Consider the following 288,358-nt stretch of genomic DNA (forward strand, 5'->3'; position numbering starts at 1 on the left):
CATTTCGACTACTTACTGATTTGGGCCTACTCTCTGTGTGAGCCTCTCATTCCAGTTGTCCTCCACTGCAATGCCCCCTGATTAGTCCTGTGTTACCAATTTTGAACTGCATTTAGCCCACTTTATTCTTTGGGCCTATATCTGTGTTTCCTCCTCATCCTGCCCATTGCCCAGCCAGTGATAGATGAGTCTGCTGGTACATTGACCCATAACGCAACATTTCCCGTGCACGCTACACTGCAAGATTGTGACCCTGCTGAAAGTCAGGTCCCCCTTCCCGCATACCATACCACCTTACACGGGGACAGGAAGGTGCAGATGAAAGTGCAGGTTCCTTCATCAGGTGGGGGGAGGAATACTAGTTGGCGACGTCACTGGCACAGGGCCTCTCATGGTACGCAAAAGTGTTGCTGCCGGTGGGAGGCGCCCCCGCCGTGCAAACACACCGCTGTACTTTGAGGTGCCCTGTGCCAGTGCCAATGCCAACGAGTGGGCCCTCCCTGCTTGCTCAGGTTCACAGCACTTGCAAAGTTGAAATACTTACCTCTCCCTGCTCCACTGCCGTGACGTGGTCCAGATTTCCTGGGCCCACTAATTACTTGAACCAGCCCTACCCACCACAACTTTAGCCAAATGACCCCCAATTTCAAATGCCTTCCAATTATTATAAGGTAAATTACGCTTGACAAGCTTCATTAAGAAGAATGGATGGTTTTGACATTAAAATGGGCACTCTAGGTGTTTTCCTGGCCCCCACTCACTGCCGACTATGCTGCCCCATTGACTTGCATTGGGTTTCGTGTTTCGGTCGATCCCGACTTTACGTCAAAATCGGCCCGACCCGACCCGACTTTTGAGATAGTCGGGTTTCGCGAAACCCGCCTCGACTCTAAAAAGGTCAAGGTCGCTCAACTCTAGCCACCACAGCTTCCCAGACACTGTTCCGAGAGGTGTACTGTTTTCCCTCCCTGTAGATCTCACATTTTATGAGGGACCACAGATTCTCTATGGGGTTCAGATCAGGTGAAAAAGGGGGTTATGTCATTATTTTTCTTCGAGACCTTTACTGGCCAGCCACGCTGTGAAGTAGTTGGAGGCATGTGATGGAGCATTGTCCTGCATGAAAATCATGGTTTTCTTGAACGATACCGACTTCTTCCTGTACCACTGCTTGAGGAAGTTGTCTTCCAGAAACTGGCAGTAGGTCTGGGAGTTGAGCTTCACTCCATCCTCAACCCGAAAAGGTCCCACAAGTTCATCTTTGATGGTACCAGCCCATACCAATACCCCACCTCCACCTTGCTGGCGTCTGAGTCGGAGTGGTGCTCTCTGCCCTTTACTGATCCAGCCTCTGGCCCATCCATCTGGCCCATCAAGAGTCACTCTCATTTCATCAGTCCATAAAACCTTTGAAAAGTCAGTCTTAAAATATTTCTTGGCCCAGTCTTGATGTTTTATCTTATGTTTCTTGTTCAAAGGTGGTCGTTTTTCAGCCTTGCTTACCTTGGCCATGTCCCTGAGTATCGCACACCGTGTGCTTTTTGTTACTCCAGTAACATCGCAGCTCTGAAATATGGCAAAACTGGTGGGAAATGGCATCTTGGCAGCTTCACGCTTGATTTTCCTCAGTTAATGGGCAGTTATTTTGCGCCTTTTTTGCCCAACATACTTCTTGCGACCCTGTTGGCTATTTGCCATGAAACACTTGATTGTTCGGTGATCACACTTCAAAAGTTTGGCAATTTCAAGACTGCTGCATACCTCTGCAAGACATCTCACGATTGTGGACTTGTCAGAGCCCATCAAATCTCTCTTCTGACCCATTTTGCCAAAGGAAAGGAAGTTGCCTAATAAATAAGCACACCTTATATAGGGTTTTGATGACATTAGACAACACAACTCCTCATGAGGGCAGTCCTACACGTCCAGATAATTCCGGTACCGGAAAAATCGGTACCGGAATTATCCGTGTCCGTGTGCCCGTGCGTTTCTGTGGCACATCAGTGTGGCACACGAGCGGCACACGTGTGCCGCCCGTGTGCCCACTGGGTACCACACGCACCGTGCAGGAGACAGCGCTAAAGTTTAGCACTGTCCCCTGCATCTGGTGCTGAAGCCGCGATTCATATCTTCTGTGCAGAAGATATGAATAATCCTTTTTTTTTTGTTTCTCGTGTTTAAAATAAAGGTCCATGTCCCCACCCCCTGTGCGCCCGCCCGCTGTTCTTAAAATACTCACCCGGCTCCCTCGCTGGCTGGCGCTGCTTCCTGTCCTGGCCGCACCTTCTACTGTATGAGTGGTCACGTGGGGCCGCCGATTACAGTCCTGAATATACGGCTCCACCTCCCATAGGGGTGGAGCCGCATATTCATCACTGTAAATGAGCGGCCCCAGGTGACATGGGCCTTTATTTTAAACACGAGAAAAAAAAAAAAGGATTATTCATATCGTCTTTACAGCACACGCTGCTGCACAGAAGATATGAATCGCGGCTTCAGCACCAGTGGGGCGGACAGCGCTTACTGTAGCGTTGTCTCCTGCACGGCACACGGACTGCACACGGACAACATCCGTGTGCGGTACGTGTTTTACACGGACCCATTGACTTTAATGGGTCCGTGTAATCCGTGCGCTCCCACGAACAATGACATGTCTCCGTATTTGGCACACGGAGACACGGTCCACAAAAAATCAATGACATCTGCACAGATGCATTGATTTGAATGTGTCTACGTGAGTCAGTGGCTCCGGGACATGAGGAAACTGTCACCTCACGTACCGGAGACCCTGACGTGTGAAACCGGCCTGACAGAGATGCACATCACCTGATTTACTTAATTGGTAGTTGGCTCTCAAGCCTGAACAGCTTGGAGTAGGACAACATGTGTAAAAAGTATCATGGGATCAAAATACAACTTGCCTAATAATTCTGCACACAGTGTACTACATGGAAAAGCGCATGACGCAGTACACACAGCGATGACGCCGTACACACAGCGATGACGCAGCACACACAGCGATGACGCAGTACACACAGCGATGACGCAGCACACACAGCGATGACGCAGTACACACAGCGATGACGCAGTACACACAGCGATGACGCAGTACACACAGCGATGACGCAGCACACACAGCGATGACGCAGCACACACAGCGATAACGCAGCACACACAGCGATGACGCAGTACACACAGCGATGACGCAGTACACACAGCGATGACGCAGTACACACAGCGATGACGCAGGACACACAGCGATAACGCAGCACACACAGCGATGACGCAGTACACACAGCGATGACGCAGCACACACAGCGATGACGCAGCACACACAGCGATGACGCAGTACACACAGCGATAACGCAGCACACACAGCGATGACGCAGCACACACAGCGATGACGCAGCACACACAGCGATGACGCCGTACACACAGCGATGACGCCGCACACACAGCGATGACGCAGTACACACAGGGATGACGCAGTACACACAGCGATGACGCAGCACACACAGCGATGACGCCGTACACACAGCGATGACGCAGCACACACAGCGATGACGCAGCACACACAGCGATGACGCAGCACACACAGCGATGACGCAGCACACACAGCGATGACGCAGCACACACAGCGATGACGCAGCACACACAGCGATGACGCAGTACACACAGCGATGACGCAGTACACACAGCGATGACGCCGTACACACAGCGATGACGCCGTACACACAGCGATGACGCAGTACACACAGCGATGACGCAGTACACACAGCGATGACGCAGCACACACAGCGATGACGCCGTACACACAGCGATGACGCCGTACACACAGCGATGACGCAGTACACACAGCGATGACGCAGTACACACAGCGATGACGCAGCACACACAGCGATGACGCCGCACACACAGCGATGACGCCGTACACACAGCGATGACGCAGTACACACAGCGATGATGCAGTACACACAGCGATGACGCAGCACACACAGCGATGACGCCGTACACACAGCGATGACGCAGTACACACAGCGATGACGCAGCACACACAGCGATGACGCAGTACACACAGCGATGACGCAGCACACACAGCGATGACGCAGCACACACAGCGATGACGCAGTACACACAGCGATGACGCAGTACACACAGCGATGACGCAGTACACACAGCGATGACGCAGCACACACAGCGATGACGCAGTACACACAGCGATGACGCAGCACACACAGCGATGACGCCGTACACACAGCGATGACGCAGCACACACAGCGATGACGCAGTACACACAGCGATGACGCAGTACACACAGCGATGACGCAGTACACACAGCGATGACGCAGCACACACAGCGATGACGCAGCACACACAGCGATGACGCCGTACACACAGTGATGACGCAGCACACACAGCGATGACGCCGTACACACAGCGATGACGCAGTACACACAGCGATGACGCAGCACACACAGCGATGACGCAGCACACACAGCGATGACGCAGTACACACAGCGATGACGCAGCACACACAGCGATGACGCAGCACACACAGCGATGACGCCGTACACACAGCGATGACGCAGCACACACAGCGATGACGCCGTACACACAGCGATGACGCCGTACACACAGCGATGACGCAGCACACACAGCGATGACGCCGTACACACAGCGATGACGCCGTACACACAGCGATGACGCAGTACACACAGCGATGACGCAGCACACACAGCGATGACGCAGCACACACAGCGATGACGCAGCACACACAGCGATGACGCAGCACACACAGCGATGACGCCGTACACACAGCGATGACGCCGTACACACAGCGATGACGCCCTACACACAGCGATGACGCCGTACACACAGCGATTAGTTCTCTTCAGGGGCCGGACCAGGGTCAGACAGTCACCGTCCCTACACAGTGACATCCGTGATGGCAGCAGGCCAGAGGTTGGAAATGAGGGCAGTGCGCCTCCCAAAGCCCCTCACCCCCAGCAATATACTGTGGGGTGCACATGGCAGTGTCATGGTGGTGGGGGGCACTGTCTGTCATGTGTGGTACCTGCAACTACCAGCATTACAACACTCTGGTCTGGTGCTTACTGCTGCTGGGACCCCCAAATATTCATAAATAAATACGGAACCCCCAGCTACCAGATGACAGAGCAGCCAATCCAGTCACCGCACACCCCCGTCTGTCAGTGCGGGGCTGGCGCCATATCCGCGCATGTCACTGTGCACCACCTGGGAGCCCCCGCTCCCGGCCCGTTGCCTGGCAACCTCCTCACTCGCAAGTTGTGGGCTGAAGCCCTTGCAGATACCTCGCCAGTAGTGGGACGTGCATTCTGATTGGCTGAGTCTTCTACTTCCCAGCTTTCCATTGGCTGCCGCTCTCTGGCCATACAACGTCACTTTCTCACACCATTCCATAGTGGAGTGCCGGCGAGCCGCCGCGATAGGTGGATGTGCGGTGCCGGTGGGCGTGTCCTGTAGTTCTTGCGGCGCCCGGTGCGCTCTCCTATTGGCTGGGGAGCGCTGTCAGTCAGGCGGCTGCCGTGTGGTGGCGCGGGAGGGCAGTGCTGTTATAAGGACTATACCGCAGGCACCGCACACACACAGTGCTGACGGTCAGCAGGTACCAGCACTGATCCGGGAGCATCTCCGCCACAGACAGGTGAGCAGAGTCTGCAGCTGGGGAACTAACAGTGCCAGCATGTCTCACTAGCCGCTTCTGCCTTGTCACTCTCCTCTCTGCTGTGTAACTATCCCGGGGCTGGCACTACAAGTCTCAGCATGTGGTGATTTACATGGTAGCAGATTAGGTGCTCATCCTGCCTTCCAGAACTACAGGTCCCAGCATAACTCCGCCTCAATGCTGCTCCACGTTGTTACGGAAGTCTCAGCCAGATTATTTAGCTGTGTGGCACCACAAGTCTCAGCATGCACTGATTATTGTTGTTGATTTTTTTTTCCAGTTGTGGGGGCACTGCAAGTCTCAGCATGTTTGTTTCGTCCCTTGTGAGTCTGCATTCTTGTATGGTTTGTAGACAACCTGTGGATCTTGTGCAGTCCAAGAACTACAAGTCCCAGCATTCCATTCTGCTTTGTTGTACAGGAGATTTCGAGAACTACAAGTCTCAGCATGAATTAATGATGTCCTCAGTGGGCTATCCAAATATGGGGGACTACAAGTCTCAGCATGAATTGATAATGCTTTTTAAGTGGCTCTTCTGCTTGTGAGGGGACTATAAGTCTCAGCAGTCATGGCTGGCATCCTGTGCTGGCTGTGAGCGGTGGTCAAGGCCCCAATTACCCCACCCCACCCCCAGCTCCTCACAGGAATCCCCCCTTTTTTATTTTTTTGTTTCCTCCTTATTGGCATTTGTTCCATATTGAAGCCACATTGGGTGGCACACGCGGGGTTACGGGAAGCCGGTCACATACAGAAAGGCTAATGTCTCCCCAGCTGTGACCTCTGGATCTAGATGCTGGAACCTGTAGTCCTACAACCCCAGTGCAGAATATATGGGCAGGTGAGCGATGCTCCTGGTTCCCGGCTAGGACTGTGTAATCCGCAGGTGTCTGTTGTCAGGTGGCCGCCATTCCACCCATCCAGCTGTAGTGTCCTGTGATCCCTCCTGGGTATAAGAAGCCGCAGAGGGCTCCTATCTTCCCATGTTACCCAAGAGCCTATAGACCAGCCCGGACCACCGATCACAAGAAGAAACCCCCCAGACCTAAAGGGAATCTTTCACCAGGATTTTGCTACCTCATCGGAGAGCATCCTGATGTAGGCACAGAGACCCTGATTCCAGTGATTTATCACTTAATTTACTGGGTGCAGCTGTTCTGACGCAATCTGAGTTTTTTAGATGTAGCAGAGCTGAGAAAGCGAACCCTGCCCACACCACAGCTTTCTGTGTACGTTGCCTATTGACAGCAGGGAGCAGAGTCAGACACCTTGGCACTCAGCAGCTGGTCCCAGCAATGATCATCTCCAGGTGATAGAATCTTCATTGTAAGTAAACAATAAGGCTGCTGTCACACTAGCAGTATTTGGTCAGTATTTTACATCAGTATTTCTCAGCCAAAACCAGGAGTGGGTGATAAATGCAGAAGTGGTGCATATGTTTCTATTATACTTTTCCTCTATTTGTTCCACTCCTGGTTTTGGCTTACAAATACTGAGGTAAAATACTGACCAAATGCTGCTAGTGTGACAGCAGCCAAATACACAGCCTAATAAGGGACACATAGTTGAATTCAGTGTTTTTAACCCCTACCTCATGCCGTCCTCAGATGACATAGCAAATACCTGCTGACCAGGGGTGAACAAGGACAGAATAGGGCCCATTGCATTATGAGAGGTCGATTCCACCTGCTGTGGAGGTAGAGCTGGGCCCTCTGTGGGGCGTACATAGAAATCAGGCTGCAGAATGGCAGAAGTTTAATTGGGCATTCATCCCCTCCCCGCCATTGACAGTACATGGCTGCCCTCACCCACCGGGCCGCGATGTGGCCGCACCAATGACCGATAAATGGAATCGGTGATCTGTGACACCAGTTCTGAATATGGCGGCAGCAGCAGCGGCCTCATTTATTATCATGGGGTCTGGTTAGTGCCTGGATTTTTAGAACAGAAGAAAACCCATTTCTACAGAACTTTATTTTCTTTGGTTTAAAAAAAAACAAACAAACCAGACCCTCTCAGTAATGCATCCGCCCCTCAGCTCCCTTCTCTTTATTATCACTTATTCCGTTCATCTGTTAGACCAGAAGTGCTGTCCGTGTGAACAGAGACTATTGTCACAGTAGAGATGAGACTTATCCCTTTTCTAAAAAAAAAAAATAATAATAATTTTAGGCAATGTTCACGCAATAAAATGTATATCTCACGAAATGATCTTTCTTTCCGGGGGGAGGGGGCGCTTTTCCATTTAACACTTATTGCATTTTTTATTTTTGCATATTATGTGCCCAGTACAAAGATATCATGGGGACATTGAGGTTTTTTTTTTTTAGTTGTTCGGCTTATCAGTGAAGTGCAGGGTCATTACCTCTCCTCTACTTGGATGCAGGCCTCATAGGTGACCGTGGACTGTGGACAGGGGTGGATTAAGGGTAGCCAGGGCCCCGGGCTGTTCACACACTGTGGGCCCCCCCAGTCATGTGACGGGGGTCATGTGACGGGGGGTCATGATATACCCGAACCAGATTATTCCAGAAAAAGGGCCGGGCCCTACTCTACTGTAACCTAGGAAATATTTGTTAAAATCTGCAATACAATTTAGGTATATCTTGACCAATAATATCACATACAAGGGACAAATACCACCGCACCATTTCCAGACCACATATTACCATACCTCCCAACTTTTGAAGTTGGGAAAGAGGGACAAAGTTTAGCAAATTTTAGGCCACACCTCTGACCACACCCATTCACTAGTCACACCCATATCCATGTCTCAACCACACCCATTTAGCACTGCTGATCACACTGTTCATAAAGGATAATTATAAAAAAAAAATATGGCCACACAGTGCTCGATACTGTATAATGACCCCACATGACCACATGATGCTCAATACTGTATAATGGCCACACATGATGTTCAATACTGTATAATGGCCCCACATGATGCTCAATACTGTATAATGGCCCCACATGATGCTCAATACTGTATAATGACTGCACATGATGCTCCATACTGTATAATGGCCACACATGATGCTCCATACTGTATAATGACCGCACATGATGCTCCATACTGTATAATGGCCACACATGATGCTCCATACTGTATAATGGCCACACATGATGCTCCATACTGTATAATGACCGCACATGATGCTCCATACTGTATAATGGCCACACATGATGCTCCATACTGTATAATGGCCACACATGATGCTCCATACTGTATAATGACCGCACATGATGCTCCATACTGTATAATGGCCACACATGATGCTCCATACTGTATAATGACCGCACATGATGCTCCATACTGTATGACCGCACATGATGCTCCATACTGTATAATGACTGCACATGATGCTCTATACAGTATATTGGCCGCACATGATAATGGCCACACATAGCTACTCCTACACACGCGGCTGCGCTCCGTAAACTTTGCATACACGGCTCCGCTCCGTACACACGGCTCCACTCCATACATCTCATACACACGGCTCTGCTCCGTTCACATTCAGGTCCGCTCCATACACCTCATACACGGCTCTGCTCCATACACCTCATACACACACGGCTCCGCTCCATACACCTCATACACACACCGCTCCGCTCCATACACATTGCACACACTGCTCCGCATACCTTGCGCACACACACAGCTCCGCTGCGTACACCTCATACACATACGGCTCCTCTCCATACATCTCGTACACACGCGGCTGTGCTCCGTACACCTCGTACACACGCGACTGTGCTCCGTACACCTCGTACACATGCGGCTGTGCTTCGTACACACGGCTCCGTACACCTCTTACACACGACTCCGCTCCGTACACCTCGTACACACGCGGCTGTGCTCCGTACACCTCGTACACACGACTCCGCTCCGTACACCTTGTACACATGGCTCCGTACACCTCTTACACACAACTCCGCTCCGTACACACGCTGCTCCGCTCCGTACACCTTGTACACACGACTCCGCTCCGTACACCTCGTACACACGCGGCTGCGCTCCGTACACCTTGTACACACGACTCCGCTTCGTACACACGCTGCTCTGCTCCGTACACACGCGGCTGCGCTCCGTACACCTCGTACACACGCGGCTGTGCTCCGTACACCCCGTACACACGACTCCGCTCCGTACACCTTGTACACACGACTCCGCTCCGTACACCTCGTACACATGCTGCTCTGCTCCGTACACACGCGGCTGCGCTCCGTACACCTCGTACACACGGCTCCGTACACCTCGTACACACGCGGCTGTGCTCCGTACACCTCGTACACACGACTCCGCTCCGTACACCTTGTACACATGGCTCCGTACACCTCTTACACACAACTCCGCTCCGTACACCTCGTACACACGCTGCTCCGCTCCGTACACCTCGTACACACGACTCCGCTCCTTACACCTCGTACACACGCGGCTGCGCTCCGTACACCTTGTACACACGACTCCGCTCCGTACACCTCGTACACACGCTGCTCTGCTCCGTACACACGCGGCTGCGCTCCGTACACCTCGTACACACGGCTCCGTACACATCGTACACACACGACTCCGCTCCATACACCTTTCACACACTGCTCTGATCCATACACCTCGTACACACACGGCTCTGCTACATCCACCCTGTAAACACCTCCTGACCTCACACATACGCTGCCTTACCCTCCTCCGGCGCCATGGCAACCAGCAAAGTCCTGTACACGGAGGTCCTCCTCCCGATCATGTGACAACTGACTCCTCCCATCCTGTGACCTCATCACAGGTCCTGTGCACAGAGCAGCCATTATGTGGTGTGCTGCTGTGCAGGCCTGGTGCAGGGACTCGGAGCTCTCAGCTGACCGGGCCCGGGGGCACACAAATGCCGGCGGGCATTCAGACAATTAGTGGAGGGTCAATCTGTGCGGTAGCCCAGGGCCCCCCCAGACCACTGGGCCCTGGGCTACCGCCCATATTGACCCTCTGATAGTCCGCCCCTGGCGCACACTGACCGCAGTGGGAGCTGTGTAGAGCTCCCCCTAGTGGCGGCATTTTAGTCACTTCGGCAGCACAATAACTGCGCCCCTAGGAGCTCCACGTCCACAGTCAGGGGCGGATTATCAGAGGGTCAATATGGGCGGTAGCCCAGGGCCCAGTGGTCTGGGGGGGGCCCTGGGCTACCGCACAGATTGACCCTCCACTAATTGTCTGAATGCCCGCCGGCATTTGTGTGCCCCCGGGCCCGGTGGGCAGAGAGAGGGGGCCCGCATTGGTTGGGAGGTGCGTGTATCAGCCGGTCAGCTGAGAGCTCCGAGTCCCTGCACCAGGCCTGCACAGCAGCACACCACATAATGGCTGCTCTGTGCACAGGACCTGTGATGAGGTCACAGGATGGGAGGAGGACCTCCGTGTACAGGACTTTGCTGGTTGCCATGGCGCCGGAGGAGGGTAAGGCAGCGTATGTGTGAGGTCAGGAGGTGTTTACAGGGTGGATGTAGCAGAGCCGTGTGTGTACGAGGTGTATGGATCAGAGCAGCGTGTGAAAGGTGTATGGAGCGGAGTCGTGTGTGTACGATGTGTACGGAGCCGTGTGTATGAGGTGTACGGAGCGCAGCCGCGTGTGTATGAGGTGTACGGAGCAGAGCAGCGTGTGTATGAGGTGTACGGAGCGCAGCCGCGTGTGTACGGAGCGGAGTCGTGTGTATGAGGTGTACGGAGCACAGCCGCGTGTGTATGAGGTGTACAGAGCACAGCCGCGTGTGTATGAGGTGTACGGAGCACAGCCACGTGTGTATGAGGTGTACGGAGTAGTGCCGTGTGTGTACGAGATGTATGGAGAGGAGCCGTATGTGTATGAGGTGTACGCAGCGGAGCTGTGTGTGTGCAAGGTATGCGGAGCAGTGTGTGCAATGTGTATGGAGCGGTGTGTGTACGAGGTGTACGGAGTAGTGCCGTGTGTACGAGATGTATGGAGCGGAGCCGTGTGTGTATGAGGTGTATGGAGCGGAGCCGTGTATGAGGTGTATGGAGCGGACCTGAATGTGAACGGAGCGGAGCCGTGTGTGTATGAGATGTATGGAGTGGAGCCGTGTGTACGGAGCGGAGCCGTGTATGCAAAGTTTACGGAGCGCAGCCGCGTGTGTAGGAGTAGCTATGTGTGGCCATTATCATGTGCGGCCAATATACTGTATAGAGCATCATGTGTGGCAATTATACAGTATGGAGCATCATGTGCGGTCATTATACAGTATTATTGAGCATCATGTGCGGTCATTATACAGTATGGAGAATCATGTGTGGCCATTATACAGTATGGAGCATCATGTGCTGTCATTATACAGTATGGAGCATCATGTGAGGTCATTATACAGTATTATTGAGCATCATGTGCGGTCATTATACAGTATGGAGAATCATGTGTGGCCATTATACAGTATGGAGCATCATGTGCTGTCATTATACAGTATGGAGCATCATGTGAGGTCATTATACAGTATTATTGAGCATCATGTGCGGTCATTATACAGTATGGAGAATCATGTGTGGCCATTATACAGTATGGAGCATCATGTGCTGTCATTATACAGTATGGAGCATCATGTGCGGCCATTATACAGTATGGAGAATCATGTGCTGTCATTATACAGTATGGAGCATCATGTGAGGTCATTATACAGTATTATTGAGCATCATGTGCGGTCATTATACAGTATGGAGAATCATGTGTGGCCATTATACAGTATGGAGCATCATGTGCTGTCATTATACAGTATGGAGCATCATGTGCGGTCATTATACAGTATGGAGCATCATGTGCGGTCATTATACAGTATGGAGCATCATGTGCGGTCATTATACAGTATGGAGCATCATGTGCGGCCATTATACAGTATGGAGCATCATGTGCGGTCATTATACAGTATGGAGCATCATGTGCAGTCACTATACAGTATTGAGCATCATGTGGGGTCATTATACAGTATTGAGCATCATGTGGGGCCATTATACAGTATTGAGCATCATGTGGGGCCATTATACAGTATGGAGCATCATGTGTGGCCATTATACAGTATGGAGCATCATGTGTGGCCATTATACAGTATGGAGCATCATGTGTGGCCATTATACAGTATGGAGCATCATGTGGGGCCATTATACAGTATTGAGCATCATGTGGGGCCATTATACAGTATTGTAAAGTAAAAAGGGCAGCACACTGCAGCGCCAAAACATGCAAACTTGAAAACACGAAATTTGAACTGCATTACTGCACTAGAAACATGAAAAATGAGAGCTTTTAGCACATAAAAATTGCCAATTTTATGTGTACCTCGTAGCCACTTTACGGTATCTCTCTTATACCAGGTCCTACGCTTGACCTACCTCGCTGAGAATAAACGTCTCCATCTGAATGGGTACATGTGAAACCTCTTCTTGGACTCAAATTCTCTCTCTGTGTGGAGGGGTATTGGACCTGCTGTAATTAAAACACCTGAAGCTAGGAGGCGGAGTGCACGATCAGAAGGCTAAAGAATACATTGCAAAAACCTGACCTGAAATGAAATTATACAGTATTGAGCGTCATGTGTGGCCATTATACAGTATAGAGCGTCATGTGTGGCCATTATACAGTATGGAGCATCATGTGTGGCCATTATACAGTATGGAGCATCATGTGGGGCCATTATACAGTATTGAGCATCATGTGTGGCCATTATACAGTATGGAGCATCATGTGGGGCCATTATACAGTATTGAGCATCATGTGGTCATGTGGGGCCATTATACAGTATGGAGCACTGTGTGGCCATTATACAGTATGGAGCATCATGTGTGGCCATTATACAGTATGGAGCATCATGTGTGGCCATTATACAGTATAGAGCATCATGTGTGGCCATTATACAGTATGGAGCATCATGTGGGGCCATTATACAGTATTGAGCATCATGTGGTCATGTGGGGCCATTATACAGTATGGAGCACTGTGTGGCCATTATACAGTATCGAGCACTGTGTGGCCATATTTTTTTTTTATAATTATTCTTTATGAACAGTGTGATCAGCAGTGCTAAATGGGTGTGGTTGAGACATGGATATGGGTGTGACTAGTGAATGGGTGTGGTCAGAGGTGTGGCCTAAAATTTGCTAAACTTTGTCCCTCTTTCCCAACTTCAAAAGTTGGGAGGTATGGTAATATGTGGTCTGGAAATGGTGCGGTGGTATTTGTCCCTTGTATGTGATATTATTGGTCAAGATATACCTAAATTGTATTGCAGATTTTAACAAATATTTCCTAGGTTACAGTAGAGTAGGGCCCGGCCCTTTTTCTGGAATAATCTGGTTCGGGTATATCATGACCCCCCCCCCCCCCCCCCCCCCGTCACATGACCCCCCCCCCCCCCGTCACATGACCCCCCCCCCCTGTCACATGACCCCCGTCACATGACCCCCGTCACATGACCCCCGTCACATGACCCCCGTCACATGACCCCCGTCACATGACCCCCGTCACATGACGGGGGGGGGGGGCACAGTGTGTGAACAGCCCGGGGCCCTGGCTACCCTTAATCCACCCCTGGTGTGCGCTATAACTACGGACATGTCCTATGCAGCCAGCTCCCTCTAGTGGCCGCTTCTAGGAGCATTTTGCAGCAAGTCTTGATCCTGGAAGACCTGACGGCAGTCGGGCCACACACGGTACAGCTGTGTGTCACATGATCCGATTGACCTTCGTGAAGAAACTACCTCGGCGTCACTGTGTGGGGGAAGTCGTCTTGCCCTGATTAAATATGGCGGCGTGAAGCCCAGTCATTGACAGTACCGCAGTGAGACGCAGCGCGCGTGCGCAGTGTGGGCGGTGCCGGCTATGTCAGTGCGGGCACGAGTGTGATGAGAGCGTGTGACCTCTCCGCGGAGTGAGTGCCGGCAGTGCCGGGGACACGGGCGAGCTGGCCGGGCGCTGCCTGCGGTAAGACGGGCGGCTAATGCTGCTGTGGCACTACAAGTCTCAGGTGGCCTCACACTCGCTGTAGTGTAATGTGCACAGTGACCTAATCCTGTGCAGCTGTCCTGATCTGCTGGGAGTTGTAGTGCTGGCATAGTGAAGTGGTGGGGTCCTGCGCTCCTGCAGGTGTATATAATAACGCGGAGTGGCTGGTCCTTGTAGTGCCGCACGCTCCGATACTGTCCGGTCTCTGTGGATTGTGGGGTTTGGCCTTTAGCATTAAACATCCTGATAATCCACAGACTACCAGGGATTTTGGCAGCCCCTCGGTGTGGCCCTGAGCAGCAGCCCTTCACAATCCACCTTAGTACTAGGGTTTTATGAGTAAAGGGGTTGTCAGTCCTTGTGGCACACGTCTGCAGTCACTGTGTGGGCGGTGACCCCAATGCTGCAGTTCTCCTGCTTCTGGCCACATTCCGACTAGACTGTTTCCATCCTTTCTCAATAGCCCTACACTAAGGCCGGACACGTCTAGTGGGAATGTGGCCAGGAGTGTGCGTGTCGCTGCTGTGGTCACATGATCTCCATCCCCGGAATCAGAGACTCCTGACTGAGGGATGTAAGGACTCACAGGACTGGAGGCCGGACACGTCTAGTGGGAATGTGGCCAGGAGTGTGCGTGTCTCTGCTGTGGTCACATGATCTCCATCCCCGGAATCAGAGACTCCTGACTGAGGGATGTAAGGACTCACAGGACTGGAGGCCGGACACGTCTAGTCTGAATGTGGCCAGGAGTGTGCGTGTCGCTGCTGTGGTCACATGATCTCCATCCCCGGAATCAGAGACTCCTGACTGAGGGATGTAAGGAGTTACAGGTCTGGAGGCCGGACACGTCTAGTCTGAATGTGGCCAGGAGTGTGCGTGTCGCTGCTGTGGTCACATGATCTCCATCCCCGGAATCAGAGACTCCTGACTGAGGGATGTAAGGAGTTACAGGTCTGGAGGCCGGACACGTCTAGTCTGAATGTGGCCAGGAGTGTGCGTGTCGCTGCTGTGGTCACATGATCTCCGTCCCCGGCATCAGAGACTCCTGACTGAGGGATGTAAGGACTCACAGGACTGGAGGCCGGACACGTCTAGTCTGAATGTGGCCAGGAGTGTGCGTGTCACTGCTGTGGTCACATGATCTCCGTCCCTGGCGTCAGAGACTCCTGACTGAGGGATGTAAGGACTCACAGGACTGGAGGCCGGACATGTCTAGTGGGAATGTGACCAGGAGTGTGCGTGTCACTGCTGTGGTCACATGATCTCCGTCCCTGGCGTCAGAGACTCCTGACTGAGGGATGTAAGGACTCACAGGACTGGAGGCCGGACACGTCTAGTGGGAATGTGGCCAGGAGTGTGCGTGTCACTGCTGTGGTCACATGATCTCCGTCCCTGGCGTCAGAGACTCCTGACTGAGGGATGTAAGGACTCACAGGACTGGAGGCCGGACACGTCTAGTGGGAATGTGGCCAGGAGTGTGCGTGTCACTGCTGTGGTCACATGATCTCCGTCCCTGGCGTCAGAGACTCCTGACTGAGGGATGTAAGGACTCACAGGACTGGAGGCCGGACACGTCTAGTCTGAATGTGGCCAGGAGTGTGCGTGTCACTGCTGTGGTCACATGATCTCCGTCCCTGGCGTCAGAGACTCCTGACTGAGGGATGTAAGGACTCACAGGACTGGAGGCCGGACATGTCTAGTGGGAATGTGACCAGGAGTGTGCGTGTCACTGCTGTGGTCACATGATCTCCGTCCCTGGCGTCAGAGACTCCTGACTGAGGGATGTAAGGACTCACAGGACTGGAGGCCGGACACGTCTAGTGGGAATGTGGCCAGGAGTGTGCGTGTCACTGCTGTGGTCACATGATCTCCGTCCCTGGCGTCAGAGACTCCTGACTGAGGGATGTAAGGACTCACAGGACTGGAGGCCGGACACGTCTAGTGGGAATGTGGCCAGGAGTGTGCGTGTCACTGCTGTGGTCACATGATCTCCGTCCCCGGCATCAGAGACTCCTGACTGAGGGATGTAAGGAGTTACAGGACTGGAGGCCGGACACGTCTAGTCTGAATGTGGCCAGGAGTGTGCGTGTCACTGCTATGGTCACATGATCTCCGTCCCTGGCGTCAGAGACTCCTGACTGAGGGATGTAAGGACTCACAGGTCAGAGCGGACTGCATTCTCTGCCAAGCACTGTTCTCTGCTGTCCCATAGACAATGAATGGGGCAGAGCATGTGCACCTTCCTGAGCTCAGTGGTCAAACCCTCAGAGATCAGCAGGTTTTCCCCTATTCTGTAAATAGCTTTTTTTTTTTTGGGGGGGGGGAGGCGCGGGGGTTCTGTCATTTTAAGATTTACATATTTCTATGTCTTATTGTAAGAAAAGAAAGTGTCCGCGTCTGTAATCCTTGTAAATGAGTGTCTGTCATTGTAGACACCATCCTACAATGAGGGTAATATGGCTGCCAGGGGTAGACCCCGATCCTGGCTGGTATCCTGCACGTGTGTACAGTGGACGCTTGTCTCATCAGCTGTCATGTCTGCCGTGTAGCAGTGTCACTCTCTGCAGAATGCCAGATTGGGCACACAATCCCTTTAGAGTAACCGTAAAGGGGTTTTGTTTTTGTTTTGTTTTTTCCATTGAGAAAGCTTGTGTTCAGCTTTACTTCTTAAGCCTCAACTTAGTCACTCAGTCCTAAAGACACGATCCTGAGGACCAGTGTGATATGGGCGTCCAGAGGCCCCGGGGTCTGCTGGGCATCCAGAGGTCCCCGGGACCGCCCCCAATCCTTTGCTACAGTTCAGATATAGGTGTACTACAATTATTCTGTGACATAAACCCAGACACTCCCATTTCTTCTGCTTCTTCCCCTCTGTCCAGACTGATCGCCATGCCTGGATCTCTTCCTGCCTCCGCTGAAGCTTCCTGGCCTAAAGATGTGGGAATCGTCGCTTTGGAGATTTACTTCCCGTCCCAGTATGTTGACCAGGAAGAGCTGGAGAAGTTTGATGGGGTTGGAGCGGGGAAATACACCATTGGCTTGGGTCAGTCCAAGATGGGCTTCTGCTCGGACAGAGAAGACATCAACTCCCTGTGCCTGACCGTGGTCCAGAAGCTGATGGAGAGGAACAACCTGTCGTACGATTGTATTGGAAGGTTGGAGGTGGGAACGGAAACCATCATCGACAAGTCCAAATCTGTGAAGACCGTCCTGATGCAGCTGTTTGAAGACTCTGGCAACACGGACGTCGAAGGCATCGACACGACTAATGCATGTTATGGAGGCACCGCTGCCCTCTTTAATGCCGCCAACTGGGTGGAGTCCAGCTCTTGGGACGGTAGGTTTTAGAGCAAAAAACTGAAAATTGTCTCTTCAGAGAGGAGGAGGACTAGAACTCTAGTGTCACCTATTGGAAGTAGCAATCCTAGAAGTCAATATCGACTCTTTATCATGCCTAGTCACATGACTTGGGATAAAAGCCAATCCAGAATCTCAATTTGCAGACACTGTTTCGGGATTCTGCCCCTCTTCAGTGCAAAGTGTGAGATCTGGTTTGGCTGATTGCGAGGCGTCTGACTGGGATCCGAGGGGTAACGTTTCTCCTTAAGGAGAGCACCATGTCAGGTATGCCGCGATGAGGAGCATTGCCACTTAAAAGTCTCCTCATCTCACATGCTTGAAATGTCTCCTCTCCATAAGGAGAAACGTTACCCCTTGGATCCCAGAGCAGAAAACTGTCACTCTTGCAAAAGTTCATGAGTCCGGCTCTAAATGCCATTGAGCACCTGGAGAGATCTTACAACTGCTCCTGGGAGATTTATTCCAAAGGGTGTGCCACCAAATATTAAGTGGAAGGTGCCAACAACTTTATATGGCTCCTTTTGGGGATTGTGTGTGAAATTATGTCCAATTTGTAATTGCAATAATTCTGTGGGAGAAATACTTCCAACGGTGCCAACACTTTCAGCCATGACTGTAGATCTGGAGTTTTCTTTTGCTGGCTCTTACCCCATGAGTGGTGCGAGCTCGGCCCCTGATCCCGCACCGTACAGACCCTGGAGCCTTCTGCCATGAATATGAGGCGGATGTGATTCCGGCGGTTGTGTGTTTTCATACCTGTCTTGTGACTCCCTTCTGCCAGTAACAAAATTATACAGCCAGGTCTATTCTTGTCATAATCTTGCAAAAAAAAAAAAGAATGCAAATTGCTTGATGGTGTAAAATAAAAAAAAAAAAATCTGGAACCCTGACGCTTATCACAGCATCTCATTCAATGTACTTGTCTCTTTCCTGAGTATAACATCTGACCCTTCTGCAGGCCGCTATGCTCTGGTGGTCGCTGGAGACATTGCCGTGTACGCCACTGGAAGTGCCAGACCCACAGGAGGGGCCGGAGCCGTCGCCATGCTGGTGGGGCCCAATGCGACTCTCATATTAGAAAGAGGTTGGTTTCTCTCCATGTGCATCCTGCGGATGGTACACTGCTGCCCTCTAGTGTCCTGATACTGTGCTACGCCAATAGACAATGTCATGTTTAACCCTTTTCCCAACAAAACTTGTGTTTGTTTTTTTTTTTTTCATTTTTGCACTTTGTTTTCAAACGATACACTTCGGTATTGCTGCATGTAGTGAGTATTTATTGCATTGGAACCATTTAAATACTGTTGTCAAAGATTTACAGCAGCAACTAAATGCTTAAACGGCAGTGATCGGCCCAAGCTCTGGTCTCTGCTGTTAGAGGCAGGTGCTGGCTGTATAGCACAGCGGGGCCCCCGCCATGGGAGGACCCGAGCTTGCTCCATACACCCACCCTACATCGGGGAGAAGAGGCTAGCCTTGGCCGGTTTGGTAGCCTCCTTCCACAGCTGACCTGTGCCCTTCCTAATTGTTGCAGGGTTGCGTGGGACACACATGCAGCACGCGTACGACTTCTACAAGCCTGACATGGTGTCTGAATATCCGGTGGTCGATGGGAAATTGTCTATCCAGTGCTATCTCAGCGCATTGGACCGCTGCTATTCCACCTACCGCAAGAAAATCCAGTCACAGTGGCAGAAAGGTACCCGGGCTTCTGTCTGCCGCCGGAAACTTGGTATTTAGAAGAAATTCTGACTTTTTTTTTTTTTTCTAGAGGGAAACGATAGGCCATTCACGCTGGATGACTTTGGCTTCATGATTTTTCACTCTCCTTACTGCAAACTTGTGCAGAAATCTCTTGCTCGTCTCTTACTGAACGACTTCATTAGTGATCCCAGTCCGAACATGGAGAATGGGGTCTACGCTGGCCTGGACTCATTCCAGTAAGCATTTCTGTATAGATGATATCATGTGTCATTAACAATAATATTATTACCACTGGGGCGGCAGTAAAGCCAGGAGCAAAAGTAACCGCGGACGATCACAAGTGCTGCGATGTGACCACTGGTGGTGTGTCCGGAACAGGGTGATGTCTTGGGCGATTGTGTCATGGCTGCTGCCCCCAGTACACATACAGTCCTAGAGATGTGAGTTAGAAGAACATACATCCCTGTTGTGGTGTGAATGTATATCTCTATTCTCAAACATTTTTTGTTTTTTGTTTGTTTTTTTTACATAGTAATGCATCAGCACTACTACATATAGCAGAAGTCATGATCTCCTACGAACACCGGCCACCCCTGGCTCTGTCACGACAACCCATCGGTGCCCCTGCAATCACGTTACTGGGGCGCCAAAGGGAGCATGGAGTGATGTGCTCTCCTGTCGGTGCGTGTTTAAATCCCGCTGTCAGAAACTGACAGCAGGATTTAACAGGTTAACAATCGCGGGTGGAGCCCGATCTGTTTGGAAAGGATCGTGTACAGAGACTTCTCATGTGAATCAGTATGGTGCAGAAGTCCTGGAAAAAATGGTGGTGTCCCAGGATACAGGCTGCCATAAACAGCAGCTGCAGGGAAAGTGTCACTACCCATCTCTGGAGTGAGACTGATGGAGCTTCTTGTAGGAGGACGATCACTGGACACGTGATTATATTTCATATAACATATTGGCTAAAAAAGTTCTGAATTGTTCATATACTGTCAGGCTAAAGGACCCGGCCTGCTTAGCCAAAGTCTACTCTGAACTTTTCAGTTTTGGGATCCCGACATGCAGAGCAAGATCCCACAACCGTCCTTAGACCCCCTACTCCGTGTTCTCGTGAGATCTTGCGCTTTCGGCTGCATCTTCACGAAGTTGTTACCGATCAGTAACCGCTCTAATGGTGCGTCCTATTAATCGCAAGTAAACGATGCGGCAGTGCCGGGTTCAGTCAGTGGCAGATTTCACAAGAAGGGGCGAGATCTCGCACTTTCACCCTTAGAGGGGCTTATGAGGGTTGTGGGATCCCACAACCCAGAAACTTGGTAATAAGTGTTATTTAGTAAAATCCTCTGTGGCTGCCCACCGCTTTATTAGAGTTACTGTTATGTGGCTGCCCCTTTTTATTGTAAGGGTCCTAGTGCCATGTAGTAGTCATTGAGCGACGTGCATAGCTGTGATGCGATGACATCATGAAAGTCACCGCAACATCCAAATGGATGTTTAATAATTCAGTGTAAACTAATTTCTTGGTAGCAACTGTTGCGTATCCAGGTAGCATATGTGGTTTGTGGATCCACGGTGCCACGGGCGCAGGCTTGCCCAAGAGGTGTGTAGGTACTTGGTGTTCACTGGAGCTACTGATGGTGGAGTCAGGCTTGAGCTTCCGGTAACTACCAGGTACCACTCCTAGGCAGTCCCCGATAATACAGCTGCTGACCCCAGGGGTCAGGTACTGAGACACGGATTGGACTCTGGCTCCGTTTTGACTACTTGGGCAGGACGGATGCTGACACTCGGGTCACAAACTGGGCTGATTCAGAGACTGAATGGACAGTCTGGATACACGGAAACTCGGCTAGGCACACATTCAGACATACAGGTCTCTGATACAGATTCAGGTACCACCGCAGCCCAAGGGACTTTGGGTCCAGGACACTGACCAACCAAGGACCACAGAACCTAACCACTCACTATTTCTTCTAAAAACTGATGATACATTTGTTGCTTCAGGACCTCCCAGTAGGAGGGGGTGCCTTTTATACACTGCGTTAGTGACTGTGGTTTCACTGTGTTTTAAGGTTCAAAGAATTGTGATGAATGAATAAATGCTCACATGACAATTTAATAAACTAAAATGAATTTACTTAATAAAGATGATAAATATAAAGTCACTCAAAATGGCAAATGATCAATAAAATCAGAAGTCATACATGACATTGGAAATGGTAGGAGTCAAATCGGCCTGCTCTGTCCTCTCTTCCCTCTGTGTCTGTGGCCCCTGTGTCTCAGGCATACCTCCCATTTATATATTAAAACTGACCATTGAAGGCTTTTGATCTTTATCCTGATGTACAATAACAAATTGTATTGTGGTACCGTGTTAGCCAGAAAAATCGATGTGAATACTTTTCTGCCCAATGGTGGCAAAAGTATTCTAGGAGTGATACCTTTATTCGCTAACCAGAAAATAATGTTTGCAAGCTTTCAGAGCAAAAAAAAAAAAGGGAAGAAGCCAGCACTGCTTATGGTCAGAACGCAATAACTGAAGTGCAATTGCAAAGCTTTCAGAGCACAGTGGCTCCTTCTTCAGGCGGGATATCTATTTGTAATCCTGCCTGAAGAAGGAGCCACTGTTCTCTGAAAGCTTGCAAACCTATTTTCTGGTTAGCGAATAAAGGTATCACTCCTAGAATACTTCTGTCATCATTGGGCAGAAAAATATTCACATTGATCTTTATCCTGGTATGTGTACTGAAGCCTTAAAGGGAAGGTGCCGCGTTTTAATATTGTAAAAAAAAAAAACCCTCTTTAATTCCTTATTTTTATAAGTTATTTTCAAGTGCATAGTATTTATTTATTTATTTTTTATTCATTTTTTTTCTGCCACTGGGTGCCGCCATTTTGATTTGCAGGACTGTAAGTGTAGCTGCACGACACTTACAGTCTTCACATACGGCAGCCCTGGACATAGACAGCTGCAGTCGGGAGGCGACCCCATAGCTAGTAATGCATTATAAGCTTCTCTCTGCTCTGATGTGGCCACGCTCCCTGGGCTGTCTCCACATCACAGCAGAGGCAGGAGGTCGGCGCCATCTTGCTTCAGCCTACAGTGGAGTGTACCTGTGAGCTCCACTGTGACTGAGAGCCGTGCTGTTGGAGGGGCAGCTCCATCTGTCTCCCCTCACACTCAGCGGCCATTCCCTGTCCTCTGCTGCCTGTAATCTCTAGAATCGCTAGAGAGGGTGAAGTGCTGTGGTCTGATGTCCTCTTATCAGGAGCTGCAGAGAGGTAACAGAGGGGGATGGGGGAGGCTCTGTGCTGCTCCGACCTCACTGCAGCTCCTCACAGGACATCAGACCCTGCATCTATCACTATACTGTGCTGAGCCATGTATCTAATCCTCTCCTGTGTAATACTGTCTGCTGAGCCGTGTATCTAATCCTCTCCTGTGCTGACCTGTGTATCTAATACTGTGGAATACTGACTGCTGAGCCGTGTATCTAATCCTCTCCTGTGTGATACTGTCTGCTGAGCCGTGTATCTAATCCTATCCTGTGCTGACCTGTGTATCTAATACTGTGGAATACTGACTGCTGAGCCGTGTATCTAATCCTCTCCTGTGTGATACTGACTGCTGAGCCATGTATCTAATCCTCTCCTGTGTAATACTGTCTGCTGAGCCGTGTATCTAATCCTCTCCTGTGCTGACCTGTGTATCTAATACTGTGGAATACTGACTGCTGAGCCGTGTATCTAATCCTCTCCTGTGTGATACTGACTGCTGAGCCGTGTATCTAATCCTCTCCTGTGTGATACTGTCTGCTGAGCCGTGTATCTAATCATATCCTGTGCTGACCTGTGTATCTAATCCTCTCCTGTGTGATACTGTCTGGTGAACCGTGTATCTAATCCTATCCTGTGCTGACCTGTGTATCTAAGGCTATGTGCACACGTCCGGATTTTTTGCGTTTTTTTTTTTTTTTGCGGAATTTCGCCATAAAAACGCTATAAATCCGCTAAAAAAACGCTAACATTATGCATCCTATCATTTAGAATGCATTCGGCATTTTTTGTGCAGATGTTAACGTTTTTTCCCACAAAAAAGAAACGCATACCGCAAAAAATCCGGACATGCTCTATCTTTTTGCGGATTTCCTATCAAAAAGGACATTCCAGAAAAAAAAAAAAAAAACTCAAAAAATCCGCGCAAAAACACGCAAATTCCGCGAGAAAAAAGCACGCGGATTTCTGGCAGAATTCTCAGGATTATGTCAGGAAAAAATCCTGACGTGTGCACATAGCCTAATCCTATGAAATACTGACTTCTGAGCCGTGTATCTAATCCTATCCTGTGTGATACTGTCTGGTGAGCCGTGTATCTAATCCACTTCTATGCACTCCTCTCCCCCCTGCATATCTTTCCCCATTGCACACACCACTCAATGCGTGCGATAACAGGAGCTGCGGGCGTCATGCTGTATTATGGCATTATGTGAGATCTATATGACGGTATTATGTGATCTGTATGGTGGTATTATGCTTGATCAGTATTGTGAGAATTATATGGTGGTATTGTGTGTGTGATCTATATGGCAGTATTATGTGTGATCTATATGGTGGTATGTGAGAACACTGGCGGTATTATGTGTGATCTATATGGCGGTATGTGAGAACACTGGCGGTATTATGTGTGATCTATATGGCGGTATGTGAGAACACTGGCGGTATTATGTGTAATCTATATGGTGATATTATGTGAGAACTGTATGACAGTATTGTGCGTGATCTATTTGATAGTATTGTGTGTGATCTATATGGCGGTATTATGTGAGAACACTATGGCAGTATTATCTTCAGAAAGCAGACGCATTCTATGGTGGTTCTGGCTGAGCACCTGCACGCGGGTCTGGGGTAATAGAGGGGACAGCATGACCTCCAGTTAGGTGTAGTCAGGGGAAGGCTGGTACTATATGGCTACATTTCCTTCCCAGCGTCACCCCGACTGCGCCTGTCGCCTCGCTTTCACACATTGCCAGGACAGGATCTGAGGAGAGGAATGGGGTCTGTATGCAAAGTCTGGATCAGACCAGGCCATCAATCCGCAGAAATGTTTCCTGGATTTCTGTGGAGCAGACGGTCCATCCATGAGTATAAAAGACAGAACTCTATGTACAATCCCTGGCTGCTCCGCACACCGAACAGGGGGCCCCCATAGACCAGCACACTGCTCTCCTGAAATACTCTGTGCTGCTGTCACCCTGCTCCCTCCACCACATATCTCCCAGAATCCTTGCTGGCTGCCATCCTGGGTGACCGTAGACTTGTCAGTATAAGGCTGCTTTCACACTAGCATCGGTATGGGCCCGTCGCAGTGCGTCGTACCGACGCATGCTGTGAAAGAAATGTCCGACATGGGCAGCGGAAGCAGTCTTACGACGCTTCCGCTGCCCCATTGTAAGGTCTGGGGAGGATGGGGCGGAGTTTCTGCCGTGCATGTGCGGTCGAAAATGGTGGACTCGACGCACAAACGTTACATGTAACTTTTTTTGTGGCGGCGGTCCACCAAAACATGACGCAACCGTCGCACGACAGTTACGACGTGTGGCAATACGTCGCAATGCGTCGGTAATGTTAGTCTATGGGGAAAAAACGCATCCTGCAGACAACTTTGCAGGATGTTTTTTCTCCTGAACGACGCATTGCAACGTACAGCCAACAACGCTAGTGTGAAAGTAGCCTAAGGCTGCCGTCCACGATCAGTATTTGGTCAGTATTTTACCTCAGTATTTGTAGCCAAAACCAGGAGTGGGTGATAAATACAGAAGTGGGGCATATGTTTCTATTATACTTTTCCTCTAATTGTTCCACTCCTGGTTTTGGCTTACAAATACTGAGGTAAAATACTGACCAAATACTGATAGTGTGACGGCAGCCGTACTCTGCAGTCACCAACAAAATGGCTGCTCACTGGGTTCCTGAATATCATCCTCTCTAATCCCTTAGCAAACACCCAGAAGGAGAGGAGAGGAGACATCACACAGGTCAGCAGACTCCGCCCATAATTACTGCAGTGCAGTAATGTGAGCTAGTTGTACACTAGGTTTTTCTGAAATTTCAGCAGCTGCTCCCCCTAGTGTTGAAAAGTGGAAATTCCAAAACTTTTCAAATTATTTTTCATATTTTACTAAATTATAAACAAATGATAATATTTTTTAAGAAAATGTAATCATTAATTCTTTACATTTTTACAATTTCTGAAAAAATTTTTTTTTTGATGGCACCTTCCCTTTAAGCTTTAGTCACACTAAACGACTTACCAACGATCACGACCAGCGATACGACCTGGCCGTGATCGTTGGTAAGTCGTTGGGGAGCTGTCACACAGACGGCTCTCTCCAGTGACCAACGATCAGGGGAAAGACTTCGGCATCGTTGAAACTGTCAACGATGCCGAAGTCCCCCTGCAGCACCCGGGTAACCAGGGTAAACATCGGGTTACTAAGTGCAGGGCCGCGCTTAGTAACCCGATATTTACCCTGGTTACCATTGTAAAAGTGTGCAGAAAAAAAAAAACTACATACTCACATTCTGATGTCTCACGTCCCCCGCCGGTGTCCACCGGGTTAAAACTGCTTTCTGCAAGAGCGCTGCTAATGCACGCACTGCTGCCGATAGCTTCCCTGCACTAACTGTTTCAGCGCTGGCAGTAACAGCGGTGACGTCACTGCTGTGCTCTGCTTTACGGCCGGCGCTGACACATAAGCAGCGCTCCTGCCGAAAGCAGTTTTAACCCTGTGGACGCCGGGGGACGTGACAGACATCAGAATGTATGTACTGTTTTTTTTTTTGTTTTTTTTACTTTTACAATGGTAACCAGGGTAAATAACGGGTTATGAAGCGCGGCCCTGCACTTAGTAACCCGATATTTACCCTGGTTACAAGTGAACACATCACTGGATCGGTATCACACACGCCGATCCAGCGATGACAGCAGGTGATCAGCGACCAAAAAAATGGTCCTGATCATTCCCCCAACGACCAACAATCTCCCAGCAGGGGCCTGATCGTTGGTCACTGTCACACATAACGAGATCGTTAGCGGGATCGTTGCTACGTCACCAAAAGCGTGACGTTGCAACGATATCGTTATGTGTGACTCCCCCTTTAAGGCCAAATAGATAAGACTTCACCACCTGGCATCCCTGGGGGCTTTAACAAGTATCTGTCTAATATTTACATGATACCATCTCGTGAGAACAAGTCCATTCCATTGGTTCTCATCTTTGAAAATGAGTGTCAAGTGTACACTAAATGTAAATTGCTAGGTACTGACTATCTGGACAATTAACATGTGGCTGGACAAGTTTTCAATTAGCTTTCTGCTATACTCTGAAAGTAACCAATCAATATCTCAATCATACGTATTGATTAATTGGAGTGTTGAAATCCTATTAAATATATAATACAACACACGCTGTTAACAATCTATTTGTAAATCTCTCTGACTAACCACTGAGCCACATTTTGACCGTGCTCTGGAAGTGAGGTGGCACAGGTCTCTACAGGACTGTAAATGTAGACTAGATATTCGGCTGAAGATGGTAAATACAGCTGACTTTTTTTCTCTTTTAGGGATGTAAGACTGGAGGACACATACTTCGACAGAGATGTAGAAAAGGCTTTCCTAAAATCCAGCGCGGAGTTCTTCAATCAGAAGACGAAAGCGTCATTGTTGGTGTCCCGGGAGAACGGGAACATGTACACGCCGTCCGTGTATGGCTGCCTGGCCTCCGTGCTGGCTCAGTGAGTACGATCTGACTTCTCTTGCTGTGGGGAAAAATGCAAAATGTGATTAGAAATGTAACCATTTAATATTTGTATAAATGTTTTGCCCCTCAGGTATTCCCCTCAGCAGTTAGCAGGACAGAGGATTGGAGTATTTTCCTATGGATCTGGTTTTGCCGCCACGTTGTACTCCATTAGCGTTTCCCAAGATGCCACACCGGGTAAGAGCAAAATCGTCAGATTACATCTGTCGTCCAAATCTGTTTTCTCCTGTGGGGGATTTGCATGCTTTCTGCTGGATCTCCGGTAATTGAATGTTTGATTCACTCTGGAATCAGCCCCTTTAACATAATGGGATTAGGAAAACCTCAGTTTGAGCTTGCAAAAATATTTTGGAGTAATGTGTATAGTAATATGCCTGTGCTGCGGTCTGATCTTGCTCCTTGCTGTCTCCAATAGGCTCCTCTCTGGATAAGCTGACGGCCAGTCTGTCCGACTTGAAAGCAAGATTGGACTCGAGGAAAAACGTTCCCCCCAGTGTGTTTGCAGAAAACATGAAGTTAAGAGAAGACACCCACCATTTAGGTACCGGCTCCTGCGGGGTGACTCCGTTAGTGACTGGTTTGACAGTGCGGGGCCCAGTATAATAATGTGTTTTTGTTCTGAGCTTGCCATTCTCTTTTCTCTGCAGCCAGTTACATACCTCAGGGCTCCGTGGACGAGCTGTTTGCTGGCACTTGGTACCTGGTGCGGGTGGATGAGAAGCATCGGAGGTTTTATGGACGGACCTCGGTACTGAATGACGGACCTCTTGAGGCGGCTCTGGAATTGGTTCACTCGGCAAACGCTAGTGAGGTAATAAAACCACAGCCATGGCCTCTATACCGGGCAGCATGCACCCAGCTTGGCTTCGAGATCACAAAGCAATACTTTAACCCCTTTACAATCTTGGACACATAGGTACATTAAAGCTCGCCTTCCCCTGTCTGATGTGGGCTCAAGTGGTGAGCCTGCGACTATTCCAGTACATGTCAGCTGATTGCATAAGCTGACATGTGCCCCCAACAGCAGCAGGTGCGATCGCGATCCCCCCCGCTGCTGTTAACATGTTAAATGCTGCTGTCAATCTCTGACATCATCGCCTCACCCATCATCGCCTGTGTCACATGACCCTGGGTCACTGATGGCTTGGCACGATGACCCGGGACCTGCAGTAGAGCCCTGTGGTTGTCACTGCCAAACTGATATGATGGCCGCCCAATGGCTGAAGCCCTGCTGTGTGTAGCACAAGCGATCAGAACATTGCAGCTTCTAGTCTCCCATGGAGACTATTGGAGTTATAGTTAAAAAAACAAAAAAAAATCTATAAAAGTTGAAATCACCCCCATTCAAAATAAAACAATTGAAAATAAAAAATACACATATTTGGTATCGCTGCTTTCTGAATCTCCCGATGAATATATAAAGAATTAATCCGATCGGTAAACTGCGAAATGAGAAGGACGGGGGGGGGGGAAATCAAAACGCCAGAATTATGTGGTTTTTGCGGTCACTGTAACATTGCATTAAAAAGCAATAACAGATGATGAAACCATTGTATCTACACTAAAAGGATATCAATGAAACCATTTCAGCCCCACACAAAAACAATTAACCATCACCCAGCCCTGAAAAATGAAGACGCTACAGGTCTCTGAAAATGGCAACTTTTTTTTTTTTTGAGAAAATTTGGATTTTTTTTCACCACTTAACCCCTTTCCGACCTTTGACGCATACGCTGCGTCATGAAAGTCGGTGCCATTCCAACCCATGATGCAGCGTATGCGTCGTGGCGGAATCGCGTTCCTGCAGGCCGGGTGAAAGGGCTAACTCCAATTTCACCCGGCCTGCAGGGACAGGAGGAGTTGTACTTTAGCCCAGGGGGGGTGGCTTCACCCCCCTCCCCCAAACCCCTCCCCCCCCCCGTGGCTACGATCGCTCTGATTGGCTGTTGAAAGTGAAACTGCCAATCAGAGTGATTTGTAATATTTCACCTAAAAAACTGGTGAAATATTACAATCCAGCCATGGCCGATGCTGCAATATCATCGGCCATGGCTGGAAACACTAATGTGCCCCCACCCCACCGATCGCCCCCCCCCCCCCAGCCCTCCGATCTGTGGTCCGCCCCCCTCCGTCCTGTGCTCCGCTCCCCCGTCCTCCTGTCCGCTCCCCCTGCACTCCGATCCACCAGCTCCCCCCAAGCCCCCCCCCCCCCCCCCCGCTCTCCGATCCACCCCCCCCGCTCTCCGATCCATCCCCCCCCCCCCCCCATGCTCCGATCCACTCCCCCGTGCTCCGACGCCCCCCCGCGCCCTGATCTCTCCCCCCCCCCTACCCTTATACTTACCTAGCCTCCCGGGGTCCGTCCGTCTTCTTTCCTGGGCGCCGCCATCTTCCGAAATGGCGGGCGCATGCGCAGTGCGCCCGCCGAATCTGCCGGCCGGCAGTTTCGTTCCAGAGTGAATTTTGATCACTGTGATAAAACCTCAGTGATCAAAATAAAAAAAAACAGTAAATGACCCCCCCACCCTTTGTCACCCCCATAGGTAGGGACAATAATAAAATAAAGAATTTATTTTTTTTTTTCCCCCACCAAGGTTGGAGTTAGAATTAGGGGTAGGGTTAGGGTTAGGCTGGGTTCCCATTGCGTTATGGGATCGCGTTTAACGGACAGCGTTGCACGGCGAAATTAACGCCGTGCAACGCGTCCGTTAGCGCGCCCATTCAAGGCAATGGGAACGCGCATCGCTAGCGCGTGCCATTTTCGGCACGCGCTAGCGATGTGCCGGTGTTTTGTAGCGCGCCGCGGAGAGGTCCGTTCCCCGCTCTCGCAGATCAGGGATCTGCGCTAGCGGGGACGTTAAACGCGACCCCGAAAATCACATTGCGTTAGCGCAACCCGCTAGCGCTTAGCGCTAAACGGATTGCTCTAATGCAATCTGAACCTAGCCTTAGGGATGATGTGCACACGTGTTCTGGTCCTCTGCGGATTTTTCCACAGCGGATTTCATAAATCCGCAGTGCTAAACCGCTGTGGATTTACCGCGGTTTTTCTGCGCATTTCACTGCGATTTTCTATTGGAGCAGTTGTAAAACCGCTGCGGAATCCGCAGAAAGAAGTGACATGCTGTGGAATGTAAACTGCTGCGTTTCCGTGCAGTTTTTCTGCAGCATGTGCACAGCGATTTTTGTTTCCCATAGGTTTACATTGAACTGTAAACTCATGGGAAACTGCTGCGGATCTGCAGCGTTTTCCGCAGCGTGTGCACATACCTTTAGAATTAGGCTATGTGCACACGGTGCGGATTTTGCTGCGGATCCGCAGCAGTGTTCCATCAGGTTTACAGTACCATGTAAACATATGGAAAACCAAATCCGCTGTGCCCATGGTGCGGAAAATACCACGCGGAAACGCTGCGTTGTATTTTTCGCAGCATGTCAATTCTTTGTGCGGATTCCGCAGCGTTTTACACCTGTTCCTCAATAGGAATCCGCAGGTGAAATCCGCACAAAAAACACTGGCAATCCGCGGTAAATCCGCAGGTAAAACGCAGTGCCTTTTACCCGCGGATTTTTCAAAAATGGTGCGGAAATATCTCACACGAATCCGCAACGTGGGCACATAGCCTTAGGGTTAGGGTTGGAATTAGGGTTGTGGTTAGGGTTGTGATTAGGGTTACGGCTACAGTTGGGATAAGGGTTAGGGGTGTGTTGGAGTTAGAATTGAGGGGTTTCCACTGTTTAGGCACATCAGGGGGTCTCCAAACGCAACATGGCACCACCATTGATTCCAGCCAATCTTGTATTCAAAAAGTCAAATGGTGCTCCCTCACTTCCGAGCCCCGACGTGTGCCCAAACAGTGGTTTACCCCCACATATGGGGTACCAGCATAGTCAGGACAAACTGCGCAACAATTGCTGGGGTCCATAACTCTCTGATTTAACAGAATAAAAATTCAAAATGTGAAAATTGCAAAATTTTGAAAATTTTCGCCAAATTTCCGTTTTTATCACAAATAAACACAGCATTAATTGACCTAAATTTACCACTAGCATGAAGCCCAATGTCACGAGAAAACAATCTCAGAATCGCTAGGATCCGTTGAAGCGTTCCCGATTTATTACCTCATAAAGGGACACTGGTCAGAATTGCAAAAAATGGCAAGGTCTTTAAGGTCAAAATAGGCTGGGTCATGAAGGGGTTAAATAAAAAAAGAACCAATATATATTTGGTACCTACGATCTCATAATGACGTGGAGAATAATAATGGCAGGTCAGTTTTAGCATTTAGTGAACATGGTAAAAAAAAATTAGTGGTATTGCAATTTCATCACACTTTGAATATTTTACCCATTTTCCTGTACATGATATGGTAATATCAATGGTGTCATTCAAACGTACAACTCATCACGCAAAAACACAATCCTTCACACGGCCATATTGTTGGAAAAATAAAAAAGTTATGGATCTGGGAAGAAGGGGAGCAAAAAAAAAAACAGGTGAAGGTTGTGAAGGGGTTAAAAAGTATTGCTCTGTATTGTGGGTAGTGATGGGGTATGGTAGCACTATAACGCCAGTGTGAGACCCTTTTGGGTCTCCTTAAAACATCACCTTTCGCTGACTGTCTTGTACAGATGGCAGATCTGAGGGGGGAGGGCTCCTGCCAGTGTCCTTACAGCCAAGTCTTGTCTGAGGCTTTTGAGGGGGGGGTTGGGATTCTTCATGTATTTTCATATGGTTATTTGCTTTATGAGACGTGTAAGGATCAAAGTATCCGATAATAAAAGGCCACACTTCTTCTCAGCCGTCATTCTGAAACAAAGCTATATTAAGGGGCTAAAGCTGCCATACCACACACAACCTGTAGACAAGTGGGGGCACTGTTTGTCTTTAAATATTTTTAGCCCTGTACAACCTCTTGTAAATGTCGGGTGATCTGTGCTGCCTGCACCATGAGCAGCATTATTCCGGAGAACTTCTGTAATTGTAGGTGGTGGTGGTCTTACTGTGGAACCCATGTGCATTTCAGTAAAAAAAAAAAAACAAACCCCGACATAACTAACCTGGAATAGAGACTGGTCATGGGGGTGGGTCTTCATTGCCTTTTTCCCTCTTGCTCTGCCCAATTGACAAGTCTCCTTATAAATAAAAGGAGACCTGGCTGATCGGGGCAGTAAGAAGGCATCAAGGAGCTTCCCTCAAGACTAGTCTGCCTGTTCCCAGATCCCATCTAATCCACTGTTTTCTCTGAAATGCCTTGGTTTCAAAGTAAAACCTGGATCTCTGCAGTGAGGGCAGCATGAATAACCGAACAAGTTCACTTTTGAAGGAAAAAGGCTTTTTGTTGTGGTGTTTTTTTTTTTTTTTTGTTTTTTTTTTTTTTTGTGTGTCCTAATCACATCTTTTCTGCTAACAGCACTTCCCAAGCCCGGCGAAGAAGGTGCCGAGAATCCCCACAGAGACGGAGGCCATTTCTGTAGCTAATGGAGACCACTGACCCCACTTTCTGGACCGACGCATTTCACTTTCATTGATGGAGCTGCAAATATCGCCCTCCCTAAAACCTGCACCTTTTTTATTTTTAATAGAATCGCTACAAGATATAAGTGTTTAAAAAAAAAAACTATAAATATACAATATTGTAAATAGTGAAAGGGCTTCTCGCTCGTGGTATCTGCCGTCTACAGAATATTTTGTAACTTTTTAAAAAGAAAAAAAAGAGGGAATTTGCTATTTTTGGTTGTTTGCTGCACTTCGTTTCTAGTTCTCATAGATCAGGGAATGGCCCCGTCTGTTGTAATTGGGAACCATTGTGATATATAAAGAAACCCTGTAAAGTGTCCACCGCCCTCCTCCACAGAGATTGTGCAGCGCCGTCACCCAGAGCAAGGCTTCCGAAAACCGTGTCCTTCCGTCACTAGAATACACTTTATTTTCTTGCTTTTAGCAAGTCGTCCTGAAACCACGTACCTCAGACAGTATTTATTTCTTCCTACCCGGCGCAGTGCGTTTTCTATGTACAAAACTGTTCACCAGGAGAAGGTTCTGAAGATCACATTGGTGCTAAATCTTAACTGTAAAAAGTGTAGAAAATGAATGTAAATTGAGGTTTGTGTTTTTTAATTTTTTGTTTTTATATTTTAAGCCATATCGGTCACCTACATAAAATGGAGGCGGCTTTCTTGTATGTTGGGTGATAACGCATATACACACAAATGGAACCTAAGGGAAAATGTACATTTCCTTCTATGTATGCTTTTGCCGTTCCTGGGATCCGATGACAATGGCAGCCGCAGCCTGTAGGCCCATCGGGAGCCATTGACTGTAATGTGGCACATTTTCTAGGGAATTGGGGAACGCCGCCTCCTCTAAGAGATATCACTAAAAGGCCCTGCAGACCTTCAAACACTTTAAGTTTTTAATGCATCTAAAAGAAAAAAATAAAAGCAACTCTGTAAATAATATTCGTTTAGGACACATTTTTCTACAGCTTTTATGATGACTGTTGCATCTCCGTGGTAACAGACTACAAACAAATCAAGTGTAGTCAGTGTCTGCAGTCATAAATTAAATCTTGCTTCTACTTCTTGATCTTAACATAATAATAAATAAAATATATATTGCAAGAATTGGAGGACAGTTAAAAGGAGGTATGACTTTGGAATTTGGTCTGTTACCATGGAGATGCCTTTGTCTGAATAGCGACGACCGTAGTTACATAAACTGTTCATTAGCGGCTTTTGTTTTTTTGTTTTTTTTTTTTTTCATTTTGGAGGCATTAGGACAAAGTATTACATTTGTTGATTTTGACACAAGGTGGTGTAACTTCTGTTTCCAGAACTCTTTTTCTTTTCCTTTAGTGATAATTTCCATCTACAATTCACTTTTTGTATTTTGGCTGTGTAAATTTTTTTTTTTTCTGATTTGTATAAAATTGTGTACTCTGTTTTGTACAGTCTTTTTTTTTTTTTTTCCTTATCAATTTCCAAAGGAAATGTACAGGACACAAATGTAAAAATATTTTAGATTATTGTTAATAGGTGTAAACCTATGAACAAATTGGTTCTGTAGAAAAGAGAAGGGTAAAACATGAATTTGGAAGTGATGCAAAACCTTGAAAAATAAAGTTTTCACAGGATTGTTTGCTGGCGTGCCTTTTTTATTTTCTATTCGCCACGACAGCACCCACTAGAGAGAGGGGGGATCCGCCCCTAGGAACAGGAAACCTACAGAGAGATAAAAGGGGCGGCCCCCCCTCGCTCCTCAGTTGGTTTCCTGTTCCTAAGTGGGAAACCCTCAGAGAGAATCTCTGCAGTTTAAGAAGAGGAAAGCTCGCCTGGACCGCAGCCTGTATGTCTCTGCTGAGCGACAGGGGCCCCAGAGCGAGTGTCAGAGACGAGGGAATGTTCCTGTTGGCTCCCCCTTGTCTGAATGCATCAGCAGGATGCCTGGGTTACAACAGTCTCCCTGCTGGGAGAAGGTTGTTGCTCCACCGCTTAATGACAGACTTCCCGTCGGCATATTGGGTAAGTGACACCGTATGAGGGGCTTACCGATTCTCGGCCAGCATGTGGAGCAGCATGGAAGGCTGCGGTAGCAGGCGCCTCTCTTCCTCAATAGCATGGAGGAAAGACGCGCGAGTGCGCACGCACGCACTGTATGGTCGGCGTCCCGGATGTAGATGATGAACTTCCGGGTGCGCGGGGTCGGTCGAGCGTTCTGGTATGGACGCCTCGGCGTTCAGTAGTGGTGGAGGCGATGCCTGTTAAAGTTATTCAGGTTAAAAAAAAAAAAAGGGGTGGGGGCGTGTATCCTCAGTTAAGCTACACTATATAAGGCTGATGACATATGGCTCTATGCGCAACATGTTGTCTCAGGAGGATATCGAGCGCCCACTGGAGGTTTTAGTCCTGCCTAGTGGTGATGCCAGGAAGAAAAGCAGTGGACACTCGAAAATGAGTGATTCCACTGATAAATCAGTGAAAAAATTGTCCCGTTCTACACCCCACGCCGATCAGACAACTCTGCAGCCGGTATATATTTTTATTTCCGGATGAGTATGTATATAGCTTCATAGCGATACAGTAGTCTCCTTTACTTGTGTCTTTTATAGGCTAAACGGACGGCAAAATCTAAACATAAGCAGTGCGCAATATGTAATGAGCCTCTACCTGACTCTTTTATATAAAGAAATTGTGTCAAAATTGCATAGATAGCACTTTACAACAGGAGAGTTCGGTCAGAATGAATGACATACGTCTCATGATCCGGGAAGAGCTTCAGTCCTTGGGAGGTAGTCCGGCCGTGAATATTGAAAGGAGAACTCTTTCACCTATAGCCGACACATCAGCAGAAAGTGGAGAGGTTGACTCAGACATCTCTCAGAAATTGGATTCCTCAGAGGAGGAGGATTATGTCTGTTTTCCTACGGACAATGTGAATAATTTGGTTAAGGCTGTAAGAGGAACAATGGGGGTGTCAGAGTCTAGGGATCCTCAGACGCCTCAAGACATTATGTTCGCAGGTTTATCGCAGCGAAAGGGCCAGGTATTCCCTGTGAATCAGGCCATTAAAGACCTTGTTAAAAAAGAATGGGGTAAAGGACAAAAGGGGTTTGTGCCAGTATCATGTAAGAGGCGGTACCCCTTTGATGATGAGGACTTGGCCGTTTGGTCTAAAATACCGAAGGTGGATGCGGCTGTAGCATCCACTTCTCGCCGATCCTCTTTACCTGTAGAGGATGCGGGCTCCTTATCTGATCCCATGGATAGAAAATCAGACGCTCTGCTTAAAAAGTCATGGGAAGCTTGTGTCACTGCATTTAAGCCAGCGATCTCAGCCACGTCCACTAGTACAGAGGTCCCCAACTCCAGTCCTCAAGGCCCACCAACAGGTCATGTTTTCAGGATTTCCTTTGCATTGCACAGGTGATGCAATTATTACCTGGGCAAAACTAAGGAAATCCTGAAAACATGACATGTTGGTGGGCCTTGAGGACTGGAGTTGGGGACCTCTGCACTAGTAGATCTATGCTGGTCTGGCTGGAGCAGTTGGACCAAAATATCAAGAGCGGTGTATCCAGGGAGAAACTACGTGCCTCTATTCCTTTAAGGGGGCTGCAGCCTTCATATCTGATGCCTCTATAGACTTGCTCCGCTTGGCAGCCAGAACAGCCAGCCTCACTAATACGGCGCGTCGTGCATTATGGTTAAAGAACTGGAAGGGAGATGCCCAGTCCAGGGCCAAGTTGTGTACCATACCCTGCCAGGGTGAGTACCTCTTTGGAACTGTCTTAGATGAAATTCTCACTAGGGCAGGTGAAAGGAAGAAGGGGTTTCCTAATCCCTTTATTCCTTCTTACAGAAGGGCGTTCAGTTAGCCATCATTCGGCAAGAAGGGAGGCTTCAGAGATCGATGGAATAATAAAGAGTTCAAACAAAAAGGAAATTTGTTTAATAAACGCCCCTTCAAGCCAGCGGATAAATTCCGTTGATTATATTTCACCGGTGGGAGGAAGACTAAAAAAATTTTTTAAACAGTGGAAAGAAATAACGGTTAATCCATGGGCCATTGATTTAATATCCTCAGGCCTCACATTAGACTTTTTTCGAACACCTCCGGATTCTTTCCTTCTTACCACCTTAAGATCCAGGCCTCAGCAAGAGGCACTTGAAACCGAAGTTAAATCCCTCTTATTCAAACAAATCCTAGTAGTGGTTCCATCATCCCAGATAGGGAAGGGATTTTACTCTCCCTTGTTTCTGATTAGTAAGCCTGATGGCTCTTTCAGAACTATAATTATTTTGAAGAAGCTGAACACCTTTATAAGACCCAGAACATTTAAAATGGAATCCATTAGTTCGGCTATAAAGAATCTATTTCCAAACTGTTACATGGTAGTACTGGATCTTAAGGATGCTTATTACCATATTCCTATACACCAGTTACACCAGCAATTTCTTCGGGTAGCAGTTTATATAGAGGGGCAAATTCGTCATCTGCAATACAGGGCAATGCCCTTTGGCTTATCTATGGCCCCAAGGGTTTTTACTAAATTATTATTGGAAGTAATGTCCTTTTTACGTGTAAAGGATACTTTGGTCATTCCGTATTTGGATGACCTATTGATTGTAGGTAAGAACTCCCTGCAGTGTGAGCAGAGGTTACAGGAGGTAGTGTTATCCTTACAATCCCTGGGCTGGCTGGTTAATTGGGAGAAATCCAGACTCCAGCCTGTAACGTGTCAGAAATTCCTTGGGCTCCTTCTGGATTCGGTTGACCAGATTTGTAGGCTTCCTGAGGATAAGAAAACTTCCATATTCGATAAAGTGTGCTTAGCAATCAAAAAGCATAGTATGTCATTAAGAAGTGTCATGTCATTGCTAGGTTCTCTGACTTCATGCATTCCTGCGGTTCAGTGGGCGCAGTTCCATACTAGGCATCTACAAAAATTTGTATTGGAAGAGGACATTAAAAATAGAGGATGTCTGGATAAAACAGTTTTTCTAACATCGGAAGTAATACACTCCCTTATGTGGTGGTTGGATCAGGAAAATCTTTCGAGAGGGGTTCTATGGGTAATCACCCCTTCTAGTATAGTGACCACAGATGCTAGTCCTGAAGGCTGGGGGGCACATTTTCAGGATCAGTTGGTTCAGGGTCGTTGGTCCAGTTCAGAAGTTAACAGTTCCTCTAATGTCAAAGAGTTGAGGGCTATATATTATTCCCTACTTCACTTTCTAACTCAGCTCAGCGGCTCTCATACAAGAGTCTTCTCCGACAACACCACTGCGGTGGCTTATCTGAACCATCAAGGAGGTACGCGGTCAGACAAACTCGGGGGTGGCAGCAGACATCATGGAGTTAGCCGAAGGTCATCTGCTATCCTTGTCAGCGGTACACATCAGAGGCATAGACAACTTTCGTGACGATTTCCTCAGCCGTCACACTCTTCATCAGGGGGAACGGATGCTCAACAGGAAGATTTTCAAATTAATAACAGCTCGATGGGGTGTTCCTCAAATAGACTTGTTTTCCACAAGAGCCAACCGTCAGGTCAAGGTGTTTGCCTCTCTATGCAGGGAGGACAAGCCGGACATACTCGATGCCCTCCAGGTACCATGGACATTCGACCTGGCTTATGCTTTTCCCCCATGGAATCTATTGCCTATAGTAATAAGAAAGATAAGGGAGGAAGGTGCAAGAGTTCTGTTAATAGCCCCATTCTGGCCCAAAAGGCCATGGTTTTCATGGCTGAGGGCAATGTCAGTTTCAGACCCTTGGATTCTGCCTCAGACCGAGGACCTGCTCTCTCTCAGGGACCATTCCTCCATCCTCAGGTAAAGGGCATGAACTTGACTGTCTGGAGTTTGAGAGGCGGTTACTAAGTCTGAGGGGGTTTTCTAGTGGGTTAATCGATACCCTCATGAAGAGTAGAAAACCTTCAACTACCAGGATTTATGTTAGAATTTGGAGAAAATTTCTTCAATTCCATACTGCACAACTTTCTTCTGAAGTTCCTATATTCCCTGTGTTAGAGTTTCTACAGAAGGGTCTGGAATTAGGACTCTCCGTAAGCACTCTGAAGGTTCAGGTTTCAGCTTTAGGAGCTCTTTTTAATTATGATGTGGCGGGTAATAGGTGGATATCCCGGTTTATATCTGCATGTGAGTGATCAAGACCAATTAGCATACCACAGGTTCCTCAGTGGGATCTATCTATAGTCCTGGATGCATTGACAAAGCCCCCTTTTGAGCCTCTCCATGCAGCCTCACTAAAAAATATCTCATTGAAGACCGTATTATTAGTGGCATTAGTTTCCGCTAGAAGAGTGAGCGATCTCCATGCATTATCTATACAATGCCTACAAGTAGTATTCAACCCCCTGCAGATTTAGCAGGTTTAATAAGATGCAAATAAGTTAGAGACTTCAAACAAGAGCAGGATTTATTAACAGATGCATAAATCTTACAAACCAAAAAGTTTTGTTGCTCAGTTAAATTTTTATAAATTTTAAACATAAAAGTGTGGGTCAATTATTATTCAACCCCTAGGTTTAATATTTTGTGGAATAACCTTTGTTTGCAATTACATCTAATAATCGTCTTTTATAAGACCTGATCAGGCCGGCACAGGTCACTGGAGTTATCTTGGCCCAATCCTCCATGCAGATCTTCTCCAAGTTATCTAGGTTCTTTGGGTGTCTCATGTGGACTTTAATCTTGAGCTCCTTCCACAAGTTTTCAATTGGGTTAAGGTCAGGAGACTGACTAGGCCACTGCAACACCTTGATTTTTTGCCTCTTGAACCAGGCCTTGGTTTTCTTGGCTGTGTGCTTTGGGTCGTTGTCTTGTTGGAAGATGAAATGACGACCCATCTTAAGATCCTTGAAGGAGGAGTGGAGGTTCTTGGCCAAAATCTCCAGGTAGGCCGTGCTATCCATCTTCCCATGGATGCGGACCAGATGGCCAGGCCCCTTGGCTGAGAAACAGCCCCACAGCATGATGCTTGTTATGATTAGGTAATTCAGAACCACAATGGACCTTGAAGTTCAGAGCACACAAAGTGACCTGACAATAACCAAAAGACATAGGACGAGCTCTGAGACGTGGGAACTCTGCTGACCGCAATCCCTAATCCTATCCAACCACACTAGAGGCAGCCGTGGATTGCGCCTAACGCTCCCTATGCAACTCGGCACAGCCTGAGAAACTAGCTAGGCCTAAGATAGAAAAATAAGCCTACCTTGCCTCAGAGAAATACCCCAAAGGAAAAGGCAGCCCCCCACATATAATGACTGTGAGTAGAGATGAAAATACAAACGCAGAGATGAAATAGATTTAGCAAAGTGAGGCCCAACTTACTGAACAGATAGAAGATAGGAAAGATAACTTTGCGGTCAACACAAAACCCTACAAACAACCACGCAGAGGGGCAAAAAGACCCTCCGCACCGACTAACGGTACGGAGGTGCTCCCTCTGCGTCCCAGAGCTTCCAGCAAGCAAGAAAAACCAATTAAGCTGGACAGAAAAAATAGCAAACAAAAATAACACAAGCAAAACTTAGCTTATGCAGAGCAGACAGGCCACAGGAACGATCCAGGAGGAAGCAAGACCAATACTAGAACATTGACTGGAGGCCAGGAGCAAAGCACTAGGTGGAGTTAAATAGAGCAGCACCTAACGACTTCACCACATCACCTGAGGAAGGAAACCCAGAAGCCGCAGTACCACTTGTGACCACAGGAGGGAGCTCTGCCACAGAATTCACAACAGTACCCCCCCCTTGAGGAGGGGTCACCGAACCCTCACCAGAGCCCCCAGGCCGACCAGGATGAGCCATATGAAAGGCACAAACAAGATCGGCAGCATGGACATCAGAGGCAAAGACCCAGGAATTATCTTCCTGACCATAACCCTTCCACTTAACCAGATACTGGAGTTTCCGTCTCGAAACACGAGAATCCAAAATCTTCTCCACAATATACTCCAACTCCCCCTCCACCAAAACCGGGGCAGGAGGATCAACAGATGGAACCATAGGTGCCACGTATCTCCGCAACAATGACCTATGGAATACGTTATGGATGGAAAAAGAATCTGGAAGGGTCAAACGAAAAGACACAGGATTAAGAACCTCAGAAATCCTATACGGACCAATGAAACGAGGCTTAAAAGGAACCTGTCACCTGAATTTGGCGGGACTGGTTTTGGGTCATATGGGCGGAGTTTTCGGGTGTTTGATTCACCCTTTCCTTACCCGCTGGCTGCATGCTGGCTGCAATATTGGATTGAAGTTCATTCTATGTCCTCCGTAGTACACGCCTGCACAAGGCAAGATTGCTTTGCGCAGGCGTGTACTATGGAGGACAGAGAATGAACTTCAATCCAATATTGCAGCCAGCATGCAGCCAGCGGGTAAGGAAAGGGTGAATCAAACACCTGAAAACTCCGCCCATATGACCCAAAACCAGTCCCGCCAAATTCAGGTGACAGAGTCCCTTTAAACTTAGGAGAGGAAACCTTCATAGGAATATGATGAGATGACAACCAAACCAAATCCCCAACACGAAGTCGGTGACCCACACAGCGTCTGCGGTTAGCGAAACGATGAGCCTTCTCCTGGGACAAGGTCAAATTGTCCACTACATGAGTCCAAATCTGCTGTAACCTGTCCACCACCGTATCCACACCAGGACAGTCCGAAGACTCAACCTGCCCTGAAGAGAAACGAGGATGGAACCCAGAGTTGCAGAAAAACGGCGAAACCAAGGTAGCCGAGCTGGCCCGATTATTAAGGGCGAACTCAGCCAAAGGCAAGAAGGACACCCAATCATCCTGATCAGCAGAAACAAAGCATCTCAGATATGTTTCCAAGGTCTGATTGGTTCGTTCGGTCTGGCCATTAGTCTGAGGATGGAAAGCCGAGGAAAAAGACAAATCAATGCCCATCCTAGCACAAAAAGCTCGCCAAAACCTCGAAACAAACTGGGAACCTCTGTCAGAAACGATGTTCTCTGGAATGCCATGTAAACGAACCACATGCTGGAAGAACAATGGCACCAAATCAGAGGAGGAAGGTAATTTAGACAAGGGTACCAAATGGATCATCTTAGAGAAGCGATCACAAACCACCCAAATGACCGACATTTTTTGAGAGACGGGGAGATCCGAAATAAAATCCATAGAGATATGTGTCCAAGGCCTCTTCGGGACCGGCAAGGGCAAAAGCAACCCACTGGCACGAGAACAGCAGGGCTTAGCCCGAGCACAAATCCCACAGGACTGCACAAAAGAACGCACATCCCGCGACAGAGACGGCCAACAAAAGGATCTAGCCACTAAATCTCTGGTACCAAAGATTCCAGGATGACCAGCCAACACCGAACAATGAACCTCAGAGATAACTTTATTCGTCCACCTATCAGGGACAAACAGTTTCTCCGCTGGGCAACGATCAGGTTTATTAGCCTGAAATTTTTGCAGCACCCGCCACAAATCAGGGGAGATGGCAGACAAAATTACTCCCTCTTTGAGAATACCCGCCGGCTCAGACAACCCCAGAGAGTCGGGCACAAAACTCCTAGACAGGGCATCCGCCTTCACATTTTTAGAGCCCGGAAGGTACGAAACCACAAAGTCAAAACGGGAGAAAAACAGCGACCAACGAGCCTGTCTAGGATTCAACCGTTTGGCAGACTCGAGATAAGTCAAGTTCTTGTGATCAGTCAAGACCACCACGCGATGCTTAGCTCCTTCAAGCCAATGACGCCACTCCTCGAATGCCCACTTCATGGCCAGCAACTCTCGATTGCCAACATCATAATTTCGCTCAGCAGGCGAAAACTTCCTGGAAAAGAAGGCGCATGGTTTCATCACCGAGCAATCAGAACTTCTCTGCGACAAAACAGCCCCCGCTCCAATTTCAGAAGCATCAACCTCGACCTGGAACGGAAGCGAAACATCTGGTTGACACAACACAGGGGCAGAAGAAAAACGACGCTTTAACTCTTGAAAAGCTTCCACAGCAGCAGAAGACCAATTGACCACATCAGCACCCTTCTTGGTCAAATCGGTCAATGGTTTAGCAATACTAGAAAAATTACAGATGAATCGACGATAAAAATTAGCAAAGCCCAGGAACTTTTGCAGACTCTTCAGAGATGTCGGCTGAGTCCAATCATAGATGGCCTGGACCTTAACAGGGTCCATCTCGATAGTAGAAGGGGAAAAAATGAACCCCAAAAATGAAACCTTCTGAACACCAAAGAGACACTTCGATCCCTTCACAAACAAAGAATTAGCACGCAGGACCTGGAACACCATTCTGACCTGCTTCACATGAGACTCCCAATCATCCGAGAAGACCAAAATATCATCCAAGTATACAATCAGGAATTTATCCAGGTACTCTCGGAAGATGTCATGCATAAAGGACTGAAACACCGATGAAGCATTGGCAAGTCCGAAAGGCATAACTAGGTACTCAAAATGGCCCTCGGGCGTATTAAATGCAGTTTTCCATTCATCGCCCCGCTTAATACGCACAAGATTATGCGCACCACGAAGATCTATCTTGGTGAACCAACTAGCCCCCTTGATCCGAGCAAACAAATCAGATAGCAGCGGCAAGGGGTACTGAAATTTGACCGTGATTTTATTTAGAAGGCGGTAATCTATACAAGGTCTCAGCGAACCATCCTTCTTGGCCACAAAAAAGAACCCCGCTCCCAATGGCGACGATGACGGGCGAATATGACCCTTCTCCAAGGACTCCTTCACGTAACTCCGCATAGCGGCGTGCTCAGGTACAGATAAATTAAACAGTCGACCTTTAGGAAACTTACTACCAGGAATCAAATCGATAGCACAATCACAATCCCTATGCGGAGGTAGGGCATTGGACTTGGGCTCATCAAATACATCCCGGTAATCAGACAAGAACTCTGGGACCCCAGAAGGGGTGGATGACGAAATAGACAGAAATGGGACATCACCATGTACCCCCTGACAACCCCAGCTGGACACAGACATTGATTTCCAATCTAATACTGGGTTATGGACTTGTAGCCATGGCAACCCCAACACGACCACATCATGCAGATTATGCAACACCAGAAAGCGAATATCCTCCTGATGTGCAGGAGCCATGCACATGGTCAGCTGGGTCCAGTACTGAGGCTTATTCTTGGCCAAAGGCGTAGCATCAATTCCTCTCAATGGAATAGGACACTGCAAGGGCTCCAAGAAAAACCCACAACGCCTAGCATACTCCAAGTCCATCAAATTCAGGGCAGCGCCTGAATCCACAAATGCCATGACAGAATAAGATGACAAAGAGCAGATCAAAGTAACGGACAAAAGAAATTTTGAGTGTACCGTACCAATGGTGGCAGACCTAGTGAACCGCTTAGTGCGCTTAGGACAATCGGAGATAGCATGAGTGGAATCACCACAGTAGAAACACAGCCCATTCTGACGTCTGTTTTCTTGCCGTTCAACTCTGGTCAAAGTCCTATCGCACTGCATAGGCTCAGGTTTATGCTCGGATAATACCGCCAAATGGTGCACAGATTTACGCTCACGCAAGCGTCGACCGATCTGAATGGCCAAAGACATAGACTCATTCAGACCAGCAGGCATGGGAAATCCCACCATGACATCCTTAAGGGCTTCAGAGAGACCCTTTCTGAAAATAGCTGCCAGCGCACCTTCATTCCATTGAGTGAGCACGGACCACTTTCTAAACTTCTGACAATAAATCTCTATCTCATCCTGACCCTGACACAGAGCCAGCAAATTTTTCTCTGCCTGATCCACCGAATTAGGTTCATCGTACAGCAATCCGAGCGCCAGGAAAAACGCATCAATATTACATAATGCAGGATCTCCTGGTGCAAGGGAAAATGCCCAGTCTTGAGGGTCGCCACGTAATAAAGAAATAATGATCCTAACTTGTTGAACTGGGTCACCAGAGGAGCGAGGTTTCAAAGCCAGAAACAGTTTACAATTATTTTTGAAACTCAGAAATTTTGCTCTATCTCCAGAAAACAAATCAGGAATAGGAATTCTTGGTTCTAACATAGAATTCTGAACCACAAAGTCTTGAATATTTTGTACTCTTGCAGTGAGATGATCCACACATGAGGACAGACCTTTAATGTCCATCACTACACCTGTGTCCTGAACCACCCAAATGTCTAGGGGAAAAAAAAGGCAAAACACAGTGCAAAGAAAAAAAAATGGTCTCAGAACTTCTTTTTTCCCTCTATTGAGAAGCATTAGTACTTTAGGCCTCCAGTACTCTTATGATTAGGTAATTCAGAACCACAATGGACCTTGAAGTTCAGAGCACACAAAGTGACCTGACAATAACCAAAAGACATAGAACGAGCTCTGAGACGTGGGAATCTGCTGACCGCAATCCCTAATCCTATCCAACCACACTAGAGGCAGCCGTGGATTGCGCCTAACGCTCCCTATGCAACTCGGCACAGCCTGAGAAACTAGCTAGGCCTAAGATAGAAAAATAAGCCTACCTTGCCTCAGAGAAATACCCCAAAGGAAAAGGCAGCCCCCCACATATAATGACTGTGAGTAGAGATGAAAATACAAACGCAGAGATGAAATAGATTTAGCAAAGTGAGGCCCAACTTACTGAACAGATAGAAGATAGGAAAGATAACTTTGCGGTCAACACAAAACCCTACAAACAACCACGCAGAGGGGCAAAAAGACCCTCCGCACCGACTAACGGTACGGAGGTGCTCCCTCTGCGTCCCAGAGCTTCCAGCAAGCAAGAAAAACCAATTAAGCAAGCTGGACAGAAAAAATAGCAAACAAAAATAACACAAGCAAAACTTAGCTTATGCAGAGCAGACAGGCCACAGGAACGATCCAGGAGGAAGCAAGACCAATACTAGAACATTGACTGGAGGCCAGGAGCAAAGCACTAGGTGGAGTTAAATAGAGCAGCACCTAACGACTTCACCACATCACCTGAGGAAGGAAACCCAGAAGCCGCAGTACCACTTGTGACCACAGGAGGGAGCTCTGCCACAGAATTCACAACAGATGCTGCCACCACCATGCTTGACTGTAGGGATGGTATTCTTGGGGTCGTATGCAGTGCCATCCAGTCTCCAAACGTCACGTGTGTGGTTGGCACCAAAGATCTCGATCTTGATCTCATCAGACCAGAGAACCTTCAACCAGTCAGTCTCAGAGTCCTCCAAGTGATCATGAGCAAACTGTAGACGAGCCTTGACATGACGCTTTGAAAGTAAAGGTACCTTACGGGCTCGTCTGGAACGGAGACCATTGCGGTGGAGTACGTTACTTATGGTATTGACTGAAACCAATGTCCCCACTGCCATGAGATCTTCCCGGAGCTCCTTCCTTGTTGTCCTTGGGTTAGCCTTGACTCTTCGGACAAGCCTGGCCTCAGCACGGGAGGAAACTTTCAAAGGCTGTCCAGGCCGTGGAAGGCTAACAGTAGTTCCATAAGCCTTCCACTTCCGGATGATGCTCCCAACAGTGGAGACAGGTAGGCCCAACTCCTTGGAAAGGGTTTTGTACCCCTTGCCAGCCTTGTGACCCTCCACGATCTTGTCTCTGATGGCCTTGGAATGCTCCTTTGTCTTTCCCATGTTGACCATGTATGAGTGCTGTTCACAAGTTTGGGGAGGGTCTTAAATAGTCAGAAAAGGCTGGAAAAAGAGATAATTAATCCAAACATGTGAAGCTCATTGTTCTTTGTGCCTGAACTACTTCTTAATACTTTAGGGGAACCAAACAGAATTCTGGTGGGTTGAGGGGTTGAATAAGAAATGACCCTCTGAAAAGACTTTTCACAATTTAAAAAAAAAAAATAAACAAAGAAATAACATTCTTTTTTGCTGCAGTGCATTTCACACTTCCAGGCTGATCTACAGTCCAAATGTCACAATGCCAAGTTAATTCCAAATGTGTAAACCTGCTAAATCTGCAGGGGGTTTAATACTACTTGTAGGCACTTTAGATCCTCCCTTTTTATCGGTGACATCAGATAAGATAATTTTGAAAACGGACCCTTGTTATCTCCCTAAGGTAGCCACTACTTTTCATAGATCCCAGGAGATCTTATTACCTACCTTTTATGAGAACCACTCAACTCCAGAAGAAGTAAGACTTCATACCCTAGATGTTAAAAGGACTGTCCTGACCTATTTAGAGAGAACTAGGGACTGGAGGAAGAGTAGGGCTCTCTTTGTGTCTTTCCAGGGTAAAACCAAGGGTACCAGAGTCACAAAGAACACATTATCTCGCTGGATCAGAGAAGCCATAATCTTGGCGTATAGAGCTGGAGGAAGAGATCCTCCAATGCATGTAGGAGCACACTCTACAAGAGCCTTGTCGACTTCCTGGGCAGAAAGGGCGAATGTGCCAATAGACCTTATACAGTATGTAAGGCTGCAACTTGGTCTTCACCTAATACCTTCTATAAGCACTATAGATTAGACCTATCTTCTGCTTCTGATCTAACCTTTGGGGTATCGGTCCTTGACTCAGTAAACCCACCCAGTCTATAGTCTCTGTAAATCTCTCTAGTGGGTGCTGTCGTGGCGAATAGAAAATACCGGATTACTCACCGGTAATGCTCTTTTATAGAGCCCACGACAGCACCCATTCATATCCCTCCCTTTTCTTTGTATAGTTGCACGTGGTGCTTTTTGGTGAGGTGTAAATATTAGAAAGATGTAGTATAGGTTGTAAATATGTATATATATATGTATATACCTGATCCTATTAACTAAAACCTGGCGGCGGTTCCTCCTATTCTCTGTAAAACAACTGAGGAGCGAGGGGGGGCCGCCCCTTTTATCTCTCTGTAGGTTTCCTGTTCCTAGGGACGGATCCCCTCTCTCTCTAGTGGGTGCTGTCGTGGGCTCTATAAAAGAGCATTACCGGTGAGTAATCCGGTATTTTGCATGTTCTAAATGTAGAAAAAGACATGGGGCCGCACATCCCCCCCAAAAAAAATCTCTCATTCGTCTGTTGCAGCTAAGCAAAAATTCCATGAGTTGCTACTTACCGGCCTGTTGTACACGGCGCCTTCTCCCTTGTCGGGGATTCGGCTGCCTCTGCTGACATCACTTCCGCAGAGCGGCGGGTTCTTTTCCCTTTCACTCGGTTGACAGGATGATCGCCTCACAGCACAGGCACCAAGTGAAAGACTGGTGTATTTTGTCTTGCATTGTATATTATCTTACACTATAGCAATTTTTCTTAATTCTTCATGCAAACAGTGAGGCCGTGGCTTCGGTATAAATACTCATCCAAGAGACCTGACTTCAGAATCATTATTACACTGGGGTCCCACGCCAGCAAGAAAAATCAGACTGATATTAGTCCTGAAAAGTGCTTTTTTTTTTTTTTTCCCCCCTCCTTCTATAATCACTTGTCAGCTGTGTGTGTAATAAATATATATTTTAATATACACTCCATAGCAATCAATAATTTACAAGACCATGTTCAGTTTCCTATTCTAAAGAATTGCGTTCTGGAGCTCTTATTTAACAAGATCTGATGGGGACATTTCCAACACTAAGGATATGTGCAAATACTGATGTGTTGGCAGGAAAAATGCAGCATAAAATACACTCGTTTTTGATAAGGGCGGCCCCCATCTTCCTCATTTATCAGGGTGAAAACTGCTTAAAAAAAATAACGTGCCTGAGACTTCAGGAGTCTGATTCACTTTGCTGGTACTAGGAAATTCTTTAGGTTTTGTGACGTCTGCACAAAAAAAAAAACTACAAAACCGCAGTGTGTGCACAGGCCCTAAAGGTAGAAGGGGAGTAGTAGAGGGGCTACCATCCGGTGTCTGCATTTTATAACCCACCTGTACTAGTGAGTGGCGGCCATGTAATACATTTCCCCAGCAGGAGCGTTCACTGAATCCTGCCGCTTCCCGGCTGACCATCCGGTATTTTTGTTTCTTTAACCCTTCCAGCCCTTTTTATTAAGAGTTTGTCTCCCCAATAAATACCATTGAAGACCCGCCATTAACGACAGTACCCAAATAATAGTAAAATAGTGATTTATAGAACATTTAACATCACATTGCAAGATGCTCAATACCACCAGCACTGAATTACAAAGGGTGTCATTAATGTAGTCCTCAACATGCACTACAGAAAAACACAAAAATATGCAAAATAACACAATATTTAAATATTTAATCAAACTTGGTCAGATAATTTAAATGTAGAGAAGAAGCAAAACGAGGATAAAGTGCACATGCCGATAACCAGTGGACGATACAGTAGAGCGCCATGTGAAATATTGCTGCAAAATGCACATACGAGGCCGCAAAAATATCAACCCAAAGTCCACTGGTTAATAAAAAGCTTAGTACGAAATCCTATCAGTATGGTAAACACTATATATATATATATATATATATATATATATATATATATATAACAAAAGATAGGTGACATTAATAAAAAAAAAATTAGTTATATCCAATATTCATACCTCTACATACAATTGAGTTGGAACAGTCAAAAATTACGGCAAGTATATCAAAAACCCAACACGACTGCCGCAGCTAAGTATTACACATTTTTTCAGTAAATATGTCTCTTATTGGAGAGGCTTGTTAATAATGTATTTTGTATAGTGGGTCCAGGTTCATGAACTGAAAGAGTTGCAGATAATTTTGCCTGCCATACAGTAGTCTGCCTCTCCTTGCTTCACAGACCTGCTTTAGGTCAACACCCTCAATGAAATAAAAGTATACATTAAAAAATTCTGAACTTCAGGATGAAAACAAGCAGATATAGGAGGAAGTTTTCAGAAATGACTGTAAGTTATGCAGTCATGCTTACCCACTAACTCAATTTTTTGGTGGGGCGGTCTTGCAAGCCAGACCACAATGTGTATGGCTTAGAGAAAAACAAAAGTGGAAGCGACTGGGTCGGTTCCAAGTGCCTCTAGGGGCAGGGCTGCAATGAACGTTTTGTAGTCACACCTCTGTACAAATCGGACTGAGATCAGAACGCGATGCTCGGACTAGCCAATGCCTCTCCTGACCCGAGCGTGACTGTTGCATAGAAATATATGGAGCTATCACATTCGTTTCGGCAGTGCCGCCGGCCAGTCTGGAATTGCGTTCTGATCTTGGTCCAATTTATACAGACGGTCTTTAAGGATGTTTGATGGTTGGAAAAAAGGAGGTAGGAGTATAAATAATGGGTTTGCCCATAAATTACATTGACAAATATCTAATCACTGGGATTCCGACTGACTACAAAGACTGGAGTCCCGAGTCTCCCAGTCCTCCTCTCTGCCACTGGGATTGAGTAGAGCCACATGGTTCCTCATATACCCTGCTGCTCTATTCACTGTCTACTGGACCGATGGGGATAGTAAGCATCCCAGCGATGGGACACCCAGTCATCACACATCATAGATGATAAATATCAATTTTGGAAAAAAAATAAATTTAAAATATTTTTGATAAATATCACTGTTTGCATGGTTCATAGACAAAGGCATGTGGAGTCTCTGCGGCCCAGTGCCATACAGTGTGCCACCATATTATGGCGATGTTGGCCCCAAGAAGTATGGGATTATTGAAAGATATAATAGGCAGTAATCTTTAGGGAGACCACAAAGAATATGACCTGTTAAGGGACCTGCACAGGAGCCGAGCAGATTACAGAGATGTTCTCTAACGAGCAGCCTGAACAGCTGCTAATTGTCACGTATTCACTTATCGGATGTCTCCAGCTGATGCGGATTCCCGGTCTGGTATTATTACACACATCTGCTGATTTATATCTTAATCCTGTTCCCAGTAACGTCACACAATATTTGAAGCTTTTATCATGGTCACCCTGCTCCGAAAAGTAGGAGAGCATCTGCAATATCTCACTGGTTTCCTACTGAAGGCAACGTGTTCTAGCGTCAATGACAAGATCTACAGTTTTACTAAAGGAACCTAATGTTACAATAAGGTTGATGAAAATGGAAGATTCAATCATAACGAACTTTCGCCGGGTGGAATATAACGACAACTGATCGATTTGGCCAATCGATGACATGTTGTCCACCATGAAGACGGCCATGTTTGAAGTTTACTGTTCATAGACGAACAATCCTTCAGTGAAAAGAATCCTTCTATAATGCACGTCGCTTCTGGCAATACATCAGTGCTTACTCGACTGCCGCATCTGAACGGGTTAAACAATTGTAACCGCCAATATCAATTGAAATGTGTATGTCCGCGTAGGTGAAATTACTCGACTGTTCATCCATTAGCTAACTTTTCCTAGGTTTAAAAGCCCCACCTCCGTGGACATTAGATAAAGTCAGCTGAACCTGCTGATTTTGCAGGATTGCATGGTGATCTAAAGTGTAGGGGGCCTCCTAGCCCTTCCCTGACAGATGATGTCGGGGGAGAAAAGGATCCGGCCTGCCAAGTTTCAATTGCCAATTTCGTTCAGTGCGGTGATAAGCCTCTGCCAGAAGAGACTGGCAGCAGCTCTGTCATAAAGAACACATTCAAATTAACCTGGAAGTTCATTGAGGTGGTGTCACTGCTTTTGGAAAGCATCAACACCCCCTTTATCCCCCTAGGCACTTCCAGGATAATATGCCTACGCCTTCAAATCTTGACACAGTAGGTTTTCTTCTTGCACTAAGACCCCTACAGCCATATCATAGCTTCAGTAGTAAAATCGTCCTGACAGGTTGCCTTTAAGATCAGAGATCCTCTAGACTGCTATATTAGTTAATTAACAGATAATTTTGGTCAGCGAGTCTCCTTGTGTTATGTAGGGTGTAAAGAACACCCAAGAGTAAACCCTGTGTCCCTACTCAGCCTCTGAAGTAAGCATAACACAGTTTTACCTGGAGCATTCCATTATATTTTTTTCAGTGACTATCTACAGACAATAGCTGATCCCCTGATGTGGGGATCTGTACAAATAATCAATATTTAATCACATTCCTGAAAAAGCATTGGTCATTGCGCCCCGGCACAAATTTGTAGGACAAGACTAATTTTTTCCATCTAAAATAACGTTAGACATAAAAATTATACCAAAATATTTTTCATGTTAGGATTTGTTACTTCGCCTTAAATGTGTTTGTTTTTTTAATTTGGTGTAAATGCCATTGTTCTTTTCAATCTGGCGTTGCTTTTCTTTTATTCCTACTCCTCTCTGTTCCTGAGATATGGCCAATATTCTATGTACATTATATCTAGTCCATTTAGCCAAGTGGGCATGGTTCTTGACTATTCTCTACGAGAGTCTTCGTGAGGCCCAGTTGACCAAAAAAAAAAGATATATTACAGGGGGCACATCTCAGGATTGGAAAGGCGCAGAAACAAATAGAAAACCAACAACAGATTCGGGAGAACAGCGGAAATTAGAACAAGTAAAAAAACATTTATGGGAAGTGACAGCTCCTCATAATCCAGTGTCCAAGTCCCATGCACCATTGATAAATTTTGTGCTTGCTTGGTAGGGCCTCCCACTAGGCCTGGAGGATCCTAGAATCCTGAGGCTATAAAGCTGTATTTTGAGGCTTAAGAAAGGCCAGATATTGCCAAAACGTTGCCTCGTTTTCCTATTGTTGTGATTTTATAATATTATGGAATAAAGATCTAACTTTCTAAGGATTATCCTCTGATGCCTCAGGGTTCTTGGATACTCTAAGGCAGGTCCTCTTGAACTTTAAGATGACTATTGCAGAGAGTGACACTAAGGAGGTTGCCATTTTCTCAAGGGAACCACACTTCTTGCCTGTTCTATTATTGTGTAGATATGAATTTGTTGAACGACACCATTGGCACTCTTGATTTCCTTAAAGCAAATCATTTAGACAAACATTGAAGCTGTTTGAGGGTGAAATATTTGCAAAAAGGTATTAAAGGCATCACTGAGAAACTGTTAAAAGATATAAAAGTAAGTAAGCAGCCTCTCGTTTCTGGGGTATTTCAGTTCATTTTGTGAAGAATTTTTAAAAGTCTTATAAAATTGAACAAAATTTAGATGTGTGCCGGATTTCTCGGCGGGTTCGGTGAGGCCTCTTTGTGGTCTTTTCTTTTGGTTCTGGATTGGTTATTATCGGGACGCACTCTACAGCTCTTTTCTTCTGGACTCTGTGAAGAACAATCCGATAAATCCCCGTTATTGAGCTTCGCGAGTCTTTGCCTCGGTTATTAAGAATATGATCCTCTGTAATCCCCAAATTTTCCAAAGTGTTCTTCACTTCTGTTTCATCGTCCTTTAGTGTACTCTTATCCAATAAGTGTTTTGGATCCAATTTGAAGGGTTCTAATGGTTTTGGATACTGGATGGTTTGCATCCATTCACTGTTCATGATGTAATCCACACTGCATCTTTCTGATGGTACGGGCTGAAGCATCCCTTTAATCAGCCTCTGACAGGGTTCAGATACGATAGGAGGAATGGCATATGTCCCATCAAGAATGCACTTCTTTAATTTGGCCACTGTGTCTGCTCGGAACGGCATACTGCCTGTCACCATGAAGTATAGAAGTATGCCTAACGCCCAGATATCAACAAAAATGCCTATGTAGTTTTCATCTCGAAAAAGTTCCGGGGCAGCGTATGGAGGAGAACCACAAAATGTGTTGAGAGTTTCTTCTTTTTTACTTATTGTGCTAAATCCAAAGTCTCCGACCTTCACGCAGGTGTTACTTGTGTAGAAGACATTTTCAGCTTTCAAGTCTCTGTGTATGATTTGGTTGTCATGCTGAGGATTAAAGAACAATAAAGGTTGGATGGCTGTTAATCAGATTTGTTAAGTCTATTTAAAGGATTAGGCATTTTACAATTATTGTTGGACGGAACATTATGAACAAAGGACAGAACGTGCTGAACTGATTGTAACATGGAACAGAGGAATAGATGTGTGAATTTCCATTGGGCAGTAATCTGAAACTTCTCTTATGCTGCACCTATCCTTTAGAACCTGATCTCTGACCTCAAAAGGCACTTAAAGTAACCACTTACTATTACAGTTATTACTATCTACACTATCTACAGCTCATTGACAAGACCAATTTTTATGGCATGACATCACATGTCCATCCTATCACGACAATATTGTTGCGCCAGTCTGGCTAATCCTAAGATTATACAAAACATTAGAAAAAGTGTCAATTCAACTCATCCATCCTTTGTTAGGCCACGTACACACGTTGAATGCTTGGTCAAGTGGTGACGTGTTTCTATTATACATTTCCTCTGGTTGATCCTCTCCTGATTTTGGCTTACAAATACTGAGATAAAAAACTGACCAAATACTCAACATGTGCATGTGGCCCTAGAGATAAGTATCCCAGGAGACTTCAAGGGTAGACCATGTGTGGTCTGAGTGTGGTGCATGGAGTATGGAATGGTCTGGCTTCCGGGTCAAATAGCTCTCAATGGTCCAAAATGGGATGTTCTCCAGCACTAGATGAAAGTAGTTAAAACTTGGCCTTTAGTCATATAGGATAAAAAAATGGCAGAATGAGCAAATATTAAAAAATAGCAAACATAATTGTTACGCTTTTCGCAAAGAAAAACCCTTATTCATAGCTGGATCAAGCTATGATTATTTTTTTTTTTTTTGACCGAAACGCGTAAGCATTATGTTTTTGTCTTTTTTTTTATAAATGCTCATTCTGCCAATGTTTTATCTTATATGATTAAAGGCTAACTTTTAACTACTTTCCTTTGCTGCTGGAGCACATACCCTTTTGGACCATTGAGAGCCAATCAAAAGAGTAGCCAGTGATGACGTCAGGCTAGAGGTAGTCCAGTGGCCACAGACTACCGATGTGGCCGCTGGACAGGATCCTTCTGAATCTATTTGTACCATCTCTAATATATAGTCTTTACAGGGGTTCTCCTCTGGCATATCCACAAGATCTGAGACCAGTGATATATACTTCAATAAAGAGGTGCCCAATCCAATATTCATCCTAAATGTCTCCCATATTATCTCCATTTGAACACCATTGTTACTGGTCTAGGGTAATTCATCGAATGCACCGTGTTGGACATTGGTTCAGCAGACAAAGACCTTCAAGGTGTATATCTCACACATGGTCGAAAACACCAAATGTAGAATATATGTAAGCCATGTCTCACCATATGCTTCACAGCAGACAATATCTGCGAGAAGATCACTTTGCTTTCTGATTCAGATAATTTTCCATCTGTGTTAATTTTGGCAAATAGCTCCCCTCCTCCAGCATACTCCATCACGAGATGCAGCTTAGACAGAGTCTCCACCACCTCGTAAAGTCGGATGATGTTAGGGTGATGCAGTTTCTCCATACTGGAAATCTCTCGTGATAGCAGACGTTGAGTCTTCTGGTCCAGTTTGGTCTTGTCCAATATTTTGATTGCAACTTTTTCTAGAGTTAGAGAATAAAGACAAGTTTACTACCATTAAAAAAGAGAGATACGAAGGATTGGCTGCAATGGTGAAAACATCAGGCTACTGAGACAAATATGCTAGCTTAGAAGTGGTGCAAGTGATTCACCTTGTCATTTTAGATATTTTTAAGTTGGACAACTTCTTCACGTAATGTAATCATTGGCACAATTCCCATCTCCAAAATTCAAGAGTTACCAAAAAATGACAAAATGAAAAAGAAGCCTTTAGACTTCTTTTACACTTGCCGTGATTTTGCTGCCCACTTTAGCAACCCCAATAGATTTGTATGGGGCCGCAAAATCGGGCCGCAATAATTTCACGGTGCACCATGCACCATATGGCCGTGAGGGCCGTATTTATGGCCATGAAAAAAGATCGAGCCTGCTCGATCTTTTACATGGCTTACGGACACGGCCCCCATTGAAAATCAATTGGGCCGAAAAAATAACTGAAGGTGCACCGTGACTTCCGGTTTTGCGGACCGCCATTTTTTCCCCAATACTTTTGCTATAGCATTGAGAACCCGAAAAACGGCGATCCAGAAGTTTATTGCCGTCCGTTATTGCGGGAGACCATGAAATTTGTGGGAATATGGCCCGCAAAAAAGGCCCTCAATAACGGGCCGCAAAATACCCGGTATGTGTAAAAGAAGCCTTAAAGTTGTATTTATCCCCCAGCTGCTGAAGTAATGTCAGACAGCAGCTCTCAAGTGCGGCCCCTTTAGCTGTATGAGTCATGTACCATCCATCCTGGGCCACCAATGACAGGAACTTGTATCTCTGTCAAGAGACAGCACAGTCAGGATCTGTGTAGGTGAAGGCGGCCAAAAAGAACTTTCATCCACTACATAGGGTCGCGTTTGTCGTACGCAGCTAAGTACTAAAACTGAGACACTTCACATACTAAAAGCAATGTTCACCTTCGCACTTCTTTTTTTTTTTAATATTCATTTGTTTTCTAAACACTAAATTTAGCAGATTTCTAAGTCGTCTTCTTTCAAAATGTTTCACCATTTTGCTGCTGCAGTTTGTCCTTTATTGAACCAAGTGCTCAGCAAAATTACGGTACTACAAATCGGTTAGCCTTATTTCTCAGTCCTGACAACCCTCTCTGCTCCCCTCTCCCTTCTCTCAGTGTTAGAGATAACAGCATGGAGGGGGTTGTAAACAGATCTGCAATAGAAAGGGGGGAAAGTCTCTAAATCTATATGGAGGGAAGAGAAAACAGTCTATAGGCAAGAAGGAAAGCACACACAAAGGAAATAAATGCAGCTCTGGAGCTGTGCTGTTAGGTGAAAGCGAGTGCAGACAGTAGTACTCTGGATACACACAGCGCTCTCATCCAGCCTGTATTACCGAGAGAGACACTCCCACTAGAGAAAAATCTGAAACTTGGATCCAGCTGCAAACTGTATCAAGAGGGCTGAAAATGAATGAAGGGATGAAGATTATAGACTACAGACTGAAACTGCAATTTTATTTTAGGGGTTATCTCAATATTTATAAATAGGTAAAATTGCAAAGTATTGCAAAATTGCAAGATACCTCTTATTAAAAAATCCCCTGAGTTCTCCAGAACACCGGGATTTTCAATTTTATTGCTACCAGCTACCCTGCAATCTCAGCATGGCGGGTTTTCTTTGCAAGAAGCAAGCGGCACAAGCAGTCTATGCTTTAAAGGGAAGCAGAATTGTGCGGAGCAATCTACAGACAGTGTCAGGTTGGCGCTATTATACTGATTGCAATGATACCTTCTGGAGACCTAGACTGCGCTAAAAGATGAGCAGCAAGGTGTGTATCTTCTTAATATTTTCTTTGCCAATGTTGAATGTTTTTTTTTTTCAATTCAGGAGTGGAAAACCCATTTGACATCATTCTAAGTCCTAACACAATGCAAGAAATTAGAATCTCCTGTGCTACAATGCAAAGTCCATTACCAGGCCCCCAATTATCATGATTTTGTAAATTTGGTCCTCTTAGGCCCCAACTATAACTGCAAACTATTCCCGCCCCCTTATAGATAAGCTCGTGCAAAATAAAAACACAAAGAACAAACTAAAGCCCAAAACGTCTATATATTTTTGAAAAATAAATGCGAACCATTTACCCTTGACATGAATGTTACCTTTGGTAAGGACATGAATCCCAAGTTTGACTTGTGAGAAATTTCCACTTCCTATTTCCCCGCGCAGCCTATAAAGGCCGATCCTTTTGCCCAGTGCCATCTCCTTGACCGTCTTCTCATCGTGTGACATATCATGGTTGAGCTTCTGAAAGGGCGTCAGCTTGCGCTGCTTCCCTTCTCCATCTTGTTCATAGCATTCTGACCGGGCGTAATCTTCCAGGCTGTCCTGCTTGTTCCAGCGGGAGTACCGCTGGTGTCCTGGACCCCCGCCATTCATGTACATTGCTGTCATGGTCAACATTTGGGCACCTTTAGTTAATAGTCTTATTATACAAGGGTGGAATATAACAAGTCACATCCAGATGGTCTAATAATCAAAAATGTCAAGCCAATGAGTGAGGAAGACCTTTTTTTTCGAAGGAAATGTCTCCGAGTCTTATGGATGAGTCTTAGGGTCCTCCTTAAAAAAAGTTAAGTTCTTCAAAAAGTGGTTCCAGAAGACTTCATGTAGGAGACAACTCATGTCTCCTCATTTCACCATAGGAGGACATTTCAGAGCTTTCCTTCAGTTTCATCTTCCAGTTGACTGCAAGAACTTCTTTGTCCGATGTCCTCAGCTCCGAAAGGTCTACACATGAGGCACAGCTTCCAGCCTTAGGGGAAAATCCTGCAGATCTGCAGTCGCTGGCTAGTGCTCCAGGGTGATAAGTCACTTTCTGAGTCACATGACATGACAGAGCAGGATTAAGCGACTGCAATGTCACATTAGCCTCCTTAGCACAGACAAGTCTGCATTAGATGCCTCTGAGCCTTCTCGAAAGCTATCCAGACGTCTGGTCCCACTAAGGAGAGAAATGGAAAGAATATCAATAACACATAAGTAAAACACTTTCTTCACACACATGAGTGAACCTATAATGGGGTGTATGATGTCATGGTCAAAAGTTTGTTCTAGATGGAAGAACTACAAAAGTAATGCACAAAATGTAACCCCCTGTATACCAAAACCTAAATGTGCTTCTGGCATCAAATATCACACGACAATAATATGGCTCCATACAAACTCCAAGTTGTAAACTACATCCATAAACGTCTATGGATCATGGTCCTAGTTGTAAGATACATAATACTACATCCAGAGAAGTTTATGGGGCCATGTTGTACAACACTTGTTAAATGGATCGTCCGGCTTTAGGCTACTAGTCAGGAAGTGCAAGTATGTGGTTTGCATACAATGCTCAAAACAAGTGATTTGAGCGAGGCCGGTAATAGGCTAGTCGTAATGTGGACAGAAGTGTGCAAATAACATACTCGCGGTTACATGTCCACTGCTCCTGGCGTCGCCACCGGAGAATTCCCACAGCACGCAGTGCATGTGATGTGAGGATTCACAAGTCTGCTGACACATAGGGCGACTGCAGACTTGTAGCCTAAAGCTGGACAACCCATTTAAGCTCTACTGGCCAGAGCAGAGCACCGTCCTGGCTTCTTCAGGCCATCCATGACATGGGGTCATTTATCGCTATGGCTGCCATGTAATTCTACATTTTTCATGCAACAGCTCCTGCAGTAAACAACTTTTCAGGAAAAAAAAGGTCTCCGGTGGTTGATTCTCAATGATCTGCTGGTTGGTGCTCTGGCTCACACATTAAGGGGGGTGTTTGGTATAAAAAAATTTTTTTAAAGAAATTATATTACATTAAGACCCAGAAGAAACCTTTTCTCTTTTTTTTCCTTCCATTCTGGCAGTTATAGCGTTTTTATTTTTATGTTCAAGGTCTCGTATTTTTGCTTCTTCCATTGTACTTTTAATTGACTGTTTGCAATGATTTTTTTTTTTTGGGGGGGGTCTCCGTTTCTATCCTTTATCACTTAGTTTAATTGAAACCAAACTAAACAAAACAATAACCAATAAACCAAACTCTGTCCTTCTGCTGAACATCAAGAGGACCTCATCTGTATGTGGAAAAGAGGACTCTGTGAGTAATCAGCGGGATGTGTGGATACGCAGAGATGTTAATTAGTACGTGTCCAGCAGTGCCATCTGCTTCCATTCCCAGGCTCTTCATGGAGGTTACCATAGGGAAAGTGGAGGCTGAGCAGCGCACTAGTGACTGAGCCTTTACTCAAAATTGTTCCCACCTATCGTTACAGGGATATTCATCACATCTACACTGACCTCCTGAACACACCATTATCCCCTGGACTGTCCTGTTTCCTAAACTAGGAAATGGAAATATTGGTTTGTCCAGCAGAACTTGATCTGGACTGTCCCAGAAATGTGGTTATCCCAGTTTTATAGCCATAGAATTAGTGGAATACATGATCGACATCTTTGACAGTGTCGGGTGTATAAAGCCTCATACAGTCATCCATTTTTTATGTATGTGACTTTCTTGTATATCACACGTCCCAGTTATAGTCCATGGGACTGCTCATGCCTGAGGTTTTTTACGGAGCGCGTGTCTCCAATCTTGATCCAAATCATGGATCAAGAACACCCATACAAGTCTAAGGATCTGCGAAAATCGCGGACAGCACAAGGATGGCATCAGTGTACGATCTGTGTCAGCAGCGTATCTAGGGGGGAGGCAGGCATGGCGCCTAATGTGGAGGTCCGAGGTGTCTCACTTGGTGGCTGCATTTTGTCGACCGTTCCCTGAGCCGGCTGGTAAGGTGACATCCGACTTAGAGAATGTGCAGCGCGTTGGCTCCCAGTGAGCAATTGTACTCTCGTCTTTCAGTCGCAAGTACAATGGAAATTGAAGCTTTGTCCGCCGCATCAGAACGACGTCAGCAGCATGATCTGGTCATGTGATCACGCTGCTGACGTCACTCGACGGAGCACAGAGGCGCGTGAAGAATATCGGTGGTAAGTGCTCCAGTGGAGATGAAGACACCAAAGACTAGGTGTAAAAGGCGGGGGGAAGGGATTTAGTGTGGGGTGAGATTTTCTCTGTGACAGACTTAGTGGGGAAATTTAGCTTGCAGGGTGGGGGAGATTTTTGTCAGGAGAGATTTAGCTTGAGGGGAAGGGTAGAGGAGATTTAGTGTGGGGGGCAAGGGTTTGGGGGAGATTTAGTGTAGGAGAGATTTACTTTAATGGGGGAAGATTTGAGTTGGGGAGCAAGGAAGGGACAGGTGTAGACCTTTGTATTGTCAGGTGACATCAAGCCCCGAGGTTAGTAATGGAGAGGTGTCAATAAGACGCCCCCATTAGTAACCTCATAGTCACATTGTATGAATAACACAGACACCCAGAATAAAGTCCTCTAATTGAAACAATGACACAGACTCCTTTAATAAATCTTAATTAAACCATGCTTACGACCACGCACATTCCACCGATGCCCTTGTCATCTACAAAAAAGTTAAAAATAAAAAAAAACAACAATATTCATCAGTCATCACCTTTCCGCAGAGATGATGCTAATCCATTTGTCCCACGACAGGTCTAGCTCTGCTACACCTATATGGCAGCTGCACCTACTCTTAAAATAGGTTATTAAAGGGAAGCTGTCACCAGGAAAAATGCTTTTAACCTGCAGATATGGGGTTAGTCTGCGGGTTAATAGCGTTATTATGGACCATGGGGAATAAAGTTGATTTTCTCCTGCTAGCGTTCTGCTACATGCAGGCGCCGGGCACGTTAGTAACGCTGTTAACCTGTAGATTAGCTCCATATCTGCAGAATAATAGCGTTTTTTCTGGAGACCTGTTTCCTTTAATATGAGACCTGTAGTGGTCCGACTCTTGGCACCACCACCCAATGGCAAAACATAAAGGCTTCAGCTCTCCGATCAGCAATACGTACCCTTGATTGTTTACCAGCCACAGGTTTGTACATTTTGTGGCGGCCATGTCTGGTATTACAGCTCAGAGCAGCTTCAAGTCCCTCAATTCATAAATATTAAACTTTTCAAACAAAGTTTAACTTTAATTTTCTTTTTAAGATTATTTTAAGTCCAGTGACTAGTTTATCACACTACCTTACTGGAAAATAATAATGCAACTTGGTGCAAATTTCCCCCATAATGTTTTACCGCAATATTAAGATAATGCTAATTAGTGGCTTTCAGCTGTGTTTCCTCCTTTGTAAAACCTTTTGACAGCCTATCTCTGATCTCCACCAAACAAGGGATGGAAGTGACATGAAAGGACATCACACAGAGCCATAATTACAATGCACTTTGTCTATGAAAATAAAATGACGGTAAATCACAATGAAATGATTAAAGCGCTGCATTGTGATGAGTAGCTTGTGATTAACAGATGGCCACGGCAGCTGAATGGCTTGTTTCTGAGGACAACATTTAGACTAATTAACCTTTTTTTTGCTAATCAAAAATACATATTTACGCATCGGTCACACCACGTACAGTATTTGGTGAGTTTTTTACCTCAGTATTTGTAAGCCAAAACCAGGAATTGGCTAATAAATCCAGAAGTGGTGGTGACTAGGGTTGAGCGAAACGGGTCGTTCATTTTCAAAAGTCGCCGACTTTTGGCAAAGTCGGGTTTCTTGAAACCTGATCCGACCCCTGTGCGGGGTCGGCCATGCGGTACGCGACTTTCGCGCCAAAGTCGTGTTTCAATGACGCGAAAAGCGCCATTTCTCAGCCAATGAAGGTAAACGCAGAGTGTGGGCAGCGTGATGACATAGGTCCTGGTCCCCACCATCTTAGAGAAGGGCATTGCAGTGATTGGCTTGCTGTCTGCGGCGTCACAGGGGCTATAAAGGGGCGTTCCCGCCGACCGCCATGTTACTGCTGCTGATCTGAGCTTAGGGAGAGGTTGCTGCCGCTTCGTCAGAAGCAGGGATAGCGTTAGGCAGGGTCCATTAACCACCAAACCGCTTGTGCTGTAGCGATTTCCACTGCCCAACACCACCTTCGGTGTGCAGGGACAGTGGAAGCTACATTTTTTTTTTTTCCCCTCAGCGCTGTAGCTCATTGGGCTGCCCTAGAAGGCTCCCTGATAGCTGCATTGCTGTGTGTACGCCGCTGTGCAAACCAACTGCTTTTTTCAAAGCACAAATCCTCTTGTTCCTTCCTTTCTGCACAGCTATCTTTTTTGTCTGTCCACACTTTTTATTTAATTTGTGCATCAGTCCACTCCTTATTGCTGCCTGCCATACCTGGCTGAGATTACTGCAGGGAGATAGTAATTGAAGGACACTCCCTGTTTTTTTTTTTTTTTTTTTGTGGGAGATTAAGATTGACATTTCTGCTAGAGTGCCATCCCTGTGTGTGCCATCTCTCACTCAGTGGGCCATAGAAAGCCTATTTATTTTTTTGCTTGATTTGGGTTATAAAATCTACCTGAAAAAATCACTACATCAATCAGTGGGAGAAAAATATTGGCCTCAGGGCTTGTGTGCCACTCTTGACTCCTGTGTGTGCCATCTCTCAGTCAGTGGGCCATAGAAAGCCTATTTATTTTTTTGCTTGATTTTGGTTCTAAAATCTACCTGAAAAAATCACTACATCAATCAGTGGGAGAAAAATATTGGCCTCAGGGCTTGTGTGCCACTCTTGACTCCTGTGTGCATCATCACTCACTCAGTGGGCCATAGAAAGCCCTTTTTTTTTTTTTTTTTTTTGCTTGATTTGGGTTCTAAATTCTACCTGAAAAAATCAATAAATCAATCAGTGGGAGATTAATATTGGCCTTTGGGCTTGTGTGCCAGTCCTAAGCGTGCCATCTCTCTCTCTCAGATAGTGGGCCATAGAACGCCTATTTATTACTTTTTTTATTGGGTTTATAAATTTTCCCTGGAACAAAAAAAAAAAAAGTGGGAGATTAATATTGGCCTCTGGGCTTGTGTGCCAGTCCTGAGCGTGCCATCTCTCTCACAAATAGTGGGCCATAGAAAGCCAATTTATTTATTTGTTTTTGGTTTTATAAATTCTCCCTGAAAAAAAAAAGGGAGATTAATATTGGCCTTTGGGCTTGTGTGCCAGTCCTAAGCGTGCCATCTCTCTCTCTCTCTCAGATAGTGGGCCATAGAAAGCCTATTTATTATTTTTTTTATTGGGTTTATAAATTTTCCCTGGAACAAAAAAAAAAAAGTGGGAGATAAATATTGGCCCCTGGGCTTGTGTGCCACTCCTGACTCCTGTGTGCGTCATCTCTCACTCAGTGGGCCATAGAAAGCCTTTTTTTGTTTTATGTGATTTCTAAATTCTCCCTGAAAAAATCATTTTATTTTATTTGGTTTCTAAATTCTTCCTGAAAAAATCATTTTATTCTATTTTTTTTTTTCCTAAAGTCTCCCTGAAAAAAAAACAAAAAACAAATCAGTGGGAGATTAATATTGCCCTTTCTGCTTGTGTGCCAGTCTTGACTCCTGGGTGTGCCATCTCTCTCTCTCTCTCCAATTGTGGGCCATAGAAAGCCTATTATTTTTTTAGCTTGATGTGGGTTCCAAAATCTACCTGAAAAAATCACTACATCAATCAGTGGGAGATAAATATTGGCCTCTGGGCTTGTGTGCCACTCCTGACTCCTGTGTGCATCATCTCTCACTCAGTGGGCCATAGAAAGCCTTTTTTTGTTTTATTTGTTTTCTAAATTCTCCCTGAAAAAACCATTTTATTTTATTTGGTTTCTAAATTCTTCCTGAAAAAATCATTTTATTCTATTATTTTTTTTTCCTAAAGTCTCCCTGAAAAAAAAAAAAAAAAACAAATCAGTGGGAGATTAATATTGCCCTTTCTGCTTGTGTGCCACTCTTGACTCCTGGGTGTGCCATCTCTCTCTCTGTCTCCAATTGTGGGCCATAGAAAGCCTATTATTTTTTTAGCTTGATTTGGGTTCCAAAATCTACCTGAAAAAATCACTACATCAATCAGTGGGAGATAAATATTGGCCTCTGGGCTTGTGTGCCACTCCTGACTCCTGTGTGCGTCATCTCTCACTCAGTGGGCCATAGAAAGCCTTTTTTTGTTTTATTTGTTTTCTAAATTCTCCCTGAAAAAATCATTTTATTTTATTTGGTTTCTAAATTCTTCCTGAAAAAATCATTTTATTCTATTACTTTTTTTTCCTAAAGTCTCCCTGAAAAAAAAAAAAAAAAAACAAATCAGTGGGAGATTAATATTGCCCTTTCTGCTTGTGTGTCAGTCTTGACTCCTGGGTGTGCCATCTCTCTCTCTCTCTCCAATTGTGGGCCATAGAAAGCCTATTATTTTTTTAGCTTGATTTGGGTTCCAAAATCTACCTGAAAAAATCACTACATCAATCAGTGGGAGATAAATATTGGCCTCTGGGCTTGTGTGCCACTCCTGACTCCTGTGTGCGTCATCTCTCACTCAGTGGGCCATAGAAAGCCTTTTTTTGTTTTATTTGTTTTCTAAATTCTCCCTGAAAAAATCATTTTATTTTATTTGGTTTCTAAATTCTTCCTGAAAAAATCATTTTATTCTATTATTTTTTTTTCCTAAAGTCTCCCTGAAAAAAAAAAAAAAACAAATCAGTGGGAGATTAATATTGCCCTTTCTGCTTGTGTGCCAGTCTTGACTCCTGGGTGTGCCATCTCTCTCTCTCTCTCTCCAATTGTGGGCCATAGAAAGCCTATTATTTTTTTAGCTTGATTTGGGTTCCAAAATCTACCTGAAAAAATCACTACATCAATCAGTGGGAGATAAATATTGGCCTCTGGGCTTGTGTGCCACTCCTGACTCCTGTGTGCGTCATCTCTCACTCAGTGGGCCATAGAAAGCCTTTTTTTGTTTTATTTGTTTTCTAAATTCTCCCTGAAAAAATCATTTTATTTTATTTGGTTTCTAAATTCTTCCTGAAAAAATCATTTTATTCTATTATTTTTTTTTCCTAAAGTCTCCCTGAAAAAAAAAAAAAACACAAATCAGTGGGAGATTAATATTGCCCTTTCTGCTTGTGTGCCAATCTTGACTCCTGGGTGTGCCATCTCTCTCTCTGTCTCCAATTGTGGGCCATAGAAAGCCTATTATTTTTTTAGCTTGATTTGGGTTCCAAAATCTACCTGAAAAAATCACTACATCAATCAGTGGGAGATAAATATTGGCCTCTGGGCTTGTGTGCCACTCCTGACTCCTGTGTGCGTCATCTCTCACTCAGTGGGCCATAGAAAGCCTTTTTTTTGTTTTATTTGTTTTCTAAATTCTCCCTGAAAAAAACATTTTATTTTATTTGGTTTCTAAATTCTTCCTGAAAAAATCATTTTATTCTATTATTTTTTTTTCCTAAAGTCTCCCTGAAAAAACAAAAAAAAACAAATCAGTGGGAGATTAATATTGCCCTTTCTGCTTGTGTGCCAGTCTTGACTCCTGGGTGTGCCATCTCTCTCTCTCTCTCCAATTGTGGGCCATAGAAAGCCTATTATTTTTTTAGCTTGATTTGGGTTCCAAAATCTACCTGAAAAAATCACTACATCAATCAGTGGGAGATAAATATTGGCCTCTGGGCTTGTGTGCCACTCCTGACTCCTGTGTGCGTCATCTCTCACTCAGTGGGCCATAGAAAGCCTTTTTTTGTTTTATTTGTTTTCTAAATTCTCCCTGAAAAAATCATTTTATTTTATTTGGTTTCTAAATTCTTCCTGAAAAAATCATTTTATTCTATTAGTTTTTTTCCTAAAGTCTCCCTGAAAAAAAAAAAAAATCAAATCAGTGGGAGATTAATATTTACATTTGTGCTTCAGTGACAGTCCTGCGTGTGTGTCATCTCTCTCATTTGTTGCCACCAACAACAGAGTGTGTAACATTGTGCCTGATTTTCGTTGTGGTCTCACTCACCTGTAAAGGGGTAGCTAAATCATACTGAAGTTATAGCTCACCGTGTAATTTGTGTGACAGCAACAAATACCGTTAGTTTGTTTACGTTTTTAAAACAATGAGGAAGTCTGGTGGAAGAGGTCGTGGCCGGGGGCGTTCATTGTCAGCTGGTAATGAGGGTAGTGGTAGTGGTGGAGCATCAGCTGGTCGTGGGAAAATAAATATTGCACCTAAGTCTGGAGCTGTGGAGCCAGGTTCGTCGTCTGGCTACACAAGGCCTCGAACGCTCCCTTTTCTGGGAGTAGGAAAACCGCTTTTAAAGCCGGAGCAGCAAGAGCAAGTTTTGGCTTATCTTGCTGACTCAGCCTCTAGCTCTTTTGCCTCCTCTCGTGAAACTGGTAAATGTCAAAGCAGCGCGTCGTTAGTGGATGTTCACGGTCAGGGACAAGTCGCTTCCTTGTCCTCCTCAGCAAAAACAACAACAGAGAAGAATGCAGCAGGCGACACAACGGGTTACTCCATGGAGCTCTTTACACATACCGTCCCTGGCTTAGAAAGTGAAGCAGTTAACAGTCCATGCCCATTACAAGTTGAATCTGACATGGAGTGCACTGATGCACAGCCACAGCCAGACTACTATGCTGGTCCTTTGACTCAGACCACAACATTGCCCTCGCAGGGTAATGATCAAGAATCAGACCCTGATGAGACTATGTTGCCCCATCACGAACGCTATACCACCGACCGACACGGTGACACAGACGAAGTTGCACACGAGCTACAAGAAGAGGTAATAGATGACCCAGTTCTTGACCCCGATTGGCAGCCATTGGGGGAACAGGGTGCAGGTGGCAGCAGTTCTGAAGCGGAGGAGGAGGGGCCGCAGCAGGCATCAACATCGCAACAGGTTCCATCTGCCGGGCCCGTATCTTGCCCAAAAGGCGTGGCAAAGCCAAAACCTGTTGGAGGACAGCGTGGCCATCCGGTTAAAGCTCAGTCTGCAATGCCTGAAAAGGTATCCGATGCTAGAAAGAGTGCAGTCTGGCATTTTTTTAAACAACATCCAATTGATCAGCGCAAAGTCATCTGTCAAAAATGTTCAACTACCTTAAGCAGAGGACAGAATCTGAAAAGTCTCAATACAAGTTGCATGCATAGACATTTAACCACCATGCATTTGCAAGCCTGGACTAACTACCAAACGTCCCTTAAGGTTGTAGCACCCTCGGCCAATGAAGCTAGTCAGCAACGCAACATCCCTTCCGGCAGTGTAGGGCCACCATTTTCCGCACCACCTGCAGTATCTGTGCAGGTTTCTTTGCCAGGCCAAAGCAGTCAGGGTCAGGGAATCACCAGTTTCGTAGTAGGAAACACTGCATCTAGGACACCGGCGGCAACAATACCATCTCCCACCGTCTCTCAGTCTGCCATGTCCACCGGCACCCCCGCTAGTTCCACGATCTCCAGCTCTCCAGTCCAGCTCACCCTACATGAGACTATGGTTAGAAAAAGGAAGTACTTTGCCTCGCATCCGCGTACACAGGGTTTGAACGCCCACATAGCTAGACTAATCTCGTTAGAGATGATGCCCTACCGGTTAGTTGAAAGCGAAGCTTTCAAAGCCCTGATGGACTACGCTGTACCACGCTACGAGCTACCCAGTCGACACTTTTTTTCCAGAAAAGCCATCCCAGCCCTCCACCAGCATGTTAAAGAGCGCATCGTCCATGCACTCAGGCAATCTGTGAGCACAAAGGTGCACCTGACAACAGATGCATGGACCAGTAGGCATGGCCAGGGACGTTACGTGTCCATCACGGCACACTGGGTAAATGTGGTGGATGCAGGGTCCACAGGGGACAGCAAGTTTGGGACAGTTCTGCCTAGCCCACGGTCTAGGAAACAGTTGGCTGTAGCCGTTCGCACCCCCTCCTCCTCCTCTTCGTCCTCCTGCAGAAGCGAGAGCTCGTCCACAGACCGCAGTCGCACAACCACTCCATCCGCAGCTGCCACTGTTGCACACCAGGTCTCCCATTATGGGGCAGCTACTGGCAAACGTCAGCAGGCTGTATTGGCTATGAAGTGTTTGGGCGACAACAGACACACCGCGGAAGTTCTGTCCGAGTTCTTGCAGAAAGAAACGCAGTCGTGGCTGGGCACTGTAGATCTTGAGGCAGGCAAGGTAGTGAGTGATAACGGAAGGAATTTCATGGCTGCCATCTCCCTTTCCCAACTGAAACACATTCCTTGCCTGGCTCACACCTTAAACCTGGTGGTGCAGTGCTTCCTGAAAAGTTATCCGGGGTTATCCGACCTGCTCCTCAAAGTGCGTGGACTTTGCTCACATATCCGCCGTTCGCCCGTACACTCCAGCCGTATGCAGACCTATCAGCATTCTTTGAACCTTCCCCAGCATCGCCTAATCATAGATGTTGCAACAAGGTGGAACTCAACACTGCACATGCTTCAGAGACTGTGCGAACAGAGGCGGGCTGTTATGTTTTTGTGGGAGGATACACATACACGGGCAGGCAGTAGGATGGCAGACATGGAGTTGTCAGGTGTGCAGTGGTCGAAGATTCAAGACATGTGTCAAGTCCTTCAGTGTTTTGAGGAATGCACACGGCTGGTTAGTGCAGACAACGCCATAATAAGCATGAGCATCCCCCTAATGCGTCTGCTGATGCAAAGTTTGACGCACATAAAGGATCAGGCGTCTGCAGCTGAGGAAGAGGAAAGCCTTGATGACAGTCAGCCATTGTCTGGCCAGGGCAGTGTACAGGACGAGTTAGCGGGCGAAGAGGAGGAGGAGGACGAGGAGGATGATGGGGATGATTATATTTTTAATGAGGAAGCTTTTCCGGGGCCACTGGAAATTGGTGGCGCGGCAAGGCCGGGTTCTGGTTTTTGGAGGGACAAAAGTGACGTGGATTTGCCTGAAACTGCCCCTCAACCAAGCACAACCGCAGATTTGAGAACTGGAACTTTGGCCCACATGGCGGATTATGCCTTACGTATCCTCAAAAGGGACACACGCATAACTAAAATGATGAACGATGACGAATGCGATTACTGGTTGGCCTGCCTCCTTGATCCTCGCTATAAAGGCAAATTGCAAAATATAATGCCACATGAGAACTTGGAACTAATATTAGCAACCAAACAATCAACTCTTGTTGACCGTTTGCTTCTGGCATTCCCTGCACACAGCGCCCGTGATCGTTCTCACACGAGCTGCAGGGGCCAGCAGACCAGAGGAGTTAGAGGGGCAGAAATCCGAAGTGGCGTTGGCCAGAGGGGTTTTCTGACCAGGTTGTGGAGTGATTTTGCTATGACCGCAGACAGGACAGGTACTGCAGCATCAATTCAAAGTGACAGGAGACAACATTTGTCCAGTATGGTTACAAACTATTTTTCATCCCTTATCGATGTTCTCCCTCAACCGTCATTCCCATTTGATTACTGGGCATCAAAATTAGACACCTGGCCAGAATTGGCAGAATATGCATTGCAGGAGCTTGCTTGCCCGGCAGCTAGTGTCCTATCAGAAAGAGTATTCAGTGCTGCAGGTTCAATACTAACAGAAAAAAGGACTCGTCTGGCTACCCAAAATGTAGATGATCTAACCTTCATTAAAATGAACCACAACTGGATTTCGAAATCTTTTGCGCCACCTTGCCCGGCTGACACCTAGCTTTCCTATGAAAAGGTCTTGCCTGTGGACTATTCTGAATGCCTTTTCCAATCTCGTAATTTTCTGCACCTGATTGTCCAGCATACGACATGTTTACACCTCACTAAATGGCCAAACTCCCCACACGGGGCCGTGGTATCGACACTTGGCGACAGCACCCGTGAGAGTGCTGTTTGTCTGAAGAGGTGGGTGTGCCCGCTTTTGGTCGACGGCACTGCCACTGGGTCCCTCCTAGTACAATAAAGTGTCTCTGGCGGTGGTGGTGCGCACCCAACGTCAGACACACCGTTGTAATGTGAGGGGCCCTGGGCCTGTACCGCCGGCCACAAGACGGTTCCCCCCCCCCAGCTCAAACAGTGCTCTACCACTTGCAAAATTATCTCACAGCTCCACTAATGTTTAGTCTATGCGCTGACATCCTTCAATGCCTGCCACTGACAATACCATTGTATTGACATTTTTGTTATGTTAGGCCTTCGAAGCCTGTCTGCGGTCACTCCTTCCACTATGCCTCCACTGACCACACCACTGCTGCCCGTGTACCCCTGGAACCAATTTAAAATTGCCTACAGCCAGCCCAATTTTTTTATTTTAGGCCTTCGATGCCTGTCTGCGGTCCATTCTTTCTACTACTACTACACTGACCAGGCCACTGCTGCCCGTGTACCCCTGGAACCAATTTAAAATTGCCTACAGCCATGCGTTATTATTTTAGGCCTTCGATGCCTGTCTGCGGTCACTCCTTCCACTAGGCCTCCACTGACCACACCACTGCTGCCCGTGTACCCCTGGAACCAATTTAAAATTGCCTACAGCCATGTGTTATTATTTTAGGCCTTCGATGCCTGTCTGCGGTCACTCCTTACAATATGCCTCCACTGACCACACCACTGCTGCCCGTGTACCCCTGGAACCAATTTAAAATTGCCTACAGCCATGTGTTATTATTTTAGGCCTTCGATGCCTGTCTGCGGTCACTCCTTCCACTAGGCCTCCACTGACCACACCACTGCTGCCCGTGTACCCCTGGAACCAATTTAAAATTGCCTACAGCCATGTGTTATTATTTTAGGCCTTCGATGCCTGTCTGCGGTCACTCCTTACAATATGCCTCCACTGACCACACCACTGCTGCCCGTGTACCCCTGGAACCAATTTAAAATTGCCTACAGCCATGTGTTATTATTTTAGGCCTTCGATGCCTGTCTGCGGTCACTCCTTCCACTAGGCCTCCACTGACCACACCACTGCTGCCCGTGTACCCCTGGAACCAATTTAAAATTGCCTACAGCCATGTGTTATTATTTTAGGCCTTCGATGCCTGTCTGCGGTCACTCCTTCCACTAGGCATCCACTGACCACACCACTGCTGCCCGTGTACCCCTGGAACCAACATCAGAAAATATAAAAATAAGTATTTTGCTTATAAAAAAGAAAATACTGGAGAGATATCAAATGCAGACATTTTAACATTAAAAACAAACACATACAACAAAAATCTGGTACAGTACTAAAAATGGCCACCAGATACAATAACTTTCTCCTGCAAGTAGTTAACTGAAAGTTTTTTTCAATTTAAAACACAGATATGGCATCCACCGAGTGTTGTCCTGTCGCGTCTTTTTTATATTATTGCCAAGAAGATGCAAAACAATGAAAATAATAAAATCATTATTTACCAAAAAAATAGAGTAAGTCAAAACCACATTGCAAATAAACATTCATTACAAATAAAGAAGCAGGGCGCGTCCGAGGGTGAGTATATACCTAATAAGAATATAATCACCCTCGGACGCGCCCTGCTTCTTTCCGACAGCCTTCCTTCCTAAGAATCAGCCCTTCCGTGGTGTAGAGAGAGGGTTTGTTACACTCCAAGGTGTTCCCCAGGTTGCCTTTCCTGAGCTTCGATCTTCATGCTCTCGTTTAGTAGTTGTCGGAAAGTAGGCTGCATTAGGCCTACAAATTGGGTATGGGGTGGAGAGAGATGGTGTGTTACACTCCAAGGTGTTCCCCAGGTTTCCTTGCCATTGCTTCGTTCTTCCGACTCTCGTTTAGTAGTTGTAGAAAACTACACTGCATTAGGCCTACAAAATGGGTATCGGGTGGAGAGAGATGGTGTGTTACACTCCAAGGTGTTCCCCAGGTTGCCTTTCCTGAGCTTCGATCTTCCGGCTCTCGTTTAGTAGTTGTTGGAAACTACACTGCATTAGGCCTACAAATTGGGTATGGGGTGTAGAGAGATGGTGTGTTCCACTCCAAGGTGTTCTCCAGGTTGCCTTTCCTGAGCTTCGATCTTCCGGCTTTCGTTTAGTAGTTGTTGGAAACTACACTGCATTAGGCCTACAAATTGGGTATGGGGTGTAGAGAGATGGTGTGTTCCACTCCAAGGTATTCTCCAGGTTGCCTTTCCTGAGCTTCGATCTTCCGGCTCTCGTTTAGTAGTTCTTGGAAACTACACTGCATTAGGCCTACAAATTGGGTATGGGGTGTAGAGAGATGGTGTGTTCCACTCCAAGGTGTTCTCCAGGTTGCCTTTCCTGAGCTTCGATCTTCCGGCTCTCGTTTAGTAGTTCTTGGAAACTACACTGCATTAGGCCTACAAATTGGGTATGGGGTGTAGAGAGATGATGTGTTCCACTCCAAGGTGTTCCCCAGGTTGCCTTTCCTGAGCTTCGATCTTCCGGCTCTCGTTTAGTAGTTCTTGGAAACTACACTGCATTAGGCCTACAAATTGGGTATGGGGTGTAGAGAGATGGTGTGTTCCACTCCAAGGTGTTCCCCAGGTTGCCTTTCCTGAGCTTCGATCTTCCGGCTCTCGTTTAGTAGTTGTTGGAAACTACGCTGCATTAGGCCTACAAATTGGGTATGGGGTGTAGAGAGATGGTGTGTTCCACTCCAAGGTGTTCCCCAGGTTTCCTCGCCAATGCTTCGATCATCATGCTCTCGTTTAGTAGTTGTTGGAAACTACGCTGCATTAGGCCTACAAATTGGGTATGGGGTGGAGAGAGATGGTGTGTTACACTCCAAGGTGTTCCCCAGGTTTCCTTGCCATTGCTTCGGTCTTCCGACTCTCGTTTAGTAGTTGTAGAAAACTACACTGCATTAGGCCTACAAAATGGGTATCGGGTGGAGAGAGATGGTGTGTTACACTCCAAGGTGTTCCCCAGGTTGCCTTTCCTGAGCTTCGATCTTCCGGCTCTCGTTTAGTAGTTGTTGGAAACTACACTGCATTAGGCCTACAAATTGGGTATGGGGTGTAGAGAGATGGTGTGTTCCACTCCAAGGTGTTCTCCAGGTTGCCTTTCCTGAGCTTCGATCTTCCGGCTCTCATTTAGTAGTTCTTGGAAACTACACTGCATTAGGCCTACAAATTGGGTATGGGGTGTAGAGAGATGGTGTGTTCCACTCCAAGGTGTTCTCCAGGTTGCCTTTCCTGAGCTTCGATCTTCCGGCTCTCGTTTAGTAGTTGTTGGAAACTACACTGCATTAGGCCTACAAATTGGGTATGGGGTGTAGAGAGATGGTGTGTTCCACTCCAAGGTGTTCTCCAGGTTGCCTTTCCTGAGCTTCGATCTTCCGGCTCTCATTTAGTAGTTCTTGGAAACTACACTGCATTAGGCCTACAAATTGGGTATGGGGTGTAGAGAGATGGTGTGTTCCACTCCAAGGTGTTCCCCAGGTTGCCTTTCCTGAGCTTCGATCTTCCGGCTCTCGTTTAGTAGTTCTTGGAAACTACGCTGCATTAGGCCTACAAATTGGGTATGGGGTGTAGAGAGATGGTGTGTTCCACTCCAAGGTGTTCCCCAGGTTGCCTTTCCTGAGCTTCGATCTTCCGGCTCTCGTTTAGTAGTTCTTGGAAACTACACTGCATTAGGCCTACAAATTGGGTATGGGGTGTAGAGAGATGGTGTGTTCCACTCCAAGGTGTTCCCCAGGTTGCCTTTCCTGAGCTTCGATCTTCCGGCTCTCGTTTAGTAGTTGTTGGAAACTACGCTGCATTAGGCCTACAAATTGGGTATGGGGTGTAGAGAGATGGTGTGTTCCACTCCAAGGTGTTCCCCAGGTTTCCCCGCCAATGCTTCGATCATCATGCTCTCGTTTAGTAGTTGTTGGAAACTACGCTGCATTAGGCCTACAAATTGGGTATGGGGTGTAGAGAGATGGTGTGTTCCACTCCAAGGTGTTCTCCAGGTTGCCTTTCCTGAGCTTCGATTTTCTGGCTCTCGTTTAGTAGTTGTTGGAAACTACGCTGCATTAGGCCTACAAAATGGGTATGGGGTGTAGAGAGATGGTGTGTTCCACTCCAAGGTGTTCTCCAGGTTGCCTTTCCTGAACTTCTATCTTCAGGCTCTCATTAAATTGTGGTTAAACGGAACAACTGCATTTGGCGTACTAGTTGGTTTGGGGCCTACTATCGGTGTCTGCCACTCCTTGCTGTTCTCCTGGTTTCCTGTCCTGAAATTCCGTTTTCAGGCGCTCGTTAAGTAGTTGTTAATGTTAGACTGCATTTGGCCTACTAGTTGGGTTGGGGCCTACTATCGGTGTCTGCCACTCCTTGCTGTTCTCCTCCACTGAACAAAGCTGTGCCGCCTGTTTACTACGGTTGCCAATTTTGAACTGCATTTCGACTACTTACTGATTTGGGCCTACTCTCTGTGTCAGCCTCTCATTCCAGTTGTCCTCCACTGCAATGCCCCCTGGTTATTCCTGTGTTACCAATTTTGAACTGCATTTAGCCAACTTTATTCTTTGGGCCTATATCTGTGTTTCCTCCTCATCCTGCCCATTGCCCAGCCAGTGATAGATGAGTCTGCTGGTACATTGACCCATAACGCAACATTCCCCGTGCACGCTACACAACAACATTGTGACCCTGCTGAAAGTCAGGTTGCTCTTCCCGCATACCATACCACCTTACACGGGGACAAAGAGGAAGGTGCAGATGAAAGTGCAGGTTCCTTCATCAGGTGGGGGGAGGAATACTAGTTGGCGACGTCACTGGCACAGGGCCTCTCATAGTACGCAAAAGTGTTGCTGCCGGTGGGAGGCGCCCCCGCCGTGCAAACACACCGCTGTACTTTGAGGGGCCCTGTGCCAGTGCCAATGCCAACGAGTGGGCCCCCCCTGCTTGCTCAGGTTCACAGCACTTGCAAAGTTGAAATACTTACCTCTCCCTGCTCCACTGCCGTGACGTGGTCCAGATTTCCTGGGCCCACTAATTACTTGAACCAGCCCTACCCACCACAACTTTAGCCAAATGAACCCCAATTTCAAATGCCTTCCAATTATTATAAGGTAAATTACGCTTGACAAGCTTCATTAAGAAGAATGGATGGTTTTGACATTAAAATGGGCACTCTAGGTGTTTTCCTGGCCCCCACTCACTGCCGACTATGCTGCCCCATTGACTTGCATTGGGTTTCGTGTTTCGGTCGATCCCGACTTTACGTCATAATCGGCCGATTTCACTCGACCCGACTTTTGAGATAGTCGGGTTTCGCGAAACCCGGCTCGACTCTAAAAAGGTCAAGGTCGCTCAACTCTAGTGGTGACGTGTTTCTATTATACTTTCCCTCTGATTGTTCCACTCCTGATTTTGACTGACAAAGGCCGGCGTCACACTAGCGAGTTTTACGGACGTATGAGCGCATAAAATACGTCCGTAAAACACGCATTACACACGGCCCAATTATTCTCTATGCCCCAGCTGCTATCTGCCGTATTTTACTGATCCGTATTATACGGCTTTCTACGGCCGTAGAAAATCGCAGCATGCTGCGTTTGTCACCGTATTGCGCAAAAAAATCGCCAATAAAAGTTTATGGAAGCCAGAAAAATACGGATTATACACGGACCAGCATTGTGACTTGCAAAAAATACGCAGCGGTGTTAGAGAGAAAAGCCGGCAATTCAGTGCGGTGTACAGTAAAATCACACTGACAGCTTACAATAGAATAGGTAGAATAAATGTGTACACATAGAATAGGTATATATATATATATATATATATATATATATATATATATATATGTCAGTGAGACACATATATGTATATATATTACATTATATATTAGCGCCAGACAGCTTAAAAGCCGGTAATTCAATTGCCGGCTTTTGCTATCTCCTTCCAAAACCCGACATGATATGAGACATGGTTTACATACAGTAAACCATGTCATATCCCCCTTTTTTTGCATATTCCACACTAATAATGTTAGTAGTGTGTATGTGCAAAATTTGGGCACTCTAGCTATTAAATTAAAGGGTTAAATGGCGGAAAAAATTGGCGTGGGCTCCCGCGCAATTTTCTCCGCCATAGTATTAAAGCCAGTGACTGAGGGCAGATATTAATAGCCTCGAGAGGGTCCACGGTTATTGCCCCCCCCCCCCTGGCTAAAAACATCTGTCCCCAGCCACCCCAGATAAGGCACATCTGGAAGATGCGCCTATTCTGGCACTTGGCCACTCTCTTCCCATTCCCGTGTAGCGGTGGGATATGGGGTAATGAAGGGTTAATGTCACCTTGCTATTGTAAGGTGACATTAAGCCAGATTAATAATGGAGAGGCGTCAGTTATGACACCTATCCATTATTAATCCAATAGTCTGAAATGGTTAAAAAAAGCACAAACACGTTAATAAAAAGTCTTTTAATGAAATAAAAACACATGTTGTTTTAATATTTTATTATTCTGGTAATCCACCTGAAGACCCTCGCTCTGTGACAAAGAAAAAATAATAAACCAACAATATCCATACCTTCCGAGGATCTGTCACATCCCACGATGTAAATCCATCTGAAGGGGTTAATTTTTTTTACAGCCAGGAGCTCTGCTATAATGCAGCTATGCTCCTGACTGTAAAACCCTGAACCCTGACTGAATGGAAACTAGGTCAATGACCTGTAGTTACCTTCATTCGCGGTGAGGCGCCCTCTGCTGGATGTCCTTCGAGCGTGGGAAAAAATCAGAAAAAGTTCCCAGGCTCGAGTTCATATGAGGACAACCAGCAGAGACTAAAAGACTTTTTATTAATGTGTTTGTTTTTTTTAACCATTTCAGACTATTGGATTAATAATGGATAGGTGTCATAATTAACGCCTCTCCATTATTAATCTGGCTTAATGTCACCTTACAATAGCAAGGTGACATTAACCCTTCATTACCCCATATCCCACTGCTACACGGGAATGGGAAGAGAGTGGCCAAGTGCCAGAATAGGCGCATCTTCCAGATGTGCCTTTTCTGGGGTGGCTGGGGGCAGGTGTTTTTAGCCGGGGGGGGGGGAGGCAATAACCGTGGACCCTCTCCAGGCTATTAATATCTGCCCTCAGTCACTGGCTTTACTACTATGGCGGAGAAAATTGTGCGGGAGCCCACACTAATTTTTTCCGCCATTTAACCCTTTAATTTAATAGCTAGACAGCCCAAATATTGCACATACACACTACTAACATTAGTAGTGTGGAATATGCAAAAAAATGGGAATATGACATGGTTTACTGTATGTAATCATGTCTCATATCATGTCGGGTTTTGGAAGGAGAAAGCAAAAGCCGGTAATTGAATTACCGGCTTTTCAGCTATCTCGCGCTGGATGAAATATTAATATATATATGTGTCTCACTAACATATTATATATATATATATATATATATATATATATATATATCAAATACAAAAGGAACAGCCAGACAGCACCACTGCCAGGAAGAACAAAGTGGGAACCGCTCACCTGTGTAAAGCCAGGATATCTGATCTTCGGTGCGTAGCTCCGCTGGAGGAAAGTCCATATGAAATAGTGAATGTATAAGGAAATAGAGCGCACTCGCCGATCATCCAGTGCAGGAATCTTTATTCAAACATCGTGCTGTACATCTTCACGACCGGGGGTGCTGTACAGAGAGTGCGGCAAAGCGGGGCGACGGCCGTTTCACGCCTGACTGGCGCTTCAACGGGTCATTGTGTATATCGCTGCAGCGTCGCTGAGTGTGACGGTACCTTAAGAGTCAAAGACTCATTACACTTAGGCTGGTTTCACACGTCAGTGGCTCCGGTACGTGTGGTGACAGTTTCTTCACGTACCGGAGACACTGACACACGTAGACACATTAAAATAAATGTGTCTCTGCAGATGTCAGCCTGTTTTCATGGACCGTATGTCCGTGTGGAAAACACGGAGACATGTCAGTGTTCGTGGGAGCGCACTGATCACACGTACCCATTAAAGTCAATGGGTGCGTGTAAACGCGTACCGCACACAGATGCCGTCTGTGTGCTTTTTTTTAAAGTCATAGGGTTAAAATTGAAACAAATTGTTTCAATACACGGACACACGGACAGCACACAGACGATAAACAAGGACACACGGATAGCACACGGATGGCCTACGTGCACACACAGACACACGGACACGGATAGCTCTGGGACCGTTTCTTCTGATACCGGAAATATCTGGACATGTGAGACTGGCCTTAGGCTGCATTCACATGCAGTGGTCATGCCGGAGTTTTATACCACATCAGCCCTGGGCCACTGTGGTCAGGAGTGTCTGGCGAGTGGCATCCGCTACTGTGCGCCATGCCAGAAATCTTACTCTAGTGACTGACTGGAGTAAGATTTCCAGCATAAAGAAGGCCAAAGCTCATCATGAATTAGCCAAGCTGTAGCGTCATGTCTCGGCCGTTCCCCGTCCAACCCTAGCTCAGTCCAGTTTGATGGATGTTTGAGAAACTGGATTGAAAACGTCCAAAGTCGAAAAAGTTTTGCACAATTCTGAGTCAAGCCAAAATTCTGGCAAAATTGCTTTGCTGAATCGCACCATGGAACTGATTTGTAGAATTTGATCTGAAAAACGGACTAGCAGAGTGCAGGCTGCATTTCTTTTTACACGCATGTCACATTCTATCTGTCCATGTATAGAAAAAAAAAACCTTAATGTGAAGTACCCCATTTACTTGCTGTCAGTATGCGGTCCTTTTGGTACATGGCCAAAAATATGCTTTAAAGATCAAAAAGAGACAAAAGCTGCAACGTACAAAATGCAGTACAAACACAAGTAAAGAAAATGCAATAAAAACAAGTTAAAAAAAAGCACTAAAAACATAAAAATGCAATAAAAACACGTTAAAAAATGCAATAAAACACATGTAAAAAATGCAATAAAAATACACGTTAAAAAAACCGTAATAAAAAGACATGCAAAAAAAAACAATAAAAACACATGTAAAAAACGCAATAAAAAAAGCAATGAAAAAATGCAAGTAGCCAAATTATTATAATTGATGCAGAAATGCTGCAGAAAATCTGCAACATCAACAAATTCTCATCCTGGGAATGTCGACTGGTTTTCTTTTTTATAAGCGAGAAATTAATCGATTTTAATCACTGCTTTTTATCCGATTTTCAGACATTTTTTGGCTCATGTTTCCATTTTTACTACCAGTGCGACATCTTTTTTTCTCATATACAAAAAAAAAAACCATAAAACAGTTTGCGGCTTCTCCTATCCATTGGTCTGGATTCAGATGAACACATGTAGAACTCTCCTTTTTGCAGACAGAAAAAATGGTTGATTTGTTGTTCCGTATTGTCGTATGCCTGATTTTTACACCCGCGTCGCAACCTTACCAGACTGAAATACAGTTTCCTATATTAGAAATAGAAGGCTGGTGGGGACCTGGATATTGATTTTACACACTAATATTCATATCTTCTCTACAGCAAAAGATGCTGCAGGGAAGATATGAATGGGACTTCAGCACGATGCCGGGGACAGCGCTAAACTTTAGCGCTGTCTCCGGAACGGTGCGTGTGGTACCCAGTGGGCACACGGGCGGCACACTGATGTGCCACAGAAACGCATCGGCACACGGACACGGATAATTCCGGTACCGATTTTTCCGGTACCGGAAATATCTGGACGTGTGAGACTGCCCTGATGCAGCAGACGAAATTTGTGAATAATCCATTTAAGGCCGGTTTCACACGTCAGTGGCTCCGGTACGTGTGGTGACAGTTTCCTTACGTACTGGAGACACTGACCCACGTAGACACATTAAAGTAAATGTGTCTCTGCACATGTCAGCGTGTTTTCACGGACCGTGTGTCCGTTTGCAAAACACAGAGACATGTCAGTGATCGTGGGAGCGCACGGATCACACAGACCCATTAAAGTCAATGGGTCCGTGTAAACACGTACCGCACATGGATGCTGTCCGTGTGCTGTCCGTATGCGGTTTTCCTGTCATAGGGTTAAAATTGTAAAAATTGTTGCAATACACAGACACGGACACACGTACAGCACACGGGCAGCACACAGCACACGGACCCTAAAAACGTACTCACGGACATCACACGGATCCCACACGGATAGCCTACAAGAGCACACGGACACACGGACACGGATAACTCCGGTACTGTTTTCTCCGATACCGGAATTATCTGGACGTGTGAGACTGGCCTAAATGGGATATTTTAATCAACAAATTTAAACAGAATCGGACATTTTTCCGTGTTTATTTATGGATCAATGAGCTACAAATAAACCCTAGAACTGAAGATGTGAAAAGTCACCTAGAAGATAACGGGTACATGTTTTATAGGTGCAAAAATGTGTGGAAGAGGCCTTACTGGGAAGTCCGTAAGGAACATGAAACCACAGAGCTGCGGCTGCCCCAGGAGCCTGCTATATAACAGCTGCACTGTGAGAATCCAGCCGCACTGACAGCTACAGCGGGTTTGTCCTCTTATGGAAGTAAAACATAGAACAAAAATAGTGTCGGCACGTTAACATCCCTGTGATCCCCCTTCTGCCCGCTTATCTGTAATTTTGTGTTATGAGATATCATTTATTTTCCCCGCTGCGCCATGATATGAAGAACGCTCGCTGTCTGTGGGCTCTGGTGCTATAACTATTTTATGGATACTCAGAGCAATTAAAGGGGACCTCCCTGAGATTCTGTGTCCTCGGAAGTTCCGGGAAATCTTCATTATTGGATGCATTCTTTCATAATGGAAAAAATCCTGACACTGCCTGCTACACATTAACCCTTTCACAACCAGGCGCATTTGGGCCTTAAGACCCCCATTCAGATGTCCGCGAGTCACGTACACATTCTTTCTGTGCTTTTTCTCTGGATAGAGCATGTATCCAATATAGTCTATGGAGCTGTTCACGTACCTGTGGTTTTTTTTTTTCTTTGGATCATGCAGTCTAAAAAAAATTTGCGAAACATGTCTGTTTTTAATCCGAGTCACTGATCAATATAAGACATCAGTTTTTCTCCTACAGCTGTATCCATGATTTTCAGGGATAGCGATTGTACCTATGATAGTCTATGCGGTGGTTCACATGTACAGTTATTATCTCGGACCGATCACAGACACTTGTTCCATATTGACAAAAGTGTTATATCAAACTCAGCAATGCATGTCTATGAATCCGTGAAAAAAAAAAATCAGACAGCATTCAGACGTCATCCGTGCGCTGTCCATTTTTCACAGACTGATGGGAGATGCTTTGCAAAAAAGAAAAAAAAGAGCATGAAACACACATCCCAAAATCATGCGTTGATCTAAAGCCGCTAGGCAAAAATTAATATAACTGAATATGAGGTTTTCAGTTTAACATTCTGATCAGACTGTATGAAGCCCACTGCCACTTCACGGCAAACCTCGTAGTGGGTCCTATCGCCCTAACGGAGCGGAGCCGTGCGGCGCCCACCGCCACAGCGGCCATGCACCAGCAGGGCAGATGGCCTGTTGCCCCATAGCACCCATGCTGCGAGACTGAGCCCCCATGACTCCAGACCGCGCCGCCCCACCAGCACAAAGCCACAGCAACAATGGCCGCCACACAGCACCAGCACCAAAATGAAAGGAGCACTTAAACTCACCTTCCTCCAGCTCTTCAGTGAGAGCCAAAATGGGCTAGACCCCTAACTTCATACAGTCTGATCAGAATGTTAAACTGAAAACCTCATATTCAGTTATATTAATTTTTGCCTAGCGGCTTTAGATCAACGTATGATTTTGGGATGTGCGGTTCATGCTCTTTTTTTTTTCTTTTTTGCAAAGAATGTTTGATGGGAGAGCCTTGAGACACCTCTATAAAGTTTTTTTTCATTAAAAAAAACAACATAAAAATAACGAAACTCTGATCAAAAACACTTTTCTTATTTATTCATACTATGGGGCTGGGATTCACAGGCAGGGCGTCCGCACAGGCGCAGTCAGCTGGACTGCATATGAGGACAGATGGGCAGCGCTCACTGCGTCTGCCTAAAGCAGGAGAAAAGAGCGCAGGCGCCGACTCATTTCAAAACAGCGGTGAGGAGGCGGCGCCCGGCGCCAAGAAGATTTGAGTGACGGCTGTGTGGCGTCTGCAGCAGGGGGAAAGGCCTGCCTCCTTGACTGAAGAAAAGGTATTTAGGACAAATTACAAAACTGATTATTTCGGCAGATACAGCACCCAGAGCTAAAAGAGCCGCCTTGTCAGAATGCAGCATTACTGCTGCACAAGGTGGCTCTTTTAGTTAAAAACGCCTGGAGGGGGGGGGGGAATTACAGGTTCCATTTAATGGTCGGTTTAAGTGAAGAAACTTACGGGCATCACGAATACCCAGAGTCAAGTGAGGACGTACTGTGCCGCAGGCCTTTAGGGGAGGACAACATGACAGGGTTGCGTGGGCCTATAGGGAGTGAACAGAAGGGAGGGGGTTAAAGTGTAGAGTGAAGAGGTGATTAGATTTGAATCGGGCCTCACGGATTGGTTTAGAGGGAAAGTAGGTGGGCAAAAGGGGGTGACGGGGGGACGATAATAAAGGGGGGCACCCATCTTAGAAGAGCAACCATTTTGGTGCCCTCTTAGCAGTAGAATAAGCTCCCATTCACCCTCCCTTAATTTTGCGGAATTTCTGGTTTTTATGTAGGTCTAAAACTTCGTGACAAGCGTTTAGGGCAAGCTTGGTAAGGGTTGGGCCATTTCGCTAAGGGTTCTGTAAGTATGCTTCGTCGCGGCAGCAAGGCAGGGGGAAAGAGGTCCTCGAAGTTGGTGGTGCTAAGAAATGGCGGCTTGGAGGGGGGGGGGTTAAAGATCCTGGACTCCACCTGGTGTGGTTTAAAAAATGGAAAGGAAATTGGTGGTTATACGGTTGAGATGACTGGGGCGGTGGGATTCTGGCGGATATTGGCCGGGCGAATTTTTTAAACGTCTCTGAGCTGGTGCCTAGCGGCTAGAGGAAAAGACACGACCTGGAGGCCAAATTATGGAGATTGGACATGAGATGGCTAATTGTTGGGGCTTCGAGGACCGCCTTCCCTGGGGTTTAATGTTAAGCAATTAAACTGTTATGTTTGAATGTTAATAAAAGGCTGCTGTGGCCAATTTATCCAAACAAACGTTTGATGAGTTGTCATTGGGGTATGGGTTAAAACGAGTGTTTTGGGGAGGGTTTTTAGAAGGGTTTGGAGTTAATGGTCGGTTTAAATGAAACTCACGGGCATCACGAATACCCAATGTCATGCTGTGTAAGAGATCATTTACACCAGACTCCCAGAGTGTCTATCAGCCATATCCTCCTTCTTCTCCTCTCGCTTCCTCAAGCTCAATGTGGACAAATCTGAACTCATCATCTTTCCTCCATCTCGCATATCTTCCCTGCCTGATCTATCTATCACAATAAATTAATTCACACTTTCCCCTGTCCCCAAAATCCGCTGCCTCGGAGTAACCCTTGACTCTGCCCTGTCCTTCAAACCGCACATCCAAGTTCTCGCCACCTCCTGTCACCTCCAGCGCAAAAATATTTCTAGAATCCGTCCTATCCTCAACTCTCACTCTACCAAAATGCTCGTGCATGCCCTAATCATCTCCCACCTTGACTACTGCAACATCCTCCTCTGTGGCCTACCTTCTAACACTCTCGCACCCCTCCAGTCCATCCTTAACTCTGCTGCCCGACTAATTAATCTCTCTCCTCGCTACACTCCTGCTTCCCCTCTTTGCAAATCCTTTCACTGGCTCCCGATTTCCCAGCGTATCCAGTTTAAACTACTAACACTGACCTACAAAGCCATCCATAACCTTTCTCCTCCACATATTTCCAAACTAATCTCTCGATATCTTCCCTTATGTAATCTCCGGTCCTCCCAAGACCTCCTTCTCTCCTCCACACTTCTCACCCAACCACCTCCAGGACTTCTCCAGAATATCACCCATCCTCTGGAATTCTGTGCCCCAACACGTCTGGTTATCCACCACATTTGGATCCTTCAAACTTAACCTGAAAACCCACCTCTTCAGGAAAGCTTACAGCCTGTAATGACCACACGGCCAGCTCAACACCATCGGAGCTACTGCAACCCTCGACCTATTGTCTCCTTCTCCATATAATCCTTTGAATGTAAGCCCGCAAGGGCAGGGTCCTCGCCCCTCTGTATCAGTCTGTCATTGTTAGTTTTGTTTACTGTAAGTGATATTTGTATTTTGATGTAACCCTTTCTCGTGTACAGCACCATGGAATTAATGGTGCTATATAAATAAATAAATAATAATATTTATTCTAGTTGTCATTTCAATTTTTTTTTTTTAATTGTGAACCTTTTTTTTTTAATAATTATTTTTTACCATTTGGCAACTAGATCCTTAAAAGATATAGACCCCTTTAGTGGCGGCTTGTTTTTATTTTTTTAAGTGGACCCATCACCAGGTTAATTGTGGCCATTTTTTAATTTTATTTTATTTCCTCTACTTCCCTGAGTAATTCTAGTTTTGCTTTTTTTTTTTTTTTTTTTTTTATAGATCTGCCATACGGTTACATAGATATGGGCCTTTATTGTTAGTGCTAAAAAAAAAAACGAGACAAAACTGAAAAGAACAAAAGATGGCCAAAATGGTGACAGGTGCTCTTTAAATGCATTTACAATTTGGGCCACCTTTTTATGTGGTGTATGGTTCTAGCACCATAATTTACATCTTTATTATGCTGTAAAGATGACTTAATGCTAGTGATAAATTCTTCATCTAAACTGATAACCATGTCCCAAAGCTCATCCTCATCGTCCCATCACTGTCTTTAAAAGCTCTTAGCCAAAATGCGTTGAAAGCTCCTAATTTATTTGGGAAAGGGAGTAAATAAAAGGTCACACTGTAATTTTTCTGCTCAAATAATACCCCCATACATTGCCACATAAATACTATACAATATCATAGTTGTGTCTACATAATCATGTTACATGATGCTCAAATAGCTGTGCCATATGGTATTGCTATACAGTGCCGGAATAATGTCACTGTAATAAAGCAGAAGATGATGAGACAGTAGATCCCATAAACTGTGACGGAAACATGCTAGATGTTCTTTTTGCCCTCATTTTAAAGCATCTGTGTGTAGGTTGATTATATCTTGCCCATGATTTGGCCCAGTTTCCGTCCCCCTCCCGGCATTGAACTTTCAACTGTATCGGCATTCTGGATGCTGATACAATTGAAAGCAATTATGGGAGAGGGAGCTGTCAGCTGATGCTCCCTCCACCATAATTGTTCTTCTGCGTCTGATGTCTCAGCATAGCAGGTGTGATGACATTATTACAAAGCGCCCAATGTACCGAGCAGCGAAGAGCTTCAGAGCGCTCACTGTCAAGATTGGAGCAGCAGGGGTACGAGGAGAGGTGAGTGTTTATTTTTAATGAGGGGCCCATTATACTATATGGAGGACTATGTGGTGTCATTATACTATATGGAGAACTATGTGGGGTCCATTATACTGTATAGAGAACTGTTTGAGGCCATTATACTGTATGGAGGACTATGTGAGGCCCATTATACTGTATGGAGGACTGTGTGGGGCCAATAATTCTGTATGGAGGACTATGTGGGACCATTATACTTTATGGAGAACTATGTGGGGCCCATTATACTGTATAGAGGACTATGTGGAGCCATTATACTGTATGGATGAGTATATGGGGCCTTTATACTGTATGAAGGACTGTGTGGGGCAAATTATTCTTTATGGAGGACTATGTGGGACCATTATACTGTATGAAGAACTGTGTGGGGCCCATTGTACTGTATAGAGGACTATGTGGGGAAATTATACTGTATGGAGGACTAGGTCAGCCAATTATTCTGTATGGAGACCTATGTGGATCCCATTACACTGTATAGAGGACTATGTAGAGCCGTTATACTTTATGGAGAACTATGTGGTGCCCATTATACTGTATAGAGGATTATGTGGGCCCATTATACTGTAGGGAGAACTATGTGTGGCTCATTATACTGTATAAAGGACAATGTAGGGCCTTTATACTGTATGGACGACTATGTGAGGCCCATTATACAGTATGGAGGTCTATGTGGGGCCTTTATGCTGTATGGATGACTATGTGGAGCTAATTATTCTGCATGGATGACTATGTGGGGCACATTATACTGTATAAAGGACAATGTAGGGCCTTTATTCTGTATGGAGGACTATGTGAGGCCCATTATACTGTATGGAGGACATTGTGGGACTGATTATACCACATGGAGCACAATGTGTGGGTATTATACTGCATGGAGGACTATATGGGGCCCATAATACTGTGTGGAGGGCTGTGCTGGCATCACAATTGGGGCATCATACTGTGTTAGGGTCACCATACTTTGCTGGCTAGAACAGTAGGGTCATCATATTGTGCATGTGGAATGTACTGTGGAGGAATTCACTGTGGAGGTATTATACTGTGCTTGGGGAACACTTTTGTTGGCATTATACTTTATTATCTGTATTATTTATTAATTCAAGTTTTTTTCATCCTTTGTTATTGCAAAATTAAATTAGGCCATTGGGCCATATGCTTTTTACTGCTCTTACATAATATATTATTCTAGTATCCCTCATTTGTGATTATGTGCTTATTTTATTTTAAAATCTATTAATTAAAAATGTACTTTGTTCGTGGGACAACCTCTTTAAGTTTGTTTCCATATGAAACGGTTCATTGTTATATTTGATGACAAAGAATAACTTCCTAAATTGTAGACATTTTTTTAATAAATATCAAGGTTGGCCTCGACTTTGTCCAAGTTTTTCATTTTGTCCCCCTATGTATTTGACTTTGACACCCCTGATTAAAGCTACAGTACAGAACTGTATATAATTATTGTTTTTGCTTCTCTACAAGACAAAATAATGAAGAAAAAGAGAATCTCATCAAACATTTCATTTTGGAAAGCGACAGAAATGCAATCCTAAGAACCCAGTGATTATAAAAAGACAATTGGTTATTGCTGAGCATCGAGTCTCCTGGGCCAGACAGGATTACAGGCCTCTGCTAATGACACACAGGTGAGAAACCTACAGGCTTAGGCAAATCCCGTCCATGAACTAGGCTGACATTGTGAACTCCTGCCAGAATAAAAGCCGGCACACATTGTTCCATAGCATAGGATGCGGCCTAATGACTACAGAGTCGGCGGGCCGCATCAGCCAAAGGAAGAATCCTTCTCCGCCCTACAAATCACCTTCTTTACCCTAAATTTAATTTTATTAGGAACAGCAGGTATAGAAGAAATGTTTTCATCTTGATTGGGAACAGTTTTGTTAGATCTGTGTCACAGGTACCAAGTTATAAGGAAAATATTCTAACCCCTCAAAGGGAATCTGTCAGTGCAAACCAACAGTATAAATTAGCACATATCCTTGAAGGTCACATGGCATCTGTAATAATCGCTCCTTTAGTGATCTAATCGCTTCCTCCGATCTGCAGAAACTGAAGTTTAATCAAATTAGGGCACCCTGGGTGTGGCCAAAAGGCTCAGTGTAGTTTTGCACGCCCAACCTCCCTCACTGGTGATTGACAGCACTGGCCGGCCTGAGTTTTTGCCGCAAGCAAGACAACGCTCTCAATCACCAATGAGAGAGGCTGAACTTGCCAAACTAGTGGATGGAGTAGTGCACTGAGTCTCTTGGCCACACCAAGGGTGCACCGAGCACTGTAATTAGCACATTTTTTTAAACCTCTTTTTTTTTCAGAAAGGATGCAAGGATTAGAACACTAAGGTCAGGATTCATCAAGATTTGCATTGTTTGATGGACTTGATGAGGGGCAGTGCGCTCCTAATTCATAAAGAGGTGCATGCAGTCCTTCCTGATTACACAAGAACCACAAGACGGATTTCTTTTCCCCATGTATCATTTTAATCTGTATAACAGCGGCAACCTGACAATGCCTGTAGTTTTACTTAGCAAAAGCCTGCTGACAGGTTTGCTTTAAGGATGCAGCCAATTTTTCATTTTTTTTTTCTATCCCTCAAACAGCCAAACCTTTTTATTTTTTTATTGACATAGGATGACTTGTTTTTTTCTTTTTACAGGATGAGCTCTAGTTTTGAATGGTTCAACGGCAATGGAAAAATAATTCCAAGTGAGGTCAAATGGAGGAAAAAATCTAACAACACGATTCTTAAGATCAGAACAATTATAGCGACACCACAAATTTACTAATTTAGTGGTTCAAAACAATTATGAACTTTGTGATGAAAAATTTGGTTTGTGTGACCATCTTCCAAGACCTATAACTTTTTTGTTACTCTTCCATGAATTGGGCTATATGAAGACTTGCTCTTTGTGAGTCAAGCTGAAATTTTCAAAGGTACCATTCTGGAGTACATACGACATTTTAATCACTTTTTATCGCACTGATTGAGGTGATCTGACCAAAACAAAAACAACAATTTTGGCAGTTTGATTTGTTTTTCTTTATGACGTTTTACTCTATGGGTTGAAGAATTGTATATTTTCATAGATCTGAATTTTATAAGCCAATCAATACCAAACATGTTTTTTTTTTATTTCTTTAGTTGTAATTGGGGCAAATGGGGTGATATGAATTTCTATTTTTTTCATATTCATAAAATGTTTTTTTACGTTTCACCATATTTTTTGCCTTCATAGGGGATTTGAACCTGTTATCATTTGATCTCTTATCCTACATACTGTAATACAATAGTATTGCAATATATCATTGTCTCTTATGAAGCACAGCCTATCTGAGATTCACTGGAGTACAAACATGGCAGCAATGGGGACCTTTGAGGCAACATGGCAGAGGAGGTGCCGCTGTTAGTGATTGACAGCTGGCACCTGGCCTGTTTGGAGCGGGCTCAGGAGCTGAGTACACATGCCATCATGGAGTTTTAAAGGGGTTAAGAATATATTTTAAGCAAAGTAAAATACAAACTTAAACCTATAAGGGAATCAGGTTTGGCAGACAAGTTCTAAGGGGGCCTGCCTCAAAGGTACACGCTACTCAGAAGAGGTGCTAAATCCAATCAGTGGCGTGCACCTTTTAAGGAATTTGGCACCTCTTCTGCTCCAACAATACGGCATACTGCGAGCATGCGCTCACATAGTCTTTAAAGAAGTACCCTATCAAAATTTTGAACCTCCTAAAATATTGTAATCATTATATTATACAGAACTGTGTACTTACAATTGCTCATCTTGCCCTTCTACCCAGCTAATTTTTCTGTTTACATTAGGTTTATGACATCATGTGATTAAAAACTGACCAGCTGATTCCTTCTAAACTTTATGTAGAAACAGGAGGTCCATTTTTCCTGTATGAGTCATAAGTCACTGCAAAAGTCCCTGGCAGGAGGGAGGAGGAAGTAGCTGGGCCAGGAGGTGAAGAGGGGAATGATAAATGCATTGAAAAGAGACTTCCTGTTTCTACAAAGAGCAGAGAAAAGAGAAGAATTACTGGGTAGAATGGCAAAATGAGCAATTGTAAGTACACAGTGCAAAATAATATGATGATTGCAATTTATTAAGAGTGTAAAAACATTGATGGTAGGAGTGCTTCCAGAGTAATTCTACAGAGAGAAACAAATGTTACCTTACTAATGTTCATTAATTTTTCTCTAGGTAAAATTAAGTAGTGAAGTTAGTGGAAGGTTCAAGGAGCAAAACATATTTTTTCCACTTTGGTCCTGGTGCTCATAGTTAACTTACAGGGCTTTCAATTTCTTCCTATTTGTGCCTCTTGCTCTAAAGGACCTGACCTGTCCTGTTCTGTATTACAGTCTGCCACTGATTTAATGTGGCACAGTGTAATACCTCCTTATGCCTGTGGCGGTGCTGCATGAAAACTGAACACATACTGCCTGGTTTCCTCCCAAAAGATAGATGATTGCTGCAGCAAGAAGGCACATTATCTGTTTACAGCCAAGAGTCCATCTAATGTGTAGAGATTTTCAAAAGTGTCATTAAAAGACATTTGCGTTCTATTTCCTACACAATTTATCACACTACCTAGCAGGAACAATAATCTTATACTAAAATGTCCATCTTCTATATCACGGTGCCTGTAGCGGCAGAATTAATGCTCACATGTTCTACATGCCTACCTCCTACTCCCACGCTGGCTCGTTACCTTCCCCCACTTCCCAAAAACAAAAATGTCGTTCTAAGAAAAACGATGTCGTTTGTACCTCAAATAGCAATGTTGTGCAAGCGGCTAAGAGCAAACATGAACATTTTTCCATTACGTTATTAAAATAATATCTGCATTCAGGAATTCTAGATTTTTTTCCTATATAAAATTTGGAAACAGAGAAGTATTATGTCTGCAATACTGAGTACTACACAGATTAATTACCAAGTGATGCTGTCTGGGACGCAATAATCTCTGGGGTGACAATAGTGGGAACATATGACACGGTCCTATTAATTATTGTCAGGGGAGTACCTAGGGGAGCACTGGCGGGGCAGGTATCCTGGATGCCAAGCAGAGGCCACCATAAGCGTCTCTGCCTTGCCCAGGGTACTTTAAAAGAGCTAGGGCAGAATATTGAACCTTTATCGCAGATGAAAGAAAACCAAACTACAGCTCTGGTTAATAGCAAAGCATCTTTATCAGTAAGTAGTCCGAGAAGATTACAGTGATTAATTGCCACCAGGCTCGGACTGGCCCACGGGAGAGCAGGAGAATCCTCCAGTAGGCCCCTGTGAAGGATTGCTAATGAGTGTAGTACTATTACACTTGATTCACAATTTGCAAAAAAAGGTATAATCTAATCATTCATTAAACAAGCTAGGCAAATTAATATTACATAGACGCAAAAGTAATTTCACGTACTAGGGTCAGGTTATTTTTGCATGTAGCTTAACCGTGGGCCCCAAGCATCAACACTACTGGTGGGCCTTTACCATCCCAGTCCGACACTGACTGCTACCAATTCCAATTTTCCAAAGACCATCCCAGCGAACCAGAGCTCAAAAGTGGTTTTCAAACCCCACTCAAAGTTGGCATTTGGAGCCTTTCATGCTGGTTTGGGGGCATTTGGGGATGAGTTTTTTAATTATTGTCCTGATTTTAACTGATGAAGTGTTGTCAGGGTGAGAGGCGGGATCCTGAGATCTATGCTATTCAGGGATGTACGGTAACTATATAGGTTCCGAAATTGCAGTCGCACCCAGGCCCCCAACCCTGAGAGATCCCAAAGGGTCCCTCCTGCTCCATAAGAAGAGACCAGTGCAATAAACAGAGTGTACTAGTTTTGGATCCTGTTCTTTGTTAGAATTCAGAATCTGTCACTTGCCATAAATATGTAATTTTTGTGTCGGGTCTATATGCGTCTGTTCTCCTGAATCTGGCCTTGTTTGTATTTTGTTCCAGCTCCTTTCCATTCCTAAGATATGACCATCTCTTCCCTGTATGTAAATCTAATCCTTTTAGCCAAGTGGGCATGGTCCAACTCACCTAATTGGCTAAAAATATATGATTATACAAGGAAGATCTCAGGAACGGAGATGTGCAGGAACAAAATAAAAACACCCCTGGATCCCGAGGAACAGCAGTATTTACACAGATTACTAAGGGAATGCCATCTGCGATTCTTCTAGAGGATATCTATTCTAATGTGACATGTGCATGCCGTCTGTGATCTGTAGATGCATATTTAAGGCATGAGACAGGTCCTCTATAAAGTTATGTCTGACGATATTCCTACTGGATCCACATGGCGGATATTTGATTGCCAAACATCAATAACCGAAATAATCCCACAAAACTGTGCTTGGCTGAATTTAGCTGTAGAAGACAGCACCTTAAAGAAACATTACAAGCAATACATGGAAAATTAAGATTATTTCGGATAAGACTAAAGGGAACATTTGAGAATTTTTCCACTCCTCCCTTGTCTAGACTTTTCTTTCCCTTTCCCTGCGTAAATAATAGTGGATGTGAGAACTGATCTGAACACCAGTATGAGTTCTCACTTACATTCCATCCGTTCAATAGACAATATTTTTTACTGCAGGTATGTTAGAAAGTTTAGTCATTGCATACTGACGTGGACAACATATTTGGCTAATCTCTTCAACAGCACCTGTTATCTAAACATATACTATATATACAGTATATAGTCCCACAATGTTTAGAGTGAGAATAGGGGCATAGCTAAAGGAAAGAGCAGTCTCCTCTGGGTTGATACCTAAGGATGCATTCACATTGCGTATAGGCACCTATTCAGTGGCCCCATTGGGGCTTACGTCCAAACCCCCCCACAAAACGGGATGCGGGTGTATGCACCGACTGAGCAACATGTAATCCCCTTAAAAAATACTTTATTAATATAATTATTAAAAATACCAAATCCCAGTGAAAAACCAAAATAATCTGTACCGTACCAATAACCTAACCGTTTCCCTACACTCAACTGCTATCCCTTCCTACCAGTGGAGGTTGGCACCCTAATAGAGACGATTTTTTGGCGCCCCCACTCTGCGGCGGCTGTCCCAAACTATCCCTGTTAACACCTAACCAAAACTAAAGGTGGGAAAACAATGAGCCAAACAAAGAAATGAAGGGAAAGTGCTTAATTAGCTAAAAGAGGTATGGTATGGAAATGACATTCCCCAAACAAATATTGCTAATGACATAGCATATACAATGGCTAATAATACCGTGGCATATAGCCATACAAAATCCTAGATGACATTATATAACGATCATGTCACAGATTCACAAAGCCCAAACTAAGAGGGCTCCAAATGTCATAGACAAAGGGGAAGTAGCAAACCAAAATGATTAAAGGAATGAATAAACTGGCTCAATTAAAGGTAAATAACCCAACATAGTTCACATAAAGACTATTAACAATGACAGCCCTATGAACATTCATTGGTGATATGAACAAAAACACAAAAGAGTATTAGCCTGAATAAATTTAGCTCCAGCCAATAGCCCCAGCCTGACGCGTTTCCCCGTCACACGGTTCATCAGGAGGCAGCAGATAGAACCAGATAGTCACCAGATGCAGGCATCCTGATAAATGGACAGACCGCAGGTAATTGAACAATGATGTTTGTTGATATGTTGATTACACATTGTCCAGGCCAGCCAGTTTGTTGACTTGCAAAACAGAGGAGGAAAAACTATGCAAATACATTAAATAATCAAACAATGCCAGTTAATCTCATCACCATTCTTCAACTTGACCTGTGAATTATGGTTTGAAGAACGGAACTATATATAAAGGGTTATGCCTCTGTAACAATATATCCAATACATCCAGAGATTTTGGAAAAAACCACAGCCAGGAACACTCTACAGCCAGAAACACTCTACAAGTCAGCAGTCAAGACATCATGGCTCCATCCCGAGGAACAAAGATTTGACATTCTACAGGATGTATGCTTAGGAGATCACAGCCCCAGCTGAAAGAATACAGATCTGCTCCATTGATCATCATTGAACCCATGGCTACGTTTAGGGTTTTCAGGATTTGGACCCACCGATCACCTGAGCCCCTATGGATTCATATGGGAAAGCCAGGATTGGGACTGTTTTGTGGTTCAATAAAGTATTGCCACACTGTTTTACCCTCACCCCGTGTTGTCTGAGTAGTATTACGCCCACGGTAAAAGGAAAGCGGGCGTTCGGTGGGATGATCCCTGGTTCATGCAGTTTCAGCTAATGGACTAGGGCACCCGCTGATCCCCATGTCTTCACAATAACCCATCAGCGTCCCACAATATTATATAATTTCAATGCTGCTTTTAGGGATTGATAGTAGTATCTAAATGGTTATGAGCAGTAAAAAGAGCTCAGCTCCTGTCGCTGCTGTTTTTAGAGACAGATGCCGGCTATGCAACATATCAGACATCTACCGCATGTGGGGAGAACTCAGCTCCTGAGCCTTTTCCACCCACAGGAACTTTAGTGGAGGGCGCACTGGGTTGCCAGTATGCCTTTAAGCTTTGCCGCTGCCCAGGAACTTTAAGTTACAACTGAGGAGTCCAATAAGACTAAAATTAAAGAATAGCACAACCATATTTTATTGTTCGTACCACGCAGTTCAAAAGAACCGGCATTAGATCAGCATGGCATCCTTAAATAATTAAAACTGATCTTAATATGAGAAGCAGGAGTTATGTAGACATCTTTATTCTTGCAACTACATTGCAAGTTAAGTGTCCTCCAAATCCTGGATTTTCCCCAGTCTATTTGCCTGCCTTCTGCTGCATTTATATCAGAACGTACTCGCTTGGAGTACAGATGATGGCAGTGAAAGGGTCAGCTCAGCACTTGTTGCTCTGATAAGTACAACATTTAGAGGAGGACCCTTTAGCTGCAAGCATTTGTACTCCGAATGAGTATGTTCTGATATCAATGCAGGTGAAGGCAAGCAAATAGACTGGGGAAAAGTGGGGGAGTTTGGAATCCACTTACATTCAATTTACAGGAATGAAGACAAATTCTCTAATAAAATGATTTGCAACGTTCCATAACTTTCCCTGAGTTTTACAAAATTGTATAAAGTTTACTCTTTCACCCCTATTACAATTCTCAGCAGATATAGGGTTAACTTAATCTACTGCAGACTTCAAAAAACAATTAGACTTCAAAGATAGGAAACATTAAGGCTTGCCTCTGTTCTAACAGATTTGTTTGCATAGAAGCAGGCCGCTCATTCACAAAGCATTCATTATTATATCCTATGGTCATCTTCTGTGCAGAACCTAGCATCTGGCTCATCCACTGGAAACAAGCATCACGTACATTTTATGTTATATACTGTATGTTCTATCTTAAAATGTGAGGATACATAATGTATCTGATACTTGTGTATGTGTATATATAATGAGGTACACTATTTCTACTCCTCTCTATGGTATATTGCATGCAGACATAGGTTGCCCATAGGGATCTTGCTTTGAGACACAAAGAAAACTTAAAGGGGTTGTCCACTACTAGAACAATCCATTCTCGATCGAAATGTTTGGCCTCAGTAAAATAATAAAGCCTATACTCCCCTCCCATGTTGGCACCGTTCCAGTGGTGTCGGCACTCGCTCTCCCCGGGGCTCTCGTGCGTTGTTATGACGTGGACCCAATCAGCGTTGGCGTCACCGTCCCCTGCCCTAGTCCCGATTGAACATGAAGAGGTCAGAGATCAGCTGCAGCCCTGGCGACAGAAGGCGGAGCCAGTGATGCCAGCACTGATTGGGCAGCGGACACCACGTGTCATGCAACCGCATCAGAGCTCCGGGACCACCAGTGCCAACACCTCTAAAACGGCCCCAGCACAGGAGGTGAGTATAGGCTATTTCATTTTATCGGGGACCACCATTGAGATCGAGAAGGAGTTGTCTAGTAGTGCACAACCCCTTTAATTCTCCTCTGTATTTGTGGCCACCCATACCAAAGATGTGGACTTTTCCTTCAGAGATTACCTTCCTCATTCAACACAGTCCCAAAGATGTAAACGACAAATGTGAATTTGCGGAAAACTCCATTAGAGAGGACCTGTCACTTGCCGTAGATATGTACATATTTTTTTTTACCTATGGTAAATGCCAGTTTCTCCTGAATCTGGAGTTGTGTTCTTCTTCCTCTCCATTCCTGAGATATGGTCTCCTCGTATGTAAATCTAGTCTTTTATCCAAGCAGGATCGGTCTTCAGCTGTCCTCTGTTGGCATATTCTTGAGGGCCACATCCAGTTGGCTAAAAAGACTAGATATGTATACAGGGAAGAGGGAGCCATACCTTAGGAATGGAGAGGAAACAGAAGAAAAAATAAACCGTGCTATTTTCAGAACACCAGCATTTATGCCACATAAAAAGTATGACATATTTATGGTCAGTGATCGTTCTTCTTTAAGATCAACAGCATAGACGGAAAAAAGTAAGTGTGTGTTCCAAAAGGTCACATACCCGGCTGACTTTCCATCCAACTTCACTGGATGAAACATCAACATTATAATACAGTACTGGTATTGTATATGACATTTTTAGAGATTTTATCCGTGTCTCACAGAGAAAATCTGCAGTGTATAATGACTAGTAGGGCCCATTTAACATGGCCAATTTAGTCTGCAGATCTTCGCCACAGATTTCACCTTTTTGTGCAGATTTTGGTGCTGCAGATTTTCACCCATGAGGACCTACGCTAACAAGATAAAGAACAGTGAACAATCGTGATCCGACAGGTCATCATTTCTATATTTAAGGCAGAGATTATTCCTGTTTAATGAAGGATGTTAGAAGTCTTGTCAGACATTGAAAACATTTTTGATCTAGTCATGGACATTTTCAAAGTAACATACAGAAGCACGCTCACCTTTTTTCACCCCCATGGATCCTGCACAGGCCATGCCGGAAGTCTGCGCAGGCTCCGGAAGTGATGTTTATTCTCTCTTAGATGTCAAAAGGAGCATAGAACTCTGTGATTGACTGCAGCGGTCAGATAACTAGAAGAAAGCGTGATTGGATGTTTCTCTGATGAAGTGCTCTTCTAGTAAAGGTGAGAGGTGTGTGGTGGATTCTAGGCGCTGCCACTGACAAGGATTAATCCAGTCGGAAAGTTAAAAAAAACCTTCCAATTTATTCCAACGCGTTTTGGTGGAGAACCTACTCCTTCCTCAGTCCACGATTGCGTTATGCATCACTTTTTACATAGTTATGCTGCGCACAACAGGTGAGCGGCCAACCCTCCAACTCACCTCACCAGTTGCCCACGGGGTTACACGGAGAGCGCCTCTTGTTTTTAATCTCTCCAGAAGCTCTCGTCTAGTCACTTGACCACTGCAGCCAATTATAGGCTTTAGTGCTCCTGTTGACATCGGGACGGTACAGACTTTGTTTCTGGAGCAGACTAAGACATTCTAGAGTGGCATTTACTGGATCCACGGGATGGAAGGAGAATATGCATCTGTTTATTACTTGTAAAACATCCGTGCCCAAAAGAATTGCTTTCGACATCAAACAACTTCTTTAAGCTTATTAAAGGTTGAATATAACAAATGTGCAATCTGCGCAACTACCCAAGAGGACAGGGGTAGCTATAAGAAAAATAGTCAAGCTCCCTACTGTCTATTTGAAGGGTTTGCACTAATGAGTCCCCTCTACGACTAAAAGATGATTGTGCATTGGCACTTCGAGGAATTTTCTGGGGAAATAAGGGGCCCATATACTGCTCTTGTAGGATCTCGGATTAATCAGATAGAGTCGCCGCGTCCTCACACTCAGCTTTTATATCAATTTACGGCGCTCGCTGTAGATTCTACTCTTTTAGGTGAACTTACCTTATGTATGATTGACCGTCAGCACATCGGATCTACGCTCCTATCCCTCAGTGGATTTCGCCTCTTATTCACCATGTGTGTAGGGTTTCTCCAGAATATCCTGTCTTCTCTCTGGGTCTTACTCTCTATTTATAAAGAACGCCATCAGAAATCAGAGCTGCGCAGATAATCTGCTTCCTCCTGCCTGGAATACTACAAGCGTTTTGATCTGCCTCTCGTACAAGATGTGCGCTTGGCTGTGTGTTTGTGCAGTTTCCTCCGATTTACGTGTTCCCACTAAGCCAGCCTGTCTGGCTCTGAATCTTCCTGTGCTGTTCCTGCCCGCTCTACACAATGCACCGCTGTGCTCGATAATTGACACACTCTTCTCACAGAGCAGAATCTGTTTAGGAATAGCACATAATGACATTCTGGAGGGTCACGCAAGAGTCAGGCAAGGACAAAGAGGTTTAATGGCGGAAAATATCACTAAACTTTCAAGCTGGTACAAGACATCTTTATATACCGAGCAAGCTGAGGCGTACTTCACGGCCAAATATTAGATACTCTCTGGTCTGAGTCATGAGGAATATTTTAACCAGTGGATTATAGTGGATGGATTTTTATCAAATAAGGAAAGAACATGGCAGAATTTAGTAAGCGAGGATCTGGTAGAAAGGACCCAACTAGGCTTGGACTGGCCCACAGCAGAACAGGAGAATCCTCCGGAGGGCCTCTGTGCAGGACTGGGCCACCACCCTCTTATATGAGCAGTACTTGGCACAATATACTTGTTTCACTATGTACAGACAAAGATGGCGTCTTATTCATTTAACAATCTACCCAGTTCATTGTTATATAAATTTGTGATTGAGGATAATGTCACATTAGCATGTAGCTGAAAGTGGGGGCCTTGAGTTGGTTACTGGTGGGCCCTTGGTAGCCCCACACCTCATACTGCTCAAAGGCTAAAGATTATATAAAAAGGGTTAAGTGAGTTAAGTAGGCAGAGGTGGGTTAAGGTACCTTCACACTGACCAACTTAACAACGATATCGCTAGCGATCCGTGACGTTGCAGCGTCCTGGATAGCGATATCGTTGTGTTTGACACGCAGCAGCGATCAGGATCCTGCTGTGCCATCGTTGGTCGTAGCAGAAAGGCCAGAACTTTATTTCGTCGCTGGATCTCCCGCAGACATCGCTGAATCGGCGTGTGTGACGCCGATTCAGTGATGTCTTCACTGGTAACCAGGGTAAACATCGGGTTACTAAGCGCAGGGCTGCGCTTAGTAACCCGATGTTTACCCTGGTTACCAGTGTAAATGTAAAAAAAAAAAAAAACACTACATACTTACATTCCGGTGTCTGTCCCCCGGCGTTCTGCTTCCCGCACTGACTGTGAGCGCCGGCCGGCCGTAAAGCACAGCGGTGACGTCACCGCTCTGCTTTACGGCTGGCACTCAGACAGTGCAGGGAAGCAGAACGCCGGGGGATGCGACAGACACCGGAATGTGAGTATGTAGTGTTTTTTTTGTTTACATTTACACTGGTAACCAGGGTAAACATCGGGTTACTAAGCGTGGCCCTGCGCTTAGTTACCCTGGTTACCCGGGGACTTCGGCATTGTTGGTCGCTGCAGAGCTGTCTGTGTGACAGCTCTCCAGCGACCACACAGCGACGCTGCAGCGATCGGGATCGTTCTCTAGATCGCTGCAGCGTTGCTAAATGTGACGGTATCTTTACACTGTCCCCTTGGTCTCCCTTTCACTGCACTTTCAACAGTTTCCATATCTATAAGACATGGATTTAGAAAAATACTGGGGTGGAGCAGGTGCTTTCTGCACCACCGAGCTCTCCGCTATGCACCAGGCCACTTCAGGCCTGTGGCCCGTGAGGTGCCAGGAACATATTCTTATCTACATTGTGCCACTGACAAGAGAAGGCCACATGCCAAAAGAAGTCTGATGACTCAGGTGCTCAGGGGCTTAGTGAATATTCCTTTTTTTGAGGGAGGTGAGGGGGCACTTTAGCTGTCTTTGGGGTATTAACAGGAGACTGTAACTGTATGGAGCACTATTATTGTAAAGGGACCCTAAGGGGGGCATTATTAATGTGTAGGGGACACAAAGTCGGGACTATATTTGTACAATAGGACACTAATGGGGCAGTATTACTTTGTGGAGGCACTATTATTGTTTTGGGGGCACAAAGGGGGGCACTAATATTATTTGGAACTTTATTAACATTTTGGGCACTATCTAGTTGGGAAATCATGGATACATAGTATTGATGGAAGCAGCATAATGGGTTGGTAGAATCGACATCTACCAATATGGTGGTGTTTGTATTGTGGTATTTATGCACAGTTTGTCGGTATTATTTAGTCATGATGTAGTGATAATGCGCGGTCCTGGTCTGGAGGTGTTAAAATTAACATAATGGGATGTTGACAGACACGTTAAATCACAATCTGCTTGGAATTTGGCTAAACTGGGGTGAAGAATATAAGGGATCCCACCGATGTTAAACCCTCAGCCCTGTCTATTTGTCTGTCCATCCATCTATCTATCTAAAGAATAAAAAACAGGCAGCACTCCAATTATTGCAAAAAATAAAGTGGACTTTAAAGGGATTCTGTCATGTCCTTTTTAGCATGTAAACCGTCTCCAGTGCGTTGTTAGTAAAATAGTAACATAGTTATTAAGGTTGAAGGAAGACTTTTAGTCCATCTAGTTCAACCCATAGCCTAACCTAACATGCCCTAACATGTTGATCCAAGAGGAAGGCAAAAAACCCCATGTGGCAAAGAGTAAGCTCCACACTGGGGAAACAAATTCCTTCCCGACTCCACATACGGCAACAAGACTAGTTCCCTGGATCAATGCCCTATCAAGGAATCTAATGTATATACCCTGCAACATTATACTTTTCAAGAAAGGCATCCAGTCCCCTCTTAAATTTAAGTAATGAATCACTCATTACAACATCATACGGCAGAGAGTTCCATAGTCTCACTGCTCTTACAGTAAAGAATCCGCGTCTGTTATTATGCTTAAACCTTTTTTCCTCCAAACGTAGAGGATGCCCCCTTGTCCCTGTCTCAGGTCTATGATTAAAAAGATCATCAGAAAGGTCTTTGTACTGTCCCCTCATATATTTATACATTAACATAAGATCACCCCTTAGCCTTCGTTTTTCCAAACTAAATAGCCCCAAGTGTAATAACCTGTTTTGATATTGCAGACCCCCAGTCCTCTAATAACCTTGGTCGCTCTTCTCTGCACGCGCTCTAGTTCAGCTATGTCTTTCTTATACACCGGAGACCAGAACTGTGCACAGTATTCTAAGTGTGGTCGAACTAGTGACTTGTATAGAGGTAAAATTATGTTCTCCTCATGAGCATCTATGCCTCTTTTAATGCATCCCATTATTTTATTTGCCTTTGTAGCAGCTGCCTGACACTGGCCACTGAATATGAGTTTGTCATCCACCGATACTCCCAGGTCTTTTTCATTGACGGTTTTGCCCAGAGTTTTAGAATTAAGCACATAGTTATACATCTTATTACTTCTACCCAAGTGCATGACCTTACATGTATCCCTATTAAAGCTCATTTGCCATTTATCACCCCAAGCTTCTAGTTTACATAAATCATCCTGTAATATAAAATTGTCCTTCTCTGTATTGATTACCCTGCAGAGTTTAGTGTCATCTGCAAATATTGAAATTCCACTCTGTATGCCCCCTACAAGATCATTAATAAATATGTTAAAAAGAAGAGGGCCCAATACTGACCCTTGTGGCACCCCACTGCTAACCGCTACCCAGTCCGAGTGTGCTCCATTAATAACCACCCTTTGTTTCCTATCCCTGAGCCAGCTCTTAACCCACTTACACATATTTTCCCCTATCCCCATTATTCTCATTTTATGTTTCAACCTTTTGTGTGGCACCGTATCAAAAGCTTTTGAAAAGTCCATATACACTACGTCCACTGGGTTCCCTTGGTCCAATCCGGAACTTACCTCTTCATAGAAGCTGATCAGATTAGTCTGACATGAACGGTCCCTAGTAAACCCGTGCTGATGCTGGGTCATGAGGTTATTCCTCTTCAGATACTCCAGTATAGCATCCCTTAGAATGCCCTCCAGGATTTTACCCACAGTAGAGGTTAAGCTTACTGGCCTATAATTTCCGAGTTCAGTTTTTGTCCCCTTTTTGAATATTGGCACCACATTTGCCATACGCCAGTCCTGTGGTACAGACCCTGTTATTATGGAGTCTTTAAAGATTAAAAATAACGGTCTATCAATGACTGTACTTAATTCCTGCAGTACTCGGGGGTGTATCCCATCCGGGCCCGGAGATTTGTCAATTTTAGTGATTTTTAGACGCCGCCGTACTTCCTGCTGGGTTAAGCAGGTGACACTTAATGGGGAATTTTTGTTATCACTGATCATATTGTCTGCCATGGAATTTTCTTGTGTAAATACTGATGAAAAAAGTCATTTAGCATATTGGCTTTTTCCTCATCCTCATCCACCATTTCACCCAGACTATTTTTAAGGGGACCAACACTATCATTTTTTAGTTTCTCACTATTTACGTAGTTAAAAAATATTTTGGGATTATTTTTACTCTCTCTGGCAATGAGTCTCTCTGTCTCAATCTTTGCTGCCTTGATTTGCTTTTTAAAGAATTTATTTAATTTTCTGTGTTTATTTAATGCCTCCTCACTACCTACTTCCTTTAATTCTCTAAATGCTTTCTTTTTGTCACTTATTGCGCCCCTTACAGCTCTATTTAGCCTTATTGGTTTCCTCCTATTTCTAGTATGTTTATTCCCATATGGTATATACTGTGCACAGGTTCTATCCAGGATGCTAATAAATGTCTCCCATTTTCTTTGTGTATTTTTATGTCTCAGGATATTGTCCAAGTTAATTGCACTAAGATCATCTCTCATCCGTTGGAAATTTGCCCTCCTGAAGTTAAGTGTCTGTGTAACCCCTCTACTACATATCTTATTAAAGGATACATGAAAACTTATTATTTTGTGATCGCTATTCCCCAAGTGACCCCCAACCCTTATATTTGATATGCGGTCTGGCCTGTTGGTTAATATTAGGTCTAGCAATGCCCCCCTTCTTGTTGGGTCCTGAACCAGTTGTGAAAGGTAATTGTCTCTCATAGTTGTAAAAAAACTGATTACCTTTGCTGGAACTGCAGGTTTCTGTTCCCCAATCTATTTCAGGGTAATTGAAGTCCCCCATAATAATGACTTCCCCTTGAGTCGCAGCTTCATCGATTTGCTTTATGAGGATATTCTCCATTGCTTCCATTATTTTTGGAGATTTATAACAAACCCCATCAGTAATCAGTAATTTATTATTTTTTCCCCTCCCCTTATCTCCACCCACAGGGACTGTACATTTTCATTAGATTCACCTATATTATCACGCAGGAAGGGTTTTAAGGATGATTTTACTTATAGACAAACCTCTCCCCCTTGCCTATCCATTTGGTCATTTCTGAACAGACTATAACCCTGCAAGTTAACAGCCCAGTCATGGCTCTCATCCAGCCACGTTTCAGATATCCCCACCATGTCATAATTATGCTCCAACAACATTAATTCTAATTCGTCCATTTTGTTGGCAAGGCTTCTGGCATTAGTATACATGCACTTGATGTTCCTCTCTGTACCTCTGTTCTTTCTTAAATTATTAACTGTTCTAACCCCACCCCCCATGCCACCGCCACCCCCAACTTTCTCATTTGTGCCCAGGTCTCTGTCTGCACTATCTTCCCCTACGATAAAATGAATACCCTCCCCCCCAATCCCTAGCTTAAACACTCCTCCAACCTTCTAGCCATTTTCTCCCCCAGCACAGCTGCACCCTCCCCATTGAGGTGCAGCCCGTCCCTAGCGTAGAGCCTGTAGCCAACTGAGAAGTCGGCCCAGTTCTGCAGGAACCCAAACCCCTCCTTCCTACACCAATTCTTGAGCCACTTATTAACCTCCCTAATCTCCCATTGCCTCTCTGGCGTGGCACGTGGTACAGGCAGTATTTCGGAAAATACCACGTTGGAGGTCCTTGCTTTCAGCTTGCAGCCTAATTCACTGAAATCATTTTTAAGGACCTTCCACCTACCTCTAACTTTGTCATTTGTGCCAATGTGCACCATGACCGCTGGGTCCTCACCAGCCACTCCCAGTAATGTGTCCACCCGATCAGCGATGTGTCGGACTCGAGCGCCAGGTAGGCAGCACACTGTTTGACGATCCCTGTCTTTGTGACAGATTGCCCTATCTGTTCCCCTAATAATTGAGTCCCCCACTACCAGCACCTGTCTGGCCTGCCCTGCTCTCCTATTACCCTCCTTACTGGAGCAGTCACTCCTCCGGCTTTCAGAGGACATGTGTTGTGATTAGGTAATTCAGAACCACAATGGACCTTGAAGTTCAGAGCACACAAAGTGACCTGACAATAACCAAAAGACATAGGACGAGCTCTGAGACGTGGGAACTCTGCTGACCGCAATCCCTAATCCTATCCAACCACACTAGAGGCAGCCGTGGATTGCGCCTAACGCTCCCTATGCAACTCGGCACAGCCTGAGAAACTAGCTAGGCCTAAGAAAGAAAAACAAGCCTACCTTGCCCCAGAGAAATACCCCAAAGGAAAAGGCAGCCCCCCACATATAATGACTGTGAGTAGAGATGAAAATACAAACGCAGAGATGAAATAGATTTAGCAAAGTGAGGCCCAACTTACTGAACAGACCAAAGATAGGAAAGATAACTTTGCGGTCAACACAAAACCCTACAAACAACCATGCAGAGGGGCAAAAAGACCCTCCGCACCGACTAACGGTACGGAGGTGCTCCCTCTGCGTCCCAGAGCTTCCAGCAAGCAAGAAAAACCAATTAAGCAAGCTGGGCAGAAAAAATAGCAAAACAAAAATAACACAAGCAAAACTTAGCTTATGCAGAGCAGACGGCCACAGGAACGATCCAGGAGGAAGCAAGACCAATACTAGAACATTGACTGGAGGCCAGGAGCAAAGCACTAGGTGGAGTTAAATAGAGCAGCACCTAACGACTTCACCACATCACCTGAGGAAGGAAACTCAGAAGCCGCAGTACCACTCGTGACCACAGGAGGGAGCTCTGCCACAGAATTCACAACAGACATGCCTGGCTGCAGCAGTGCTACCCCTGTACTGGCACCCCCCTCATCTGCCAACTTAGCAAACTTATTGGGGTGTGCCAGATCAGGACTAGCCTCCCTGGCACTCTTCCCGGCCTTCTAACTGTCACCCAGCTTGCTACTTCACCGTCCTGCAGCTCCATCCTACCATCCCCCCATCATCTATCCCATTGAGCGTCTGCTCACTGAGAAGAAGACTCCTCTCCATATTGTCTATGAATCTCAGTGTTGCCAGCTGCACATTTAGATTCAGAATCTGGGCTTCCAAATGCACAACGTGTTCACATCTCGCACAGCAGTATGCACCCTCGACCGGCTGATCAAGGACTGCATACATGTGGCAAGATGTGCACTGGATGGCATTAACAAGAGTGGAGCACATTTCCTAATGGGGATTGAACCAGGCAGAAAAGTTAGATAAAAAATAAATGCAAAGTATCAATAAAACACAGACAGCAATTCAGTAATTCCTCCCTTGGAAACTCCCTGAATCCAAAGTCACTGAATCACAAGTCACACTTACCGCCGTTCACACTTACGCTCAGGTCACACTCAGCTCGTTCACACTCGCTAAGCTGAAGATTTAAAGAATTTTTTTTTTCTCTTTCCCCTCAGCAGCAATCCACCTTGCTGTTCAATGCACTTCCAAAAAGGATGCAGTGTGGAACATTAACAAGCTTTTTTCATTAAAAATGACGGTCTAATCATGTGCAAAGTGCACTTTGTAAGAACTTTATTGTACCTGCTCATTTAGTCATAGGGTGTGCTTCATTGGGTTCAGTCACGGTTGTCGCAATTTGAATGATGTTCCCGGGGTTGTGCTGACGTCACTCAAATCCACGTTGAAAAATCCTGTATCGTGAAGCCGCACTTGTGCAGTGTCAATCGGGGGGGCCGCGCATATGCTGGGCGCAGTCAGTGATGCTGGGTACTACACACAGATTGAGGAGGCATGTGTGTGAAGTCACTCGTCATGGCGCATGCGCAGCTTCCCGATCAACAATGCGCAAGCGCAGGATTTTTCAAAGTGGATTTGTGTGATGTCGGCGCAACCTCCGGGATCATCATTCAAATTGCTACAACTGTGACTGGATGAAATGAAGCTCACACCTAAATGAGCAGGTACGATCTAACTATATAAAGTGCTTTTTGCACATGATTAGACCGATGTGTATTGCATCACTAACAACACTCTCTGGACAGTGCTAAAAAGGACATGACAGGATCCCTTTAAAGTCCACTTTATTTTTTGCAATAATTGGAGTAGTAACATAGTCTAGATTTAATGGAGAGAGAGAGAGAGATTCCAGAATGGGAAAATGCAGCTACGGGGCATGCTCAATGTAAAAAAACGGAATCGGTCGCCGGATTCACTCATTTGACGAATCCGGGCCATAGGCTTCTATAATAGCAAAAGCCGCATGGCGCTGGATCCGTCGCTGGCCGTTTTTTAGACAGACACAAAAAACACTTCCTCTGTGCGTTCTCTCCGGCCGCCGCACCGACTGTTTTTGATGGGTCCGGCGAAAAATGGATGAAATGTGAGGCTATCCCGCGCTAATACAAGTCTATGAGAAAAAAATTCAATCCGGCGGCAAAAAAACAGATCTGTTTTTTTTCAAAATTCGCCAGATTGTGCCTGACGGCAAAAACCTGATGTGTGAAAGTAGCTTTAGGGGGTGCTGGCCAGGTTTTTCTATATATTATCTATCTATCTATCTATCTATCTATCTATCTATCTATCTATCTATCTATCTATCTATTTATCTATCTATCTATCTATCTAATATCTATCTACCTACTATCTATCTATCTATCTATCTATGTATGATTCTATCTATCTATCTATCTATCTATCTATCTATCTATCTATCTATCTATCTATTATCTATCTATCTATTATCTATCTATCTATCTATTATCTAACTTCCTATTATCTACCTATTTATCTATCTATCTATCTATCTATCTATCTATCTATCTATCTATCTATCTATCTATCTATCTCTGTCATATGACAGCAAATGCACTAAGCTCAATTAACAAATCCTTAAGTAATCTATCAAATTAAACATTATCACAAAAAAGTCTGCAGCTTTCCCCCATGGCATCCTTTTCATTGGACATATCTTATTTCAGGCGGCAGCGTCTCCGTCATGTACGGTAATGAGCGTCTTCTGGCACAGGCTGCACAGTACTGAGTAATCCGTCCAGGATTTCCTCGCTGCCTGCCTTGGCTTAGTGATGCCCCAGTACACACACAGCTGTTTGCCACAGACGTAGCCAAGAAGAGAGCACAGAAATGGCCTCAGGCGGAGAAAAGACAGAACTGCATGCAAGGAGCTATTCTCTTTGGAGACTGGATACATCTAGAAATGTGCAACAAGCAATCTTTCTTTCTAATGAGCAGAAAGCTAAAAAGATACTGAGGTCACCATCACCATCTAAGCTCCCCGAGAGGCCGTACAATGGCGCAGTATCTGGATGCTGGCTCTCATTGATGTATTATAAGAACCCTGTGCCAGGACCTGACGGCCTTCTGTCGCTTGTGACGTAACAGTGTGGTGTTATGGTGGGTCATTCCCTCATTATACCTTTTCTTTAGTCTCCATTGACAATAATCAGTCATGTTGGGTTTCTCTAATGGTGTCTGTTTTACAGGAAGAAAAAAATTCATCTTATGATGACAACTTCAGAATCGCGTTCAATCCCTTAAAAGAGGAATAGAAATGATAACACTTTCTACAAAAATTCAATTTCAAGTTACCAAATAATTCACATTTTACAAGACAGTCCAAGAGATGTCATCCTGGGAGAGCTCATCACAGGGTGCGAGCCGAAGGTCAGGACAAAAATGGGTATGGCTTATATAAAAGACCCCTAACTTAATTCAGGCTCCAGGCCAGACTATATACATCTCACTTAATTCATCGTATTCCTGGGTCTGTCACTCTGTACCTGCCCTCCATGTGTAGTGTGGGGTCTGTCACTCTGTACCTGCCCTCCATGTGTAGTGTGGGGTCTGTCACTCTGTACCTGTCCTCCAAAGCGTAGTGTGGAGTCTGTCACTCTGTACCTGTCCTCCATGTGTAGTGCGGGGTCTGTCACTCTCTACCTGTCCTCCATGTGTAGTGTGGGGTCCGTCACTCTCTACCTGTCCTCCATGTGTAGTGTGGGGTCTGTCACTCTCTACCTGTCCTCCATGTGTAGTGTGGGGTCCGTCACTCTCTACCTGTCCTCCATGTGTAGTGTGGGGTCTGTCACTCTCTACCTGTCCTCCATGTGTAGTGTGGGGTCTGTCACTCTGTACCTGTCCTCCATGTGTAGTGTGGGGTCTGTCACTATCTACCTGTCCTCCATGTGTAGTGTGGGGTCTGTCACTCTGTACCTGCCCTCCATGTGTAGCGTGGAGTCTGTCACTATCTACCTGTCCTCCATGTGTAGTGTGGGGTCCGTCACTCTCTACCTGTCCTCCATGTGTAGTGTGGGGTCCGTCACTCTCTACCTGTCCTCCATGTGTAGTGTGGGGTCTGTCACTCTCTACCTGTCCTCCATGTGTAGTGTGGGGTCCGTCACTCTCTACCTGTCCTCCATGTGTAGTGTGGGGTCTGTCACTCTCTACCTGTCCTCCATGTGTAGTGTGGGGTCTGTCACTCTGTACCTGTCCTCCATGTGTAGTGTGGGGTCTGTCACTCGCTACCTGTCCTCCATGTGTAATGCGAGGTCTGTCACTCTCTACCTGTCCTCCATGTGTAGTGTGGGGTCTGTCACTCGCTACCTGTCCTCCATGTGTAATGCGAGGTCTGTCACTCTCTACCTGTCCTCCATGTGTAGTGTGGGGTCTGTCACTCTCTACCTGTCCTCCATGTGTAGCGTGGAGTCTGTCACTATCTACTTGTCCTCCATGTGTAGTGTGGGGTCTGTCACTCTCTACCTGTCCTCCATGTGTAATGCGAGGTCTATCACTCTCTACCTGTCCTCCATGTGTAGTTTGGGGTCCGTCACTCAATACCTGTCCTCCATGTGTAGTGCGAGGTCTGTCACTCTCTACCTGTCCTCCATGTGTAGTGTGGGGTCCGTCACTCTCTACCTGTCCTCCATGTGTAGTGTGAGGTCTGTCACACTCTACCTGTCCTCCATATGTAGTGCGAGGTCTGTCAATCTCTACCTGTCTTCCATGTGTAGTGTGGGGTCTGTCACTCTCTACCTGTCCTCCAAAGCGTAGTGTGGGGTCCATCACTTTCTACCTGTCCTCCATGTGTAGTGTGGGGTCCGTCACTCTCTACCTGTCCTCCATGTGTAGTTTGGGGTCCGTCACTCAATACCTGTCCTCCATGTGTAGTGCGAGGTCTGTCACTCTCTACCTGTCCTCCATGTGTAGTGTGGGGTCCGTCACTCTCTACCTGTCCTCCATGTGTAGTGTGAGGTCTGTCACTCTCTACCTGTCCTCCATGTGTAGTGTGGTGTCCGTCACTCTCTACCTGTTCTCCATGTGTAATGCGAGGTCTGTCACTCTCTACCTGTCCTCCATGTGTAGTTTGGGGTCCGTCACTCAATACCTGTCCTCCATGTGTAGTGCGAGGTCTGTCACTCTCTACCTGTCCTCCATGTGTAGTGTGGGGTCCGTCACTCTCTACCTGTCCTCCATGTGTAGTGTGAGGTCTGTCACTCTCTACCTGTCCTCCATGTGTAATATTGGATCTGTCACTCTCTACCTGCCCTCCATGTCTAGTGCGGGGTCTGTCACTCTCTACCTGTCCTCCATGTGTAGTGTGGGGTCTGTCACTCTCTACCTGTCCCCCATGTGTAGTGTGGGGTCTGTAACTCTCTACCTGTCTTCCATGTGTAGTGTGGGGTCTGTCACTCTCTACCTGTCTTCCATGTGTAGTGTGGGGTCTGTCACTCTCTACCTGTCCTCCATGTGTAGTGTGGGGTCTGTCACTCTCTACCTGTCCTCCATGTGTAGTGTGGGGTCTGTCACTCTCTACCTGTCTTCCATGTGTAGTGTGGGGTCTGTCACTCTCTACCTGTCCTCCATGTGTAGTGTGGGGTCTGTCACTCTCTACCTGTCCTCCATGTGTAGTGTGGGGTCTGTCACTCTCTACCTGTCTTCCATGTCTAGTGCGAGGTCTGTCACTCTCTACCTGTCCTCCATGTGTAGTGCGAGGTCTGTCACTATCTACCTGACATCCATGTGTAGTGTGGAGTCTGTCACTATCTACCTGTCCTCCATGTGTAGTGTGGGGTCCGTCACTCTCTACCTGTCCTCCATGTGTAGTGCGAGGTCTGTCACTCTCTACCTGACATCCATGTGTAGTGTGGAGTCTGTCACTATCTACCTGTCCTCCATGTGTAGTGTGGGGTCTGTCACTCTCTACCTGTCTTCCATGTGTAGTGCGGGGTCTGTCACTCTCTACCTGTCCTCCATGTGTAGTGCGAGGTCTGTCACTCTCTACCTGTCCTCCATGTGTAGTGTGGGGTCCGTCACTCTCTACCTGTCCTCCATGTGTAGTGCGAGGTCTGTCACTCTCTACCTGTCTTCCATGTGTAGTGTGGGGTCTGTCACTCTCTACCTGTCCTCCATGTGTAGTGTGGGGTCTGTCACTCTCTACCTGTCCTCCATGTGTAGTGTGGAGTCCGTCACTCAATACCTGTCCTCCATGTGTAGTGCGAGGTCTGTCACTCTCTACCTGTCCTCCATGTGTAGTGTGGGGTCCGTCACTCTCTACCTGTCCTCCATGTGTAGTGTGAGGTCTGTCACACTCTACCTGTCCTCCATATGTAGTGCGAGGTCTGTCAATCTCTACCTGTCTTCCATGTGTAGTGTGGGGTCTGTCACTCTCTACCTGTCCTCCAAAGCGTAGTGTGGGGTCCATCACTTTCTACCTGTCCTCCATGTGTAGTGTGGGGTCCGTCACTCTCTACCTGTCCTCCATGTGTAGTTTGGGGTCCGTCACTCAATACCTGTCCTCCATGTGTAGTGCGAGGTCTGTCACTCTCTACCTGTCCTCCATGTGTAGTGTGGGGTCCGTCACTCTCTACCTGTCCTCCATGTGTAGTGTGAGGTCTGTCACTCTCTACCTGTCCTCCATGTGTAGTGTGGTGTCCGTCACTCTCTACCTGTTCTCCATGTGTAATGCGAGGTCTGTCACTCTCTACCTGTCCTCCATGTGTAGTTTGGGGTCCGTCACTCAATACCTGTCCTCCATGTGTAGTGCGAGGTCTGTCACTCTCTACCTGTCCTCCATGTGTAGTGTGGGGTCCGTCACTCTCTACCTGTCCTCCATGTGTAGTGTGAGGTCTGTCACTCTCTACCTGTCCTCCATGTGTAATATTGGATCTGTCACTCTCTACCTGCCCTCCATGTCTAGTGCGGGGTCTGTCACTCTCTACCTGTCCTCCATGTGTAGTGTGGGGTCTGTCACTCTCTACCTGTCCCCCATGTGTAGTGTGGGGTCTGTAACTCTCTACCTGTCTTCCATGTGTAGTGTGGGGTCTGTCACTCTCTACCTGTCTTCCATGTGTAGTGTGGGGTCTGTCACTCTCTACCTGTCCTCCATGTGTAGTGTGGGGTCTGTCACTCTCTACCTGTCCTCCATGTGTAGTGTGGGGTCTGTCACTCTCTACCTGTCTTCCATGTGTAGTGTGGGGTCTGTCACTCTCTACCTGTCCTCCATGTGTAGTGTGGGGTCTGTCACTCTCTACCTGTCCTCCATGTGTAGTGTGGGGTCTGTCACTCTCTACCTGTCTTCCATGTCTAGTGCGAGGTCTGTCACTCTCTACCTGTCCTCCATGTGTAGTGCGAGGTCTGTCACTATCTACCTGACATCCATGTGTAGTGTGGAGTCTGTCACTATCTACCTGTCCTCCATGTGTAGTGTGGAGTCTGTCACTATCTACCTGTCCTCCATGTGTAGTGTGGGGTCCGTCACTCTCTACCTGTCCTCCATGTGTAGTGCGAGGTCTGTCACTCTCTACCTGACATCCATGTGTAGTGTGGAGTCTGTCACTCTCTACCTGTCCTCCATGTGTAGTGCGAGGTCTGTCACTCTCTACCTGACATCCATGTGTAGTGTGGAGTCTGTCACTATCTACCTGTCCTCCATGTGTAGTGTGGGGTCTGTCACTCTCTACCTGTCTTCCATGTGTAGTGCGGGGTCTGTCACTCTCTACCTGTCCTCCATGTGTAGTGCGAGGTCTGTCACTCTCTACCTGACATCCATGTGTAGTGTGGAGTCTGTCACTATCTACCTGTCCTCCATGTGTAGTGTGGGGTCCGTCACTCTCTACCTGTCCTCCATGTGTAGTGCGAGGTCTGTCACTCTCTACCTGTCTTCCATGTGTAGTGTGGGGTCTGTCACTCTCTACCTGTCCTCCATGTGTAGTGTGGGGTCTGTCACTCTCTACCTGTCCTCCATGTGTAGTGTGGAGTCTGTCACTATCTACCTGTCCTCCATGTGTAGTGTGGGGTCCGTCACACTCTACCTGTCCTCCATATGTAGTGCGAGGTCTGTCAATCTCTACCTGTCTTCCATGTGTAGTGTGGGGTCTGTCACTCTCTACCTGTCCTCCATGTGTAGTGTGGGGTCTGTCACTCTCTACCTGTCCTCCATGTGTAGTGCGGGGTCTGTCACTCTCTACCTGTCCTCCATGTGTAGTGCGAGGTCTGTCACTCTCTACCTGTCCTCCATGTGTAGTGTGGGGTCTGTCACTCTCTACCTGTCTTCCATGTGTAGTGTGGGGTCTGTCACTCTCTACCTGTCCTCCATGTGTAGTGTGGGGTCTGTCACTCTCTACCTGTCTTCCATGTCTAGTGCGAGGTCTGTCACTCTCTACCTGTCCTCCATGTGTAGTGCGAGGTCTGTCACTATCTACCTGACATCCATGTGTAGTGTGGAGTCTGTCACTATCTACCTGTCCTCCATGTGTAGTGTGGAGTCTGTCACTATCTACCTGTCCTCCATGTGTAGTGTGGGGTCCGTCACTCTCTACCTGTCCTCCATGTGTAGTGCGAGGTCTGTCACTCTCTACCTGACATCCATGTGTAGTGTGGAGTCTGTCACTCTCTACCTGTCCTCCATGTGTAGTGCGAGGTCTGTCACTCTCTACCTGACATCCATGTGTAGTGTGGAGTCTGTCACTATCTACCTGTCCTCCATGTGTAGTGTGGGGTCTGTCACTCTCTACCTGTCTTCCATGTGTAGTGCGGGGTCTGTCACTCTCTACCTGTCCTCCATGTGTAGTGCGAGGTCTGTCACTCTCTACCTGACATCCATGTGTAGTGTGGAGTCTGTCACTATCTAGCTGTCCTCCATGTGTAGTGTGGGGTCCGTCACTCTCTACCTGTCCTCCATGTGTAGTGCGAGGTCTGTCACTCTCTACCTGTCTTCCATGTGTAGTGTGGGGTCTGTCACTCTCTACCTGTCCTCCATGTGTAGTGTGGGGTCTGTCACTCTCTACCTGTCCTCCATGTGTAGTGTGGAGTCTGTCACTATCTACCTGTCCTCCATGTGTAGTGTGGGGTCCGTCACACTCTACCTGTCCTCCATATGTAGTGCGAGGTCTGTCAATCTCTACCTGTCTTCCATGTGTAGTGTGGGGTCTGTCACTCTCTACCTGTCCTCCATGTGTAGTGCGAGGTCTGTCACTCTCTACCTGTCCTCCATGTGTAGTGCGAGGTCTGTCACTCTCTACCTGTCTTCCATGTGTAGTGTGGGGTCTGTCACTCTCTACCTGTCCTCCATGTGTAGTGTGGGGTCTGTCACTCTCTACCTGTCCTCCATGTGTAGTGCGGGGTCTGTAACTCTCTACCTGTCTTCCATGTGTAGTGTGGGGTCTGTCACTCTCTACCTGTCTTCCATGTGTAGTGTGGGGTCTGTCACTCTCTACCTGTCCTCCATGTGTAGTGTGGGGTCTGTCACTCTCTACCTGTCCTCCATGTGTAGTGTGGGGTCTGTCACTCTCTACCTGTCTTCCATGTGTAGTGTGGGGTCTGTCACTCTCTACCTGTCCTCCATGTGTAGTGTGGGGTCTGTCACTCTCTACCTGTCCTCCATGTGTAGTGTGGGGTCTGTCACTCTCTACCTGTCTTCCATGTCTAGTGCGAGGTCTGTCACTCTCTACCTGTCCTCCATGTGTAGTGCGAGGTCTGTCACTATCTACCTGACATCCATGTGTAGTGTGGAGTCTGTCACTATCTACCTGTCCTCCATGTGTAGTGTGGAGTCTGTCACTATCTACCTGTCCTCCATGTGTAGTGTGGGGTCCGTCACTCTCTACCTGTCCTCCATGTGTAGTGCGAGGTCTGTCACTCTCTACCTGACATCCATGTGTAGTGTGGAGTCTGTCACTCTCTACCTGTCCTCCATGTGTAGTGCGAGGTCTGTCACTCTCTACCTGACATCCATGTGTAGTGTGGAGTCTGTCACTATCTACCTGTCCTCCATGTGTAGTGTGGGGTCTGTCACTCTCTACCTGTCTTCCATGTGTAGTGCGGGGTCTGTCACTCTCTACCTGTCCTCCATGTGTAGTGCGAGGTCTGTCACTCTCTACCTGACATCCATGTGTAGTGTGGAGTCTGTCACTATCTACCTGTCCTCCATGTGTAGTGTGGGGTCCGTCACTCTCTACCTGTCCTCCATGTGTAGTGCGAGGTCTGTCACTCTCTACCTGTCTTCCATGTGTAGTGTGGGGTCTGTCACTCTCTACCTGTCCTCCATGTGTAGTGTGGGGTCTGTCACTCTCTACCTGTCCTCCATGTGTAGTGTGGAGTCTGTCACTATCTACCTGTCCTCCATGTGTAGTGTGGGGTCCGTCACACTCTACCTGTCCTCCATATGTAGTGCGAGGTCTGTCAATCTCTACCTGTCTTCCATGTGTAGTGTGGGGTCTGTCACTCTCTACCTGTCCTCCATGTGTAGTGTGGGGTCTGTCACTCTCTACCTGTCCTCCATGTGTAGTGCGGGGTCTGTCACTCTCTACCTGTCCTCCATGTGTAGTGCGAGGTCTGTCACTCTCTACCTGTCCTCCATGTGTAGTGTGGGGTCTGTCACTCTCTACCTGTCTTCCATGTGTAGTGTGGGGTCTGTCACTCTCTACCTGTCCTCCATGTGTAGTGTGGGGTCTGTCACTCTCTACCTGTCTTCCATGTCTAGTGCGAGGTCTGTCAATCTCTACCTGTCCTCCATGTGTAGTGCGAGGTCTGTCACTATCTACCTGACATCCATGTGTAGTGTGGAGTCTGTCACTATCTACCTGTCCTCCATGTGTAGTGTGGAGTCTGTCACTATCTACCTGTCCTCCATGTGTAGTGTGGGGTCCGTCACTCTCTACCTGTCCTCCATGTGTAGTGCGAGGTCTGTCACTCTCTACCTGACATCCATGTGTAGTGTGGAGTCTGTCACTCTCTACCTGTCCTCCATGTGTAGTGCGAGGTCTGTCACTCTCTACCTGACATCCATGTGTAGTGTGGAGTCTGTCACTATCTACCTGTCCTCCATGTGTAGTGTGGGGTCTGTCACTCTCTACCTGTCTTCCATGTGTAGTGCGGGGTCTGTCACTCTCTACCTGTCCTCCATGTGTAGTGCGAGGTCTGTCACTCTCTACCTGACATCCATGTGTAGTGTGGAGTCTGTCACTATCTAGCTGTCCTCCATGTGTAGTGTGGGGTCCGTCACTCTCTACCTGTCCTCCATGTGTAGTGCGAGGTCTGTCACTCTCTACCTGTCTTCCATGTGTAGTGTGGGGTCTGTCACTCTCTACCTGTCCTCCATGTGTAGTGTGGGGTCTGTCACTCTCTACCTGTCCTCCATGTGTAGTGTGGAGTCTGTCACTATCTACCTGTCCTCCATGTGTAGTGTGGGGTCCGTCACACTCTACCTGTCCTCCATATGTAGTGCGAGGTCTGTCAATCTCTACCTGTCTTCCATGTGTAGTGTGGGGTCTGTCACTCTCTACCTGTCCTCCATGTGTAGTGCGAGGTCTGTCACTCTCTACCTGTCCTCCATGTGTAGTGCGAGGTCTGTCACTCTCTACCTGTCTTCCATGTGTAGTGTGGGGTCTGTCACTCTCTACCTGTCCTCCATGTGTAGTGTGGGGTCTGTCACTCTCTACCTGTCCTCCATGTGTAGTGCGGGGTCTGTCACTCTCTACCTGTCCTCCATGTGTAGTGCGAGGTCTGTCACTCTCTACCTGTCCTCCATGTGTAGTGCGAGGTCTGTCACTCTCTACCTGTCCTCCATGTGTAGTGTGGGTTCTGTCACTATCTACCTGTCCTCCATGTGTAGTGCTGGATCTGTCACTCTCTACCTGTCCTCCATGTGTAGTGCGGGGTCTGTCACTCTCTACCTGTCCTCCATGTGTAGTGCGAGGTCTGTCACTCTCTACCTGTCCTCCATGTGTAGTGCGAGGTCTGTCACTCTCTACCTGTCCTCCATGTGTAGTGTGGGTTCTGTCACTATCTACCTGTCCTCCATGTGTAGTGTGGGGTCTGTCACTCTCTACCTGTCCTCCATGTGTAGTGCGGGGTCTGTCACTCTCTACCTGTCCTCCATGTGTAGTGCGAGGTCTGTCACTCTCTTCCTGTCCTCCATGTGTAGTGCGAGGTCTGTCACTCTCTACCTGTCCTCCATGTGTAGTGTGGGTTCTGTCACTATCTACCTGTCCTCCATGTGTAGTGCTGGATCTGTCACTCTCTACCTGCCCACTCTGTGTAATATGGGGTCTGTCACTCTCTACCTGTCCTCCATGTGTAGTGCTGGATCTGTCACTCTCTACCTGCCCTCCATGTGTAATTTGGGGTCTGTCACTCTCTTCCTATCCTCCATGTGTAATGTGAGGTCTGTCATTCTCTACTTTTCTCCATGTAAAGTGCAGGGTTAGTCACTCTCTACCTGCCCTCAGTGTAGAATACTGTGTACAATTTTGGGATCCGGTGTATAAGAAGAAAATAGTGTCACTTGCTGGGGCGGCGCTGGTCTCTGCTTGCTTATTCTGACAGTGCGCTCTCTTGCCGGATTGTCACTTCTCATCAGAGCAAGCGAGGGAGCACACTGTCACTGTGCACTGAGAAAAATAGTGCACAGTGACAAGATCCTACTAAGCATCTGCCGGAACTGACAAGGATGAAGTCTCAGTAGAGCAGGGAGTAGCCCAAGCCTTGAAATCACTGATGACATTTTGATTCAGGGTGGTGGCAGAGGCTGCGACAGTGACCACTGGGATTCTCAAACAAAGCATCATCACACAGGACGTTGTGAAGAAAAAAGAGTTAATGTAGTGAGGGAATGACAGGGAATTTATAATTAAAGTACATTAGAAAAAAGATTAGCTAATGACATTAAATAGATAGAGATTGAGGATTAAAATAAATGTTGGTTTCAGAACACCCATTTAATGAAACAAGGTCCAAATGTCTTGTTTCAATCTGTCATTAGGTCAGATTTTAGATAACCCAGATGCTTGGTTGGAGGGAGCAGGGATGTTGCACATGCTATGGACATGTCCACTGCTGCAGGCTTTCTGGCTTGTGGCTTGAGTCTCATTCAGATAGTTTATCGTGTCCCAATACCCTAAGGACCCTTTTATTTGCATATTAGGGTATATAGAAGAAGTATTAACCGATGGGTTGATGAGGGTAAACTCACTAATTGCCCTTTATTATACAGTATATAGCTAGGAAGCTTATTGTTAAATACCGGATCTCAGAAACTCCTCCAACTTGTAGAGAATTTTTAGGACAAAGGACAATTTTTTTCTTATACAATTGGGAAAGCAAGTAAATCCTAAATGCAACAGAATGGCTTAATTTGACCGATGTTGGTACCCACGGATGGAGACCCCTGGGTTGGCTTCTATGTATCTCCTAATGGATAGGATGTGTCCTTATGAGAGATGTTTTTTATATCCGCAATATATAATAAGAATTATACTACTGGAAAACAACATGTTTGTTATATCTCTTTATGGGACTACATTCTACAACAATCGTGATGAAGGTTAGAGTTGAGAGAATTTTTCAAAATTCAGTTCCGATTATGATCGGCGGCGAATATGTTTTTTGCAATATTCGCCGAACACAGCCGATTGTCATTGGAGTCAATGGGTGTAAAAATGAACGAATATGTTCGGAAATGATCATCAAACATAAATTTAACATGAATATGGCCTGAATATGGCAAATTCAGATTCGGCGACCAAGATCTCCTGGACTATTCCAGCATCTTACGCCTTCAAAAAGGACATAGAGCTCACCAGCAGTAAAGATGAGCAGAGGGGGTGGTTGAGGGATGGTTTGGGGAAGTTTTATTTGTATGTTCTTGAAAAAAGTCCAATAAAAATGTTCTCGAAAAAAGTTCAATAAAAGTTCAATAAAAACCTCATCTGATTAAAAAAAAAAGGAATTGGTTGAAGAGTAAATCTGATTCATCAGTAACAATACTTCCATACTTCACAGATACCCATCTCACAGTTCATATTAATGGAGTACAATATGTGAAATTCCCAGAAAAATAAAGGCTATATCACATGGACTCTCAGAGGGCATCACTTAGCGTGGTGTGAGGTCTCGTGTGACTTAGCGTTAGCCATGTGGATTCTCTGTTGACTTGTTAGTCTTTTGGATTAATGTAGTTAAATCCCATAATAACAAAGGTCTGTAGTTTATCACGGCACTCTGATTGAGTGCAGCATAAGTCATCCGCTCCCATCAAATATATAGTTACATAATATTCCTCCTGCATAATAACTGGGTTATAGAATAGAATGTATAGAATAACACAAAAAATGAGCTTGGATTAAGTTGGTATACATGCAGCACATAAATGCATGTTCACATTGGCCATAAAGCATACAAAACCTACAAGAAACAAAATGAGCAAAAAAACCTGCTGTAAGTAAATATGTAAAAAGCAAAAGTGCATATCAATAACTCAGGGTTCTTAGTAATACTGTTTTTGATCAAAAATAGCATAAAAGCCATCCCACCGCGACAAGGTGCCCTGGGGCAGTCCTACACTGTCTAATATTAAAAACCTCTGACACATGGTAAGGTTTTAATATTAAGGTACCGTCACACATAACGATATCGTTAACGATATCGTTGCTTTTTGTGACGTAGCAACGATATCGTTAAGGAAATCGTTATGTGTGACAGCGACCAACGATCAGGCCCCTGTTGGGAGATCGTTGGTTGCTGAGGAAAGTCCAGAACTTTATTTTGTCGCTGGACAATTATTAGGTTCTGTAGAAGGACGTAGATCTGGGTATTTATTATGATGGAATATAGGCTGAACTGGATGGACAAATGTCTTTTTTCGGCCTTACTAACTATGTTACTATGTTACTATGTTACTATGACTTCCCGCTGACATCGCTGGATCGGCGTGTGTGACACCGATCCAGCGATGTCTTCACTGGTAACCAGGGTAAACATCGGGTTACTAAGCGCAGGGCCGCGCTTAGTAACCCGATGTTTACCCTGGTTACCAGCGTAAACGTTAAAAAAACAAACAGTACATACTTATCTTCAGCTGTCTGTCCCCGGCGCTCTGCTTCTCTGCACTCCTCCTGCATCCTGTGTCAGCGCCAGCCAGCCGGAAAGCACAGCGGTGACGTCACCGCTCTGCTTTCCGGCTGACCGGCGCTGACAGTGCAGAGGAAAGCAGAGCGCCGGAGGACAGACAGCTGAAGGTAAGTATGTAGTGTTTGTTTTTTTCAACGTTTAAGCTGGTAACCAGGGTAAACATCGGGTTACTAAGCGCGGCCCTGCGCTTAGTAACCCGATGTTCACCCTGGTTACCGGGGACCTCGGGATCGTTGGTCGCTGGAGAGCTGTCTGTGTGACAGCTCTCCAGCGACCAAACAGCGACGCTGCAGCGATCGACATTGTTGTCGGTATCGCTGCAGCATCGCTTAGTGTGACGGTACCTTTAGACCGTGTAGGTCCTGTCCCTATTTGGGTCACCTTATCGTGGTGGGATGGCTTTTATGTTGTTTTTGATCAAAAACAGTATTACGAGGAACCCTGAGTTATTTAAATGCACTTTTGCTTTTTACTTACTTAGTTACAGCAGGGTTTTTGCTCATTTTGTTTCTTGTAGGTTTAATGTATAGAATATATAGAATGTAACTAATATTTAGATTTACTGACCTTTATGTTAATAATGGTCAATGACGTCCTATCTGTCACTCCCAATCCAAATATAGGAGATTTTCTGCACACAAAAGTAACAGTAAAAAACGCAGCATTCAGGCTTCATGGGAACATGCCCTGTTGTGAATTCTGTTATCGAACTCCCTCCTGTGGTCATGAATGGTACTTTGGCGAGTTCTGTCCATGGACTCCCTCTGGTGGCTGTGACTGGAGCTGCTGCTTCTGAGGTTCCTTCCACAGGTGACGTAGTTTATTCTTTGGCTGGCTGTTCTATTTAACTCCACTCAGATCGTTACTCCATGCCAGCTGTCAATGTTCTTGTACTGGTTCAGTTCGCTCTTGGATCTTTCTGGTGACCTGTCTACTCCAGAAGAAGCTAAGTCCCTGCTAGTTATTTATTTGTTCATTGTTTCCTTGTCCAGCTGGCTATCATGACCTTGCCGTGAGTCGGTGCGGAGGTCTTTTTGCACACTCTGCGTGGTCTTTTGTAGGGTTTTGTGCTGACCACAAAGATACCTTTCCTATCCTCAGTCTGTTTAGTAAGTCTGGCCTCCCTTTGCTAAAACCTGTTTCATTTCTGTGTTTGTGACTTTCATCTTAACTCACAGTCAATATATGTGGGGGGCTGCCTTTTCCTTTGGGGAATTTCTCTGAGGCAAGGTAGGCTTTATTTTCTATCTTTAGGGCTAGTTAGCTCTTAGGCTGTGAAGAGGCGTCTAGGTCGTGTTAGGTACGCTCCACGGCTATTTCTAGTTGTGTGATAGGATTAGGGGTTGCGGTCAACAGAGCTCCCACTTCCCAGAGCTTGTCCTGTGTGAGTTTAACCATCAGGTCGTTCCGGGTGCTCCTAACTACCAGGTCCATAACAATACAGCTGGCCCAAAGTATTACTGCATCTCAATAGAGGGATAAGAGAAGTTCTGAGACCATTTTTTTTTCTCTGCAGTGGTTTTTGTCTTTCTTTTCCCCTAAGCCTCTGGGTGGTTCAGGACATAGGTGTAGATATGGACATTCAAGGTTTGTCCTCTTGTGTGGATCATCTCACTGCAAGGGTACAAAACATTCAAGATTTTGTGGTTCAGAATCCGATGTTAGAGCCTAGAATTCCAATTCCTGATTTGTTTTCTGGGGATAGATCTAAGTTCCTGAATTTCAAAAATAATTGTAAACTGTTTCTAGCTTTGAAACCCCGCTCCTCTGGTGACCCCGTTCAACAAGTAAAAATCATTATTTCTTTGTTGCGTGGTGACCCTCAAGACTGGGCATTTTCCCTTGCGCCAGGAGATCCTGCATTGCGTGATGTAGATGTGTTTTTTCTGGCGCTTGGATTGCTTTATGATGAACCAAACTCAGTGGATCAGGCAGAGAAAATCTTGCTGGCTTTGTGTCAGGGTCAGGATGAAGCGGAGGTATACTGTCAGAAGTTTAGAAAGTGGTCTGTGCTTACTCAGTGGAATGAGTGTGCCCTCGCGGCAATTTTCAGAAAGGGTCTTTCTGAAGCCCTTAAGGATGTCAAGGTGGGATTTCTCACGCCTGCTGGTCTGAATGAGTCTATGTCCTTGGCCATTCAGATCGATCGGCGCTTGCGTGAGCGCAAAGGTGTGCACCATTGCACCATTTGGCGGTATTCTCTGAGCATAGGCCTGAGCCTATGCAGTGTGATAGGACTTTGACTAGAGCTGAACGGCAAGAACACAGACGTCGGAATGGGCTGTGTTTTTACAGTGGTGATTCCACTCATGCTATCTCCGATTGTCCTAAGTGCACTAAGCGGTTCGCTAGGTCTGCTACCATTAGTACGGTACAGTCTAAATTTCTTTTGTCCGTTACTCTGATTTGCTCTCTGTCATCCTATTCTGTTATGGCATTTGTGGATTCAGGCGCTGCCCTGAATTTGATGGACTTGGAGTTTGCCAAGCGCTGTGGTTTTTTCTTGGAGCCCTTGCAGTATCCTATTCCATTGAGAGGAATTGATGCTACGCCTTTGGCCAAGAAAAAGCCTCAGTACTGGACTCAACTGACCATGTGCATGGCTCCTGCACATCAGGAGGATATTCGCTTTTTGGTGTTGCATAATCTGCATGATGTGGTCGTTTTGGGGTTGCCATGGCTACAGGTCCATAATCCAGTATTGGATTGGAAATCTATGTCTGTGTCCGGTTGGGGTTGTCAGGGGGTACATGGTGATGTTCCATTGCTGTCAATTTCGCCTTCCACTCCTTCTGAAGTCCCTGAGTTTTTGTCAGATTACCGGGATGTATTTGAAGAGCCCAAATCCGGTGCCTTACCTCCTCATAGGGATTGCGATTGTGCTATTAATTTGATTCCTGGTAGTAAGTTTCCTAAGGGCCGACTGTTTAATTTATCTGTGCCAGAGCACGCCGCTATGCAGAGTTATATAAAGGAATCCTTGGAGAAAGGTCATATTCGCCCGTCGTCATCACCGTTGGGAGCAGGGTTCTTTTTTGTGGCCAAGAAGGATGGCTCTTTGAGACCTTGTATTGATTACCGCCTTCTTAATAAGATCACAGTCAAATTTCAGTACCCTTTGCCGCTGCTGTCTGATTTGTTTGCTCGGATTAAGGGGGCTAGTTGGTTCACCAAGATAGATCTTCGAGGGGCGTATAATCTTGTGCGAATTAAACAGGGCGATGAATGGAAAACAGCATTTAATACGCCCGATGGCCATTTTGAGTACCTGGTTATGCCATTCGGGCTTTCTAATGCTCCATGTGTGTTTCAGTCCTTTATGCATGACATCTTCCGAGAGTACCTGGATAGATTCATGATTGTATATTTGGATGATATTTTGGTCTTTTCGGATGATTGGGAGTCTCATGTGAAGCAGGTCAGAATGGTGTTCCAGGTCCTTCGTGCTAATAACTTGTTTGTGGAGGGGTCGAAATGTCTCTTTGGGGTTCAGAAGGTTTCATTTTTGGGTTTCATTTTTTCCCCTTCTACTATCGAGATGGACCCTGTTAAAGTTCAGGCCATTTATGATTGGACTCAGCCGACATCTGTGAAGAGCCTGCAGAAGTTCCTGGGCTTTGCTAATTTTTACCGTCGCTTCATCGCTAATTTTTCTAGTGTTGCTAAACCGTTGACTGATTTGACCAAGAAAGGTGCTGATGTGGTCAATTGGTCCTCTGCGACTGTAGAGGCTTTTCAGGAGTTGAAGCGTCGTTTTTCTTCTGCCCCTGTGTTGTGCCAGCCAGATGTTTCGCTCCCGTTTCAGGTCGAGGTTGATGCTTCTGAGATTGGAGCAGGGGCTGTTTTGTCGCAAAGAAGTTCTGATGGCTCGGTGATGAAACCATGTGCCTTCTTTTCTAGAAAATTCTCGCCTGCTGAGCGCAATTATGATGTTGGCAATCGAGAGTTGTTGGCCATGAAGTGGGCATTCGAGGAGTGGCGACATTGGCTTGAAGGAGCCAAGCATCGCGTGGTGGTCTTGACGGATCACAAGAATTTGACTTATCTCGAGTCTGCCAAATGGTTGAATCCTAGACAGGCTCGATGGTCACTGTTTTTCTCCCGTTTTGATTTTGTGGTTTCGTATCTTCCGGGCTCTAAGAATGTGAAGGCTGATGCCCTGTCAAGGAGTTTTGTGCCTGACTCTCCGGGTGTTTCAGAGCCGGCGGGTATTCTCAAAGAGGTGGTAATTTTGTCTGCCATCTCCCCTGATTTGCGGCGCGTGCTGCAAAAGTTTCAGGCTGATAGACCTGACCGTTGTCCAGCGGAGAAGCTGTTTGTTCCTGATAGATGGACTAGTAGAGTTATCTCTGAGGTTCATTGTTCGGTGTTGGCGGGTCATCCTGGAATCTTTGGTACCAGAGATTTGGTGGCTAGATCCTTTTGGTGGCCTTCTTTGTCACGGGATGTGCGTTCTTTTGTGCAGTCCTGTGGGACTTGTGCTCGGGCTAAGCCCTGCTGTTCTCATGCCAGTGGGTTGCTTTTGCCCTTGCCGGTCCCGAAGAGGCCCTGGACGCATATTTCCATGGATTTTATTTCAGATCTCCCTGTCTCTCAAAGGATGTCGGTCATTTGGGTGGTTTGTGATCGCTTCTCTAAGATGGTCCATTTGGTACCCTTGTCTAAATTGCCTTCCTCCTCTGATTTGGTGCCATTGTTTTTCCAGCATGTGGTTCGTTTGCATGGCATTCCGGAGAACATCGTCTCGGACAGAGGTTCCCAGTTTGTTTCGAGGTTTTGGCGGTCCTTTTGTGCTAAGATGGGCATTGATTTGTCTTTTTCTTCGGCTTTCCATCCTCAGACAAATGGCCAAACCGAACGAACTAATCAGACTTTGGAAACATATCTGAGATGCTTTGTTTCTGCTGATCAGGATGATTGGGTGTCCTTCTTGCCTTTGGCTGAGTTCGCCCTTAAAAATCGGGCCAGCTCGGCTACTTTGGTTTCGCCTTTTTTCTGTAATTCTGGTTTCCATCCTCGTTTCTCTTCAGGGCAGGTTGAGCCTTCGGACTGTCCTGGTGTGGATACGGTGGTGGACAGGTTGCAGCAGATTTGGACTCATGTGGTGGACAATTTGACATTGTCCCCGGAGAAGGCTCAACGTTTTGCTAACCGCCGGTGCTGTGTTGGTCCCCGACTTCGTGTTGGGGATTTGGTTTGGTTGTCATTTCGTCATGTTCCTATGAAGGTTTCCTCTCCTAAGTTTAAGCCTCGTTTCATTGGTCCGTAAAAGATTTCTGAACTTCTCAATCCTGTGTAATTTCGTTTGGCCCTTCCAGCTTCTTTTGCCATCCATAATGTGTTCCATAGGTCGTTATTGCGGATATACGTGGTGCCTATGGTTCCCTCCGTTGATCCTCCTGCCCCGGTGTTGGTCGAGGGGGAGTTGGAGTATGTGGTGGAGAAGATTTTGGATTCTCGTATTTCGAGACGGAAACTCCAGTACCTGGTCAAGTGGAAGGGTTATGGTCAGGAAGATAATTCCTGGGTTTTTGCCTCTGATGTTCATGCTGCCGATCTAGTTCGTACCTTTCATTTGGCTCGTCCTGATCGGCCTGGGGGCTCTGGTGAGGGTTCGGTGACCCCTCCTCAAGGGGGGGGGTACTGTTGTGAATTCTGTTATCGAACTCCCTCCTGTGGTCATGAATGGTACTTCGGCGAGTTCTGTCCATGGACTCCCTCTGGTGGCTGTGAGTGGAGCTGCTGCTTCTGAGGTTCCTTCCACAGGTGACGTAGTTTATTCTTTGGCTGGCTGCTCTATTTAACTCCACTCAGATCGTTACTCCATGCCAGCTGTCAATGTTCTTGTGCTGTTTCAGTTCACTCTTGGATCTTTCTGGTGACCTGTCTACTCCAGCAGAAGCTAAGTCCCTGCAAGTTATTTATTTGTTCATTGTTTCCTTGTCCAGCTGGCTATCATGATCTTGCCCTGCTAGCTGGAAGCTCTGGGATGCAGAGTGGCACCTCCGCACCGTGAGTCGGTGCGGAGGTCTTTTTGCACACTCTGCGTGGTCTTTTGTAGGGTTTTGTGCTGACCGCAAAGATACCTTTCCTATCCTCAGTCTGTTTAGTAAGTCTGGCCTCCCTTTGCTAAAACCTGTTTCATTTCTGTGTTTGTGACTTTCATCTTAACTCACAGTCAATATATGTGGGGGGCTGCCTTTTCCTTTGGGGAATTTCTCTGAGGCAAGGTAGGCTTTATTTTCTATCTTTAGGGCTAGTTAGCTCTTAGGCTGTGAAGAGGCGTCTAGGTCGTGTTAGGTACGCTCCACGGCTATTTCTAGTTGTGTGATAGGATTAGGGGTTGCGGTCAACAGAGCTCCCACTTCCCAGAGCTTGTCCTGTTGAGTTTAACCAACAGGTCGTTCCGGGTGCTCCTAACCACCAGGTCCATAACAATGCCCTGACTCACCATCTGACTTTGCAAAAGTAGCAGCTGCTTGCCTGGGACAGAACAATTTGGTCAGAGTTTTAGTCATGAGCTTCCTTAGCTAAACACATCCGTGTAGTATCCTTTATTTCACGGATACAGCAGGTAACCATTATAATCTATGGTGCTATTTACATGTCTGTTCTTTTCCAGCGTCACGGACGACAAGAGCCAATATAAGTCTATGGGTCCATGAAAACACGTACAGCACAGGGATGGCGTCAGTGTACAGTCAGTGTGTCATCCATGTGCTCTCTGCATTTAACATTGCAAAAGATTGGAGAAACGTTTTAATTAATTAATTACGTTAATTTATCCATCTGTAAAAAACACTGATGACCACATTAAGGCTAGCGTATTGAATCCGATGCAAGAGCAATATGCTAATGACCCTCGGCTACTGCTATGCTGCGAGCAGGAGCCGATGTCATGCGTCTGTGCTCTGATCGTCTCGCACAGAGCGGAGCAGAGCACAGCTGCGGAGGAGGCAGAGAAACTAATTTCTCCATCTCCTCCATTGCTGGGGTCCGCTTATAACGTACAGTCATGGCCAAAATTTTTGAGAATGACACCAAAATTATATTTTCACATGATCTGCTGCCCTCTGGTTTTTATTAGTGTTCGTCTGATGTTTATATCACATACAGAAATATAATTGCAATCATATTATGCGTACCAATAGGTTATATTGACAGTTAGAATGAGTTAATGCAGCAAGTCAATATTTGCAGTGTTGACCCTTCTTCTTCAAGACCTCTGCAATTCTCCCTGGCATGCTCTCAATCAACTTCTGGACCAAATCCTGACTGATAGCAGTCCATTCTTGCATAATCAATGCTTGCGTTTTGCCAGAATTTGTTGGTTTTTGTTTGTCCACCCGTCTCTTGATGATTGACCACAAGTTCTCAATGGGATTAAGATCTGGGGAGTTTCCAGGGCATGGACCCAAAATCTCTATGTTTTGTTCCATGAGCCATTTAGTTATCACCTTTGCTTTATGGCAAGGTGCTCCATCATGCTGGAAAAGGCATTGTTGGGCGCCAAACTGGTCTTGGACGGTTGGGAGAATTTGCTCTTGGAGGACATTCTGGTACCATTCTTTATTCATGGCTGTGTTTTTAGGCAAGACTGTGAGTGAGCCGATTCCCTTGGCTTAGAAGCAACCCCACACATGAATGGTTTCAGGATGCTTTACAGTTGGCATGAGACAAGACTGGTGGTAGCGCTCACCTCTTCTTCTCCGAATAAGCTGTTTTCCAGATGTCCCAAACAATCGAAAAGGGGATTCATCAGAGAAAATGACTTTGCCCCAGTCCTCAGCAGTCCACTCCCTGTACCTTTTGCAGAATATCAGTCGGTCCCTGATGTTTTTTCTGGAGAGAAGTGGCTTCTTTGCTGCCCTCCTTGAAACCAGGCCTTGCTCAAAGAGTCTCTGCCTCACAGTGCGTGGAGAAGCACTCACACCAGCTTGCTGCCATTCCTGAGCAAGCTCGGCACTGCTGGTAGTCCGATCCCGCAGCTGAAACAGTTTTAAGATACGGTCCTGGCTTGCTGGTCTTTCTTGGGCGCCCTGGAGCCTTTTTGACAATAATGGAAGCTCTCTCCTTGAAGTTCTTGATGATGCGATAGATTGTTGACTGAGGTGCAATCTTTGTAGCTGCGATACTCTTCCCTGTTAGGCCATTTTTGTGCAGTGCAATGATGGCTGCATGTCTTTCTTTAGAGATAACCATGGTTAACTGAAGAGAAACAATGATACCAAGCACCAGCCTCCTTTTAAAGTGTCCAGTGATGTCATTGTTGCTTAATCATGACTGATTGATCGCCAGCCCTGTCCTCATCAACACCCATGCCTGTGTTAATCACTAAAACGATGTTAGCTGCTCCTTTTAAGGCAGGACTGCAATGATGTTGAAATGTGTTTTGGGGGTTAAAGTTCATTTTCTGGGCAAATATTGACTTTGCAAGTACAGTAATTGCTGTTAAGCTGATCACTCTGACATTCAGGAGTATATGCAAATTGCCATTAGAAAAAATGAAGCAGTAGACTTTGGAAAAATTAATATTTGTCTCATTCTCAAAATTTTTGTCCATGACTGTACATCACTTGGCGGATGATATCCGAGTGGTGTGCGCTGTCTCACTCGCACCGATAGGCTTATATGGGTGCGAGTGAGCCAAGAGTCGGCCGAGTGTCCATGACAATTGCAGCATGCTGCGATTGTCTCGGACCAAGGAAAACGGCCGACAAAAAGTCGGCTGCTGGAAGCTGGCACATAATTTAACATTGGTCCGAGCGCAAATCCGTTTAAGTCGCCAGTGTGACGCCGGCCTAATAGTAAAAATGGACACACAGATGACACTGATGGTAAAAATGGACACACATATGACACACTGATGGTAAAAATGGACATGCGGATGACACTGATGGTAAAAACGGACACACGGGTAACACTGATGGTAAAAACGGACATACGGGTGACACTGATGGTAAAAACGGACACACGGATGACACACTGATGGTAAAAACGGACACACGGATGACACTGATGGTAAAAACGGACACACGGATGACACACTGATGGTAAAAATGGACATACGGATGACACACTGATGGTAAAAACGGACACACGGATGACACTGATGGTAAAAACGGACACACGGATGACACACTGATGGTAAAAATGGACATACGGATGACACACTGATGGTAAAAACAGACACATGGATGACACTGATGGGAAAAACGGACATGGATGACACTGATGGTAAAAACGGACACACGGGTGACACAGATGGTAAAAAAGGACACACGGATGACACACTGATGGTAAAAACGGACACATGAATGACACTGATAGTAAAAACGAACACACAGATGACACTAATGGTGAAAATGGACACACGAACCAAACACATTTGACACACTGATCCATATCACTGATGGCACCGTTATCATTTTTCATGTAGATATTTAAGCATGGACGTCTAAATGAGGCCTAACACACAGTAGCGCTATGGGGCCAGTTGCAGAGGCGCTCAGCTTCATTTCCCCCATGACTGGAGGTTCCCAATGACCCAGCGCTCAGTGAAATTAATGAGCATTGTAAATAAAAGTATGAAATATTCTATAAAATGGGCTGTCTAGATGCAAATATTGCACTGATGAGATAACATGTAAGGACATGACGTGAGTAGGGTTGAGCGACCTTGACCTTTTTAGAAGTCGAGTCGAGTGGAATCGGCCAATTATCGCGAAAAGTCGGGGATCGACCGAAACACGAAACCCAATGCAAGTCAATGGGGGAGCATAGTCGGCAGTGAGTGGAGGCCAGGAAAACACCTACACTGCCCATTTTAATGGCAAAAACATCCATTCTTGTTACAGAAGCTTGTCAATCGTAATTTACCTCATAATAATTGGAAGGCATTTGAAATTGGGGGTCATTTGGCTAAAGTTGTGGGGGGTAGGGCTGGTTCAAGTAATTAGTGGGCCCAGTAAATCTGGACCACGTCACGGCAGTGGAGCAGGGAGAGGTAAGTATTTCAACTTTGCAAGTGCTGTGATCCTGAGCAAGCAGGGGGGGCCACTCGTTGGCATTGGCACTGGCACAGGGCCCCTCAAAGTACAGCGGTGTGTTTGCACGGCAGGGGCGCCTCCCACCGGCAGCAACACTTTTGCGTACTATGAGAGGCCCTGTGCCAGTGACGTCGCCAACTAGTATTCCTCCCCCCACCTAATGAAGGAACCTGCACTTTCATCTGCACCTTCCTCTTTGTCCCCGTGTAAGGTGGTATGGTATGCGGGAAGGGGGACCTGACTTTCAGCAGGGTCACAATCTTGCTGTGTAGCGTGCACGGGGAATGTTGCGTTATGGGTCAATGTACCAGCAGACTCATCTATCACTGGCTGGGCAATGGGCAGGATGAGGAGGAAACACAGATATAGGCCCAAAGAATAAAGTGGGCTAAATGCAGTTCAAAATTGGTAACACAGGAGTAACCAGGGGGCATTGCAATGGAGGACAACTGGAATGAGAGGCTGACACAGAGAGTAGGCCCAAATCAGTAAGTAGTCGAAATGCAATTCAAAATTGGCAACCGTAGTAAACAGGCGGCACAGCTTTGTTCAGTGGAGGAGAACAGCAAGGAGTGGCAGACACCGATAGTAGGCCCCAACCCAACTAGTAGGCCAAATGCAGTCTAACATTAACAACTACTTAACGAGAGCCTGAAAATGGAATTTCAGGACAGGAAACCAGGAGAACAGCAAGGAGCGGCAGACACTGTTAGTAGGCCCCAAACCAACTAGTACGCCAAATGCAGTTGTTCCATTTAACCACTATTTAACAAGAGCCTGAAGATAGAAGCTCAGGAAAGGCAACCTGGAGAACACCTTGGAGTGGAAGACACCGTCTCTACACCCCATACCCAATTTGTAGGCCTAATGCAGTGTAGTTTCCAACAACTACTAAACGAGAGTAGGAAGATCGAAGCAATGTGGACGAAACCTGGGGAACACCTTGGAGTGTAACACACCGTCTCTCTACACCCCATACCAAATTTGTAGGCCTAATGCAGTGTAGTTTTCACCAACTACTAAACGAGAGTAGGAAGATCGAAGCAATGTGGACGAAACCTGGGGCACACCTTGGGGCGGCAGACACCGTTAGTAGGCCCTACCAAAGTTGTAGCCCCAATGCAGTTTTAAAATTCCTAGAGGCTGAAAACAAGACGATTGACGCTCAGCTTTTTTCAAAGGAACACAGCTGTATTGAGTGGCGCAGACAGACACAGGTAGTAGGCCTTAAACCAAAAATATGGCTCACTGCAGCTTAAAAAAGGTTACAGGGGTACACGGGCAGCAGTGGTCTAGTCAGTGTAGGAGTAGTAGAAAGAACGGGCCGCAGACAGGCTTCGAAGGCCTAACATAATAAAATATTGGGCTGTAGGCACTTTTAAATAGGTTCCAGGGGAACACAGGCAGCAGTGGTCTGGTCAGTGTAGGAGTAGTAGAAAGAACGGGCCGCAGACAGGCTTTGAAGGCCTAACATAAAAAAATATTGGGCTGTAGGCACTTTTAAATAGGTTCCAGGGGTACACGGGCAGCAGTAGACTGGTCAGTGTAGTAGTAGTAAAAAGAACGGGCCGCACACAGGCTTTGAAGGCCTAACATAAAAAAATATTGGGCTGTAGGCACTTTTAAATAGGTTCCAGGGGTACACGGGCAGCAGTAGACTGGTCAGTGTAGTAGTAGTAGAAAGAACGGGCCGCAGACAGGCTTCGAAGGCCTAACATAAAAAAATATTGGGCTGTAGGCACTTTTAAATAGGTTCCAGGGGTACACGGGCAGCAGTGGTCTGGTCAGTGTAGGAGTAGTAGAAAGAACGGGCCGCAGACAGGCTTCGAAGGCCTAACATAAAAAAATATTGGGCTGTAGGCACTTTTAAATAGGTTCCAGGGGTACACGGGCAGCAGTGGTCTGGTCAGTGTAGTAGTAGTAGAAAGAACCAGCCGCAGACAGGCTTCGAAGGCTTAACATAATAAAATATTGGGCTGTAGGCACTTTTAAATAGGTTCCAGGGGTACACGGGCAGCAGTGGTCTGGTCAGTGTAGTAGTAGTAGAAAGAATGGGCCGCAGACAGGCTTCGAAGGCCTAACATAAAAAAATATTGGGCTGTAGGCACTTTTAAATAGGTTCCAGGGGTACACGGGCAGCAGTAGACTGGTCAGTGTAGTAGTAGTTGAAAGAACGGGGCGCAGACAGGCTTCGAAGGCCTAACATAAAAAAATATTGGGCTGTAGGCACTTTAACATTGGTTCAAGGGGTACACGGGCAGCAGTAGACTGGTCAGTGTAGTAGTAGTAGAAAGAACGGGCCGCAGACAGGCTTCGAAGGCCTAACATAAAAAAATATTGGGCTGCAGGCACTTTTAAATAGGTTCCAGGGGTACACGGGCAGCAGTGGTCTGGTCAGTGTAGTAGTAGTAGAAAGAACGGACCGCAGACAGGCTTCGAAGGCCTAACATAATAAATTGGGCTGGCTGTAGGCAATTTACAATTGGTTCCAGGGGTACACGGGCAGCAGTAGACAGGTCAGTGGAGGCCTAGTGGAAGGAGGGACCGCAGACAGGCTTCGAAGGCCTAAGATAATAAATTGGCCTGGCTGTAGGCAATTTAAAATTGGTTCCAGGGGTACACGGGCAGCAGTAGACAGGTCAGTGGAGGCCTAGTGGAAGGAGGGACCGCAGACAGGCTTCGAAGGCCTAACATAATAAATTGGGCTGGCTGTAGGCAATTTACAATTGGTTCCAGGGGTACACGGGCAGCAGTAGACAGGTCAGTGGAGGCCTAGTGGAAGGAGGGACCGCAGACAGGCTTCGAAGGCCTAACATAAAAAAATATTGGGCTGTAGGCACTTTAACATTGGTTCAAGGGGTACACGGGCAGCAGTAGACTGGTCAGTGTAGTAGTAGTAGAAAGAACGGGCCGCAGACAGGCTTCGAAGGCCTAACATAAAAAAATATTGGGCTGTAGGCACTTTTAAATAGGTTCCAGGGGTACACGGGCAGCAGTGGTCTGGTCAGTGTAGTAGTAGTAGAAAGAACAGACCGCAGACAGGCTTCGAAGGCCTAACATAATAAATTGGGCTGGCTGTAGGCAATTTACAATTGGTTCCAGGGGTACACGGGCAGCAGTAGACAGGTCAGTGGAGGCCTAGTGGAAGGAGGGACCGCAGACAGGCTTCGAAGGCCTAAGATAATAAATTGGGCTGGCTGTAGGCAATTCAAAATTGGTTCCAGGGGTACACGGGCAGCAGTAGACAGGTCAGTGGAGGCCTAGTGGAAGGAGGGACCGCAGACAGGCTTCGAAGGCCTAACATAATAAATTGGGCTGGCTGTAGGCAATTTACAATTGGTTCCAGGGGTACACGGGCAGCAGTAGACAGGTCAGTGGAGGCCTAGTGGAAGGAGGGACCGCAGACAGGCTTCGAAGGCCTAACATAATAAATTGGGCTGGCTGTAGGCAATTTAAAATTGGTTCCAGGGGTACACGGGCAGCAGTGGTCTGGTCAGTGGAGGCCTAGTGGAAGGAGGGACTGCAGACAGGCTTTGAAGGCCTAACATAATAAATTGGGCTGGCTGTAGGCAATATAAAATTGTTTCCAGGGGTACACGGGCAGCAGTAGACAGGTCAGTGGAGGCCTAGTGGAAGGAGGGACCGCAGACAGGCTTCGAAGGCCTAACATAATAAATTAGGCTGGCTGTAGGCAATTTACAATTGGTTCCAGGGGTACACGGGTAGCAGTAGACAGGTCAGTGGAGGCCTAGTGGAAGGAGAGACCGCAGACAGGCTTCGAAGGCCTAACATAATAAATTGGGCTGGCTGTAGGCAATTTAAAATTGGTTCCAGGGGTACACGGGCAGCAGTGGTCTGGTCAGTGGAGGCCTAGTGGAAGGAAGGACCGCAGACAGGCTTCGAAGGCCTAACATAATAAATTGGGCTGGCTGTAGGCAATTTAAAATTGGTTCCAGGGGTACACGGGCAGCAGTAGACAGGTCAGTGGAGGCCTAGTGGAAGGAGGGACCGCAGACAGGCTTCGAAGGCCTAAGATAATAAATTGGGCTGGCTGTAGGCAATTTAAAATTGGTTCCAGGGGTACACGGGCAGCAGTGGTCTGGTCAGTGGAGGCCTAGTGGAAGGAGGGACCGCAGACAGGCTTCGAAGGCCTAACATAATAAATTGGGCTGGCTGTAGGCAATTTAAAATTGGTTCCAGGGGTACACGGGCAGCAGTAGACAGGTCAGTGGAGGCCTAGTGGAAGAAGGGACCGCAGACAGGCTTCGAAGGCCTAACATAATAAAATTGGACTGGCTGTAGGCACTTTATAATTGGTTGCAGGGGTACACGGGCAGCAGTGGTCTGGTCAGCGGAGGCCGATTGTAATGAGTGTCTGCCAGTTAGTAGTCCAAAACAATAAATAAATGTGAATGTCTCGCATTAAAACAAAACAAAAACACTAAAGGGTGCAATCATTAGGTACAGGGGTGGGATCCTCTGCGTAGTTTCAGACCTACTAATTTGGCGCAAAGTATTTACTTTGGTAAATAGAGGACACTGCCCCTGACTATGTTAAGTACCATCATACATGTCAACACAATGGTATTGTCAGTGGCAGGAATGGAAGGATGTCAGCGCATAGACTAAACATTGGTGGAAGTGTGAGAGATAACTGTGGAAGTGGTAGAGCAATGTTTGACCTGGGGGTGGGTGAACTCTCTTGTGGCCGGCGGAACAGGCCCAGGGCCCCTCATGTTACAACAGTGTGTCTGACGTTGGGTGCGCACCACCACCGCCAGAGACACTATATTGTACTATGAGGGACCCAGTGGCAGTGCTGTCGACCAAAAGCGGGCACACCCACCTCTTCAGACAAACAGCACTCTCACGGGTGCTTGCGCCAAGTCGCGATACCACGGCCCCGTGTGGGGAGTTTGGCCATTTAGGGAGGTGTAAACATGTCGTATGATGAACAATCAGCTGCAGCAAATTAAGACATTAGAAAAGTAATTCACAGTAGTCCACAGGCAAGAGCTTTTCATAGGAAAGTTAGGTGTCAGCCGGGCAAGGTGGGGCAAAAGAATTCGAAATCCAGTTGTGGTTCATTTTAATGAATGTTAGATCATCAACATTTTGGGTAGCCAGACGAGTCCTTTTTTCGGTTAATATTGAACCTGCAGCACTGAATACTCTTTCTGATAGGACACTAGCTGCCGGGCAAGCAAGCTCCTGCAATGCATATTCTGCCAATTCTGGCCAGGTGTCTAATTTGGATGCCCAGTAATCAAATGGGAATGACGGTTGAGGGAGAACATCGATAAGGGATGAAAAATAGTTTGTAACCATACTGGACAAATGTTGTCTCCTGTCACTTTCAATTGATGCAGCAGTACCTGTCCTGTCTGCGGTCATAGCAAAATCACTCCACAACCTGGTCAGAAAACCCCTCTGTCCAACGCCACTTCTGATGTGTGCACCCCTAACACTCCTGGTCTGCTGCCCCCTGGAGCTCGTGTGAGAACGATCACGGGCGCTGTGTGCTGGGAATGCCTGAAGGAAACGGTCAACAAGAGTTCATTGTTTGGTTGCTAATATTAGTTCCAAGTTCTCATGTGGCATTATATTTTGCAATTTGCCTTTATAGCGAGGATCAAGGAGGCAGGCCAACCAGTAATCGTCATCGTTCATCATTTTCGTAATGCGTGTGTCCCTTTTGAGGATACGTAAGGCATAATCCGCCATGTGGGCCAAAGTTCCAGTTGTCAAATCTGCGGTTGTGATTGGTTGAGGGGCAGTTTCAGGCAAATCTACGTCACTTGTGTCCCTCAAAAAACCAGAACCCGGCCTTGCCACGCAACCAATTTCCAGTGCCCCCGGGAAAGCTTCCTCATTAAAAATATACTCATCCCCATCATCCTCCTCATCCTCCACCTCCTCTTCGCCCGCTACCTCGTCCTGTACACTGCCCTGACCAGACAATGGCTGACTGTCATCAAGGCTTTCCTCTTCCTCTGGTGCAGACGCCTGATCCTTTATGTGCGTCAAACTTTGTATCAGCAGACACATTAGGGGGATGCTCATGCTTATTATGGCGTTGTCTGCACTAACCAGCCGTGTGCATTCCTCAAAACACTGAAGGACTTGACACATGTCTTGTATCTTCGACCACTGCACACCTGACAACTCCATGTCTGCCATCCTATTGCCTGCCCGTGTATGTGTATCCTCCCACAAAAACATAACAGCCCGCCTCTGTTCGCACAGTCTCTGAAGCATGTGCAGTGTTGAGTTCCACCTTGTTGCAACGTCTATGATTAGGCGATGCTGGGGAAGGTTCAAAGACCGCTGATAGGTCTGCATACGGCTGGAGTGTACAGGCGAACGGCGGATATGTGAGCAAAGTCCACGCACTTTGAGGAGCAGGTCGGAGAACCCAGGATAACTTTTCAGGAAGCACTGCACCACCAGGTTTAAGGTGTGAGCCAGGCAAGGAATGTGTTTCAGTTGGGAAAGGGAGATGGCAGCCATGAAATTCCTTCCGTTATCACTCACTACCTTGCCTGCCTCAAGATCTACTGTGCCCAGCCACGACTGCGTTTCTTGCTGCAAGAACTCGGACAGAACTTCTGTGTGTCTGTTGTCGCCCAAACACTTCATAGCCAATACAGCCTGCTGACGCTTGCCAGTAACTGGCCCATAATGGGACAACTGGTGTGCAACAGTGTCAGCTGCCGATGGAGTGGTTGGGCGACTGCGGTCTGTGGAAGAGCTCTCGCTTCTGCAGGAGGACGAGGAGGAGGAGGAGGGGGTGCGAACGCCTACAGCCAACTGTTTCCTAGTCCGTGGGCTAGGCACAACTGTCCCGAAATTGATGTCCCCTGTGGACCCTGCATCCACCACATTCACCCAGTGTGCCGTGATGGACACGTAACGTCCCTGGCCATGCCTACTGGTCCATGCATCTGTAGTCAGGTGCACCTTTGTACTCACAGATTGCCTGAGTGCATGGACGATGCGCTGTTTAACATGCTGGTGCAGGGCTGGGATGGCTTTTCTGGAAAAAAAGTATTGACTGGGTAGCTCGTAGCGTGGTTCAGCGTACTCCATCAGGGCTTTGAAAGCTTCGCTTTCAACTAACCGGTAGGGCATCATCTCTAACGAGATTAGTCTAGCTATGTGGGCGTTAAAACCCTGTGTACGCGGATGCGAGGATAAGTATTTCCTTTTTCTAACCAGAGTCTCATGTAGGGTGAGCTGGACTGGAGAGCTGGAGATCGTGGAACTAGCGGGTGTGCCGGTGGACATGGCAGACTGAGAGACGGTTGGAGACGGTATTGTTTCCGCCGGTGCCCTAGATGCAATATTTCCTCCTACAAAACTGGTGATTCCCTGACCCTGACTGCTTTTGGCTGGCAAAGAAACCTGCACAGATACTGCCGGTGGTGCGGAAAATGGTGGCCTTACAGTGACGGAAGGGATGTTGCGTTGCTGACTAGCTTCATTGGCCGAGGGTGCTACAACCTTAAGGGACGTTTGGTAGTTAGTCCAGGCTTGGAAATGCATGGTGGTTAAATGTCTATGCATGCAACTTGTATTGAGACTTTTCAGATTCTGACCTCTGCTTAAGCTAGTTGAACATTTTTGACAGATGACTTTGCGCTGATCAATTGGATGTTGTTTAAAAAAATGCCAGACTGCACTCTTCCTAGCATCGGATCCCTTTTTAGGGATTGCAGACTGAGCTTTAACCGGATGGCCACGCTGTCGTTCAACAGGTTTTGGCTTTGCCACGCGTTTTGTGCCAGATACGGGCCCGGCAGATGGAACCTGTTGCGATGTTGATGCCTGCTGCGGCCCCTCCTCCACCTCCGCTTCAGAACTACTGCCACCTGCACCATGTTCCCCCAATGGCTGCCAATCGGGGTCAACAACTGGGTCATCTATTACCTCCTCTTCTAGCTCGTGTGCAACTTCGTCTGTGTCACCGTGTCGGTCGGTGGTATAGCGTTCGTGACGGGGCAACATAGTCTCATCAGGGTCTGATTGTGGATCAGTACCCTGAGAGGGCAATGTTGTGGTCTGAGTCAAAGGACCAGCATAGTAGTCTGGCTGTGGCTGTGCATCAGTGCACTCCATGTCAGAATCTACTTGTAATGGGCATGGCCTGTTAACTGTTTCACTTTCTAAGCCAGGGACAGTATGTGTAAAGAGCTCCATGGAGTAACCCATTGTGTCGCCTGCTGCATCCTTCTCTCTTGTTGTTGATTTTGCTGAAGAGGACAAGGAAGCGACTTGTCCCTGACCGTGAACATCCACAAACGACGCGCTGCTTTTACATTTACCAGTTTCAGAAGAGGAGGCAAAAGAGCTAGAGGCTGAGTCTGCAAGGTAAGCCAAAACTTGCTGTTGCTGCTCCGGCTTTAAAAGCGGTTTTCCTACTCCCAGAAAAGAGAGCGTTCGAGGCCTTGTGTAGCCAGACGACGAACCTGGCTCCACAGCTCCAGACTTAGGTGGAATATTTTTTTTCCCACGACCACCTGATGCTCCACTACCACTACCACTACCATCATTACCAGCTGACAATGAACGCCCACGGCCACAACCTCTTGCACCAGACTTCCTCATTGTTTTAAAAACTTAACCAAAGTAACCTTATTTGTTGCTGTCAAACAACTTACACGGTGAGCTATAACTTCAGTATGATTTCGATATCCCTTTACAGGTTGGTGAGACCGCAAGGAAAATCAGGCACAATGTTACACACTCTGTGGCACCAAATCACAGAGATGCCACACACGCAGGACTGTCACTCAAGCACAAATGTCAATATTAATCTCCCATTTTTTTTTTTTTTTTTTTTTTTCAGGGAGACTTTAGAAACAAAATAAATAAAATGATTTTTTCAGGAAGAATTTAGAAACCAAATAAAATAAAATGATTTTTTTCAGGGAGAATTTAGAAACCAAATAAAAAAAAAAATAGGCTTTCTATGGCCCACTGAGTGAGAGATGGCACACACAGGAGTCAGGAGTGGCACACAAGCCCAGAGGCCAATATTTATCTCCCACTGATTGATTTATTGATTTTTTCAGGTAGAATTTAGAACCCAAATCAAGCAAAAAAATAAATAGGCTTTCTATGGCCCACTGAGTGAGAGATGGCACACACAGGAGTCAGGAGTGGCACACAAGCCCAGAGGCCAATATTTATCTCCCACTGATTGATTTAGTGATTTTTTCAGGTAGAATTTAGAACCCAAATCAACCAAAAAAATAAATAGGCTTTCTATGGCCCACTGAGTGAGAGATGGCACACACAGGGATGGCACTCTAGCAGAAATGCCAATCTTAATCTCCCACAAAAAAAAAAAACAGGGACTGTCCTACAATTACTATCTCCCTGCAGTAATCTCAGCCAGGTATGGCAGGCAGCAATAAGGAGTGGACTGATGCACAAATTAAATAAAAAGTGTGGACAAACAAAAAAGCTATGTAGAAAGGAAGGAACAAGAGGATTTGTGCTTTGAAAAAAGCAGTTGGTTTGCACAGCGGCGTACACACAGCAATGCAGCTATCAGGGAGCCTTCTAGGGCAGCCCAATGAGCTACAGCGCTGAGGAAAAAAAAAAATGTAGCTTCCACTATCCCTGCACACCGAAGGTGGTGTTGGACAGTGGAAATCGCTACAGCACAAGCGGTTTGGGGGTTAATGGACCCTGCCTAACGCTATCCCTGCTTCTGACGAAGCGGCAGCAACCTCTCCCTAGGCTCAGATCAGCAGCAGTAAGATGGCGGTCGGCGGGAACGCCCCTTTATAGCCCCTGTGACGCCGCAGACAGCAAGCCAATCACTGCAATGCCCTTCTCTAAGATGGTGGGGACCAGGACCTATGTCATCACGCTGCCCACACTCTGCGTTCACCTTCATTGGCTGAAAAATGGCGCTTTTCGCGTCATTGAAACGCGACTTTGGCGCGAAAGTCGCGTACCGCATGGCCGACCCCGCACAGGGGTCGGATCGGGTTTCATGAAACCCGACTTTGCCAAAAGTCGGCGACTTTTGAAAATGAACGACCCGTTTCGCTCAACCCTAGACGTGAGGTCTCTAAGGTCTAAGTATCATTATATAATATCACTTAACTGCAGGTGCAGCCAGGGGTGGGTAGCCAGGGCTCCCGCAGCGCTGGTAGGGGCTCGGTGAGCAGATGAGACGGGGCCCGATGCGGGCTCCCTCTGCCCACCGGGCCCATACGCCAGTCAGGGCAGTAATGCCCTGATGGCGGCGGGCAATCTGAGTGGTAGCCCAGGGCCCCCCCACACCACTGGGCCCTGGGCTGCCGCCCAGATTGACCCTATTATAATCCGCCCCTGGGTGCAGCTGGTGTGGGATCATAGAATGCGATGTTTGCACAAGCCTAGGCGAGAACCGCAAGTTTAGAACGGCTTGTGTAATGACAACCATATATTTATGTGACCTTGAATAGCTAATTTTGGATATAAAGCATAAAAATCATCACATACGAGTGCACACATACCAACAGTCACATGAGCATGAGCAGGATCACAGAAGTGATGGAGTTTATATAGATTTTGCAGTAAAATGGGTGATTTTAGGTGTTTGAGATATGAGTGAATACAAAAATGCAGCAATCTGGGATTTAAAGGCTATCGACACGTTTAACATGGATTTTTTTTTATTGCACTAAATTCAGGCTGCAATCTTTATTCCTTCATTCATTTTCAGACCCCTTCCTCATATACAGTTTTCAGCCTGTTCCAAGTTTAACATTTTTCTCTTGTGGGAGTTTCCCTCCCAGTAAAATAGGCTGGATGTGAAGTCTGTGTGTAGCCAGTGGGCTGATGTATTCTCATATTTAGCTCATATACAGGTCCTTCTCAAAAAATTAGCATATAGTGTTAAATTTCATTATTTACCATAATGTAATGATTACAATTAAACTTTCATATATTATAGATTCATTATCCACCAACTGAAATTTGTCAGGTCTTTTATTGTTTTAATACTGATGATTTTGGCATACAACTCCTGATAACCCAAAAAACCTGTCTCAATAAATTAGCATATTTCACCCATCCAATCAAATAAAAGTGTTTTATAATAACAAACAAAAAAACCAACAAATAATAATGTTCACTCAATACTCAATACTCAATACTTGGTCGGGAATCCTTTGGCAGAAATGACTGCTTCAATGCGGCGTGGCATGGAGGCAATCAGCCTGTGACACTGCTGAGATGTTATGGAGGCCCAGGATGCTTCAATAGCGGCCTTAAGCTCATCCAGAGTGTTGGGTCTTGCGTCTCTCAACTTTCTCTTCACAATATCCCACAGATTCTCTATGGGGTTCAGGTCAGGAGAGTTGGCAGGCCAATTGAGCACAGTAATACCATGGTCAGTAAACCATTTACCAGTGGTTTTGGCACTGTGAGCAGGTGCCAGGTCATGCTGAAAAATGAAATCTTCATCTCCATAAAGCATTTCAGCCGATGGAAGCATGACGTGCTCCAAAATCTCCTGATAGCTAGCTGCATTGACCCTGCCCTTGATGAAACACAGTGGACCAACACCAGCAGCTGACATGGCACCCCACACCATCACTGACTGTGGGTACTTGACACTGGACTTCAGGCATTTTGGCATTTCCTTCTCCCCAGTCTTCCTCCAGACTCTGGCACCTTGATTTCCGAATGACATGCAAAATTTGCTTTCATCAGAAAAAAGTACTTGGGACCACTTAGCAACAGTCCAGTGCTGCTTCTCTGTAGCCCAGGTCAGGCGCCTCTGCCGCTGTTTATGGTTCAAAAGTGGCTTTACCTGGGGAATGCGGCACCTGTAGCCCATTTCCTGCACACGCCTGTGCACGGTGGCTCTGGATGTTTCCACACCAGACTCAGTCCACTGCTTCCTCAGGTTCCCCAAGGTCTGGAATCGGTCCTTCTCCACAATCTTCCTCAGGGTCCGGTCTCCTCTTCTCGTTGTACAGCGTTTTCTGCCACATTGTTTCCTTCCAACAGACTTACCATTGAGGTGCCTTGATACAGCACTCTGGGAACAGCCTATTTGTTGAGAAATTTCTTTCTGGGTCTTACCCTCTTGCTTGAGGGTGTCAATGATGGCCTTCTTGACATCTGTCAGGTCGCTAGTCTTACCCATGATGGGGGTTTTGAGTAATGAACCAGGCAGGGAGTTTATAAAAGCCTCAGGTATCTTTTGCATGTGTTTAGAGTTAATTAGTTGATTCAGAAGATTAGGGTAATAGGTCGTTTAGAGAACCTTTTCTTGATATGCTAATTTATTGAGACAGGTTTTTTGGGTTATCAGGAGTTGTATGCCAAAATCATCAGTATTAAAACAATAAAAGACCTGACAAATTTCAGTTGGTGGATAATGAATCTATAATATATGAAAGTTTAATTGTAATCATTACATTATGGTAAATAATGAAATTTAACACTATATGCTAATTTTTTGAGAAGGACCTGTATCTTCACAGTTTCTATCCTGCACTTATTTCTTCTTCATGCTTTTCCGCCCTTTCTCTGTTCTCCCTAACACTGTACAAGCTTTCTCCCCTCTCCACACTGTGGAGATCTGTGTACAAGCTCCTCTCTGGTGCCATCTCTAAGGGCTCGTGCACACAACCAGTTATATACGAGTGGTTTTCATGGATAGCACTCGTACCCCTGTTATTCTATGTGGCTGTCCACATGTCCAATTTTTTCCTTGGACGCAGTGGTCCGATTTTGATCCAATCAAAACAGGCAATGCAAGTCTGTGGATCTGTGGAAAATATTGAACTCCATCTGAGTGCAGTCCGATTTTTCACAGACTGACAAAATGGAGGAGGTGGAGAAACTTTTTTTTCTCTTCACCTCTGAGAAAAACTGATCAAACTCTGGTCAGACAAATTTGACAACCGTAAAACAAATTTACTTTAATTTTGTCTGCTTTTGAGAAAAGTGAAAAAAACAACGTGACTAGAGATCATGCCCATAAACTATGTCATAAAACATGATGGCAGCCATAATCTAATGTGGTCACCCATTCAGTTCCTGACAACCCTTCCTGTGCCAGCGATCACAGATTCTAGTCTCGTCAGTCAGCTACCAAATTCATTTGAATGAGGCTGTCCTGCAATACCGAACTCAAACTATTGCCAAAAGTGGCGCTGTTTATGGAAAACGCAGACCCTTTTTTTTCTAGTGCCCCTTTAACATCTATCATACGACAGGTTTCTAATGATCCTAAAATAACGTTCTCAGTAAGTAAATGTCAGAGGCGGCCGCACATTGTGTGGTGTTCACTTGTCCTTCTGATTATCAGATCTCCATTGGCTGCTTTGTGTTGAAGTTGGCACAGGACCCATGACTCTGGAAGGAACCGGCTGGCGTAACCCGCTTGTTTACCACCAGGATAAATATTTTTTTAATTTTCTACATGACAGTGACATTCACAATACAAGTAACAATGAGCCTCTTATCTAAATGCTGCCATGTTTGCTCATGTCTTCCACACACTATGAAGCATGGCACCGCCAGTCCTTCATAGAGACGAGTCTACAAATTCAGATAATTTTTTTAAAATTTACTTTTATTGATTTCAGTTAGATTTTGTCTTTTTTTTTTATCCATTCAGATCCAAAACTGCTTTCAAATATTCTACTGATCTCCATTGGAAAGAGACAAACGACAACAGTTTATCTACAATTGGCCAAAGTTTCTATGGGGGGAGAGGAAAAATCCGCAGTGGATAACAAAAGATTCGGGAGTTTGAATTCCAGTTGCTTGATCTTTGCTACCTCTACATCATCTGCCTGGTGGGAGTCTGGAGACCCCCATACACATTATATGGTAGGCCGATTCCACCAATATTAGCGGGTTTGGATGACGTTAATCCAATGTGTATGGAGGCAATGTAGCTGTGTAACCCTCATCTGCTATGACTATCTTTCTGGCAATAGCAGGCTAGTAGCAACGTTAGGCTATGCAAACTGGTCATCGCCTACATATTTTATTGCATATAGGGCTATGATCTAATAGGCAGGTAGTTGATCATTTTCTGCTTGTTTTGCACGGAGATGATCTGTGCCGGCTCAGCCGACCAACGATTCCCCTGCTTCATGCCACCCCTCGTCAACAGGGAAGATCTTCCAGTCTGCTCTGTCAATGGGGCGTCACTGAAGATGGCATGCAGATTGACAGCCTGTTCTCTGCAGTTAGACAGCATGGACTCGACTGTCATTCAGCATGACATTGGTAGGGACGCCCTTTCAACAGAGCAAATTGGAAGCGAAAACACTGCTCTGACAACATGACTTCGACAGAGCAGAAGAATTGCCAGCAGGAGTGGTCTGTCGATGGGGCGACACTGAAAACAAGATGCTGATTAACAGCCTGTTCTCCGCAGTTAGGCAGCCTGGACTCAACTGTCAATCAGCATGACATTGGTAGTGACGTCCTGTCAACAGAGCAGACTGGAAGCGAAAACACTGCTCTGACAACGTTACGTCGACAGAGCAGAAGAATTACCAGCAGGAGTGGTCTGTCGATGGGGCGACACTGAAGATGGAATGCAGATTGACAGCCTGTTCTCCGCAGTTAGACAGCATGGACTCGACTGCCATTCAGCATGACATTGGTAGGGACGCCCTTTCAACAGAGCAAATTGGAAGCGAAAACACTGCTCTGACAACGTGACGTTGACAGAGCAGAAGAATTGCCAGCAGGAGTGGTCTGTCGATGGGCGACACTGAAGACAAGATGCTGATTAACAGCCTGTTCTCCGCAGTTAGGCAGCCTGGACTCAACTGTCAATCAGCATGACATTGGTAGTGACGTCCTGTCAACAGAGCAGACTGGAAGCGAAGGCACTGCTCTAACAACGTGACGTCGACAGAGCAGAAGAATTACCAGCAGGAGAGGTCTGTCGATGGGGCGACACTGAAGATGGCATGCTGATTAACAGCCTGTTCTCCACAGTAAGGCAGCCTGGACTCGACTGTCAATCAGCATGACATTGGTAGTGACATCCTGTCAAAAGAGCAGACTGGAAGCGAAGGCACTGCTCTAACAACGTGACGTCGACAGAGCAGAAGAATCACCAGCAGGAGTGGTCTGTCGATGGGGCGACACTGAAGACAAGATGCTGATTAACAGCCTGTTCTCCGCAGTTAGGCAGCCTGGACTCAACTGTCAATCAGCATGACATTGGTAGTGACGTCCTGTCAACAGAGCAGACTGGAAGCAAAGGCACTGCTCTGACAATGTGACGTCGACAGAGCAGAAGAATTACCAGCAGGAGTGGTCTGTCGATGGGGCGACACTGAAGACAAGATGCTAATTAACAGCCTGTTCTCCGCAGTTAGGCAGCGTGGACAAGACTGTCAATCAGCATGACATTGGTAGTGACGTCCTCTCAACAGAGCAGACTGGAAGCGAAGGCACTGCTCTAACAACGTGACGTCGACTGTTATGTAGGCAATCCAGTGACACAGTGTGCCAGCAATCAGAGCACATACAGTGATTTGATAATAACCCAAAAACAATAGAACGAGCTCTGAGACGTGGAATCTCTGTAGACCGCAATACCTGAACCTATCCTAAACACAACTAAAGGCAGCTGTGGATTGCGCCTGTCACTACCTATGCAACTCGGCACAGCCTGAGGAGCTGACTAGCCTGAAGATAGAAAAACAAGCCTGACTTGCCTCAGAGAAATACCCCAAAGGAAAAGGCAGCCCCCCACATATAATGACTGTTAGCAAGATGAAAAGACAAACGTAGGGATGAAATAGATTCAGCAAAGTGAGGCCCGATATTCTAGATAGAGCGAGGATAGCAAAGCGAACGTTGCAGTCTACAAAAAACCCTAAAGCAAAAAACCACGCAAAGGGGGCAAAAAGACCCACCGTGCCGAACTAACGGCACGGCGGTGCACCCTTTGCGTCTCAGAGCTTCCAGCAAAAACGAATAGACAAGCTGGACAGAAAAAGTAGCAACAAAAGCAAAGAAACACTTATCTAAGCAGAGCAGCAGGCCACAGGAAAGATCCAGAAGCTCAGGTCCAACACTGGAACATTGACAAGGAGCAAGGAAGACAGAATCAGGTGGAGTTAAATAACAAAGCAGCCAACGAGCTCACCAGAACACCTGAGGGAGGAAGCTCAGAAGCTGCAGTACCACTTGTGACCACAGGAGTGAATTCAGCCACAGAATTCACAACAGTACCCCCCCCCCTTGAGGAGGGGTCACCGAACCCTCACCAGAGCCCCCAGGCCGACCAGGATGAGCCACATGAAAGGCACGAACAAGATCTGGAGCATGGACATCAGAGGCAAAAACCCAGGAATTATCTTCCTGAGCATAACCCTTCCATTTAACCAGATACTGGAGTTTCCGTCTAGAAACACGAGAATCCAAAATCTTCTCCACAATATACTCCAATTCCCCCTCCACCAAAACCGGGGCAGGAGGTTCAACAGATGGAACCATAGGTGCCACGTATCTCCGCAACAACGACCTATGGAATACATTATGTATGGAAAAGGAGTCTGGGAGGGTCAGACGAAAAGACACAGGATTGAGAATCTCAGAAATCCTAAACGGACCAATAAAACGAGGTTTAAATTTAGGAGAGGAAACCTTCATAGGAATATGACGAGAAGATAACCAAACCAGATCCCCAACACGAAGTCGGGGACCCACACGGCGTCTGCGATTAGCGAAAAGTTGAGCCTTCTCCTGGGACAAGGCCAAATTGTCCACTACCTGAGTCCAGATCTGCTGCAACCTGTCCACCACAGAATCCACACCAGGACAGTCCGAAGACTCAACCTGTCCTGAAGAGAAACGAGGATGGAACCCAGAATTGCAGAAAAATGGAGAGACCAAGGTAGCCGAGCTGGCCCGATTATTAAGGGCGAACTCAGCCAACGGCAAAAAGGACACCCAATCATCCTGGTCTGCAGAAACAAAACATCTCAGATATGTCTCCAAGGTCTGATTGGTTCGTTCGGTCTGGCCATTAGTCTGAGGATGGAAAGCCGAGGAAAAAGACAGGTCAATGCCCATCCTGCCACAAAAGGCTCGCCAAAACCTCGAAACAAACTGGGAACCTCTGTCAGAAACAATATTCTCAGGAATGCCATGCAAACGAACCACATGCTGGAAGAACAAAGGCACCAAATCAGAGGAGGAAGGCAATTTAACCAAGGGCACCAGATGGACCATTTTAGAAAAGCGATCACAGACCACCCAAATGACTGACATCTTTTGAGAAACGGGAAGGTCAGAAATGAAATCCATCGAAATATGTGTCCAAGGCCTCTTTGGGACCGGCAAGGGCAATAGCAACCCACTGGCACGTGAACAGCAGGGCTTAGCCCTAGCACAAATCCCACAGGACTGCACAAAAGTACGCACAGAGATGGCCACCAGAAGGATCTAGCCACTAACTCTCTGGTACCAAATATTCCAGGATGACCAGCCAACACCGAACAATGAAGTTCAGAGATAACTTTAGTAGTCCACCTATCAGGGACGAACAGTTTCTCCGCCGGACAACGATCAGGTTTATTCGCCTGAAATTTTTGCAACACTCGCCGCAAATCAGGGGAGATGGCAGACACAATGACTCCTTCCTTGAGGATACTCGCCGGCTCAGATGAACCCGGAGAGTCGGGCACAAAACTCCTAGACAGAGCATCTGCCTTCACATTTTTAGAGCCCAGAAGGTACGAAATCACAAAATCGAAGCGGGCAAAAAATAACGACCAACGGGCCTGTCTAGGATTCAAGCGCTTGGCAGACTCGAGATAAGTAAGGTTCTTATGATCAGTCAATACCGCCACGCGATGCTTAGCTCCTTCAAGCCAATGACGCCATTCCTCGAATGCCCACTTCATGGCCAGTAACTCTCGGTTGCCCACATCATAATTACGCTCAGCAGCCGAAAACTTCCTGGAAAAGAAAGCACATGGTTTCAACACTGAGCAACCAGAACCTCTCTGTGACAAAACCGCCCCTGCTCCAATCTCAGAAGCATCAACCTCGACCTGGAACGGAAGAGAAACATCTGGTTGACACAACACAGGGGCAGAACAAAAACGATGCTTCAATTCCTGAAAAGCTTCCACAGCAGCAGAAGACCATTTAACCAAATCAGCACCCTTCTTGGTCAAATCGGTCAATGGTTTGGCAATGCTAGAAAAATTACAGATGAAGCGACGATAAAAATTAGCAAAGCCCAGGAATTTTAGCAGACTTTTCAGAGATGTCGGCTGAGTCCAATCCTGGATGGCTTGGACCTTAACCGGATCCATCTCGATAGTAGAAGGGGAAAAGATGAACCCCAAAAATGAAACTTTCTGCACACCGAAGAGACACTTTGATCCCTTCACAAACAAAGAATTAGCACGCAGGACCTGGAAAACCATTCTGACCTGCTTCACATGAGAGTCCCAATCATCTGAGAAGATCAAAATGTCATCCAAGTAAACAATCAGGAATTTATCCAGATACTCACAGAAGATGTCATGCATAAAAGACTGAAACACAGATGGAGCATTGGCAAGTCCGAACGGCATCACTAGATACTCAAAATGACCCTCGGGCGTATTAAATGCAGTTTTCCATTCATCTCCTTGCCTGATTCTCACCAGATTATACGCACCACGAAGATCTATCTTAGTGAACCAACTAGCCCCCTTAATCCGAGCAAACAAGTCAGATAACAATGGCAAGGGATACTGAAATTTAACAGTGATCTTATTAAGAAGGCGGTAATCAATACATGGTCTCAGCGAACCATCCTGCTTGGCTACAAAAAAGAACCCTGCTCCCAGTGGTGATGACGATGGGCGAATATGTCCCTTCTCCAGGGATTCCTTCACATAACTGCGCATAGCGGAGTGTTCAGGCACAGATAAATTAAATAATCGACCTTTAGGGAATTTACTACCAGGAATCAAATTGATAGCACAATCACAATCCCTATGCGGAGGTAGGGCATCGGACTTGGGCTCTTCAAATACATCCTGATAATCAGACAAGAACTCTGGGACCTCAGAAGGAGTGGATGACGAAATAGACAAAAATGGAACATCACCATGTACCCCCTGACAACTCCAGCTGGATACCGACATAGAGTTCCAATCCAATACTGGATTATGGGTTTGCAGCCATGGCAACCCCAACACGACCACATCATGTAGATTATGTAGCACCAGAAAGCGAATAACTTCCTTATGTGCAGGAGCCATGCACATGGTCAGCTGGGTCCAGTACTGAGGTTTATTCTTGGCCAAAGGTGTAGCATCAATTCCTCTCAACGGGATAGGACACCGCAAAGGCTCCAAGAAAAACCCACAACGTTTAGCATAATCCAAATCCATCAGATTCAGGGCAGCGCCTGAATCCACAAACGCCATGACAGAATACGATGACAAAGAGCATATCAAGGTAATGGACAGAAGGAATTTGGATTGTACAGTACCAATGACGGCAGACCTATCGAACCGCTTAGTGCGCTTAGGACAATCAGAAATAGCATGAGTGGAATCACCACAGTAGAAACACAGACCATTCAGACGTCTGTGTTCTTGCCGTTCAACTCTGGTCATAGTCCTATCGCACTGCATAGGCTCAGGTTTAATCTTAGACAATACCGCCAAATGGTGCACAGATTTACGCTCGCGCAAGCGTCGACCGATCTGAATGGCCAAAGACATAGACTCATTCAAACCAGCAGGCATAGGAAAACCCACCATGACATCCTTAAGAGCCTCAGAGAGACCCTTTCTGAACAAAGCTGCCAGCGCAGATTCATTCCACAGAGTGAGTACAGACCACTTCCTAAATTTCTGACAATATACTTCTATATCATCCTGACCCTGGCACAAAGCCAGCAAATTTTTCTCAGCCTGATCCACTGAATTAGGCTCATCGTAAAGCAATCCGAGCGCCAGGAAAAACGCATTTACATTACTCAATGCAGGGTCTCCTGGCGCAAGAGAAAATGCCCAGTCCTGAGGGTCGCCGCGCAAAAAAGAAATAATAATCAAAACCTGTTGAATAGGATTACCAGAAGAATGAGGTTTCAAGGCCAGAAATAGCTTACAATTATTTTTGAAATTAAGAAACTTAGTTCTATCACCAAAAAACAAATCAGGAATAGGAATTCTTGGTTCTAACATAGATTTCTGATCAATAGTATCTTGAATCCTTTGTACATTTGTAACGAGATTATCCATTGAAGAGCACAGACCCTGAATATCCATGTCCACACCTGTGTCCTGAAACACCCAAATGTCTAAGGGAAAAAAAAGACTGAACACAGAGCTGAGAAAAAAAAATGATGTCAGAACTTCTTTTTTCCCTCTATTGAGAATCATTAGGTTGGCTCCTTGTACTGTTATGTAGGCAATCCAGTGACACAGTGTGCCAGCAATCAGAGCACATACAGTGATTTGATAATAACCCAAAAACAATAGAACGAGCTCTGAGACGTGGAATCTCTGTAGACCGCAATACCTGAACCTATCCTAAACACAACTAAAGGCAGCTGTGGATTGCGCCTGTCACTACCTATGCAACTCGGCACAGCCTGAGGAGCTGACTGGCCTGAAGATAGAAAAACAAGCCTGACTTGCCTCAGAGAAATACCCCAAAGGAAAAGGCAGCCCCCCACATATAATGACTGTTAGCAAGATGAAAAGACAAACGTAGGGATGATATAGATTCAGCAAAGTGAGGCCCGATATTCTAGATATAGCGAGGATAGCAAAGAGAACTTTGCAGTCTACAAAAAACCCTAAAGCAAAAAACCACGCAAAGGGGGCAAAAAGACCCACCGTGCCGAACTAACGGCATGGCGGTGCACCCTTTGCGTCTCAGAGCTTCCAGCAAAAACGAATAGACAAGCTGGACAGAAAAAGTAGCAACAAAAGCAAAGAAACACTTATCTAAGCAGAGCAGCAGGCCACAGGAAAGATCCAGAAGCTCAGGTCCAACACTGGAACATTGACAAGGAGCAAGGAAGACAGAATCAGGTGGAGTTAAATAACAAAGCAGCCAACGAGCTCACCAGAACACCTGAGGGAGGAAGCTCAGAAGCTGCAATACCACTTGTGACCACAGGAGTGAATTCAGCCACAGAATTCACAACAGTCGACAGAGCAGAAGAATCACCAGCAGGAGTGGTCTGTCGATGGGGCGACACTGAAGATGGCATGCTGATTGACAGCCTGTTTTCCGCAGTTAGGCAGCCTGGACTCGACTGTCAATCAGCATGACATTGGAAGGGACACCCTGTCAACAGAGCAGACTGGAAGCGAAGACACTGCTCTGTTGATGTGATGTCGACAGAGCAGAAGAATCGCCAGCAGGAGTGATATGTGACCATTCCGAGCTGGCAGAAATTGTTCCTGGCTAGAACAGGCAGGTAGTTAGTAATTAGCTGCCCATTAACTCTTAGGCTTCTTTCACACTTGCGTCGGTACGGGTCCGTCGCTAAGCGTCGGCGCGACGTACCGACGCACGTTGTGAAAATGTGGCACAACGTGGGCAGCGGATGCAGTTTTTCAACGCATCCGCTGCACATTCTAAACTCCGGGGAGGAGGGGGCGGAGTTCTGGCGGCGCATGCACCGTAGGATATGGCGGACGAAAAAACGTTCCATTGAACATTTTTTCGTGCCGACGGTCTGCCAAAACACGACGCATCCAGTGCACGACGGACGCGACGTATGGCCATACATCGCGATCTGTCGGCAATACTAGTCTATGGGGAAAAAAACGCATCCTGCGGGCACATTTGCGGGATCCGTTTTTTTCCCAAAACGACGGACGTCACATGATGCAAGTGTGAAAGAAGCCTTAGCCCCATACACAAAAATAATAAAAGTAAGAGATAACCCCTTTCATTTCTACATATGAGTGGAGAAGAAAATCTCTCTCTTTAAAGACTCTTTTTTGCTGCGGCGATCATTGTCCTATGGAAACATTCAGACATCAGTCGAAGAATGAGCAAATGTGGCCTAAAAAATAATTGTCAGCACATCTTCATGTGTAAATGCTGGCAAAGTGCAATCTGTATGGGGAGCAAACATCATATTAACAAGGCCTTAAATAAGTGTCAGTCGACCTGTTAAATCATTCATCAGACTGTAGAATAGAACCTCAACTTAGTAGTAAAGTTATTCAATAGTGATGAGCGAACTTGCTCGGATAAGGTGTTATCTGAGCATGCTCAGGTGCAAACCGAGTGTTTTTGGCGTGCTCGAATAATATGTTTGAGTCCCCACGGCTGCATGTCTCGTGGCTGTTCGACAGCCGCAATACATGTAGGGATTGTCTAACAACCATGGAGGAAGGATCTTTAACTGCGCTGTCGAAGATCCAGGAGTCGATGTGTTGAAAACTGCGGTTTTATTAGTCAACGTGTTTCATAGTTCACCGACTTCTTCATCAGGACAAACCTCTGGTGTCTTCAGCGAGATCCTTCCTCCATGGTTGTTCTTTCCATTGTAGGTATCCTGGATCTGCAGCAGCCGTTCTTCTGAGCTTTCTTTGGTGTTGTGGTACACAACCCTGCCAGGTCAGCACATCGTGGCGCCTATCGTTCGCCTATCCTCTATCTATTGTGCTCTATTGTCTTCCAGTTTTCTCCTATTGAACATTTGCAAATTGTCTCCAGGGAATTTAGAAGCTCAGCTCACGTAATGGATCAAGAATATTGATGGGCACGTGACCATTCTCCAAACCGTTTGTTATAGCCAACAAGAGTAAGAGCCTTAAAATGGGGGTAACACATGAAATAGCTGGAACTGTTTATGTTAAGGTAAGAGGAGGGGAAGAAGAACCAGGGAGGGAGGATAGGGAGAAAAACCAAGACCTAAGGCTCTAAAGGGGAAAATTGCTAGAAGCAGGGGCATTAAGGGTGACACCAGGGGGGCGCGTGTAGCATAGACACGAGAGAGGAACCTGGAGCAAATAATGGTTTAATTCACAGCCATGGTCCCCTGAGAAATGCCGTCACTGACTGGCTAAAGTGCCTAATGTAATGCAATGGCTGAACAGACTGAGTATAAAAGTCATCTGCATCCATAACACACATAGAAACGTGATGTCCCTTGAGTCTTCGAAAAACATGCCGTCAGTAGAATTTGCCTTTGCTGAGCTGATGAGATAATTGTCGCAAAGCGTAATTAAGTGCCACAGATTACAACGTCGCTCAGTTGAAGGATAAAAGTCACGACTCCCACAATGGCAAATCAGGAATGTATCTCGGTAATCCACTCTACATTCTGTAAGAACAGGGCTATCCTTAGAGCCGGCACATGGCTGTCTCCGTGCCTGTTATGTAACCAGCAGAGGACTTGAGAAAATCCAGAAGAAGCACAAATCTATAGATTTTAACAAATGAATGTCAAATTCGGCTTTTAACAATATTTTATAGTTTCAATCTATACAAAGAGATGAGCAACTTTTAAGTTTTAATAAGGCTAGGATCACAAGACCTCTCATCTAAGAAAATCGCTCCGATTATGCTAATCAGAGTGAAAATTGCCTCTTCAAAGAGGATGAGTACTTGAACTCTATAGTGCCACATGCTGGATGGGACCAGGAGCCCTGACCTGGCTCGATCCTCAGGTCATCCATTCCCTTTTCCCCCTTCCCCCTTTTTGTGAACCATCGTCCCTTTAAAAGTGAAGTGTGCTGCCCATCAGTCCCTGGGGAAAGTTCATGGAAAACATTAGGTACAGTTCATGGGAACAATGGGACAAAGTCCATAGGGCAGCTACACACAGTCCTTATAGTTGCAAAGGTTGTTGGCCCTTTAAGGGTTCACAGTCAAACAATCCAGTAGGGGGAGCGCAAAAGAACTGGGATGGGGGAAAACACACAAAAAAAACCTTTAACTGTGACCGTACTGGCCAGTACCGTATGCTTTTGTTATTTTAGAGCTTCCTGCCTTCAGGAATGCTGAACAGTTCCTGGACTTGTGCAACAAGCACTCTGTATTCCGGCCACCATTTTAACTCTAGATGACATTTTATGAGGCCTCATTTAAATAAGGGTCTCCTGGAACTCTCCACCATGGCCAATGTAGGTGGCCGCTACAAGGCCTTGGTAAATTATCACTGTGGTGCATGATGAGTTGATGGACGAGGGCTCTCCACTCCATCCCCTGACTCTCTCTCCATTGAGTGTGGAACTCGGGGGGGTGTGGACATGGTCTCCTCTCAAATCTCTTCTGTCACCTGCTAGGCAACCCGGGTTTTGGGGCCTAGAAGTAGTGGCCCTCGCTTGAGGGGGTGGCCACCACCTGCGGTTGTGCGGCCTTCTGGACCTCCGCCGCCCTCTTCTGGGGAGATCAGCATGAACGCCACCGCAAGCTTCCCCTAGGCCTGTCTTCCTTGATGAAAGTGACCCAGTCATACTCGAATGGGGACAGTTGCAACTGGATAGATCCGTCATTCACGTACACTCGGTCCAAGGTTCTGGCCTCTCGTATAAAACTGAACCCATGTTTCTCATTAAAAATTTTTATCAGGCTGCGAATAATACTGCCGGCCATCTCCCCTTCCCCGGGACACTGCACCTCTGCCCAGATCAGCTTTTCTCAACGCTTCTTCTCATGTGCTACCCATGCTATCCACTCAGCCTCCTCAGAGTGGGAGTCGGGACCTCCTCGTCATACATCATGGATAGCGGTTTAGGGGAAGGAAATGGTGTCAGATTCACCGCGTGAGTTGATTCCTGTGGCTGTAGCCATCCTTCTTGGCTGTGTGATTTAGGTAACACTGCCGCAACTGCTCCTCAGCCACTCCCGCTCTCCGCATCCGACCACGTTAGGGACATTCTCTCCACCGGTTCAGGAAGAAACACATCTGTGAGGTACTGGTTGGGGACATCCGCCTCACATAGGCCTCCAGGCTGCTGCTCTCGCTCTTGGCACACCATGTCCCCCTCCCAGTTCATACGGCTAATACCGCAGCGGAAAGACATACTGCATTGTGCAGACTGTTCGCTGTCTCCTCCGGTAATGGAGTCGAACTGCACAGCATGAGTGGTTTTCTTCTGGACCCCGCCCATCCCTGGTTGGGGTCACTTCCGACAGTTCAGAGTCTCTGCTCGTTCTTCAAGGACTTGCAGCAATGGGCGGGTTTTCTTTCTTCGTCGGGACTGCTGACGATGGGCTGACTTATGGACAAAGGCCACTGCCCATGCCAGATGGATTTTTGCACCATTTTACTGTTATGACACCCACAATTGGTGGAGTTTGCGCCAGCCTCCACGCCATCATCTGCCATCTTGGAACTGCTAATGGCTGCCATTTGAACATTTCAGTAGTCCTGATCGAGGGTCTGTTTTCCTACTCCCTGACACCCCACAAATACACAGTTTCCAGTGTCCAGTCCCTTAGTGTCATGCTGAATACAATGCAGTGTACTCACATCAGGCTGGAGGCCTCTGCTGCATCCACATCCTTTGGTCCAGGTACAGCCACACACAAATCAGGGGACACCTGCTTCTTATCAAACAGTCCAACTTTACTTAATGGTCCGAGTTCAATTGATCATACAGCACAGTATGTTTCCATATTCTCCGTTTGTTCAGCCTGAGCTATCCCTTCACTTTCTAGCCCCTTCGGCCCAAGGAATACTCCGTCTGGCTCTGCAGCATTAACAAGACTCATCCTGTCTCCCTAATGCGTTTTACTGTCCGGCTTCCACAGACGGTCCCGTACCGACGCAAGTGTGAAAGAAGCCTAACCCTAGCCCTAACCGTAACCCTAAATTTAGCCTCAACCCTAACCCTAAATTTAGCCCTAACGCTAACCCTAACCCTAAATTTAGCCCCAACCCTAACCCTAAATTTAGCCCCAACCCTAAGCCTAAATTTAGCCCCAACCCTAAGCCTAAATTTAGCCCCAACCCTAACCCTAAATTTAGCCCCAACCCTAACCCTAAATTTAGCCCCAACCCTAACCCTAACCTTACATTTAGCCCCAACCCTAACCCTAAATTTAGCCTCAACCCTAACCCTAAATTTAGCCCCAACTCTAACCCTAAATTTAGCCCCAACCCTAACCCTAAATTTAGCCACAACCCTAACCCTAACCCTAAATTTAGCCCCAACCTTAACCCTAAATTTAGCCCCCACCCTAACCCTAACCCTAAATTTAGCCCCAACCCTAACCCTAAATTTAGCTCCAACCCTAACCCTAACCTTACATTTAGCCCCAACCCTAACCCTAAATTTAGCCCCAACCCTAACTCTAAATTTAGCCGCAACTCTAAACCTAACCCTAAATTTATCCCCAACCCTAACCCTAAATTTAGCCCCAACTCCTCCAGCTGCCGGCCTTTCCTTACCGGATGAAGAAGTCGGCGGGCAGGAGGGGATGCATTGAGCATTGGGACGCATTGAGGACCAAGGGACATCGGTAAGTATAGCAGGGTCCCCAAATCCCCCTATTTCTCTGTACCCTGATGTGCGATCACATCAGAGGACAGAGAATGACAGATCGCTTTTTTTTTGCGGCTGCCGGTAAACAGTTAATTACCGGCGATTGCAAAACAGGGGTCGGTAAAAACCGACCCCGATCATGTTCTTTGGGGTCTCGGCTACCCCTGGCAGCCGAGACCCCAAAGATTTTCCGGGTGCTGGCCAGCGGGCGCACTGCGCATGCGCCTGCCATTTTTTGGCCGGAACAAGATGGCGGCGCCCCTCGGGAGCCACGAGGAGCACCGGTGGGAGACAGGTGAGTATTGGGGGGCTATAGGGGACCCCATTTTTCTGTCCTCTGATGTGCGATCACATCGGAGGACAGAGAAATTAAATGGGAAATCTTTTTTTTTTTTTTTTTTTTTTAACGGCTATCGCGACCGGGGGGGGGGGGGGGGGGGGATTGGCGTTTGGTCGATAAAAAAACGCCAAATCATGTTCTCTGGGGTCTCGGCAACCGAGACCCCAGAGAAAATCCAACTCTGGGGGGCGCTATTCACTTTTTCCACTGTGGTTTAAGTACCCTTAACTGCCGCCGTTAAAAGGCGTATCGGCGGTCGTTAAGGGGTCGTTAAGGGGTTAAAGTGACTAACATTTTTTATTCTCGGATCTAGACTCTACAATTTATGATCTTATTTATTTACTACTTAAACCCTGGTCCAAAATTGTGCTTAAGCAATGAGACACCTCATTAAAATTTCTCCTAACATAAGTAGGTCTCCTATGTTCCTCGATCCTCTCTTGGTTTAGATCTTATGGTTGCAATCACCTCATGGTCACCACATGGTTCACATTATCCTGAGGAGGATCACCTGCTGGTTCCCACTGTTATCCTGCAGAGTCAGCATATGGATTAGATGTTGTCCTGGGGATCACCTCATAGAGGACTGGATTCACCCAAGGTTATCGTAAGAATCAACTCATGGTTCACATGTTATATGAGAAGTCATCTGATGGTTCAGACATAATTCCAGTCATCTCCTTAACGAGTACCTATCGCCAATCTGAGGCTACCTTTTTTTATTTAATAAGAGCGGGCAGCCCCACATTGATTTCTATAAATATAATATCTTAACAAAGTTCCTCAGAAGGTTTCCCAAAGTCCCCCCGAAAAGGTCGGACTTTCTAGCAAAAGTTGGGGCTGAACTATCTTTTTGGTATTACAATCCTCGGAGGCCGCTCTCCCAGTGTTAAAGGGAACCTGTCACCAGAAATAACGCTGCTAGCCTGCAGATATGGGGTATTCAGGGACGTCGCCAATTCAGTCACCGCTCCGAGTATACAGAGTGGCCGCTAAATCTGCGCCCCTCCAGCCCTGCCTGACACTGGCTCTACATTGCGGATTGGCCTGTGACAGCGAGAAGGAGATGACCCGTGCCCGGTGTACAGGGTTATCTGTGCTCCGGGTGTCACAAAAGGTTATGTACACCTTGGCACAGAATTTTTTTATTGCTCATTTGTTTCAAAAATACAAAGATAATAAACTTTCTAAATATTCTTTCCTCATTAACAAAATTCTTCCATTTTGCAGCTGTAGAGTATCTGTTAGATCTTCATCTAGGTGAGTGATCTGCCAAACTAGAACAAATCCGTTAGCTCCTGCTTAGAACTTCCCCTTCCATTTTGCAGTGTTATAGATAACAGAACAGATGTGGAGGGAAATATACACAGAATTCCATAGTGAAGCAAGAGGAGAAAGCAGCTACAGTCTCTGGGAGCGCAGAAAAAGAGAGGAAAGCAGGTGAAGAGAAACTAAAAGCAGGATATAAGCTATTGGGATATATGAGATAATGAAAATAGCAGAACTCTATATACACACAGTCCTCCATACTAGTCTATACTACTACTAAGGGCTCCTTCTCACTTGTGAGAAATACGTGCGAGTCTCACATGTTAAAACCAAGCTCTGGCGCCAACACTCCAGAGCGGAGCGTGCGGCTGCATAGCAACACATGGAGCTCGCACGTATTTCTCGCAAGTGAGAAGGAGCCCTAAGAAAGACACTTACACAAAAAAAAGAAAAATCTGAAGCTTGGATTACGCTACAAACTACATATCATAAAGCCTAAAAATAAAGGAAGGCATAAGATGACTGAAATTTATTGCAATTTTTTCAACCAAATGTAACCACTATAAAAAATGTAAACTTTCAATGTCAAAGGTAGCCAGAGCCTTTTGCATCGCAAGTGGTTGCACATTTGTATTCAAGCAAATCTCCAAACACCTTAAAAGCAGCCATTTTAATGCATAAGTTGCAAATTCAATATCCCTTCTGTGGCAGTCCTATGACAAAAAATAGTCTTGGTACTTGTGTGTATATGATCAATTTTATAATTTGTAATTAGAATTAAAGGGAACCTGTCATGTAAAAAATGCAGATATGAAATTAATCTGCAGGTTAATAGTGTTCTGAAGCTCCCTGGTGCCTGGACTGAGAGCCCCATTGCCGGGAGGAAATTAATTTTATTCCTCCTAGTAGCCTCCGGCTTTCAGTTATAGGGGTATGGCTGGTGCGGCTTCAGTCACTAATCAGTGCATAATGAGGAACAGGTGTAACCGCGACTCCAGCACTGACTGAAAGTCGGCTCAGAGAAAGGCTGCCGGGAGGAATAAAGTTAATTTCCTCCGGCAGCGGGGCTCTCATTGTGGGCGCCAGGCGGCTTCAGATTGTTATTAATCTGCAGATTAAACCCAAATCTGCAGTTTAATATTTTTTTATATATGACACGCTCCCTTTAACTATGTAAGGTCATGTAAATATATATGTACCAATTCAATAGGCAGTATAAATCTAACAAAGCTAGCCTAGGTTTGTGCAAACAAGCAATTCTATAATATCACACTAGCTGGCACATACGAATAATATGTAAAATGATCTTTTTCCCTGTCAAAGGTTTCTAAGGCCTCTAACAATTATTATAATAACTATAATAACCTCTACTATCTCTCTCTCTCTATATATATATATATATGGAGCGCCCCCAGACACAGGGCCACGAGTTCTCGGTACCGGGCCTCTCTGGTTCGGCTCTGAGGCTGTCACGGTGGCTAGACCCGGTCCGCGACCCTGCTAAGGGGCGTCCAATAAAGGTGGTACAGTCTATCAGGGGTTCGTGACGCCACCTGTGGTGTTCGGTCAGAGTACCCGACGCTGCTGTGGGGTCCGCTGGGGTGATGGAATGGCAGCTGGATGGTATACCTTCCCACAGGTGAAGTATGTCCCCAGGGCTTCCCAGTGATGTAGATGGCGATGGTGTGAGGTGCAGGTAATAACGAGGACAGAGGGTTGCAGTCTCTTTACCTCTTTACTGAAGACTTCAGGATCCTCAATCCAGAGCACGCTTAACAGGGCTATCTGAGACCGGCCGGTCTGATGGGCACATCCAGAGTTCCCTTTGCAGGTGGAAATCAGTGCCTACCACTAGCGCCTGTGTGTTGTAGTGCTTCCCTGCTGAGCATTCGGAATAGTCCTCACAACTTCTGTTCTCGTTCGTTCGTTCTTTCTAATTCTCTCTCGCTTGTTCCAGATGTTACTAGTTTCTCGTCCCCCAGTATGTTATGGCTAGGACGCACCCGTATGACGGGAAGGCTCGGAGCTCTTCCGGGACCCTAGAGATGCCCCTCTCCACGCGTTGCCCCCTATGTCTTCGTAGGAAATTTAAGGTAGACAGCCAACCTATAATTAACTGTCCTGTGGAGTTTGAAGGCCTAGAGTCAGTTACTTCCGCGGTGTTCCGGCCACCGGCTACGCGCCTCAGTAGGATGTTGCCTCGGTCTCACGGCACGACTCCTACTGGTTCTCCTTTGTGCTTGATCTCGTTTCTCACTGTTCCACAATATCCTTCCTTTCGTGTCACTTTCTTAGGATACCGCCGCGGGGTGTGCAGGCGCGGTTCCGTAACGTTCTGCTCTGTTCGCTAGGCACCTGCCAGGTTCCCACGCCTGACAGGGACCCCCCTGTGCCTTCTCCCTGCAACACCCCTTGCCACGGGATGTTGCCTGAATCCAACGCAGTCAGCTCCTGACTAACTTCCTATCCAACCCCTAGTTTTACCAGTGTGAGGAGTTGCCCAATAAATAAAGCCTTTTGCTCCCCCTAGTGGCCGGAGTGTGAAGTGTAATGTGTGCTGGTGATACCTGGTCAGTAGAATTCCTACAGTGCCATCAGACGTACCATCACTCCCCTTAGTGGCAGAGTGTCATACTGCAACGACCAGATCTCTGGGGCATTGTATATATATATATATATATATATATATATATATATATATATATATATATATACAGTGGGGCAAAAAAGTATTTAGTCAGTCAGCAATAGTGCAAGTTCCACCATTTAAAAAGATGAGAGGCGTCTGTAATTTACATCATAGGTAGACCTCAACTATGGGAGACAAACTGAGAAAAAAAAATCCAGAAAATCACATTGTCTGTTTTTTTAACATTTTATTTGCATATTATGGTGGAAAATAAGTATTTGGTCAGAAACAAAATTTCATCTCAATACTTTGTAATATATCCTTTGTTGGCAATGACAGAGGTCAAACGTTTTCTGTAAGTCTTCACAAGGTTGCCACACACTGTTGTTGGTATGTTGGCCCATTCCTCCATGCAGATCTCCTCTAGAGCAGTGATGTTTTTGGCTTTTCGCTTGGCAACACGGACTTTCAACTCCCTCCAAAGGTTTTCTATAGGGTTGAGATCTGGAGACTGGCTAGGCCACTCCAGGACCTTGAAATGCTTCTTACGAAGCCACTCCTTCGTTGCCCTGGCGGTGTGCTTTGGATCATTGTCATGTTGAAAGACCCAGCCACGTTTCATCTTCAATGTCCTTGCTGATGGAAGGAGGTTTGCACTCAAAATCTCACGATACATGGCCCCATTCATTCTTTCATGTACCCGGATCAGTCGTCCTGGCCCCTTTGCAGAGAAACAGCCCCAAAGCATGATGTTTCCACCACCATGCTTTACAATAGGTATGGTGTTTGATGGATGCAACTCAGTATTCTTTTTCCTCCAAACACGACAAGTTGTGTTTCTACCAAACAGTTACAGTTTGGTTTCATCAGACCATAGGACATTCTCCCAAAACTCCTCTGGATCATCCAAATGCTCTCTAGCAAACTTCAGCCAGGCCCGGACATGTACTGGCTTAAGCAGTGGGACACGTCTGGCACTGCAGGATCTGAGTCCATGGTGGCGTAGTGTGTTACTTATGGTAGGCCTTGTTACATTGGTCCCAGCTCTCTGCAGTTCATTCACTAGGTCCCCCCGCGTGGTTCTGGGATTTTTGCTCACCGTTCTTGTGATCATTCTGACCCCACGGGGTGGGATTTTGCGTGGAGCCCCAGATCGAGGGAGATTATCAGTGGTCTTGTATGTCTTCCATTTTCTAATTATTGCTCCCACTGTTGATTTCTTCACTCCAAGCTGGTTGGCTATTGCAGATTCAGTCATCCCAGCCTGGTGCAGGGCTACAATTTTGTTTCTGGTGTCCTTTGACAGCTCTTTGGTCTTCACCATAGTGGAGTTTGGAGTCAGACTGTTTGAGGGTGTGCACAGGTGTCTTTTTATACTGATAACAAGTTTAAACAGGTGCCATTACTACAGGTAATGAGTGGAGGAAAGAGGAGACTCTTAAAGAAGAAGTTACAGGTCTGTGAGAGCCAGAAATCTTGATTGTTTGTTTCTGACCAAATACTTATTTTCCACCATAATATGCAAATAAAATGTTAAAAAAACAGACAATGTGATTTTCTGGATTTTTTTTTCTCAGTTTGTCTCCCATAGTTGAGGTCTACCTATGATGTAAATTACAGACGCCTCTCATCTTTTTAAGTGGTGGAACTTACACTATTGCTGACTGACTAAATACTTTTTTGCCCCACTGTATATATATATATATGTATATATATATATATATATGTATATATATATATATATATATATATATATATACAGTTAGGGCCAGAAATATTTGGACAGTGACACAATTTTCGCGAGTTGGGCTCTGCATGCCACCACATTGGATTTGAAATGAAACCTCTACAACAGAATTCAAGTGCAGATTGTAACGCTTAATTTGAAGGGTTGAACAAAAATATCTGATAGAAAATGTAGGAATTGTACACATTTCTTTACAAACACTCCACATTTTAGGAGGTCAAAAGTAATTGGACAAATAAACATAACCCAAACAAAATATTTTTATTTTCAATATTTTGTTGCAAATCCTTTGGAGGCAATCACTGCCTTAAGTCTGGAACCCATGGACATCACCAAACGCTGGGTTTCCTCCTTCTTAATGCTTTGCCAGGCCTTTACAGCCACAGCCTTCAGGTCTTGCTTGTTTGTGGGTCTTTCCGTCTTAAGTCTGGATTTGAGCAAGTGAAATGCATGCTCAATTGGGTTTAGATCTGGAGATTGACTTGGCCATTGCAGAATGTTCCACTTTTTGGCACTCATGAACTCCTGGGTAGCTTTGGGGTCATTGTCCATCTGTACTATGAAGCGCCGTCCAATCAACTTTGCAGCATTTGGATGAATCTGGGCTGAAAGTATATCCCGGTACACTTCAGAATTCATCCGGCTACTCTTGTCTACTCTTATGTCATTAATAAACACAAGTGACCCAGTGCCATTGAAAGCCATGCATGCCCATGCCATCACGTTGCCTCCACCATGTTTTACAGAGGATGTGGTGTGCCTTGGATCATGTGCCGTTCCCTTTCTTCTCCAAACTTTTTTCTTCCCATCATTCTGGTACAGGTTGATCTTTGTCTCATCTGTCCATAGAATACTTTTCCAGAACTGAGCTGGCTTCTTGAGGTGTTTTTCTGCAAATTTAACTCTGGCCTGTCTATTTTTGGTATTGATGAATGGTTTGCATCTAGATGTGAACCCTTTGTATTTACTGTCATGGAGTCTTCTCTTTACTGTTGACTTAGAGACAGATACACCTACTTCACTGAGAGTGTTCTGGACTTCAGTTGATGTTGTGAACGGGTTCTTCTTCACCAAATTAAGTATGCGGCGATCATCCACCACTGTTGTCATCCGTGGACGCCCAGGCCTTTTTGAGTTCCCAAGCTCACCAGTCAATTCCTTTTTTCTCAGAATGTACCCAACTGTTGATTTTGCTACTCCAAGCATGTCTGCTATCTCTCTGATGGATTTTTTCTTTTTTTTCAGCCTCAGGATGTTCTGCTTCACCTCAATTGAGAGTTCCTTTGACCGCATGTTGTCTGCTCACAGCAACAGCTTCCAAATGCAAAACCACACACCTGGAATCCACCCCTGACCTTTTAACTACTTCATTGATTACAGGTTAACGAGGGAGACGCCTTCAGAGTTAATTGCAGCCCTTAGAGTCCATTGTCCAATTACTTTTGGTCCCTTGAAAAAGAGGACGCTATGCATTACAGAGCTATGATTCCTAAACCCTTTCTCCGATTTGGATGTGGAAACTATCATATTGCAGCTGGGAGTGTGCACTTTCAGCCCATATTATATATATAATTGTATTTCTGAACATGTTTTTGTAAACAGCTAAAATAACAAAACTTGTGTCACTGTCCAAATATTTCTGGCCCTAACTGTATATATACACAGGTGCTTCTCACTAAATTAGAATATCATCAAAAAGTTACCGTAACTTAATTCAGTTCTTCAATACAAAAAGTGAAACTCGCATATTATATAGTCATTACAAGCAGAGTGATCTATTTCAAGTGTTTATTTCTGTTAATGTTGATGATTATGGCTTACAGCAAATGAAAACCCAAAAGTCATTATCTCAGTAAATTAGCATACTTTATAACACCTGCTTGAAAAATGATTTTAAAATCTGAAATGTTGGCTTACTGAAATGTATGTTCAGTAAATACACTCAATACTTGGTTGGGGCTGCTTTTGCATCAATTACTGCATCAATGCAGCGTGGCATGGAGGCGATCAGCCTGTGGCACTGCTGAGGTGTTATGGAAGCCCAGGTTACTTTGATAGCAGCCTTCAGCTCATCTGCATTGTTGGGCCTGGTGTCCCTCACCTTCCTCTTGACAATACCCCATAGATTCCCTATGGGGTTAAGGTCAGATGAGTTTGCTGGCCAATCAAGCACAGTGATATTGTTGTTTGTAAACCAGGTATTGGTATTTTTGGCAGTTTGTACAGGTGCCAAGTCCTGCTGGAGAATGAAATTCCCATCTCCAAAAACCTTGTCGGTAGAGGGAAGGATGAAGTGCTCTAAAATTTCCAAGTAGATGGCTGCGCTGACTTTTGGTCTTGATAAAACACAGTGGACCTACCCTGTTATGATCTGGTGGTTTAGGAGCAACATGGGATGAGCTCTGAAGGAAGTGGTACCTGTACTGACCGCAGTCCCTAAGCTTAACACAACACTAGAAGTAGCCATGGGATGCTCCTGTCACTCCCTAGGCACCTCGTCACAGCCTGAGAACTAACTACCCCTAAAGATAGAAACAGGAAAACTATCTTGCCTCAGAGAAAATCCCCAAAGGATAGATAGCCCCCCACAAGTAATGACTGTGAGTGGAGAGGGAAAAGACATACACAGAATGAAACCAGGATGAGCACAGGAGGCCAGTCTAGCTAGATAGATAGGACAGGATGGAATACTGTGCGGTCAGTATAAAACAGTACAAAATATCCACACAGAGTTTACAAAAATCTCCACACCTGACTAAAGGTGTGGAGGGTAAATCTGCTTCCCAGAGCTTCCAGCTTAACTGAATTAATTCATACTGACAAGCTGGACAAACATAGAAAGCACAGAACGGATAAGTCCACAACCTGTGGACAGAAAAGAGCAAGCAAGGACTTAGCTTTGCTGAACTGGTCAGGATAACAGGGAAATCCAAAGAGATGTGAATCCAACCAGGAACCATTGACAAGTGGCACAAGCTGAAGGAAAGAGCCAGGCTAAATAGCCGAGCAGAATAGACAATCAGTGGAAGCAGCTGCTGACTGCTAAATCCAAGGAGCAGCCATTCCACTTAAAACCACCGGAGGGAGCCCAAGAGCAGAACTCACAAAAGTGCCACTTACAACCACCGGAGGGAGGCCAAGAGCGGAATTCACAACACTACCCCAGCAGATGACATGGCTCCCCAAACCATCACTGACTGTGGATACTTCACACTAGACCTCAAGCAGCTTGGATTGTGGCCTCAGTCTCCACTCTTCCTCCAGACTCTGGGACCTTGATTTACAAATGAAATGCAAAATTTACTTTCATCTAAAAACAACACCTTGGACCATTGAGCAACAGTCCAGTTCTTTTTCTCCTTGGCCCAGGTAAGAGGCTTTTGGCATTGTCTATTGGTCATGAGTGGCTTGACAGAAGGAATGCGACACTTGTAGCCCATGTCCTGGATATGTCTGTGTGTGGTGTATCTTGTGCTTGTGCACCTTTCAATACCACACTTTTTCCTTCCACTCAACTTTCCATTAATATGCATGCATACAGCATTCTGAGAACAGCCAGCTTCTTTAGCAATGACCTTTGTGGCTTACCCTCCTTGTGGAGTGCGTCAATGACTGCCTTCTGGACATCTGTGAAGTTAGCAGTCTTCTCCATGATTGTGGAGCCTACTGACACAGACTGTTTTTTGCAGGTGTTTTTCGTTAATATTCTAATTTACTGGGATAATGACTTTTGGGTTTTCATTGGCTGTAAGCCATAATCATGAACATTAACAAAAATAAACACGTAAAATAGATCACTCCGTGTTGACTCTACTGTATATAACATGAGTTTCACTTTTTGTATTGAAGAACTGAAATACATTAACTATTTGATGACATTTCAATTTTGTGAGATGCACCTGTATATATGTATATGTGTGTGTGTGTATATATATATATATATATATATATATTTACATATATATATACAGTACAGACCAAAAGTTTGGAAACACCTTCTCATTCAAAGATTTTTCTGTATTTTCATGACTAAGAAAATTGTACATTCACACTAAAGGCATCAAAACTATGAATTAACACTTGTGGAATTATAAACTTAACAAAAAAGTGTGAAACAACTGAAAATATGTTTTATATTCTAGATTCTTCAATGTAGCCACCTTTTGCTATGATTACTGCTGTGCACACTCTTGGCATTCTCTTGATGAGCTTCAAGAGGTAGTCACCGGAAATGGTTTTCACTTCACAGGTGTGCCTTGTCAGGTTTAATAAGTTTGATTTCTTGCGTTAGAAATGGGGTTAGGACCATCAGTTGTGTTGTGCAGAAGTGTGGTGGATACACAGCTGATAGTCCTACTGAATAGACTGTTAGAATTGGTATTATGGCAAATAAAAAGGAGCTAAGTAAAGAAAAACGAGTGGCCATCATTACTTTAAGAAATGAAGGTCAGTCAGTCCGAAAAATTGGGAAAACTTTGAAAGTGTCCCCAAGTGCAATGGCAAAAACCATCAAGCGCTACAAAGAAACTGTCTCACATAAGGACCGCACCAGGAAACGAAGACCAAGAGTCACCTCTGCTTCTGAGGATTATCCGAGTCACCAGCCTCAAAAATTGCAGGTTAACAGCAGCTCAGATTAGAGACCAGGTCAATGCCACACAGAGTTCTAGCAGCAGACACATCTCTACAACAACTGTTAAGAGGAGACTTTGTGCAGCAGGCCTTCATGGTAAAATAGCTGCTAGGAAACCACTGCTAAGGACAGGCAACAAGCAGAAGAGACTTGTATGGGCTAAAGAACACAAGGAATGGACATTAGACCAGTGGAAATCTGTGCTTTGGTCTGATGAGTCCAAATTTGAAATCTTTGGTTCCAATGACCGTGTCTTTGTGCGACACAGAAAAGGTGAACGGATGGACTCTACATGCCTGGTTCTCACCATGAAGCATGGAGGAGGAGGTGTGATGGTGTGGGGGTGCTTTGCTGGTGACACTGTTGGGGATGTATTCAAAATTGAAGGCATACTGAACCAGCATGGCTACCACAGCATCTTGTAGCGGCATACTATTCCATCCGGTTTGCGTTTAGTTGGACCATCATTTATTTTTTCAACAGGACAATGACCCCAAACACACCTCCAGGCTATGTAAGGGCTATTTGACCAAGAAGGAGAGTGATGGGGTGCAGTCACCAGACCTGAACCCAATCGAGATGATTTGGGGTGAGCTGGACCACAGAGTGAATGCAAAAAGGCCAACAAGTACTAAGCATCTCTGGGAACTCCTTCAAGATTGTTGGAAGACCATTTCCGGGGACTACCTCTTTAAGCTCATCAAGAGAATGCCAAGATTGTGCAAAGCAGTCATCAAAGCAAAAGGTGGCAACTTTGAAGAACTTAGAATATAAGACATATTTTCAGTTGTTTCACACTATTTTGTAAAGTATATAATTCCACATGTGTTATTTCATAGTTTTGATGCCTTCAGTGTGAATGTACAATTTTTTTAGTCATGAAAATACAGAAAAATCTTTGAATGAGAAGGTGCGTCCAAACTTTTGGTCTGTACTGTATATATATATACACATACATATATACATACATATACAGTGGGGAAAATAAGTATTTGATACACTGCTGATTTTGCAATATTCCCCACCTTCAAAGAATGGTGATTCTGTCTCTCACAGGTGAAGTGTACCTATGCTAAAAAATTACAGACCTCTCCATTTCTTTGTAGGTGGGAAAACTTGCAAATTCGGGAGAGAATCAAATACTTATTTTCCCCACTATACATGTATTATATGTATCATAGTATTATATTATACAGGTGTATAGGATAATAGTACAGTGTATAATCATTATATTGTCAATTATATGAGTAGACAATGATGAACCTAGCGTATGATCACTAAAACATTGTACATTTTGTAATTAACAGCCGATTCACAAACGTGCAGGCAGATTTCGTTCAGTAATGTGGAAAGGGCTAAGTCTGGAGAGCCCGTATACCGACAGCTGCTATTGCGTATATCCAGCTCTCTGTCAGGCAGCCATATCTTAATGTGCATCTGAATAAACAGTAGAACATTCCTGTAGCCCGGGGGAGACGGGATGACGATCCCTCCAATAATTAGCTTATGCGTTGTGGGTGATTTATCATTTCTTACAGCACAAACATTGACATAATAAAAAATATTTCACAAGCACAGGTTATGAAACCCCACGAAAAACCACTATGGAAGGCGGGAATGAATAAATAACGGAGAGGAAAAATGCTCTCTTTTAGAATACTGCATTGTGTCGTTCCTCTGTTACTCCCCCTGGAAATGTGTGATGAAATTGATTTAGGAGTGTCATCATAAGGCATGGTACACGCAACACATGAAGGGATTGCCTGTTTGATTGACAGCTGCAACACATGCAGGAATTGTCTAACAGCCGCGGTGACTCAAATGTATTATTCGAGCACTGTGAAGACACTCAGTTACCTCCCGAGCGTGGTCAGATAACACCTGATCCAAGCAAATTCGCTCAACACTAATTTCAACCATATCTGTCCCAACAAGACAGAAATAGCACTGGGATAACTAAAGCCAAACAGCATTACTACGAAGCAAAAGTCGATAAGTGCATAAGGTGATATTCAAAAGTATCTGAGAATAAATTTTCAAGAGACGTCCGAGTCAGCGTGCTTGATGCTCTCTAGTTCAATCCAACCAATCATTGGCAAAAATGGCATTAATTATTAGCGTCTTTAATAATATATTTTATAATTTCATCAAGAAAAATGAGATACACAACAATAAGGAATAAGAAGTGCACATGGTTCATGTGAGGTCTAAAATGGGTTCCTTGTAAGAAGATGATAAAAGGGTAATGTGTAAAAAAATTTAAAAATGGTAACACTGACAGAGGACTTGGGTCCTGAACATGAAAAATTTCTTAATTCTATTACATTTTCCAAAAACATAGGTTTTTCTTGACCTTTACAGTCCAACAGGACCAGAAGGACTCCCCTAAACGCCTTTGTTTTAGTTATCTGTGGGTCTTAACACCCAAAACTTTGCCGATAAGAACTTCTGACATGTTAACACCATTACTTCAGGGTAATTGTAGTATTACATGATCAGATGATATATGAACGTTCTACGTTCGCCAGAGCAGATAATTACAAGATGATTGACAGCGATGGATCCCTCTGAGACATCTCTATGCCTTATTTCTATGGACAGAGTCCCGGACAATACATATATACAATAGCATGTAAAAGTTTTGGCACCCCTGGTCAAAATTACTGTAATTGTGAACAGCAAGTTGAAGATGAAATGATATCTAAAAGACCTAAAATTAAAGATAATACATTTCCTTTGTATTTTAGGGGGAAAAATGTATATACTGTATACATATAATTATATATATATATATATATATATATATATAGTGATGCCTTGAGGGGAATCATATACGAGGGTTGTTATGTGTCCCCAAGGATGGGCATAGAAGTACACTAGACCTACTGGAGAGAATTTTAATTAAAGCCACAGCTGTGGTTACAATGCAGGATAAAAGAGAGTGTGGACTTGGTCAAACTATTTGGCCAAGTCAGATTTAGGAAAACCTGAAATGGGCTGTTATTTTTGGAGAGATCTGTATGTTGCTAGTGGGATGGATCTCTCCCTCCACTCCAGGTCTTGGGAGTGGCCCATGTCCACGATTCCCATTTAAACTTTCAGTTAAGGTCTGTGTCAGTTTTTGGTTTGCAATCATCAGAGTTGGAGCCCTGTGCAGACAGGTCTATGTGAGACTGATCACAGGCCAGAGAAAGCAAAGCTATTGACACATGCACGAGTGATACAGCAGTGCAGTCACCTATGGCAAGAGATTTGATATGGACTGTTATGGACGATCTGGCTGTGACCCCGGGGAATAAAGTTTGAGTTATTTTTGTAAGTTGCCAAAATAAACACGTTTATGTTGGACTCACCAAGGGTCGCTGCCTCTTTACCGCGCCGTCATGAAAGCTGCTGTATTACAATATATATTGTCATTTCTTACATTTTATAATTGCAAAAAGGAAAATGGGCAGGTGCAAACGTTTGGGCACCCTACATGGTTAGTATCTAGGAGCACCCACTTTTGAAAGTATCACAGCTTGTGAACGCATTTTGTAGCCAGACAAGAGTCTTTCAATTCTTATTTGAGGAATTTTCATTCATTCTTCCTTGGAAAATTCTCCCACTTCTGTGAGATTCCTGGGTCGTCTTGCATGCACTGCTATTTTGAGGTCTAGCCACAGATTTTCAATGATGTTCAGATTAAGGGATTGTGAGGGTTATTAGAAACCCTTCAGCTTGTGTCTTTTGAGGCAGTCTGTTGTGGATTTTGCCATGAATCATTATACATTTGTAGAAGTCATCTTATTTTCAACTTAAGCTTTTTTACAGATGGTGTTATGTTTGCATCAAGAATTTGTTGACATTTCATTGAATCCATTCTTCCCTCTACCCATGAAACATTCCCCGTGCGATTGCCTGCAACACAACCCCAAAGCATGATTGATCTTCCCCCATGCTTAATGGATGAAAGATTTTTTTCATGAAATTCTGAGCCCTTGTTTCTTCACACATACCTTTGCTATGTTCATATTGCCTTCTCCTGCTTTGTGGGTATCCACCATTTTCATTTTCAGAGTGCTAGGCAGCTGCTTAGAAGAACCCATGGCTGCTGTTTTTTCAAACAAGGTTAGAGAAGGATGGATTTTTATAAAGCTGGAAAATTTGCATCACCTGAACTTTCCTAACGATGACGAACAAGCCATGATGAACAAGCCATAACTAGTGATGAGCGAATATACTCGTTACTCGAGATTTCTCGAGCACGCTCGGGGGTCCTCCGAGTATTTTTTAGTGCTCGGAGATTTAGTTTTTCTTGCCGCAGCTGAATGATTTACATCTGTTAGCCAGCGTAAGAACACGTGGGGATTCCCTAGCAACCAGGCAACCCCCACATGTACTTATGCTGGCTAACAGATGTAAATCATTCAGCTGCGGAAAGAAAAACTAAATCTCTGAGCACTAAAAAATACTCGGAGGACCCCCGAGCGTGCTCGGGAAATCTCGAGTAACGAGTATATTTGCTCATCATTAGCCATAACCCTAACAGGCTAATTAAGCTCTGAAACCTTGGTCAAAGATATCTGAGCACACAAATCTCCAAGGGCACCCAAACTTTTGCATCTGCCCATTTTCCTTTTTGTAATTTTTTAAAATGTAAAACATGACTATACACAGTACAGACCAAAAGTTTGGACACACCTTCTCATTTAAAGATTTTTCTGTATTTTCATGACTATGAAAATTGTACATTCACACTGAAGGCATCAAAACTATAAAATAACTCATGTGGAATTATATACTTAACAAAAAAGTGTAAAACAACTGAAATTATGTCTTATATTTTAGGTTCTTCAAAGTAGCCACCTTCTGCTTTGATGACTGCTTTGCACACTCTTGGCATTCTCTTGATGAGCTTCAAGAGGTAGTCACCGGGAATGGTCTTCCAACAATCTTGAAGGAGTTCCCAGAGATGCTTAGCACTTGTTTGCCCTTTTGCCTTCACTCTGCGGTCCAGCTCACCCCAAACCATCTCGATTGGGTTCAGGTCTGGTGACTGTGGAGGCCAGGTCATCTGGCGTAGCACCCCATCACTCTCCTTCTTGGTCAAATAGCCCTTACACAGCCTGGAGGTGTGTTTGGGGTCATTGTACTGTTGAAAAATAAATAATGGTCAAACTAAACGCAAACCGGATGGAATAGCATGCCGCTGCAAGATGCTGTGGTAGCCATGCTGGTTCAGTATGCCTTCAATATTGAATAAATCCCCTAACAGTGTCACCAGCAAAGCACCCCCACATCATACCTCCTCCCCCATGCTTCACGGTAGGAACCAGGCATGTAGAGTCCATCCGTTCACCTTTTCTGCGTCGCACAAAGACACGGTGGTTGGAACCAAAGATCTCAAATTTGGACTCATCAGACCAAAGCACAGATTTCCACTGGTCTAATGTCCATTCCTTGTGTTCTTTAGCCCAAACAAGTCTCTTCTGCTTGTTGCCTGTCCTTAGCAGTGGTTTCCTAGCAGCTATTTTACTATGAAGGCCTGCTGCACAAAGTCTCCTCTTAACAGTTGTTGTAGAGATGTGTCGGCTGCTAGAACTCTGTGTGGCATTGACCTGGTCTCTAATCTGAGCTGCTGTTAAGGTACCTTCACAATAAGCGACGCTGCAGCGATACCGACAACGATGTCGATCGCTGCAGCGTCGCTGTTTGGTCGCTGGAGAGCTATCACACAGACAGCTCTCCAGCGACCAACGATCCGAAGCCCCCGGGTAACCAGGGTAAACATCGGGTTACTAAGCGCAGGGCCGCGCTTAGTAACCCGATGTTTACCCTGGTTACCATCCTAAAAGTAAAAAAAACAAACACTACATACTTACCTTCCGCTGTCTGTCCCCGGCGCTCTGCTTCTCTGTATTGGCTGTGAGCACAGCGGCCGGAAAGCAGAGCGGTGACGTCACCGCTCTGCTTTCCGGCCGCTGTGCTCACAGTGAGTGCAGGAAAGCAGAGCGCCGGAGGACAGACAGCGGAAGGTAAGTATGAAGCGTTTGTTTTTTTTACTTTTAGGATGGTAACCAGGGTAAACATCGGGTTACTAAGCGCGGCCCTGCGCTTAGTAACCCGATGTTTACCCTGGTTACCAGCGAAGACATCGCTGAATCGGCGTCACACACGCCGATTCAGCGATGTCAGCGGGAGAGCCAGCGACCAAATAAAGTTCTGGCCTTCTAGCCCCGACCAACGACATCACAGCAGGATTCTGATCGCTGCTGCGTGTCAAACTGAACGATATCGCTATCCAGGATGCTGCAACGTCACAGATCGCTAGCGATATCGTTTAGTGTGAAGGTACCTTTAACCTGCGATTTCTGAGGCTGGTGACTCGGATAAACTTATCCTCAGAAGCAGAGGTGACTCTTGGTCTTCCTTTCCTGGGGCGGTCCTCATATGAGCCAGTTTCTTTGTAGCGCTTGATGGTTTTTTGCCACTGCACTTGGGGACACTTTCAAAGTTTTCCCAATTTTTCAGACTGACTGACCTTCATTTCTTAAAGTAACGATTGCTATTCGTTTTTCTTTACTTAGCTGCTTTTTTCTTGCCATAATACAAATTCTAATAGTCTATTCAGTAGGACTATCAGCTGTGTATCCACCAGACTTCTGCTCAACACAACTGATGGTCCCAACCCCATTTATAAGGCAAGAAATCCCACTTATTAAATCTGACAGGGCACACCTGTGAAGTGAAAACCAGTCCCGGTGACTACCTCTTGAAGCTCATCAGGAGAATGCCAAGAGTGTGCAAAGCAGTCATCAAAGCAAAAGGTGGCTAGTTTGAAGAACCTAGAATATAAGACATAATTTCAGTTGTTTCACACTTTTTTGTTAAGTTTATAATTCCACATGTGTTAATTCATAGTTTTGAATAGTTTTGATGCCTTCAGTGTGAACGTACAATTTTCACAGTCATGAAAATACAGTAAATCTTTAAATGAGAAGGTGTGTCCAAACTTTTGGTGTGTACTGTATATATAATAAAATACAACGGAAATATGTCATCTTTAACTTTAGTCCTTTTAGAGATCATTTCATCTTCAACTTGCTTAACTGTTCACAATAACAGTAATTTTGACCAAACTTTTACATGCCACTGTACCTCCACCATACAGTACTGAGGATTAAGATACAAATTTATATTTACTGTAAATTTCTTATTTAAAGGGAAGTTTGCTCTTCACTTCATCTAACAATATGTTTAATGATTGTGGAAAGATCCAGATCCAGATTAATGAGTGGATGACTCTGGAATCGTGTCATTCTGATCAGAACTGCTATGACTGCTTAGAAAACCATTGTATCCAGTATTACATTATTCTTCATTGTCACCACCATGTGATTTCAGGGGCTGCACAAATTATAGCAGGTGACAAGTAAGTGATGAAAGGCAAACACCAGCACGGGTAAACTGGAAGCTGAAGCTGCCCTGATGTCGCTAGATCATCTCTTCCACGTTGTGTAATCATCACGTGTCATAAAGCAATGGTCGTCACAGTGTGGTGCTCCCGCTATAGGGAAAATACAACACCCAGTGGGTCTGCATGATGGGACTTGTATTCTTACAACAGCCGGAAGGTCACAGGTTGCCTAACACGGCTGTATACTATTCTGTAACTAAGCCAGATATTGCTCTGTTAACCCCTTCCCGACCTGTGACACAGCGTATGCGTCATGAAAGTCGGTGCCAATCCGACCTGTGACGCATATGCTGTTTCACAGAAAGATCGCGTCCCTGCAGATCCGGTGAAAGGGTTAACTCCCATTTCACCCGATCTGCAGGGACAGGGGGAGTGGTAGTTTAGCCCAGGGGGGGTGGCTTCACCCCCCCGTGGCTACGATCGCTCTGATTGGCTGTTGAAAGTGAAACTGCCAATCAGAGCGATTTGTAATATTTCACCTATTATAGCGGGTGAAATATTACAATCCAGCCATGGCCGATGCTGCAATATCATCGGCCATGGCTGGAAATACTAATGTGCCCCCACCCCACCGATCGCCCCCACAGCCCTCCGATCTGCCCGGTACACTGCCCCGCTCCCCTCCGTCCTGTGCTCCGCTCCCCCCCGTGCTCTTGTCCGCTCACCCCCGTGCTCCAATCACTCTCCCCGTGCTCCAATCACCCCCCCTGCACTCCGATCCACCCCCCCCCCCGGTGCTCCGTTCCACCCCCCGTGCTCCGTTCCACCCCCCCGTGCTCCGTTCCACCCTCCCCGTGCCCTGTTCCACCCCTCCCGCGCTCCGATTCATCCCCCCGTGCTCCAATCCCCCCCGTGCTCCCCACCCCCACCCCATCATACTTACCGATCCTGCCGGGGTCCGTCCGTCTTCTCCCCGGGCGCCGCCATCTTCCAAAATGACCCCCCCCCCTTTGTCACCCCCATAGGTAGGGACAATAAAAAACTAAAGAATTTTTTTTTTTTTTTCACTAATGTTAGAATAGGGTTAGGGCTAGGGTTAGGGCTAGGGTTAGGGGTAGGGTTAGGGGTAGGGTTAGGGCTAGGGTTAGGGGTAGGGTTAGGGGTTAGGGTTAGGGGTAGGGTTAGGATTAGGGGTAGGGTTAGGGGTAGGGTTAGAGCTAGGGTTAGGGTTTCGGTATGTGCACACATATTCTGGTCCTCTGCGGATTTTTCCGCTGCGGATTTGATAAATCCGCAGTGCTAAACCGCTGCGGATTTATGGCGGATTTACCGCGTTTTTTCTGCGCATTTCACTGCAGTTTTACAACTGCGATTTTCTATTGGAGCAGTTGTAAAACCACTGCGGAATCCGCACAAAGAAGTGACATGCTGCGGAATGTAAACCGCTGCGTTTCCGTGCAGTTTTTCCGCAGCATGTGTACAGTGATTTTTGTTTCCCATGGGTTTGCATTGAACTGTAAACTCATGGGAAACTGCTGCGGATCCGCAGTGTTTTCCGCAGCGTGTGCACATACCTTTAGAATTAGGCTATGTGCCCACACTGCGGATTGGCCGCTGCGGATTCGCAGCAGTGTTCCATCAGGTTTACAGTACCATGTAAACCTATGGAAAACCAAATCCGCTGTGCCCATGGTGCGGAAAATACCGCGCTGAAACGCTGCGTTGTATTTTCCGCAGCATGTCAATTCTTTGTGCGGATTCCGCAGCGTTTTACACCTGCTCCTCAATAGGAATCCGCAGGTGAAATCCGCACAAAAAACACTGGAAATCCGCGGAAAATCCGCCGGTAAAACGCAGTGTCTTTTACCCGCGGATTTTTCAAAAATGATGCTGAAAAATCTCACACGAATCCGCAACATGGGCACATAGCCTTAGGGTTAGGGTTGGAATTAGGGTTGTGATTAGGGTTATGGCTACAGTTGGGATTAGGGTTACGGGTGTGGGGGGGTTAATGTTGGAGTTAGAATTGAGGGGTTTCCACTGTTTAGGCACATCAGGGGTCTCCAAACGCAACATGGCGCCACCATTGATTCCAGCCAATCTCGTATTCAAAAAGTCAAATGGTGCTCCCTCAATTCCGAGCCCCGACGTGTGCCCAAACAGTGGTTTACCCCCACATATGGGGTACCAGCATACTCAGGATAAACTGCGCAACAATTACTGGGGTCCAATTTATCCTGTTACCCTTGTGAAAATAAAAAAATGCTTGCTAAAACATCATTTTTGAGGAAAGAAAAATGATTTTTTATTTTCACGGCTCTGCGTTGTAAACGTCTGTGAAGCACTTGGGGTTCAAAGTGCTCACCACATATCTCGATAAGTTCCTTGGGGGGTCTAGTTTCTTAAATGGGGTCACTTGTGGGGGGTTTCTACTGTTTAGGAACACCAGGGGCTCTGCAAACGCAACGTGACGCCCGCAGACCATTCCATCAAATTCTGCATTTCAAAAGTCACTACTTCCCTTCTGAGCCCCGACGTGTGCCCAAACAGTGGTTTACCCCCACACATGGGGTATCAGCGTACTCAGGAGAAACTGGACAACAACTTTTGGGGTCCAATTTCTCCTGTAACCCTTGGGAAAATAAAAAATTCTGGGCTAAATAATTATTTTTGAGGAAAGAAAACGTATTTATTATTTTCACGGTTCTGCATTATAAACTTCTATGAAGCACTTGGGGGTTCAAAGTGCTCACCACACATCTAGATAAGTTCCTTTCGGGGTCTAGTTTCTAAAATGGGGTCACTTGTGGGGGGTTTCTACTGTTTAGCCACATCAGTGGCTCTGCAAACGCAACGTGACGCCCGCAGAGCATTCCATCAAAGTCTGCATTTCAAAACGTCACTACTTCAATTCCGAGCCCCGGCATGTGCCCAAACAGTAGTTTACCCCCACATATGGGGTATCACCGTACTCAGGAGAAACTGGAAAACAAATATTGGGGTCAAATTTCTCCTGTTACCCTTGGGAAAATTAAAAAATTCTGGGCTAAATAATTATTTTTGAGGAAAGAAAACATATTTATTATTTTCACGGCTCTGCATTATAAACTTCTGTGAAGCACTTGGGGGTTCAAAGTGCTCACCACACATCTAGATAAGTTCCTTTCGGGGTCTAGTTTCCAAAATGGGGTCACTTGTGGGGGGTTTCTACTGTTAAGCCACATCAGGGGCTCTGCAAACGCAACGTGACGCCCACAGAGCATTCCATCAAAGTCTGCATTTCAAAACGTCACTACTTCACTTCCGAGCCCCGGCATGTGCCCAAACAGTGGTTTACCCCCACATATGGGGTATCAGCGTACTCAGGAGAAACTGGACAACAACTTTTGGGGTCAAATTTCTCCTGTTACCCTTGGAAAATAAAAAATTGCAGGCTAAAAGATCATTTTTGAGAAAATAATTTTTATTTTTTATTTTCATGGCTCTGCGTTATAAACTTCTGTGAAGCACTTGGGGGTTCAAAGTCCTCACCACACATCTAGATTAGTTCCTTTGGGGGTCTAGTTTCCAAAATGGGGTCATTTCTGGGGGATCTCCAATGTTTAGGCACACAGGGGCTCTCCAAACGTGACATGGTGTCCGCTAATGATTGGAGCTAATTTTCCATTTAAAAAGCCAAATGGCGTGCCTTCCCTTCCGAGCCCTGCCGTGCGCCTAAACAGTGGTTTACCCCCACATATGGGGTATCAGCGTACTCAGGACAAACTGGACAACAACATTTGGGGTCCAATTTCTCCTATTACCTTTGGCAAAATAGGAAATTCCAGGCTAAAAAATCATTTTTGAGGAAAGAAAAATTATTTTTTATTTTCATGGCTCTGCGTTATAAACTTCTGTGAAGCACCTGGGGGTTTAAAGTGCTCAATATGCATCTAGATAAGTTCCTTGGGGGGTCTAGTTTCCAAAATGGGGTCACTTGTGGGGGATCTCCAATGTTTAGGCACACAGGGGTTCTCCAAACGCGACATGGTGTCCGCTAACAATTGGAGCTAATTTTCCATTCAAAAAGTCAAATGGCACGCCTTCCCTTCCGAGCCCTGCCGTGTGCCCAAACAGTGGTTTACCCCCACATATGAGGTATCGGCATACTCAGGAGAAATTGCCCAACAAATTTTATGATCCATTTTATCCTATTGCCCATGTGAAAATGAAAAAATTGAGGCGAAAAGAATTTTTTGTGTGAAAAAAAAGTACTTTTTCATTTTTACAGATCAATTTGTGAAGCACCTGAGGGTTTAAAGTGCTCACTAGGCATCTAGATAAGTTCCTTGGGGGGTCTAGTTTCCAAAATGGGGTCACTTGTGGGGGAGCGCCAATGTTTAGGCACACAGGGTCTCTCCAAACGCGACATGGTGTCCGCTAACGATGGAGATAATTTTTCATTCAAAAAGTCAAATGGCGCTCCTTCCCTTCCGAGCCTTACCATGTGCCCAAACAGTGGTTTACCCCCACATGTGAGGTATTGGTGTACTCAGGAGAAATTGCCCAACAAATTTTAGGATCCATTTTATCCTGTTGCCCATGTGAAAATGAAAAAATTGAGGCTAAAAGAATTTTTTTGTGAAAAAAAGTACTTTTTCATTTTTACGGATCAATTTGTGAAGCACCTGGGGGTTCAAAGTGCTCACTATGCATCTAGATAAGTTCCTTGGGGCGTCTAGTTTCCAAAATGGGGTCACTTGTGGGGGAGCTCCAATTTTTAGGCACACGGGGGCTCTCCAAACGTGACATGGTGTCCGCTAAAGAGTGGAGCCAATTTTTTATTCAAAAAGTCAAATGGTGCTCCTTCCCTTCCAAGCCCTGCCGTACGCCCAAACAGTGGTTTACCCCCACATATGAGGTATCAGCGTACTCAGGACAAATTGGACAACAACTTTCGTGGTTCAGTTTCTCCTTTTACCATTGGGAAAATAAAAAAATTGTTGCTAAAAGATAATTTTTGTGACTAAAAAGTTAAATGTTCATTTTTTCCTTCCATGTTGCTTCTGCTGCTGTGAAGCACCTGAAGGGTAAATAAACTTCTTGAATGTGGTTTTGAGTACCTTGAGGGGTGCAGTTTTTAGAATGGTGTCACTTTTGGGTATTTTCAGCCATATAGACCCCTCAAACTGACTTCAAATGTGAGGTGGTCCCTAAAAAAATGATTTTGTAAATTTCGTTGTAAAAATGAGAAATCGCTGGTCAAAATTTTAACCCCTATAACTTCCTAGCAAAAAAAAATTTTGTTTCCAAAATTGTGCTGATGTAAAGTATACATGTGGGAAATGTTATTTATTAACTATTTTGTGTCACATAACTCTCTAGTTTAACAGAATAAAAATTCAAAATGTGAAAATTGCGAAATTTTCAAAATTTTCGCCAAATTTCCGTTTTTATCACAAATAAACGCAGAATTTATTGACCTAAATTTACCACTAACATGAAGCCCAATATGTCACGAAAAAACAATCTCAGAACCGCTAGGATCCGTTGAAGCGTTCCTGAGTTATTACCTCATAAAGGGACACTGGTCAGAATTGCAAAAAACGGCAAGGTCTTTAAGGTCAAAATAGGCTGGGTCATGAAGGGGTTAAAGGGAGGGTAGAAGAAAGTTCATGGGTTTGCAAATGCTATTCTTGGGGTATCCAACTACCTGCACTTTAATAATAATAATAATAATAATAATAATCTTTATATTACACCAACATGTTCCGCAGCTCTTTACAATTCAGTTTATCTATATCACACTATGTTATGCCAATATATTCATGGACGCAGCTCTACCCCTAGGTCATCAGGGCCCAGTTGGCCTTGGACCTCCAGCGTTAATCACATCACGTGTCCCACCTGAAAATAAATCTTTAAACCATCATCTCCCAGGCAGCTTGTAATGAACTTGAATCATAGTGTGGAAAATAATATCTTTGGGCTATCCATGTAATCACTGAGACTTCACCTCACCTCCATGACTCTACCATATGTCCTCCACCCGCAAACCTTTGTAAATAGGCGTGAACCTAAATCATGGCATGGGGTATAAAATTCCTTAGGTGCTATAGAGTGACATAATCAGTGCACGTTATGGGTTCAGTATCAAGATTTAGAGGCACGCAAATGCATCATAATATAATATTTGGCCGATTAATAATATTAATTATTAATAATAAATTAATATTATTTGGCCGATTTCTTTTCTTCCCAAAAATGAGAACGAAGTCCAATATTAGAGATAATACTTGTCGAAAATTCCCATTAAGACATTTGGTGAAATGTCGTTTACAAGAGGTGGATTTTCCGGACGTCCGACAATTGTTTCGATACTTGATTATAGGCTGTGTTCACATTTTAGTTAAAGACAGAGAAGAGACAATTGAGCCAGATTTGACTTCTAGGAGAGCCCTGTGTGCAATGCTATTCTTGTCATCTATGTGACGGGTCCTTGATGGAAGTCAACGAAGGTCTACCGGCCGCAATTGGGATCCCTCAATCATTCTCTTAACCCATGCGGATGAAGGGTGATGAGTATGGGAAACCAATTTCAGCAGATTAATTCCACTTATATGATCCAATCTGTAGCCACTGGGCAGGATGAGGATTGTGTTGCGTACCGCGATATGTACATATTCTCCAGAAGGATCAGCCTTTGGGAAATTAATTCTTACATAGAAACTTTCACTCCGTAGACTAAGCCTTATTATTTCTTCCATGTCCTGCAGATATCAGGGGCTACGTAAACCACATACATGTATATACTTCATGTGATGGGCATGCTGTTCTACATAAATCTGTCTTGTCCGGGGGTGGTCAGAACGCAAAACAGAACCTGTGCTCACTTTGCCTAAGTTAGTCATATCCTGGACGATCCCTCTAACACCTTCCCAGAGGGTGACCGATAGCCTCTTATTGCTGAAGATATCATCTTTGCAGAGACCACTGCCAATCCATCCTATATATCTACTACATCAACAGCCAAGAGAATCCGGAGAAGAAAAATAAAAAAAGCAAAAACATAAAATATGACATATACCCAGTGTGTTCCATGATCACAGACATAAGCAGCAATCTGCATAGAGATAAAGCAAGAGCCGGGTATGTCGTTACCTTCTGTTGCTACATTGCCGGTGGTCTGCGGAGCTGGGGGTCTTGAGCAGGCGGTGCTTTATGTAACCACCAACAAGCACGAAGGATTCATGTGTCGTTGTTGTTGCTGATGCTTTTCCTAATATTCTGCACCAGGGCAGCTGTTTTCCAATTTGCAATCCATTCTAGAAAAACAGGGAGGATCTCTCTGAATGGGAATGGTGTGTTAGCAAGAAGGAGGGTGGCTGACCGCAGACCCTCATCCCCCTGAGGCTGTGTTTGTGGTGGGAGGTGGAGGAGCTGGGACTATAGCTATGGCAACTAGAAGGAATTAGCAAATCTAATGCTTTCTATTTCAGGTAGAAACTAAGGTGGCTTTCGGGTCCTGAGATGTATTATCTCTGCAGATCCTATTAGTTTTACCTTCTCTTTTCGTGTAGTTTGTTATGTAACTGTAAGCAGTGTTTATTTTTCCTTTTTTTTTTCCTTTGCTTCCTGCCTCCAGGATTTTTGCTGAAAAGTAGTTTCATGATATAATGTAAGAACTTGAACGAAGGAGCAAGTTTCAATTTTTAAATTCCCTATCAATATTCTCAATATTTTGATCAGATTTCCATGTTTTGTTTTGTTTTTTTTTCACTGGGGGGGGGGGGTTAATTTCATGCAACACTGAGGAAATTTTTAATGTTGAAGAATAAGATAGGGCGGATCTCACTTTTGAAACAAAATGCCAAATATTTTTAACCCCTGCGCTATTTTTGCAGGGCGCACATACCATTGTTGCAATCTGTGCAACTGCAAAGTTGCCCAAGTGGTAAGGGAGCAGACTTCTGCCTCTAAAGCAGATGGAGACTTTATGATGAGCTATTGGACAGCAAAGAGCCCACACAGTGGCATGTAAAAGTATGGGCGCCCTTGGTCAAAATTACTGTTATTGTGAACAGTTGAGTAAGTTGAAGATTATATGATCTTTCAAAGGCCTAAAACTGATGATGACGCATTTTCTTTCTATTTTAGGCAAAAATATATATATTTCCAGGTTTTACATGATAAAAAAACTACAAAAAGGAAAATGAACAGATGCAAAAGTTTGGGCACCCTCCATGGTTAGTACCTAGGAGCACCCCTTTTGCAAGTATCACAGCTTGTAAACGCTTTTTGTAGCCAGCCAAGAGTCGTACAATTCTTGTATGAGGGATTTTCATCCATTCTGCCTTGAATGCTTCCAGTTTTGTGAGATTCCTGGGTCGTTTGCATGCTAGCGCCATTTTGAGGTCTAGCCACAGATTTTCAATTATGTTCAGATCAGGGGACTGTGAGAACTATTGTAAAACCTTCCGCTTGCGCCTTTTGAGGTAGTCTATTGTGGATTTTAATGTGTGTTTAGAATCATTATCCATTTGTAGAAGCCATCCTCTTTTCAACTTCAACTTTTTTTTTACAGATGGTGTTATGTGCACATCAAGAATTTGTTGAAATGTCATTGAATCTATTCAATGAAATGTTCCCCATGCAATGGTCTGAAATACAACCCCAAATCATGATTGATCAACCCCCATGCTTAATGATTGGTGAGATTTTCTTTTCCTGAAATTCTGTGCCCTTTCTTCAACACACATACCTTTGATCATTGTGGCCAAAGAGTTCTATTTTAACCTCATCAGTCCACAGGACTTGTTTCCACAGTGCATCAGGATTAACTTGGATGATCCTTTCCATACTTCTAATGCTGAATTTTATGGTGAAAAAGCAGGAGAGGTTTTCTTCTGATGACTCTTCCATGAAAAACAAATTTGTGGAGTTGTCTCTGAACAGTAGAACAATGTACCACAACTTGAGAGTCTGCTAAATCTTTCTAAAAGTCTTTTTCAGTCATGCAGCGGTTCCGATTTGCCTTTCTAGCAATTCTACGAGCTGCTCTCACTGAACTTTTGCTTGTTATTCCAGACCTTACCTTGACCTCCACTGTTCCTGTTGACTGCCATTTCTTAATTACATTTTGAAATGAGTAAAGGGCAACTTGAAAACACTTTTCTATCTTCTTATAGCCTTCTCCTGCCTTGTGGGCCTCCACCATTTTAATTTTCAGAGTGCTATCCAGTTGCTTAAAAGAACTCATGGCTGCTTTTTTTGGCACAAGGTTAGAGGAGGGTGGGTTTTTATTACAAGGGAATTCTGCCTGTGCCCACCAGCGGTTCTAACCCAAGGGTCCTCTTCTATCTGTGTCCATTGAATCACAGAATGTTAGAGTTGGAAGGGACCTCCAGGGTCATCGTGTCCAACCCCCTGCTCAATGCAGGGTTCACTAAACCATCTTAAATAGATGTCTGTCCAACCTCTGTTTGAAGACTTCCATTGAAGGCCTCTCATGGCAGCCTGTTCCGTTCATTGATCACCCTCACTGTAAAAAAGTTTTTTCTAACATCTAATCTGTATCTTCTCCCTTTCGGTTTCATTCCATTTCTTTTTGTGTTTCCATGTGTAATTGCGAATAAGGATTATCGATCTACACTACAACATCCTTTCAGACATTTGTAGACAGCTATTAAGTCTCCACTTAGCCTTCTTGTTTTTGCAAGCTAAACATTACCAGATCATTTAACCATTCATTCTAGGACATAGTTTGCAGTCCACTCACCATCCTGGTTGCTCTTCTCTGAACTTGCTCCAGTTTTTTTCGAATGTCTCTTTTAAAATGTGGTGCACGGAACTGGTCTCAATATTCTAGAAAAGGCCTGACCAACGAGGAGTAAAGGGGGAAAATTACTTCACGCAATCTAGATTCTATGCTTCTCTTAACACATCCTAGAACTGTGTTTGCCTTTTTTGCTGCTGCATCACACTGTTGATTCATGCGAAGTCTGTGATCTATTAGTATACCTGGATATTTTTCACACATGCTGTTGCTTAATTCTACTTTTCCCATGAGATACTTTCCTGACTCCATTTTCTTTCCTTTTTTTTGAAGAAAGGGACACTTTCTCTGCTCTTCTCTTCTGGAACTTCTCCTATTTTCCAGGATTTTTAAATATTCTGGCTAGTGGTTGTTCAATTTCCTCTGCTAACTCTTTCAGTACCCTGGGATGTAATTAATCTGGACAAGGAAATTTATATTAATGTAAATTAGCTAAGTGTTCGCTCACCATCTCCGATTATGGATAAAGTGGATTATTTTGTTCTTTCTATGGCACCGTGAAGATCAGTCGTTGTTACAACTGCTTTCTTAGAGAACACAGATGCAAAATAGGAATTTAAAATTTCGCTCTCCTCAACATAATTTTGACCACTTCACCCTTTACATCCTGTAAAAATTCCATAGCATCTTTGACTTTTTTTTTGCTTTTGATATACCCCCAGAATCCATTTTACTTTGCTTTTGTTCTCCCTTGCAAACTTCATTACTGGCTTTAGATCTTCTAACTCTTGCCCTGCATTCCCTGCAAACAGCACTATATCCTTCTTTAGATATTTCTTTTTTGCCTTTTTGTAAAGTGATTAAGTTCTGTGTTTGTCCATCCAGGTCTCTTTAAATTCATACAGTTCTTCCTTTTTGGGATTGTCACAGATTGTGAGAATTTCATTTAGCAAAATTTCCCATCCTTCTTGGACATTTCTGTCCCTTAGAACATCTATCTATTGGACCTTCCCTACCCTCTTTCTGATTTCATTAAAATCTGCCTTTCTGAAGTCCAACCTTAAAATCTGAGTCCTCGCTGGTCTTCCTCCTCTTGTAATCCAAAATTCTAGGATAACATGATCACTGCCTCCTAAATTGCCAGCCACCTTTACTTCCTCAACCATTTCCTCCCTTTGGTAAGAATTAGTTTCAAGATTGCAGATCCTCTTTTGCTTTCTTTTACCGTTTGAAAGATAAAGTTGTCAGCAAGAGAAGATAAAAATTTTCTGGATGCATAACTTTTGCCTGAGAGAGATTCCCAACAAATATCTTGAAAGTTAAAATCTCTCATGGTCACTATTTTGTACATTTTTGAGAATAGTCATCTGATGTAAAGAGGTCATCCATATCTTCAGCCTGTCCAGGTGGCCTATAGTAAACACCTACAATAGTGCCCATTCTGTTCTTCTCTCCTTGTATTCTTACCCAGAAAGTATCTATAGAGCTACCACTCTCTGAAGCTTGGATCTCTATGGAGATATAAGTTTTCCTAACATATAATGGAACACCTCCTCCCTGCTTGTTAATCCTGTTTCTAATAAATAAGTTGTAGCCTTCAAGGTTTGTATTCCAACCATGTGTATCAGCCCACCAAGTTTCAATGAATGCTAGGAAATCATATCTTTTTTCCTGTGCATTTGAATAGACACATTTAAGGCTACGTTCACATTTGCGGTGCGTCGGGCGCAACCGCGGCGACGCATGCGCCATGCGCCCCTATATTTAACATGGGGGGCGCATGGACATGCGTTTTGTTGCGTTTTGTGATGCATGCGTTTTTTGGGCACAAGCATCAGGGCGCAGAGGACGCTGCTTGTTGCATTTTTTGCGCTATAAAAATGAACGCATGCGTCACAAAACGCAGCGTTTTGCTGCATTTTGCATGCGTTTTTGCGTGCATTGTGCGTTGCGTCGCCGACGCAGCACACAACAACGCAAATGTGAATGTAGCCTTAGTTTGTAGTCAGGTTCTCTTGCTCTTCTATTTTTATTCAGATTTTTGTTTTGTTTTTGTTCTTTATTTCCACCTTTAATAGCAGGGTTTACAAAAGAATTCATTAGCTGCATATTTTTTCCTGGCCATTTATTTCCCATGCATTATTGCTCTAGTTTAAAGCTCTCCTGATGAGTGCAGCAAGGTGTCTACCAAATACAGTGGGGCAAAAAAGTATTTAGTCAGTCAGCAATAGTGCAAGTTCCACCACTTAAAAAGATGAGAGGCGTCTGTAATTTACATCATAGGTAGACCTCAACTATGGGAGACAAACTGAGAAAAAAAAATCCAGAAAATCACATTGTCTGTTTTTTTAACAATTTATTTGCATATTATGGTGGAAAATAAGTATTTGGTCAGAAACAAAATTTCATCTCAATACTTTGTAATATATCCTTTGTTGGCAATGACAGAGGTCAAACGTTTTCTGTAAGTCTTCACAAGGTTGCCACACACTGTTGTTGGTATGTAGGCCCATTCCTCCATGCAGATCTCCTCTAGAGCAGTGATGTTTTTGGCTTTTCGCTTGGCAACACGGACTTTCAACTCCCTCCAAAGGTTTTCTATAGGGTTGAGATCTGGAGACTGGCTAGGCCACTCCAGGACCTTGAAATGCTTCTTACGAAGCCACTCCTTCGTTGCCCTGGCGGTGTGCTTTGGATCATTGTCATGTTGAAAGACCCAGCAACGTTTCATCTTCAATGCCCTTGCTGATGGAAGGAGGTTTGCACTCAAAATCTCACGATACATGGCCCCATTCATTCTTTCATGTACCCGGATCAGTCGTCCTGGCCCCTTTGCAGAGAAACAGCCCCAAAGCATGATGTTTCCACCACCATGCTTTACAGTAGGTATGGTGTTTGATGGATGCAACTCAGTATTCTTTTTCCTCCAAACACGACAAGTTGTGTTTCTACCAAACAGTTCCAGTTTGGTTTCATCAGACCATAGGACATTCTCCCAAAACTCCTCTGGATCATCCAAATGCTCTCTAGCAAACTTCAGACGGGCCCGGACATGTACTGGCTTAAGCAGTGGGACACGTTTGGCACTGCAGGATCTGAGTCCATGGTGGCGTAGTGTGTTACTTATGGTAGGCCTTGTTACATTGGTCCCAGCTCTCTGCAGTTCATTCACTAGGTCCCCCCGCGTGGTTCTGGGATTTTTGCTCACCGTTCTTGTGATCATTCTGACCCCACGGGGTGGGATTTTGCGTGGAGCCCCAGATCGAGGGAGATTATCAGTGGTCTTGTATGTCTTCCATTTTCTAATTATTGCTCCCACTGTTGATTTCTTCACTCCAAGCTGGTTGGCTATTGCAGATTCAGTCTTCCCAGCCTGGTGCAGGGCTACAATTTTGTTTCTGGTGTCCTTTGACAGCTCTTTGGTCTTCACCATAGTGGAGTTTGGAGTCAGACTGTTTGAGGGTGTGCACAGGTGTCTTTTTATACTGATAACAAGTTTAAACAGGTGCCATTACTACAGGTAATGAGTGGAGGAAAGAGGAGACTCTTAAAGAAGAAGTTACAGGTCTGTGAGAGCCAGAAATCTTGATTGTTTGTTTCTGACCAAATACCGTATATACTCGAGTATAAGCCGACCCGAGTATAAGCCGACCCCCCTAATTTTGCCACAAAAAACTGGGAAAACTTATTGACTCGAGTATAAGCCTAGGGTGGAAATGCAGCATTTACCGGTGAATTTCAAAAATAAAAATAGATCATTATTTCCCCATAGCTGTGCCATATAGTGCTCTGCACCGTTCATATTTCCCCATAGGTGTGAACCATATAGTGCTCTGCACCGTTCATTGTGCCCCCTAGCTGTGCCATATACGGTGCTCTGCACCGTTCATTGTGCCCCATAGATGTGCCATATACGGTGCTCTGCACCGTTCACTGTGCCCCATAGCTGTGCCATATACGGTGCTCTGCACCGTTCACTGTGCCCCATAGCTGTGCCATATACGGTGCTCTGCACCGTTCACTGTGCCCCATAGCTGTGCTGTGCCATATACGGTGCTCTGCACCGTTCACTGTGCCCCATACATAGCTGTGCTGTGCCATATACGGTGCTCTGCACCGTTCACTGTGCCCTATAGCTGTGCTGTGCCATATACGGTGCTCTGCACCGTTCACTGTGCCCCATAGCTGTGCTGTGCCATATACGGTGCTCTGCACCGTTCACTGTGCCCCATAGCTGTGCTGTGCCATATACGGTGCTCTGCACCGTTCACTGTGCCCCATAGCTGTGCTGTGCCATATACGGTGCTCTGCACCGTTCACTGTGCCCCATAGCTGTGCTGTGCCATATACGGTGCTCTGCACCGTTCACTGTGCCCCATAGATGTTCCACATAAATTTGTGCCGCCGCTGCCGCAATAAAGAAAAAAAAACACATACTCACCTCCCTTGATTGCAGCTCCCGGCGTCTCGTTCCGGCGCCTCCATCTTCCCGGCGTCTCTGCTCTGACTGATCAGGCAGAGGGCGCCGCGCACACTGTATGCGTCATCACGCCCTCTGCCTGAACAGTCAGAGAGCAGAGACGCCGGGAAGATGGAGGCGCCGGCCGGGAAGATGGATCGGCGCCCGGCGGCTGGAACGAGGACAGGTGAATATAACATACTTACCTAGTCCTGGCGATCCTCGCGCTGTCCCCTCCTGTCTTCGGTGCCGCAGCTTCTTTCTCTATCAGCGGTCACCGGCACCGCTGATTAGAGAAATGAATAAGCGGCTCCGCCCCTATGGGAGGTGGAGCCGCTTATTCATTTCTGTAATGAGCGGTCCCACGTGACCGCTGAAGAGAGGAAGAAGCTGCAGCGCCGAAGACAGGAGGGGACAGCGCGAGGATCGCCAGGACTAGGTAAGTATGCCTCAGCGCCCTCAGCCCCTCACCTGCCGACCCCACCGCTACCGTGACTCGAGTATAAGCCGAGGGGGGCACTTTCAGCCCAAAAATTTGGGCTGAAAATCTCGGCTTATACTCGAGTATATACGGTACTTATTTTCCACCATAATATGCAAATAAATTGTTAAAAAAACAGACAATGTGATTTTCTGGATTTTTTTTTTCTCAGTTTGTCTCCCATAGTTGAGGTCTACCTATGATGTAAATTACAGACGCCTCTCATCTTTTTAAGTGGTGGAACTTGCACTATTGCTGACTGACTAAATACTTTTTTGCCCCACTGTATGTGTTTTCCTGTTTTCGAAAGATGCAACCCATCTCTAGTAAGTAGTCCATTATCCGGGTAATTCACTCCATGGTCATGAAATCTAAAACGTTGCTAACGGCACCATTGACGTAGCCAGTTATTCACCTGTAGAATTCTGTTTAATCTTCCTGGTCCATGTTTGTCCAATGGGAAGATGGATAAGATGACCTGTGCTCCCAGTTCCATAGGTCTTCAAAGTCTCTGCATATAGTTTCCAGTTCCATTTTTGCTGTGTCATTTGTTCCTACGGGTATTAGTAGGCCTGCGCAGTCATCTGTAGCAGCAGGGGATCTTAATACCCTATCAGACACATCTTTGATTTGGGCACCTGGAAGGCAGCACACTTCTCGTGAGGTAATATTCAGTCGGCAGATAGCAGCTTCTGTTTCTCTCAGTAGGAAATCCCTCACGATCACCACTCTCCTTTTCATTTTCACCACAGCACTTCTTTTTATCCCTTCAAGAGGCATCGGATTTCTTACTGCAGTGCTATTTTTATGTACATCTTCATTGTTGTCCTGCGTGAGAGCCTGGTAGAGGTTCTTCAGTGGAATGGTTGCTGACTGCCTCCTCATCCTCCTTTTTCTTTGTGTCACATACTTCCATTTCTCTTCTTCTGTAGGTACATTGAAAGAGGTTTCTTTTCGAACATTCTGAATAGTTATTTCTACTCTGTCGTTAGCTTCTGCAGGAACATTGAAAAGTTCTTCTCTTGCAACATTCTGAAGCAATTCTTCTGCTCTGTCAAGGAAATCCTCATCTTCTTTGATGAGCTGCAGTGTAGGTATTCTCTCCTGAAGACTTTGCCCCTTTTCCTTTAACAGAGCTTGCATTTCTGGCACGTAAAGTTTGGCTTTTCCTCTGGCAAGTTTGTAGACATGTAGCACACATTGCAGCACACCATATGGGTCATCTTCTCCATGTTGTACAAAACAAATTTCTGTGGAATCGCAGTAAAGATTTGCGGCGACTCTTCACTCGTCCCAGAATGTACCAGGAATATGCAGATTATCTGCCTGGGGCTTCTATTCCATATTTGACAATTTCCTTCAATCCGATCCATCCAGCTTGATCCAAATGTAAAAAAAAGTGTCTGGCAATATGCAAGAAATTCTGACGTATTTAATACAACACAATATCCTGCATCAGGGTCAGATGAAGGTAAGTAGAGACCCTTGGGCAACAAATGTGATGGGGGGATGCACTGTCCTACTAGCAATAAAAACGTACCTTCTCATTCCAGCCAGCCTCAGCGCAGTACTTACAAGCAAGACAGCAGTGGTGGTCAGTCTCCTAGCAAATGAGCTGTAAATGAAAGTGCTAATATCTTAAGAACTAATGTAAATTTTAAATAAGCAACAAATTGGAAAAGTGTTTGTTTCTAAAAGCGCAATCCGACAATATCCATCAATGAAAATGGGAATAACTCTTTAAAGTTATTCACTACCTGGACAACTATATTTAACCCTTGTAAAATAATAGCCCCTATACTCATCTAAGGTGCTGGGGCTGTTCCAGCGTTATCGGCACTGGCTCTCCCGGGGATTGCGTGACATTGGCTGCAGGGATCGCATGACATAATGAGCGCTGGCTCCTCTCTCCTCGCTTTCAGACAGCTGATAACTGCTGCCTTCTCATTTTCACCTAATGTGTGCAATAGCTATATGTCACACTATCTACGAGAGAGCCAGTGCCAACACCACTGGAAAGGCGCCAGCAACATAGGTGAGTATAGGTGTTATCATTTTACTGGAGGGCAACATAGGGACTGAGGAGGGGTTGCTGAGTAGGGGACAACCTATTTAATGCGTTGCAGCTGGATATCTTTTAGCTAGCAGAGTATTATACAATCTCATTATTTATTCATCGTTGTGGTCCATCCTTGCCAGGCTAACAGCGAAGGGTTAATGCTTGAATAAGCTGATGAAACCCTTGAGCTGCATTACTTTATAGGATAACGGATTACACATGGCTTAATATTACATGGTCGTATTTGCTATGGAGAAGATGGAATCGACTGGATCAGGAAAATCACGGCTTACTGAGAAAAGACAACCAATTATTTATATATTTCCTGTTGCCTCCGCAGCGCCGTAGTCTATGTACATTATCCTCAGTGCCGTAGTCTTTGTACATTGTCCTCAGTGTCGTAGTCTATGTACATTGTCCTCAGTGTCGTAGTCCATGTACATTAGCCTCAGCGCCGTAGTCCATGTACATTAGCCTCAGCGCCGTAGTCCATGTACATTATCCTCAGCGCCGTAGTCCATGTACATTGTCCTCAGCGCCGTAGTCTATGTACATTGTCCTCAGTGTCGTAGTCCATGTACATTAGCCTCAGCGCCGTACTCCATGTACATTGTCCTCAGCGCCGTAGTCTATGTACATTGTCCTCAGTGTCGTAGTCTATGTACATCAGAGGTGTCAAACTGCATTCCTCGAGGACCTGCGTGTTTTCAAGATTTCCTTAGCATTGCACAAGGTGCTGGAATCATTCTCTGCAGGTGATTAAATTATCACCTGTGCAATGCAAGGAAATCCTGAAAACATGACCTGTTTGCAGCCCTCGAGGAATGCAGTTTGACACCCCTGATGTACATTGTCCTCAGCGCCGTAGTCTATGTACATTGTCCTTAGCGTCATAGTCTATGTACATTGTCCTCAGCGCCGTAGTCTATGTACATTGTCCTTAGCGTCATAGTCTATGTACATTGTCCTCAGCGCTGTAGTCTATGTACATTGTCCTCAGCGTCGTAGTCCATGTACATTGTCCTCAGCGCCGTACTCCATGTACATTGTCCTCAGCGCCGTAGTCTATGTACATTGTCCTCAGCGCCGTAGTCCATGTACATTGTCCTCAGCGTCGTACGCCATGTACATTGTCCTCAGCGCTGTAGTCTATGTACATTGTCCTCAGCGTCGTAGTCCATGTACATTGTCCTCAGCGCCGTACTCCATGTACATTGTCCTCAGCGCCGTAGTCTATGTACATTGTCCTCAGCGCCGTAGTCCATGTACATTGTCCTCAGCGCCGTACTCCATGTACATTGTCCTCAGCGCTGTAGTCTATGTACATTGTCCTCAGCGTCGTAGTCCATGTACATTGTCCTCAGCGTCGTAGTCCATGTACATTAGCCTCAGCGCCGTACTCCATGTACATTGTCCTCAGCGCCGTAGTCTATGTACATTGTCCTTAGCATCATAGTCTATGTACATTGTCCTCAGCGCCGTAGTCTATGTACATTGTCCTTAGCGTCATAGTCTATGTACATTGTCCTCAGCGCTGTAGTCTATGTACATTGTCCTCAGCGTCGTAGTCCATGTACATTGTCCTCAGCGTCGTAGTCCATGTACATTAGCCTCAGCGCCGTACTCCATGTACATTGTCCTCAGCGCCGTAGTCTATGTACATTGTTCTCAGCGTCGTAGTCTATGTACATTATCCTCAGCGCCATAGTCTATGTACATTATCCTCAGCGCCGTAGTCTATGTACATTGTCCTCAGCGCCGTAGTCTATATACATTGTCCTCAGCATTGTAGTCCATGTACATTGTCTTCAGCGCCGTAGTCCATGTACATTGTCTTCAGCGCCGTAGTCTATGTATATTGTCCTCAGCGCTGTAGTCTATGTACATTGTCCTCAGCGCCGTAGTCTATGTACATTGTCCTCAGTGGGGCTCATAATCCAATTTGCTCAAATTGAAACATAACCAATTTCACAAGAAACCAATGGACATAGATTGTTTTTAGTATCTGGGATGAAACCAAAGTACCCAGAAGGAAAAACCTGGACAAACGTCACACAGAGTCTGCCCTAGCATGGATTCAGTTCCAGGGCAAATTTATTACAACTCTCTTAACTTTTATGCAACTGTGCAAACAGAGTAGAAAGCCTTAAAGGGAACCTGTGACCAGGACAAAAGTGGACAGTTTCCACTCCTTTTATGCTATTCCTGCTGCTCCACCTGATTATTTTTTTTTTTAGATCCACCCAATGGTTCCAGAACTATGGACCTATTTATGTGGTGCTAATTTTTATGGTCTTTACAAGTGGGCGTGGCACAGGCAAACATCTGTTTTCTTTCCCCTGGCAGCTTGGATGACAAGCGTCAATATAAGTCTATGGGTCTGTGAAAAACATACAGCACACGGATGGTGTCCGTGTAACATCGCAAAGTATAGGAAAATCTTTGTAATGTCTTTCTTTACCCATCCTTGATGACACACTGATGCATGACCCTGATGACCGCGGTACCAATTCTTCCCATTTTGTGTATAAACACAGACGTGTGAATGAGGCTTTAGTGAATGGGATTTTAACAAACAGGATTTACCCAGTGTAAAAATTTGGCCCCAGATTTTAGGTGACCCCAAGATTTTCCAGAAAACCGCATTGCAAAAATGCTTAGGTTATCTGTTGCTGGTAATAGGCACATGTCCTTGTCAGGTGTCCCCCGCTCCCCTGTGCAGCAGTACCTCCCCACGCCAGCGTCATCTAGTGGAGGAAAGATGCACTGCACATCCTCAGTGTAAGGCTGGGCTCAAACAAGCATATAAAAAAAATAAGTCTGATTTTCACCCAGGAAACTGGGACAATTTTTTCTCACTTGCCCTCCGTGTGCTGACCCTGTACAATCCTTTTTTATCTCAGCAGCTATTATCCATTTACAGTTTCCTGTGTTACAGAACTGTAATGTATCAGTAAAAATCAAGACTTCACTTTGACCATATCCAGTTTCGGAGTGAAATTTCAGCATGCTGTGATTTTTCATACAGTTTCTCATCAGCATTGCCCCATTGAATAACATTGGTCCGTGTCCGATCCATGAAAAATTCGGATAGCGCTCGTCCGATTGATACGGCGAGCCCTTAGTATCAAAACTGATACAGTATATAAAAAGTAATAACTACGCCCCTCATTATTCTGGGTATGGTCGGTGGTATTCTTCTGTAGTTAACCTCTTAATGACTGGGGTGTTTTTTTAATTTAGCATTTTCATTTTTTTCCTCCCTTTGTTGCAGTAGCCATAACTTTTTTTTTCAGCAGCATAATCAGATGAGTTGAGGGGGTTTGTTTATTGTGGGACAAGTTGTAATTTTATGTTTTCAATGACACCATTTATATTCCCATATAGTTTGCTGGAAACCGAGAGAGTGCAGTGAAATTGCGACCCCCAACCCCATAATCACAGTATTGTTTTAGTTTTATGGCGCTCATTGTGACATTATTCCTTACCTCCATGTGTTTATGGCAATTCCAAACTGCTTTTTTTTTTTTTTTTTAAAACGCTTCACACGAATTTCGAGCTTCACACGAACACTAACGTGACAGTTGCCAGGCCTCACCTGCCATATAGTATCAATCGGTTCCTTTTTTTGATCACATCGAGTGTACGCACTGGCAATTTTGTCTTATAACCCTTTCACAACATATGAGGTATATATACGTCATATGTTAATATGTCATGTATACCCCTCTGGGCATGACGATGAGTCAGCAACTTTTCCGGCACATGTCAGCCGATTTCATCAGTCACAGATGGAATCATGATCCACCGGCGGCTGTTAACATGTTAAATGTTGCTGATCTCTGACAGCAGCATTTAACATGTTTGCGCCGGAAATAGAGATTTTTGTGTACTCACCGTAAAATCCTTTTCTCCGAGCCAATCATTGGGGCACACAGACCGTGGGTGTATGCTGCTGCCACTAGGAGGCTGACACTAAGTGAAACAAAGAAAGTTAGCTCCTCCCCTGCAGTATACACCCGCCTGCTGGCTCTCAGCTAACCAGTTGGGTGCAAAAGCAGTAGGAGATCAATAAACAATATATGAGCGTATAACATGTCACATTATATATGAGAGTATAACATGTTAAATTATAAAACAAGCACAAGATAATAATAGGATGGGAGCTGTGTCCCCCAATGAATGGCTCAGAGAAAAGGATTTTACGGTGAGTACACAAAAATCCCCATTTCTCCTTCGCCCCATTGGGGGATACAGATCGTGGGACTGTTGTGAATTCTGTGGCAGAGCTCCCTCCTGTGGTCACAAGTGGTACTTCGGCTGATTCTCTCTGTGAGCTTCTGTTGGTGGAGGGAAGTGGTACTGCGGCTTCTGAGTTTCCTCCCTCAGGTGATCTGGTGAGGTCGTTAGGTGCTTCTCTACTTAACTCCACCTAATGCTTTGATTCTGGCTTCCTGTCAATGTTCCAGTGTTGGACTTGCTTTTCCCTGGATCATTCCTGTGGCCTGCTGCTCTGCATAGCTAAGTTCTTCTTTGCTATTTGTTTGCTATTTCCTAGACAGGCTCGTTGGTCGCTGTTTTTTGCCCGTTTTGACTTTGTGATTTCGTACCTTCCGGGCTCTAAAAATGTGAAGGCGGATGCTCTGTCTAGGAGTTTTGTGCCCGACTCTCCGGGTTTGTCTGAGCCGGCGGGTATCCTCAAGGAAGGAGTAATTGTGTCTGCCATCTCCCCTGATTTGCGGCGGGTGCTGCAAAAATTTCAGGCTAATAAACCTGATCGTTGTCCAGCGGAGAGACTGTTTGTCCCTGATAGGTGGACCAATAAAGTTATCTCTGAGGTTCATTGTTCGGTGTTGGCTGGTCATCCTGGAATCTTTGGTACCAGAGAGTTGGTGGCTAGATCCTTTTGGTGGCCGTCTCTGTCGCGGGATGTGCGTGTTTTTGTGCAGTCCTGTGGGATTTGTGCTCGGGCTAAGCCCTGCTGTTCTCGTGCCAGTGGGTTGCTTTTGCCCTTGCCGGTCCCGAAGAGGCCTTGGACACATATCTCTATGGATTTTATTTCTGATCTTCCCGTTTCTCAAAAGATGTCAGTCATTTGGGTGGTCTGTGATCGCTTTTCTAAGATGGTCCATCTGGTATCCTTGTCTAAATTGCCTTCCTCCTCTGATTTGGTGCCATTGTTCTTCCAGCATGTGGTTCATTTACATGGCATTCCAGAGAATATCGTTTCTGACAGAGGTTCCCAGTTTGTTTCAAGGTTTTGGCGAGCCTTTTGTGGTAGGATGGGCATTGACTTGTCTTTTTCCTCGGCTTTCCATCCTCAGACTAATGGCCAGACCGAACGAACCAATCAGACCTTGGAAACATATCTGAGATGCTTTGTTTCTGCCGATCAGGATGACTGGGTGTCCTTTTTGCCTTTGGCTGAGTTCGCCCTTAATAATCGGGCCAGCTCGGCTACCTTGGTTTCGCCATTTTTCTGCAATTCTGGGTTCCATCCTCGTTTCTCTTCAGGACAGGTTGAGTCTTCGGACTGTCCTGGTGTGGATACTGTGGTGGACAGGTTGCAGCAGATTTGGACTCATGTAGTGGACAATTTGACCTTGTCCCAGGAGAAGGCTCAACGTTTCGCTAATCGCAGACGCCGTGTGGGTCCCCGACTTCGTGTTGGGGATCTGGTTTGGTTATCTTCTCGTCATATTCCTATGAAGGTTTCCTCTCCTAAGTTTAAACCTTGTTTCATTGGTCCGTATAGGATTTCTGAGGTTCTTAATCCTGTGTCTTTTCGTCTGACCCTTCCAGATTCTTTTTCCATACATAACGTATTCCATAGGTCATTGTTGCGGAGATACGTGGCACCTATGGTTCCATCTGTTGATCCTCCTGCCTCGGTGTTGGTGGAGGGGGAATTGGAGTATATTGTGGAGAAGATTTTGGATTCTCGTGTTTCTAGACGGAAACTCCAGTATCTGGTTAAATGGAAGGGTTATGCTCAGGAAGATAATTCCTGGGTTTTTGCCTCTGATGTCCATGCTCCCGATCTTCTTCGTGCCTTTCATGTGGCTCATCCTGGTCGGCCTGGGGGCTCTGGGGAGGGTTCGGTGACCCCTCCTCAAGGGGGGGGTACTGTTGTGAATTCTGTGGCAGAGCTCCCTCCTGTGGTCACAAGTGGTACTTCGGCTGATTCTCTCTGTGAGCTTCTGTTGGTGGAGGGAAGTGGTACTGCGGCTTCTGAGTTTCCTCCCTCAGGTGATCTGGTGAGGTCGTTAGGTGCTTCTCTACTTAACTCCACCTAATGCTTTGATCCTGGCTTCCTGTCAATGTTCCAGTGTTGGACTTGCTTTTCCCTGGATCATTCCTGTGGCCTGCTGCTCTGCATAGCTAAGTTCTTCTTTGCTATTTGTTTGCTATTTTTTCTGTCCAGCTTGTCTAATTTGTTGCTGGAAGCTCTAGGACGCAAAGGGTGTACCTCCGTGCCGTTAGTTCGGTACGGAGGGTCTTTTTGCCCCCTTTGCGTGGTTTTCTTTAGGGTTTTGTGTAGACCGCAAAGTTACCTTTTCTATCCTCGATCTGTTAAGAAAGTCGGGCCTCACTTTGCTGAATCTATTTCATCTCTACGTTTGTCTTTTCATCTTAACTCACAGTCATTATATGTGGGGGGCTGCCTTTTCCTTTGGGGTATTTCTCTGAGGCAAGGTAGGCTTATTTTCTATCTTCAGGCTAGTTAGTTTCTCAGGCTGTGCCGAGTTGCATAGGCAGAGTTAGGCGCAATCCACGGCTGCCTCTAGTGTTGTTTGGAGAGGATTAGGGATTGCGGTCTGCAGAGTTCCCACGTCTCAGAGCTCATTCTATGATTTTGGGTTATTGTCAGATCACTGTATGTGCTCTGACCGCTATGTCCATTGTAGTACTGAATTGCCTTTTATAACATGGGACGTCCCAAAGCAGTCCCTGGGTGGGGACAACATCAGATCAGGCCCTGTGTAACCGCTACTTACAAGTGCAACACCGCGGCCTGCAGAGTCCGCCTGTCAAGACTCACATCTGTGGAAGTCTGGGAATTATAGTGCTTTAAGAATGCATGCGGTCTGGACGAACCCGCAGCTTGCAGGCGTGCTGTGCCGACGCCTGGTGCCTAGAATCCAAGAAACCTCAATAGACAGGGAGATAGGCTGACATCTAACACGGAAGGAATCCTGGATAGTGTAACAAATCCACCAAGCTAACATGGCCGTTGAAACAGCTAAACCCTTCCTGTAACCGTCAGGAAGCCGTCCTCTTACAGTGAGGTAGCCCAAATCAAGTGTCCAACCTTCGGAAGGACGCCGTCTTCGAGACGTACCTGCTCAGAGCACTCACCACGTCCAGAATATGGGGAACCCATTCCGTTATGTGGACTGGTGCGGAAAGAGATTAGGGAAGAATTATGCTCTCATAACAGTGGGAATACAATACCACCTTGGTAACAAGGGACGGGGATGGCCTGAGGGCAACCTTGCCATGATGGTAATAAGGGAAAAAGGTCTGAAAGAACAGAGCGGCCAGCTCCGAAGACTCATCAGGATAAGGAGATCACAGAGAAAAAACAGGAGACCTTCCCTGATAGTAATGTCTGTCCGGATCAAAAGGTGTCTACTGTAAGACTCCCAGGATCATTAAGGTCCCAAAGATCTAACGGTATGTGATAGGGAAGAACCACATGTGAAGACTCCCTGCGAGGAAGTCCATATTTGCAGTTTTGTTGCACTAAGATGGAAAAATACTAGTTCCACAAACGAGAAATACCTGACATTGTCAGTGAGGATCTCCCAGGATCACTGGGGCCCTTCCTGCTTCCGAAAAGATTTCGGAAGTAGTGGAAGAGGGGTGAAGGAAACTGGTACCATGGAAGGACCATAGCATGCACTGCGATGGCTTTAGGACTTGGAGGTCGAACCATGAACTTAGAGTACATTGGCATTCAGTCTGGAGCCATTTGACCTACATCTGGAGTGGTCAAGAGAAGACAGATCTGATAGAAGACTTCCGGGTGAAGTTCCCACTCACATGAGGCGGGACCTCCAGAGTTCTACTCCTGAGATGTGTAGTGCCGAGATCACCAAATGATAGATCATGGCCCAACAGAGAATGTGAGGTACCTCGGCCATGACGCCTGACTGTGGGTATCTGCTAGATGATTGACGTATGGCACAGACGTGGGATTGTCCAATTGAATCAGATGGGGTGGCCCGCCAGAAGGCAGTGGACCTGCCGTAGAACTAGCCATACTGTTCGGATCCCCAGAACAATGATCAGGAGAAGAGGACTGACATCGGCAGTCACTAATAACCATTGAACCGGGGAAAGGATCTCCCCTGGATGAGGAAGGAGCTCAGAGACTACCCTCTGAAAGCCTGATTGACCTGCAGAAAACGAGAGGAGTGAAGGAAAACACTTCCATTGTCATCACCAATTTTCCTCAGAGCCCTCCTAGCAAATCGAATGGAATGAGGGGATGAGTGAACAAGTGTGCAAGCTCCCTGCTGAAGGGCCATGGCCTTGTCTCAAGGGAGAATCACCAACCTTCTGGAAGATTCCAGGGTCATCCTCAAAAAAGGATATCTGCTGGGCTGGAAATGAGGAAAAAACTTGTCTAAGTTTAGCTGCCATCCCAGGAGAGAGAGGGTATAGCAAGAGATATAGATGACTCAGTGCAGGGCTGGAAGAGCGGCTAGAAAGTTGACCAGATAGGGCAGGATGACCACGCCTCTAGGGTGCAAGAGGAACGTGACAGCCGCCATTATCCCTGCGTACACTCTGGGTGCGGTAGCAAGGCCGAAGGACAAGGTCATTATTTGAAAATGCTGTTTGCGAAAGGGAAAGCAAAGGAATTTTTGAAGTGGGGAAAACATAGGAATGTGAAGGTAAGCATCCTGAATGTCAGTGGATGCCAGAAACTCCACCTTTTTCCATTGAAGTAATGGCTATGTGGAGGAACTCCATCCGAAGGGGTACCTTGTCAAGCTTGGTAGAAGTTTGAGGTTCAGGGTCGGTCTTACTTTTCGGTCCCCCATTTTGGAACCAAGATCCCTTAGATCTAGACCGTCCTGGACAACTGATCTACTGCTGGTTGAGTCCATAGGAAATCAAAATAGTTAAGGTCTCTGACCAAGAGACCATTGTTCTAGCAACACATGCAGCGGCTAAGGAAGGGTAGAGCGCTGAACTGGAGGCCGCAAGATGGAACAAACTAGGTTTGCTATCTGACAGTCCGTTGTATTTTTAATTGATGACCCATCGGGTAGGCATACTGGTAGGTATACCACAGGAGATTCTACCTGGTTAATATGCCAAGTGGCAGAATACGCGGCTGCATGCACAAGGTCAGGAAAAAACGTCTCTTACTATCGCCGCTCTCTTTTGACGGTGCAGAGATAAAATGATGACCCCTCGTGGAGAGGGATTGCCCGCCTTCTTGCATCATCTGCTAAATAGTGAAGATGCAGAGGGTGTGTTTGGACACCAAAAAGGGAGCCTCTATACATCCACAGAGTTAAGGTCCCTGGGTGGACAAGGCTGGTTATCCGGCGTTAGGCCTGGCTGTAGAAGAGGATACATGGAGGAGACACGCCATGTGCTGGTCTATCGATGGTGTGGGGAGATCGGTGCCCTTTAAAAGCACCCGTCGCCCTTAAGAATCAGACCAGGCATGGTATCTCACATCTTAGGTGGGAATACGTGGAGTGTACACCCCTTGTCTGCATATTGGCTGAAAAAGGATACCGTGCTTGCAGAGGTTTCTGTCCAGTGGATCGTTTATCCGGACGCTACCTGTCCGGGTGAATGTCACATGCTCTGTGAGGAAGTTTAGTTTCCTCATGAGGGACGCTGCGTGATCTAGAATAGAAGTCCTCGTCAATCTACAGAGATTGGGTGATGATATAAATAGGCTAATCCATTCTTTTCTGAAGTTCTGGTGAGTCCAGAACCAAGACAATATCTGATCCATATTCAGAGCTTGTTCTCGGCAAATCATTGGTGAGGGATCAGGAAATGAAACTTCCGTTTTCTAGCCGCGTGTACATTTCTAGACACCTGTACATTTCCAGAAAACTTGCGGCTCCTGCTAACCGTCGGCTCGCATGAAGGAAAGGGACCATCTATATTGGTCCTGCGAGCGCTCCGAGCCACAGAGGGTTCACGGAGGGATTCAATCTCTTGTCAGAGAATTCATGGGTTACGGCAGTGACGAAGCCCACTCAGGGAACTAGGTACTCTGGGATCAGCTAGGATCGGCGGCGGAGGGCTCCTGGGCTCATTTAGGGTGACTGGCTTTGGACTGGTCATGTGCCCTTAAGACCAGGGAATACTGGTCATGTGCCCTTAAGACCAGAGAATACTGGTCATGTGCCTTTATGCAGTACTTCCTTACTCGGTTGCAGAGTTGTTGTGCCCCGGCCCTTTAATGCAAAACCCTAGCGCGTGTGTGTGTGTGTGAGTGTGTGTGTGTGTGTTGGCAGGGTGGACCAAGATGGCCATTGGGAGTTGCAGAGGTGGTAAAGTCTCGCAGAGAGTGAGAGGCGTCAACTTGGGGGGCGGAGCCACAGACGCTATGTGGCGGGGAGCCTCGTGACTTCCATGAATAGGCCCAAGCCGGGGCCTAAATTTCTGTAGCCGGCATGAGCAATACCAGCATTGCCGAGGGAAGCGATCGCTCCATCCAGGGAAGCGCCAGAAAAGGTGGGCGGAGCCGCCTTAGCGCACCATAGTGCGAGCGCAGCTTCTAGGATGCGGCCTACACATCGGCCGAAGCCGGGGGCTAAATTTTTGCAGCCGGCCGGAGCGTTACCTCAGGGAGGAGGGCCACAGGGAAGCTGAGGCTGCCTGTCAGCATGTGAATATCCCACTGCAGAGGCCCACCACTGATCCACTCACCATGGGTGCACGTCCTGGCATGGAGCCGCCGTGATGGCTGGGTTTCAGCGCAGAGGAAAGCGTATGCACTCTACTGTTCTGCTGCAGGTGCAGGGATAGAGGGATAAACCTCAATCCTCCATCCCTTTGTTAGGGAGGTGGAGAGGAACCGTCCGCCTCCTTGTACCATCCGCTTTCATAGTGGTGGGACAGTGGGGGCTGCTCGGACACCAAAGAGAGGGGCCTCTGTACATCCACGGAGTTCAAGCCTCCAGTTGCTATAAGCCTGGCTCCAGGAAAGGATAGATGGAGGCAACACTCCATGTGGTCGCCTGCTGCTGGTGTGGGGAGATCGGGACCGTGAAGGAACCGTCGCCCCTGCAGTGAGCTCAGGCATGGCTTCCCACGTTGCAGGAGAGGGTATGGGGAGGGACTCTCCGCGTGCTCGCCTGTTGATGATTCAGGGGCGATTGGAACCTTGAAAAGACCCGTCGCCCCCTTCACTCCATTAATTAAAAAAATAAAAAATTACAGAAAAGTAAAAAATAAAATAAAAACGTTGGAGTCTGAATCAGACCCAAGTGCCTCCTACAGACACTAAGCAAGAACTGGTTAGCTGAGAGCCAGCAGGAGGGTGTATACTGCAGGGGAGGAGAGAACTTTCTTTGTATCACTTAGGGTCAGCCTCCCAGTGGCAGCAGCATACACCCACGGGCTGTATCCCCCAATGAGGCAAAGGAGAAACATGATCGCTGTGTGCCGATGGGTTAGCATGACAACTGTGGGTCTGCAGGAGACCTCTGTGGTTTTAATTGCGGATCCGATATGAGAGCCGCCACATGGCCGGTTGTTGTGAATTCTGTGGCAGAGCTCCCTCCTGTGGTCACAAGTGGTACTTCGGCTGGTTCTCTCTGTGAGCTTCCGTTGGTGGAAGAAAGTGGTACTGCGGCTTCTGAGTTTCCTTCCTCAGGTGATGTGGTGAAGTCGTTAGGTGCTGCTCTATTTAACTCCACCTAGTGCTTTGATCCTGGCCTCCAGTCAATGTTCTAGTATTGGACCTGTTTCCTCCTGGATCGTTCCTGTGGCCTGCTGCTCTGCATAGCTAAGTTCCTCTTTGCTATTTGTTTGCTGTTTTTTTCTGTCCAGCTTGTCAATTTGTTTTTTACTGCTTGCTGGAAGCTCTGGGACGCAGAGGGTGTACCTCCGTGCCGTTAGTTCGGTACGGAGGGTCTTTTTGCCCCCTTTGCGTGGTTTTTGTAGGGTTTTGTGTTGACCGCAAAGTTACCTTTCCTATCCTCGCTCTGTTCAGAAAGTTGGGCCTCACTTTGCTAAATCTATTTCATCTCTACGTTTGTCTTTTCATCTTAACTCACAGTCATTATATGTGGGGGCTGCCTTTTCCTTTGGGGTATTTCTCTGAGGCAAGGTAGGCTTATTTTCTACCTTCAGGCTAGCTAGTTTCTCAGGCCGTGCCGAGTTGCATAGGGAGCGTTAGGCGCAATCCACGGCTGCCTTTAGTGTGATTGGAGAGGTCAACAGAGTTCCCACGTCTCAGAGCTCGTTCTTGTTTTTTGGGTTATTGCCAGGTCACTGTATGTGCGCTGACCTCTATGTCCATTGTGGTACTGAATTACCTTTCATAACAGTACTGGAGGCCCAAAGTACTAATGATTCTCAATAGAGGGAAAAAAGAAGTTCTGAGACCATTTTTTTTTTCTTTGCACTGTGTTTTGCCTTTTTTTTCCCCTAGACATTTGGGTGGTTCAGGACACAGGTGTAGCAATGGACATTAAAGGTCTGTCTTCATGTGTGGATCAACTCACGGCAAGAGTACAAAGTATTCAAGACCTTGTGGTTCAGAATTCTATGTTAGAACCGAGAATTCCTATTCCTGATTTGTTTTTTGGAGATAGAACTAAATTTCTGAGTTTCAAAAATAATTGTAAACTATTTCTGGCTTTGAAACCTTGCTCCTCTGGTGACCCAGTTCAACAAGTTAGGATCGTTATTTCTTTTTTGCGTGGCGACCCTCAGGACTGGGCATTTTCTCTTGCGTCAGGAGATCCTGCATTAAGTAATATCGATGCATTTTTCCTGGCGCTCGGATTGCTGTACAATGAGCCTAATTTTGTGGATCAGGCAGAGAAGAATTTGCTGGCTCTGTGTCAGGGTCAGGATGAAATATAGGTATATTGTCAGAAATTTAGAAAGTGGTCCGTACTCACTCAATGGAATGAATGTGCGCTCGCAGCTATTTTCAGAAAAGGTCTCTCTGAAGCCCTTAAAGGGACACTGTCACCTGAATTTGGAGGGAACAATCTTTAGCCATGGAGGCGGGGTTTTCGGGTGTTTGATTCACCCTTTCCTTACCCGCTGGCTGCAATATTGGATTGAAGGTAATTCTCTGACCTCCATAGTACACGCCTGCGCAAGGCAAGATTGCAGGATGTGTAGGCATGTACTACGGAGGACAGAGAATGAACTACAATCCAATATTGGAGCCAGCATGCAGCCAGCGGGTAAGGAAAGGGTGAATCAAACACCCGAAAACCCCGCCTCCATGGCTGAAAATTGTTCCCTCCAAATTCAGGTGACAGTGTCCCTTTAAGGATGTCATGGTGGGATTTCCTATGCCTGCTGGTCTGAATGAGTCTATGTCTTTGGCCATTCAGATCGGTCGACGCTTGCGCGAGCGTAAATCTATGCACCATTTGGCGGTATTACCTGAGCTTAAACCTGAGCCTATGCAGTGCGATAGGACTTTGACCAGAGTTGAACGGCAAGAACACAGACGTCTGAATGGGCTGTGTTTCTACTGTGGTGATTCCACTCATGCCATCTCTGATTGTCCTAAGCGCACTAAGCGGTTCGCTAGGTTTGCCACCATTGGTATGGTACAGTTAAAATTTCTTCTGTCTGTTACCTTGATCTGCTCTTTGTCATCGTATTCTGTCATGGCATTTGTGGACTCAGGCGCTGCTCTGAATTTGATGGACTTGGAGTATGCTAGGCGTTGTGGGTTTTTCTTGGAGCCCTTGCAGTGTCCTATTCCATTGAGAGGAATTGATGCTACGCCTTTGGCCAAGAATAAGCCTCAGTACTGGACCCAGCTGACCATGTGCATGGCTCCTGCACATCAGGAGGTTATTCGCTTTCTGGTGTTGCATAATCTGCATGACGTGGTCGTGTTGGGGTTGCCATGGCTACAAGTCCATAATCCAGTATTAGATTGGAAATCCATGTCTGTGTCCAGCTGGGGTTGTCAGGGGGTACATGGTGATGTCCCATTTATGACTATTTCGTCATCCACCCCTTCTGAGGTTCCTGAGTTCTTGTCTGATTACCGGGATTTATTTGATGAGCCCAAGTCCGATACCCTACCTCCGCATATGGATTGTGATTGTGCTATCGATTTGATTCCTGGTAGTAAATTCCCAAAAGGTCGACTGTTTAATTTATCTGTGCCTGAGCACGCCGCTATGCGGAGTTATGTGAAGGAGTCTTTGGAGAAGGGGCATATTCGCCCGTCATCGTCGCCATTAGGAGCAGGGTTCTTTTTTGTAGCCAAGAAGGATGGTTCACTGAAACCTTGTATAGATTACCGCCTTTTAAATAAGATCACGGTTAAATTTCAGTACCCCTTGCCATTGTTATCTGATTTGTTTGCTCGGATTAAGGGGGCTAGTTGGTTCACCAAGATAGATCTTCGTGGTGCGTATAATCTTGTGCGTATTAAGCGAGGCGATGAGTGGAAAACTGCATTTAATACGCCCGAGGGCCATTTTGAGTATCTAGTAATGCCATTCGGACTTGCCAATGCTCCATCAGTGTTTCAGTCCTTTATGCATGACATCTTCCGAGAGTACCTGGATAAATTCCTGATTGTGTACTTAGATGACATTTTGATCTTCTCGGATGATTGGGAGTCTCATGTGAAGCAGGTCAGAACGTTGTTTCAGGTCCTGCGTGCTAATTCTTTGTTTGTGAAGGGATCAAAGTGTCTCTTTGGTATTCAGAAGGTTTCATTTTTGGGGTTCATCTTTTCCCCTTCTACTATCGAGATGGACCCTGTTAAGGTCCAAGCCATCCATAATTGGACTCAGCCGACATCTCTGAAAAGTCTGCAAAAGTTCCTGGGCTTTGCTAATTTTTATCGTCGCTTCATCTGCAATTTTTCTAGTATTGCTAAACCATTGACCGATTTGACCAAGAAAGGTGCTGATTTGGTCAATTGGTCTTCTGCTGCGGTGGAAGCTTTTCAAGAGTTGAAGCATCGTTTTTCTTCTGCCCCTGTGTTGTGTCAACAAGATGTTTCGCTTCCGTTCCAGGTCGAGGTTGATGCTTCTGAGATTGGAGCAGGGGCTGTTTTGTCGCAGAGAAGTTCTGATTGCTCGGTGATGAAACCATGCGCCTTCTTTTCCAGGAAGTTTTCGCCTGCTGAGCGAAATTATGATGTGGGCAATCGAGAGTTGCTGGCCATGAAGTGGGCATTCGAGGAGTGGCGTCATTGGCTTGAAGGAGCTAAGCATCGCGTGGTGGTCTTGACTGATCATAAGAACTTGACTTATCTCTAGTCCGCCAAGCGGTTGAATCCTAGACAAGCTCGTTGGTCGTTGTTTTTTGCCTGTTTTGACTTTGTGATTTCATACCTTCCGGGCTCTAAAAATGTGAAGGCGGATGCTCTGTCTAGGAGTTTTGTGCCCGACTCTCCGGGTGTATCTGAGCCGGCGGGTATCCTCAAAGAGGGAGTAATTGTGTCTGCCATCTCCCCTGATTTGCGGCGGGTGCTGCAAAAATTTCAGGCTAATAAACCTGATCGTTGCCCAGCGGAGAAACTGTTTGTCCCTGATAGGTGGACGAATAAAGTTATCTCTGAGGTTCATTGTTCGGTGTTGGCTGGTCATCCTGGAATCTTTGGTACCAGAGAGTTAGTGGCTAGATCCTTTTAGTGGCCATCTCTGTCGCGGGATGTGCGTACTTTTGTGCAGTCCTGTGGGATTTGTGCTCGGGCTAAGCCCTGCTGTTCTCGTGCCAGTGGGTTGCTTTTGCCCTTGCCGGTCCCGAAGAGGCCTTGGACACATATCTCTATGGATTTTATTTCAGATCTTCCCGTCTCTCAAAAGATGTCAGTCATTTGGGTGGTCTGTGATCGCTTCTCTAAGATGGTCCATTTGGTACCCTTGTCTAAATTGCCTTCCTCCTCTGATTTGGTGCCATTGTTTTTCCAGCATGTGGTTCGTTTACATGGCATTCCAGAGAATATCGTTTCTGACAGAGGTTCCCAGTTTGTTTCGAGGTTTTGGCGAGCCTTTTGTGGTAGGATTGGCATTGACTTGTCTTTTTCCTCGGCTTTCCATCCTCAGACTAATGGCCAGACCGAACAAACCAATCAGACCTTGGAAACATATCTGAGATGCTTTGTTTCTGCTGATCAGGATGACTGGGTGTCCTTTTTGCCTTTGGCTGAGTTCGCCCTTAATAATCGGGCCAGCTCGGCTACCTTGGTTTCACCGTTTTTCTGCAACTCTGGGTTCCATCCTCGTTTCTCTTCAGGGCAGGTTGAGTCTTCGGACTGTCCTGGTGTGGATACTGTGGTGGACAGGTTGCAGCAGATTTGGACTCATGTGGTGGACAATTTGACTTTGTCCCAGGAGAAGGCTCAACGTTTCGCTAATCGCAGATGCTGTGTGGGTCCCCGACTTCGGGTTGGGGACTTGGTTTGGTTATCTTCTCGTCATATTCCTATGAAGGTTTCCTCTCCTAAGTTTAAACCTCGTTTTATTGGTCCGTATAGGATTTCTGAGGTTCTTAATCCTGTGTCTTTTCGTCTGACCCTTCCAGATTCTTTTTCCATACATAACGTATTCCATAGGCCATTGTTGCGGAGATACGTGGCACCTATGGTTCCATCTGTTGACCCTCCTGCCCCGGTTTTGGTGGAGGGGGAGTTGGAGTATATTGTGGAGAAGATTTTGGATTCTCGTGTTTCAAGGCGGAAACTCCAGTATCTGGTTAAGTGGAAGGGTTATGCTCAGGAAGATAATTCCTGGGTCTTTGCCTCTGATGTCCATGCTCCCGATCTTGTTCGTGCCTTTCATATGGCTCATCCTGGTCGTCCTGGGAGCTCTGGTGAGGGTTCGGTGACCCCTCCTCAAGGGGGGGGTACTGTTGTGAATTCTGTGGCAGAGCTCCCTCCTGTGGTCACAAGTGGTACTTCGGCTGGTTCTCTCTGTGAGCTTCCGTTGGTGGAGGAAAGTGGTACTGCGGCTTCTGAGTTTCCTTCCTCAGGTGATGTGGTGAAGTCGTTAGGGGCTGCTCTATTTAACTCCACCTAGTGCTTTGATCCTGGCCTCCAGTCAATGTTCTAGTATTGGACCTGTTTCCTCCTGGATCGTTCCTGTGGCCTGCTGCTCTGCATAGCTAAGTTCCTCTTTGCTATTTGTTTGCTGTTTTTTTCTGTCCAGCTTGTCAATTTGTTTTTTTACTGCTTGCTGGAAGCTCTAGGACGCAGAGGGTGTACCTCCGTGCCGTTAGTTCGGTACGGAGGGTCTTTTTGCCCCCTTTGCGTGGTTTTTGTAGGGTTTTGTGTTGACCGCAAAGTTACCTTTCCTATCTTCGCTCTGTTCAGAACGTTGGGCCTCACTTTGCTAAATCTATTTCATCTCTACGTTTGTCTTTTCATCTTAACTCACAGTCATTATATGTGGGGGCTGCCTTTTCCTTTGGGGTATTTCTCTGAGGCAAGGTAGGCTTATTTTCTATCTTCAGGCTAGCTAGTTTCTCAGGCCGTGCCGAGTTGCATAGGGAGCGTTAGGCGCAATCCACGGCTGCCTTTAGTGTGGTTGGAGAGGATTAGGGATTGCGGTCAACAGAGTTCCCACGTCTCAGAGCTCGTTCTTGTTTTTTGGGTTATTGCCAGGTCACTGTATGTGCGCTGACCTCTATGTCCATTGTGGTACTGAATTACCTTTCATAACAGCCGGTGTTCATAGCAGGTGAGCATTTCTGCTACACATAGTGGGGCTGAAGCCCCGCTATGTGTAGCAGAAGCAATTAGAAGATTGCAGCTTCAAGTCTCCTAAGGAGAGTATTGTAGCCAGTAAAAAGTGTAAAAAAAAAGTTTTTAACCCCTTTCTGACATCTGACGTACTACCCCGTTGAGGTGGGGTGGGCCCGTATGACCACCGACGGGATAGTCCGTCATGCCCTTTATTACTGCGACACCGCAACTTAAGTCGTGGTGATCGCATTAAAATTCTGACGCCATCTTACCTTATGGAAGATGGCCTCGGCATCTTGGGGTATGGTTCAATTTTGAACAGCCAATCACAGCCTTTCTCATTGTTTCAGCCAATCAGATTGGCTGAAACAGTGAGGTCCCTGATCCTGGGGCGGATTGGCGCGATTGACAATCACATCGATCGCGCTCCGGTGCCTGCCTCCTGTGCCCTGCGTCTGTGCCCTGCTCTGGAATCTGCAGCTCTGATTGGCGCGATCGATGTGATCGTCGATCACGCCAATCACAGGGCACAGCAGCGGTATGACCGCGCCGTGCCCTGATGGTGACCGGCCGGTCACTTGCTGGTGACCTGCCTATGATCGGAGCCGTGAGCTCCGATCATAGGCTGGTGTCTAGCAACACCGGCGTCACCAGGGCCTCCCCTGATTGGTGGGATCGATGTGATCATCGATCCCACCATTCACAGGTCACAGCAGCGGTGTGACCACTCTGTGACCTGTCTCACCTGCCCCTGACCTGTCTGACTGCTCTGCAGGAATCCTCACACTTGTTGAGGGTTCCTGCAGAGTGGTCACGCTGACAGATCCCCCTCCTGTGCTGAGACTTGTGGTGCCACAGTAGCCTGTGACACCATAATTCTTGCTAAAAAAAAAGAAAGAAGACAGAAGAGAGACTACAAACGTAAGTGTTCATCCCCGATCCCGGCCCGATCTTTCTCCTCCCCCCTTCCCCCTCCACCCCCACTTTGCGCCGCATCCGTCCGTACCCAAATTTAGCAGCCGCCGAGCGTTGATTGGTGATGCAGTTCACCGATCAAAGCTCGTGTTCGCTTTTCTTTTTCACCCCCCTTAGCGCTGCCGAGCGTTGATTGATGACGCAGTTCACCGATCAACACTCATGCTCACTTTTCTTTTCCACATCCCCGTCCGCGCACCCAGCCGCCGCGTCTAAACCCGTGCCTTTCATTTCTTTTTTTTTTTTACACATCCCCGTCCGCGCACCCAGCCGCTGCGTCTAAACCCGTGCCTTTCGTTTCTTTTTTTTTTTCCACATCCCCATCCGCGCACCCAGCTGCTGCGTCTAAACCCGTGCCTTTTGTTTTTTTTTCCACATCCCTGTCCGCGCACCTATCCGCTGCGTCTAAACCCGTGCCTTTCGTTTCTTTTTTTTCCACATCCCCGTCCACGCACCCAGCCGCCACCGAACTTTGATAAGTGACGCGTTCACTTATCAGAGCTCTCGTGCCTGCCGTTTTTTTTTCTCACATCCCCATTCACACACCCAGCAGCCGTCGAACTTTGATAAGTGACGCAGTTCACTTGTCAGAGCTAGGGCCTGCTGTTTTAGACTTTTCCTTTCATAGGTATTTTTTTTTCCCTATTTGCTTTTTTTCCTTTAGCTTTTTATTTTCAGAATAGTTTGCACCAAACACTATCCCCCCCCCCCCACACACGTACACAGTTACCAATAAATTACACCCAAGCACCATACTCACAAAAAAAATGTCCCGTTCGTCCCAGCACCAATATTCAGCGGAGGAGGCATATTCTTTCCTGGTCTCCGACACTGATAGCAAGGGAGAGGATCCCACATTCCTTTACTCTTCAGATTCTTCATCCTCTTCCTCCTCCTCATCTTCCTCCTCGGGTCCTGCAGAACCGCCACGCAGACGCCCCAGGAGAGAAGAGGAGGCAGCGCCCACTCCTGAAGATGAACCAGCGCGCCCCTCTTCGGACCCCATATGGACCTCGTTCCCCCCGAAAATTATGAGCCACTGATTCCTGATTTTGTGGCAGAATCAGGAATCAAGTTTGACACCACCGGCCTCACAGAAATAGACTTTTTTAAAGTCTTTTTCTCTGAGGATTTTATTAACCTCATGGTGAAGCAAACTAATTTGTATGCTCGGCAATTTTTGGAGCAAAACTCCGGTTCATCATTTTCTAACTGGTCTCCTATAGACACAGTTGAAATGATGCAGTTTTGGGGCCTGGACCTCCACATGGGGATCGTGAAGAAGCCAGAAATTCAGCAATATTGGAGTGTAGATATTTTATATAACACTCCAGTGTTCCGAATGGTCATGTTCGGTCACGTTTTGAGGCCATCCATAAGTTCCTGCATTACAACGATAATGCACGGTGTCCCGCACGAGATGACCCCAATTTTGACTGTCTGTTTAAAGTTCGGCCGGTCATCGAACACTTCAGCAAAAAGTTTGCTGAAGTGTACGTGCCCAAAACTGACATCTGCATGGATGAGTCTTTGGTTCATTTTAAGGGGCGGCTCAGATTCCGTCAATACCTGCCCAACAAGAGGGCCAGGTATGGAATCAAACTCTGCAAGCTGTGTGAGAGTACCTCAGGTTACACCTACAGCTTTAGAGTGTATGAAGCGAAGGACAGCAGGATTGAACCACCTGAGTGTCCTTCTATCCTGGGAGTGAGTGGGAAAATTGTGTGGGATTTGGTGCACCCACTGCTGGATAAAGGTTATCACCTCTACACCAATAACTTTTATTCCAGCATCCCACTCTACAAATCCCTCTCTGCGCGAGGTGCCGCAGCCTGCGGTACTGTCCGCAAAAATCAGAGAGGCCTCCCGAAGACGCTACTTGGGTAGATGCTCAGAAAAGGTGAGAGCAAAGCCCAATGTAGCGACCACCTGCTGGTGGTCAAGTACAAGAGGGATGTCCTTCTCTTGACCACCATACACGGTGATGGCAGTGCCCTCAGCAGTGTACGGGGTACCTCTACACAGGTCTGCAAACCAGACTGTGTACTGGGGTACAACAAAAATATGGGGGGCGTTGATCTCTCCGTTCAACTCCTCCAACCGTACAGTGCTTTGAGGAAGGCCAAGGTGTGGTACAAAAAGCTGTCTGTGTACATCGTGCAAATGGCAATGCTCAACGCTTTCCTGCTGTCACGATGTGCACGACACACTGATACGTCGTACCTTCAGTTCCAGGAGGTAGTGGTTAAGGCCCTGATGTTTGGCACGAGGGAAGGAGCGGGCCCCAGTACTTCCGGAACTGAGGGTGCTCGTATTGTACCAGGTCAGCATTTTCCGGGGGTGGTCCCGCCAACTGATAGAAAAGGTAAGCCGCAAAAAAGGTGCCGAGTGTGCTACAAAAGAGTACGCAAGGACACCATCTATCAATGCGACACCTGCCCCGACAAACCTGGCCTGTGTATGAAAGACTGCTTCAAATTGTACCACACCTCCATGCACTACTAATTTACTTAAAAGGAATCAGTAGATTAGTTCCAAAGAGGGGGCACATCTAAGTAAGTTCCTTGGGGGTCTAGGTTCCAAAATGATGCCACTTGTGGTTTTTGTTTTACTGTTCAGGCACATCAGGGGCTCTGCAAACGGAACATGACGCCCTCAGAACCTCTCCATCAACGCCTGCATTCCAAATCGTCACTGCTTCCCTTCTGAATCCCGAAGTGCCCAAACAGTTTTTTCCCCACATATGGGGTACCAGCGTACTCAGAACAAATTGGACAGCAACTTTTGGGGTCCAATTTCTCTTGTTACCCTTGGGAAAATAAAAAATTGGGGACTGAAAGATCATTTTTGTGGGAAAAAAATAGAATTTTTTTATTTTCACGCCGGGCATCATAGACTTTAATGAAGCACTTGGAGGTTCAAATTCTCACCACACACCTAGATAAGTTCCTTAGGGGGTCAAATTTCCAAAATGGGGTCAATTGTGGGGGGTTTACACTGTTTAGGCACATCAGGGGCTCGCCAAACGCGACATGGCGTCCGATCTCAATTCCAGCCAATTTTAGCTTGAAAATGTCAAACGGCGCTCCTTTCCTTCTGAGCCCTACCATGCGCCCAAACAGTGGTTCCCCCCACATATGGGGTATCAGCATACTCAGGACAAATTGGACAACTTTTGGGGTCCAATTTCTCCTGTTACCCTTGAGAAAATAAAAAATTGGGGACTAAACGATCATGTTTGTGGAAAAAAATAGGATTTTTTATTTTCACGCCCGGGCGTTATAAACTTTTGTCAAGCACTTGGGGGATAAAAGTGCTCACGACACATCTACATAAGTTCCTTAGGGGGTCTAGTTTCCAAAATGGGGTCACTTGTGGGGGGTTTCCACTGTTTAGGCACATCAGGGGCTCTCCAAACGCGACATGGCGTCCGATCTCAATTCCAGCCAATTTTAGCTTGAAAATGTCAAACGACGCTCCTTTCCTTCTGAGCCCTGCCGTGCGCCCAAAAAGTGGTTCCCCCTCACATGTGGGGTATCAGCGTACTCAGGACAAATTGGACAACAACTTTTGAGGTCCATTTTCTCTTTTTACCCTTAGGAAATTAAAAAAATTATTGCTGAAAGATCATTTTTGTGACTAAAAAGTAAAATGTTAATTTTTTCCTTCCATGTTGCTTCTGCTGCTGTGAAGCACCTGAAGGGTTAATAAACTTCTTGAATGTGGTTTTGAGCACCTTGAGGGGTGCAGTTTTCAGAATGGTGTCACTTTTGGGTATTTTCTGCCATATAGACCCCTCAAAATGACTTCAAATGTGAGGTGGTCCCTAAAAAAAATGGTTTTGTAAATTCTGTTGTAAAAATGAGAAATTGCTGGTCAAATTTTAACCCTTATACCTTCCTAGAAATTTTTTTTTTTTTTCCAAAATTGTGCTGATGTAAAGTAGACATGTGGGAAATGTTATTTATTAACTATTTTGTGTCATAACTCTGGTTTAACAGAATAAAAATTCAAAGTTGGAAAATTGCGAAATTTTCAAAATTTTCGCCAAATTTGTTTTTTTTTTTCACAAATAAACGCAAGTTATATCGAATAAATTTTACCACTATCATGAAGTACAATATGTTACAAGAAAACAATCTCAGAATCGCTAAGATCCGTTGAAGCGTTTCAGAGTTATAACCTCATAAAGAGACAGTGGTCAGAAATGTAAAAATTGGCCCGGTCATTAACAAGTAAACCACCCTTGGGGGTAAAGGGGTTAAAAATATTAAATATAAATGTTCAAATCACCACCTTCATCCCATTACAAATAAACCAATAAAGAAAAAAAAAAATACACATTTGGCATCTCCACTTTCAGAAACGCCCGATCTATCAAAGTATAAAAAGTTAATCTGATCGGTAAATGGCGTAATGAGAATAAAATTCATAACGTTAGAATAACATTTTTTTGATCGCTGCAACAATGCAATAAGTAAACATATCTACCCCAAATGGTATTGATGCAAACGTCAGCCTAGCACACAATAAATTAGCCCTCACCAGCCTCAGATCCAGAGAAATGGAGACTCTATGGGTCTCGGAAAATATCGCCTTTTTTTTTCTACAAACGTTGGATTTTTTTCAGTACTTAAATAATAAAGAACCTTGACATGTTTGGTATCTGTAAACTCGTAATGACCCGGAGAATCATAATGGTAGGTCAGTTTTAGCATTAAGTGAACATGGTAAAAAAAACGTAGCATTGCACTTTTTATTTTTTGCAATTTTACTGCACTTGCATTTTTTTTCCCTCTTTTCCAGTACACTATATGGTAAAACCAACGAGGTCGTTCAAAAGCACAACTCGTCACACGAAAAGCAACCTCTCGTACATTGATGGAAAAATAAAAATGTGAAGGGGTTAAATGTCATGGTTCGCAGCATTTAAATGGTTAAACTGCAGGGATCGGTGGTAGCTCTGGTCGAGGCAGATGCTGGCTGTATGTATGTATGTATGCATGCATCTGCAGCGTATGAAGCAGGCTCAGCCCCTGAGCCGACCTCAAAGTCATTATTGACCTATAATGAAAATGCCAAATCTGATCTCACACATTGCACTGACGAGGGGCAGTATCCCGAAACACAGCGTCTGCAAATTGAGATTCTGGTTTGGTTTATATCCCAAGTCATGTGACAAGGCTCGTTAAAGGGTCGACATTGACTGCTAGGATTGCTACTTCCAATAGGTGGCACTAGAGTTCTAGGCCTCTTCCTCTCTGAAGAGGAATTTGCATATTTCCCAGAGGAGCATTGCGGCTTTAAGTCTCCTCACCTCGACATGCTTAGCATGTCACTGTCCATAAGGAGAAACAATACTTCTTGGATATTTTATGTACAATATTTATTGGTCGGACGACCCCATTTCAGACATTTTCACACTTGATAGAACAAGAAACAAAAAATAAAAAAGGCTAAAAAATAAATGACAGGAGATGCTGCATGGCGGCAGTATTTTATTACCCAGTATGTAGCGTAAAATCACTGCACTCGTACGATGAAGAGATTCAATTCATGTGGATGCTTTTAAAAGCATCCACATGAATTGAATCTCTTCATCGTACGAGTGCAGTGATTTTACGCTACATGATTGAGAGGACCACGGGTTCCGTTCATTTGCACCGTCACCTTCAGAACTGTCGAGTGCTAGCCTTCTATAACTTTCTTTTATTACCCAGTAACACGGAGTAAAATTTTATTTACAGTCCCGTTTCCATTTCTCTTTTGCACTGGTAAACGTTATGGCTTGTTGGTTTCCATAACCGAGTAATGATACAGAAGCTGCTGTAAAAAAGCAAACAAACCAAAAACTCTCCGCAAAATCGGAGCCTGATTCTTCTCATAGTGCACAGTATCCACGGGAAATAAGGAGCTTTACAAAAAGGATATACCGTAAAAAAAAAAAGGATGGTTCAAAGTCACCCACTATGGCATGTCCACGCAACATACCATCTGTGCACGGTTTGTGTCCGATGTACAATCAGCAGCCATGGCCACACCAGTCAGTGCACCCCTATAGACCACCCCCTATTTATCGCAGAATGGGGCCTCTCCATGGGTTACATTCTGTGTCACGGGCTTTATGTGCCTGTGCCGTCACTGACAAGGAGCCAGACGTGTCTGCTCCATTGTAATGAAGGTCCTTACAAGGAAATGACGGCAGCGCAATGCTTCTTGGCAATCGTCCACCTCCCCAACATTTTTTTTTTTTTACATTTTATTCCTATTCAGGATGCAACTTCTTCATACAAATGATAAAAGATCATACATTAAGCAAGAAAAAAGGGGTGAACATATAAGAGAGATATAAATAACATATTGGACGCCAGGGTTCAAAATAGACAGCGGATGTGGCAGTGTGCAAGAGACTCCAGGCTAGTATCGGGAGTATATAGTGCCAACACATGGGTGTGAACATCTGCAGGCAACGGACTGGAGAGTGTGCTGGAAGATCAATCTAGTGAGGTGGTCAGTATGTGTATTCCTCACTTTACTGCATGTTGGAATGGGGCAAAATGCCGAAACCCTAAACTACATTGAAAAGGGTACGAATGTAGGGTAAGAAGTAGGAAGGTGGCTCATGTAACCAGAACCCAGCTATGAAGTGATTGCTTCAAGCTATTAAATAGTTAAAATTGCAATGTGTTTGTAAAAATGAGCAGCTTTACAATTTACGTCCTATTATAAATCCTTTTTGTTCTCAAGTACAGAGGAAATTTTACCTCTATAATTTACTGCTCATTTACTAGGTTACCCCTGCAGTCTCAGGGTGGCAGGTTACCTAGGTAAGGAGCGTGTCGCTTGTAGGCTCATTGACTAGGTTACCTCTGCAGTCTCAGGATAGCCGTTAACTAGGTAAGGAGCATGTGTCACTTGTAGGCTTATTGACTATGTTACCTCTGCAGTCTCAGAGTGGCAGGTTACCTAGGTAAGGAGCGTGTCGCTTGTAGGCTTATTGACTGTTACCTCTGCAGTCCCCAATGGCAGGTTACCTAGGTAAGGAGCATGTGTCGCTTGTAGGCTCATTGACTAGGTAACCTCTGCAGTCTCAGGGTGGCCAGTTACCTAGGTAAGGAGCGTGTTGCTTGTAGGCTCATTGACTAGGTTACCTCTGCAGTCTCAGGATAGCCGTTACCAAGGTAAGGAGCATGTGTCACTTGTAGGCTCCTTGACTAGGTTACCTCTGCATTCTCAGGGTGGCCGGTTACCTAGGTAAGGAGCGAGTGTCACTTGTAGGCTCATTGCTTAGGTTACCTCTGCAGTCTCAGGGTGGCCAGTTACCTAGGTAAGGAGCGTGTGTCGCTTGTAGGCTCATTGACTAGGTTACCCCCGCAGTCTCAGGATGGCCGTTACCTAGGTAAGGAGCAAGTGTTGCTTGTAGGCTCATTGCTTAGGTTACCTCTGCAGTCTCAGGGTGGCCAGTTACCTAGGTAAGGAGCGAGTGTCACTTGTAGGCTCATTGCTCAGGTTACCTCTGCAGTCTCAGGATGGCCGTTACCTAGGTATGGAGCGAGTGTCACTTGTAGGCTCATTGCTTAGGTTACCTCTGCAGTCTCAGGGTGGCCGGTTACCTAGTTAAGGAGCATGTGTCGCTTGTAGGCTCATTTACTAGGTCACCCCTGCAGTCTCAGAGTGGCCGGTTACCTAGGTAAGGAGCGAGTGTCACTTGTAGGCTCGTTGCTTAGGTTACCTCTGCAGTCTCAGGGTGGCCAGTTACCTAGGTAAGGAGCGAGTGTCACTTGTAGGCTCATTGCTCAGGTTACCTCTGCAGTCTCAGGATGGCCGTTACCTAGGTATGGAGCGAGTGTCACTTGTAGGCTCATTGCTTAGGTTACCTCTGCAGTCTCAGGGTGGCCGGTTACCTAGTTAAGGAGCATGTGTCGCTTGTAGGCTCATTTACTAGGTCACCCCTGCAGTCTCAGAGTGGCCGGTTACCTAGGTAAGGAGCGAGTGTCACTTGTAGGCTCGTTGCTTAGGTTACCTCTGCAGTCTCAGGGTGGCCAGTTACCTAGGTAAGGAGCGTGTGTCGCTTGCAGGTTCTATAAGTTAGAGCCTGGAAGCACCTCTGAAGCTTGCCGGATCACTGCCTCTGGCTCCAGCATTGGAGAGTGCTTGGTTCAAACAAGTGGTGCAATCAAGTCTCGTTCAAGAGCGCAATAAGTCAGGAGCCAGTGGAGCCGTGAACATAGAACATCCCTTTAAGCAACCAATCAGAGCCCAGATAAATATGCCCCTGGAGTACAGCTCTAGTAAAGACAACAGAACTTCTCAGCCTCATTTTACCACATTCTGAAAAAGGAAATAATGCCAGGAGCGCGAAACTGCAACAAGAAGGAGCTCTGAAGAAGTGTGCAAGGTAAAAGTAGGACGGTGGCTCAAGTAACCAATCTGAGCCCAGCTTTATTTATTTTTAACCAGAGGTAGAAAAAAAAAAAAAAAAAGTACTTCGATTGGTTAGCATAAACAAAAAGTCCAATTTTCCCCTATGCACCACAATGTGTCACCTACACCGTACACTCCTCACGTCTGACGATGGTGGACAGACCCCAAAGTCCCAGTGAAATGCCTACTACAGAAAAGAGCCATACTTTGGTCTTTTCACAACTCTCGTGTCAGAAAGGCTAAATGTAAGACATAAGGATAATCCTGAAGAGGGCGGATAAAGCCGCACATCATGGAATATAATGGATGCTTAAATCATGCCGATGCATCTCACAAAATTAGAATATCATCCAAAAAGTTAATTTATTTCAGTTCTTCAATACAAAATGTGAAACTCATATATTCGACAGAGTCATTACACACAGAGTGATCTATTTCTAGTGTTTATTTCTGTTAATGTTGATGATTATGGCTTACAGCCAATGAAAACCCAAAAGTCATTATCTCAGTAAATTAGAATACTTTATAACATCAGCTTGAAAATTTGATTTTAAAATCCGAAATGCTGGCCTACTGAAATATATGTTCAGTAAATGCACTCAATACTTGGTTGGGGCTGCTTTTGCATCAATTACTGCATCAATGCGGCGTGGCATGGAGGCGATCAGCCTGTGGCACTGCTGAGGTGTTATGGAAGCCCAGGTTGCTTTGATAGCAGCCTTCAGCTTGTCTGCATTGTTGGGTCTGGTGTCTCATCTACCTCCTGACAATACGCCATAGGTTCTCTACAGGGTTAAGGTCAGGCGAGTTTGCTGCCAATTGAGCACAGTGATACTGTTGTTTGTAAACCAGGTATTAGTACTTTTGGCAGTGTGGACAGGTGCCAAGTCCTGCTGGAGAATGAAATTTCCATCTCCAAAAAGTTTATCAGCAGAGGGAAGCATGAAGTGCTCTAAAATTTCCTGGCAGATGGCTGCCCTGTCTTGATAAAACACAGTGGACCTACACCAGCAGATGACATGGTTCCCCAAACGACCACTGATTGTTGAAACTTCACACTACACCTTTGATATTAAGGTCCCATAGTCTGGAAGGAAGTGGAGAGGCCACAATCCAAGCTGCTTGAGGTCTAGTATGAAGTTTCCACAATCAGTGATGGTTTGGGGAGCCATGTCATCTGCTGGTGTAGATCCACTGTGTTTTATCAAGACCAAAGTCAGCAAAGCCGCCTACCAGGAAATTTTAGAGGACTTCATGTTTCCCTCTGCCGACAAGCTTTTTGGAGAATTTCATTCTCCAGCAGGACTTGGCACCTGTTCACACTGCCAAAAATATCAATACCTGGTTTACAAACAGTATCACTGTGCTCGATTGGCAGCAAACTCATCTGACCTTAACCCCATGGAGAACCTATGGGGTATTGTCAAGAGGAAGAAGAGACACCAGACCCAACAATGCAGACGAGCTGAAGGCTGGTATCAAAGCAACCTGGGCTTCCATAACACCTCAGCAGTGCCACAGGCTGATCGCCTCCATGCCACGCCACATTGTTGCAGCAATTGATACAAAAGGAGCCCCAACCAAGTATTGAGGGCATTTACTGAACATACATTTCAGTAGGCCAACATTTCGGATTTTAAAAACATTTTTCAAGCTGAGGTTATAAAGTATTCTAATTTACTGAGATAATGATTTTTGGGTTTTCCTTGACTGTAAGCCATAATCATCAACATTAACAGAAATAAACACTTGAAATACATCACTCTGCTTGTAATGACTAATATACGAGTTTCACTTTTTGTATTGAAGAACTGAAATAAATTCACTTTTTGATGATATTCTAATTTTGTGAGAAGCTTCTGTAAGTGCAAACATCTAATGTCAGAGTGCGGCTTTCACATTCAGCTCCCATACTGGGAGATGGAGAATAACTGGTTTCCTTTTTCATACAATTGAAATAAAATTATTTATGAATATAATGAAGTAATCTTGGCTTTACATTTCTATTTTTGAAAGCCAGTAACACCAGACGGATGTTCTCTGCCACTAACGTCATCATGCTGCCCCCCATTTTGTTATTTTTATATGAAGCAAATTTAAAGGGGTTCCTTTCTAACCAGCTATTTGCCTGCACCCATTTGGATATTTGTGTTAAAAAAAAATAGTAAGAAGATCTCTTTAAGACAGATTAATATGCCAGGTTGATATAAAATTCCCAAAATATGAAAGCAATCTTTTTTTTATGTTAAGACAGATTTGCCTCTGAGTTGAAGGCAGACTGAGAAGCCCGACAAGTTTGCAGGTTAGCTAACCAGCAAAAGTGTTTTGCACATATAATTCTAACTCTGCAATAATAATCTGTTGCACCTATATATTTTCACCCCTTCATTATAAGAAGTTGTGTCATGTGATCCCTAGTTTCACCCCAAGTCCAGTACCTGTGCAAAGGTATAAACAGGAAATCATACTTTGACTTTCTGTGAAATACAAGATGACATCACCTATCCAGTGTATCCTATAAGACAGTCCATCTCACCCCCGCCTCCTGCTTGTAAGAGCTTAGAGGGAGGAACCCATCACATGCAGGAGGCAAAGGACATATGTACATAGTATACAACAAGACTGTGTGAGTCAGGGGACAGCAGTTATGTCACTGATCATTGCTGCACTTAGCTAGGACTCAAAGCAGAGCAAGCAGTGTGATGAGATTGCACCTGCTCCACAATGCCAGTGGCATCATGGGAAATGTAAGCTGAAATTGGGGAATGACACTCTGAAGAAGGAATCGACTTTGCAGACAACCCAAAAATGGCTAAACCAAGTAAACAGGGTAAATACAAGAGCTACTAGGTTATTCTTAAATATTAGCTATGCTGCACTATACAGGCAAAAGGTTGCTGAAGTGTAGTAATTTGGAGAATGTGTGGCATACAATTTATAGTTCGGTTAGAAAAGACCCCCTTATAAAACTAGCAATTACTTTACAAGGGTGACCAACATTGTGAAATAACAAAGGAATTAATTCGTAAAGAAAAAAATCCAGTCAATACATAGGAGTACATAATGGCAGAAAATTAAAGGGGTTCTCGCAACTCCATTTCTTCAGAACACACCACTCCCAGCCTTCGGCTTTGCTGGAGGCGGTGCCTTCCTGATGATTGACAGTTCGGACCAGCGGCACGGTTACAACGCTGTTCCTAACTGTGGCTCTCCCAGTCAGCTAGCAGAGAGGCAGCTTTGACGCTACAGCTTGGAGGAAGCGCAGGGCACAGAGGCTGGTCAAATCCAATGATCTGACCATACCCACAGTAGTGCCAGCTTCTTACCTAATTAGCTGACCACTCAGATCGCAGGGTGGCCAGTAACCTAGACAACGAGCTGTACAATATAGAATTCAAACTCTTTCTGTTCTTGAGAATGAAAAAGGATTTTTAGAAGAAGTAAAACTCTAAAGTTGCTAGTTTTTCCAAGCATATTGCAATTTTAATCACATAAGAACTTGAGACAACCCCTTTAATGAGTAATTACACATATATTATTTTTTTTTATTTTAGTTTGTCCTCTTTTCTAATTACCTTGCACCCAGAATAGAGACATCTGGTTGGATGCCTATGTATTGAAATAGCTGAAGGGGTGATGGGAACATACAAGTCTTAGAGATAAATCCTTTAGCTGCTCTACCTGTGGTCATTACTGAGAACAAAACCTTTACAATGTGCAGGAAGAGAGTACATTTTAAGCGCTATAATTGACGACTGATTGGTGTCTTCTTGTAGAAGGGTAGTCGCATCTTCTACATTTATACATCAAAAATGCATGATACTTGTAAGGGCAATGTCTCGGCGGAGAGGTGGCCGTGTATGTGCAGCAGACCATTCATTTAAATGTAATTATCTACAAATACTTATAAATGAATTGGGAAAACGGAGCTAGTGACTCATTCCAAAATGTGCCGAGTCCCATGCTCTCCCCGTTCATTTACAAGCATGTTCTGCAATTTTTGCAACTCCCATACAAGTAAATGGAGAGAGTCGTGTATTCACGGCCGCCTCTCCTGATGGGGCCCCATTCTGGAGATAGAAGTGGGTCATGCATCTATGGCATGTCTGTATAGAACAGAATAACCCCCGAAATACGCTGCCAGACATTACTGACCAATACTGAACAGGTCGTGAAGATAGAAGGTTATTATAAGGAGCAAAACATTGGGCTATATCCATGTAATTAACATAATCATTCCCTTTTCGATGAGGTAAACGGAAGAATGTAGCACCAGGCGTTCCAGGGCTGGCACATGGAGGAGCATTTCTAAAATCCTGTGTGAACAGAAGGCAGCCTTCTGTGTTAAGACTGCATCCTATTCAGCCGCAGCTTCTATGTGTGTCATCTCCATCTGTCTTATCTGTATGTTCTCAGATCCTGTGTGGACGATGTGATGAAGTGCGGCCACCTCCGCCTGGCAGGATTGTTCCTCAATAGTGTGTTCAATATGTTGAATATTGGACTCGTCCAGGAGTTCTGCCTCCACCTCCTCCATGTGTATCTGATTGACATGTTCAATGTGCGCCTCCTCAACGTGAACCTCGGTCCCCGGGTCTATCTGAAGATGCTCCACCTCTATGTGACCCATGTGGACCTGCGTCTGTAGATCCAGTATGTGTGCACCTTTCACTTGGTTCACTTCTAGGAGATCTTGGTGCAAGTGACCGACTGTTAGTTGAGGTGGATCGACTTGAACTTGAATTACTTGATCTACCGGCACCACGTGGACTTGTTCCACCTCCTCCACAAACGCCATGGAAGGCACGGTCTCCGTTTCTGTTTGGTCGGATGAAATTACGACCTCTGTTACTATTCTCTCGGAGATGTTGTGAGTGTCACGGAGATGTTTCCTTAGTTCTGTGCCCTGCATAAACCACATGTCGCAAAGTGTGCAGTGGTTGGGTTTCTCACCGGTGTGAAGAACTAGGTGGTCTTTAAACTGGTCCCAGCAATTAAAGACGCTATCACAGACCTAGTAACGAAGGGAAAAAAAAGATGCTAATTATACATATCTGGTGCCTCATGTATCACACAGTAGGTCGCACTATGTCCCACTTGCTATATACATTGGTAGGCGTCACACAATTTCACAACGATCATCTTTGGGAGCAAAGAAATAATACACCAGACTCAGAGGAGCGGATTATTACAGCCCAAGACTAGTGCCGGCCAACAGAAGATGGCCACATTTATTACCCGGCCCATGCTGCGCCATTGATTTGATGCATTGCCTCAGACACGTTATGTACAATGCTCTTCCGTATACATTTCTCTTGGTTGACTTATTACAAATCAAACATTGTGAACTGTGGCACTTTTAGGTCATGCCCTGTCTAAGGCCTAGTCAGAAGACTGAGCAGCTCCGCAATTGAGCAGTACTGGCTGCTGCCGGTAACAGCTGACTGGTGGGGGTGCCGGACCCTGATCAATCAGATATAGATGACCTACTCACTACAATGTCCTGTGGACCTTTCCCAGCCATGTGCTGCCACTCCATCCTGGGCACAACTGACTCCACCTCCCTGTTGGGATCTCTGCCCGGCACTCGGTAGTCAACCCTCTACCAAAGCAAACATTCACAGCACGTGAGGAGCCACCTACCTGGCATTCATACAATTTCTTCCTTCCCTTCTTCGCTCCGACACCGTACTGACAGGCGGTGAGGTGACATTTAAGGGTGCTGTTCCTAGCAAAATGCTCGTGACAGTTCGGACATTCGAAGGGTTTTTCACCTATTTGCCAAAAATAAAAATATTACAGTAAATTTGTTCAGAAAAAAAAAGTCACAATACAATTGGTCTGCCATGCAGATAAACATAAATGAGATTAATAATAGTTGGAGCCAAGCTTGCAGATTTATTCAGATTGCTTTCCACCATTCATGGCTTCCAGCGTGGACTGATAGGGACGACGTCCACTGTATGGAGCAGCTATATTCACAGAAATCAGTTATTTGCAAGCCTATTACAGTAAGCTAAACCGAGGAGTAAAAACCACACACACGAATACGATTGCCATAGCACGTGGTTTATTCCGGTCTCTGGTTCCCATTTGGTAATGATGCTACTGCCGTCATTAGGGAACAGGCGCTCCATGCATGTAATATTCCCTAATGAAGACATTTTGGGAACCGCAGCTGTTGAATATCCACAAAAGCCCCATCCACATATCACGTGGTGCCATTCAGGGGAGGGGGCTAACACACTTTCCCCTTGATAAAATCCGCAGGGTGGGTTAATCACCTCCGGGGGGAGGGTCATATTGTGGAAGGGGGAACTTTTTTAAAGTATTAGATAGAATGATCAATGATGGGGGCTTCCGGGACATTAAACATGTTGCTATATGATCTGCACATGATGAATTTGATAACTCACCAGTGTATTCTCATCAGCCCATGTCTGACCATGCACTAGGGGTCCCAGGAGATCCGCTCTTACACTTCTGTTTTTGACAAGAAGTGTTACTGTGTGGGCACATGAACACAGCAGTTAGTAAGGGGGCGGCTGGCTAAGTTGTCCTCCTTCTCCGATGTAGACCGGGGGAGGCCGGTGTACTTGCTGCAGTTAGCAGACAGCCTCCTTCACTCCCTACGGTGGTCAGGTTATGATCCGTGAAGTCCTGTCCAGGGTGGGGTACACACCTGGACTAGACCCAGCGTGCAGCGGCTGGAGGACAATGGGGGCACCTGGGCTAATAAGGCTACACTAGAAAGTAATGTAACGTACCACGTGCACATCTTTTTAAAAGGTTTCAAAAACATTGGTAAATGAACTTGACAACTTCCCCAACCGCCTCATGGCGTCATTCCTGTCTTATTCGTTTCAAACAAAACCCCTTGTGTGGCTTCTTGCTTTATGAATCAGTTTTATAATTTGGCCAGTGATGAACTGCTAATTAGTGGGTGGACATATATTATTTTGATCGTAGAACCACGATTTCATCCTCGACGCGTTTCCCTCCCATGATGAAAGTTTGTCAGGAGGAATATGGGACTGTGAGTACAGCGCCTGGTTGCAGGTGTGAGTGAACAGGAGGCAGTGGTGCCTTTAAATAGGTCAGAGGGCCGGCCGGTGAGATTCTAGGTGAAACAGACGAGGGGTTATCCATCTAACTCCCCGATATAGCTTTGTCCCTATTCCAGATCTGCGCATGTCCACGGGGGCGACAATTTGAGTTCAAGTGAGGGTGCCAACCTCTGCTGGTAAGGCAGGGTCATATCAGAGGTTAATAGGGTGAATTGGATACACCTACCCCACTTTCCCATTCTACCACTGGGTTAGTCAGCTGCAGGGAAACTTACGAATTGTTTGCCTGGTAGCTGCTATATATGTTTTGTTGGTCGTTTAATGACATTTCAATAAAGATTAATTAGTGGGTGACTAGTGGTTGGGGCGTTGTTATACCCTGGACTAATCATGTCATTAGGAACATCATTGGTTCATGAGTACGCACTATGCTCACCCTCCCTGGCGACTGTCTACGGCTCCTCAGAGGATGGGAAAGCTACTGTCTCCGCTGCCCCCCTGGGCATGCACAGTGTGCAGATGAAGCCGGGGAGCGTAGACACAGCGTTAATACGCATAGTACGGGAGGGTGAACGCTGCACGCGTACACGAGGTCTGGTGGTGATGCTGCTCTTGCAAATAAGGTTCCTCATGTCCACAGGGGCGCGATACCAAGACTAATGGGACGATTAGTCTGGGGGGACAACAACGGTCCCACAACTAGTCACCCACTAATTAGCAGATCACTGGTCAAATCATAAAACGATTTTATGGTTATTTTCAAGAAAGAAGCCTCCAAAAGGGGTTTGCTTAAAACTGTATTAGGTGAGGAATTACGGGGCGAGCTTTTGCATCCCCCCCCTCCCAAGAACCATAAACATAATTTTTCTGTCCATAGCGATATGAGGGCTATTTTTTTTTTTTTTTGCACGACACCATTCATTTTACTATATAATTGGCTGAAAAAAAACCAAAAAACACTGTTTAAAAAAAAAAAAGTAATTCCATCATTATTTCCTGGGGGTGGGGTGTTTTTACAGTGTTAATGCTTTATTTAGAAATTACTTGACAGTGGGATTTAGGATAATTGAACAGAAAATGGGCCCGACACCCAACTGTGAATGAGAGCTGCACAATGGTCAATGACAACCAGCTGAACAGTCCTTAGCTCTTCGGTTATGTGCACACCACGTCTTTGTCAAGAGGATACTGCTTGGAAACCTCCTGAAAAAGCCCGGCAAAAAAATGCACAGCAACGTCAAAAGGACATCACTGTGTGCATGATCCGTCTTACGTCATTTCTTTAAAGTTCATAAACCTTAAAGCGGTTAAAAATAGTAAGGCCGGCTTCACACTTGCGAGTTTTACGGACGTAAGAGCGCAGAAACTACGTCCGTAAAACTCGCAAAAAATACGGCACAATTATTCTCTATGCCCCTGCTCCTATCTGCCGTATTTTACTGATCAGTATTATACGGCTTTCTACGGCCGTACAAAATCGCAGCATGCTGCGTTTGTCACCGTACTGCGCAAGAAATACGCCAATGAAAGTCTATGGAAGCGTGAAAAATACGGATTTCACACGGACAAGCAGTGTGACTTGCGAGAAATACGCAGCGGTGTTAGAGAGAAAAGCCGGTAATTCAGTGCGGTGTACAGTAAAATCACACTGACAGCTTACAGTAGAATAGGTAGAATAAATGTGTACACATAGAATAGGTATATATATATATATATATATATGTCAGTGAGACACATATATGTATATATATTACTATTTATTCCAGCGCTATACAGCTTGAAAGCCGGTAATTCAATTACCGGCTTTTTCTTTCTCCTTCCTAAAACCCGACATGATTTGAGACATGGTTACATACAGTAAACCATGTCTTCTCTCCATTTTTTTTGCAGATTCCACACTACTAATGTCAGTAGTGTGTATCTGCAAAATTTGGCCGTTCTAGCTCTTAAAATAAAGGTTTAAATGGCGTAAAAAATTGGCGTGGGCTCCCGCGCAATTTTCTCCGCCAGAGTAGTAAAGCCAGTGACTGAGGGCAGATATTAATAGCCTGGAGAGGGTCCATGGTTATTGGCCCCCCCCCTGGCTAAAAATATCTGCCCCCAGCCACCCCAGAACAGGCACATCTGGAAGATGCGCCTATTCTGGCACTTGGCCACTCTCTTCCCATTCCCGTGTAGCGGTGGGATATGGGGTAATGAAGGGTTAATGCCACCTTGCTATTGTAAGGTGACATTAAGCCTAATTAATAACGGAGAGGCGTCAATTATGACACCTATCCATTATTAATCCAATTGAATGAAAGGGTTAAATAAAACACAAACACATTATTTAAAATTATTTTAATGAAATAAAAACAATGGTTGTTGGAGTATTTTATTCTACGCCCAATCCAATCACTGAAGACCCTCGTTCTGTGAAAGAAAAAACATAATAAACCAACAATATACTTACCCTCCGCAGATCTGTAACGTCCAACGATGTAAATCCTTCTGAAGGGGTTAAAACATTTTGCAGCAAGGAGCTTTGCTAATGCAGGCTGCTCCGCTGCAAAACCCCGGGGAATGAGTCTAAATATAGATCAATGAGCTATATTTAGCTTCATTTGCGGTGAGGCGCCCTCTGCTGGATGTTCATAGATCGTGGGAAATTTCCTAGAAAGCTCCCAGGCTTTCTAGGCAAGTTCCCACGATCTATAAACAGCCAGCAGAGGGCGCCTCACCGCAAATGAAGCTAAATATAGCTCATTGATGTATATTTAGACTCATTCCCCGGGGTTTTGCAGCGAGGAGCAGCCTGCATTACCAAAGCTCCTTGCTGCAAAATGTTTTAACCCCTTCAGAAGGATTTACATCGTTGGACGTTACAGATCTGCGGAGGGTAAGTATATTGTTGGTTTATTATGTTTTTTCTTTCACAGAACGAGGGTCTTCAGTGATTGGATTGGGCGTAGAATAAAATACTCCAACAACCATTGTTTTTATTTCATTAAAATAATTTTAAATAATGTGTTTGTGTTTTATTTAACCCTTTCATTCAATTGGATTAATAATGGATAGGTGTCATAATTGACGCCTCTCCGTTATTAATTAGGCTTAATGTCACCTTACAATAGCAAGGTGGCATTAACCCTTCATTACCCCATATCCCACCGCTACACGGGAATGGGAAGAGAGTGGCCAAGTGCCAGAATAGGCGCATCTTCCAGATGTGCCTGTTCTGGGGTGGCTGGGGGCAGATATTTTTAGCCAGGGGGGGGCCAATAACCATGGACCCTCTCCAGGCTATTAATATCTGCCCTCAGTCACTGGCTTTACTACTCTGGCGGAGAAAATTGCGCGGGAGCCCACGCCAATTTTTTACGCCATTTAAACCTTTATTTTAAGAGCTAGAACGGCCAAATTTTGCAGATACACACTACTGACATTAGTAGTGTGGAATCTGCAAAAAAAATGGAGAGAAGACATGGTTTACTGTATGTAAACCATGTCTCAAATCATGTCGGGTTTTAAGAAGGAGAAAGAAAAAGCCGGTAATTGAATTACCGGCTTTCAAGCTGTATAGCACTGGAATAAATATTAATATATATACATATATGTGTCTAATGACATATATATATATATATATATATATATATATATATATATATATATATATATATATATATATATATATATATAGACAGTATATATATATATATATTTTTTTTTCTTTTTGGGACACATGGATCATTTCTATAGCGGTATGTTGGTTTTGCAAGCCTGCGAGAAAACCACGCAGTACGGATGCCATACGGATTACATACGGAGGATGCCATGCGCAAAAAACGCTGACACACCCTGCCTACGGAGGAGCTACGGACCACTATTTTCGGGACATTTCAGCGTATTACGGCCGTAATATACGGACCGTATTTTCATACGCTGAGTGTGAAGCCGGCCTAAGATGTTCGTTCTTCGGAGGCTTTCTCTGGCAGACATTCGTTTTTTTATACTAGAAAATACAGAGCAAAGAATCAGGCGGAAAAAATCCTGAAAAGATGCCAGCAAAGACGCTTCAGGAATAGGACCAAAGTAGTTTCCCTGAAGGGTTTTGGAAAACTCTGCAGTTCTGGCCTCGTTTTATAGACATAGTGTGCACATAGCCTTAGCCGTGCAAGCCATGATTCCAACAAGTAGTTCTGCAGCAGCTGCTGCCCCCTGCTGGCCCGAGCCGTGCCTGTGCACCTATGGCCAATATTACCTGTATGTTTCCTTAGGTGTTCCTTAAAATGTCCAAAGTGATCAAACTGTTTATCGCAGTACTGACAAACGTGGATTTTTTTGGCAGGTTTCGGCCTTTTGTAGCTGCCGGTTTCTTCCGGATGATAACAGGTGAGGTGTTGCTTCCATGCAATCTCCCGCACGTAGCTTTTATTGCATATTTCACACTTATAATTGTCGGCGGAGTGTGATTTCATGTGCTCCTTTAAATGGTAAAACAATTTAAATGAACGACTGCATTTCTGACAATGGAACATGTTGTTGACATGTGACAGATGAACTTCCATAACCTCTATGCCTTCTACCTGTTTGCCCGCAGCGTCACTCTCGTTGGCGCTGTCTTCTTGAAGAGGCCTTTTTCTCTCGCCTTGGCGATATTTACTGGTAATGTCCGCTAGGAGCGCCAGCGCGGAGTCGTCCGACGTGCCGGTGCTCTGGAGGTATTTCACAGAATGTTCTGGGGAAGTCACGGCCTCCAGAGCCTCCACGTTCTCCTCTAACTCTATGGTTCCTTCCGTTATTTCTACCTCAATCTCCACTGGCTCGCCATCTGAATTTGGCAAACTTTCGGTGATCATGTTGCTTGTGTCCAAAATCTTCCATCTTTTCACACTTTCTTCTTCTTGTAGCTTTTCTTCGATGACGATGGTTTCTTTGTTCCTAGTAAATACATACAGGCTCAATAAATGCTTGGAAGGTTCATGGATGCGATTACAGGGGTTAAGTATCTACAGCAAAATAAAATGTAAAAACTAATTATCATTGCGTTATTGCAGGATAACTTACACTGGTGCAGGTGCTAGCGCCGATCGCTCTTCTCAGGTGGAGGAGGACGCACATGCGTGTACAGCAGCCACACAGGTATAGACTAGCTCTGGACTCCCTTCTATAGGCGTTTTCTAGGCATGCTCTGATCTGGGCCAAGCGCTATGTGAAGGCAGGGGGAGGAGGGGAGCTGTGATAATCACCTACTGTGAATGGCACCGACCAGAAAGTGAGAGAGTCTAGTATTAATTTTAATAAGAAAATTGAAAGATTTGTTTTTTTATTATTTTTTTTTTAAAGATGGCGATACAGAAAATTGTATTATTAAAAATTAAGAAGAAAATTTTAACAAAAATAAAATTTAAAAAAAAAGGATGTATTTAAAAAAAAAAAGTGCCTGCAAGACTTTAAAAGTAATCTGTCAGCAGGTTTTTAACTGTGTAAACTGAGGACAGCATGCTATAGTGGTTAAAACACAGAATTCACATGTCTGGCTGTGTGCTGTTTACTTACACTGAAGGTTTAATCACCTGGTGATTATCACTGCTGTGAGTAGTCAGCTACATGCTTCCAATTCCGACTCTGCCCCCTCCTGTGATAAGCAGCACACTGTCTATAGACTATGTACACAGAGAGCCTGGTGTGGGCGGAGTTTGCCAAGGTGTGGGCGGGGTTAGCTTTCTCAGCTCTGCTTTCTGCTAAAAACTGTAATTGTGTTAGAACGGCTGCACCCAGTAATGTAAGCGTCACGTTGTTAGATTCAGCTTCTCTTTGCCTACATCATGCTGCTCTCAGACGAGGTAGCGAAGACCTGCTGACACATTCCCTTTAATACGCTCACTAAATATTCTCTTGGAGGGCTCAAAAAACAAAACAAAAAAACAACAAACCTAAACACTATATTAATCTACTATGAGTGAAAACTGGACATAGACATATGGGGGGACACTCCAACCAAAAAAAGCCCCCCCCAATAAGCTTCTTACAGGAAGTTTATTATTAGGGATTGAGGGTTTTTTACCGCAGCTGTAACCTGTCTGGCAATACTGCATAAAATAAAGAGAACAAAGTACAGCGATACCATCGTGCTGCTGTTTCTGATACAGGAGCACCTTCATGGAAGGCAAGGGGGCTTTTAGCAGATCCCTGGCAGTCATGGCAAAACATTGGCACCCCGCGATCATCGCAGGGAGGTCAATGGCCACCAAGAGTGCCAAGCCCCTGGGTAGCTTGCTGGAAATGTTTCCTCCAATGATTTAGAGGCATTTGACAGGTTAACAGCAGTGGACAGAGCTCGCCACCCGTGGCTATTAGAAGCAGATGATGGGAACGAGGCTGGCTCACTTTGAGCCTTGTTCGAAGAAGGGGACTCAAGGCCTGACGTAATAGTATGTCACGTGTCAGGAAGGGGTTATACAGGATAATGTATAAATGTGTACAGACCCTGCCCCTCTCTCTGCTCCGATGTTTATGAAACCCATGGCAGTGAATAGAGTTGTCGACATGGTGACCGCTTCACCAGGCGGCCCAAGGAACCCACATTTTTCGCATCCATCAGTCATTTATGGCATATCCTGTGTCCAAATGAGAATACCCCTTTAACCGCAGATGTTATAAAGCAGCTGTAAATGTGAAAGTGACACAATGCAAGTCCATAAAGGGGTAAATCAGTGGGTGTGCCTCCATACTGGACCTTACTGGTGTTATGCTGCTGTGCAGGCGTGCTCTGTGCTTACTCTCGGTGCTTGCACGCTCTGTGCTTACTCTCGGGTGCTTGCACGCTCTGGGCTTGCACGCTCTGGGCTTGCACGCTCTGGGCTTGCACTCTGTTTCTAACTCCTTCAAAGGCAGCATATGGATGATTTATACTATCCGACCCGCAGGCAGTGTGGAGCAGGGACAGGCTCCCTTATTGCCAGTATCTGTCTTTTTTCCTGAAGCACGGCAGCTGTTCAGAGAGGACTTACTATGGATGTGGATGACCAGTTACAAAGGCGCGCTCCCTACTAGTCATGCACAAGTAGTGAGACCTGTCAATCAAGCTATCGGGCTGGAAAAACCTAGAGGAGAACTGCCCTCCTGGGGACCCCTCATCTCCGGCCCCTCACTCCCGGCAGCCGGTGCCTGATCCATGCAGCTAATGGTTCGGGCAGCATGAAACTTCTCACAGGTTACTTTATCCTGTCCCCAAGACACAGAAAACTCCGCTCTCACCAAACAGAAACATATGACAGTTTTATACCTGTACTCGAGTGCTTTGATAGCCTCGTGCATCTGGAGATACTCGGCCGCCTTGTATATGTCCACGGCCTCCTCCTCCCCCTGCAGCATCAGTTTTGCCGTGTATGTGAACTCTATGAGATGTCGGAAGGCCGCATTACTCACTCCTGTGTACGGAATAAAACACACCGTTAGATTTACCCCTATGCACACAAGCACACACCTGGGAAGGGAACCATGACAAGGATTTCATTCTCCTAGTGAAGCTGTATTATTTTTGTTGTGAATCTATAAAAACTACTGAACTGTCACAAGTCACAAAAGGAAAAATAGAAACCAAAATATGCATTAAAAGAGAAAAAAAACAAATCATCAGAAGGCGTTTGTTATGTAATCTGAGGGCAGCATAATGTAGAGGCTAGGACCCCGATTCTAGCGATGTGTCACTGAGTTGCTCGATGTCATTTTGATAAAATCCTTGTTTCTCTGCTGCAGATCTAGCAGTTCTCTGAACGCCGAGCTCTGTCTAACCCCACCTGCACTACTGATTGGCTGCTTTCTGTGTACACTGTGCATAGGCAGTAAGCTGCCAATCAGTGTGTGTGTGTGTGTGTGTGTGTGTGTGTGTGTGTGTGTGTGTGTGTGTGTGTGTGTGTGTGGGGGGGGGGGGGGGGGGCGAGGTTACACAGAACAGGAGGCCTAGATGGAATGAAGCACTAGTCCTGTAGTGATAATATACTGCTGGTAAAACACTGATTTTATTGATACAAGCAGTCTAGTAAGTAACACATTGCTGCAATTAGGGTCAGTGCCCCTATATCATGCGGCTCTTGGATTACATAGCAAAATTCCCTTTAAAGAACAGACACAAATTAAAACAATTTTCTATATGACGCAAAAGTAAAAACATCTCCCTAAACTGCGAGATCTCACTATTCTGACCAAGGCTTCTTCCCATCATGAAAAGTTATAATCTACCCAGAATATAGGCGACACCTTGAGGAGCGGTGATGCTCCCCCACAAATCCCAAGAACCGGCCACTGAAGTGCTCCATTCAGTGCTCTAGAGAAGGGAGCTCAGGATCTCTGGAGGTCTCAAAGAAAGAATGAAGCATTTCAGAAACCCGTACCCAGCACTGGTGGGGCCCCATCGTTTGTATCTCCATCGACCCGAAACTAACCTTTAGATAGGTAATGTGATAAATCCATCACAACCATTGATGTAAATTTACACAATGTGCCATGTTCGTGCCTTTGATGCGGGCTTGCACGCCGAGTCCACATCTTTCCTCACACATGATGACTGATTTAATCAGCCATCACGTGCCTTTAACAGCGGTGGGTGGATTGGTGCTCTGCCCACAGCTGTCAGTCACTGACATTGGGATTTAACATACACTGGAAGGAAGCTTGTTATTAATCCCGCCCATCGACACCGCGACACGTGATCGTGGGGCTCCAATAGGTTGTCATGACACTAGGGTTCTGCAGAACACCCCCCCCACGCCTATCATTACGATACTCCTGTGAACACCGGCCTGTGGCTGGCGCCCATAGGAGATCGTCATTTCTGCCATAGAGAGCTGCTATTTACAGTGCCGGCAAAAAAATCTTTACAAGTTCAACGGAACCACAAAATCTTAACATTGAACTGTTTTATTGTGGATATTTCCTTACAATTAGTATTTCGTCATGTCACCCTTACATCTTATCACCACCTGCAGTGGTTTAGGCATGGATTCAGCACGGCTGGTGAAGTGCGCGGAGTCCATGGTCACCCGCAGTGTCCTCAGTGCCTCCTGTAGATCGTTGATGGTGCCGGCTCGTGTCTCGAGCCTTGTTTTTCATTAAATTCCAGGCATTTTCTATGGGGTTAAGGTCAGGGGAATTACCTGGCCACTCTAAAATGTCACTGATGAATGACCCAAAAATTAAGCAAATGTTCTTCCAAAACATTACTATAACTGCTTGCTTTCACACTTACATTTTTGGGGAGACAGTATAACCCTACCCGGCCCATGCTTCCAGGGCTGCCACTAGGAATTTCGGGGCCCCATACTGGCAAAATTTTCGGGGCCCCCTTGAGACTCCGCCCAGGCTCCACCCCAGCCGCGCCTCCACCCCCTCGAACTGTACACAGTCCCACAGCTCTCTCTTGGAAACACTCCACTTCTCACCAATCACAAATTAACAGTTCTCATCCCCAGGTCACACAAAGACAGCAGATTTTGCTTTGGCCAAAAGTTTTTTTTAATCTGCCACGACGACAAGGTAGACACTTTTGGCCGGGCCCTACTCTACTCTAACTTATTAAACATTTGTTAAAATATGCAATACAATTTAGGTATATTTTTAAATTTTTCAAATGACCAATAATACCACATACAAGGGACAAATACCACAACACCATGACCAGACACCATATTATCACCACATAGTGACCTATAATACTATCTACAAGGAACAAGTAGAGGCACACCATGTACATACCACATATTACCATCACAGTGACCGAACAATATCACATACAAGGGACAAATACCACCGCAGCATGTACAGACCACATATTACCACCACAGTGATCGAATAATAGCATATACAAGGAATACCACCACACCATGACCAGACCACATATTACCACCACATAGTGACCAAATAATAGCACATACAAGGAACAAATACAGCCACACCATGACTAGACAACATATTACCACCACATTGTGACAGAATAGTACAATACTGATCATTAATAAAAAAAAATACTATCACCATAAGTGCTATTATACATAGGAGATCTATACTTAGTATGCAGTGCCTGTGTACAGGTAATACAGTGGTCACAGGTGCCATTATATACAGGAGATCTAAATATAGTGTCATTGTACAGGTAATACAGGAATCACCAGTGACATACACAGGAGCTCTGTATATAGGGTACAGTGTACATGTAATACAGTGATCACTAGTGACATACACAGGAGCTCTGTATACAGTGTATGGTGTCAGTGTACAGGTAACACACTGACTCACCAGTGATGTCTCTAGCTGAAGTCCTTCATCTTTGCGTTTCTTTTTAATCCAGCGCAGACCGCCATCACTTCTTTCAGCCAGGACTCGTCTCTGCATAAAATAACACAGTTATCTAGAGCACCGCTTCCAGAGCACATTCCCCACTTTTTCCTACACATCTGAATACAGACATTCACCCACCATTAATATATAATTGGTTATTATGCAACCCACCATTCCAAATATCAATTATAATCCACCACTGTGCCCCAACTATCTGTACATAACCACTTTCCCTATTTAACATATAAATTAATTAGCACCTGTACTCTTTCCCCCAATTTATTACCAGTCACTTTATCCTCAACGACCCCACTATGTACCTCCCGCTCTAACCCTTACCCCTATTCATTATAGTTACATGCCCCTTCTGCCTCAATTCATTGTCATGTCTTCTCTCTCTTCCACTCTCTATTCATTATCAACTGCTCTTCCCCACCCTCAAAATGCATTATTTGCTCTCCCCACCTTCAATACACCATTTCCTCTCCCCACCCCCACCTTCAATTCAATTGCCGTCCCTCAGTCACTTGATGTGCAGTCCCCATCACCCCCACTTCATCATTTGCAGTCCACCTTCGTCATTTAGTCCCCTATCCCCCTTCACTTCATCTGCAGTCCCCCTTACTTCATTTGCAGCCCCCTATCATTTCATCATGTGCAGTACCCCCTCAAACAATTCATCATCTCCAGTCTCCATCACTCCCACATCATCATTTGCAGTCCCCATAATTTGCCATACCCATCACCCCCACCTCATTTCCAGTCCCCATCACCCCTGCATCATTTGCAGTCCCCATCATCAAAATATCTTAATTTGAAGTCCCCTATCCCCCTTCACTTCATCTGCAGTCTCTCTTACTTCATCATTTGCAGCCCCCTATCATTTCATCATGTGCAGTACCCCCTCAAACACACTACATCATCTGCAGCCCCCTATTATTTCATCATCTGCAGCCCCCTATCATTTCATCATGTGCAGTACCCCCTCAAACACACTTTATCATCTGCAGTCTCACTCCCACCCACCTCACCCATTTAAAAAAACAAAAATGTTTTTTATACTTGCCTCAGTCGTTCCCGGGGCGTCTAGTGTTGTCAGCAGTGAAGCAGCAGCTAGAATGTATGGGCTGAGGGGACCTGACAGGAGCCCCTACATTCCAGCACATTCACTACTGAGACGGCTAGACTGTATGGGCTGTAGTCAGGAGCTGCAGGGAGCCCATACATTCTAGCTACAGCCGAGCAGGAGCTGTGAAGCTGACTAGGTGAGACGCCGTGCACAGCTCCAAGAAGGCTCCCGGGCCCCAGCGCTGATGTGTGCGCCGCAGTGCACAGTATTTTAGTGCACGATGGGGCCCGATCAGTAGAAGCACAACAGTGGGGCCCCGGATCTGCGGGCCCCTCTGTGTACTGCTGCTGACCGGGCCCCATACAGCAGTAAGGGCAGTAACGGCCTGATGGCGGCCCTGCATGCTTCCACTGAATGCACCCCTCACCATCACACTGTCAGGGTGTGTAACAGCCTTAACCATATATTTCGGGTTATACCGTGAGCGGTACTCAGGCGAGGCACAATCTGTGCGCCTCCCCTGACCAACCTAGAAGTGCGCTCATCACAAAACACCACTTTCTTGCACTTTTCAGATGTCCAATCTTGAGATTTCTTATAAAAGGCACACGCCTATTCTCCTCCATTGTTGCTGTGTGCGGGGGCTTCTATCCGGCATGGAGACTTGGTAGACCCAGGTCCTTCTGCAGGCGGTGATGAATTGTCCTAGTTGTGACATTCTGTTTTTCAGCTTAGCGGCGATTATAGAAGGAACTGACATCACGTTATGCTTGGAAAGCTTATCAGTCCTTGGTGAAGCCTTCTTAGATGCTCCAGAGCCTGACCTCTGCGGTACCATCCCAGGAGGCAATGACGCCAACAACCACTTCAGTCGAGAAATTCTTTTTTTCAACATGCCCAGATCCCTAGCTACAGCAATCACCGAATCCCCCTTCTCTAGCAGAGTCAAAGGGGAGGGTTTCCCTTCCATTTTATGCTTCTTCTCCGACCCATTGGGGGACATAATCAAATAGTGTCTAATACCATAACTGTCCTAATTTCCCATAGCAACCAATCAGAGTGCAGATTTCATTTTTACCAGAGCAGTGTGAGAAGTAAAAGCTGAGATTTAATTGGTTGCTATGGGCCACTAAGCCAGTTTTGCTATTAGACAGTTTTTGATTATCTCCCCCCATTGTATGCATTTTTAAAATGTGAAATCAAAACGCAGATTTAAAAATGTAACGTTTTTTTGCAGCACAATTGCAAAGATTTTTTTTGTCATGACTGTATAGCACAGGCGATCAGATGATCGTACCTTCAAGACTCCTAAAAGGACTATTAAAGTTAAAAATGAAAACGTTTTCAAAGATATGAAAAAAAAACAACAACACAACCCCCCACAAAAGTTCAAATCACCCCCTTTTGTCCCATTAAAAAAAAATAAATTAATTAGAAAACCCACATATTTGGTATTGCTGCATTTGTAAGTCTGAGAATATATATATATAATCTTATATAGAGAGCTGAATGTGTGTGTGTGTGTGTGTGTGTGTGTGTGTGTGTGTGTGTGTGTGTGTGTGTGTGTGTGTGTGTGTGTGTGTGTGTGTGTCCGGGATTGGCATCTGCACAGTCGCAGCTACAGCCACAAAATTTTGCACAGTCACACATCTGGACCCCGAGAGCATCATAGGCTACGTTGTGAGGTGAAATTTTAACCCCGCGCTTTCCAATTCACCAAACAATTCTGCCCCTATCTACATAATGGGGAAAAAATGAAAGGAAAAGTGTTGGAGGCAAATTGACAGCTGCCAGATGTGAACAAGGGGGACATAAAGAATGAGAGCGATGGCGCCAAAGAGTATATACTGTACAGTTGCTAAGGTGGGGTCCCGACATGGGATACTCACCACACACGGGGATATGAACACACACACACAAAATGCGCCACACACTACCACGTGCTTGAACACACACATACACCAACCTCGCTTCAGCACACATTTCACCACACATACACCAACCTCGCCACATAAAAGTCGAAACACAAAAGTTGCCGCTCAAAACTTGCCACGCACAAAACTCGCCACATGCAAAAATTAGGCCCACGCAAAACTCGCCACAAGTGCAAGACTCACCTCATGGAAAACTCGCCACACGCAAAACTTGCACACGCGGAAAAATTGCCACATGCACAAAAGTTGCAACACATGCAAAAGTTGCCTCACACAAAACTTGCACATACTCAAAAGACACCACACATAAAACTCACCACGCGCAAAACTCGCCATGCGCAAAACTTGCTGCACACAACTTGCTACAATAACCTGTCACATGCAACTCGACACACAAAAAGTTGCTACACGCATGTTGCCACAAAAAACTCATCTCACAAAAGTCGCTACATGGATGTCGCCACATGCAACTCAACAGACAACTTGACAAACGAAACTCGCCCTAAAACACGCAGTGTATCTGGTATTATCCTTCAAAAATAAAAATCTGATTAATAAGCAGACAAACTACAAGAGCAACAAATGTACCATATAGGAAATCCGGCAGCTGTCAGTCACATGACCTGTCTATTATGTGTATGTGTGAGCTAATATATACTGCCAGGGGGAAGGCTTCCTGTTGGCTGGAGATTTATCAGGCTGCCAATTTAGCTTACAAATACTGAGGTAAAAATACTGACCAAATAACATGTGAACGAGGTCTAATACAGGAGGAGATGACACAGGTATATACTATATACAGGAGAGATGACACACAGATATATACTATATAGAGGAGGAGATGACATACAGGTATATACTATATACAGGAGATGACACAGGTATATACACTATATACAGGGGAGATGACACACAGCAGGTATATACTATATACAGGGGAGATGACTTACAGGTATATACTATATATAAGGGAGATGACAAACATGTATATACTAAGGTGAAAATGAGAGGTGTGAGGTGAAAATGAAAAGGTGTGAGTGCAAAATGAGAGGAGTGAGGGAAAATAGTGGAGTGATCGGAAAATGACAGATGTGAGGTCGAAATGACAAGTGTTAGGGGGGAATGAGAGGAGTGAGGGAGAAAATGAGAGATGTGAGGGGGAAAATGAAAGATGTGATTGGGAAAATGAGAGGCGTGATGGGAAAATAAGAGAACTGAGGCCACATATTCATTACTGTAATGAGCGGTAACTGTGACTGCTCAATACAGGAAGAAGATGCAACGGTGGAAGAAGCAGGGACGTCCAGGGACCGCACCAGGAGTAGGTGAGTATACGGGGAGGGGGAGCGATGCGCGATATTTAGCGCTCCTCGTTCCGCTGCGGCTCCGTCTTCATCGTCCTCTGACGTAGTCAGTGCGCGCCCTCTGCTGAACGTCAGTGCTGAAGACGGAACCGTACGAGGAGCAGGTAAATATTTAAAGCGCCTGGGGTCCTGAGCGACGAGTATGTGATTTTTTTTTTTTTTTATCGCAGCAAAAGCATAAGGGGCAAGTGACTGTATGGAGCATCTTATGGGGCCATAACACTTGTGCAGCATTATATGGGGCAAGTGACTGCACGGAGCATCTTATGCAGCCATAATGCTTGTGCAGCTATATATATGTGCAACTATAATGGGGCAAGTGTCTGTATGTAGCATCTTATGGGGCCCTCATTACCCTTTATGCAAGATTATATAGGGCATATTTTAATATGGAGCATCTAATGGGGCCCACCAAACTTTATGGAGCATTATATGGGGTTCCTGATTCAATATGGATATTCAAAAACGCTTAACCTACTGATGTCTCAATTTTACTTTTATTGGCATCTATTTTTACTTTTGACATTTACCGGTAGCTGCTGCATTTTCTACGCTAGGCTTATATTTGAGTAATTAAGTTTTCCCAGTTTTTTGTGGCAAAATTAGGGGGAACTCGGCTCATACTCGAATATATATATATATATATATATATATATATATATATATATATATATATATATATATATATATATATATATATATATATATATATATCACATATCTGCGTGACCACTCTGACCTGGAGAATCATATTACCAGGTCAGTTTTACCATATAATGAACATGGTAAAGAAAAAAAAAATTGTGGAAATGCACTTTTTTAGGCAATTTCACAGCACTTGGAATTTTTTCCCACTTTCCAGTGCATCACATGATGAAATGAATTGTGTCATTAAAAAGTACAACTTGTCTACTAAAAAAAAACAAAAACAAGCCATCATAGGGCTATGGGGACACAAAAATAAAAAAATGTATGGCTCTTGGAAGAAAGGGAGGAAAAAATGAAATCACGACAGGGTTTAATGTGGATCCCACAATGTAGGCCAGTTTTTGATGACAATCCTGGAGCATTTTGCTTAGTAAATTACCTAAAATATGTTGGCAGGGCTCCACCCGATTTATGAGAACACCGCAACAATCCCAGCTTTGCCCTTTATTGCACCAGGATGCCCACCCTCCATTGCACCAGGATGCCCACCCTCCATCACTCTCCCCCAGGCATTATACAGCAGTCTGATCATATATTGGCACAGCAGAAGGCAATAATGGCGGACAGCTGCAGTGAGTATTACACCCAGTTACCCAAGAGGTCTATCAAAAAAGCATCCAGGAGACACAGATATTACAACCAAAGCACATAATGACCCCAGAAATGGCTACCCCTACCTAGTAAAGGTGACAGGCTCAGTAAAACCTCTGAAATAATGTCAAAAAATAAAAAAGGTTTACAGTTAACTAAATTTTCATGATAACTGCGAAAATTACCTTCTATTTCCACCAACGGCTCTTCTGTAAAATCCTTAAAGAATTGGTGAAAAAAATGGCTGCAGGCGGCAAGAACGGCCTTGTGGGCTTTGAAATGGTGTCCTGAAAATAATACAGGAGGCATTAGTATAATGTATTCACTCCCTAAGATATAAAAAAAACTATTCTTTAAAGGGTTGGCCAGGAGTGAGATATTGAAAGCATATCCTTAAGTCTGGTCATTAATGGAATTCTCTGGGGATACAAAAAAAAAAACCCAACAACATAAAAATACAGTCTTTATATGATCTACTATTGGAGATACCAGGGGTTCAGTGATAAGAAGAAGCTACTCACGCTGCGGTCTTCCCTGTGTATCTGATCTAATGCTGGAGATACCAGGGTGCTGAGGTAAGAAGAGGCTGCTCACGCTGCTGTCCTCCCTCTGTATCTGATCTAATGCTGGAGATACCAGGGTGCTGAGGTAAGAAGAGGCTGCTCACATTGCTGTCCACCTTATCTGATCTAATGCTGGAGATACGAGGGTGCTGAGGTAAGAAGAGGCTGCTCACACTGCTGTCCTCCCTGTGTATCTGATCTAATGCTGGAGATACCAGGGTGCTGAGGTAAGAAGAGGCTGCTCACATTGCTGTCCACCTTATCTGATCTAATGCTGGAGATACCAGGGTGCTGAGGTAAGAAGAGGCTGCTCACACTGCTGTCCACCTTATCTGATCTAATGCTGGAGATACCAGGGTGCTGAGGTAAGAAGAGGCTGCTCACGCTGCTGTCTTCTCTGTGTATCTGATCTAATGCTGGAGATACCAGGGTGCTGAGGTAAGAAGAGGCTGCTCACGCTGCTGTCCTCCCTCTGTATCTGATCTAATGCTGGAGATACCAGGGTGCTGAGGTAAGAAGAGGCTGCTCACATTGCTGTCCACCTTATCTGATCTAATGCTGGAGATACGAGGGTGCTGAGGTAAGAAGAGGCTGCTCACACTGCTGTCCTCCCTGTGTATCTGATCTAATGCTGGAGATACCAGGGTGCTGAGGTAAGAAGAGGCTGCTCACATTGCTGTCCACCTTATCTGATCTAATGCTGGAAATACCAGGGTGCTGAGGTAAGAAGAGACTGCTCACGCTGCTGTCTTCTCTGTGTATCTGATCTAATGCTGGAGATACCAGGGTGCTGAGGTAAGAAGAGGCTGCTCACGCTGCTGTCCTCCCTCTGTATCTGATCTAATGCTGGAGATACCAGGGGTGCTGAGGTAAGAAGAGGCTGCTCACATTGCTGTCCTCCCTGTGTATCTGATCTAATGCTGGAGATACCAGGGTGCTGAGGTAAGAAGAGGCTGCTCACATTGCTGTCCACCTTATCTGATCTAATGCTGGAGATACCAGGGTGCTGAGGTAAGAAGAGGCTGCTCACGCTGCTGTCCTCCCTCTGTATCTGATCTAATGCTGGAGATACCAGGGTGCTGAGGTAAGAAGAGGCTGCTCACGCTGCTGTCCTCCCTCTGTATCTGATCTAATGCTGGAGATACCAGGGGTGCTGAGGTAAGAAGAGGCTGCTCACACTGCTGTCCTCCCTGTGTATCTGATCTAATGCTGGAGATACCAGGGTGCTGAGGTAAGAAGAGGCTGCTCACATTGCTGTCCACCTTATCTGATCTAATGCTGGAGATACCAGGGTGCTGAGGTAAGAAGAGGCTGCTCACATTGCTGTCCACCTTATCTGATCTAATGCTGGAGATACCAGGGTGCTGAGGTAAGAAGAGGCTACTCACGCTGCTGTCTTCTCTGTGTATCTGATCTAATGCTGGAGATACCAGGGTGCTGAGGTAAGAAGAGGCTGCTCACGCTGCTGTCCTCCCTGTCTATGTGATCTAGTGCTGGAGATACCAGGGGTGCTGAGGTAAGAAGAATCTGGTCACACCACTGTCCTCCTGTCTTTCCGGAGAACCCTTTAACAATCAGATCAGTTCGGGTCCTACAGCCAGCACAACCACCGATCAGGTGTCTGCAACTACTGTCTGAGAAATGCCAATCTGTGCACTGGGCACTGAGATATTCTCAATCAAACCCTATACATCAGTCATCAATATATATATCTAAGCAATGGGCAACCTTTTCAATAGGGCAAATCCCCAACATCACCCTCTTATGGTTTGCTACAATTAATGAGGCCCTGTTCTCATTAGGGCTTTATGCCATTTCTTTGGCCTCCCCAATAGCATACACATACACTCAGCCGAGGGGTCATGTGTTCTCAACAGGGAGAGGAGAATATCTGGCTGTCGAACACCTCTCTAGTGGTGTATCTACTATTAGAACAAAAGGACTGGGCATGCTGAAGTCTAACATGCCTGATCTTAGTTTCTCTGATATCTGGCATGTGGTGAGAATCAGAACACCCCCAAACATTATATGGTCGGCTAGTTCCATGAAAATCAATAGATTTGGCCAATCTCTATCCATTGTGTAATGCCAGAAGTCAATGCTCTCTAATGTCTTGTAATCTTCTCCAAGGACATCGTAAACAAGCGAGACGGACGTTGCTATACCCAGTGCTCATAGACTGGTGTCTGTACTGCATACACTTCTCACATGGGTTATGACTAATCATTTCGAAACTCGTGAATAGCAAATTTTGACTTTTGTAATAAGAAATTATTTAATGTCTATTTTCTTTTAAAGCAAATTTTCAGCTTGTGATGTGACACAGAACATCGGATTGGAGACACTTACCATCCACAATCAAGGTGATGTCCGTGAATTGGTCCAGCTCCCGCTGCTCGTTTAACCGGTCCATCATGACTTTATAGTGGTCTGGAAATTCCTGCATGCAGCCCATCGTCTCCTCCGCTTCCATACCTCAACAGCTAGTCTGAAAAACAGACAAGTCAGGACACTGTTCACACTGCGTTTTGCAGTGCGATTATTACGTCTTTGGAAAATGTCATCTGTTTGAATTTTAACCAGTAAAATAAATAACATGTTAAAAAAAAAAAGCAAAAAGAAAACTAGACAAGTCTGAGATCTCTGTAATCACATCGCCAGGTCATTTGTTATTATATAATGAGCGGTAAAAGCAAAACCCAAAAACCAGTAGCAGAATTGCATTGTTTTCACATTTTCATACCATCTGGGAGGTTTCATTTTTCTCCAGTTTTTCAGTAAATTATATGGTAAATTGAATAAAGCAGAAAATGACCTGAATGTTTATTTAAAGCTATTTAGGTCATACAAAGGATATATTGTCACTAAGTCAAACCGTGTGGAAGCAGTAAAATTAGGAAGCAGTTAAGGTAAAAACGACTGTCCAGGAAATGCCAAAATGGGTGGGTATTATGTCTCCTTTCTAACCGAAGTCTATGTAGTCATGTTCTGGTGCTCCATAGGCCACTTCTGGGTCATGCAGAGCGCAGTGTGACCCGGAGAGGCTGCGGAGCCGTGACGTCACTGAGAAGCGGCGCTGGATCCTGGAGAAGGCGGTGAGAGTATGAATACACTGACACTACAGGCGCATAGACACACACTTAAGAAAATATTCATGGGAATGCTTCTTTAACCCCTTCCCGACCTTTGACGCCACGTAGGCGTCATGAAAGTCGGTGCCAATCCGACCCATGACGCCTATGCGGCGTCATGGAAAGATCGCGTCCCTGCAGACCGGGTGAAAGGGTTAACTCCCATTTCACCCGATCTGCAGGGACAGGGGGAGTGGTAGTTTAGCCCAGGGGGGGTGGCTTCACCCCCTCGTGGCTACGATCGCTCTGATTGGCTGTTGAAAGTGAAACTGCCAATCAGAGCGATTTGTAATATTTCACCCATTATAACGGGTGAAATATTACAATCCAGCCATGGCCGATGCTGAAATATCATCGGCCATGGCTGGAAATACTAGTGTGCCCCCACCCCACCCCTCCGATCGCCCCCCCACCCCCCCGATCTGGCCGGTACACTGCTCCGGCTCCCCTCCGTCCAGTGCTCCGCTCCCCCCCGTGCTCGTGTCCGCTCCCCCCGTGCTCCAATCACCCCCCCGTGCTCCAATCACCCCCCCTGCACTCCGATCCACCCCCCCCGTGCTCCGTTCCACCCCCCGTGCTCCATTCCAGCCCCCCCGTGCTCCGTTCCACGCCCCCCGCGCTCCGTTCCACCCCTCCCGCGCTCCGATTCCCCCCCCCCGTGCTCCGATCCCCCCCCCCCGTGGTCCCCCCCCAACCTATCATACTTACCGATCCAGCCGTGGTCCCGTCCGTCTTCTCCCGGGCGCCGCCATCTTCCAAAATGGCGGGCGCATGCGCAGTGCGCCCGCCGAATCTGCCGGCCGGCAGATTCGTTCCAAAGTGCATTTTGATCACTGAGATATAATCTATCTCAGTGATCAAAATAAAAAAAATAATAAATGACCCCCCCCCCCCCTTTGTCACCCCCATAGGTAGGGACAATAAAAAAATTAAGACATTTTTTTTTTTCCACTAATGTTAGAATAGGGTTAGGGTTAGGGTTAGGGGTAGGGTTAGGGGTAGGGCTAGGGTTAGGGGTAGGGTTAGGGGTAGGGTTAGGGGTAGGGTTAGGGGTAGGGTTAGGGTTAGGAATGTGCACACGTATTCTGGTCCTCTGCGGATTTTTCCGCTGCGGATTTGATAAATCCGCAGTGCTAAACCGCTGCGGATTTACCGCGTTTTTTTCTGCGCATTTCACTGCGGTTTTACAATTGCGATTTTCTATTGGAGCAGTTGTAAAACCGCTGCGGAATCCGCACAAAGAAGTGACATGCTGCGGAATGTAAACCGCTGCGTTTCCGTGCAGTTTTTCCGCAGCATGTGTACAGCGATTTTTGTTTCCCATAGGTTTACATTGAACTGTACACTCATGGGAAACTGCTGCGGATCCGCAGCGTGTGCACATACCTTTAGAATTAGGCTATGTGCACACGGTGCGGATTTGGCTGCGGATTCGCAGCAGTGTTCCATCAGGTTTACAGTACCATGTAAACATATGAAAAACCAAATCCGCTGTGCCCATGGTGCGGAAAATACCGCGCGGGAACGCTGCGTTGTATTTTCCGCAGCATGTCAATTCTTTGTGCGGATTCCGCAGCGTTTTACACCTGTTCCTCAATAGGAATCCGCAGGTGAAATCCGCACAAAAAACACTGGAAATCCGCGGAAAATCCGCAGGTAAAACACAGTGCCTTTTACCCGCGGATTTTTCAAAAATGGTGCGGAAATATCTCACACGAATCCGCAACGTGGGCACATAGCCTTAGGGTTAGGGTTGGAATTAGGGTTGTGGTTAGGGTTAGGGGTGTGTTGGGGTTAGTGTTGTGGTTAGGGGTGTGTTGGGGTTAGGGTTGTGATTAGGATTATGGCTACAGTTGGGATTAGGGTTAGGGGTGTGTTGGGGTTAGTGTTGGAGTTAGAATTGAGGGGTTACCACTGTTTAGGCACATCAGGGGTCTCCAAACGCAACATGGCGCCACCATTGATTCCAGCCAATCTCGTATTCAAAAAGTCAAATGGTGCTCCCTCACTTCCGAGCCCTGACGTGTGCCCAAACAGTGGTTTACCCCCACATATGGGGTACCAGCATACTCAGGACAAACTGCGCAACAATTACTGGGGTCCAATTTCTCCTGTTACCCTTGTGAATCTAAAAAAATGGTTGCTAAAACATAATTTTTGAGGAAAGAAAAATGATTTTTTATTTTCACGGCTCTGCGTTGTAAACGTCTGTGAAGCACTTGGGGGTTCAAAGTGCTCACCACATATCTAGATAAGTTCCTTGGGGGGTCTAGTTTCTAAAATGGGGTCACTTGTGGGGGGTTTCTACTGTTTAGGCACACCAGGGGCTCTGCAAACGCAACGTGACACCCGCAGACCATTCCATCAAAGTCTGCATTTCAAAAGTCACTACTTCCCTTCTGAGCCCCGACGTGTGCCCAAACAGTGGTTTACCCCCACATATGGGGTATCAGCGTACTCAGGAGAAACTGGACAACAACTTTTGGGGTCCAATTTCTCCTGTAACCCTTGGGAAAATAAAAAATTCTGGGCTAAATTATTTTTGAGGAAAGAAAACGTATTTATTATTTTCACGGCTCTGCATTATAAACTTCTATGAAGCACTTGGGGGTTCAAAGTGCTCACCACACATCTAGATAAGTTCCTTTCAGGGTCTAGTTTCCAAAATGGGGTCACTTGTGGGGGGTTTCTACTGTTTAGGCACATCAGGGGCTCTGCAAACGCAACGTGACGCCCGCAGAGCATTCCATCAAAGTCTGCATTTCAAAACGTCACTACTTCAATTCCAAGCCCCGGCATGTGCCCAAACAGTAGTTTACCCCCACATATGGGGTATCACCGTACTCAGGAGAAACTGGACAACAAATATTGGGGTCAAATTTCTCCTGTTACCCTTGGGAAAATTAAAAAATTCTGGGCTAAATAATTATTTTTGAGGAAAGAAAACGTATTTATTATTTTCACGGCTCTGCATTATAAACTTCTATGAAGCACTTGGGGGTTCAAAGTGCTCACCACACATCTAGATAAGTTCCTTTGGGGGTCTAGTTTCCAAAATGGGGTCACTTGTGGGGGGTTTCTACTGTTAAGCCACATCAGGGGCTCTGCAAACGCAACATGACGCCCACAGAGCATTCCATCAAAGTCTGCATTTCAAAACGTCACTACTTCACTTCCGAGCCCCGGCATGTGCCCAAACAGTGATTTACCCCCACATATGGGGTATCAGCGTACTCAGGAGAAACTGGACAACAATATTTGGGGTCAAATTTCTCCTGTTACCCTTGGGAAAATAAAAAATTGCAGGCTAAAAGATCATTTTTGAGAAAATAATTTTTTTTTTTTTTTCATGGCTCTGCGTTATAAACTTCTGTGAAGCACTTGGGGGTTCAAAGTCCTCACCACACATCTAGATTAGTTCCTTTGGGGGTCTAGTTTCTAAAATGGTGTCATTTCTGGGGGATCTCCAATGTTTAGGCACACAGGGGCTCTCCAAACGTGACATGGTGTCCGCTAAGGATTGGAGCTAATTTTCCATTTAAAAAGCCAAATGGCGTGCCATCCCTTCCGAGCCCTGCCGTGTGCCCAAACAGTGGTTTACCCCCACATATGGGGTATCAGCGTACTCAGGACAAACTGGACAACAATATTTGGGGTCCAATTTCTCCTATTATCCTTGGCAAAATAGGAAATTCCAGGCTAAAAAATCATTTTTGAGGAAAGAAAAATTATTTTTTATTTTCATGGCTCTGCGTTATAAACTTCTGTGAAGCACCTGGGGGTTTAAAGTGCTCAATATGCATCTAGATAAGTTCCTTGGGGGGTCTAGTTTCCAAAATGGGGTCACTTGTGCGGGAGCTCCAATGTTTAGGCACACAGGGGCTCTCCAAACGCGACATGGTGTCCGCTAACAATTGGAGCTAATTTTCCATTCAAAAAGTCAAATGGCGCGCCTTCTCTTCCGAGCCCTGCCGAGTGCCCAAACAGTGGTTTACCCCCACATATGAGGTATCGGCGTACTCGGGAGAAATTGCCCAACAAATTTTATGATCCATTTTATCCTACTGCCCATGTGAAAATGAAAAAATTGAGGCGAAAAGAATTTTTTTGTGAAAAAAAATTACTTTTTCATTTTTACAGATCAATTTGTGAAGCACCTGAGGGTTTAAAGTGCTCACTATGCATCTAAATTAGTTCCTTGGGGGGTCTAGTTTCCAAAATGGGGTCACTTGTGGGGGAGCGCCAATGTTTAGGCACACAGGAGCTATCCAAACGCGACATGGTGTCCGCTAACGATGGAAATAATTTTTCATTCAAAAAGTCAAATGGCGCTCCTTCCCTTCCGAGCCTTACCATGTGCCCAAACAGTGGTTTACCTCCACATGTGAGGTATTGGTGTACTCAGGAGAAATTGCCCAACACATTTTAGGATCCATTTTATCCTGTTGCCCATGTGAAAATGAAAAAATTGAGGCTAAAAGAATTTTTTTGTGAAAAAAAAGTACTTTTTCATTTTTACGGATCAATTTGTGAAGCACCTGGGGGTTCAAAGTGCTCACTATGCATCTAGATAAGTTCCTTGGGGCGTCTAGTTTCCAAAATGGGGTCACTTGTGGGGGAGCTCCAATTTTTAGGCACACGGGGGCTCTCCAAACGTGACATGGTGTCCGCTAAAGAGTGGAGCCAATTTTTGATTCAAAAAGTCAAATGGCGCTCCTTCCCTTCCAAGCCCTGCCGTGCGCCAAAACAGTGGTTTACCCCCACATATGAGGTATCAGCGTACTCAGGACAAATTGGACAACAACTTTCGTGGTTCAGTTTCTCCTTTTACCATTGGGAAAATAAAAAAATTGTTGCTAAAAGATAATTTTTGTGACTAAAAAGTTAAATGTTCATTTTTTCCTTCCATGTTGCTTCTGCTGCTGTGAAGCACCTGAAGGGTTAATAAACTTCTTGAATGTGGTTTTGAGTACCTTGAGGGGTGCAGTTTTTAGAATGGTGTCACTTTTGGGTATTTTCAGCCATATAGACCCCTCAAACTGACTTCAAATGTGAGGTGGTCCCTAAAAAAAATGGTTTTGTAAATTTCGTTGTAAAAATGACAAATCGCTGGTCGAATTTTAACCCTTATAACTTCCTAACAAAAAAAAAATTTTGTTTCCAAAATTGTGCTGATGTAAAGTAAACATGTGGGAAATGTTATTTATTAACTATTTTGTGTCACATATCTCTCTGGTTTAACAGAATAAAAATTCAAAATGTGAAAATTGCGAAATTTTCAAAATTTTCGCCAAATTTCCGTGTTTATCACAAATAAATGCAGAATTTATTGACCTAAATTTACCACTAACATGAAGCCCAATATGTCACGAAAAAACAATCTCAGAACCGCTAGGATCCGTTGAAGCGTTCCTGAGTTATTACCTCATAAAGGGACACTGGTCAGAATTGCAAAAAACGGCAAGGTCTTTAAGGTCAAAATAGGCTGGGTCTTGAAGGGGTTAAATACCAATCTCAGAGCCAATGATTGGCTGCAGCGCTGCTGATACAAAGTCGGTGTCACAGCCGATATCGGACTCCACCGGGATCTGCTTCAAAGATGTCACATACACTCTGGTTTTTTTTTTTTTTTTTTTAAACCTCTTCAGGTATATATATATATAAAAAAAAAAAATAAATAAAAAAAAAAAAGGGAAAACAGCAGCTCAAAAATCTCATCGTGTGAAGGAAGTGTATTTACCATAGAAATGAACAGGAGAAGATTTCCCAAGAGTTTTGAAAGCACCACCCACACCACATTAGGCCGGCTTCACACTTGCGAGTTTTACGGACGTAAGAGCGCAGAAACTACGTCCGTAAAACTCGCAAAAAATACGGCACAATTATTCTCTATGCCCCTGCTCCTATCTGCCGTATTTTACTGATCAGTATTATACGGCTTTCTACGGCCGTACAAAATCGCAGCATGCTGCGTTTGTCACCGTATTGCGCAAATAAAACGTCAATGAAAGTCTATGGAAGCCCCAAAAATACGGATTATACACGGACCAGCAGTGTGACTTGCGAGAAATACGCAGCGCTGTTAGAGAGAAAAGCCGGCAATTCAGTGCGGTGTACAGTAAAATCACACTGACAGCTTACAGTAGAATAGGTAGAATAAATGTGTACACATAGAATAGGTATATATATATATATATATATATATATATATATATATATATATATATCAGGGGCGGATTATCAGAGGGTCAATATGGGCGGTAGCCCAGGCACAGTGGTCTGGGGGGGCCCTGGGCTACCGCACAGATTGACCCTCCACTAATTGTCTGAATGCCCGCCGGCATTTGTGTGCCCCCGGGCCCGGTGGGCAGAGAGAGGGGGCCCGCATTGGTTGGGAGGTGCGTGTATCAGCCGGTCAGCTGAGAGCTCCGAGTCCCTGCACCAGGCCTGCACAGCAGCACACCACATAATGGCTGCTCTGTGCACAGGACCTGTGATGAGGTCACAGGATGGGAGGAGTCAGGGGTCACATGATCAGGAGGGGGACCTCCGTGTACAGGACTTTGCTGGTTGCCATGGCGCCGGAGGAGGGTAAGGCAGCGTATGTGTGAGGTCAGGAGGTGTTTACAGGGTGGATGTAGCAGAGCCGTGTGTGTACGAGGTGTATGGATCAGAGCAGCGTGTGAAAGGTCTATGGAGCGGAGTCGTGTGTGTACGATGTGTACGGAGCCGTGTGCACGAGGTGTACGGAGCGCAGCCGCGTGTGTACGAGGTGTACGGAGCAGAGCAGCGTGTGTATGAGGTGTACAAAGCGGAGTCGTGTGTAAGAGGTGTACGGAGCCATGTGTACGAGGTGTACGGAGCGCAGCCGCGTGTGTACAAGGTGTACGGAGCGGAGTCGTGTGTAAGAGGTGTACGGAGCCATGTGTACGAGGTGTACGGAGCACAGCCGCGTGTGTACAAGGTGTACGGAGCGGAGTCGTGTGTAAGAGGTGTACGGAGCCATGTGTACGAGGTGTACGGAGCACAGCCGCATGTGTACAAGGTGTACGGAGCGGAGCCGTGTGTACGAGGTGTACGGAGCGGAGTCGTGTGTAAGAGGTGTACGGAGCCATGTGTACGAGGTGTACGGAGCGCAGCCGCATGTGTACAAGGTGTACGGAGCGGAGTCGTGTGTAAGAGGTGTACGGAGCCATGTGTACGAGGTGTACGGAGCGCAGCGGCGTGTGTACGAGGTGTACGGAGCACTGCCGCATGTGTACGAGGTGTACGGAGCGGAGCCGTGTGTAAGAGGTGTACGGAGCCATGTGTACGAGGTGTACGGAGCGCAGCCGCATGTGTACGAGGTGTACGGAGCGGAGTCGTGTGTAAGAGGTGTACGGAGCCATGTGTACGAGGTGTACGGAGCCGTGTGTACGAGGTGTACGGAGCGGAGCCGTGTGTAAGAGGTGTACGGAGCCATGTGTACGAGGTGTACGGAGCACAGCCGCATGAGTACGAGGTGTACGGAGCGGAGCCGTGTGTACGAGGTGTACGGAGCGGAGCCGTGTGTACGAGGTGTAAGGAGCGGAGCCGTGTGTACGGAGCAGAGCAGCGTGTGTACGAGGTGTACGGAGCGCGGCCGCGTGTGTACGAGGTGTACGGAGCGCGGCCGCGTGTGTACGAGGTGTACGGAGCGCGGCCGCGTGTGTACGAGGTGTACGGAGCGCGGCCGCGTGTGTACGAGGTGTACGGAGCGCGGCCGCGTGTGTACGAGGTGTACGGAGCGCGGCCGCGTGTGTACGAGGTGTACGGAGCGCGGCCGCGTGTGTACGAGGTGTACGGAGCGCGGCCGCGTGTGTACGAGGTGTACGGAGCGCGGCCGCGTGTGTACGAGGTGTACGGAGCGCGGCCGCGTGTGTACGAGGTGTACGGAGCGCGGCCGCGTGTGTACGAGGTGTACGGAGCGCGGCCGCGTGTGTACGAGGTGTACGGAGCGCGGCCGCGTGTGTACGAGGTGTACGGAGCGCGGCCGCGTGTGTACGAGGTGTACGGAGCGCGGCCGCGTGTGTACGAGGTGTACGGAGCGCGGCCGCGTGTGTACGAGGTGTACGGAGCGCGGCCGCGTGTGTACGAGGTGTACGGAGCGCGGCCGCGTGTGTACGAGGTGTACGGAGCGCGGCCGCGTGTGTACGAGGTGTACGGAGCGCGGCCGCGTGTGTACGAGGTGTACGGAGCGCGGCCGCGTGTGTACGAGGTGTACGGAGCGCGGCCGCGTGTGTACGAGGTGTACGGAGCGCGGCCGCGTGTGTACGAGGTGTACGGAGCGCGGCCGCGTGTGTACGAGGTGTACGGAGCGCGGCCGCGTGTGTACGAGGTGTACGGAGCGCGGCCGCGTGTGTACGAGGTGTACGGAGCGCGGCCGCGTGTGTACGAGGTGTACGGAGCGCGGCCGCGTGTGTACGAGGTGTACGGAGCGCGGCCGCGTGTGTACGAGGTGTACGGAGCGCGGCCGCGTGTGTACGAGGTGTACGGAGCGCGGCCGCGTGTGTACGAGGTGTACGGAGCGCGGCCGCGTGTGTACGAGGTGTACGGAGCGCGGCCGCGTGTGTACGAGGTGTACGGAGCGCGGCCGCGTGTGTACGAGGTGTACGGAGCGCGGCCGCGTGTGTACGAGGTGTACGGAGCGCGGCCGCGTGTGTACGAGGTGTACGGAGCGCGGCCGCGTGTGTACGAGGTGTACGGAGCGCGGCCGCGTGTGTACGAGGTGTACGGAGCGCGGCCGCGTGTGTACGAGGTGTACGGAGCGCGGCCGCGTGTGTACGAGGTGTACGGAGCGCGGCCGCGTGTGTACGAGGTGTACGGAGCGCGGCCGCGTGTGTACGAGGTGTACGGAGCGCGGCCGCGTGTGTACGAGGTGTACGGAGCGCGGCCGCGTGTGTACGAGGTGTACGGAGCGCGGCCGCGTGTGTACGAGGTGTACGGAGCGCGGCCGCGTGTGTACGAGGTGTACGGAGCGCGGCCGCGTGTGTACGAGGTGTACGGAGCGCGGCCGCGTGTGTACGAGGTGTACGGAGCGCGGCCGCGTGTGTACGAGGTGTACGGAGCGCGGCCGCGTGTGTACGAGGTGTACGGAGCGCGGCCGCGTGTGTACGAGGTGTACGGAGCGCGGCCGCGTGTGTACGAGGTGTACGGAGCGCGGCCGCGTGTGTACGAGGTGTACGGAGCGCGGCCGCGTGTGTACGAGGTGTACGGAGCGCGGCCGCGTGTGTACGAGGTGTACGGAGCGCGGCCGCGTGTGTACGAGGTGTACGGAGCGCGGCCGCGTGTGTACGAGGTGTACGGAGCGCGGCCGCGTGTGTACGAGGTGTACGGAGCGCGGCCGCGTGTGTACGAGGTGTACGGAGCGCGGCCGCGTGTGTACGAGGTGTACGGAGCGCGGCCGCGTGTGTACGAGGTGTACGGAGCGCGGCCGCGTGTGTACGAGGTGTACGGAGCGCGGCCGCGTGTGTACGAGGTGTACGGAGCGCGGCCGCGTGTGTACGAGGTGTACGGAGCGCGGCCGCGTGTGTACGAGGTGTACGGAGCGCGGCCGCGTGTGTACGAGGTGTACGGAGCGCGGCCGCGTGTGTACGAGGTGTACGGAGCGCGGCCGCGTGTGTACGAGGTGTACGGAGCGCGGCCGCGTGTGTACGAGGTGTACGGAGCGCGGCCGCGTGTGTACGAGGTGTACGGAGCGCGGCCGCGTGTGTACGAGGTGTACGGAGCGCGGCCGCGTGTGTACGAGGTGTACGGAGCGCGGCCGCGTGTGTACGAGGTGTACGGAGCGCGGCCGCGTGTGTACGAGGTGTACGGAGCGCGGCCGCGTGTGTACGAGGTGTACGGAGCGCGGCCGCGTGTGTACGAGGTGTACGGAGCGCGGCCGCGTGTGTACGAGGTGTACGGAGCGCGGCCGCGTGTGTACGAGGTGTACGGAGCGCGGCCGCGTGTGTACGAGGTGTACGGAGCGCGGCCGCGTGTGTACGAGGTGTACGGAGCGCGGCCGCGTGTGTACGAGGTGTACGGAGCGCGGCCGCGTGTGTACGAGGTGTACGGAGCGCGGCCGCGTGTGTACGAGGTGTACGGAGCGCGGCCGCGTGTGTACGAGGTGTACGGAGCGCGGCCGCGTGTGTACGAGGTGTACGGAGCGCGGCCGCGTGTGTACGAGGTGTACGGAGCGCGGCCGCGTGTGTACGAGGTGTACGGAGCGCGGCCGCGTGTGTACGAGGTGTACGGAGCGCGGCCGCGTGTGTACGAGGTGTACGGAGCGCGGCCGCGTGTGTACGAGGTGTACGGAGCGCGGCCGCGTGTGTACGAGGTGTACGGAGCGCGGCCGCGTGTGTACGAGGTGTACGGAGCGCGGCCGCGTGTGTACGAGGTGTACGGAGCGCGGCCGCGTGTGTACGAGGTGTACGGAGCGCGGCCGCGTGTGTACGAGGTGTACGGAGCGCGGCCGCGTGTGTACGAGGTGTACGGAGCGCGGCCGCGTGTGTACGAGGTGTACGGAGCGCGGCCGCGTGTGTACGAGGTGTACGGAGCGCGGCCGCGTGTGTACGAGGTGTACGGAGCGCGGCCGCGTGTGTACGAGGTGTACGGAGCGCGGCCGCGTGTGTACGAGGTGTACGGAGCGCGGCCGCGTGTGTACGAGGTGTACGGAGCGCGGCCGCGTGTGTACGAGGTGTACGGAGCGCGGCCGCGTGTGTACGAGGTGTACGGAGCGCGGCCGCGTGTGTACGAGGTGTACGGAGCGCGGCCGCGTGTGTACGAGGTGTACGGAGCGCGGCCGCGTGTGTACGAGGTGTACGGAGCGCGGCCGCGTGTGTACGAGGTGTACGGAGCGCGGCCGCGTGTGTACGAGGTGTACGGAGCGCGGCCGCGTGTGTACGAGGTGTACGGAGCGCGGCCGCGTGTGTACGAGGTGTACGGAGCGCGGCCGCGTGTGTACGAGGTGTACGGAGCGCGGCCGCGTGTGTACGAGGTGTACGGAGCGCGGCCGCGTGTGTACGAGGTGTACGGAGCGCGGCCGCGTGTGTACGAGGTGTACGGAGCGCGGCCGCGTGTGTACGAGGTGTACGGAGCGCGGCCGCGTGTGTACGAGGTGTACGGAGCGCGGCCGCGTGTGTACGAGGTGTACGGAGCGCGGCCGCGTGTGTACGAGGTGTACGGAGCGCGGCCGCGTGTGTACGAGGTGTACGGAGCGCGGCCGCGTGTGTACGAGGTGTACGGAGCGCGGCCGCGTGTGTACGAGGTGTACGGAGCGCGGCCGCGTGTGTACGAGGTGTACGGAGCGCGGCCGCGTGTGTACGAGGTGTACGGAGCGCGGCCGCGTGTGTACGAGGTGTACGGAGCGCGGCCGCGTGTGTACGAGGTGTACGGAGCGCGGCCGCGTGTGTACGAGGTGTACGGAGCGCGGCCGCGTGTGTACGAGGTGTACGGAGCGCGGCCGCGTGTGTACGAGGTGTACGGAGCGCGGCCGCGTGTGTACGAGGTGTACGGAGCGCGGCCGCGTGTGTACGAGGTGTACGGAGCGCGGCCGCGTGTGTACGAGGTGTACGGAGCGCGGCCGCGTGTGTACGAGGTGTACGGAGCGCGGCCGCGTGTGTACGAGGTGTACGGAGCGCGGCCGCGTGTGTACGAGGTGTACGGAGCGCGGCCGCGTGTGTACGAGGTGTACGGAGCGCGGCCGCGTGTGTACGAGGTGTACGGAGCGCGGCCGCGTGTGTACGAGGTGTACGGAGCGCGGCCGCGTGTGTACGAGGTGTACGGAGCGCGGCCGCGTGTGTACGAGGTGTACGGAGCGCGGCCGCGTGTGTACGAGGTGTACGGAGCGCGGCCGCGTGTGTACGAGGTGTACGGAGCGCGGCCGCGTGTGTACGAGGTGTACGGAGCGCGGCCGCGTGTGTACGAGGTGTACGGAGCGCGGCCGCGTGTGTACGAGGTGTACGGAGCGCGGCCGCGTGTGTACGAGGTGTACGGAGCGCGGCCGCGTGTGTACGAGGTGTACGGAGCGCGGCCGCGTGTGTACGAGGTGTACGGAGCGCGGCCGCGTGTGTACGAGGTGTACGGAGCGCGGCCGCGTGTGTACGAGGTGTACGGAGCGCGGCCGCGTGTGTACGAGGTGTACGGAGCGCGGCCGCGTGTGTACGAGGTGTACGGAGCGCGGCCGCGTGTGTACGAGGTGTACGGAGCGCGGCCGCGTGTGTACGAGGTGTACGGAGCGCGGCCGCGTGTGTACGAGGTGTACGGAGCGCGGCCGCGTGTGTACGAGGTGTACGGAGCGCGGCCGCGTGTGTACGAGGTGTACGGAGCGCGGCCGCGTGTGTACGAGGTGTACGGAGCGCGGCCGCGTGTGTACGAGGTGTACGGAGCGCGGCCGCGTGTGTACGAGGTGTACGGAGCGCGGCCGCGTGTGTACGAGGTGTACGGAGCGCGGCCGCGTGTGTACGAGGTGTACGGAGCGCGGCCGCGTGTGTACGAGGTGTACGGAGCGCGGCCGCGTGTGTACGAGGTGTACGGAGCGCGGCCGCGTGTGTACGAGGTGTACGGAGCGCGGCCGCGTGTGTACGAGGTGTACGGAGCGCGGCCGCGTGTGTACGAGGTGTACGGAGCGCGGCCGCGTGTGTACGAGGTGTACGGAGCGCGGCCGCGTGTGTACGAGGTGTACGGAGCGCGGCCGCGTGTGTACGAGGTGTACGGAGCGCGGCCGCGTGTGTACGAGGTGTACGGAGCGCGGCCGCGTGTGTACGAGGTGTACGGAGCGCAGCCGCGTGTGTACGAGGTGTACGGAGCGGAGTCGTGTGTAAGAGGTGTACGGAGCCATGTGTACAAGGTGTACGGAAAACAGCCGCATGTGTACAAGGTGTACGGAGCACTGCCGCGTGTGTACGAGGTGTACGGAGCACTGCCGCGTGTGTACGAGGTGTACGGAGCGGAGCCGTGTGTGTACGAGGTGTACGGAGCGGAGCCGTGTGTACGAGGTGTACGGAGCACTGCCGCGTGTGTATGAGGTGTACAGAGCGGAGCAGCATGTGAAAGGTGTACGGAGTGGAGTCGTGTGTACGAGGTGTACGGAGCGCAGCCGCGTGTGTACGAGGTGTACGGAGCACAGCCGCGTGTGTACGAGGTGTACGGAGCACAGCCGCGTGTGTACGAGGTGTACGGAGCGGAGCAGCATGTGAAAGGTGTACGGAGTGGAGTCGTGTGTACGAGGTGTACGGAGCACAGCCGCGTGTGTACGAGGTGTACGGAGCGCAGCCGCGTGTGTACGAGGTGTACGGAGCGCAGCCGCGTGTACGAGGTGTACGGAGCGCAGCCGCGTGTGTACGAGGTGTACGGAGCGCAGCCGCGTGTGTACGAGGTGTACGGAGCCATGTGTACAAGGTGTACGGAGCACAGCCGCATGTGTACGAGGTGTACGGAGCGGAGTCGTGTGTAAGAGGTGTACGGAGCACAGGCGCGTGTGTACGAGGTGTACGGAGCGGAGCCGTGTGTGTACGAGGTGTACGGAGCGGAGCCGTGTGTACGAGGTGTACGGAGCACTGCCGCGTGTGTATGAGGTGTACAGAGCGGAGCAGCATGTGAAAGGTGTACGGAGTGGAGTCGTGTGTATGAGGTGTACGGAGCACAGCCGCGTGTGTACGAGGTGTACGGAGCACAGCCGCGTGTGTACGAGGTGTACGGAGCACAGCCGCGTGTGTACGAGGTGTACGGAGCGGAGCAGCATGTGAAAGGTGTACGGAGTGGAGTCGTGTGTACGAGGTGTACGGAGCACAGCCGCGTGTGTACGAGGTGTACGGAGCGCAGCCGCGTGTATACGAGGTGTACGGAGCGCAGCCGCGTGTGTACGAGGTGTACGGAGCGCAGCCGCGTGTGTACGAGGTGTACGGAGCGCAGCCGCGTGTGTACGAGGTGTACGGAGCCATGTGTACAAGGTGTACGGAGCACAGCCGCATGTGTACGAGGTGTACGGAGCGGAGTCGTGTGTAAGAGGTGTACGGAGCACAGGCGCGTGTGTACGAGGTGTACGGAGCGGAGCCGTGTATGCAAAGTTTACGGAGCGCAGCCGCGTGTGTAGGAGTAGCTATGTGTGGCCATTATCATGTGCGGCCAATATACTGTATAGAGCATCATGTGTGGCCATTATACAGTATGGAGCATCATGTGCGGTCATTATACAGTATTATTGAGCATCATGTGCGGTCATTATACACTATGGAGCATCATGTGCGGTCATTATACACTATGGAGCATCATGTGCGGTCATTATACAGTATGGAGCATCATGTGCGGTCATTATACAGTATGGAGCATCATGTGCGGTCATTATACAGTATTGTCACGATTCCCACCGTGACCGTCACCCCTACGTCCCAGATTGAGGTGACTTGAGGCCAACAGACGGCTATCACATGTGCAGGGGGGCTTATCTTAGTTATCCCTCCACTGCTACAATGTGATGAAACAACACACACAAAGCTATTGACCTCTTAGTTTACAGCAGGGGCTTATTCTAGGTATCCCACTGCTTTTCTGTATACCACGAACTGCAGGGATTTATGTATATCCCACTTACAGTACCACTTAACACTAGCAGCTCTCTGGCGCCCCCCTTACTCTCAGGTCAGATTAGGTACTGCACCCTGGGTAATTAGTCGCCAGAAAGGCTGCCTGCTGTGTACTGGCTATTGGGCACGCTGCAGCGGCGCGATAACTACTCCCACTCAGGCAGGAACAATAATTATTAACCCCGCAGCCGCTTCAGCATCACCCAAAAGTCTGCACACTATCGGTATCACTGCCACCAGCTTCGATTAAACGGGTCCGAAGCTAACCCAACACAACAACAGTAGCGTATTTCCCTTCAGAGACTTAGGGTACGGTTTACAACAGGAGAACGAACTAATATATAATAGTATATTCCATTAGAAATAATTAGGCAATGCTTTATCAAAAATAGTTTATAAAGAGGTTATAAATGAGACAATTGCAAATATGTACAAGGGTAATTATAACATAAAGGGAATAAATGAGAAAAGATAACACTCACATATTAAAAGCATTGCAGGCATCCAGGCTAGTGCAGTTTCCATACATCCCAGTCCATGGGAGGTACTCAGCTCTTCCAGGACAATAGGACAAAACAGTCCAGAAGGAGAAATCAGCAGAAGACCGTGCCCTGGGCAGCCTGCTACAACTTAATACCTGGAGGCTGTGACATCACAGAAGGGCTGGCTTATCCAGACCCTCCTCTCTCTACATTCTGCCTAAACTTTAAACTATTCTCTCTAATTTCTATAACTTCACTACAAAACATGACAGAGTCATACCAAACCCATAATTCATCTCGGGTTAACGTGAGCATTCTAATGAGATCAAATATGTCCTATCTGGGATACATATTTACAGAGAAATCCCTACTTCTTTACCAGATGGAGTTAGAAGCCCGAGTTTAAAGGGATGGGTACCTACACCGAGTGGGAATACGAATATATATTTTCATGTTCCTAGCTTAAATCGTTTGCCTAATATCTAACAAAAACTAAACAAAGAATCTTTCATGGATTCTTGAAGTTTCTACTTCCCTTATAGCTGAACAAGAGCTTACACAGGAAATGCTAGTCGTAAATTCCGTTCGGCAATAAAACCTCTCTTCCCCCATACTCTCAGAGAAGGAAAGCCAGGAATTTGCAGCTCAAACTGTGCTCCAAGAAGGGGGGCTTAGCCCACTCAGGCTAGCAAGAGAACTACTTATGATATTTCATACCATATCGTGACAAGTATGGAGCATCATGTGCGGTCATTATACAGTATGGAGCATCATGTGCGGTCATTATACAGTATGGAGCATCATGTGCGGTCATTATACAGTATGGAGCATCATGTGCTGTCATTATACAGTATGGAGCATCATGTGCAGTCATACAGTATGGAGCATCATGTGCTGTCATACAGTATGGAGCATCATGTGCAGTCATTATACAGTATGGAGCATCATGTGCGGCTATTATACAGTATGGAGCATCATATGCGGTCATTATACAGTATGGAGCATCATGTGTGGCCATTATGGAGCATCATGTGCGGTCATTATACAATATGGAGCATCATGTGTGGTCATTATACAGTATAGAGCATCATGTGCGGTCATTATACAGTATGGAGCATCATGTGTGGCCATTATACAGTATGGAGCATCATGTGTGGCCATTATACAGTATTGAGCATCATGTGCGGTCATTATACAGTATGGAGCATCATGTGCGGTCACTATACAGTATGGAGCATCATGTGTGGCCATTATACAGTATTGAGCATCATGTGGGGTCATTATACAGTATTGAGCATCATGTGGGGCCATTATACAGTATTGAGCATCATGTGGGGTCATTATACAGTATTGAGCATCATGTGGGGTCATTATACAGTATTGAGCATCATGTGGGGCCATTATACAGTATGGAGCATCACTTGGGGTCATTATACAGTATTGAGCATCATGTGGGGCCATTATACAGTATGGAGCATCATGTGTGGCCATTATACAGTATGGAGCATCATGTGTGGCCATTATACAGTATGGAGCATCACTTGGGGTCATTATACAGTATTGAGCATCATGTGGGGCCATTATACAGTATGGAGCATCATGTGGGGCCATTATACAGTATGGAGAATCATGTGTGGCCATTATACAGTATGGAGCATCATGTGTGGCCATTATACAGTATTGAACATCATGTGTGGCCATTATACAGTATTGAGCATCACGTGGGGTCATTATACAGTATGGAGCACTGTGTGGCCATTATACAGTATCGAGCACTGTGTGGCCATATTTTTGTTTTATAATTATTCTTTATGAACAGTGTGATCAGCAGTGCTAAATGGGTGTGGTTGAGACATGGATATGGGTGTGACTAGTGAATGGGTGTGGTCAGAGGTGTGGCCTAAAATTTGCTGCGGCGCGCAACGCAAACTTTGTCCCTCTTTCCCAACTTCAAAAGTTGGGAGGTATGGTAATATGTGGTCTGGAAATGGTGCGATGGTATTTGTCCCTTGTATGTGCTATTATTCGATCACTGTGGTTGTAATTTGTGGTCTGGTCATGGTGCGGTGGTATTTGTTCCTTGTATGTGATATTATTGGTCAAGATATACCTAAATTGTATTGCAGATTTTAACAAATATTTCCTAGGTTACAGTAGAGTAGGGCCCGGCCCTTTTTCTGGAATAATCTGGTTCGGGTATATCATGACCCCCGTCACGTGACCCCCGTCACGTGACCCCCGTCACGTGACCGGGGGGGCCCACAGTGTGTGAACAGCCCGGGGCCCTGGATACCCTTAATCCACCCCTGATATAGAGATTATATATATATATATATTATATATATCAGTAGACACATATATGTATATATATTAATATTTTTTCCAGCGCTATACAGCTTGAAAGCCGGTAATTCAATTACCGGCTTTTTCTTTCTCCTTCCTAAACCCGACATGATTTGAGACATGGTTTACATACAGTAAACCATGTCTTCTCTCCATTTTTTTGCAGATTCCACACTACTGTTAGTAGTGTGTATATGCAAAATTTGGCCGTTCTATCTACTAAATTAAAGGGTTAAATGGCGGAAAAAATTGGCGTGGGCTCCCGCACAATTTTCTCCGCCAGAGTAGTAAAGCCAGTGACTGAGGGCAGATATTAATAGCCTGGAGAGGGACCATGGTTATTGGCCCCCCCCTGGCTAAAAACACCTGCCCCCAGCCACCCCAGAAAAGGCACATCTGGAAGATGCGCCTACTCTGGCACTTGGCCACTCTCTTCCCATTCCCGTGGAGCGGTGGGATATGGGGTAATGAAGGGTTAATGCCACCTTGCTATTGTAAGGTGACATTAAGCCAAATTAATAATGGAGAGGCGTCAATTATGACACCTATCCATTATTAATCCAATACTAGTAAAGGGTTAAATAAAACACAAACACATTATTTAAAATTATTTTAATGAAATAAAAACAATGGTTGTTGGAGTATTTTATTCTACGCCCAATCCAATCACTGAAGACCCTCGTTCTGTAAGAACAAAAACATAATAAACCAACAATATCCTTACCCTCCGCAGATCTGTAACGTCCAACGATGTACAGTTAGGGCCAGAAATATTTGGACAGTGACACAATTTTCGCGAGTTGGGCTCTGCATGCCACCACATTGGATTTGAAATGAAACCTCTACAACAGAATTCAAGTGCAGATTGTAACGTTTAATTTGAAGGGTTGAACAAAAATATCTGATAGAAAATGTAGGAATTGTACACATTTCTTTACAAACACTCCACATTTTAGGAGGTCAAAAGTAATTGGACAAATAAACATAACCCAAACAAAATATTTTTATTTTCAATATTTTGTTGCAAATCCTTTGGAGGCAATCACTGCCTTAAGTCTGGAACCCATGGACATCACCAAACGCTGGGTTTCCTCCTTCTTAATGCTTTGCCAGGCCTTTACAGCCGCAGCCTTCAGGTCTTGCTCGTTTGTGGGTCTTTCCGTCTTAAGTCTGGATTTGAGCAAGTGAAATGCATGCTCAATTGGGTTTAGATCTGGAGATTGACTTGGCCATTGCAGAATGTTCCACTTTTTGGCACTCATGAACTCCTGGGTAGCTTTGGCTGTATGCTTGGGGTCATTGTCCATCTGTACTATGAAGCGCCGTCCAATCAACTTTGCAGCATTTGGCTGAATCTGGGCTGAAAGTATATCCCGGTACACTTCAGAATTCATCCGGCTACTCTTGTCTGCTCTTATGTCATCAATAAACACAAGTGACCCAGTGCCATTGAAAGCCATGCATGCCCATGCCATCACGTTGCCTCCACCATGTTTTACAGAGGATGTGGTGTGCCTTGGATCATGTGCCATTCCCTTTCTTCTCCAAACTTTTTTCTTCCCATCATTCTGGTACAGGTTGATCTTTGTCTCATCTGTCCATAGAATACTTTTCCAGAACTGAGCTGGCTTCTTGAGGTGTTTTTCTGCAAATTTAACTCTGGCCTGTCTATTTTTGGTATTGATGAATGGTTTGCATCTAGATGTGAACCCTTTGTATTTACTGTCATGGAGTCTTCTCTTTACTGTTGACTTAGAGACAGATACACCTACTTCACTGAGAGTGTTCTGGACTTCAGTTGATGTTGTGAACGGGTTCTTCTTCACCAAATTAAGTATGCGGCGATCATCCACCACTGTTGTCATCCGTGGACGCCCAGGCCTTTTTGAGCTCCCAAGCTCACCAGTCAATTCCTTTTTTCTCAGAATGTACCCAACTGTTGATTTTGCTACTCCAAGCATGTCTGCTATCTCTCTGATGGATTTTTTCTTTTTTTTCAGCCTCAGGATGTTCTGCTTCACCTCAATTGAGAGTTCCTTTGACCGCATGTTGTCTGCTCACAGCAACAGCTTCCAAATGCAAAACCACACACCTGGAATCCACCCCTGACCTTTTAACTACTTCATTGATTACAGGTTAACGAGGGAGATGCCTTCAGAGTTAATTGCAGCCCTTAGAGTCCATTGTCCAATTACTTTTGGTCCCTTGAAAAAGAGGACGCAATGCATTACAGAGCTATGATTCCTAAACCCTTTCTCCGATTTGGATGTGGAAACTATCATATTGCAGCTGGGAGTGTGCACTTTCAGCCCATATTATATATATAATTGTATTTCTGAACATGTTTTTGTAAACAGCTAAAATAACAAAACTTGTGTCACTGTCCAAATATTTCTGGCCCTAACTGTGTATGTAATTTTTTCTTTTTGGGACACATGGATCACTTCTATAGCGGTATGTTGGTTTTGCAAGCCTGCGAGGAAACCACGCAGTACGGATGCCGTACGGATTACATACGGAGGATGCCATGCGCAAAAAACGCTGACACACCCTGCCTACGGAGGAGCTACAGACCACTATTTTCGAGACTTTTCAGCGTATTACGGCCGTAATATACGGACCGTATTGTTTTACGCTGTGTGTGACGCCGGCCTTATACTTACCAGCCACCGTCTTCATTTGTTCCTGCCGCTGCTCCAGTCCTGCACCGCCATCTTGTGACCCCAATGATCACAAGCTTTCAGTGTCAGTCTGTGAGATCCTCGTCCTGTCATCCTCCTATCTCTCATAGGCTTTCACTGGAATAATCCATTCAGTGATATCTAGGATGTGGGATTTTAGGGTTCCCTTTATTTTTTTGAGCAGTGTCTATACATGTGTGTAATATACAGTGTATATACATATATATACACACACACACATATTTAGCCCCCACAATGGATCTGCCCCCATCCACCTCCCCTATGCCATGGACTATAGCCCCCACCCTGGATCTGCCCCCATCCACCTTCCCTATGCCATGGACTATAGCCCCCACAATGGATCTGCCCCCATCCACCTCCCCTATGCCATGGACTATAGCCCCCACCCTGGATCTGCCCCCATCCACCTTCCCTATGCCATGGACTATAGCCCCCACAATGGATCTGCCCCCATCCACCTCCCCTATGCCATGGACTATAGCCCCCACCCTGGATCTGCCCCCATCCACCTCCCCTATGCCATGGACTATAGCCCCCACCCTGGATCTGCCCCCATCCACCTCCCCTATGCCATGGACTATAGCCCCCACCCTGGATCTGCCCCCATCCACCTCCCCTATGCCATGGACTATAGCCCCCACCCTGGATCTGCCCCCATCCACCTTCCCTATGCCATGGACTATAGCCCCCACAATGGATCTGCCCCCATCCACCTTCCCTATGCCATGGACTATAGCCCCCACCCTGGATCTGCCCCCATCCACCTCCCCTATGCCATGGACTATAGCCCCCACCCTGGATCTGCCCCCATCCACCTCCCCTATGCCATGGACTATAGCCCCCACCCTGGATCTGCCCCCATCCACCTTCCCTATGCCATGGACTATAGCCCCCACAATGGATCTGCCCCCATCCACCTCCCCTATGCCATGGACTATAGCCCCCACCCTGGATCTGCCCCCATCCACCTTCCCTATGCCATGGACTATAGCCCCCACAATGGATCTGCCCCCATCCACCTCCCCTATGCCATGGACTATAGCCCCCACCCTGGATCTGCCCCCATCCACCTCCCCTATGCCATGGACTATAGCCCCCACCCTGGATCTGCCCCCATCCACCTCCCCTATGCCATGGACTATAGCCCCCACCCTGGATCTGCCCCCATCCACCTCCCCTATGCCATGGACTATAGCCCCCATCCTGGATCTGCCCCCATCCACCTTCCCTATGCCATGGACTATAGCCCCCACAATGGATCTGCCCCCATCCACCTCCCCTATGCCATGGACTATAGCCCCCACCCTGGATCTGCCCCCATCCACCTCCCCTATGCCATGGACTATAGCCCCCACAATGGATCTGTCCCCATCCACCTTCCCTATGCCATGGACTATAGCCCCCACAATGGATCTGCCCCCATCCACCTCCCCTATGCCATGGACTATAGCCCCCACAATGGATCTGCCCCCATCCACCTCCCCTATGCCATGGACTATAGCCCCCACAATGGATCTGTCCCCATCCACCTTCCCTACAGCTCCTACCCAACATCCCCACAGTCCCTATTCCTATTGCCTTTATACACTTGCTTTGGCAAAACTGATGTGTATTTGGTCCTGCCAATAAAGCTTCTTTGAATCTTGAATCTATATAACGCTGTCCGAAGCCTTTATAGACTGCGCAAGCGCCGGCGCAGTCTGGACCCCACAGTGACGCTCCCAGAAGATCGCGGTATGCGTAAACACTGAACGCACACCGTGATCTCCAACGGAGAAGCAGGGACCGCCAGGAGGGTGAGTATAAGCGATATTCACCTGTCCGGTTCCAGCGCTGCGTCCGCTCCGTGTCCCGCTCCTCTGCCTGTGACGTTCACAGTTCAGAGGGCGCGATGACGCGCTTAATGCACGCCGCCCTCTGACTGAACAGTCACAGCCAGAGGACCCGGAACACGGAGCGGACGCAGCGCTGGATCAGGGCCAGGTGAATATAGCAAGTGTCGGGGGCCTGAGCTAGCGGCGACTCTGGCACCTGACCCCCACAGCGCGCCGGTGTCCCCGCCTGCTCAGGCCCCCCAGCATTCGGCGCCCAGCGACGATAGGTGAGTATGGTATTTTTTTATATATATCGCAGCAGCATACGGGCATATAATACTATGGAGCATCTAATGGGGGCCATAAACCTTTATGGAGCAGTGTACGGGGGCATATAATACCATGGAGCATCTTATGTGGGCCATAAACCTTTATAGAGCAGTGTACGGGGCATATACTATGGAGCATCTAATGGGGGCCATAAACCTTTATGGAGCAGTGTACGGGGGCATATAATACTATGGAGCATCTTATGGGGGCCATAAACCTTTACGGAGCAGTGTACGGGGGCATATACTATGGAGCATCTTATGGGGGCCATAAACCTTTACGGAGCAGTGTACGGGGGCATATACTATGGAGCATCTTATGGGGGCCATAAACCTTTACGGAGCAGTGTACGGGGGCATATACTATGGAGCATCTTATGGGGGCCATAAACCTTTACGGAGCAGTGTATGGGGCATATACTATGGAGCATCTTATGGGGGCCATAAACCTTTACGGAGCAGTGTACGGGGGGGGGGGGCATACACTATGGAGCATCTTATGGGGGTCATCAACCTTTATGGAGCATATGGATGGGAACAGCAAATTACAGAACGGTGGCGCAGGATGGGAGCAGCGCATGGCAGGATGGGGACTATATACCAATATAAATGCTCGCCACCCAGGTGTAGAACGGGTTCAATAGCTATATATATATATATATATATATATATATATATATATATATATATATATATATATATATATATACACACACACATACATATATAAGCCGTCTGATTCTGCCGTATTCACATACCAGGGAAAGCACAGGGAGGGCGGGGGACTGATACGTTTCCATTATGAGCTTTGACCCTTCGTATTCTGGATGGATGTATAGAATCCCTGAATCCCTGGGGGCGAGTCTGACTCCGCACCGTGTCAGTGTCTCCCGCCCGTACGCTGCCTGTTATGTGCAGATGTTCCCCATAGACTTGTATTAGATGCAGAGAAATGTGGACACGCACCAATAACCCATGTAATCCGAACATGATTATCAATAAAGTTGTCAACATCAAATACCAGAAAGTATCAAAAACTAAGAAGCTTTAATTAAAACATGACAGACCAGCAAGAGACAATCTGCAGCCGAAGAACTGAACTAGTGATTGTGTGAGGGGACAGTGTCCTCCCATCAGGAGATGCCCATAGTAACCAGACTGCAGCTCACTTGGAAACTGAAAGCAGTGAGGTCACCAGTTGCTATGGTAACTGCAGTGTATATTTTCCAGTCTGCGCTTTTCCAGCTGAGCCTTTCCACGTGACGTCACACACCGCCCTCTAATTTCCTATTGGCTACTCGCCGAGCATCACGCTGCGCTCCTAACCAATCACAGCTTTCACCTAACAACCGGAAGGCCTAACTTTACCGCCCTCCTGCTGATCCCCCAAAATTGGCTCTGACTACCCGCGGGTGACCCCGCACACAGCGCTGTCCCACCCCACCACACGCCGCGGAGGTCAGTGACACGGTGTCCTCGGTCAGCAGCCCCTCAGTCCGGGCCGACGCTCCATTCTCCACTGTGTCGGCGCAAGTCGTTATTACGTCATCAAAACGCGCATTAAAATCTCCCCCTCACACGCTGCGGGTCTCTCCCCCGCCATTGTGACGAGAAGAACCCGGCTCCCCTAACCCGCAGCCTCAGCCCCGACTACCGGCCTCCCGGTACTCACCGCCACTAGTGACACTGGCTGCCCGCGGCCTCCTCCTAGCGACTGCGGATGGCTGTGGGGAGAGGGCGGGCGGCTCGGCTTCCCAGCAGCCCCCGCACCGGAAGTGGCGTCATGGAGCCGCTAACCTGGCGGGAAAACGTGAGGAGAAGCCGCATGAGGCGCCGGGTGTGCGGCCCAGAACGGGCGCAGGCGGGCGGAGAGCCGCACTCCAGGCCTTGGTGCCCGGCCGCACAGCCTGCTGGGAGCTGTAGTCTGACGAGTCCTGGCGCTTAACCCCTTCCATCCCACCCCAGCCATCACTTTCTGACCCCAGAGGAGCAGGGCTTCTTGTTATTTCGGCGCAGGTTATAGTTTCCGATGACGCCGCTCATTTTACTCCTGGAAAACGGGAGGAATCCGAGTGCGGCAAAAGAGAGAATCCCGAGTGCGGAGAAAATGAGCTGGAAACATCCGGTTACAGCTGTGGGGGAAATCAGAAATGGTTTACGTCCGCGTTTATTGTTATAGTCGTAACTTTCCTCAGTAGCTGCAGCTGTGTGTGTAAGGCCTGGTTCACACGGGATGGGCCGGTGCGTCCGTTTTACCATCAGATGGCTAGATATACATGACCTGGCTGCTCCTATACTTTGCCATGTTAATCACAGACCGTGCACTGACACATCCGTGTGCTGTACGTGATTTTTACAGACCCATAGACTTGTATTGGCTCTACTCAGCCGTGCTGCCGGGAAAACATGGATGTGTGACCAACGCGTAGATGTTAATGGGTACGTGTGGTGTTCGTGATGAAAAATACAGGCTGGGCGTGTGACTGAGGCCTAAGAATTTGTATTTCGTGACCTGCTCTGATAAATAGAGATCAAAATATCGTATGTGTTTCATTTTATAAATGGCAGAGCGCCATTACTGTTAACCTGCCGTCCTGGAAATTACATCACTTGTTCTTTCACTGTGAGGAGACTTTGTTCGAATTGACTCATGTTTCATTCCGCCACCCAGGACAGTAGTCTGTGCAGATGGATGGGAGCAGGAGTTCTGTCTCTAACATGGCGGCATCCACAGCTCCCACCTCATCATCACCACACGAGTTGCCGCTGTATGAACTGGAGCGGATGCAGCGACTGATGTCAGGACATTAAAGGTACCGTCACACTAGACGATATCGCTAGCGATCCGTGACGTTGCAGTGTCCTCGCTAGCGATATCGTCCAGTGTGACAGGCAGCAGCGATCAGGCCCCTGCTGTGATATCGCTGGTCGAGGAAGAAAGTCCAGAACTTTATTTGGTCGCTGGACTCCCCGCAGACATCGCTGAATCGGCGTGTGTGACACCGATTCAGCGATGTCTTCACTGGTAACCAGGGTAAACATCGGGTAACTAAGCGCAGGGCCGCGCTTAGTAACCCGATGTTTACCCTGGTTACCATCCTAAAAGTAAAAAAAACAAACAGTACATACTTACCTACAGCCGTCTGTCCTCCAGCGCTGTGCTCTGCACTCCTCCTGAACTGGTTGTGAGCGTCGGTCAGCCGGAAAGCAGAGCGGTGACGTCACTGCTCTGCTTTCCGGCCGCTGTGCTCACACAGACAGTACAGGAGGAGTGCAGAGCACAGCGCTGGAGGACAGACGGCTGTAGGTAAGTATGTAGTGTTTGTTTTTTTTACTTTTAGGATGGTAACCAGGGTAAACATCGGGTTACTAAGCGCGGCCCTGCGCTTAGTTACCCGATGTTTACCCTGGTTACCGGCATCGTTGGTCGCTGGAAAGCGGTCTGTGTGACAGCTCTCCAGCGACCAAACAGCAACGCTGCAGCGATCCGGATCGTTGTCGGTATCGCTGCAGCGATCCGGATCGCTGTCGGTATCGCTGCAGCGTCGCTTAGTGTGACGGTACCTTAACAGTCTGTAGATAAGATGGGGCCGAGCCTTGCTGATCTCTCTGATGGGTAATCTCATGGTACAAGTTTGAGATGGGAGAAGTATGAGCGCCAATAGGTTCTATGACCGTAGCAAACTGCTACGCATGTGGGATCCAGGGAGAGCCTGAACGGCAGTAACTAAGCTAACACCTGATTCTTCACTGGAGACCCTGATGGTGTGGTTAGACTTGAACCCCGGAGAATACTAGGTGCGACTCCAGGAACCGTAGCAGCTGATCCCAAAAAGGACAGGACATTAGGATAGGCCAGTAACTGGTTATCAGTAGGTATGAGGCTGGTAGACGGATGCAACCAGGTACACGGTTGACTCAGTGATTTCCAAGTTAATCTACAGGGCGTTGCCGGCAACTGAAAATGACCAGATGGAGACGTGTGTCTCTTTATGGGGGATCGAGCAGATCTCTGGCCCCCTGTTTGTGTATCGCTTTTTATAATCATAGAAATTATACTTCAACCAATCAGCATAAGAACACGCTTGCAGTTCTTAACCTATAAGAATACAGAAAAAACTTAATCTATGAGGATATAGAAAAACCAGAAACTATAGACATGGTCGTATCTTCTTGGCATAGAAAAAGCATACCACCAGGTGCCTCAGTATCTGGTTCAAGAGAACACGCAAGGTCTTTATACCATTATGAACCATAGCCTAGTTGAATAACAGACTTGTGAACAACAAGATAAAGTTACTTCATAGCATCTATAACCTTTTACCTAATTAAATAACAGAATTTATCTTTAAGCAACAACAAAATGGAGTCAAAAACACAAAATGGAGAATCTTTCTTAATTTGTTCCTTCACAACGGTATCCTCCGTATCGCAGCCAGGGTGTCACAACAGTATGAGACCGGTTGTCGAGGGTGACTGCACCACTCTATCACGAGGGGTGCCAGGCATTCACTGCTCTGGGCTCTGTGTTACCTCACACAAGCTGGACACTGCAGATCCACCTGCTCTGCCACTTGCAAACACTGACACAGCCAAACCCTTTACTGCAGGGTTTTTAACTGGAATCTTTGGCCATGGGCCACTTGTAAGTCCCGGCTTGGAGGGAGTGAACTGCCTCACTACCATCCCGTAGTTCACTCCAAAAATGAAAGCCCTTAACGGGTTTTCCTGAATATTGCCTTGGCCAAATAGCTTGACCAAGTCCACACTTTTATTTTGCCTTGTGGCTCACAGGCGTCCTGATGTGGACATAAGGCACTCTAGCCCAGTGTTCCCCAATTGCAGTTCTCAAGGTCCACCAACAGATCATGTTTTCAGGATTTCCTTTGTATTGCACAGGTGATGCAAATATCACCTGGGCAAGACTAAGGAAATCCTGAAAACATGACCTGTTGGTTGCTCTGGAGGACTGGAGTTGGGGACCCCTGCCCTAGCGGGTCTAATAGGACTCCTCATCTTGGTGGATACATCTCGACCCTCGCGTATGATCCCCCTGACTGCATAACATATCCCCCCTCTGTTCAAACCTGTGGGGTTGAACACTTGTCACAATACAAGGGCCCTGTGATAGGGCATCCACATTTCCTTGTGACTTCCCCACCCGATGTTCCATGGTGAAGTTACAGTTCTGCAGAGAGAGAAACCATCTAGTGACCTGAGCATTCCTCTCGGCATTTCTCATCCATTCCAAGGGTGAATGATCCATCACCAAGTGAAACGGTCGACCGAGTAAATAATAGCATACGGACTCCAAGGCCTACTTAATGGCGAGGCACTCCTCCACTACGCTATAATTTTTCTCGGCCAGGGTGAGTTTCCTGCTTGGGTAGGTGACCAGATGTACACCTCCTGTGACAGGACCGCTTCTAGGCCCACGTTAGAGGCATCCGTCTGCACAATGAAGCATTTCTGGAAGTTGGGGCTAATGAGGACAGGCTGCACAGCGCCACCTTCATGGATTGGTACGCTTCCTCCGCCTGGGGGTTCCACCGAACCATGACTGACTTTTTCCTCTTGCGGAGATTGGTTAGGGGTGTTGTTCTTCCCGGAAAATTAGGAACAAACCTCCGGTAATACCTGATAATTCCGAGAAATGGTCACACCTGTTTGGTTTTTACAGGTCGGGGCGAGTTCTGAATTGCCTCAATTTTATTAATTTAGGGTTTGATAACCCGACAGCCGATCACGTATCCCAAGTATCGTGCTTCCTTGAGCCCTATCGCACATTTCTTGGGATTCGACGTCTAGCCCGCAGCTCTGAGTGATGTCATCCAAGTACGCTGACGCATACGTCCGATGGGGTTCTAGCACTATGTCCATCAGCCTCTGGAACGTGGCTGGTACCCCATTCAGTCCAAAGAGCAAGACGACATAGTGATACAGACCCTTCAGTGTTTTAAAGTCGGTCTTTTCTTTTGCCGACTCTGTAAGAGGCACCTGCCAATCACCCTTGGTCAGCTCCATAGCTCCCAACTGTCCCTCATACTGCGGGACTGTCCTGATGTTAAGGCTGTTCCCCGCAGTCCTGCACGGGACTCTACCTTTCACGCACAGCCACCAGGAGAAGCAGCCGACACGCCCCTTGTATTAGGCCATGCCCCCCAATATCTTCTGGGACGGTAGTTCAGAGAGGGAGAGAGGACATTCTGAGGTATGTGTATGCTTGTACTGCAGACATACATGCAGCTGGCTCTACTGTGCTTACAGTACAAGGCATAACAAGGAGTAGTGACAGCAGTTAGAGCAATCCAATGCAGCCTGTTAGTCATAGGCACAGTATATATATATGCGTCCTTTATATACTACAGTAGTTATGGAGTGCAGCCAGTAGATATTAGTGTTGTCTGAGTGCATGCAGCGTTCGCAGAGCTCGGCTACATTGCAATGTGCAGGATCTGTGAGGCAGCAGTGTGGACAGCGACAGGTGGAAAATCTTTGCATTGTAAATAGAGCGGCTGGGACACATCTACAGCCCCGACTGGCATCGTCATGAGTGGCCATTATACAGTATGGATCATCATGTGTGGCAATTATACAGTATGGAGCATCATGTGTGGCAATTATACAGTATGGAGCCCTGTGTGGCCATTATACAGTATGGAGCATCATGTGTGGCCATTATACAGTATAGAACACTGGCCATTATACAATATGGAGCATCATATATGGCCATTATATAGTATGGAGAATCAGCTGTGGCCATTCAGTATGGAGCATCATGTGGGGCCATTATATAGTATGGAGCACTGTGTGGCCATTATACAGTATGGAGCATCATGTGGCCATTATACAGTACTAGATGGTGGCCCGATTCTAACGCATCGGGTATTCTAGAATATGCATGTCCATGTAGTATATTGCCAAGTCACGTAGTATATTGCCCAGCCACGTAGTATATTGCCCAGCCACGTGGTATATTGCCCAGCCACGTGGTATATTGCCCAGTCACGTAGTATATTGCACAGCCCACGTAGCATATTGCCCAGCCACGTAGTATATTGCCCAGCCACGTAGTATATTGCCCAGCCCACATAGTATATTGCCCAGTCACGTAGTATAGCCCAAGTAGAGTGGGGAAACGTGTTCACAGCTTGTAGGATGTGGTGCCCAGGTAGGTTCCAACACCCAGATATTTGTATAATGAAACCTGGCACTCAACTTATGTGTGAAAGCGGTTTTTAATTTTCAGCAACAAAACGTCATAAGTCTGACCTTCCTCAGTTACTGTTAATACAAGCGAAATAGAAAATAATAAATACACAAAAGAAAAAGGTGGTATACAACCAAAATAAAGTATTTACAATACCAAATTTGTCAACATACAGATGGCATGAACGTATATGAGAGATGGTATACAATGTATATAAAAACGGGTAGAAAAACATCCATGTTTATGGGAGATACATATGGAGACAACCAGTTATGGCACAGTATATGCGGTAAGCGGAGGAAGGAGGAAGCTATTGCCCAGTCACGTAATATATTGCCCAGCTACGTAGTATATTGCCAAACCACGTAGTATATTGCCCAGCGACGTAGTATATTGCGCAGCCACATAGTATATTGCCAAGCTACCTAGTATATTGCCTAATGACGTAGTATATTGCGCAGCCACGTGGTATATTGCATAGCCACGAAGTATACTGCACAGCCACGTAGTATATTGCCCAACCACGTAGTATATTGCCCAGCCACGTAGTATATTGCCCAGTCACGTAATATATTGCCCAGCTACGTAGTATATTGCCAAACCACGTAGTATATTGCCCAGCGACGTAGTATATTGCCCAGTCACATAGTATATTGCCCAGTCACGTAGTATATAGCCCAGTGACGTAGTATATTGCTCAGCTACCTAGTATATTGCCTAATGACGTAGTATATTGCATAGCCACGAAGTATATTGCCCAGTCACGTAGTATACTGCACAGCCACGTAGTATATTGCCCAACCACGTAGTATATTGCCCAGCCACGTAGTATATTGCCCAGTCACGTAGTATATTGCCCAGCTACGTAGTATATTGCCAAACCACGTTGTATATTGCCCAGACACGTAGTATATTGCCTAGTGACGTAGTATATTGCCCAGTGATGTAGTATATTGCCTAGCCACGTAGTATATTGCCCAGTCACGTAGTATATTGCACACCCACGTAGTATATTGCCCAACCACGCAGTTAATTGCCCAACCACATAGTATATTGCCCAACCACGTAGTATATTGCCCAGCCACGTAGTATATTGCCCAGCCACGTAGTATATTGCCCAGCCACGTAGTATATTGCCCAGTGACGTAGTATATTGCCAAACCACGTAGTATATTGCCTAGTCACGTAATATATTGCCCAGCTACGTAGTATATTGCCAAACCACGTAGTATATTGCCCAGCGACGTAGTATATTGCCCAGTCACTTAGTATATTGCAGTCACGTAGTATATTGCCCAGTCACATAGTATATTGCCCAGTCACGTAGTATATAGCCCAGTGACGTAGTATATTGCGCAGCCACGTAGTATATTGCCCAGTTACCTAGTATATTGCCTAATGACGTAGGATATTGCGCAGCCACGTAGTATATTGCCCAGTGACGTAGTATATTGCGCAGCCACGTAGTATATTGCCCAGTGACGTAGTATATTGCACAGTCACGTAGTATATTGCCCAGTTGCGTAGTATACAGCACAGAGCCAATAGTATATTGCACAGCGACGTAGTATACAGCACAGAGCCACGTAGTATATTGGCCAGTTACGTAGTATATTGCCCAGCGACGTATATTGCCCAGTGACGTAGTATACAGCACAGAGCCACGTAGTATATTGCACAGCGAAGTAGTATACAGCACAGAGCTGTCACGTAGTATATTGCCCAGTCACGTAGTATATTGCCCAGCTACGTAGTATATTGCCCAGCCAGGTTTGTCACAGTTTAAAAAATAAACATATACTCACCTATCCGAGGGCCCCTTGTAGTCCACGGCGGCATCCGGTCCCAGGGTTGGTATGAGCGCAGGACCTGTGATGACGTCGCGGTCAAATGACTATGACGTCATGGCAGGTCCTTCTCCCATACCATCTTTGCCACCGGAATCTGCAATGGAAGATAGCGGCCGGCGCGAGCGGCTCAGTGGACTACAAAGGGTGAGTATAGCAGGTTTTTTAAAAATTATTTTTAACATTACATTTTTTACTATTGATGCCGCATAGGCAGCGTCAATAGTAAAAAGTTGGGGACACACAGGGTTAATAGCGGCGGTAACAGTGCGTTACCCGCAGTGTAACGCGGTCCGTTACCACCGGCATTAACCCCTTGTTAGCGGTGACCGGAGGGGAGTATGCGGGCGACAGGCACTGACTGCGGCGAGTACGGAGCGGCCATTTTCTTCCGGACTGTGCCCGTCGCTGATTGGTCGTGGCAGCCATGACAGGCAGCTGCCGAGACCAATCAGCGAATGAATAAAGGTGACAGACAGAAGGACAGACAGACAGACGGAAGTGACCCTTAGACAATTATATAGTAGATGGAGCATCATGTGTAGCCATTATACAGTATGGAGCACTGTGTGGCCATTATACAGTATGGAGCACTGTTTGGCCATTATACAGTATGGAGCATCATGTGTGGCCATTATACAGTATGGAGCATCATGTGTGGGCATTATACAGTATTGAGCGTCATGTGTGGCCATTATACAGTATGGAGCAGTGTGGCCATTATACAGTACTAGATGAGGCCCGATGCTATCGCATCGGGAGGGTGGTGATGTCCCGATGGGCACCGGCTTTGCAGCACTGAGAATCTCTCATCCCCAAGCGATGCTCCATACAAAATATGCCCCATATAATGCTCCATAAAGTTCTTGATGGGCCCCATAAGATGCTCTATAATAAAATATGCCCCACATAATGCTCCATAAAGTTTATGATGGGCCCCATAAGATGCTTCATACAAAAATGTGCCCCATATAATGCTGCACAAAGGTTAATTATGGCCCCATAAGATGCTCCAAAGAAACATTTTCCCCATACAATCCTGCAGAAAGGTTGATTATGGCCCCATAAGATGCTCCATAGAAACATTTGCCCCATATAATGCTGCACAAAGGTTGATTATGGCCCCATAAGATGCTCCAGAGAAAATGTGCCCCATATAATGCTGCACAAAGGTTGATTATGGCCTCATAAGATGCTCCATAGAAACATTTGCCCCATGTGATGATGATGTTCGTCCTTCGTTTTCGAAGATGACCTTGACTTCAGGGTTAGAAGAGAATTAATAGTTATGGATCCGGAGGTGGCTGATGAGTCCAATCCGGGCCCTGAAGGTTCGCCCACATACTTGACATACAAAAGCAGATGTGGTCAGTACACCAGATTCTACTTGTGCCTTGCGTACAGCACGCTTTCTTTTTGCGTCACAGATTTTCCTATCTTCAGCTGCACGTGCTCCTGAGGTGATCCTGTCCCGCCAACCTGGACGATCCAGGGCAAGCTCTTCCCATTCATTGGTGTTGACTTCCAGGTTTTTGAGAGACACCTTAAGGCAGTCTTTATAGCGCTTCTTCTGCCCCCCAACTGCTCGCTTTCCTTGGCACAGTTCTCCATACAGCAGTTGTTTCGGTAGTCGGCTGTCAGGCATTCGGACCACATGTCCAGCCCACCTGGCTTGGACTTTCAGCAAGAGAGTGTAAACGCTGCAGAGCACAGTTTGTTCCAGAATTGCTGTGTCCAGGACCTTGTCTTGCCACCTGATGTGGAGGAGTCTGCGGAGGCAACTCATGTGGAAATGATTAAGCTGTTTAGCATGCCGGCTGTACACTGTCCAGGTCTCGCTAGCATAGAGAAGTGTGGTGACGACCACCGCGCAGTAGACCTTCAGCTTGGTGGTAAGGCTGAGTCCCCTTCGTTCCCAGGCGTTCTTACGCAGTCTCCCGAAGGCGGCACTGGCTTTTGCGATTCTGTTATTAACCTCAGCGTCTATGGTTACTTCACGGGAAAGTGTGCTGCCTAAGTAGGTGAAGTTATCGACTGCTTTGAGGTTTTGCTCCTTCACCGTGATACGTGGCTCCTTGTACAGTTTTCCTGGAACCGGTTGATACATGACTTCGGTTTTTCTAATGTTGATCTCGAGACCAAAACTGTCGCAGGCTTGCGATAAACAGTCCATTTCATGCTGCATCTGCTGTTCCGTGCTAGCGTTAAGTGCACAGTCATCAGCAAATAGTAATTCACGGATAACAGTCTCATGCACTTTCGTAACTGCCTTCAGGCGTTTTGGGTTGAATAGCTTGCCATCAGTCCTGTACCTAACCTAGATTCCATCTTCACAGTTGTTAAAGGCATCACTTAACATTGCAGAAAACAGCATAATGAACAGGGTTGGAGCAAGCACACAGCCTTGTTTTACGCCGTTTGTTACTGGGAAAGACTCAGATACGTCTCCATCGTTCAGAACCTTCACCATCATGCCATCATGGAACTGCCGGATGACTGAGATGAACTTGCTCGGGCAGCCAAATTTTGCCATGATCTTCCACAGGCCGTCCCTACTGACTGTGTCAAAAGCCTTGGTCAAATACGCAGTGGTTGAAGTCATGACTTGCGCTTGACTTGGATTAAAGTGAGGAGGAGTTGCGCAGTCGTCAACCTCACTCTCTCGCCCGTACCTATCGAGCCCCAGTGGCAAGAACTAGGCGAGACAACTGGAGATAGGTCAGGGTGCAGTGAATGGCCAGGAGTGTTCTATATGTGCCTCGCTGCGCCCTCTCAGCGCTCTACAACACTGTGCTGGAGATCGCTTGTCTGTCCATTGAATCTTGGTTTCTTCCGCACAGTCTGCCATATCCAGTCTTCACATGCAAGGGTAGGCAAACCCTTGAAAATCACTGTAGGTCTCAAACCCAACAGCTACCCTCACCTGGTTTGGCCCGCCTGCCGAGGCTGTGTTTCGGGGTGTACCCGCTGCGGCATGCTAGCAGCTACATGGAGGTACAGGTGAGAGTTGAGCATCAGATGAGGACCAAAGATGGAAGAGCTGTCCAAAAAGGACACGGCAAGCACTCCACCAGAGGTGCTACCTCTATCTAGATACCCCATATACCCCATTTGCCCCATATAATGCTGCATAATGGTTGATTATGGCCCCATGAGATGCTCCATAGAAACATGTGCCCCATATGCTGCTGCTGCGACAAAAAAAGACATACCTCTTGTCCTGAGCAGGCGGGGACACCGGCACTTGCGATATTCACCTGTCCCCATTCCACCACCAGGTGCCGCTCCATCTTCCGCGTCCTCTGCAGTGACTGTTCAGGCAGAGGGCGACGCGCACACTAAACACGTCATCGCGCCCTCTGACCTGAACGTCACAGGCAGAGGACGCGGAAGATGGAGCGGCGCGCTGCGGTGGAACCGGGACAGGTGAATATCGGAATGCTCACCCTCCCCCGTTAAACTCACCTGCTCCCGGCACGATCCCTGCTTCTCACTGACAGATGGTCGCCGGCAGCTTCTTCCTATGTTCAGCGGTCACATCATACCGCTGAGCACAGGAAGGAGAAGCAGGGACATGCAGAGACGTGCCGGGAGCATGTGAGTATAATATGACCCGCTGGTGGTACTGCGCAAGGGCCCGGTACCACCAGCGGGTGCCATATTGGAATACCTATCACTAGGGTATTCCAATATGGCAGTGGATTGTGGTAGCGACACAATCACCGGAAGCTGTGACAGCTGATTGACAATTATATATTAGATGGAGTACTGTGTGGCCATTATACAGTATGGATCATTATGTCTGGCCATTATACAGTATGGAGCACCGTGTGGCCATTATACAGTATTGAGCATCATGTGTGGCCATTATACAGTATGGAGCAATGTGTGGCCATATTTTGTTCTGTTTATAATTATTGTTTATGAAGCAGTGTGATCAGCAGTGCTAAATGGTTGTGGTTGGGGCATGGCTATGGGTGTGGCTAGTTGAGAAATGGGTGTGGTCAGGGGCATGGTCTAAAATTTGCTACTGCGCTCCGCTACCTTTGTCCCTCTTTGCCTTCTTCAAAAGTTGGGAGGGTATGCAGCTCGAGCATGGTAAAGTATTGGGCCTGACCCAGTTGCTCGATCAGCTTGTCCACCCAGGGCATTGGATAAAGGTTGAATTTCAACACCTCGTTCCAACTTACGGAACTTGTTAGAGAACCGTAAGGATCCATCCAGCTTTGGGATCAGTACAATGGCACTAGCCCACTCACTCCAGGACTCCTCAATTACTCCCTAGTATATAGCAAAAACTTGGCACTCAACGTAACGTAAGACAGGTAATTTAATGGTGTCCACAAAATAACAAACGTTTCGGTCCTACATCCGGACCGTCATCAGTCAAAGTTGATAAATGTGAGGGAGCGAGTGGACCCACAGAATTGCTGATTGTGGAATGAAATCACACTTGTGTGTGAGCGCTGCCTGTATGTGGGCAGTATGGCCCCAAATGAAGCGATATACCTTAAAATATCAGGACATAAGTGCCGTGCCTGTGTGGGACACGGAATCCACCGCTAGTCCATGCAATTACTCCCAGCTGAAGCATTTGCTTTACCTCACTCGCGATGGCTTGTCTCCGGGCCTCGGGCACATGGTATAGTTTCGTACCCTTACGTGAGGCTCGGTGACAATGCTGGACGACAGAGGTACAACCGGGTAGTCCAGAGAATACATCCATTTTCTCTTGTACTAATTTGCGCACCTCTCGCCGCTCCTGTTTCGAGAGTGTGTCGCCTACCTTTACCTCTCTCCGCCTCCGTCTGAGCCAATATCAGAGGGTACCCATATCATGATGCAGCCCCCACTATGTTTCACTGTTGGGATTGTATTGGGCAGGTGATGAGCAGTGTCTGGTTTTCTCCACACATACCGCTTAGAATTATCACCAAAAGGTCTATCTTCATCTCATCAGACCAGAGAATCTTATTTCTCATAGTCTGGGAGTCCTTCATGTGTTTTTTTTTAGCAAACTCTATGCAGGCTTTCATATGTCTTGCACTGAGGAGAGGTTTCCGTCGTGCCACTCTGCCATAAAGGCCTGACTGGTGGAGGGATGCAGTGATGGTTGACTTTGTGGTAACCTTGGCCAGATCTGTGCCTTGCCACAATTCTGTCTCTGAGCTCCTTGGCCAGTTCCTTTGACCTCATGTTTCTCATTCGGTCTGACATGCACTGTGAGCTGTGAGGTCTTATATAGACAGGTGTGCGCCTTTCCAAATCAAGTCCTATCAATTTAATTAAATACAGCTGGACTCCAATGAAAGAGTAGAACCATCTCAGGGTATGTGCACACGTTGCGGATTACCCTTAGGAATTTCTGCTGCAGATTCTTCCCTCTCTTGCCAGAAAACGCAGGTGCGGTTTTGTCACATTTTTGCTGCGTTTTTTTTATGCGTTTTTTGATGCGTTTTTTCCATGCGGATTTGTATGCCTTTTTGAAAGCTAAATAAAGATCTATTATTCACAATAAAAAAAAAAAAGATTTGTGATGTCATTTCTTGTCCAACCTCCTCTTTTACATTTGTCCAACCCACACTCCATTACACACAGATAGACAGACAGACAGATAGAAAGAATGAGATAGATAGATAGAAGGAATGAGGCCGGCGTCACACTAGAGAGTTTTACCGACGTATGAGAGGCGCAAAAACTACGCACTGCACACGGACCAATGATTCTCTATGGGGCAGCTCCTATCTGCCGTATATTTCGCAACCGCATTTTACGGGCGTAGAAAATCGCAGCATGCTGTGTTTGTCAGCGTATTGCGCAAAAATTCCGCCAATGAAAGTCTTGCCAACCTTGCCAACAGATTACATACAGAACACTGTTTTGGGAACATTTCTGCGTATTGCGCCAGTAAGAAACGGACTGTATTTTCCCATGCCAAGTGTGACGCCGGCCTGAGATAGATAGATAGAAGGAATGAGATGGATCGATGTAGATAGATATATGGATAGTTAAGCTACTTTCACACATCAGTTTGTTTCCGTCAGGCAGGATCCGGCAAATTTTTGAAAAAACGGACCGATGCAAATAGTGAAAAACTGATGCAACTGATCCGTTTTTTTTTTTTTTTTTTTTTAAAAGAGCGAACGGAAAATGTGCATGACTTTAATGGAAACATGCATAAAAAAACGGATTCGGAGGCCAGATTCATCATTTAACATCTCAGTTTCATACGTTTTTCGCCGGACAGAAAAACTGTTCCTCTGTATGTGTCAGCGACGGGCACAGTCCGGCCGTGAAATGGCCGCTCCCTACTCCCCTGCTGTCAGTGCCCGCTCCATGCTCCCCCCAGCCTGCGCCCACCACCCACATAGTATTGTAGCAGTCCGTCACACCGACTGCGTTACACCGCGGCATAACGAGGTGTAACGCAGTCTGTTAACGCTGCTATTAACCCTATGTGATGAACTTTTTACTATTGATGCTGCCTATGCAGCATCAATAGTAAAAAGATCTAATGTTAAAAATAATAAAAATAAATCGTGATATACTCAGCTTCTGGTGCCTTTCCCACTTCTCGCGACACTCCGGGCCATGCATTGCGGTCTCGCGAGATGATGATGTAGCGCTCTCGCGAGACCGCTACGTCATCATCTCGCGAGACTGCAATGCATTCTTGGGACCGGAACGTCGCGAGGAGCATCGCTGAACGCCTCGCCTGGATCCGGTGGCAGACGGAAGGTGAGCATATAACTTTTTAATTTTAATTTTTTTTTATCAGGGATATGGTGGCCACACTGCTACATAGTACTTGGGCTGTGTTATATACTGCGTGGGCAGTGTTATATACTGCGTGGGCTGTGTTATATACTGCATTGGATGTGCTATGTACTACGTGGGCAGTGTTATATACTGCGTGGGCTGTGCTATATACTACGTGGGCAGTGCTATATACTACGTGGGCAGTGTTATATACTACGTGGGCTGTGTTATATACTGCGTGGGCAGTGCTATATACTGCGTGGGCAGTGTTATATTCTACGTGCCTGTGTTATATACTACGTGGGCTGTGTTATATACTGCTTGGGCAGTGTTATATACTACGTGCCTGTGTTATATACTACGTGGGCTGTGTTATATACTGCTTGGGCAGTGTTATATACTACATGAGCAGTGTTATATACTGCGTGGGCAGTGTTATATACTACGTGCCTGTGTTATATACTACGTGTGCTGTGTTATATACTGTCTGGGCTGTGCTATATACTACGTGGGCAGTGTTATATCCTGTGAGGGCTATGTTATACACTGCATGGGCTGTGCTATATACTACGTGGTCAGTGTTATATACTAAGTGGCTGTTATATACTATGTGGCTATGCTATATACTGCGTGGCTGTGCTATATACTATGTGGCGGTGTTATATACTACGTGGCTGTGCTATATACTACGTGGTTGTGCTATATACTGCGTGGCTGTCTGTATTACGTGGGTTGTGTTATATACTGGGTGGGCTGTGCTAAATACTACGTGGCTGTGCTATATACTACGTGGTTGTCTGTTACGTGGGCTATGTTATATACTGCGTGGGCTGTGCTATATACTACATGGCTGTGCTATATACTACGTGGCTGTCTGTGTTATGTGGGCTGTGTTATCTACTATGTGGCTGTGCTATATACTACGTGGCTGTGCTATATACTATGTGGCTATGCTATATACTACGTGGCTGTCTGTTACGTGGGCTGTACTATATACTATGTGGCTGCTATACACATGCATACATAAATACATATTGTAGAATACTCGATGCGTTAGAATAGGGCCACCATCTAGTCTATAGATATATCCATAGATAGGCCGATGTTGAATAATGAACATAAAGAAAACGATGGGGAAAAAAATGGCATGGGCTCCCGTGCAATTTTCTGTGCCAGAGGGGGAAAGCCGGGGGCCAATATTTGTAGCCTGCTATGAATATCAGCCTGCAGCTGTCTGCGTAGCCTTTACTGGCTATTAAAATAGGGGGACCCCCCAAAAAAATGACGTGGGGTTCCCCTATATTTTATAGCCAGAAAGGCTACGCAGACAGCTGCGGGCTGATATTCATAGCCTAGAGAGGGGCCATGGATATTGCCCCCCCCTCCCCGGCTACAAATACCAGTCCGCAGCCGCCCCAGAAGTGGCGCATCTGTAAGATGCGCCAATTCCGGCACTTAGCCCCTCTCTTCCCACTCCCATGTAGCGGTAGGATATGGGGTAATAAGGGGTTAATGCCACCTTGCTATTGTAAGGTGACATTAAGCCGGGTTAATAATGGAGAGGTGTCAATAAGACGCCTATCCATTATTCATCCTACAGTAGTGAAAGAGTTAAAAAAAGACACAGCCATAAAAAAGTATTTCAATATTCTTCATTTAATGATACTTACCATACTTTAGCGCCTGCAAAAAACGTAAAATAATAAACCGTATACTACCTGAGTGTCCTACGACGATCTCCCCTATAGAACAGTGACATCGGGTGATGTCATCGGGGGGATGATGACATCGAGGGGGTCGGCACAGACCCGTCACAGCCTGGCGCAGACCCCCAGAGCCCCGCGATCCCCCCGCAGACCCACACAAACACCCGCACACAGACACGCACATCTTCCCCACACACACACAGTCTCTGCCCACACTGCGCCCATGCACTCTTCCCTCCTCCCGATCTGCAGCATTTCTCACAGCAAAACCGCAGATCTTTTTTAGATCTGCGGTTTTGCTGCGGATGTTCCCGACTCAATGCAAGTCAATGGGTGCAGAAACGCTGCAGATCCGCACAAATAAAGGACATGCTCCTTCTTTTAACCCGCAGCGTTTTCAGTGCAGAGTTTTCCGCACCATTAGCACAGCGTTTTTTTTCCATTGATTTACATTGTACTGTAGCGTTTCTGCATGTTAAAAAACGCTGCGGATCCGCAGGAAATCCGCAACGTGTGCACATAGCCTCAAGGAGGATCACACGGAAATGGACAGAATGTGACTTAATTATGAGTGTCTGAGGAAAGGGTCTGAATGCTTATGACCATGTGATATTTCCATTTTTCTTGTTAAATAAATTTGCAAAAATTTCTACATTTCTTTTTTCTTCAGTCAAGATGGGATGCAGACTGTACATTAGTGAGAAAAAAAAATGATTTTTTTCAAATTTACCAAATGGCTGCAATGAAACAAAGTGAAAAATTTAAAGGGTCTGAATACTTTCCGTACCCACTGTAGGAGGAGCAAAAATCATGTAAGTTTTAGCTTTCTACAGACTTTGATTTATCATAGGGACTGTGTGATGACTCTAATGATTTATTTGCAGATAAACCATCCAATATTAGACGTTCTAGGGAAGAAATGACTTCAGCAAAAAAAAAAAAGGTTTAGGATAGCTTCACAAAGACATTCTAAAAAGATATCCCCAGAGACAAAAGCGGGGCTGACGGATGTAAATGTACCCTTGGATGATGTAAATTTTTCTTCCTATTTTGTTTCGCAGGAGCAACTGTCTTTGTCTATCGGTTTGGACTTTGCTCGGAAACATCACTTTGATTTATTTTAGACTATCCTGGACCTAGATAAGTTTGTGAGGACTTTAATTCTATGTGCACACGTCAGGATTTCTTGCAGAAATTTCCTGAACAAAACCGGACATTTTCTGCAAGAAATGCGCATGTGGATTTTTTGCGTTTGTTTTTTTTTTTTGCGTATTTCTCACGTTTTTTTCGCGTTCTTTTTTCACTGTCCATTTTGGTGGAGTTGGTATAAAATGGACCAACTCCTAAAATATATAATAAATTGGGTACAATAGCTCAATACAGAATGTGCTGAATAGTTTAGAAAGTTATGAAGTGTCCTACAAATGTCTGTTTTGTTCTTGATCTAAGGATCTCGACTTTTACTTGATATGAACCTGTGCTGCACTTTATGTACATGCTCAGTAGTGATGCAGTGCTGCACTTTATGTACATGCTCAGTAGTGATGCAGTGCTGCACTTTATGTACATGCTCAGCAGTGAAGCAGGCCTGCATTTTATGTACATACTCAGTAGTGAGGCAGTGCTGCACTTTATTTACATGCTCAGCAGTGAAGCAGGCCTGCATTTTATGTACATGCTCAGCAGTGAGGCAGGGCTGCATTTTATGTACATGCTCAGTAGTGAGGCAGTGCTACACTTTATGTACATGGTCAGTAGTGAGGCAGTGCTGCACTTTATGTACATGCTCAGTAGTGAGGCAGTACTACTTTATGTACATGCTCAGCAGTGAGGCAGGGCTGCATTTTATGTACATGCTCAGCAGTGAGGCAGGGCTTCATTTTATGTACATGCTCAGTAGTGAGGCAGTGCTACACTTTATGTACATGCTCAGTAGTGAGGCAGGGCTGCATTTTATGTACATGCTCAGCAGTGAGGCAGGGCTGCATTTTATGTACATGCTCAGTAGTGACCAGTGCTGCACTTTATTTACATGCTCAGCAGTGAAGCAGGCCTGCATTTTATGTACATGCTCAGCAGTGAGGCAGGGCTGCATTTTATGTACATGCTCAGTAGTGAGGCAGTGCTACACTTTATGTACATGGTCAGTAGTGAGGCAGTGCTGCACTTTATGTACATGCTCAGTAGTGAGGTAGTGCTACACTTTATGTACATGCTCAGTAGTGAGGCAGTGCTACACTTTATGTACATGCTCAGTAGTGAGGCAGGGCTGCATTTTATGTTCATGCTCAGTAGTGAGGCAGTGCTGCACTTTATGTACATGCTCAGTAGTGAGGCAGTGCTGCACTTTATGTACATGGTCAGTAGTGAGGCAGTGCTACACTTTATGTACATGCTCAGCAGTGAGGCAGGGCTGCATTTTATGTACATGCTCAGTAGTTAGGCAGTTCTGCACTTTATGTACATGCTTAGTAATGAGGCAGTGCTGCACTTTATGTACATGCTCTGTAGTGAGGCAGTGCTGCACTTTATTTACATGCTCAGCAGTGAAGCAGGCCTGCATTTTATGTACATGCTCAGCAGTGAGGCAGGGCTGCATTTTATGTACATGCTCAGTAGTGAGGCAGTGCTGCACTTTATGTACATGCTCAGTAGTGAGGCAGTGCTACACTTTATGTACATGCTCAGTAGTGAGGCAGGGCTGCATTTTATGTTCATGCTCAGTAGTGAGGCAGTGCTGCACTTTATGTACATGCTCAGTAGTGAGGCAGTGCTGCACTTTATGTACATGGTCAGTAGTGAGGCAGTGCTACACTTTATGTACATGCTCAGCAGTGAGGCAGGGCTGCATTTTATGTACATGCTCAGTAGTTAGGCAGTTCTGCACTTTATGTACATGCTTAGTAATGAGGCAGTGCTGCACTTTATGTACATGCTCTGTAGTGAGGCAGTGCTGCACTTTATTTACATGCTCAGCAGTGAAGCAGGCCTGCATTTTATGTACATGCTCAGCAGTGAGGCAGGGCTGCATTTTATGTACATGCTCAGTAGTGAGGCAGTGCCACACTTTACGTACATGCTCAGTAGTGACCAGTGCTGCACTTTATTTACATGCTCAGCAGTGAAGCAGGCCTGCATTTTATGTACATGCTCAGCAGTGAGGCAGGGCTGCATTTTATGTACATGCTCAGTAGTGAGGCAGTGCTGCACTTTATGCACATGCTCAGTAGTAAGGCAGTGCTGCACTTTATGTACATGCTCAGTAATGAGGCAGTGCTGCACTTTATGTACATGCTCAGCAGTGAGGCAGGGCTGCATTTTATGTACATGCTCTGCAGTGAGGCAGGGCTGCATTTTATTTACATGCTCAGTAGTGAGGCAGTGCTACACTTTATGTACATGCTCAGTAGTGAGGCAGTGCTGCACTTTATGTACATGCTCAGCAGTGAGGCAGGGCTGCATTTTATGTACATGCTCAGCAGTGAGGCAGGGCTGCATTTTATGTACATGCTCAGCAGTGAGGCAGGGCTGCATTTTATGTACATGCTCAGTAGTGAGGCAGTGCCACACTTTACGTACATGCTCAGTAGTGACCAGTGCTGCACTTTATTTACATGCTCAGCAGTGAAGCAGGCCTGCATTTTATGTACATGCTCAGCAGTGAGGCAGGGCTGCATTTTATGTACATGCTCAGTAGTGAGGCAGTGCTGCACTTTATGCACATGCTCAGTAGTAAGGCAGTGCTGCACTTTATGTACATGCTCAGTAATGAGGCAGTGCTGCACTTTATG

General features: G+C 46.3%; 3 protein-coding genes across 7 annotated transcripts; 1 reads left to right on the forward strand and 2 right to left on the reverse strand.

Moving 5' to 3' along the window:
• Positions 1-5,515: 5,515 nt before the first annotated feature.
• HMGCS1 (3-hydroxy-3-methylglutaryl-CoA synthase 1) lies at positions 5,516-34,723 on the forward strand. 2 transcript variants are annotated; one of them, XM_069748727.1, is made up of 10 exons: positions 5,516-5,686; positions 17,577-18,034; positions 19,016-19,141; positions 19,592-19,756; positions 19,829-19,997; positions 27,391-27,561; positions 27,658-27,764; positions 28,003-28,128; positions 28,235-28,398; positions 33,002-34,723. In XM_069748727.1, the coding sequence occupies exons 2-10, from the start codon at positions 17,587-17,589 to the stop codon at positions 33,080-33,082; spliced, it is 1,557 nt and encodes a 518-aa protein (XP_069604828.1). In that variant the 5' UTR covers positions 5,516-5,686; positions 17,577-17,586; the 3' UTR covers positions 33,083-34,723. The 2 variants fall into 2 exon arrangements, with proteins under 2 accessions (XP_069604828.1, XP_069604838.1); XM_069748737.1 differs by lacking the exon at positions 5,516-5,686 and adding an exon at positions 14,561-14,676.
• Positions 34,724-52,981: 18,258 nt separating this feature from the next.
• On the reverse strand, positions 52,982-181,318 carry NIM1K (NIM1 serine/threonine protein kinase). Of its 2 annotated transcripts, none has more exons than XM_069748759.1 (4): positions 181,145-181,318; positions 57,661-58,502; positions 55,245-55,513; positions 52,982-53,859 (listed from the first exon to the last, which is right to left on the reverse strand). In XM_069748759.1, the coding sequence occupies exons 2-4, from the start codon at positions 57,959-57,961 to the stop codon at positions 53,110-53,112; spliced, it is 1,320 nt and encodes a 439-aa protein (XP_069604860.1). In that variant the 5' UTR covers positions 57,962-58,502; positions 181,145-181,318; the 3' UTR covers positions 52,982-53,109. The 2 variants fall into 2 exon arrangements, with proteins under 2 accessions (XP_069604860.1, XP_069604852.1); XM_069748751.1 differs by lacking the exon at positions 181,145-181,318 and adding an exon at positions 97,693-97,897.
• Positions 181,319-221,515: 40,197 nt separating this feature from the next.
• On the reverse strand, positions 221,516-268,964 carry ZNF131 (zinc finger protein 131). 3 transcript variants are annotated; one of them, XM_069748807.1, is made up of 8 exons: positions 268,718-268,809; positions 244,012-244,150; positions 241,285-241,386; positions 232,384-232,528; positions 229,682-230,036; positions 229,357-229,579; positions 223,693-223,823; positions 221,516-223,063 (listed from the first exon to the last, which is right to left on the reverse strand). In XM_069748807.1, exons 2-8 carry the CDS (start codon positions 244,133-244,135, stop codon positions 222,407-222,409), a joined length of 1,737 nt encoding a protein of 578 aa, XP_069604908.1. In that variant the 5' UTR covers positions 244,136-244,150; positions 268,718-268,809; the 3' UTR covers positions 221,516-222,406. The 3 variants fall into 3 exon arrangements, with proteins under 3 accessions (XP_069604908.1, XP_069604892.1, XP_069604902.1); XM_069748791.1 differs by having other exon boundaries at positions 229,357-230,036; positions 268,718-268,964; XM_069748801.1 differs by having other exon boundaries at positions 221,602-223,063; positions 229,357-230,036; positions 244,012-244,145; positions 268,718-268,796.
• Between the last annotated feature and the right edge of the window lie 19,394 nt (positions 268,965-288,358).

The sequence above is a fragment of the Ranitomeya imitator genome, chromosome 1 (genome assembly GCF_032444005.1).
Source record: "Ranitomeya imitator isolate aRanImi1 chromosome 1, aRanImi1.pri, whole genome shotgun sequence".
In the NCBI taxonomy this organism is placed as follows: Eukaryota; Metazoa; Chordata; class Amphibia; order Anura; family Dendrobatidae; genus Ranitomeya; species Ranitomeya imitator.

What these genes read in the sequence shown, in the direction of transcription:
- HMGCS1 (XM_069748727.1), top strand. Translation starts at nt 17,587, where the DNA reads ATGCCTGGATCTCTTCCTGCCTCCGCTGAAGCTTCCTGGCCTAAAGAT. An exon ending in GCTGGCCTGGACTCATTCCA is followed by an intron (nt 19,998 to 27,390) that starts GTAAGCATTTCT and finishes TTTCTCTTTTAG; the next exon opens with GGATGTAAGACTGGAGGACA. An exon ending in CTGGCCTCCGTGCTGGCTCA is followed by an intron (nt 27,562 to 27,657) that starts GTGAGTACGATC and finishes TTTGCCCCTCAG; the next exon opens with GTATTCCCCTCAGCAGTTAG.
- NIM1K (XM_069748759.1), bottom strand. Translation starts at nt 57,961, where the DNA reads ATGTTGACCATGACAGCAATGTACATGAATGGCGGGGGTCCAGGACAC. An exon ending in GATTCATGTCCTTACCAAAG is followed by an intron (nt 55,514 to 57,660) that starts GTAACATTCATG and finishes CTCTAACTCTAG; the next exon opens with AAAAAGTTGCAATCAAAATA. An exon ending in TGTCTGCTGTGAAGCATATG is followed by an intron (nt 53,860 to 55,244) that starts GTGAGACATGGC and finishes TTTAATCCTCAG; the next exon opens with CATGACAACCAAATCATACA.
- ZNF131 (XM_069748791.1), bottom strand. Translation starts at nt 244,135, where the DNA reads ATGGAAGCGGAGGAGACGATGGGCTGCATGCAGGAATTTCCAGACCAC. An exon ending in ATCAAAGCACTCGAGTACAG is followed by an intron (nt 230,037 to 232,383) that starts GTATAAAACTGT and finishes TGTATTTACTAG; the next exon opens with GAACAAAGAAACCATCGTCA. An exon ending in ACACCTAAGGAAACATACAG is followed by an intron (nt 223,824 to 229,356) that starts GTAATATTGGCC and finishes TTTGGCAAATAG; the next exon opens with GTGAAAAACCCTTCGAATGT.